The following is a 285,386-nucleotide window of genomic DNA, read 5'->3' on the forward strand; positions in this document are numbered from 1 at the left end:
AAAAGCAGAAATGAGGCCTTTTCCACTGTCTCGCTGGTATGTGTAAATCTTTCTCTCTGGTTTGTTGATTTCATATTGAACGCTGTCCGTTACCAATTCAGCCACCTCGTTGCTGTATCAGCAGCCAAATCCAGGGGCTCTTAACTGCAAAAAAAAAAAAAAAAAAAAGGCATGGAGAGCCTGTTTTCAGAAGAATTGAGTGGAGGATGTGTGCCACACCTGAAAGCCGGGCATCCCTGCACCGGAAGTTGTTTTTCCCTTTGTTTTTGATCACCCTTTGTGACGTAGTGGGGGGGCTATCTGCTCTGTAACCCGGTGTCCCCCTGCGCTGTGATGTGTGATTCCCACTGACTCACCCACAGGGGTATTGGCCCAGACAGCTAGGCCTAGCCTGAGCAGTTAGCAAAGCTCTTCCCAGGGGGAGAGACAAAGGGAGGGAGGCGGAGACAAACACCAGGGCTATGTCTACATTGGCACCCCTTTCCGGAAAAGGGATGCTAATGTAGACTTTGGAATAGGCAAATCCGTGGGGGATTTAAATATCCCCTGCAGCATTTGCATTAACATGGCTGCCGCATTTTTCCGGCTTGGGGAAAAGCCGGAGAAAAGCGCCAGTCTAGACGTTATTCTCCGGAAAATAAAGCCTTTTCCGGAGGATTTCTTATTCCTACTTTCCCCAAGCTGGAAAAAAGCGGCAGCCATATTAATGCAAATGCCGCGGGGGATATTTAAATCCCCCGCGGATTTGCCTATTCCAAAGTCTACATTAGCATCCCTTTTCCGGAAAGGGGTGCCAATATAGACGTAGCCCAGGTGTCTGGGGAAGGGTCAGTTGCTGGCTGGGAAATACGAAGGGAACAACTTAAGCTGAGGACTGAGGGTCTGGGGGGTGGGGCATGGACCCCCTAACCTCAGGGGTCCGAGGCATCCTGGCCTTGACTCCTGTAACCACATCACGTCTGTGCTGGGCTGTATCGTGGAGGAGCAATAAACCCCCCTGTTCTACTGGCTGGCGGAGTCTGTTCTTGCTGCTACGGGGCTGCAGGATCGAGGGGAAGCCTGACACGCCGTCACACCCTTCTCCAGACCTTTCTCCTAATTGTGACTCTCCTAACTGCCCCACCAGGGGGAATTAGTCTGAGTTTTCATGATACAGGTTGCACCTCTATAAACTGGGACTCTCTGGTCCGGCAACCATAGATGTTCCAGGATCAGAGAGTCCCAGCACGCTGTGTGTGGGGCGGGGTGGGGGAGACCAGGAGCCCAGTGCCGTGAGGGTGGGGGGGTAGGAACCCAGGCTGATATGGGGGGAGGAGCGGGAAGCCCAGTGCCCAGATCAGCTGTGCTGTCCCTGGCCTCTGTTTGTCAGGCTGGAGAAGGAGGCAGGAGACAAATCGCTTGATCATTGTCTTCGGTCCACCCTCCTGGGACACCTGGTGCTGGCCACTGTCGGATACTGGGCTAGATGGACCTTTGGTCTGACCCAGTACGGCCGTTTTTATGTTCTCATGTGCTGGGTGGGGAGCTGGGGTGCACAACCCCGCTGGGCTGCCCAGGGAAGCCCGGTGGGGCGGCAGGAGGAGGGGGGCCAGAAATAACTTCCTCTGGTCTGGCAAAATCCTTCATCCAGGACCGGTCAGGTCCTGACGGTGCCAGACCAGGGAGGTCCAACCTATACTGCAAAGAGAAAAAAAAGGCCAGCAGTCAGGCATTAATGGGCTTCGTACCATCGTACCTGCCTGCACATGAGCCACGCGGCCTGCGGCTCACGTGCAGAAACGTGATAGTTTGGGCCCGTTTCTGATATCCTTCGCCCATGAATAGCACCATGAATGTCAGTGGGACTGGGGAGGTAAAGTGCCCCTCATCTGAGTCTGCATCTCAGTGTGTAACTACCGTGCCTGCCTTTTTTGTGCATATTACTGAAGCGTATTGATAATAGAAGGGGTACATTTTTAAAGGGCTTTGGGAAACAGTGTCATTAAAGGTGACCTGAAAAGAGCCACAAACTCTTTTTCTCCTTTTCAGAGTGTGAAAAGGATCCCAAGCGACCCCAGTAGGAAGTCCCCTCCCCCCCATGTTTTTTTTTTCATTTTAGAATAAAAGATTAATTCTCCCAGCTTATCTCTTTTTTCCTGCAATACGATTCAGGGACCCGAGAACTGAACAGACTCTCAGTCCTCGGTTGGAGGGGCAAGGGGGGGAGAGTTTGAATCACAACAAAGAGCTTTTTGCTCAAGGATCTGAGGTGTTTGAGCTAAACAGGCATGGAAAACCCCCAAGGCATTTTGAACAGTGTGCCCCAAATCCCCTTCCCCTCTCCATTGCTCAGATTTCAGTCCCCATCACTTGTTAAAATCCCTGCCGTTCTCTAATAATCCCCAGACCAGGGCAAGCAATCCAGAGCAGACTAGACAAGACCTGATATGCTGCCTGTTAAAAATAATTCCCAGGTGAGTTCAAACTTTCTCTCCTCCCAGGCAACCCCCAGAAAGGAAAAAAAGCAAAAGTAACAAACACCCAACTCAGACCTAATTGTCACCTTCGGGGTAATTTGGAAGCATTTGGGACACAGCTGCGCTAGGAGTGTGCAGTTTTGCTTCTCACCCCCAGGTGGAGGTACACGGCAGCTGATTGTCTGCCTTGTTAGGGTTGCCACTTTGTGAAACAAGGCTGGGGTTTTGTTGCAGAGAACTCCATTCAAACAAACAGCCAGGCCAAAACTCTGCTACCGAAACCCAGCGGGTGAAGTAATTATTTCCCGGTGCCCAAATAGATGCTGTGCAATGGAGAAAGTCCTGTTCTCTCTGTTCCAAAGCCAAACACATTTCATATAACAATGGAAAGCCTAATACAGGGGGGCGAAGGGAGAAACATTTTTGCAGGGGGACCATTGCATGGATTTTGGCAGTGGTCGCAGGCTGGCTCCAGGCCCCTCCTCCCGAAAAAGGTGGGGCCTCAGTAGAATGGGCGGGGCCTTGCACAAAAGAGGCGGTTCCCTCTAGGCCCCTGGAGGGGGAGGAAACTTTGCAGCCTGGAGGCGGAGGAATGTGTGACCTCTCCCCTCCACCTCCACCCTGCCAGGGGTGCGCAGCACCTAGAGGGAACTGCCAGCTGCTTTGAACAGCGAATGACTTCACGCACTCCCCCCGGCCTGGGTCTGGATTGGTGGGGGAGCGGCAGGGTGGGCCCCCGACTGGATCAAACGGCTTGGTGGGCTGGATTCGGCCCGCGGGCTGTACCTTGCTCACCTGTGGCCTCATACGTGGTAAAGCAACACGGCTCCTTCGGTGCCAGAGCACTATGAGACTTCCAGCTTTGTAGAGAAGCCATTAAAACCACCTATGGTTTAATAATAGGGCCGTAAAGCATAATTTCCAGGCCAGCTTCTTTTGGACAGCAGGACACAGCTCCCAGCAAAGGGCATTTCCTGAGGTCTCTGAATGGTGCACGGATCCAGTCGCGGGCCTGCGGGAGGGGGTTGTTTCAAAGGCCATGCGCAGCAGAATCAAGACAGCTAGCGAGCCCGGTACACAAATGCACGGCCTGTGACGATTCCCCGGTCGGCTCCAGGGCCTGGTACAGAGGTGGGCAGACTTAGCAGGTCTTCCAGGTATGACACCTGACCTCTTTGCTCCCTTTGGGATGGTGACAGGGCGGATCCTGGACATCTCCATAGGCCAGGGGGTCCCTTGCAAGAATGGGGCCTTGGAATGTAACTAGCAAGAGATGGGGGAGCTTAAAGTAGCTGATCTTGCACTGTTGATCCTCCCTGGCCCAGTATCTTCAGTCCAGTGGGAGAGGGAGCCAGGAGAGCCAGGGGAACATAAATGGCTCACTGCACTTCATGTGCAGCTGGTGGATGGTGGGGGGAGCGAGCAGATGAACCCAAAAGGTGTTTGCTTGGAAGAGCCCCATTTGCAGTTTCAACCATCCCTTGGCCACGCCCATCTCTGGCACCTTCTCTTCTACCAAGCTCCCCCGTGTCCAGACATCGACCCTCCGGTGAGCCTTTCCGACGAGCCAGGTTGGCCCTCCAGCTGCTCTGCACCCCTGCTTCCCCGAAGAACAGCGCCAAGCCTTGTCCCTCTTCCGGCCCCCAGTGTGTTCCCACGGCTGCTATTCCTCGCGCTGCAGCCAAGCCCACTGATGGGGGAGAGAAAGGTGGCAGCTGCCCTGGGGTCTGGTGATTCAAAGGGGCCCGGGGCTCCTAGTCACTGTTACTGCAGCAGCAGCCAGGCCCTTTAGATCACCACTGGAGCCCCATGCAGCATGTTCCGGGGCAGTGTTAAAGAGCTGGCAGGAGCAAGGTAGCCCCAGTCTCGCTCCTTCCATCTGAGACCCCGCCCCTTCCACCTGAGGCTCCTCCCCTCCCAGGCGTGAAGCGTGCTCCCCCCCCCACACCTTATCCAAGGACCCGGCAAATCTGTCAGCCTCCCTGGCTGCAACACACACCTTCAGCTCCAGCACCTAGGGCACTTGTGTCTTTTGCTCTTTACGTGACAGATGCAATATGAAGGACTCACACAGGCACAGTGAAGTCCAAAGAGCCACATTTACTAACTATACACAACCCACAAAGGCTATCTACATACAAACCCTGCCAAGAACAGCAGTGGCGTCATCTCAAAGGCAGCAAGGGTCGCTGGAACAGTTTCTCCCAACCTATTCGATACCAGGGACCCATTTGCTGCCTTCCTAAACTGTGAGGAGTCCTGTGGCACCTTATAGACTAACTGAAGTGTTGGAGCACAAGCTTTCGTGGGCAAAGACCCACTTCGTCAGTTGCATGTGGGTCTTTGCCCACGAAAGCTTATGCTCCAACATTTCAGTTAGTCTATAAGGTGCCACAGGACTCCTCGCTGCTTTTGCAGATTCAGACTAACACGGCTACCCCTCTGATTCCTAAACTGTGTCAGAGCTCTCAAGGATGGGCACTGATCCATAGACCCATCGATGAAAAACACTGCACCAGAGAGCTACAAACTATTCATCGCACACTTCCTAGATACTATCCCTCCCTGGGGGTTTTGTGCATGGGGGATTTGGGGGTTTGCTTGCTTTACCTGCATGCTTGTTCTCACTGGCACGGCATACAGGTTGCAGACAGGCCTTGGAATGCCATACGCCCTGGAATCTCATACATATGCCTTAAAAGAATAATCCCATGAAACAGATGCCTTTTCTCCCCTCACACCCAAACCCCCAGGAGAGAGTGGCGAGGATCCAATGCTTCAAAGAGGATGAGCTCGTTAAGGAGCAGGCAGAAATTAGAGATGGGAAAGAGACTTAACAGGCCCCATCCTTCCAGCCAATGTAGGATTAGTTCCCAGGGTTATGTTATAGAATCATAGAACTGGAAGAGACCTCAGAAGGTCAAGTCCAGCCCCCTGCTCTAGGCAGGACCAAGTCCAACTAAATCAACCCAGCCAGGGCTTTGTCAAGCCGAGACTTAAACATCTCTAGGGATGGAGACTCCACTACTTCCCTAGGTAACCCATTCCAGTGCTTCACCACCCTCCTAGGGAAATAATAATGTATGGAGATACATGTAGCTCTTAGAGCCAGAAGGGACCTTGAGAGATCATTGAGTCCAGTCTACTGCTCGCACAGCAGGACCAAATACTATCCCTGATAGATTTGCCCCCCTCAAGGATCGAATTTATAACCCTGGGTTTAGCAGACCAATGCTCAAACCACTGAGCCCCTGTGTCACAAATGACTCAACCAATGCAGGCTTCCACCATTTCCTTTAGTCACACCAGTTACCTGAATCTCACTGTGCCAGAGTCTGACAACCTTTCACTGAGCGGCATCTTATTCTGCAAGACTTCCTAGAGAGGGGAGGAAGTCAGAGAGGGGAGAGGAGATGAGGTTTGCTATTCAATGAGGAAGGGACAGTCAGGCACATTCTTTGGGAAAGTTACTGGCTATTCAGCCTAAATTAACACTGAAGCAAAATACAGGACTATGCAGCACTTAAAAGACTAACAAGATGGTTTATTAGATGATGAGCTTTCGTGGGCCAGACCCACTTCCTCAGATCAAATAGTGGAAGAAAATTGTCACAACCATATATACCAAAGGATACAATTTAAAAAAATGAACACATATGAAAAGGACAAATCACATTTCAGAACAGAAGGGGGATGCGGGGGGGGGAGGTAAATGTCTGTGAGCTAATGATATTAGAGGTGATAATTGGGGAAGCTATCTTTGTAATGGGTTAGATACCTAGAGTGTTTGTTGAGACCCTGGCGTAAAGTGTCGAATCTTAGCATGAATGACAGTTCAGAGGATTCCCTTTCAAGTGCAGATTTAAAAGGTCTTTGTAGCAAGATGCAGGTAATTAAGTCGTTGAGATGCAGGTGTGGGAACTGGAAAGTCCATTTGGTGGGAAATTCCAGGAATTCATAAGGTTTTGTTCTGAATCAGAACCCATTTTGAAATTTGTTGTGAAACGGAAATATCTGGGGGGGAAGAACCCATTTTAGGTAGATTTCACTTTTATCACAGTAAAACGGTTTGATGCTGGCCGTCCGTTTTGAAGGCCATTTTGTATAGTATCCAAGAAAAAGTCCAAATGAAAACTTGTTACAAAAAAAAAAAGGAAATAAAGAACATTTCAACCTTATCAAAATGCCTAGAAATCCCCCACCCCCACCAGCTTTTCCTAGCCACACTCTCCTGAAGGCACTTTCGATTTCAACAAACCAGCATTGTCCAACTGAAAACCTTCCATCTGAAAACCTTCAGCCAGTTCTGCTCAATATTTGGATGCTAATCTGAGTATTCCAAAGGGCTTCCCTCAAACAGTCCTTCTCTCTCCTGAGCATTTATTTGTATCTTTTAAATGCCGCTAGACAGGCATATCCCATTTTAGCTATGGTTCAGCCGAGCTGGCATTTAGTTCTTTTGACCTTTCCTCCTCACTCATTCCTTCCCACTCCTTATCCACTGCAATCAGCTATCTAATTTGACATCTATGGTTACCTCCTGGGCTTTTCATAGTTTCATTATTCTCCTACTTCTGTTCTCCCATTGAGAAGCTGTGATTTGGTTTCCTTTCCCCCAGGTTATATTCATTTATCTTTTTACCAGGCTAAATCACTTGTCATTTCTTAGTCATATTTCTAGTTCCTCGTGGGTCCTCTGCAAACCATTGCCCCCTTCCGTGCACCAAAGAGAAAAGGAAAATGATGTGAATTTCCAAGTGCTTTTACACAACATTTACACGGATACAGAGCTAGCCCTAGGCATCAGCAGTCTAAGGCCACGTCTATGCTAAATGGAAGGTTGTCACTGCTGTGATCTATCTTCTGGAGTTCGATTTAGACAGTCTAGCTAAGACTCGATAAATCAAACTCAGAGGTTGCCCCGGCCAGCAGCTGGTACTGTTGCTTGTGAGAGGAGTAAGGGAAGCCAACGGGAGTATTTACTTCTGTTGGCCTCCCACTGTGGGGCTGAGGGGGAAACGCAAAACAAGGTACATCGACTCCTGCTATGTAATTAACGTACCTGGAGTTGTGTCTCTTCATTTGACATTCCCTATGAGTGTAGACCTGGCCTAAAAAACAGTGTAAGACCCCAAGCAGCTCATGCTCCCCATCCATTTGCTTTTTATTATGTGGGGGGCAGGATCCCCAAAAGGTCAGCAATTCCTCTGCGCCTGCCTCTGGTTATGCAGCCACTTAGAGCTCAATCTTTCACACACTGGCTCCAGACTGTACTCCTAGGGTGAGCTGTCTGATTGCTTTCCAGAATCTTATTGCTGCTCATTAGTATTTGCACTTAAGGAGACAAATGAAGCCCTGGCATGAAATCATTGAAGTTACACCCATTTACATCAAGGTTATGTTTTTTATGCTAGACTAATCCACAGATGAGCGGAATTCTACCAGCTGAGTTCCCCAGATAGCTCTCATCTGCTATATATTTGAGAGAGTCTGTTTGATCAAGAACTAAACTCCTCCTACACAGTAAGAGCTAGGACCAAATTCGCTAGGCAGCTTCCTCTTATCCTAGCTTAAAGCAACATAACAGTTTGGTTGTGCCAGGAAAACGGGATGTGCCTGGAATGGGATTGCTTCTCATAAAACCATACAGAAACAAGACAGAATCGCCAACGCAAATACAGACCTCAACCATAGGCGTGTGCAGCACATTTCATTCGGGTGTGCACCCAGGGAATTTTTTTTTTAAAGGCGAACATTTATTGAATATCAATCATAAAGAACATTCTTTAGTTTGTTTGATGAATAAAAATAAACTAAAACTTAACTCAACTTATTTTTTTTTAAATTAACAACTAAACTTTACTTAAAAAGTACAAACTTAAGTATGGGACATTGTACTTCTTAGTTTGTTTTGTACATGTGCAATTTGGTGCTTATTGCATAATACAGCAATCCATACATTAAAACTAAAAGAGGATATCATGCAATTACATTAAAATGCAAAGCCACTTTTTTTGAGACATTATAGGGTTACCATGTACAGTAGTCTTAAAAAAAATACCGGACACACTTCATGGGGTGGGGGGAGGGACCGGCAGGGAGGGGAGCGGGACTGGCCGGAAGGAAGGGGGGGCCAGGAAACAGAGCTGGGGGGAGGGTCGGGAGCTGGCCAGGGGAGATCAGGGCGGGGGGTGGCTGATGGGAAGCAGAGCTGGCCGGGGGAGATCGTGGGGAAGGGAGGCCAGCCAGCGGGAGCGGGGCTGGCCGTGGGAGCTCATGAGGAGGAGGGGAGAAGTGGCCGCTGGAAGCAGTGCTGGCGGGGGGTGCAGCGGGGCTGGCCGGGGAAGATCAAGAGGAGGAACCGGCCAGTGGGAGGTAGAGCTGGTGGCGGGGGCTGGGGCTGGGTACAGCGGGGCCGGCCGGGGGAGATCGGGAGAGGAGGAGAGAACTGGCCGCCAGAAGCAGGGTTGACAGCGGGGCTGGCTGGGGGAGATCGGGAGGAGAAGTGGGGGAGAACCAATCAGCCAGCCAGGAGGGGACGGGGTGAGGGGAGGAGCGTATCAGCCGGTGGGGAACGGGACTGACCCAGGCAGTGCAGCTCTCAGGGTGCTCCCGCCCCCTGCACGATCCAGGCGAAGCGCGAGTCAGTCCGGCTGCAGCTCCACCATGCGCTTGACCAACACGCCGGAGCAGGGACCGGGCTGCCCCTCCCCCTCACACGCACCCAGGGCTCCCAGCGTCGATTGCATCCCGACTCCCAGCCACTCCTCCTGCCAAGTTTCTGGGTGCCCAGTCGGGTACATGTCCGGTATTTTCTGGATTTTTTTACCGGACAGAACACCGGACACCTGGCAACTCTAAGACATTAGAGTGTGCCTAGGCACACCCAGCACACCCCGTACGCACACCAGTGACCTTAACGTTGTCACCCCTGAGTGAATGTTGAAAGGGACTGAACCAAGATGAGCCAGAGAAATAAGATGAACCTGGAACAGGATTGCTTCTCAATACACCTTCCAGAAGAAGAGATAAAACAGGCATTTGGAGCCGTGCTGGTTTGGCACCGCTCAATCCAGGCTTACGTTTGAAACGAGAAAATGTTATTGGAAACCAAATTGACTATCGGCCTTTTTGGTTACAACACAGCCGGGGATGCGAGTTCCTAGGGATGATGACAAAACCCACGCGCCATGCCACAAAGCTGCGCTGCTCCCGTGGCAGCCGTTCCAAGCTCCTCGTCACTTTTGTTGCCCTTTTCGGAACTTTTTCCAAGGTTGGTTTTTTGCGACGAGGCGACCGCTGCTCTATGCAGGTCTGTGGGGAATTCTTAATCCCTCGCCACCTTGTAAGAGGGCTGGTGCTGGGAGGAGGGGGAGGTGCTGAGAGATGCTCTTTAGGAAGAGGGGGAAGGGCAGGCACCTACCGTGCCTCGGTTTTTCTTCCCCTTGGGTGTGTGGCCCTTAAAGGGACAGGACCGCCTCCTCCCCCCTTTTTATAAAGGGCTTTACATCCCCCCTGCTCCAGGCACCTCCTGGCCAACCGTCGCCTGAGGGCGGGAGAAGGGAGCTCCAGGCTCAGCCAATGATCCAGCCGAATAAAGAGTGGGGCTTGGCCGGCCATCCCCTCCCTCTAGCTGGCTGAAAGCCTGGCCAAGGGCTCTTGCTTCCCCCCAGGGCAGCCCAGCCCAGCCGTGCTCTGGAAGGACTTGGCACTGTGTAGATGGGCTCCCTCCCTGGCAGCTATCTCTGTCAGCAGGTGCTGGGCCAGCCACGGTCCCGCTAGCGTGCAGAGCTGCCAGGGCCAGTGCTGACAGCGGGCAGAGCCTGGCACAGCCGGGTAGCCGGAGAGTTTCCGCAGGGTGCTGCGGATCGCAGGCGGGTGAGTAGCGATTGCAGCCCTACCAAGGCATGTTCACTGGTTGGGGGTGTGGGGGGCATTAGCCCTGGGCTGTATTCCTTGCTTTGCCCCTCCCAGTTCTTTGGGGGGGGAGGCTGGGGAAGCCCCGTCACTGCTGTACCTCGATTTCCCCTTTTCTGTAAAATGGGGGTGCTGGCAAGCCCCCTCCCCGATTCCTGCCTGGAAGAGACCATGCCAGTGGAAAGTCCCAATTCCCAGTTAGGTGGAGCCTTGCCGGCCTACCTGACAAGGTGGGAGGGGGGGGTTAGTCATCACAGTTTATGCCACCGTGGCTCTGGCATTGCCAGGCCTGGGCGTCCACGATTGGTCTGGCGGTGGGGGAGCGTGTGAAGTCTTTGCCCCGCCCCCAGAGGTTCCCCTTAGGTGCCCATTCCCCTGACGGTGGGAGGAGACTTCACGCGTTTTCCCAGGCAAATCTGGCGCTTCTAAGGGTGGAGGAACCTTGATGCACTACCCCCACCCCCAGGCCCTGATTAGCCAGGAGGGGCCGGGGGGAGCGGCAGGACCTCCATGGGCTGGATCAACCCACTTGGTGGGCCAGATCCGGCCTTTGGAGGCCCTTCTGCCCACCCCTGGCTTACAGGGACCACTGCTCCAGGCTCCATCCTGGCTTTCAGGCACCTGCTCGGTTTCCGTTTCCCGAGCTCGGGGAGGCTAATCGAAAATGTCTCTATGCCCATCCAGCCGGCTCAAAGGCAGCGGCGATGGGTGCGATGTGGGCGGGGGGTGTGGAGCAGGCTAAGGGGAGAGATGCACCGTGTTCTACGGGGGCCGGATCCTGCCCAGGTCTGAGTGCTCCCTGCAGAGAGCTGAGCGCCGGCCGCGGGACCCTGGAAGGGGTTGAGCTGGGAGAGGCCCCGGACTGGGCTGTAGGTAGCTGAATTTCAGCAGAGGCTCACTGGAAGGCCTGAAGGGCTGGGCTCTGGAGTGGCCTCTCTCCTCCTTTTGCAAACCTGCCCTACCTGCTTCTCTGGAGACCAGAGCCTTTCCTAAGAGACTGGCACACCAGGGGTTAAAATCCTGCCCAAAGGCAGACAGAAGCCCAGCAGCCGCTGCTTCCAGCCATCTTCCAATTAGGCGTAATAAGGCAGCGGCAATTCCCTCCGGGGAAATGTGGGCAAGGCTAATTGGCAGCAGCCGCACCGCGGCCTGGATTGCTGGGAAGTGAAGCCAGCGGCCGGGAGCACGTGCCCCCCAGGAGCAAGCGGGAAGGATCCAGAGGGGCTCTCGCTCTCCTCTCCCGCCATGGCGTTGATCTGGCCCTGGGGGCAGCTCTGCCCTTGGTACTGAGGCCAGGTAAGAGGAGACGAGCCGGACACGTTGCTCCATTCAAATGGAAAAGGGTGCCCTCCGGAGCGGGATCTAGTGCAGGCTGGGTTTCGTGTCATTGGCTGTAACTCAGCTTGCCTAGCTCGTGCCTACGTCCAGGACCCGGAGCGAGGCTGGGGGCAAACGACCTTCCCAGTGACATGAAGTATCCACGTGTCCCCTGCTGTTTACTCAATGCGGTGGTGGGAAAAACCCTGGTCAATTTCAGTGGGCATAGACTAGGTCACCGCTACTCACCTTGAATAGCAAGGGAGGTTGGCTAGGCAAGATCCTTCCTTCCAGGCATTAGTTCCTCACTGGGCAAATCTCTTCCGTGTGGCGGTGAACAGTTCTGGAGACACTTTCATTGCAATCTGAGTGGGGCAAACGAGGGGCATGGCAGACAGCGTGGCCTGCCATCTTTATTCCCTCTGATGTTCCTTATGATCCCATAATAGAAGAACTAGAGGACACCAAATGAAGTTAATGGGTAGCAGGTTTAAAACTAATAAAAGAAAGTTCTTCTTCACACAGCGTGTAGACAACCTGTGGAACTCCTTGCCAGAGGAGGTTGTGAAGGCTAGGACTATAATAGAGTTTAAACAGAAGCTAGATAATTTCATGGAGGTTAGGACCATAAAAGGCTATTAGCCAGGGGATAGAAATGGTGTCTCTGGCCTCTGTTTGTCAGAGGCTGGAGAGGGATGGCAGGAGACAAATCACTTGATCTTTGTCTTCTGTCCACCCTCTCTGGGGCACCTGGTGCTGGCCACTGTCGGCAGACAGGATACTGAGCTAGATGGACCTTTGGTCTGACCTAGTATGGCTGTTCTTATGATGTGCATGAAGGACTTGTCGATACCTTTGCGTTCCAGGCATCTGTTGGCAGCAGGGCACAGGCTCCTGCTTCTGTCCCCCTTGCTGCCTCTGACACAGAGGCAGCAAGGCAGGGGATGGGAGTAACTGACTCACCCAGGCTTATCAGGTTGTCAGCTAGTCAGATGCGTCATTTTCCTGCCCCGAGCATGGGGTTCCTCTTAGAGCAGCGTTTTCAAGAAGGCTGCAGGGTTGCTTGCAGCAGTGCGGGTGTGCACACGAACGATGAACGCCGTGCCAGCATGCCGCACAGGCAGCTTTTCCCAAAGGAAGGTTGTCGGTGCACACGGGGGTGAGACGCACTCAGAGGGGCTGTCGAAACTCTTGGTTCGTGTCTGAACCTTGGAAGGATCTTGCCGTGCTAGCGGAAACCCCGGGAGGGCGTTCAGGGGGAGGCCGGGGGTAACCTCCCAGAGCACTCTCCGCCCTCCTTATTGGAGGAGGAGGCGGCATTGAAAGTGGCCTTTCAAGACCACACAAAACAATTAGCCCTCGGTTGAATTGCATCAGTTGGTGCATGGGGAATACTCCGTGGGCCTGTGGTGGTTTATTTAATTAGCGCTGTGCAAGAGCATGCGCTAGGCCGGCCGACCGGCCAATCCCCCCTCGCCTGGGGGAGTCAGTGTCTCTGTTCAGCTTTGGAGACAGCGCGTCGGCCTCGCCCCTCGGAGGGCTGCTGCGTTCTGAGCTGAGGAGACAAGGACTGATAGAAACCCGCCCTGGAGAAGAGAGATTCCGCCCTGTGATCCCGGATGGCTCGAGGGGACTGAGGCGCCTTCACTCGGCTCTGGCAGAGCAGAGGGATCTCAAAGGAAGTAGCGTCTGTCCCCTACCTCGGGGAGTTCCACCTTTATTTTCTCATAGAATCATAGAATCATAGAATAATAGGACTGGAAGGGACCTCGAGAGGTCATCGAGTCCAGCCCCCCGCCCTCAAGGCAGGACCAAGCTCCGTCTACACCATCCCTGACAGATGTCTATCCAACCTGTTCTTAAATATCTCCAGAGAGGGAGATTCCACCACCTCCCTTGGCAATTTATTCCAATATTTGACCACCCTGACAGTTAGGAATTTTTTCCTAATGTCCAATCTAAACCTCCCCTGCTGCACTTTAAGCCCATTACTCCTTGTCCTGTCCTCAGAAAGCAAGAGGAACAATTTTTCTCCTTCCTCCTTGTGACACCCTTTTAGATATTTGAAAACCGCTATCATGTCCCCCCTTAATCTTCTTTTTTCCAAACTAAACAAGCCCAGTTCATGAAGCCTGGCTTCATAGGTCATGTTCTCTAAACCTTTAATCATTCTTGTCGCTCTTCTCTGTACCCTTTCCAATTTCTCCACATCTTTCTTGAAATGTGGCGCCCAGAACTGGACACAGTACTCCAGCTGAGGCCTAACTAGTGCAGAGTAGAGCGGCAGAATGACTTCACGAGTTTTGCTTACAACACTCCTGTTGATACAACCTAGAATCATATTTGCTTTTCTTGCAACAGCATCACACTGTTGACTCATATTCAACTTGTGGTCCACTATGACCCCTAGATCCCTTTCCGCCATGCTCCTTCCTAGACAGTCGCTTCCCATCTAGTATGTATGGAACTGATTGTTCCTTCCTAAGTGGAGCACTTTGCATTTCTCTTTATTAAACCTCATCCTGTTTACCTCTGACCACTTCTCTAACTTGCTACGGTCATTTTGAATTATGTCCCTATCCTCCAAAGAAGTCGCAACCCCACCCAGTTTGGTATCATCTGCAAACTTAATAAACGTACTCTCTATCCAATATCTACATCATTGATGAAGATATTGAACAGTACGGGTCCCAAAACAGACCCTTGTGGAACTCCACTTGTTATCCCTTTCCAGCAGGATTTAGAACTGTTAACAACTGTCATGCCCCAGTTGAAGACAATTGTTGATGCTGCGACCTGAGAATGTGACTGGAGTTTGGGGTGTTGGAAGGGGCTCCGGCTTTGGGGGGTGTAGGGCTGGGGCAGGAGGAGCTTTCCTTGAGCGGCTCCCACTCAGCGGTCCAACGGGGGTGGGGTAGGGAGGCTAAGGCAGCTTTCTGCCCTTCCTGGCACCGCAGACCATGCTGCCCCCAGAAGCAGCCAGTAGCAGGCGCCCTGCCAATGGGGGTGCGGAGTTAGTGCTCAGGGCAAGGGCAGTGGGGGGAGCCCTGTGGTCTCTCCCCGCCCCCACCAAGGAGCTGGGTCTGCTACTGGCCTCTTCTAGGGCCCACCCACCACCCAGCTCCGGGTCACGACCCGTCATTGGAAAACCCCTGCCCAGGGATCAGTGCTGTGCCACGGCTCTCCAGACAGGACAGGGCTGGAGACTGCTCGGCACTGGCTCAGCTCCCAGAATAGCAGCTTGGTGGAGTATCAGGAGCCTGGCTCAACTAGCCTGACTATGGCTCTTTGGATCCCCAGGGTTCCTGGAAAGCAGCGCATTAGATGGAGCAAGCTCAGGGCTGTTCCAGCCTCCGCAGGAGGGTGGGCAGGAGGCAGGGGAGTGGCCTAAAGTCCCTGGACCCCCATCTCTTCTGCACGCACAGGAGCAGGGAAACTGAGCAACGATTTGCCGTGGTGCGGCCCTATGGCAACTGTTGTACTGTACACGATGCCTGTGGAGGGTTATGCTTATGTCTCATTTTCCGGCTGATTAAAATCCAGGCCATGTGGCACCCTGCGCTCAAAGCCGTTCCGATGCACTTCAAACGTTGCGTCACCCCATCTATCTTAACTAGCAGGGAAATCAGCTAGCGTCATTGTGTCAACGTGATGTAGCACTGCTGGGACGGGCGTGGGGATGGAAGCCCTGTTCTTTCCACAGCGCCGCCTTCCCTACAAGTCTGATCTGGATGGGAGACACAATACGTTGTCCGTGTGCAAGTGGAAGAGACTTTTGACCAAAGTGCCCTGTAAGTGGAGTGCTTGGACAGCCCTCCAGGAGAGATTCAAATGCCGCCAAGCTGTTTAACAGGGCCCGCAGCTTCCAGTGTGTTTGTCTAATGGTGGTGCACATCCGCACATGCATGAGTGCATGTGATAAAATTTAATTCACACATGGCTGGAAAAATTTAAAGGGCACCTTTCCTCTGACCCCACCCAGTTCTAGCTGGAGCCCATCGCAGAGACCCTATCGAGTCGGACCCACACCTCATCTCTGAGACTATTCCATCCCCGGCCTCTGCCGGGTTTCCATGGTGACAGCTTCCGGTGAGACATGGACGCCTCCCTAGCAATACGCTGTCTGAGAATCAGCGCCAGTCAGCTGATGGGTCATTAATGGCCCCCTTGATCTCTAAGCCATATTGGAACAGGCAACTGTAAGGCAAATAGCTTTTACATCCAATTGCCGGTCTCCTCGTGCGGAGACCGTTCTGAGCTGTTTGCTGGGTGGTTACAAGTTCTGGACTGTTAAGTATCCCCCAGCTTATCTGTGGCCAATGAACACCTCCTTCCCAAGATCTGTTTTTCCCAGGACCACAATCTAGACTCTTCTTGCCAGTAGGAGCCAGGTCTTGGGGGGACACTTTGCTATTTATTTGCAGGCACTTATGGGTAGCACAACCCCTGTAGGATTTCTCTCCCAGACTGTTTCCATACTCCCAAAGCGGCCTGACCCTAATGATGCAGAAGCAGCTGGTCTTCAGTCAGCCAAAGCTGCACAAAACTCTACAGGTTCTGTTTGAAAAACAGCTCTGCTTGTTTAAAACAAACCAAAGGAAGTTTTTCTTCACTCAGCGCAAAGTCAACCTGTGGAACTCCTTGCCAGAGGATGTGGTGAAGATTAGGAATTTAAGAAGCTTCAAAAAAGAGCTAGATAGAGTCACGGAGGTTAGGTCCATCAATGGCTGTTTGTTAGCCAGGATGGGTAGGAATGGTGTTCCTAGCCTCTGTTTGTCTGGAAATGGGTGACAGGGGAGGGATCATGTGAGGATTAGCTGTTGTGTTCCCTCTTTCTGGGGCCTCGGGCATTGGCCACTGTCGGGAGACAGGACACTGGGCTAGATGGACCTTTGGTCTGACCCAGCCTGGCTGTTCTTATGTTTCCTGGATTTTTTTGCCACCCGAGCTAGTTTGCAAGTTTCCCATTCTGGAACTGTGGGATTCTGTCTTGACCTTCAAGGAAAGCAAAAGGATAAACTGGGGTATACAGATCATGGGGCTACTTCTGGGAACAAAGGACTCATGGGACATTTTATTGAATTCCTGATCCTTGTGATAAATGGTATGAAAGACCACGCTTACAACAGGTAAGTCCAAGGGTATGTCCACACAGCAAAAACAAATCCATGGCTGGCTCCTGCTGGCTGGCTTGGGCTCCAAGCAATGCTTCCTCTAATTTTGTCCTTTCGTGTGTGGAATACATTTTGTTATGTGCACCAAGGCATGTGTGGATGTGCACCATCAATAGAAATGCAAGCTGAAGGCTGTGGGTGCTCTGCTAATCAGCTGGGCGGCACCTGAGTCTCTCCTGAGTGGCCACTTAAGCACTCCGCTCACTGGGAACACTGGTGGCAGGGTTATTAATTGCAGTGTAGACTTCTGGGCTTGTGCTGGAGTCCGGGATCTAAGCCCCTTTGGGCTCAGACTTCATCTTTGGGCACCGTTGGTGCCAAAGAAAACCAGATACAGAAATCAAGGGATTTCTGCTCATGCCGGTGAGAATCCATCCACCGAGTTTGCAAAGCTGAACCTTCGGGAGATGCCCGTTGCTTCTTCCACGCTGTCTCCTCCCGCACGCGAAGCAGCGATGGCAGTGTTAGGGAGGCTGCCTGTGTGCCCCAGGTGGATAATCCCGATGCTTTCACCCCCGAAGCCTAAAACTGTGTGGGGCAAACTCCAAGCCACCTGGGCGTGGCCTTCTCCAACGCAGGAGGGGAAACCAGGGTCCATTCAGGTGTTTTGCATTGTGGAGCGGCGAGGTGCAGAACAAAAGCTTGCAAATAAGCATTCAAATCCCCCCTTCTCTGAATCATGAGGGCCGTTGTCCGCCCAGTGTTACGAGCATCAACGCTCAGCTGGCATTTCAGACACATGGCCCCACCCAAACCCGCTCTGTGTCCCCAAACCAGCAGGCAACCTCCTCTCTTCAGCAGCCACCTTAAAATCACCCAAGTGATCCTTTCCCCACCCGCTTTCTAGGGAGGAGGCAGGTTGTTCTGAGGCCCTAGACCAGTGTTTCCCAATTTTATTTGGCCACGGAACCCTTAGGGTTGTCAAAAAAAAAAAAAAGACTGCCGCTTTTTGTCAAGAAAAAAAAAAGGAGTCCTGTCTCTTTAAGAGGGGGTGGGGGAGTGCCAGCTCCTCACGGAACTCCCAGGGTTCCGCAGAGCACCAATCGGGAACACCGCCCTCGACAGACCCCGGGATATCGGGTTCTGAGCCCGGCCTGCCGTGTGACCTTCGGCGAGTCCCCACCTCTTGCTGAGCCTCTTGGGTTTAGATTGCGACGCCTTGAGGGAAGGCTCTGCCCTTTACTAGGCATAGATACCCCCTCCCCAGCACAGCGGGGGCCTCGGTTTCCTTTGGGGAGGCAGGTGAGTTTCCTGCGGGCCCTTTAAGCACTTGGGCTGTGTTTGTAGTAGGGAAGTAAACTCCGGATTAATCAGCCAACCCGTTAAAAGTTAGGTTGACCTAATGTTTAACCGACTAAGCGGGGTCCCGGGTGGGGGACCGCTCCATCCTGGCTGGAGTCGCCCATAACCTGTGTGGGGCTGGCTGCCTGCGCCCAGCCCCCAGCCATGCAGGGTGGGCTGCCAGCTGTGAGCGCCCATCGCAGCTGCAGCAGCCCTCTGCCTGCGGCAGGTTGGGGGGGGCTGCTCCCGGGGAACCGGTTAGCAGTTACTCCAGTTACCCCCGTAAGGTTGATGCTCACCAGGTAAGTGGTTAACTGGTTACCCATTCCCATCCCTCCTTTGTAGCAATACTTATGTGTATACATCACTTTGTTTTCACAGCATGGAAATAGTCCTGCGGCGGTCACGTCCCGGTGACTTAGGTGCTCCGCAGCAGTGGAAAGCCTGTGTCTGCGTGGCAGGGAGAGGCCTGCTGCTTGCGGGTTCCACGTGGCTGTCCCCCGCCTTGGTCCACGGAGTGTAGGGGGTCCCCTCCCCCTCTGAGCCAAGTTATTTCCTCCCCCTGCCCACCTGCGGCTGGAGTGCAAGCTAAGGCAAATCCATGAGATGCGCCTCTCAGTGCCCACCTGCTTTCTTTTTGCTGGAAGCCAGCCCCTGCCATGCCTAGCAGTGGGCCAGCCAGCCCGATCCCCGCCATGCCTAGCCGTGGGCTACCCAGCCCGATCCCCGCCATGCCTGGCCATGGGCCAGCCAGCCCGATCCCCACCATGCCTAGCCGTGGGCCACCCAGCCTAACCCCCGCCATGCCTAGCCGTGGGCCACCCAGCCCGATCCCCGCCATGCCTAGCCGTGGACTACCCAGCCCGATCCCCGCCATGCCTAGCCGTGGACTACCCAGCCCGATCCCCGCCATGCCTAGCCGTGGGCTACCCAGCCTAACCCCTGCCATGCCTAGCCGTGGGCTACCCAGCCCGATCCCCGCCATGCCTGGCCATGGGCTACCCAGCCTAACCCCTGCCATGCCTGGCCATGGGCTACCCAGCCCGATCCCCGCCATGCCTGGCCGTGGGCTACCCAGCCCGATCCCCGCCATGCCTAGCCGTGGGCCAGCCAGCCCGATCCCCGCCATGCCTGGCCATGGGCTACCCAGCCCGATCCCCGCCATGCCTAGCCGTGGGCCAGCCAGCCCGATCCCCGCCATGCCTGGCCGTGGGCTACCCAGCCCGATCCCCGCCATGCCTGGCCGTGGGCTACCCAGCCCGATCCCCGCCATGCCTGGCCGTGGGCCAGCCAGCCCGATCCCCGCCATGCCTAGCCGTGGGCCAGCCAGCCCGACCCCTGCCAAGTAGGGCAGTGGCTGCCTTGGGGGAGGCACACCACAGCTCCGTAACAGCCCCATTGCCAGGCCTGGCGAGTTGAGGAGGGAAAAGAAGAGAAAAGCCGGATCCTCTGGAAGCTCCAGTTCGCTTGGCCCCTGCTTTTAGTGCTGCACGAGGCCTGCAGAGTGATGCCTGGCACATCAAAGGGATAAACGTGTGTGTGGGGGGGGGAGGAGGGATAGGATGGTATTTTCTGCAAGAAATCCAATGCTGGTAGGAGCAGCAGAGAGGCCGGAAGCTGGATGGCTTCCCTTCCCTAGAGGAAGCCGCTCCATGAAATATTGATAAGATTCGCACGCGGCCGTCTCTGGGATGGTGAGCTGCACTGCAGAGCTCAGAACCCCGCAGCGGCGCCACGCCAGGGCTTGTCGGGTCTCGGGGGAGAAGCTTCTTTTGAATAACGCTTCTGGGCCCGGGGGATTCCTGCCGACTCTCATCCGGTGGGCTTGCTCCCAGCTCTGCCGCCCGCCGTATCGCAAATGGCTGCAAACCCTTCTGCACAGCTCGTGAGGGCCGGCTGGGAGCTGGTGGCAAGGCTCAGGACTAGGTGGGCTGGCCGTGGGATCCGGGGCCTTCCGCCTTCCTGGAAGCTGAAGCTGGTCAGGACTCAAGAGCCCTGCTGCCATCTCTTGTCTTCCTCCCGGGACAGGCCCCAGCTCCTTGCGCTTGGAGCAGGTTTCTGAGCCTTTCCCGTCTCCACTAGAGATACAGAGACCAAGCTTTAAGATGCAGCCCCTCCTGAAGCAAGGCACATCACAGCCCGTTCGCCTGCCCCTGGGGAGAGCCGGAGAACATGTGACATGCAGTCACGTTGCTGAATGGGATGGTCCAAGATGCTCTGATACTACAAAGCGGGGGGAGGGGGTGTCCTTGGTTAAGACATTAAGCACAGAGGTGCCAATGGGTGCGGTCCACTGCGGCTCTTTTCATGTGAAGGAGGAGTCCGTGGCCAACATAATTTTTCACACGCGGTTGGGTAATGTGCCAAACCTCCTCCATGGGCAGCTGGTGCATCGCACTGCTTCCTGTCTCTGGAGGCACATCGGGAGCTACACAGGGATGGGAAGTTGATAGTACTTATGGGATACTGTAGCCCCTTGAACAGTCATGTCCATTGCAGGGATAATACCAGGTCCAGAAGCACAGGCCCTTGCTGCTTGTGCAGGAAGAGAATTTCCTTGAGCAGTAGAGGGGCTATGGAGCACCGGCTGAACCTCTCTACTCCGGCACGCTGCGGTCTGGCAACCTCTGTGGTCCGGCATGATTTGAGTTAGCCGGATGTCCGCTGAGCATGGGTGCAGCCAAGTTTCCTGCAGTCCCATGCTGTTTACTTACAGCCACCAGTCCTGGCTCTCCCTGTTCTGTGCTGTGATTTAGCTCTAATTTACCCCACAATGTCTTCTAAGAGCCCAGTAAGCAGTAGGAGTGTTGGTAAAGGCACTAGACAATATCGACCTCCTTTGGTTCAGCACCAGTCAGGTCCTGAGAGTGCCGGATTAGAGAGGTTCAACCTGTAGCTTTGAGTCCCACCAGTCCAGGGCCTATATAGACTAGGGATGTTAAGAAGTGAGTAATCAGCTAATTGTGTAGTCCAGTGTTTCTCAACCAGCAGTACGAGAACCCTCAGGTACTCAAGAGACGTCTGGGGGGTACGTCAACACCACTGAAATTAGGAGAAAACTGAATTTTGGTTTTAACTTTTACAGCGTTTTGTTATGTTTGTACTTTACGTGGGTGTCGCTTGAGTAATATCGATAGGACAAAAACCGACGTGGACAGAAACCAGCAGAATCTGGCAACCCTGTGTGCGGGCAAGGCTGAACTAAATGGGAGGCCACACACAGAACCCCCATAGGCCACACGTGGCCCGCGGGTTGCCCTTCGCTGGCCTGGAATATCAAAGGAAGCTCATTTTTAAAAAGCCTCAACTAAGAGGGCAGGGGCTTAATTTTCCAGGGCCCTGTGATAAGGCTTTGCCCACTGTGTGCACAGACTCTATTGGTCCGGGGGGAGCAGGATTTATGGCAGTGTTAGGTGGGGAAGGGCTTCCTCGCGGTCCTTTGTTCAGCCACGGAGCTGAAAGAGCCCGTTCTCTGCCCCCGGAGCAGCCGGCTGGAGTCTCTGCCACGGACAGGCCGGCGGGCGCTGCGGCGGCGGTAAATCCACACGCACTTAGACATTTCTCTAGCACCGCAGGCCGCCGATGGAAGGGAGGCGTCTGGAAACATGAGCCAAGCAGCTTCTCTTCCCTTCCTCAGCCTGGCAGGACCCCGCTTGAACGTCTCCTGCGGCTGTGAGGGAAACATCCCTGTGGTCCACTAGCTGGATTCCACCCTCGCTCCAGCGCTACGGAGTGAGAGCTGCTATAGGAACAGGGAGCATTCAGTCCCTGGCCATCTTTATCTCCGGGGACCCGGGATGTTCTCTGCTCATCCACTCAGCAGTGGATTCAGCTAGACAGGCCTGTGGCGGACAGGACGCGTAATGTCTGACCCACCACAGAAAGCGCAGCACAGTAGCAAAGCAGCCGGCTTGTGAGCTCATGCTCCTGTCCCCATCTGTTTACGTGCAGCATCCGCTGGCTTCCCAGCCCAGCAGGACTCTGTATATTTCCAGAGAGATCTAGTGACCCGAGCAAATCCCATGGGACAGAACAAGATGAGAGGAAGGATACAGGAGAGAATAAGACGCTGTCCCCACCATAGATCACTAGAAGTGGAAGGGACCTCGAGAGGTCATCGAGTCCAGTCCCCTGACCTCATGGCAGGACCAAATACTGTCTAGAGCATCCCTGATAGACATTTATCTAACCTGCTCTTAAATATCTCCAGAGATGGGGATTCCACAACCTCCCTGGGCAACTTATCCCAGTGTTTCACCACCCTGACAGTTAGGAACTTTTTCCTAATGTCCAACCTAAACCTCCCTTGCTGCAGTTTAAGCCCATTGCTTCCTGTTCCATCCTCAGAGGCCAAGATGAACAAGTTTAAGATCGGAAAGATTCAGATCTAGGCTGTGGTTAACAATTGCCCTTGATGGACTGTGATGGGCCCAACTCACCGCCACGGGGCCACCGGCCCGCAGTCCTGGGAATTAGCTCTTCTTGCCTTGCTGGATGCCTTTCTCCAGGGTGTGTCGCCCCCGTTTCTTCTCGTGTCACGGCATCCTCTTCCAGACACTGCTCTCCGGAGGTGCCTACGCCAGCGTCCGAGCCCCCCTTCTGGGAGTTGTTGTTGTTCATTTTGCTCACACCCCAGGGTCTTCTCTTTCTCAGATCACCTTGCTCTCCTCCTTAGGCACTGCAAACTGCTTGGCCAGAGCACCTCTAGCCTAGCCTAGCCTAGCCCAGCCCTGCCTTTTCACCCTAGCACTGCTCTAGCTCCAGGGAGCCTCCTGCTTCCCTAGCAGCCAGGTCCTCACTGCTCTCCTCCCAGGGCCGCTGTCAGTTCCCCCTTATATAACTCCCAGCCTGGCCCTCATCAGCTAGCACTGCCTCAGCTGGGGCTTTGCTCTCAGCCCCTGCTCCAGGCTGGGGTTTTGGCCTTAAAGGGCCAGTGCAGGGCAAGCGCCCTGTCACATGGACATGGTCTCAGGTGTCCCGTTAGCAATTGGCTCTTAATGAGCCTCTCGCAAGAGTCACGGATCATGGAACAGGGAGCTGGGGCAGAAGAGCGGAGGCCCAGGCCGAAGGACGGGAGAGAGAAGAGCAGCTTTGTGTCGCTGCAGCAGCCGGCAGGGGTAACACTCGCTCCGCTGTCGGCCTGTCCTCAGAAGCAGACTCCCAGGTGCTGGCGTGACCCACAGAGAAGAGCATCCCCTGCTGAATCAGCAGCCCCACTGAACCTGGGGCTGTTGCAACCACAGCTGTCGTGGGGCCCCACCCTGCTGGCCGGATCAAACACGCCCCTCAGTGGTTTGGGGGTTAGCCATCCAGTCTCTGCCAAGGAACCCTTACTCCTGAAAAAATGAGGTTTACAGGGCTCCTTTGAAAAAGGGTTTTTTTTTTCCTGAAAGAACCGCGTCTAGACTGCTTTCTTTAAAAAAAACAAAAAAACCCCACCCCTCTCCTGTGTCGCCAGCCCCAAGGAGTCACAAGTCATGAGCTGTCTCCCATCCCCAAGACAAAACGAGATGTCATGCATGTTAGGTTCTTTGCTCTCTGGGTTTGAGCTTTCGGGGGTGTCCCCTTTTCCAGCGCTGCACGGCAAGCAGAAGGTCGAGCCTCACATAACATGACTCCAGGAGGTGGCACTTCTGGTAACACCCCAAATATCCAAAGTCTTGGGATAAAACCATAGGAGCTGGTAATACTAGCAATGAGCAGGCTTAGAAACTTTATCATAAAGCCTTTGCATCTACTTTGGTTGTTATTCCGGGACTTCATTTAGTCCATACTACGGCCAGTGCGCTGTGCTTGCCCATTGCAGTCCTCATTTTAAGCGACTCAAGAAAATGTATTGGGTTGCTCCTAATTCCCTGGGGCAAACCCATTCTAACTGCTAACAGATCTCAACTGCCATCCTATTCTGCTTAAATTATTCTTCAGAGGATTTTAGTTCATTCCCTGCTCCTTGTTCCATGAACTGGCTGGATGTCTTGCTTTGGCATAGTTGGAGCAGCAGCTGTCGCTTGGGTCTGCCTAGGGGAGAGAGTCCCCACTGCTCTGCACGAACAGGATATTCAAAAGACTCTCCACTTACCCCAAGATCAACACTCTGGAGATTGATCTCCCAGGGTTTGATTTAGAGGGTCTAGTAAGGACCTGCTAAATTGACCACTGATGATGTTCCAGTCAACCCCAATACTTCACTGGGCTGCAAGGGGTAAGGGAAGTCAACCTCATCAATCTTAAACTCACGCTCTGGTGCATCTTAAAAAACAACAAATAGTCTGGTAGCACTTTAAAGACTAACAAAACACGTAACAAAACATATCATGAGCTTTCATGGGCTCAGCCCACTTCTTCAGATGACCACAGTGTTGGATGTCCAGAACTAAAATAAATAGGGAAGGGGGAGAGGGGAAGGGAGGAGAAGGAAAAAAATGAGAGGGGAAAACAAGAAGAGGCAGAGGGTATAAAATATCAAGGGAAAAGCCGAGCCGGAATGTAACAGGAAAAACAAATAGTCAATAAGCACCTAAAGACTGGATAGTTAAAAGAGGCAGATAAGAACCATTACTAGGCAATTAGAGAGGAAGAGTACTAACGCTAGATACTATATACAGTGTCTTATTTTGGTGTTATTCTTGCATGTAAAGTTAGAAATATGGGGTATGGAATTGTTTATCCTTTTGGGTGTGTCATGTCAGCCGAGACAAAGAGACTGATAGCTTTCCACCTTAAATAGACTTCCTTTTGGGCAGGAATCCTTTGTTCTCTGTCGCCTTTGTTCCCTGGAAAATTTCCTGGTTAAACTGGTATTCCAGTACAAATTGGCATGGTCACAAGCCTTTGCAGGACCAGCCATTGCTTTGCTGTTCCTGGGCTACTAAGTTGATCACCCAGTTGGTACGGTTTCTGCAGCATCGGGGCCCTGGCTGGCGAGTGGCTCCTGTCCAGCCGGCCCTCTGCCCAGCAGCAGCAGGAATCCAGCGTGCTCCCATTGGGAGCAGGCTGAACCAGCCTTAGCCAAGGGGTGGGGAAGCTGAAGCCACAGGGGCAGCTCTCATCCCAGTGGGAGAAGGGGGCACCCAGCTGGCGTTAACCCTTTCAGGGCCAGGCTGTGCTGCCACTGTTAATGGCTTCCCGCTGGAACGCTGAGAAGTCTGCAAGCATGGCCGTGGCGTTGTACCATCACCACTGGGGCCCCAGCAAGGAGGGACTCTGGCCCAAGCATCAGAAGGGGAGGCCCGATGGGGGTCATACACCAAAATAAGATCGAGGAGACTGTGACATTAAGACTGATAGGTTACATGAGGTATTTTGCCCAGAGCATCTTCGAGTTATGTATATTTGTATCCATAAGTCAATTTCATACAGCATGGGGAGGGGAGGGGAGGGGGGCTGTCACAGGAGTGTTCATAAGCAACCACCATGCTGCTGCTGCGGATTTTAGAGTCAAAATCTCCCCGATTTGGGGGAGAGCAAAAATCAGGCCTGATACAGCTGGATTTGGATTCCCTGACGGTCTAGTCGTATTTCCAGCTGCCTCTCCCCTCCTTTTCAGAACTGAGTGCTAATCTAACCACCCCAATCAAGCATCCTCTGCCTAGTCCCCTGCACTGCAATATTTGGAATTAGCACCGTCATTTGCATCCTTCCATTCTATTGGGCAGCACTTTTTGCATGATTTAGAAGCCGCCCAATTAGACAGCAGCATGCAAACTGAGTCTTCGGCTCTGTTTCTATGTCTAAAGTTTGATTTTCCAGCAGCACAGCACAACCTGTCTGCCGGATTTACATTATTAAATAATTTCCGCTGGAATTTAAATGCTTCTTTTGGGGAAGGGTGCATATTGAAACACAGGGCCAAAAATCTGCAGTCCTTCCTTAAGCTCCTGTTGCAGTTTTGCTCAAGAAAGGACAATGGAGTTAGAGTCTACACACACACACACACACACACACACACATCTTAATTTTTAGGTAGCATAGAAGAACCCGCTACTCCAGCTTGCTTGAGGGAACATTACTTGCCATAAAACGTAAATGAAGGACCTGATCGAAATAAGTGTCATGCACCCAATCTGTCAGCAATTACATGTGCAGGTTTGGAACTGCACTTGCAAGTTCTCTACTCAACTGCATTCAGTTATGTGCCTTGTTGCACAATGAATGGCTGAAACTGAGACGGATAGTTGCTTCCCAAATTAAAAAAACAATTGGGTCGGGAGGTGTCCAAAGGGGGCTCGTCGGGCAGGATTCTGGAAAACGAAAACTCAGATGGGCTCATGAGTTTTCACACAAAATCAAAGTTTCTTATCTTCGAAGGCAGTGGTTTCCAAACGACGGGTGATGACCCAGGACTGGGTGGTGTGATGTCGGGCACTGGGGTTCATTGCTGCAGGGGGGTCAGGTGGCCAATAGGGGTGCTAAGGCAGCTCCCTGCCTGTCCTGGCACTGCAGATTGTGCTGCGCCCCAGAAGCCGCCGTCAACAGGCCCGGCTCCTGGCGGGGGGGTGGGGGCACACAGGGCTTTGTGCACTGCCTCTACCCCGTGCACTAGCTCCACACTTCCATGGGCTGGGAACCTGTTGCCGGCTGCTTCTGGGGCGCAGCCTGGTCTGCGGTGCCAGGAGAAGCAGGAAGCCGCCTTAGCCCCACCGCTGCACCGCTGACCGGGAGCCGTTCAAGGGAAGCCCCTCCTGCCCCAGCCCTGACATCCCCCCAATGCTGGAGCCCCCTCCTGCACCCATAGCTCTCTCATCCTCAGCCCCGGCCCGGAGCCCACTTAGCAGGAGCCTGCAGTGCACATGTCCAGAGGCAGGAACACAGATACCTAAGGGGAATATGTCTGACTTCTAAAGGAGTTTAGGTGAGGGGGAGAGGGGTGGTCAGCAGTTCCTTGGGTTGTAGCAGAGCCAAAATGGAGAGAGAGGCATCTAAATCTGGGGCTTAGGTCCCTTATGTATCTTTGTGGCTCCATCTGTCATCTCTGCCCCTCCATTTCCATCTTTAAAATGGGGGTAATGACACTTCTTGGGTCTTGTCTGTTTCGATTAGATCTTGGCGAGGGGGTCAAGAATCCTTTGGGGTATGTACAGCTCCTAGCGCCACGAGCCCCACTCTCCGCTGGAGGTTGCTGGCGTTGCTTAGAGGCAGATCATTCCTCTCTGTAAGCCGGAAGAGGTCTAAAGAAAAGGTTCAGAGCTGTGTCATCCCACACCTCCTGCCAACGAGCGAGGGGCCTAATCTGCAGGAAGGAAGGGAAAAAAAGGCGGTTGAACGAGATGGGTCGTTCAGCTCTGGATGAGGCTTCCCAAGGGAGGCGGTGGAATCCCCCTCACTGGAGGTGTTTGTGAACGGGGTCTCAACCAAGAACTTGTCAGGGTCTTGGTCCTGCGTCAGCGCTGGGGGCTGGACTGTGTGGTCTCGTGAGATCCCCGGGGTTGTGCTTCCCCTCGGATCGCCACCTTCGCTCGCGTCTTGTCCTGCTCCAGACATCCCAGCTCCAGCGCACCCCAATCGAAGGGTGTGTCTACACTGCAGGGCTTAACTCGAAATGAGCTATGCACGTGGAGCTACGTCAATTGCACCGCTTATTTCGAAAGCGGGAGCGTCTACACAGCACTCCTTTCGAAACAGAGCCCTCTTCCTCCGACTTCCCTTACGCCTCATACAATGAAAGTTACAGGAGCTGGAGTAAGAAGTCCTCCAGCCTGACAGGATTTTGACACTGTTTCAAAATATCTGCCTGCTGTGTAGACGCAGGCGAAGTGATTTCGGAATAGTGCTGCAGTGCGGACGGAGCAAGATTTCGCGCCGGTTCCTGACTTTCCCTAAGTTTTGGGAACCGGCTCAGACTCTTCCACTTGCCACCATTCTAAAGGGCGAAGGGCTGGCGCGCAGGGCGCGGGGGGCAGAATCCAGGTTTGCGGAAGATGGGGAGTGTTTGGCTTGGAGCCCCGTCCCTAGTGACACGGTGGTGCCGTTCCGGCCCCCAAATACCGTCTTTGCGTCCTGGCGGGAGCGAGGCCGAGACGCTGGGACCTGGAAAGGGAAATAGGAGGAAAAACGGGGGGTGGGGAAGGGAAGAGACAGCATGTTAAAGAGCCCCCCTGGCTTGTGAGTAAAGAGCCCCCTCCCCATGGCTTGGGAGGGCTGCTCCCCACACGCCTCGCCTCTCACTTCTGAATTTCTTCTCTCCTCCTGCTTTTGGCTGGGAGGAGAATTGGGTCAGAGGTAACCATGGAGATGCTGAAGCAAAGAGGCTCCAGCTCCGCTCCCGGCTCTCTCCAGCAACCTTTAAAGATTCACTAGATTGTGGGCTCCTCGCGCCAGGGATGGGGCTGGGGCTTGGACTCATTTGGGGGCAGGTTTCTTAAGGGGGGGGGCCTGTTTGTGTTTTGGAGACGAGGCAGGGGCGTCTTCGATTCCTGCCGCACCTGGCCACCATTCTCGGACTCCTCTCGGGTAAGCGGCATCCTCTCTCCTACCTGCGGCTGCTTCTCCCGGGAGCGGTGAGCACGGCGGGGAGGGAGGCTGGGGGGTCGCAGCAGGAGGCGGAGGGGCGACGGGGAATGGGGTTTCCAGAGCGGGGCTTTGTAGGGCGAAAGCTCCTCCAGGGACTGGGCTCTCCATCCCGGGGCTCCGCGGGCGGTGATGGCTGCTAACCTGGCATGTTTCATGTCTTCGATTGCCTGCTTCTTCCTATGTCCGGATGCGATTTTGCCCCATCCTTCTCTCCCCCCCATCCTCCCCCCCATCCTTCTCCCCCTCCCCATCCTTTCCCCCCCCATCCTTCCCCCCATCCTTCCCCCCCATCCTTCTCCCCCTCCCCATCCTTTCCCCCCATCCTTCTCCCCCCCATCCTTCCCCCCCATCCTTCTCCCCCCCCATCCTTCCCCCCCATCCTTCCCCCCATCCTTCTCCCCCTCCCCATCCTTTCCCCCCCCCCATCCTTCTCCCCCCAGCCCGGATTCCAGGCGGTGCCTTGTTTGAGATGTAAACGGTAAGAACGGGGAAGCGCACAGCTCAGCCCCTGCATTCGGGTCTACGAGCTCGGCATCTGACGCGCCTTCCTTTTGCTCCCCACCTTCCCCCTGGCTCGGAGCCGGGATCCCTGGCAGAGGAGGAAGGCGCGTTCCTGGCAGCTGATCCGGGCGGGAGCATCGCTGTCCTTTCCCCTAAGGCCGCTTCGTAGTTTGCAATTACAGAAATACAACTAGGGATGGAGAAAGGGGGGTTGGAAATTGACTTGCCCCCCTCCCCCCCCGCTGGGGGAAAGTGAGTGTCCCAGAGCGATTGCTGCAGATTTTGGCCCAAGGACGTTTTGGTGGCAGCTGTGACATCTGGTACCAGGCAGCCCCCATGGCTTCGGGGTGCGCCCCCCAGATCTGTGGGTCTGTTCTGTAACCGAGCACCTGGGGTGCCCCGTGCTCCCAGCGAGCCGTAAGCCGATGGGGGAGGACGGGGGAGAGGTACAATTCAGGACAAGGGGAAAGAGCATCCTTCCTCGAGGTTCGGCAATCCAGGAAGGTGCTTTTCCTTGGCCGTTTGGCTCGGCTTACTCTGTGCTTGGTATCCAGAGCGATCCCATTAGCGCAGCGCTCTAATGATCTAATGTGTGGCCGCCGGAGCGTAGCAATTCTCAGGGGTGGAGGAAGAGGAGAAAAAGCAGCAGGAGCCCCTGTTTCTCTGGCTTCCTAATTACTGAGGATGCTTCGCTTTTTAGCTGTCGGTCTCTTCGGGCTGATGAAATGGAGGCCAAAGGGAATCTGGGAACCTCCCCCCATTTATTTATCGTCTGGACTCAGTATTGAGTCAATGTCTCTGCATGATGTTAGGGGGCACAGTTATTTCGAAAGTTATTTCGAAAGAATGTTGCGGTGTAGACGTACCCACACGGGTGTGCGTGCAAAGCCAGGGTGTTGCGTTTGTTAAATGAGGAGGTCAGATTTTGCCTTCCTCAATTCCCCGCTGCAATATCAGCCCAATCCTGCGTTGTTTACTTCCTGCGGTCCCAATCCAGCAAAGGTTCCAACATGCTTAACGTGAGGCCTTTGAGTAGTTCCCACTGCAATCTTGGCAGGATCGGGGCGTGGGTTTATGTCCTGATGCTCCTGGGTGCTGTCCAACTGCTGTTGCGTTCCTCCCCAGAGGCAGTTGCTTTTTAGTGGTAGATAAAGTGACCCATCTGTTAAAGCAGTTTGCAATGGTGAGATGTGTAACGTAGGAGGCTGGGTGTTTTGGGCTAGTGAGAGCATGCTCCTAGTTTCAGAGCAATCCAGCTCACCAGGCTGAAACAGATCCATGCACCGGGAGTGCCGTATCACTGCTGTTGGGCCTTCTTGTGCACATTTTACAGATGGGGAAATCGAGGCACAGAAAGGGTAAGCCACCGAGGGAGCCAGTGCTGAACTTGGGATCAGGGCACTGGCCTGCTGGTGCTTTAGCCATGCAGCTGCAGTGCCTCCCTGTTCTAGCAGCAGTACTGAGAATTATTTGGATTCCTGTTGCTTGGAAGACCTGCAGACCTGACCCAGGACACCACGGACAAACACACAACAGGAGGACTCTCCCTGCCCCCCGGAGAACTTAGGGTGACTCTAAGAGCAATGGTAGGAGCCCTGTCACTGGTAGATAACCGCTGACCTCAGTTTCTGGGATTGGTGGCGCTGTACTGGATAGTGGTGCGTATTTGGACACCCCAGGCAAACAAATGGAAAATATCGGACCATTCCTCCGTCTCAAATTTTACAGTTTTTCATGAAAAATCGCTCCCCTGAAATGTCCTAGCAAGAGGGGCGTTGTTCTCATATGTAAAAACATCTGCCCTCCAGGTAGGGACAGAGAAACGGTGCCGTGCGGCGTTTGTACAGCGCCATGCACAAGGGGAGCCTGGCCCACGACCCAGCTCCTAGATCCAACAGCCATACCAATCATTAATGACAGGGCCATGGGGCCGCAGGAGAGAGCTGCACCTCTGGCCTAGCCACAGTTCGTGAACAGCCAATTCTTAATACAAATCACGTCACTGCCAGTGAACTGTCTGAAGAAGAGTCATTAAGTAAAAGGTGGGGAGGGGGCAAAGTGAACCACAAATGCTCATCACGCCTGACCCAGCAAAACACGTCAGCATGGACTTACACTTTTAAGCACCGGGGGGCACCTGGAGTGACTCCCCAGGGCTGTGCCGGATTGGAACCTGCACAAAGAAATTGACCAGCTTGGCTCCAGGTATTCAGCTCCCGATGCTGGCAGGCAATAATCTTGCCCTGATCCTCTGGCGAATGGTCTAAATTGGCCACCCAGGTCTCATCCATCTCAGATTTCTACGCTCCAGCTAAACGAAGGCTTTGTGGAGCAGCTCGAGCAGCTGCAAGCAATGCCGATGCCCTCTTTAACCTGCCCCCCAAGTTGCAGCCAGGATCCATTGCGTTCCCGCCCTCTCTGCTTTGCCAGGAAAGGAAGCCATCCACAAAGCAGCTCTTGCTCCCCAGAGAGGAGACCAGTGACTCCGCAGCGGCACCTGACAATCCAGATGCTTCCTGAATTGTAGGTTTCCTTCCCGGCCCACAGCTGTTGGCCCCTCCTGCCCCAGAACCCCAGCTAGGGAGGTGCCAGGACACAGCGAGTCTCTTTTTAAAAAGCCAGGGCCCCGGAGCCAGAGCAGGTCTTTGACAGGTCGCTTTCCATCCAAAGGCCACCAAGTCTGGGGACCTTTCAAGGCTGTCCCACACGACAGTCAGAATCTTGGGCACCGAAACCGACTCCAAGAGTTACTTGCCGCTCTACAAAGGAGAAAGCGGAGATGGTGGTGACATCGGCACTGGCACCAGACATGTAAATGGCTTGCCCAGCTGCTGACTTGACTCGTAGGCTGTGTCTAGACTGGCAAGTTTTTCTGCAAAATCAGCTGCTTTTCTGGAAAAACTTGCCAGCTGTCTACACTGGCTGCTTGAATTTCCGCAAAAGCACTGACTTCCTACTTTAAGAAATCAGTGCTTCTTGCGGAAATACTATGCTGCTCCCGTTCAGGCAAAAGCCCTCTTGCACAAATCATTTGCACAAGAGGGCCAGTGTAGACAGCACAGTACTGTTTTGCGCAAAAAAGCCCTGATGGCTAAAATGGCGATCAGGGCAAAAGCGCGTCTAGATTGGCACGGATGCTTTTCCACAAAAAGTGCTTTTGCAGAAAAACGTCCGTGCCAATCTAGACGCTCTTTTCCACAAATGTTTTTAACGGAAAACTTTTCTGTTAAAAGCATTTGGGGAAAATCAGGCCAGTCTAGATGTAGCCCTAGGGAAGGGGCGCCAAACCCAGGCTGGAATTCTGTGGTTCCGGGCCGTCTCCCAATCAAGTCGGTTCTCAGATATGAAGTTGAATTCTGCTCTGGATTGCACCAGGAGAGTGGCCCAAGAGTTACCCCTGCACAATAGGGAGGAAGTTTTCCCTCTAGAGTGCACACATAACATTCCTTGCGTCCTGGCTTAAAGAGCTTTGCAAAGCTCTTTAAGCACCATTTTACAGGTCGGGAAACTGAGGCACGAAGCAGTCAAGTGACTTGATCTAGGTCTTCAGGAGGGTCAGTGGCAGGGTTGCAGATAGAGCCCAGTCCCTTGCTCTGTTCAGCGCCTCTGCTACCATCTCTGTTCCAAGCCTGTGAGCTTGAAGGGCCTTGTAGCAAGAGAAGTCGCCCAGGAGAAGTTTATCAGCAGCAGCTTTTTTTTCAAGGGCTTGAGCATGGTCATTCCAGTGTCGGCCTCTCTTGTCACACCTGAAGGCTTATCTGGTAGTAACACCTGTCTGCAGATCTCAAAGCACTCTGCAAACCTTCCGCTCATGGACTCAGGGTGAGAAATATCTGTTACAATGCTTTGTGCAGAGTTGTTGCTAGAGCTAAGTGAATCACTGATGCAGGGAGTCAAACCATTACAATTCCGGTGGGTGGAAAGGAAATGGTTTGGTTTGATCTGAAACTGATTTTTCCTGTTTTTTTCCCCGTCTCCAAATTGAAAAAGAAAAATCACATTGGGCCAACCCAAACATTTTATCCCACACAATTGAATTTCTCATTTGGGGTCACTTTGCTGCTTCACCCTCCTTTTTAGCCAGCTAAATGTCTACACAAAAGGCTGGTTTCAAATGAAAAAGCATTTCAAGATGGCAAAATGAAATGCTCAGGCTTTGCCTGAAACTACTCACCAAGTGCAGAGATTTTTCAGCAAGATTATTGTTCAGCGACAGGCAATCTAGATTAGTGAGTGGGCCGCATGAGGGGCCCTCCATCTCCGTGGGCCACAAGATTGTCGTAAATAAGGGTGCACGTACACTGCACCATAACTTGAAACAAGCTATGCAATTTGAGCGACGTAAATTGCGTGTCTTATTTCGATGCTATTTCAAAATAGCTTATTTCATCATTTGGCGCTGTCTGCGCAACACCACATTTTGAAAAAAGCGCCGTCCCGAAACGTCCCTTACTCCTCGCAGAATGAGGTTTACAGGGATGTCGGAATATCAAGCCCAAAATAATGAGCTTGCTGTGAAGATACGGGATAGCTATTTCGGGATATTGTGCTATCCCAAAATAGCGTTGCAGTGTCGATGTAGCCTAAGATGTTCTCCCGGGATAGGGCTGCTGTGTTCACTGTGCTTGTGTACCTAGAATTTGCAGGGTGGGCCAACTGACCCTGTGTGATGTAGTGTCGGTACGTGGCTGGCTGCTATGCTTGGGTTGTGGGCTGTGCATGACCTCCGCTGGACTGTCTATAAGCACAGCACAGCAGGGGGCGCCTTGAGGGCCCCATGACAGTGACCGAATCGGTCCTACCGGTTAAGGGAAGGGATGGAACAAAGGAAGTGAGTGTTGCGGGAGGGGGAAGTCTTTGGCTGGAAACCATGAAGGAGACAGACTAAGGAGGGGGGCTTGGAGCCTAAGGGTCCAGGCACCCCATCTCAAAGGGTCTGAGGCATCCTGGCCCGCACTCCTGTAGCCACATCACGTCTGTGCTGTGCTGTATCCTGGAGAAGCAAGAAACCTCCTCTGTTTTACTGGCTGGCGGAGTCTGTCTTGCTGCTACGGGGCTGCAGGATCAGGAGGAACTCCGATACGTTGTCACACCTTGCAAAGCCCTGGCTGGGATGATTGAGTTGGGACTGGTCCTGCCTTGGGCAGGGGGCTGGACTTGATGACTCCTAAAGTCTCTTCCAGCTCTGTGATTCTATGATCCGTAGCAGCGCTACGATGGGAACCGAGGGAGCACACAGCTCTGTGTTGCATGTAATCAGCCCCCACCTCATGTCACGTTCCCTGGCTTTACGTGTGCGTAACTTTAGTAACACCGGGAGGAAAAAAACTACCCAGACAGAAACTGGCCAAATCTGGCAACCCTGCGTGTGGGCACCAGTAACAAAACGTCTCGCGGGCCTCGCAGGTTGCCTGCCACGGCTGTAGTTGCTACGGGAGAGGAGTCAGGTACAGACACACAGTGGCATCGGCTAGCACGATCTATAGTCGGTTGTGCAGGTGGGTGTATGCGTTGACTGTACCTCAGTTTCCTGTGTGAGCAGTTTGGTTGTAGATGCTTATTTTCATTAGTGTTTTCTATTATGGGAGCAGCGAATGGTGGCAGGGCACAGGGCAAACTTACACAATGGGGTCTGCCACAAACAGCTCAGAGTTTAAGGAGGCAACAGGTGGATACAGCACAGGGTTAGTGGTGCAGGGTGACGAAGAGAGGGTTGGGATCAATGCTGACAAGCTGTACTCTGGCTGTTGACCCACGGTCAAGTTGTTTTGTAAGCAGGTAGTAAGAGGACCGTGTGGCGGGTGTTCAGATTTTCAAGGGGAGAAATTTTCAGGCAGGAGGGTGGGCGTGGAAGAGGTGCTGCCTGGAAAAAAAGTGGCCAATGGCAGAGAGGAGGAGAGGGCTGACAACGTAAGGGATCCATATAAGACGTGATGGAAGGTAACGGTTGGTGCTTGGTGTGGTGGAGGAGGGGAAGCCAATGGAGGGACACAGAGAACATAAGAAAGGCCAGATGGGGTCAGACCTAAGGTCCATCTAGCCCAGTGTCCTGTCTGCTGAAGGCGGCCATTGCCTGGGGTCCCAGAGGGAGTGAACAGAACAGGGCATCATCACGTGATCCTTCCCCTGTCGCCCGTTCCCAGATTCTGACAAACAGAGGCAGAGGACACCATCCCTGCCTGTCCTGGCTAATCGCCACGGATGGACCTCTCCTCCAGGAACTTATCTAGCTCTTTTTGGAACGCTGTGAAAGTCCTGGCCTTCACAACCTCCAGTGGCGAGGAGTTCCACAGGTTGACCATGCGCTGCGTGAAGAAAAACTTTGTTTTAAACCTGCTGCCTATTCATTTCATTGGGTGACCCTAGTTCTTGTGTTATGGGAAACAAGTAAATAACTTTTCCTTTTGTATTTTCCCCACACCAGCTATGATTTTATAGACCTCTCGCATATTCCACCTTCCCCCCAGTCTTCTCTTTTCTGAAAAGTCCCCATCCTTGGGAGATAGCTCTTTGGGACAGGAACTGTCCTGGCTCACCACTGTCTTCTGGTTCTGCGCGCACTGCACCTAGCCCAATGGGGCACTGGTACCTAACTGGGGTGCCCAGGCACTGCCCTAATACAAATCACCAGTAATAAACACACTTCCCAGCAGCATTTTGAAGGGAGGTGAGCAGGGTAAGATGGCATTAATCCAGGCCACTGAGGATGCAGCAGCCCGGCCAAGACAGGAGAGGAGGACGGGTTGACAAGAGTTTTAACAGTGTGGCTGCCAAGCCAGGGCTGGGCCTTAGAGAGAGCAAGCAGCAAGAAGCAGTGGCATTGAGACACAACCTGGATTTGAGGGTCCAGAGCGAGAACTGAGTCACGGATGATGCCCAGATGCTGGGCCTGCGTACAGCGCCGTCCTTGGCTTTACTTGGACTTCATCTAGCGGCTTGTCGAGGGGCTAATGATGTAATGGGCACGCCAGGGCACAAAGGGAAGGGAGACTCTGTCCCAAAAGCTATAAACCTCATGGGTAGGTAGCTCATGAGGGACTCTGGGTGCTTTGGTGGTGCTGGTTCTTACTCAGCAACAGGCAGCCGAGGCGAGTCCTTCATCTCAGCGGGCTGCAAGATTGTCGTCACCAAGACGGTCTCCTAGGCTAGAGAAGTGTTGCTCACGGCACTGGCATCCCTAGAATCTGCCGATTGAGCCGGAGCAGCGCTGGGGTGGGCCCGGCTCTCACCATCCAATCAGCATGCCCCTCCCTAGCTTTACGGGCATGTTGCTTTAGTGACACCAGTAGGGAAAACACAATGGCTGTGTCTACACTGGACCCCTTTTCCAGAAAAGGGATGCAGATGAGACAAGTCGGAATTGCAAATGCAGCAGGGATTTAAATTTTCCCCGCTTCATTTGTATAAACATGGCTGCCGCTTTTTTCCGGCTCGGGGCTTTGCTGGAAAAAAGCGCCAGTCTAGATGGGGATCTTTCGGAAAATAAAGCCTTTTCCGAAAGATCCCTTATTCCTGATTTTAAGAGGAATAAGGGACCTTTCGGAAAAGGCTTTATTTTCCAAAAGATCCCTGTCTAGACTGGCGCTTTTTTCTGGCAAAGCCCCAAGCTGGAAAAAAGCGGCAGCCATGTTTATACAAATGAAGCAGGGAAAATTTAAATCCCCACTGCATTTGCAATTCCGACTGGTCTCATCTGCATCCCTTTTCCGGAAAAGGGGTCCAGTGTAGACACAGCCAATGTGGACGGAAACCAGCGGAATCCGGCAACCCTGTGAGTGGGCAACGGTAACACAGTGTCCCGCAGGCTGCACTTCGAACCCGGATGGGCCACAGGTGGGCCTCAGGCTGCAGGGTGCCCACCGTGGCTTTAATGAAAGGCGGGGGGCATAAAACTGAGCCTGGGAGAAGGAGATGGAGAGGCTCGGGAAGTGTAGGAGCAGAGCTAGCAGCAGCATGGCACGTGGAGGAGAGCCCACGTAGGGTCTTGAATAGGGTTGCCAGGTATCCAGTGTTCGCCCGGACAGTCTGGTAATTGCATCATCTGTGGCAACAGTTTCTCTCAGATGGAAGGCTGACGTTTTTCTCCTGCTGTGTCTGGCAGGGGTGGGGGAGCTGGGAGCACGGGAATTTAAAGGCACAGTGTCCTTTTGTTGTTGTTGTTGAGTTCATCTCCCCTTTTTTTTTCTCTGAACCAATTTTTTCCCTGCCATGTTTGGGATTTTTTGTGAAGGTATCTGGCAACCCTAGTCTTGAAAAGGAGGCAGAGAAAGTCCACCTATCCATGGGAGGTGATGGGGATCCAAGGAAGTGAATCAGTGGGCACCCGTGGTGAAAGGAACTTCACATTTGTGACAGGTCCGGTCTCTTGCACCCCGGGTCCCTGCCGGCTCTTTCACTCACTTCCTGCTGGCTTTTGCTGCCGTTCAGCCAGCTCCATGGCGCACCCGCTTCCTTTCCCCTCTGGCTGGTACAGGGATGGGGTGTGGAGGGGATCTTTGTAGCGGTGTTTTGGACAGGGCGGAGGGGTGGGAAAGCCAGGAAGCGATCCTGAGCACAGACGGGTTTGTGGCTGCTGGCGTATCTCCACCTCCCTGGACCTCTTGACAGTCTCCACGTTGAGAGCCCACATCCTCCGTTACTCACAAGCTCCGGATCTGAGCCAAAGCCCCTTGACATCACCAGAAAGAAGCAGAGTCACTTGGCTCTGGCCTGCCCTTCCTCCATCCGGTCAAGGGACAGAGAAGCAACATTACAGGGCACTTGGAAAACTGACATTTTTATTGGAAAGGCCTGATTTTGCACACTGCATCGGCCTTTAATGTCGCCCTGGAGCTAAGTGTTGCTTTGGCAATTATAGTCTGCTTAGCAAACAGCACCCCTGCCATGCTCATCAATTGAGCAGGGGAGGAAAAGCGACTTACTAACCTGCTTTTTGTGTGTGTCTAATGATGGGTTAATCATTTAGATTCACTGCCAAATCTGCTAGTTGGCAACTAAGCTCTCTTTTAAAAGAGGGGAGTCGGGAAAGGTATATTTATCCCAATTTTCCTGGGGCGGGCTGGCGAACAGAGCTGAGGCTTGGAGCTGAGCAGACGTGTAGTGGTATTTGTGTGTGTTTGAACTCTCTACGAAACTTCTATACAAATGTTGTGTTTAGAAAGAGTTGTGTTTTGTCAACGGAAGGGGAGAAAATCAGAGAGGAGGTGTCCCCAAAGGGCAGCACGCTAAATCACACACATACAGGCTCTAGCCCCACCTCCGATACTGATGGCTTTCCCCGCCACGTGCCTCAGTTTCCCTACACAGTAAAATGGAGACAATCCTTATCTCACAGGGCTGAGGTAAGGATGAGCTGACGAAAGTGCTGCTGAGATACTCCATTGGAATGTGCTTATCAGAGCACTAATAAAATTTTAGGCTAGGTCTATACTTGCGGCTTCTTGCGCGAGTAATATGCAAATGAAGCTAAGCGTGGAATATTGCCGAGCCTCATTTGCATACCTAATGAGCCACCATTTTTTTCAGAAGAGGCTCTTGCGCAAGAAGGAGTGTCTACACTGCCCCTTCTTGTGCAAGAAAACCCCTCTTGTGCAACGCCGTTCTTCCTGAAAAGTAATAGGTGTAACGGCATTGCGCAAGAGGGTTTTTCTTGCACAAGAAGGGGCAGTGTAGACACTCCTGAAAAAAATGGTGGCTCATTAGGTATGCAAATGAGGCTCGGCGATATTCCACGCTTAGCCTCATTTGCATATTACTCGCACAAGAAGCCGTGAGTGTAGACATAGCCTTATTGTTTAATTGGAGCCAAACACACACCCAGGTTCTGCCACTGATGTGCTTGATGTCCATGGTCAAGTCACTGACCCTCTCTGTGCTCCTGTTTCCCTTTCCATTCTTTGTCCCTATGGTCTGCTTAGGTTGCATGTTCTTGGGGCAGGCATGGCCTCGCACTATGTGTTTAGTGGCCCTGCGGTTCAGATACATACAAAAAGCCAAGGTCCCCACCAGAGGCAATCATCCCAATGTGATAATGCAAATGCCGTTGGCTTTGCGAGTTGCGTATCCCATTGGCATAACAGCCAGACACCTGGGGCTAGTGTCCAGCTTTGGTTACTTCCGATTTATCCCCGTGGTGGTTACTCCGGAATGGTGGCAGAGAGCAGAATTTAGCACCTAGGCTAAAATCCCTACTGAACCTTGCAAAACACACAAATGAAAGTACCTTGACACTAATAGCCACAGCTGAGCAGGGTTTTAGGTTCACAGACAAGCTGGCACTCCACTGATGCGGCATTGTAAGCCGCAGAGCAATCCCGGAGGACTGCAAGCCGGCAGAAAGTCAGTGTTTGCTTACAGCTACCGAATGGAACACCAGCACTGTTCCCTGCCACAGCTGAGCTGGGCAGAGAAGAGAAATCTCTCACCCATGTACTGAGCGAGCTGCCATCTGCTGTATACACCCCAAGGAAAGTGGCACCAAGCAGAACGTCTAATCAGGGTTGATCTCACTTTGTTGATCGTACACTCCCGCTCAGCTGAAGAAGTGGATGTTGCCCACGGAAGCTCATGATACTCTGTATATTTTTGTGCATCTCTAAGGTGCCTTGGGACAACTCGTTTTTGTTGGCTTGCAGTTCACATTTCTAATATGCTCACGCTAGCATCTGACGGACGCAAGGGAGCGATGGTCTGGAGCAAGAGCAGACAAACGGGCGCTTGGATACCCTGATGACAAGTGGTTAAGAAGCTGGGGGAAGCTCGACTCGAGTGAAGAATCTGGGCCTGAGAGGCTCAAGTTGGGCACCCACAAGGAGGGTGGGGTTAAGTGACTTGCCCAAGGTCGTGCAAAGAGTCAGTGGCAAAGCTGGGAGCAGCTCTCAGCCCTTCCCAGTGCCTTAAGCACAAGCCTCTTCCATGAGGATGCATCCCCTGCTAGTCCTATTGGTTTCAGTGTGCTTACATGGGCCTAACGGAGGGCAGAACTGGGCTTGGGGGACAAAACTCCCCCAATAGATCCTGGGGAGCTCACACAACAGTGTCTGCAGGAAGGAAGCCAGAGCAATGCTGTTACCTCTCTGTGCCAGCTGTCACTCCCTATCCCCTAGGCTGGTATCATCTTCCAGCTGTTAGGTATGTCCCCTCTTAAAGCAGGCGGTAGGATGCGCCTGGTGCTACTCACTGGATGCCCTATGGGGCAAGAATGATCTTACTTCTGTGGCTGATTGTATCCAGCACCTGCCACAGCTGAGGTTTCCACATGCTGTCGCAATCTGAATCCTTCTGGGAGGGTGAGGCGGTGAGGGACGAGCGGAGAAAACGTTAACAGGGAACCACCCCCCCTCCACCTACTCCCTGAGAAATCTCTTCAGCTCAGAGATCCTGGGACAGTGCGTCAGTGGCTGGGGAGACAGGCGGGTGTACAGCACCCTGTGCCTCTCCAGCCCGTGTTCCTGGCATGCGGCTGGTACCACTTTGCACGCAAACCCTTTAATCTCCTTCCCGCACCCACCGGAAGGGCAGCAGGCTGGGGGTGGGAAATAGCAGCCAGAAGGTAAATATTGAAATGCTGCTGTTCTCTGGGAGCAGGCGCTAATTAATGATATTATGACTAATCCCCCAGCTTGTCTGTGAACCTATTTACATCCCGGGATAATTGATAAATGCGTGAGTTCAGGCAGAGTGGTGCGATAGTCCCCCCCAGCTGCCGGGAAGGTCTCATTAGCCTGTCAGGCAGATGCAGGGAGACCAGCAGGGTCGCCCCTCTCCGCTGCCACCCACGCGCCGCAGGCGGCTCCGCACGAGGAGCCAGGCAGGCGTGGAAGCGTCTCTGTTTGCAGCGATGTCCTCGTCGCTCGGAGGGCACCAATGCAACAGGCGGCCGCGAGGGGAGGGGCAATGGCCCAGAGTCACGGGGGAATTGGAGCGTTTTGTGTGGAGCTAAACAGGCTTTCCAGACAGGGTCCGCCGGGGGAAATGTCTGCTTCTGCTGCTTTGAGGCTCACCCAGGGGCTGGCAGACGTGCCCGGCTGGCTGCCTGAGGCAGCCGTGCCTGTATCCAGCGGCAGACACTGAGGCTGTGTCTACACTGGGAGGGTTTGGTGACAAAAGTGCTCTCGCCGTGCAAAAGTCGCCCGAAGTGAAAAACGGTCAAACCGGTTTTTCGGCCTCCCACTGTCGACAGATCATGGCCACGTGGCTAGCACCCTGTCGACAGAGCAAAGCATTGTGGGTAAGCATCCCGCAGGGCGGTGTTGCAGGAAGGCAGAGCTGATCCCTGCGCTTCCTGGGATTCCATCGTAGTTCTGGGAGCTCTCTGTGCTGAGGAATGTGAAAGCAGCACGGCCGCTTCTCCAGCCCTGCCCCTGCAGCAGCAGCCATCTAGCTGCCGCTGTGTTCCTACCAGGGCAGAACAGGAGCCCTGTAATTTGTTCTTCAATGATTCCCCAATTGGAACAGCTCACTCAGCTGTCAGATACTTCCCAGAGCTTTGCAAGGGGAGGGGCGCCTGCTTGCAGGGCAGCAGAGATCCCAAAACACTGAGCACAGCCAGCAGGGCCAGCATTGTGGGATAGTGGCAGAACAAACCGAACAGCAGAATTCACACTGGCTGCTTGTCAACAATAAAATGAAGGGAAAAGACAAAAGGCTCTCACAGAGCTGGAAGTTTTTTGTCACCCAAACTGGGTGTTTTTCCTGACAAAGGTCATATTGGAGTGTAAATGCTCTCCCTGCAAACACACCTTCCTGCAGGAGGTGGAGTGGGGTCTCCAGTAAACTTGGAGTTAGGGCATCAGCCTCTGGAGCACAGGGAGCAGCTGGACAGCTTACATAGGCAGTTTTTGGTGACAACATGTGCTAGTGTAGATGAGACCTTAAGTACAGAGGGGCACTTTTACAGCAGAAATATCAGCTCTGAGTGAATTCAGGCACCAGTTGAGTGGAGGCCTTGAACTAGACAGGGAAACTGAGGTACAGAGTGGCTAACTTAACTGACTGCTGATTTGCCATGGCCCTGCACCTACTCTCCTTGTTAACACCAGCCCACAGCAGGACTAAGAAGCAGGCACGCCGATTTAGTGGCATGTTACCCTCCCCCGCAGCTGTCAATGCGAACACAGATCATTAGTGAATCAAAAAACAGGACTATGTAGCACTTTAAAGACTAACAAGATGGTTTATTAGGTGATGAGTTTTCGTGGGCCAGACCCACTTCCTCAGATCAAATAGTGGAAGAAAATTGGCACAACCATATATACCAAAGGATACAATAAAAAAAATGAACACATATGACAAGGACAAATCAAATTTCAGAACAGAAGGAGGATGAGCGGGGGAGGTAAATGTCTGTGAGTTAATGATATTAGAGGTGATAATTGGGGAAGCTATCTTTGTAATGGGTAAGATAATTAATGTCTTTGTTAAGACCTAGGCGTAAAGTATCAAATTTAAGCATGAATGACAGTTCAGAGGATTCTCTTTCAAGTCTGGTGTTAAAATGTCTTTGAAGCATTTTTACACAATTTTAAAAGACATTTTAACACCAGACTTGAAAGAGAATCCTCTGAACTGTCATTCATGCTTAAATTTGATACTTTACGCCTAGGTCTTAACAAAGACATTAATTATCTTACCCATTACAAAGATAGCTTCCCCAATTATCACCTCTAATATCATTAACTCACAGACATTTACCTCCCCCCCTCATCCTCCTTCCGTTCTGAAATTTGATTTGTCCTTGTCATATGTGTTCATTTTTTTTATTGTATCCTTTGGTATATATGGTTGTGCCAATTTTCTTCCACTATTTGATCTGAGGAAGTGGGTCTGGCCCACGAAAGCTCATCACCTAATAAATCATCTTGTTAGTCTTTAAAGTGCTGCATAATCCTGTTTTTTGTTTCAGCTACACCAGACTAACACGGCTGCATTTCTATCATTAGTGAATCAGTTTGAGGAGTCCAACCCATCCACTTCCCCTCATTCCCAAGCGACTGGCCGCTGTCCCCAGCCAAGCCAAGCGATTGTTCGGCACCTCGGCATGAAACAGCGTCAGCTGCTTGAAGGAAAACAAAGAAAGTTGCTGAGACAAGCCTCTGCCTCCATCCGCTCACTGCGGAGGAAACTGGAGCTTTTAAAAATCCAGCAGCCAGGTTCGGTCTCTGCCAGCGGGCGAGCGGGTGCTGGGGTTCTGGGGGCACCTGCATCTCTCCGCTCGCTGGCCCGCCCAGCCGCTCTCCTCCTCTGCCGTGTGCCGCTGCTTCTCTCGAAAGGGAAACATTTTTCCAGCCGCCACCACCTCTCTCTCTTGTGATAAAGTGGCTTCGCTTGGCAGGGAGTGAATCATTTATCTTTCCCTGGAAGATGGATGCTCCCATCCCCTCAGCATTTAAATATTCATGGCTCGGAAAAGAACGATGCATTAGGCTATCTGGCAGCCATTTCAGACCTTCCTCCGACCCCCAGTGGTTTGTGAATGGAAAGCCAGGCTAGGAATGGCCGCCGACCGGCTGAAGGCAGCCTGGGAAAGTGGACTGGGTGCTGGGTTGAGTCTCAGGAGACCGGAGGTTTTGTCCCAGTTCAGCCCCTGACTTTGCTGCCTCATTGTGAGCCTCTGTCACGGGGCGGGGCTCACTCCTGCAGCGCCTCCTGCTGGTAGTGCTGGGAATTAGCTCAGTTGTCCACAGGGCCCCTCCCTCTGGCTGGTGTCTCACCCATCATTCTGCCCTGTCCATGTTGGGACGCTGGACCTGCGTCACTTTCGGATCACGGCGGCCTCTTTGGGAGGCCGACCCTCCGGCCGTGCCCACTAACGTGGTCGTTCGTCCCCCTTCTGGGGGTTTATCGGCAATCCTGAGTCTCTACTGCCACTGTGGCCAACTGTGGCCTCCAAGCCTAGCCCCTCTGTCTCAGGAGCACGTCACGGTCTGTAGGGGCCACGCCCTCCTCCCACATGGGTATCAGCAGTTCTCATGTGGCCAACTGTGGTCCCAAAGTCTAGCCCCTCAACTCAGGGGTGAGCCACAGTCTGTATCGGCAACAGCTTGGTGGCAAGGCGAGGCACAAGGGAGACCCAGGTCCAGCCACTACTCTGGCTCCCAATCAGGGACCCTCTGGCGCCAGGCTTGTCTCGCCCTTCTCTGCTCCCCTCGGCTGCCTCTTGTTCCCTGCGCCACTTCCCCTGCGACCCCTTGCACCCTTCTGGCCCGTATAGCCAGGCCTGCAGTCTGGCTGGTATCAGGATGGAGCCTCCCTTTCTAGCCCCCGAAGCCTGCCCAGCCCAGCTCTTCTCCGGGAACCAGGTCCTGCACCTTCCCTGGACAGGGCCTATCTGTCTACTCCCTGCTGGGCAGCTCCTTATATACAGCGCTGCCCCAGCAAGCCACCTTCTGGTTGGCTCCTTAAAAGCTTCTCCCTGATTGGCCAGGGCTCTGCGCAGGTTCCCTCCAGCCTGCTTTAACCCCTTCCGGCCAGTGTGGGCAGTCACCCCCCCCACAACGCCAGACTGCCCCCATCTGTGCCTCTGTTTCCTCCCCATTAAGATGCCGACCCCACCTTTGTAGACTCCCGAGGGAGGCTGGATGGGTCAGGGGATTAGGGAACCCTACGGTAAGGAGGCGTTTCCGACTTGTCCGAACTAAGCCAGAGGGGACCGCTCCTCTGACCTCCTGCCGAGCGCAGGCTGTGGGGCATCCCTGTTGGAATGCGAAGGAACGCCTGCTCTGTCACCCCGTCGTCTCTGTGGTGAGCAAAGTACAGGAGATGCTCAAAGGGGTCAGCCTCATCCATGTCCTCCCATCCTGTAATGCAAAGGTGGGGGCCTTTTTTGGATCAGGGGCCTGATGTGGCCCCTGACTAAGAAGCAGAAAGACTCCCTGCGTTCCTCTCACGCACCAGAGTCTAGGGGGGCCCTGGCTAGTACATTTTGTGGGACCCCTAGGTTCCAGGGTGGGGCCAAAAATGAGGGGGTCCACTGTGTGGGTGGGGGGTTGTGGGGAAGTGGGCGTGGGGTGTGGGGTCTGGCCGGGGGAAGGGTGCAGGAGAAGAGAGGGGTGCAGGAGTGGAGTGGAAGGGCTGAGCGGGGGTTAGGGTGCAGGAGAGGAGAGGGGTGCAGGAGTGGAGTGGAAGGGCTGAGCGGGGGTTAGGGTGCAGGAGAGGAGAGGGGTGCAGGAGTGGAGTGGAAGGGCTGAGCGGGGGTTAGGGTGCAGGAGAGGAGAGGGGTGCAGGAAGGGTGCAGGAGAGGAGAGGGGTGCAGGAGTGGAGTGGAAGGGCTGAGCGGGGGTTAGGGTGCAGGAGAGGAGAGGGGTGCAGGAGTGGAGTGGAAGGGCTGAGCGGGGGTTAGGGTGCAGGAGAGGAGAGGGGTGCAGGAGTGGAGTGGAAGGGCTGAGCGGGGGAAGGGTGCAGGAGAGGAGAGGGGTGCAGGAGTGGAGTGGAAGGGCTGAGTGGGGGTTAGGGTGCAGGAGAGGAGAGGGGTGCAGGAGTGGAGTGGAAGGGCTGAGTGGGGGTTAGGGTGCAGGAGCATGTGGAGTTGGGGGGTCTGGGAGATGGGGCTGCTTACCTGGTGGAGGGGCACGGGGCTGGAGCACCAGTGCAGGCTCCCCAATACCCTGAGCCTCCGGAGGCCGCTTCCAGACAAGCCAGGGGCCGAATCTGGCCCCCAGGCCGTAGGACGCTCCCCCCCCCCTCCCCCCGCTGTAATGATTCTTGTGGCTCTTTTCTGGGCATTCACCCACTTTTCAAATCCTTCTGGAAGTTGGGACCCCAGCTCTGATCGCAGGAGTCCAGGAGCAGTCAGGCCCGGGTCAAACAGGCAGCAGAACCTTTCTGCTCCGTAGTCCCAGCTACACATGCAAGGACTGGCTTCCCCTCGCGGGTACAAGGTTACCCCAGGAACTCGCATTCCCCTGATTATCCACTGCGATCTCCACGTCTTTCCCCAGAGTCGGCGCGTCTCCAGACTGAGTCCCCCGTCCTATTAGCGGTGACCCCTTCACAGCCTCCTCCTGGGGACCAATCTAGGGGAGATGAGATCCAGCACAAAAGCCGCCTCCCTCCCTGGGGAGGGTTCATGGGGGGGGCCTGGGGAAGAATGAGCCTTGGACCCAAACAAACTCTTTTTGCCACTTTAAGAGGGCGCGACTCACCCCCATGGCGCCTCCTGCTGGTCGTTTGGGGAATCGGTTCAGTCCTGCGCCCCCTTCCGGCCGGTGTCTCGCCTGCTGTTCCCTGCTGCTCCGCACCACCTTGTCCACAGCAGGAGGAAGGACGCCGCCAGCTCTTCCTGCAGCCAGATGGGGGCCAGACCCCAGGGCTTGTCCCAGAATCGGGGCCGGGGACAGGATGCTGCCTGACTGGGGCCTTGATGGCCAGGCTGCCGCAGGAGCAGCCGCACTGGAGCCTCGGCCCCAGCTCTGGCACACGGAGCAAGCCACCTGCCACACGGCCCGCCCTGGCTGCAGCTCCAGCACCAGGGACGCTGGTGGTGGCTGCCCGGCTGCCCCCAGCGAGGTCCCTTCCAGACTGCAGAGCTGTTCCCCCAGGGTGCTGCCCTGCCACAGTGCCCACATGCTCTGGGGTCCTCCCCCTCAGGGGACCTCCAACCCCCTTTGCCCACCCTGCCTCAGGGACACACTGCCAGGCAGCATCTAGCCCCTCTCTCGGGGGCCTCCTGCAGTCTGATGTGGCCTCTCCTCATTGGCAAGGAGGTGTGGTCCTGCTGCCTTCTCCCCTGGCTGCCTCCTGGAGCCCTAGTGCTCTCAGACCCCTGTATCAGGCCAGCAGCCTGAGAGTTGGGTCAGGGGAGAGCTCCCCAGCTCTACCTGCCTCTCCCCAGCTCTGCTCTGCCTCAGGTCCCCTCTGTAGCTTCCCTGGCAGCCAGGTCCCTCCTGCTCCACCACTGGAGCAAGCAAGTCTGTTTCCCTCCTCCTCAGGAATCCCTAATTAAACAGCCCCAGCTGGGTTCTATGTGGCTGCCGACCAGGCAGCCTCCCCAGCCTGGCTTTAACCCTTATAGGGCCAGTGCAGGGTAGCTGTCCCATCACAGGCAGCCCTTCCAAAACAGGGACTGGGGAGTATAATGTATGGGCTGGGAAGGACTGGGAGCTGCCCAGGTCGTGCCCGCTGTGGAAAGAATAATGAATAGTCCTGTGGCACCTTAGAGACTGAGAACATTCGTCTATTCTGAGGGACTGAAGTGGTACTGGGTGTAATTTTATCTGCCCCCTGAATTCAAATAACAATCAGCCTGATCTGTCTGCTCCAACTCTAGGGGTAGATCCACAGGACAGATTTGGGCAACCAACACGTCATATTCCGTGACTCGAAGCAGCACCACTTAGCGAATTTCTGAGTGGTCACTCGCTCCCGTTTATCACAACTTACGACGAGTGGCACTGTCGCAGCATCTTGCAAGTTCTTTTCATTGAGGTGTGAGCCTTGGAAGCCGTGCTGGGTGGTTAGGTGTTTTTTGAAGGAGTTTCTCTTTGGGGGAGCTGTTGTAAGCAGCAAGGGAATTTGTTTCTGCCGTTATCTGTCCAGCTGGAATTGATTCTTTGAGGCAGAGTTGTTCCCTGGAACCTAGATATTGGAATTGGGCTGAGATTGGTGGATGAGGAGGATTGCCTGCATGCTGTTGTGACCATCTCTGTGCAAGGACTGGCACGTCTAGGGTGAATAAACAAAGATACACCCAGACACACTGATTTCTACTCCAACAGGAAACGAGGCTGCAAACCCACAGGCATCTGAGACAGCTCATCAAAGGGGTGACAAAATCCATATCAGAGTGCAATGCAAAGCTGCAAGCTTAGGGGACATTTCTGCTACCCTTTCTTAGTTTGCCACCATATCAGCACCCTACCCTCAAGAGTTCTCAGCTCAGCGTTAAGCCGGTGTTCTTCTAGAAACACCGTGCCTCCATAGCCTCATCTTATTTCCAATGGAGGGGGGAAGGGTCGTCCTCTGGAAGGCCCCATTACTCCAGCATAAACAACAGCAGAGTTTGGCCCCAAATATGCAGCTCTCCTTATACGTGCACGCAGATCTTTGGGACTGCCGCTGCAAAAGTTAATTAAAACAGTAACGATGCTCCCTGCGCCCGCTCAAAGACCCATTTAATCAATTAACACTGTATAATTAGGTGTCAGGCTGTTTGCAACACGCCAAGTTTTTAGCATTTGAGTCATTCATGAATCATCCGTGTGTCACAGTCACATCGGAAAGCCCCAAGCGAGACCACAGCCCCGCTGTGCTAGGTGCAGGACAGACACAGCGCCAAAGAGCTCCCGGTCCACATGGGCCAGACAGACAAGTGATGGGAGAAAGGTGCTTCTGAAAGCCTCGCCCAACTACCCTGCCTGGGTGCCTAAGCTTCTCTTTCAAGAGTGACTTAGGAGCTGAATTTTTAGTGAAGGGTTATGGGATTTAGGTTCTTAAGTCACTTCTGAAAATGGTCCTTAGGTTCATGTCACTTAGTTTAAAATTTTCAAAGGCACCTATCATCTCTGTTTTACAGATGGGGAAAATGAGCCCCCCTCCTACCCCTCTCCCCCAAGAGATTAAATGATTCACCCATGGCCACATATGGAGTCTGTGGCAGAGCCAATGGTTTAACTCAGGTTTCCGGAGACCCAGTTTAGTGCCTTAACCACAGAGCCATCCTTGCTGACTTCCATGAAGCAAAAACAGCCTGGAGAGGTGTAATCCGACCCCTGTCCCCCGTACACCTCAGTGACAGCTCAAAACCAGCCAGGACTTTCCTCAGACGTTGTCAGGATTCTCTTTTAGGCGAAGCCCCAACATGGAAAGATACAGCCCAGAGCGTAACTTTCAATTCTCAGAAAGGTTATGAGCCACTGAAACCAGTGGGTCCCTCATGCAAGTTGCTCTGAATCCTGGGCCCCAGTCCTGCCATCGGGCCTAAAATCTGTTCTCCTTATGGACGTGTCTGGGAATCTGCAGGAGGTTGTAAGGCCAGCACTTCAACAGGGTTCCAAAAGGAGCTAGATACATTCATGGAGGTTAGGTCCGTCAGTGGCGATTAGCCAGGATGGGTAGGGATATGTCCCTGGCCTCTGTTTGTCAGATGCTGGGGATGGGCGACAGGGGAGGGATCACTTGCTGATTCCCTGTTGTGTTCATTCCCTCTGGGCACCTGGCACTGGCCACTGTCGGCCGACAGGACACTGGGCTAGATGGACCTTTGGTCTGACCCATCTGGCCGCTCTTATGGAACACTCTTCAGTCAGTCGTGGCTCTTTGCAAATATAATTTTCAGCCCCCCCCCCCCCCCGCCGCTCAAGTTTCCCCCCAAAATCCACTAGCAAAACGCCCCTTCTTTCCATTATAAATGCACACTCATGGGTTGTTCCCTGTCTTGAAATGCAGCCACTTCTGGTGTGGAACGAAGCTGTTGTATCAGAGCATTATAACAAACCCACTTGGTTTTTTTTGCGGGGAGTGGAGGGGGGGGGGAGATATTGCTGCCAGGAAGCAGGAAGTCGTTGGCCAGGGTACTGGGTTAGCAGCTGAATTGGGGGAGAGCGAGAGGGATTACAGGAGACCATTTGGTTTGGCTTCTTGCACCAAAGACAAGCACAGAGGCTGCTCGGAGATCAGTTCCCGGAGCCTGAGGAGTTCTTGTTTACACCTTGGCTTGTGGCCCAGCTCTGTCCCCTTGGGGTGCAGGGGCCCGGCCTGGAAACAAGCCAAGGACTGCTTGGCGCAGAGCAGGCAGAAGCCTGAAGCCGCAGAAAGTGCCTGTGAAAGCCGCTTCCCCGTATTGCAGGTTTTCATCCTTCCCCGGCCACTTCTGTCGCCAAGCTGCTGCGGCTAAACAAGGTTCCCCACGCGCCGGCCCTCCCCCCACCCTCCAGCCAATGCAGGCTTCCCTCCCCATGCCACACACCAGCGACATGCAGGTGGTAGGAGCAAAGTGCCCTTCGCTGGGGGGGGAATCACTCTGTACCAAGCCTGAGGCTCCTGAGGGGCAGTTCTAGGCCAGCGAAGAGGCAAAAACTCCCACCCCACTTTCCCCAGAGCCCAAAATGCTGGGCCGAAGCAAAGCCCCAGCTCCGTTTCTGAGCCCATAGGCGGGAAGAGCAGCTGCCACCCCATATCCCCTGAGGAGGGGGCGAAGGCCGCAGGGGCTCCCTCCTTGTGCTTGCTGTGGTCCCTGCCCCCCAGTTGGGCTGTGCTGTGAGACCCCTAACGCCTCCCTTTCCACCCTACCCAGGGGACTCTCAGCTCCCCTGCATGGCTGCTCCAGCAGCTTTGACCTGGGGGGGGGGGGGGGAGGGCCTACATGGCTTACGCTAACCTAGGCCCAGAGTCACTTGGCAACTAATCCAGGACATTTGGCAGCCTCTGACTTTCCCAGAGAGGAGGCCTGGTCGAATGGCAAAGGCTCAGGGCTCGAACTGGAGTCCAGTTCCGGGCTCTGCCTCAGAGGCCCCGCGTGTCCAGTCGCTTCATCTCTGCGCCTCAGCTCGGCAGCTGCGCGCCAGGGAGCGTGATCCCCCCCTTGTCTGTTCAGACTGAGCTCTCTCGGGGTGGAGTGGGGGACCTTCTCTCAGCGGCACAAGGGGGCCTGCCCTCGGCCGGAACGTGAAGACGCGGCGGCGGTGCCGCCCGTTCTAAGTGCTGCGCAATGAAGCCCCAAGAGAGTTTCCGGAGAAACGGGGCGGCACCACGCACCTCCCCGAGATGACGCTCCTGCTCCCGCTCCCTTCCCAGCTGCGTCTCGCTCGCCTGATTTTTCGTGGCTGATTTTACTTTGCACACTCAGGGCTATTTCCTCCTAACAGCTGGCGGGACCCCCCAGGCTGCAGCCTCCCGTCTCTTCTACTCAGGAACGACCCGGCGGCTGCGTGAGTGGGAGCCTCTAACAGACTTTTCCCCTTTGTCTCCTTTTCCTCCCCCCAGCAGTTGACCCCGCCCAGGAGCCCCCCAAGACGGAGAGCGACTAGCTGACCATGTTTAACGGGGAGGCCAGCTCCTCCTCGGCTAAAAATGTGGTCCGCAGCTCCAGCATCAGCGGCGAGATGTACAACATCGAGAAGAGCAGCGGGGGCAACCCGGACTCAGCCAGCATCACCTCCAACAAGAAGAGGCGCTCGAGCCTCGGGGCCAAGATGGTGGCTATCGTGGGGCTGTCCCAGTGGAGCAAGAGCACCTTGCAACTCAACCAGCCTGGTAAGAGCAGATCTGTGCTGTTGAGGGAGCTGGGGGGGGGGACCCCTTGTTTCCTGTCCAGCTCTTTTGTTTGTCCTTGGACACTGTCCCGTCCGTCACACCCAGCTCAGGATCAGCGGCTGGCACAGGGCGTGCCAACCCAGCAGTGGCTACAGCTCGGGAAGTGCTCACACATGCCCACGCCACCTGCCCTGCCCTTCCTCTGCCAGAACAGCGCTCAGCTGCGAAGCATGCAAGTAGGGGAAACACGTTCTGTTCTGTCCCCTCTGCTCTCGGTCGTTGTATCCACGGGGGTGAGGCAGGAGGGATGCTGGAGAACAGTGCTGGCCCAACATAAGAGCGGCCAGGCTGGGTCAGACCAAAGGTCCATCCAGCCCAGTGTCCTGTCGGCCGACAGTGGCCAGTGCCGGGTGCCCCAGAGAGAGTGAACGGAACAGGGGATCATCACGTGATACCTCCGTTGTCACCCATTCCCAGCCTCTGACAAACAGGGACGCTATTCCTGCCCATCCTGGCTCATAGCCATTGATGGACCTGACCTCCATGAATCTAGCTGGTTCTTTTTGGAACCCTGTTAAAGTCCTGGTCTTCCCAACATCCTCTGGCAAGGAGTTCCGCAGGTTGACTGTGTGCTGAGTGAAGAAAAACTTTTTGTTTGTTTGTTTGAAACCTGCTACCTATTAATGTCATGTAGTGACCCATAGTTCTTATGTTATGGAAACAAGTAAATAACTTTTCCTTATTCACTTTCTCCACACCAGTCTTGATTTTATAGACCTCTATCTTATCCCCCCCTTAGTCTCCTCTTTTTAAAGCTGAAAAGTCCCAGTCTTTTTAATCTCGCTTCATATGGCACCCGTTCCAAACGCCTCATCATTTTTGTTGCCCTTTTCGGCACCTTTTCCAATGCCAAGAGATCTTTTGTGAGATGAGGCAACCACATCTGTATGGCTGGGGCTTTCGCACCTGCCCTTGCAAAGCTGAGACACAGCAGGTGGGAACTGGGGGTCCTGGGGAACATCCTAGGTCCAGCGTCTTCAAGCCTGATCCAAACGCCATGGAAGTAAATAGAAATCTTTCCATCTGCTTCCGTGGGCTTTGGATCAGGCCACGCGTCCCTTCCTCTCCTACCCTAGCACATGAGACTGTGGGTAAAATTTTCGGAGCGTGCCTATGGGGGAGCTGTCCCTGTGCACTAGAGGAGGTGAGGCACCAAACTCCGACTGATCTTCAGTAGCACCGAGCTGTCTCATTGCCCTTTGCGCCTGTGAGATGCCCTAAGTGATTTAGGAGCCTGTGATGATCACGTTGAGTGAGATTTAGGCTCCTGAAGGCTGACGTTGATTTTGAACATGGGTCCTAGAGATATCTAGGTGCCCAGCTCCCTTGGGGATCAATTTAGGTGCCTAAGTACCTTTGAAAATCAGTTTAGTAGGCTTTATTGAAAGTTGGACAGCCCCGCTCCCCCAGACCTCTTAGCACCATCCTGAGCTGCTCTGTCTGTCACAAGTGATTTTGAAGGAAAGATAAGCGAGTGTGATGGGGTGAATCACAGAAGTCCCTGTAGGGTTGTGCCCCGGTGGGCTGATCATGCCACCAATGCTGAGCTTCCTGCTTTCTGGGGCTTCCCATCACCCTGTCCTGCTGGGCCAGACTGTATCAAAGACCACTGAAAACCAAGGTCTGATGGTTTCCCACTGTGTCAATAGACTTTCCCCCAGGACGGGAACCCTTTGTTCGGCATCCCCCATCCCCATGGAAAAATACTAGGTCCAAGATGGATACCAGTCCCAGGTGGCATGGTCACATGTCTTTCTAGGACCAACCACAGTCTGGGCTTATAGGACAAACACAACCATCCACAGGTCCTTGGTTTGAAAACTGCGTCATTAGCTCCCTGAAGTATCACTAATGGCCGTCATTAGCACATTTAGAAGCACGGACAGATTTACATTTCATATTCCTAACTTCAGATATGAAAATGATCCAGGCACAAAAATAGGATCTACGCATTCAGCAGAGTCTAACTGTAAAATTGATGTGACTTAGCCTGTTTTGCATAAAGCATCTTTGAGTTATGCATATTCATAGCCATAAGCCAATTCTCAGAAAGCATGGGAGGGCGGTCTCATGAATGGGACGGCAGAAGCTAGAGGCATGGTCCCCAGACCCTTCCAGAACCTGCCCTCGGAAGGAAATGGAACAAAACCTCCTATTCGTATTAAAGATCATGATACGTTTACCTAAACCTCCTCTCCGTCCTGCTGCAGGGCACTGCACAGAGACAACACGCAGGTGCCTGGTTGTTAAAACCACATGGCAATGTAGACAGAACCCAGTGTTGGGAGCGTCTGGATCGCTGGCCTTCCTTGGTAATAAAACCAAGCCGGGGATTATCAGAGGCTTAGTGTTATGGTGACTCACAAACGTTGTACTTCTTGAACTCTCCCGGTATCATGAAAGCTCCCTGCACTGTGAACACAGTCATGCAGGTGGAGAGTCGCCTTCTACTGGTATAGGCTGTTGCCCTCAATGTTCTAATATGGGGCATATTTATAACGGCCCACTTGCGTCCACACTAGTCGGGGCATTAAGCTAGCGCAACGAGGGGTAACCTTGGCTAGTGAGTGGGCACATCAGTGGCCCTCCATCTCAGCGGGCTACAGGATTGTCATAACCCACATGGTCTCCCGGGATAGGGTAGTTTTGTTCGCTGTGCCTATGTACTTAGAACTGTGTTTCTTAAACCTTTTAAGACTGAGGAACACCAAACAATAATGTTTTCATGAGGACCACCAAGAATTTCTTGAGAGGAAAAAAGGTTGGGGGGATATTATTGAGAAAAAAAGGGTCGGGGAAAGTTATTGAGCAAAAAAAAGGGGGGGGGGAGAGGAGGTTGCCTGCCCCTTTAAGGGCGGCCATTTTGAATTCTGTTGTTTTCCGCGGCACACCTCCGACTGCCTCGCTGCACAACACAGTTTAAGAAACACCGACTTAGAATGTGCAGGCTGTGCCGATTGAACGGTAGCAGCGCTTTGATTGGCTGCAGAGGGAGCGCCCTGCTCTCACTGTCACTGCTGTGTGCAATCAGCCCGCCCCTCGCTTCACGGGCCCTGGCTTTATGGGGGTGTCACTTCAGTGACACTGGGAGGAAAAAGATGCGGCTGGAAGCTAGTGGAATCTGGCAACCCTGCCCTGGGCAACGATACACACAATGTCTCATGGGCCACACACAGAGCCCTGCTGGGCCGCATGTGGCCTGCGGGTTGCAGGTTCCCCTCTGCTGATCTAGCTGTTTTGGTAAAAGGTCGGGGAAGAGCCAGCCAGGTGATGTGATCTAAATGGTGTTCTAGGCCAGTGGCTCTCAGCCTTCCCAGATGTCTGTGCCCCTTTCAGAAAGCCGGTTTGTCGTGTGTACCCCTAAGTTTCATCTCGCTCAGAAACCACTGGCTCACACAATTAGCCAAAAATAGAAAAGCGAGGCAGCACGCTGCTCCTGAGAAACTGCTGACTCATTTTACAGTATATTATAAAATAAATCAATTGGCATATAAATACCGTACTTACATTTCAGTGTTTAGTATACAGATCAGTGTAAACAAGTACAGTATGGAATTCTTGTTACTGACTCTGCTAGTGCGTTTTACGCAGCCCGCTGTAAAAACGAGGCATATCTAAATGAGCTGATGTGCACCAGGGAAGACTTCTGTGTACCCCTAAGAGTATATGGACCTCTGGGGGGTACACAAGACAAATCTGAGGCTAGAGCAGTGAGAACGGCAATTCTAGGCTTTGTACAGAGTAAAAGAGCACTATTCCTGTCAGCGCTGATGCGTTTAGTGCCCCTTAATTAAAGCTGCTGAAAGCTGACTTTCCTCACCGAGCTGTCCTATTCCCGTGTGGAGGCAAATGGCCGTGGATATTGGTTTGGTGCGGTAGAAATTGGGGTTGAGTTTCTGCGGCAAATTGGAATCCCTTGATCCAATGACTCAGATACATTTTGGGCCAAATCCTCAGATTGTCTCACCCTCAGAGGAAAAACTCCTGTAGGATTTAGTGGGAGCAAATAGCTCAGGATTAAAGCTGCAATTGTTTCGTCATGAAACCTTAATATAAGAAGTGCTAGGGGAAGGAAGATGCTAATTCCAACTAGTCGTATAGTCTGGCTCTGGGAATTTTTAAGTGCTGGAAATAGATCTTTTCAAAAACACCTGGAGAGCCCATTTTAGCCCAGGCATTTTCTCTGAGTTATTGCTTTTTAATTTTGGTTCTCATTGGCATTTCGCGGTTCAGTAAAGTGCGTTACATAGGGAGAAGGAGTTAATTTAGGGCCGGCAAGCCTTGCAATCTGAGATGCTTCTGAAGGGTTATAATTATCCCAGCAAGCTAAGGAAAGAGAGCATCCAAAAAAGAATGATGCTGGACAAAACTCCACCCAGAGACAACAGAATCCAAACCTACCAGGGTCCCCTAGAACTGAGGGAGAAACAATCTAATGCTTGCAACAAAACAAATCATCTGGAAGCAACTGACTCTAAAAGCAGCCCCTCCTTCCCAGAATAAATAGGGGCGGGCCCAATTTTTCACGGATGTCAACATTTGCCAGCGAATCTGCGCTGCACCTGTAGAGCAAAGAGCCAGCACACCGCATCAGCACCAGCACCTTCAAAAACAAACAAAAACAACCTCCCCCCCCACGCACATACAAGCCCAATTTTGAGAGGGGAACTTGAGTGCAAAGCCCTGGTGCTGGTCCCTCGTTGCGGGGTGAATTCCTTCCACAGTCCCCGGCGCTGTGCCCCTAAACATGGGCCTTGTGACTGCAGGATGGACGCGCTTGCAACTCTGGCAGACAAGTCACAGGGCCTACCGAACCATGGCGGCCTACAAAGGCCTTCCAAATAGGCCGCTTTATACCAGGGACGCGTGCACACCCCACCCATCCTGAGGAGCAAGCCCCTGTTCAAAGCACTCCGAGGCTCTGCCAGGTGTTGCAGAGATGGGTTGCAATTGACCATGAGTCAATCAACACCAGCCAGCCCTTTCCCAATAGACCTGCTCCTTCACATGGAGCAGTTTAGACTGGGCCTGCGTCACTGCAGCAGCAAGGAGCGGAGAGGTTCCCCCCGCCCCCATGAATCCCTCCATGGCGCCCTGCTGTTTCCAGCACCATGGACAGCTCTCAGGGATATAAGGCATAGCGAGTTAGGCAGGCATAGTTGCAGGCTTCTGGGAGGGCTGCTGGAGACCTAAGCCTAGATCCTCAATGGTATTTAGGGTTCTGGAGCCAGGGAGGGAGGGTTGGGTTAGTGGGGTGCATGCACAGAGGGGACACCAGTGACAGGCGAGCACAGCCAATCGGAACTGATGCGGGTTGGCACCAGATCTGTGTCTAGGCACGTGTTCCTGTCTTTCCCATGCATGATCTCTGGGGGACAACAGATCTGTGCCAGCCTGCCAGACCCTGCTCCCTTCCCCTCCCTACGCTCTCTTGCTTCGTTCCCCACCGACAGGGACATCTTGCCCCTGAGAACCTGGCCTGAAATTCCTACCCGGGAAAAGCTAAAAGTCACAGATGGATGGTTATTAACAGGAGCTCCACTGTCCTGGTTTTCTCCCCTACCAGCCAGGGAGCTGCCAACCCACCACGATCTGGACTCGGTCCAGCACCCACAGCTTAAACCCCCCCCCCCCCACACCCGACACTCTTCTGGCTCCCGGGTTGGCAGCTTCAGAAGAGCCCAGGGCTGAATGGGCCATGGAGAGAGGCCAGATCTCCTGAGCGGGGTAGGGGAACACAGAGGGCGGTGGAGTAGTTTCATCTGCTCTGGATGGGAGAGGAGAAATCCCTATTCAGAGGTGCTGATTCAGTGCACTTTTCACTAGCACTGGATGCTCCCTCCACCACACCCCGCTGATGGGCTTTTTCCTTTAAACCCTGAAGGCAGAGTTCCCTCTAATCTTTTCCATCCATGTGTGGAATAAAATTTTATGTGCACCAAGGCAAGTGCGAATGTGCACCACCTGCAGAAACACACAACCTAGCTGTGGACGCTCTGCTAATCAACTGAGCAGCATCTGAATCTCCCGAGTGGCTGTACAAGCACCCAGCTTTCAGGGAACACTGCCTGAGGATGCAAGAAATTTGCAGGGCAGAGAGGTGTGGTTACCTTTCCTGGCATCCCAATAGTATAATCAGCTCTGTTGATAAAAAAAGCTTTATCTAGCTGAGCAACTCACAACGCTTAATGTATTTAGCCTCACAGCACCTCTGTGCAGTAGGGCAGGGACACTGTCTGAGAGGCTAAGAGACTTGGCCAAGATTACATACAGGGAATCAGTGTCAGAGCATAGACTCAGACCCAGCTCTCTGAAATCCTCACTAGTTCTCTAACCTCTGGGACATTCTCCTGCTGTTTGTTTGACTTGTCCCTGGTCTACACTAGGACTTTATTTCAAAATAACTCCCCTTAGGTCAAATTTATAAGTGAAGTGTTCACACCACCAAGCTCATTATTTTGAAATAACAGTAGTGTGGACATGCCAGTACTGCTATTTTGAACTAATTACTCCCTAGTGCTTCCTGGGGCTCTAAGACTGAGGTAGCATGTCCACATTAATGGAGCCTGCCACGGACTAATTTCGGACTAATGTCCATAGTGTGGACATGCTGGTTTGAAGTTGCTAAATTGGAAGTTAAGTTGACTTTACTCATTTTGAAATACTTCCCTAGTGTAGACCTGGCCTCACTGGGCAAATCTCACATCTAGTAACGAGGCTGGGGGGAAATAGAAATGGCAGGATGCACACAGCTGGAGAACCCATGTTCTGCACTGATGGCTCTCTTCAAAATGCTGTGGCAGAAACAGAGGATAGATCACGCTGGGCATCAGGCCTTGCCTAGAGGGAGGCTGGGGAAAAAAGGAGCCATTTATGGTTGAGAGAGGAAACAACATTATTGATTCTTTTCCTCCTCTGCTGAGATTGCCAAGAAACGGCCCCACTTGGGTTTGCAAGAGGCACCTGTGGAGTTAGCCTGAGACCTTAGCAACTCATTCCAGACCTGGGGTGAGTCTTGCTGGATTGTCAGCTGACAGCAACAAATGCTACTCTACTGCCTGGGCTGGGTTTGATCTTGCAACCTGGGTGAGGAAGATTTGTATTCCATTAATTATTCCCTAGCTCAGTCAGGTTCCTAAACCAATCCCTTGATCACTGGGGTTAAAGAATCCAAACCTGAATTCTAGTCTTGAATACTAGTACCCTGACTAGTCTCTAGTTCCCTTCAAATGAACCACTGAGCTGTAATGATCTCCCTGGGATGAGGGATTTCTCTTCCCCTACTTACAGTGTGAAATTCTCTGAGTTGGGTGGTGTAGGACAGACTAGATTTGAGGTGTCCAGCCAGTTCTGAAGCAGTAGCCACTATACTGCTCTAGCAAGCTAGCCACACTCGAGCGGCCAAATAACCACACATGGCTAGTGGCTAGCGTGTCGGACACCACAGGATTAGGTGATCATAATGATCTTTCAGAACGTAAAAAAAAAGTCGATGGATCGTCAGTACATAACCCACGCAGAGGCCTGTCAGTCACTTTGTCAGTTTCTTTGCCCAGTTCTGCTTAAAGACTGTTCAGATGAAAACAAAAGGAAATAGCCCCTCCAGGAATAAAGCTGAGCTCCCATTCCTCATATTAGCCAGCACGGGGTGCCTTCCCATGGGACTCCAGGGGGCTGTGGGGCAGTACTAAGCCATGTGGGTAAGGGTTGGGTTGCAAAACCCGTCCCTAAGTTAATAAGACAAATGTGCCCCGCTCCAGGCAGCAGCCTTGGTGCATTTCCAAATGCACCAGACAGAAATCAAGTTGCCAGGAACGGCAGCCTCCCTCATCCATTCTATTGCTTGTCACCCATCCCACAGCCTGCCTCCTCCTGCCATCCTGTTCCGACCCGTCTGACCCTTGGCTGTAACAAGGAAGTAATTGGATGAGAAAGGGAGATTTCCTTGATCAATTAGTGTCACATCGCTGAATATATATCCCAGGCACCAACCTGCCGCTAGACCTCCAGGGAGATAATTATGGGTAATGAAATTTTCCAACCTGGCCTGGAAATATTTCAAAATGTCAGAGTCGCAACAGGTGGACTGGGGAAGAGATTGTTTGCTCACAGAGGGCTCTAACTAATTTAATGAAGGCCCTGTCATTGCCAAGTCCCCTTCCGCTTCTTTACCCATCCCTCTGGCTCACCCTCAACTAGTTTTATGGGAGTGTGGGGGAGCAAGGGGTTCATGCCACAATAATAAAACCAAGGCCAAGATTTTGAACCTGCCTGCGTACAGCTAGGTCTAGCAGGCTGCAGCTTTCTGATCCAGCTGGCTCTTTAAATTACTTCTTCCCAGCTCTGCTGGATCCCGGGGCAACATGTTTCATCTAAAGAAAATTTGAATCAAAAACCTTCCAAACAAAGGGGGCTTTTCTTTCATGGGTACCTTGGCAGGGCTGCAGTTTCCCAGGGCTCTTCCATGGCTTGAGCCCAAGTTGGCTCGGACTCTGTTTCCATTCCCCTGGCTTAACAGAGATTGACCAGCAATCCTCTCCTTCACCAAGAGCAGGAGAGGCAGGTTATATACTTCCAGGCTCCCCAGAACTTGTTCTGATTGGCTGAGAGAGAGAGACAGAGAGAGAGGCCTTGCCCACCTAAGCCCTAAAAGGAACAGTGGCCTCATTTATCTCTGGGTCATTTCCTCTCTCCCTGCAGTAGCCTCTGTGGTTCCCTTGGCCTCTGCTTGCCCGAGAATTCCTGAAACGTAGTAATCTGGTCTCAAGATGTCCCCATATTTCCTTAAAGGGCAAGTGTGCCCCATTACTCCATGCACCATTCATTTTAGGAAGGAACCTTCCACTTCCTGTTGGTGTCCGTGGGATTTGTGGGCTATCGGCTCCCCTGAAAGTCAACTCGCTGTTATTTAGGTGCCAACCTTTGGAATTAAAGAGCCAAACATTGGGCACCTAAATTAATAAAGGAAGTTGGCCTTGCTCCATATTAAGATAAACTTAAAAAACAACAAATGGTCTGGTAGCACTTTATAGACTAACAAAACATGTAGCTGGTATCATGAGCTTTCATGGGCACAGCCCACTTCTTCAGATGACTGGAGTTTGAAGAAGGGGCTGTGCCCACGAAAGCTCATGATACCACCTACATGTTTTGTTAGTCTATAAAGTGCTATCAGACAATTTGTTGTTTTTTAAGTTTATCTTGTACAGACTAACTTGGCTATCCCCTGAAGCTTCCATATTAAGAGTATTCCCAGAGAAAACTCTACAAAAGAAGCATTTTCTCATTCTTTCCAATTTTTTCCATAGAAATTGTCCAGCTTTTTAATGGAAAAACTGAAATTTTTGGAGGGAGGGGGGTCAGAAATCAGACTATTTCAAAGGAAATTTTTTTTCATTCAGATTTCATTTCTTACTCCTGTTAACAATCTGTTCTTAAAATTGTCAGCAAAAGATTTGTGTTGAAAAATTTTACCACGCAGTACTTCTAAGACAGACGGACCAGACACGTGAGGTCTAGTTTCTAACAAAGGGCCTGACGTGTGGTGTGTTTATTTAGAAAGGAAAGATGGACTAGTGGTTAGAGTGTTAGACCAGTGTGGGGGCCACATGGGTGGCCCTCCTTCCTCTCATGAGCTGCAAGATTGTTGTAACCAAGACGGTCCCCCAGGATGGGGTAGTTTTGCTCACTGCTCTGGCATCCCTAGAATGTGTGGGAGGTGCCGATTGACCCATAGCAGGGCTGGGATTGGCTGCAGGGCGTACGCACGGCTCTCACAGTCACTGCTGTGTGCAATCAGCATGCACCTCGCTTCACGGGCCCTGGTTTTACGTGGGCGTCACTTGAGTAATATTGATAGGAGGAAAATTGATACAGACGGAATCCAGCAGAATGTGGCAACCCCGCGCAGGGGCAACGGTGAATCCAATGTCTCCCGGGCCACACATAGATGGGTTGCCCACTATTGGCGTTAGACTGTTACATGGGTCAGTTGCTAGTTCTGCCAGACTTCCCGTGGGACCTGCACAAGTCCTTAGCCTCAGTTCCCAGACAGTGATTGTGGACAATAGCTCTGGTCTGCCTCCCAAAGGAGGGTGGGGAACCTCAGTCCATTAGCGAGCGTGACGTGCTCATGTACTATGATGCAGGGGCTGGAGAAAGCTTAGGAAGTGACTTATCAGAGCTGCCCGTCTCATCTCAGACAGAGAATAGGAACCCAAATCCTCAGGGGCAAGCTGAATTCAGCCCCACCTCAGCTTGCAGGAGAGATGGCCAGGGAAGCCCACCTCGCTTTGTCCAGCTGAGGGGAGAACCCCTCTGTTAGGATATCAGGAGACAGCTGCTCCTCTGTGCTTCCCTCCGGGTACTGTTTGTAGAGGCCTCCATCAAGATCGGGGCTGCGGGTGAGATGGCGGTGTGACGGCGCGTTGGGGGTTCCCCGTCTCCTGCACCCCGAAATGGCACAAACAGACTGCACCAGCCAGTGGAATTGAGGGTGGTTTATTGCTCCTCCAGCACAGCGCAGCACAGATGTAGTCTGGTCACAGGAACTGGGCTAGGATGCCTCAGGCCCCCTTGAGATGGGGGAGACTGGGCCCCTAAACTCCAGCCCCTTCCCCTAGGCTCTCCTCCATGCCCTCCGACAGCCAGCAACCAACTCACTAACTTCCAGCCCTGCCCCCAGCCAAGGCAGCATTCCACCTTCCTTTGTTCCTCTCCATGGGGGTGTCTGGCCACTGGTTTGCATAGTGACTCATCCTGTTTTGCTGGGTCGTGGTACCCACGGCAGCCAGTGAGGGTTCCCCCAGAGCCAGCAGCATAGAAACCAGCCAGGTACCCCCACTACGTCACAGGCGGAGAACCCAAGTCTCCAGTCTTCCATGCCAGTGCCCCCTCCCCTAGGGTAAGTCAAGGGAAGCTGCTCAGCCTCTCTTTTCATACCCTGCAGTTGGGCCAGGGGTGTGGCTGGCCCCGTGTCCCCTCTCCCCTCCCCAACCAGACAGTGGGCGCTTTGCTGGCATTTTACTACGGAGTGGGTCTTGTGGATTATTTGTGGGCAGGTGGTATTTGGATATGGGCCCAAGTTCATTGTCTCATCAAGGAAGCTGAATTGTAACTTATCGGAGGAAAATCCAAGAGGAAACCATCTCCTTCCATTCTCGGTCCCATAATGCATCTGGCCAGGGGTGCAATGCAGGGAAGGGAGGGGAGGCAGGTTCCTTCCTGACCCTGGCAGCAATCCTGGTAGGCCCTGAAGCATGAAATTGGTTTGGCCCTATTTGTGTAGCTACATATAGTAGTGGTTCAAAATATAGAAGGGAGCATGGTCTGAAGAATGGATTAAGAGCCGGGATGCCTGGCTTCTGCTGTGGCCAAGCTTAGGACACCCTGTGCCATGATTCCAGCTGGCTCAGGCTGAGCACATGAGCCTGGGAAGTAGAAAATCACAGAGCCCCACAGGCTCCAGCAGCCGCTGCTGAGAGGCCACCCTTGCTAATCATCCCAGCCAGGTCTTGTCTCCTTTCTGCTATGAAGGTTCGATTCCAGGCTCTGCTACTGCCTCCCAGGGTGACCTCGGGCAAGCCACATCCCCACGCCACGCCATGTGCAAAAGGGGGGAGCGGCCTGCATTTCTCAGACAGACGCTGAGGCTTGGGTTGAGGCGCTTGGATGAAAGAGGCAGAGAACAAACTAGGGATGTTAAAACGGGGGGAACTGGGTAAACGTGCAACTGCGGAATGCCTCCGGGGACTGGTTCTTTTCCACAGGCTCTGAGTCACTGCAGCCCCGGCTGTGGTCACCCGCCCCATGCACCAACTGGTTTCACTGAGGTCAGGGTTGAATTCTGCCTTTCCGAGGCTCCAGTACAGCTCCTTGGGCGGCTGCCCAGCCATGGCCTCTTGCCCCCAGGGAGGGGCCCTCCTTTGTTAGCTGAAGAGGAGGCCCCATAGCCTCCCCCCTCATGTACTTTTCTCCCCTGGCTGAGGTGGGGGCCCTGGTGCCTGATGAGTCACTGCCCGGCCCTGCGGGTAGCTGGGGGATGCCAAAGCGAATTAGCATCAGTGCAGGGAAGGCAGTGCATGAACCCGCTTTGGAGGTTGGGGAGGGGTTGCCGTGGCAACCAGTGACTGGAACATGAAGGTGATGGGGGGGGGGGGGGAGAAGTGCATGTAAAAGGCTGATCAGAAATAATCTGGGAGCAGAAGGGGCCACGGGAGCACCAGCGGGGAACGGCGCACCAGCCTGGCCTGGCTTTCCACCTTCACAGCTTCATCTGTGTTGCTCCAGAGGAGCCCCAGGTGGCTGCCTCATTTTTTTTCTTTTGCGCGGTCTCGCTCTCCCGGCCTCCCTCCGTCTCAGGCTGCGATAGCGAAGGGAAAACTCAGCCGCTAGCCCTCCTTCCTGCCCTTCTCCTGAGGCCTGGGCAGCCAGGCGTCCCCTCCATTGGAGAGGCCAGGCATCGAATTCCCTCCGATGCAACCCCATTTGCACCAGCAGAACAGAGGGACTGGGAGCCAGAGTCTGACGCCGCGGCTGCAGCTGGCAGTTGCCTCCCAGTGCACGTAGCCAGGCTCATGCCAAATTGGCTCAGGCTAGTGAGTCTAACAATTTGGCGGTGGCTCTGCCTTCCAAGCTGGGTCCCTAGACAGCAGCCGCTGCTCTCTGGCTGCCCAGCTCTGAAAGTAGCACAGAATTATTGGGAGCAGTAGCACAACCCCCCTACAATAACCTTGTCTCTCCCTGCCCCACAATGCTTTTTGGCCTCAGGATCCTTACAAGCAGAACCCTGTGAAATTTCAGATTTAAGTGGCCAGAATTGTGAAAGTTAGGATTTTTAATATCCCATGACCAGGAAGTAGGGTTGCCAGGTGTCCGGTTTTGAACCGGACAGTCCAGTATTTGAGCTTTCTGTTCAGGAAACAAATTGAGAAGATAGAACTGAGAAAATAGAAATGTCCGGTGTTTGCTAACTAAGATGTCACGTCGATTGTGATGTAATGTCAAGCGTGTCCGGTATTTTTGTTGAAACCATCTGGCAACCCTACTGGGAAACAGACCCTGAATTTTGTAAGGCCCTAATTGTGAGCTCAGAGGACCAAAGCAATCAAAGCCTATGGTAAAGGCCTTGGCTATCAAAGCCTATGGTAAAAGCTTGGCACCAGCCCCCTTTCTCTGGAGATATTTAAGAACAGGTTAGATAGACATCTGTCAGGGATGGTGTAGGTGGAGCTTGGTCCTGCCTTGAGGGCGGGGGGCTGGACTCGATGACCTCTTGAGGTCCCTTCCAGTCCTATTATTCTATGATTCTATGATTCTATGAATTTCACCTCAGATGAAAGGAGCAGAGCACCCGCTACCCCCAGCAAAAATCCAAAGAACTTCGATCTCGACACAGGCCCCAGCCCTTCCAGGACACGTCTCCCTGCCGGCACCTGTGTGAACCTCTAGGTAGCGAGATGCCCAAACCATCCAACACAGCAGAGGAGCAGCCCCTGGGTGACTGCTCCCATGTCAGCCTGACAGTCTCTCTGAGCCGGAGAAGGAGGCAGCCCTGTCTGATTCCAAATGAGGCATGCCAGCGCGCCCGGCCCTGCTGCGTCAGGGACTGTTCTCCGTGGCTCCCCCTTTCTCTTGCTTCTCCGATCCAGCCACGTTCCTCTCTCTGGATCCGGAGTCCATCCCAGAAGAGGGGAGGACTCTCCCAGCGCCAATAGCCCAGCAGGGAGGAGAGAGCGGGGCTGGCTGTAGGGGGTCCCACTGCATTGCAGACAAAATTACCATGGCAACACTCGCCAGGAAGATGCTGCGCAGAGGCAGAGTCGAACTGAAAGGGTGGGGGAGGGGGAGAGACGAACTCCATCCCAGACTTTTTGGGGTGCCTTCCCCCATCTCTCTGGCTTACACTTCCCTCCTCCTTGAAGAGTTTACTGGGGCGTTGACTCTGCATGTGCTTGGACCCTAAATTAAAACTAAAACGGGCACCCATGGAGCAAGGTTCTCCCACATGCAGTTCGAGGGGGGGAGGGGCGCAGATCGGCCATCAGCTCCCTTCTCCAGCCTTGCTAAATTGCCGACAACTGGGCATAAAACTTCCGTCGCCTGCCCTTTGCCTGGACAGTGGAAAATGGATCGGTGTTTGACTTGCCCACAGCAAGGAGTTACTAGCCAGGAGAGGCCATCAGTGGCAAGTGGCTCCAACCCACTGCCACTGGCCTCCGTCGCCATGGAGACAAGCAGGGCCCCTTTGATCGCCTGTGAGGTGCACGGAGGATGTTTCAATAGAGCCCCGTTTGGTTTGGGACCCCAGTCCCGTTGCGGGAGGCTCTCCAGGGCTGGCCTCAGGGGAAGTGCCGAGTAGACGCTGGGCGGGGCCGGAGCTCTCACACACGAGCTGAGTTTGCAGGGTTGAGCTCAGCCTCTGGCCGGTAACCCCAGCGAGGGATGTAGGGCAGTTTTAGGGGTGAAGGGGTGACGCCGAGGACGGGGACAGACTGCAGGGAGGGGGAGTGTCCACTGGTGCAGTGGCTCTCAACCAGGGATGAGGGTCTCCTCTGGGGGGCCATGAGCAATTTTCAGTGGGGCCACCCAGCAGGGCCCCACACTAGCCCTGGCTTCTTTATGCAGGAAAACAGGTGGTGTGGCCCAGGTAGAGATTTAACAGCATGTGGGGGGAGCCTCAGAAAGACCCCCTCTGCTCTGGGGGGGGGGTGTAATAGTGACCGTGGCTAGAAGGAGAAACACCTGAGGGGGGGCTGTCTGCTCAGTGCTGCACGCCAGAGGAGTTAATGATGGTGTCACTGAGGCAGATGTGGTGGGGGTGGAGTGGTTGCCCTGAGATGGGAGGGTCCATGCTGGAATCATAGAGGGGGGGCCCTTGGGGCTAGGGCGGTTGCGGATGGGGTCCATGCTGGCCGTGGGCTTACTCTTGCAGAGGCACGTTTCTCCGCTCAGAGGTGAGGCGAGCCTGCGCCAGGCGCCGTGGATGGCTTTTCCAGTAAATCCTGGGTTGCGTGAATCCTGGTGAATAATTGATCAAAGGCCCCAGAGCAGCGCGCCGGGAGATGGGGATCAGAATCTCATGACGGAGCTCTCGCTGCCTCGAGTCCTCTGATCCTGTCACCTGCTGCAAACCCCTCCCTGGGCTGCTGGGCGGCGCGCTTCCCATTGGGCAGCGCTGCCGCACCACTCCCTTGCCTCTTTGGAGGAGGGAAAGGGCAGGATAGCAGCAGCTCTGACGCGTCTCAGCTTGAGGGCGATATTTCAGGGGAGCATTATCCGCCCTGTAACTGGCAGAGAGCTACAGCTGCCCTGCTGGGGAAGGGATGGGTGGGAGGGAGCTGGTCTCGTTCCTTGCCAACATTACCCTGAATTCCACCAGCCACGTAGCTAGCAGCTAGAGGGAGGGAACGCCATCACCTGCTTGCTGTTTAGGAACCTGGGCGGTGCCAAGCTGTATCAGACCTGCCCCCGCGGCTCTGAGTGCCCAGTGCCAGCTGCGTTAGAAGAATCACAGAAATGTTGGGCTGGAACAGACCTTGAGAAGTCGTCTAGTGCGGTCCCCCGTCCGAGGCAGGACTAAGTATCATCTTGCCCACTCCTGACAGGTGTCTGTCAAACCTGCTCTTAAAAGCCTCCAGATTCCTCAACCCCCCATGGAAATTAATTCCAGTGTTTCACCACCCTGATGGGAAGGTTTTTTTCTTAATCTCCAACCTGAACCCCCTTGCTGCAATTGAAGCCCCTCTCTTCTTGTCCACAGTGGATAAGAACAATTTATGACCCTCTTTATATCTATCTTCGGAGACTGCTATTGTGCCCTCTCGGCTTCTCTCCTCTGCACTAAATAGTTTCCATCATCTTTAACCCATTTTGTTGCTCTTCTCTGGGCTTTCTCCAGGCCTGCCGATGGGGGGAGGAGGGAAAGGGGACAACTGCCCCGGGGCCAAGGCTCCCTCTAGGCTGTGTGGCAGGTAACTTAACGAGTTACAGCTGCTTAACGAGCCCCGCCCAGCCAAGGGCTCAGGATTTGCCCACGGAGCTGCCTGGCTGGAGGAGGGGCCCTCCTCCCTCAGCGACAGAGCAGTGAGTGTCTCCCAGCCTGTAGGGAGGGGACGTGTCCCTATCTCACTGCTCTGTCCTCCTGGACAGGGAACTGCTGCTGAGGGAGAAGGGCCCCTCCCCTAGCCAGGTGCAAAGCCCTGAGCGCCTGGCTGAGGTTCGTTAAGCAGCTGCAGGGCCGTGCTGCTGCGCAGCTCAGAGGGAACCTTGCCTGGGGCCTGGGGTTCAAAGGGGTTCAGGGCTCCAGCCGCTGCTGTGGTGCCCAGAGCCTTGAGCCTATTAAATTGCCGCTGGAGCGCTGCCACGGTGCTCCGTGTGGTATTTAGGGCTCCCTCAGGAGGGAGGGGCACCTTGTAGCGCACTCCAGGCCGCACTGAGGGGGTGGAGGGCAATGCCAGCTGCCCTCAGCCTAGCCCCTTCCGGGAGCATGGAACCACCACCCCCCTTGCCCAGAGGCCTGGGGTGGCTGTCGGCTCCCCTGGCTTTCTCCAAAGTGCCCACATTGTACCCAAAGGGCGGGCGCCAGAGCTGGACACTGCACTTGCTGAGACTGTATCAGAGCCGAGCCGAAGGGAAGAATTACAGCTCCCCCCTCGCTTCCCCCCCTCACACAAGGCACAGGAGCTCTCATGGATAATTCCCTGCTTACCTGCCCTCAGGAAGAGCTGCTTCCCAAGGCCCATCGGGCAGAGGTTGGCACATGCCAAGTAGGCAGGGACATGGAACTATTTTTAGGCTGGAGGTGCTGAACTGCAACCCCCCTCCGTTTGTTCACGATGACACCTAGAGTCGCCAGCTCTCTGGATCGGGTGGACAAGATGGTGAAAATGGCATCCGGTCGTCTGACACATCCCCTCCCCACAGGTTGGGAGACACTCGTTAAGCTGGGAGAGCTGGCAACCCAGCCAGAGCCGGGGGCGGCTGTGGAGGACTCCAAGGCTATGTCTACACTCACTTGCTCCAGAAAATATGCAAACGAGGCTAAGCGTGGAATATTGCTGAGCCTCATTTGCATACCTAATGAACCACCATTTTTTCAGAAGAGGATCTTGCACTAGAAGGAGCTGTTTACACTGTCCCCTCTTGCGCAGAGCCGTTTATTCCTGCAGAGTAATCGGCATAGCGGCGTTGCGTAAGAGGGTTTTTGTTGCGCAAGAAGGGGCCGTGTAGACAGCTCCTTTGCGCGCAAGAACCTCTTCTGCAAAATGGCGGCTCATTAGGTATGCAAATGAGGCTCAGAGATATTCCACGCTTAGCCTCATTTGCATATTTCTGGCCCAAGAAGCCACGAGCGTCGACATAGCCCAAGTAGCAGTGAAAGTTCCAGGGACAGTGGCCTGGACTCTACGAACTGAGGGGATGGGGGAACCCTGGAGGGGAGGGGTGGCAAAGCCGGCAAGACCCCAGAGGCATCGCTTGGAGGCCAGGAGCCGACAATGGTTGGCAGTGGGGCTAACCCCTGGGCATGGGGAAGCTGGGTGCAAAACCTGCGGGTACTGCAGCAGCCCCCCCTACTTCCCGCACGTTCACATCCCTTCCAAACCACCTGCTTCCACCCCTCCAAAGTACCCGTGGATCCTCTCGTTATCCATAGAAACAGCCAGCCCTTTGCTTTAATCCCGCTGAGTCCTGGCCTTCAGGTCTTTGACTCTATTCAGGTTCTTACACCGTGCTTATCTCCATGGCACCTGAGCGCTCTCCGGCAAAGCAGCGAGAGCGGGGACTGGGCTCTGCAGGCGTGGGGTTGATTTGTTCATTGTTTCTTTCCCGGGGGGAAATTGCATTTGGTTTACAACCTCCCCCTCTGCCGTTGTTATTTTTTGCTGGGAGGGGCGAAGGCAGGTGGCGCGAGCAGCAGAAGGTGGCGAGATCAGTGGTGGCTCCGGGTTGCTGTCCCCCAAGGAGCAGCCCCCCAAGGAAACCTGGAATTCTGCACAAATGAGCATCCATTAGAAAAGGTTCAGAAAAGAGCAACTAAAATGATTAGGAGTTTGGAACGGGTCCCATATGAGGAGAGGTTAAAGCAACTGGGACTTTTCAGTTTAGAAAAGAGGAAACTGAGGGGGGATAGGAGAGAGATCTATACAATCATGAGTGGTGTGGAGAAGGTGAATAAAGAAAAGTTATTTACTTGTTCCCATAATAGAAGAATTAGAGGACACCAAATGAAATTAATGAGTAGCAGGTTTAAAACTAATAAAAGACAGTTCTTCACACAGTGCACAGTCAACCTGTGGAACTCCTTGCCTGAGGAGGCTGTGAAGGCTGGGACTATAATAGAGTTTAAAGAGAAGCTAGATAATTTCATGGAGGTTAGGTCCATAAAAGGCTATTAGCCAGGGGGTAAGGAATGGTGCCTTGGCCTTTGTTTGTCAAAGGCTGGAGAAGGACGGCAGGAGACAAATCGCTTTATCATTGTCTTCGGTCCACCCGCTCTGGCTGACATTGGCCACTGTCAGAAGACAGGACACTGGGCTAGATGGACCTTTGGTCTGACCCTGTGTGGCCGTTCTTACGTTCTTATGTTCCCATGTTGCCATGCAGTCCCCTGGGGCTGGAGGAGCAGGGCTGCATTTATGGTCAGCGGGAATGGGGGCTTAAAGGCTGGTCAACCACAGTCCCAGCAGCAAAGAGCCAGCTGCCACTCCGCATCGGAACTCAAAATACTGGACAATCAATGAAACCAAAGCCCCACCTCCCGGGGGCACTGTGGTCCTCCTCACACTTGAGATCGGGATATAAACGGGTAACTGATTAATTGGTTACCTGGTAAGCAGCACCCTTACTGGATAATGCTTGTGGGTAACTGGTTAACTGACACCCAGCCTGGCTGGAGCAGCCCTCCCTACGGTGCCAAGGCCAGGATAGTAGCCGGTAACCCTGCAGGGCTGGGAGCTGGCAGCCGAGCCCTGCATTGAACCATGTACCTGATAGAATTTTTATCGGTTTGGCGGTTAATATTTTTATAGTGTTTTTACATCCCTAGGAAACTGAGGCACGGAGGGGCGTCATGCCTTGCCCAAGGTCAGTGACAGGGCTGCAGATAGAATCTGGTAGTTCTCTCATGCTATGCTTCTGCTTTCACCACTACCCATGACAGCCCTGGTGACCCCACAGGGGTCGCCTGTCCCACGAGGGTGGTGTCATGGTGCATGACCCCATGCCAGCAGCCTTTGAAGATGGAAGAGGGGGGTACAGAGTGCGTTGTCCGGGGAAGGGGAGTTTCTGTAGTGCCCAGCCTGGCTTATCTGGGTGTCTGCTTCCAGAAGGCGGCCCGAAGAAGCTGCGCAGTAACATCCGGCGGAGCACGGAAACCGGCATCGCCGTGGAGATGAGGAACAGGGTCACCCGGCAGGGCAGCCGGGAATCCACCGACGGCAGCACCAACAGCAACAGCTCCGATGGCACGTAAGGCCCGGGGAGCGGGATGGCTGGCCCTTTAGTGTACAGAGCAGAAGGGGAGGGGAGCAGCAGCTGTTCTCCTAGCACAGGAGCGCTCTGCCTGTCCTGGAGCGAGGACGGATGCTGGAGGCTCTCTGGTTCATGCATGCACCTTTCCACCCGGGGCACAGCTTGGCTACCATCAGCTCTTCTGGTGCCCCGGCTCAGACCGAGCCATCGGGCCCCAAGGAAGTGCGCGGAGGCAAAGATCTCAGCTCTCTCAGCTGTGCCCGCCAGCATCAAGCTGGTCTTCTCAGGCGGAACCTCACCCCACTTTGGGGTGACTGCCTGGCTTTCCTGCACCCCAGATCCCTGGGCAGAGTGGGTCAGATCAGTCTGGAGCCTCCTCATGCTGAGTTCCTGGGATCCCACAGAAATCAGAGAAGGCCAGGGGCCGCTTGTGGCCATCTCCTCTAGGACCAGGCTGTTCCCTGCAGAAGCGTCTCTGCTGCTCTGTTCACCTGCGTGGGTGTCCCACCATTGCCCTGGGAAGGTCCGTTCCCCAGCTGACGCCCATCAGGAAATGGCACGAGAGGTTTGGGTAATTCGTGTTCGCTCAGTGCTTTGAGATCCTCGTGCAAGGCGCACTATCCCCGTGCAAAGAATCACCAGCAGGGAAATCCAGTGCTTCCCCGTGGCATGTCTCACTCATACAGTCCCTCCTCCCCCTTTTCTCAGATTCATTTTCCCCATGACCCGCCTGGGAGCCGAGAGCCAGTTCAGCGACTTTCTAGACGGGCTGGGGCCGGCGCAGATAGTTGGCCGGCAGACACTGGCGACGCCGCCGATGGGTGAGTGCTCGCAGCTGGCGCCGGCGGCCCAGCCGAAGGGAAGAGCGGGGAGTTGTGATGCTGGGGCCTGCCCTGTGCTCGGCCTATGTCTCCTGGTAGATGGAGTCGGACAGCCGGATCTCAGTGCAGGCTTTCCAGAGAGTGGCACTGAAATCAGGCTTAGGATCCGCCGCACAGGGAGCTTGGGTGTCCCAGACCTGCCTTCGCAAGCTGAGCGAAATGCTGAACGCTCGGCTGCCAGGCCTCGGTGGTTCGGCCAGACGACAGGAGCCAGGTGATTCTGTGGGGTGCAGGGGGGCCCCGGTTCTCCATCCACCCCAAGCCGGAGGGGAAGAAACTGGAGCAGTGAAATCAGACCCATGCACCAGCCCTAGGCGGAGGAGGAGTCACGGAAATAGCATTAATAGATCCAGACAGAGGCTGTTGGGGGAGCGGGGAGGTGTCTCCAACCGTGTAGCTCCTGGCCTGCTACCCAGCTTGTGGACCCCCCGCTCCACAGCTGTCTCCCTCTTGCTGAACCCCAGGCACTTAGCATCCAGGCTGGTTTCTGCAGCCTCCGGGACCTGGCTGGCGAGTGGCTCCTGTGCAGCCGGCCCTTTGCCCAGCGGCAGCAGGAACCCAATGAGCTCCTGGGAGCAGGCTGAGCCAGCCTTAGCCAAGGGGTGGGGAAGCTGAGCCACAGGGGCAGCTCTCACCCCAGTGGGAGAAGGGGGCACCCAGCTGGCGTTAACCCCTTCAGGGCCAGGCTGTGCTGCCCTGGCTTCCTGCTGGAATGCGGAAAAGTCTGCAAGCATGGCCCTGGCATTGTACCGTTACCGCTGGGGCCCCAGCAAGGAGGGACCCCGGCCCAAGCAACAGAAGGCGAGGCCCCATGGGGGTCATTTCTCTCCCTGGCTCAGCTTGGGATTTGAAAGGGACCCCAGGGAGCCAGGAACCAAGCTCCCCTTGGAAGGCATTTGCAAATCCCAGTTTTATCTCCTGCCTCCAGCGCTGCCCTTGGCAGAGCCACTCCTAACCAAGCGGCAGCGCGGGCGAGGCAGCAAGGCATCTGGGTTAGCACATGGGCATCGTAGGAGCAGGCAGGAGGCACCTGTGGGTACTGAAGAGTGCACGTGGCGATGCACAGATACCGCAGAGCCCCTGCCCACCCAGCGCCGGTGGCCCAGAGCTGGGATTTCGCTAGAGAGGTTAAACACCTGCTTCCTCTAGAGCATGGGTTCCCAAACTGGGGGGCACAAAGAAATTCCAGTGGGGGCGCAAAGTGACCCAGCCCCTCCCCATCATGCCCCCCTTCTCAAGAAAGAGCCCATTTGATCCGTCCATTCCTGCTGGCTGGAGCAATGCCTGCTCTGCTATTTTTGTTTTTCGGCTCTGGTCAGTGTTTTTTTTTTTTTTTTTGCTCAACAAGTGCGGGGCTGGGTGTATGTATTTTTTGGCGGGGCTGGGTGTATGTATGTGATGCCAAAAAGTTTGGGAACCACTGCTCTAGAGTGAAGTGGGCCCTTTTTCTATACGCCCTTGAGTTCCCAAGTGCCTTCGAGACCTAAGGATCCCACAGTTCATATGCCGCAGCCCTACAATGCAGCCAGCTCTGGGGTGGAGGGCAGAGCGTGCCCTTACAAACAAGGGCAGGCGGATTTTTGAGGATGGGCGGTGGAACAAAAGCACTTCCCGCCCAGGCAGGATGGGCAGGCCTTTGACTGGAGTTTTAAGACAGAACTCTCCACAGAACAGTATGGGGAGGGAGCGGTGTGGAATTTTCACATTTTCATCTCCCTTCCCTTCCCCTTTTTTCTTTTCCATCCAAATTTCCATTCAAGTCTTTGCCCCAGATTTTGAATGGTTGGGTGGAAATCTCCCAAAAACCAGAAGCTCGTTCATCCACCACAGCAGGATGAAGGTTTGGGGCTAGCTCCACTCCTGTCAGTGGCGTCAGGCAGCCCCACTGGTTAACCATTCACACCCCTTCTCACTTCCCCTGATGTGGTTTAGGAAGCCAGCCCCGGCATCAAAAAGGTTTGGAAACACAGGAATAGGTGACACCCGCCCCAAACGATAACTCCTCCCCCCAACGATTTTTCAAGAGACGAGAACTGTACCGTGCTCTTCACTCATTCTCGCCGGTCCCATTTCTTCCAGCGGCCCCAGCTCCACGTCTGATGTGCTTCTGAAATGTAGGGTTGCCAGATACTTTCACAAAAAATACCGAACATGGCAGGAAAGAAAAATTGGTTGAGCAAAAAAACAAACAAACAGGGAGCCAAAATTGTTGAGCACAAAAAAAAAAAAAAAAAGGTTGCTGTGACTTTAAATATTCCCACGATCCCCTCGCCAGACACAGAAGGAGAAGAATGTCCCCACCGAGAGAAACAGAAAATAACGGACATTTTATATGTCCGGTATTGTCTGGTTTTTTTACCAGACAGGGGCCAGAAATAACAGACTGTCCAGGCGAAAACTGGACACTTGGCAACCCTACAAAAAATGCAAAGTGTGTTTGAGAATTTCCAAGTTCATCTTGTTTCTCTTAAACCCCGGTGGGTCACCCCTTGCTCCGCCCCGCTCCCTCCCTGGGGCCACTCCGGTGCAAGGGGTGCAGGTGGTAGGCCAGGCACACGCCAGTGGAGTGACGGGGACCTACCTCCGTGCACATCCCAAGGGCTGTACCTACTGGGGCTGCTGCGGACAACGTAAGTGGGAGACCGAATCCGTGTCGTGAGCTGAAAACCAACCACAAAAGTTCATTTTCTTTTCTGTTCCTGCGGGTTTTTCTTCCTTTCTTCCTCCATCCGTGGTGGTTTCTGTTGTTCATGTCGTTCCAGGTCCTGCTGTCCCCACGCTGCAAAGCTGAGAAATTGCATTGTCTTTGCTTCCTTTTTCTTTAACAAACCCGCTCATCTCTCAGCCATTGGCTTGTTATTTCATTTTTCTCCTTTGGTGCCTAATGCTGAAGAACATGCTTTCTTCAGCTGCCACCTGCTGGCCAAAGCTAGGAATGACTACCACCGCCACTCCTCCAGGACAGACCTGCAGGCAAAACTCAATTTTAGAAAAGAGCGAGGGAGGACTGTGGGTGGAGAACGTACTAACGGAGGGACGATTCAGATAGAGAGCTGGAGAAGATACTGTTAAATATGACCTGGACTCTGGGGCACACCAAGGGCCCCATCAGAAATACCTTTGGGCTTGGGACAATAGGACATGGACCATCACTAGGGATGCTTTCACAGGGCTCAAAGTGGGCTGGAGGAACTGCACTATAGAGGCAAGGAAGTCATCCACTCCCCACATCTGAAGTGAACACATTGCTGGGTTCCCATCCACAGATCTCTTCCTATCCGCTGATATCTGCATCATTTTTGTGGATGCAGATACAATTTTTGCAGCTAGGACAGGGTTCCCTGTAAGCTGAGCATGTGGGCAGCCACCCAGGAGAGATTCAAATGCTGCCCAGCTGATTAGCAGAGTACGCACAGCTGGCAGTGGTTCACATCCACCCATGGCTCAGTGCACATAACGAAAATTATTCTGCACGTGGATGGAGAAAAATAGAGGGCGCATTGATCTAGAACCCTGCAAATGTGCAGATATCAGCTTTATAGCCACAGGTATCCACATTCATGGTTCATTTCTGCAGATGCAGATACAAATTTTGTATCTGTGCAGGGCCCGGCTCATGGGCCCACAAGGACACTGAGGCTGGAATGAAGACAATACCCACACTTCCTCACCTACTTGGGCAGCCCCAGTATTTACCTGCCTTGCTGAAGGACTCTCCTTCCCAAGGCGTGGCTGTTTGATCCTAGCGCATTCAGCCCCTAGGCATGTTCCTGTCAAAGCTCCCTTGAGGAAGGGCTGAGCCGGCTCTCCTGGGACGTCCTGTCTTCTTGTCGGCACCGCGGCCTCGTTCCTTTTGTTCTGCTGCGCTCCTGGCACCCGGTTCCAGCTGGGCCTTGCTCTACCATGCGCCAGGCACTTTCGACCAATGTCCAGGGTGCGAAAGACAGCAGAAGCCCCAGGCCGGTGTGTGGGCGAGTAAGGGAACGACATGGTGGCTAACTGGGACTCAGCCATTTGTCTCCGACCCAGCTCGGGGCTTGTTAGGACCCGAATCTCACCTCTCCCCTTCTGTCCTAGGCGATGTCCACATTGGGATGGTCGAAAGGAGTGGGCAGCTGGAGGTGGAGGTGATTCAGGCCAGGGGCCTCACCCCGAAGCTGGGGTCCAAGTCCATCCCTGGTAGGTATCCGTGCCAAGAAGCCCTAAGGAGGAAGGGAAAGGGCTGGAAAGAACATGAATAGTGCAGATGGCTTGGGTGTGCTCCGATGCCCTGTTCTTGTTTGACTGGGAGTCAGGGTCCTGCCTATGCTGCTTGGGACCAAATTCATCCCCAGTGTAAACCCAACAGAGTCCTGGAGCTTTAGGGTGGTGGGGGTGGAGTCTGGGAAGGAGTTAATGCCTCCGTCTTGCTCTCTCTCATGTTGCTTAATGACACACCCCAGTAACAGAGAGATGCCCCCCAGGTTCCTTGGGGATCCCCTCCAGTTGTGCTGTGGTTAATCCTTGGGGTCTGCTCTGCTTGGAGGGGGAGCAGAGGGGCTTGTTGGCGGAATGCACCAGGCTGTGCGGGAGTTCAGGTTGTTCTATAACAGACACACTGAGCCCAAAATCTACCTGGCAAAGAAGTGAAAAGTCCCTGCACCCCCTCCCCCGCCCCAGCCATTGCCTCAGAGATTGTACCATAACCCAGCAGGATCTTCCTTCCAAAAATTTCAGATCCCCCCCACCCCACAAACAGACCAGACTTCCCTCCCTATTCCGTCTGCACGGTGCCGGGAAACCACACACCCAGGGCCTGGGCATCCTGACAGGTCAGCATCCCTGTTGAGGAGTGTTCCTGGCAGTGCGTGCCTCAGTTTCCCTGCGGTAGATGAGGCCCACTGCCCAGCTGGTACTGTGGAGGATCAGCACAGCTGGTTTGCGTCTGAGCTTCTGTCTCTCTTGCAATGCAGCAACTTATGTTAAAGTTTATCTGCTGGAGAATGGGACCTGCCTGGCCAAGAAGAAGACCAAGATGGCCAAGAAGACCTGGGACCCATTCTACCAACAGGCACTGCTCTTTGACGAGGGCCCGCAAGGCAGAGTCTTGCAGGTGAAGTAATCCCTTTGCAAGGGGAGGTGGGCAAAGGCCGTGTCTTAAAGGGAAAGCTGCGGGTGTCAGTTCCCTAATGGCTGACTGTAGAGAGACCCGGTCAAATGTCCTGTCTCTGACGGGAGAAGCAGATCCAGGATCAATCAGGGAGGGAACTGGGAGTCTGGATTCCTGGGTTCCCGCCCCAGCTCTGCCCTTCATTTCCTCCCTGAGGCACCTTCCCCTCTTGGCACAGTAATTACCGCCAGGCCAAGCAGAGGCCTCATTAACGAAGGTTCGTCAAGTGCTTTCAGCACCTGGGACGGGAGGGACTTTTGACCTTTCCCTGGATCCAGTCGCTCAGAGGTGCCCACGTCTCATCGGTGGCCAGGCTGGCAGGGAGCCGAGGGTCAATATCAGCACCCAACCGGGTGAGTGTTAGGCTGACGGAGGGAGCGCTCCAGAGCCAAAGAGGCTGAAATCCTGGGGGGCCTGTTGGAACTGCAGTTAGCCAGAGAGGCGAGTCTTTATCTGTGTCGGTCAGTGATGGGCAGCCGAGGCTGGTGAGTGGGCTGCACCGAGGAGCCTTCCTCCTCAGCGAGCCGCAAATTTGTCATCCCCAAGATGCTCTCCTGGGAGAGGGTGGTTTTGTTCGCGGCGCTTGCGTAGCTAGAATTTCCGGGGGGGGGGGGGGAAGGGGGGTGCCGACTGCACTGTAGCAGCGCTCAGTTTGGATGCAGAGGAGCGCCCGGCTCTCTGTCACTGCTGTACGCAATCAGCATGCACCTCACTGCGTGTGCCCTTGATTTCTGTGCATGTCACGTTAGTAATACCAGAAGGAAAAAAAAAACCCTATGTGGACCAAAACCAATGGCTTCCATATCCCCCAAGCTAACACCTCTTGGTGTGACCCGCCCGGTTCCCCCCTCCCCGGCTGTAAGTAGTGGTGGCTGGAGAAGAGTCCCAAGGTTTATATGATGCTCTGGACACCACATGATACAGGTTCTGTTTAGCTCATGAGGGTTCCTCCCCGTAGGTGATCGTCTGGGGCGATTATGGCCGCATGGATCACAAGTGCTTCATGGGTATGGCCCAGATCGTCTTGGAAGAACTGGATCTGTCCAACATGGTCACAGGCTGGTACAAACTCTTCCCCACTTCCTCGCTGGCGGACTCCACCATCGGCCCACTGACGCGTCGCCTCTCCCAGTCCTCTCTAGAGAGCTCCACGAGTCCTTCTTGCCCCTAAGGGGCAGGGCTCAGGGCTGGGGGGGGGGGGAGCGGAGGAAACAAGCTGGCCTACCAAACCTCTTGGCGGAACGGCTGTAAATATTCTGTGTCTGGTTTTGTTTTGGTTTTTTTCTCTTCCTGAAATGAGCTGCTCTCGACGCGTTCCTTGCCAACCGCAACGTCCCACCACACAGGCAGGGGACTTGAATATGAGGGCGCACGGGAGGGAGAAACAAGAACAAACTTGTGACGCGGAACAAAAGACGTGACCATCCGAGGAGCGATCCTGAGACTGTTACCACACCTCATCGAGTCCTGCTCGGAAAAGAGTCAAAACGATGGACTGTATTTCTCATCTGAATTGCTAGCGGAAGCCTCTTGGATCTGATTCACTCAATCCCACTGCAAGTAGCATGTTAACGCCACTTTGTTTCACCTCAGTTTTGTTTTCCTGACCCTTGATGGGGAAAAAATAGCTTTTTCTTTTTTTAAAAAAAAGAAAGAATATATTCAGCACTACGACTTTTTTAAAGGAATGTAGCATCTTCTGACATTATGTAGCCTGCCACGTGCTAATTTAACACATGTTTTCTCTCTGCAATATCTAGGAGGGTTACTCTCTCCTTACCAACAGGAACTGTCTGCCAGTCACTTGCTGTTTTGTTAGTTCCCTGACACAAATCTTGCAAGGTTAAGCAAGCAATCTGTTGATCGCTTTTTTTTTTTTTTTTTTTTTTTTGTAGCATGTAGCTTGTGACAAGTGACTCTGCCAAAGGAGGAGGGGAAGAAAAAGATGCATTTCACCTGACTGTTATTTAAATGTCTTCTGGTACTGTCTCGATGTTCCATTCTTTCAGATATTTTTGAAGAACCACCCCCAAAACGTAATTGACATCATGCCTGGTGCAACCATTCCAGCTAGAAGGGAAGGTTGCAATGGCGGTTGAATTTGAACACCTATTCAGCCTCATCTTTGCTTTTTCACCCTTAGGTGAGATCCAACTTGTAGGTGAAAGGTTTCCACGCTCAATTACTGAATTTCACATACCAAACAGAGGGTTTAATCGGAACACATACAGCCCATCACCAGAAAGAAGGGTTGAATGCACCTTTTCCCAACCCTCAACTCATTGGTATGCTGCAAGGAAACATCCCGGTTGCATTCACTGTGTATCTGGCGTAAGGGTGACTGATAGGTTACAACACAAATTAGATGTTTTGAATTTATTACAATGATAAGTGTGTGTTTTGTTTTTTTGAAAGCAGCATTCTGGTGCCCAAAGGGAACCAGTTCTTGTAGCAAAACCGAGACTCACGGAAGCTTTTTATGAAGGTGCCTAATGAAATTTGCTGAAAATACTCAGGGGAGACACCACTGGAAACTGCCGTTTCTTCATTCAAAAAAAAAAATATACAGTGACTGTCCTGAAGGATCAGTTTCCAAAACCAAGAGATGGAGGAGTGGGTCAGACTGGAAACGGATGTGAGATTAATGGCGTATTTCAACCTGACCTTCAGTCTTTCACACCAATCAACCAAAGGCAAGATTGAGTGTTATTAGTATTGACTGGCAAAATGCACAGAGCATAAGGAACATGCGATGGTTCCTCCTGCTAGCAAGGATGAGCCAACTAGAACTTATTGCTGCAAAGAAACAAACAAAAAATAAACCTGAAGAGTAAGAACTTTGCTTAGAAACCAACCCCTCCACAGAATGGAAACTGCCAGTCAGCACCCCACTGCTCTTTGGTGGCGGTTTTACAGGACACAACCACCATCAAGCTTTCAGCAACTTTGTCAAGGAATTTCAGCTGCTGTAAATGTACACTGAATTTGCAACTTCACTAAACCAAAAGTTCTAGAGACCCTTCAGCGGGGACCAGACTGGATTCTGCCGACTACAGCTGAAGACAGGTTTGTCTGTTCTCCCATCTCCAGGATCTCATGGTTTTTCTCCCAAGGACCCAGAACCTACTGCGCTGTGGTGAAGAAGTGACTGTTCAGTACAAGCAATATACACTGATTTTCAAATTCACACTTGAAGGTGGCTCTGCTGGTCCATTGTATGGTTTCACCTTTGAGCTGGAGTGGATCATTTTGTGCCGGGCTTACTGGAACTGGAAAAGGTGAGGACATGAATTTAGGTTCCTTCCAGAGCATGATGCTGTTACTTGGTGTCCACGCTGGCTGGCTGGACTCTATTTCTTTGCTTTTGAGTGCTGCGTTTTTCAATACGTTGGCAGGCAGGTGTCTGAACAGGACAAGACTCAAGTTTTCTTCAGAGCCTAACATCTCTCCTTTTGCATGGCCACTCAAGTTTAGAAGACAACAGGACACCCCAGCCTTTCTGTGCTGGACAAATGAGATTGCATTTGAGTTAGGAGTTGAGCTGGGTTGAGCATTAGGAGGCCAGCTTGGTCAAAGCAAGAAAATCTGGTTGATGGCATGCTCGTTAACTTGGACTAAAGTAAGCAAGCAGGTTCTTTCCTTTACCTCCAGCCCCATTTCCAAGTTGGCACCATAGCTTTACAAACAAACAAACCAACCCCATTCTTTTTTAGAACCAATGTAAGGGATGTGACGACTTCAACCCCAAACATCATCTCTTAGCATAATACTTTGCTCAAGATAATGGGAAGTCGGCAGAGACTTTTCCCAGACTAGTACCCTAGTGCCACTTAGAACAGACACACCACGGAGGTTGTATATCCACAACGGTGTACAAAACCCTGCGATCGCCAATGCGGTCCACCCTTTTACATAAGCAGAAGCTGGAAAAATCTACCCAATGTGTGGGAAATCCAGGGCCAAGACTAAAGAACCATCGCCTCGGAGGGGGTGCTTGGGAAATCCAGGGAACAAACTGGACAATCCTGAGCGTTCGGGTTATTGTTAATAAACATGGTGCCTTGGAGGATGCCAATGCAGCTAGAATCAGAACGTGCTCTGCCTTGGATCCCTTTTCAGTATAAGCTGAAGTCTTGCTGCTAGGCAGTAAATCTGAAAAGCAAAGCACATGGATTCGAGGGATGATTCCTTCTGTTCCCCAAGTTGGGCCAGCATGGCAAAGCCACCAGGACTTAGGCGGCTGCCGTCGTACTCTAGACAAACTGAAGCCCCATCAAAACTTTCCTGACTACACTCTCCGTGCTGCATGCCCAGCCCCCGGGACCCCATTCACAGTGGGGGATTTATGGGGGGGGGGAGGAGCAAATTTTACTTTGAGTTGCAAAAAAAAAGACAATACTCAATGTTCGTGTTTACACTGTGATGTCTGCTCCTTTTTATTTTCTTATGCATGAGATCCAGCCTCCGACATTTCCCTCCCTCAGACAAAAAACCTCTCTCCGATCTGCTCTTCTATATGCTACAAAAAAAGCGTCCCCTCCCGAAACCTAGTGGAGAAAGGTTTCAGCTGAAGAGGGGGCAGAGGAAATGGTTTCCTGCAAAAAGGCATTTCTTGTCTATGTCGTGGTTTGCAATGGCTGGTGTGAATATTACGCGTCAGTTACTCACTGCGCTCTAGGAATGAAAAGAGTTAACTGGTAGAGCATCCCCTGTAACTCTCGCCACAGGTGGGGGGCGGCGCCAGCTTGGCCAGGGGGCTGCTCCATCTTGGCTAGAGAGGCCCCTCCACCCACGGGATCCTGGTGCACCGGTTAAAAGTAACATTTAACCGGTCCACTTTGGAAACAGGATTTGACATCCCTATAGCGCGCTCTCCCCATCCTTCCTTCTGCCAGGAAAGGAATCTCAGCCCCATCCCACCCACGTGCCTTGACGGCCCCAGGGAGACGGCTGCCAATCTTGAGGGCGTGGTTTAGTTGGCCTAGCCAGTGCCCACGCCCCCTTCTCCTCCAACAAGAGAAGGAAGCCAACTGTGAGGATTGGGCAGTCGATTAGAACTTAATTCTGCGTTCACGCTCACTTGCTAAGTCTACACTGGAGGGTTCTTGCGCAAGAACACGTCCACGCTGCCATGTGCTTTTGTGCAAGAGCATCCATGGCAGTGTGGACGTTCTCTTGCACAAGAAAGCTCTGATGGCCATTTTAGCCATAGGGCTCTCTTGCGCAAGAAATCCCTGCCGCGCGTCCACACTGCCCTCTTGCGCAAGAGGGCTTACACTTGTTCGAAAAGAGCGTAGCTCTTGCACAAGAAGCCCTCTCTTACCACGCTTTACTGTGAATCTTCTTGCGCAAGAGCAGGTGGGCCGTGTGGACGTTCTGCAGAAGAATGGCTGTTCTTGCACAAGAACCCGCCAGTGTAGACCTAGCCACTGAGTGGATCCGTGGAGTGACATTAGCGCAAATGAGATCAGAATCCAGCCCCTGGCAGAGTTACAAGGACGAGCTTGGTCCAAAGTTTCTTTCCTTAAAGCCCAGGGTGAAATGCCTACAATGAAGACCAAGCAAAATCAGGTAGAGCTGTGTAGCCTCGGAGGGGGAGGATGGTCGCAACGCATAACTCTTAGCTTCTGGAAGCTGCAGGCAGGCCAGATCGGTCACATTTGGCTACGGACTGAAACTTTCTTGGAGGCCAGGAAGCTGGTTCAGTCTGGAAAGTAGCCCCAGATTAGCCGGAAACATTCTTGCAACTGGCTCCAAGCTTTTTGTGCAGCTTCAGCTCTTCCTGCCTACAGAGCCTTCCTGAGAGTCCAGGGCCTTCTGATATCGGAAAGGTGAGAGCCTGTGCTTTGGATTGGAAGGCGTCTGAACCCCGAGAAAGAAGGCACGCCCAGAAGTAATGACCGGCCCTGGCCCACCCCGCGGCTGCTGGGGGATGCGGTGAAGTTTCTTTAAAACACCGATGCAGCCAGCATATACTCAGTCCTCAGCCAGCGTGGCCGGCGATGTCTCTCTGACACACGTAGCGTGTAGGGCAGGAGCAAAGAGGGCAGGATGACACCTGCGCCACCACAGTTGTGTCAGCTTCACGGTACGCTGAAAGGGAACGGAGAGTTTGAGCAGCTGGGTTTCTAAGTCCAGGAAGCTGTCCCAGCAAACGTGGAGATCTGAGTGACTGCTTCCTGTAGAACTCTCTCCCTCCCGCTCTCGGCCCCTCTCTCAGACAAAAAGTAACAAAGGAGGCACTCTTCCGTCGATGGAGCGGAGTCGTTTTCAAAGACCAGAAAGAAGCCCCGGGCCACCAGAATTGGGCCTGGGTCACCTTTGCTGATAGGAATCCTGTTCTGTTCAATGTCTTGCTTGGTTTTAGCATTGAGTTGTCTTGACGGACAAAGCCACTGCCTACATGTGTTTTTCTAATGCACTTATAAAGATCTTTGTACTACTGAAATGGGTGTTGGCATATACTGGACCAGGGTCTTAAGGTGAGATCCAAGGAAAAGTTAAAACCTTAAAAAAAAAAGGAACAAAACCCCCTCAATCACCTTGTATTTCCATGGATCCTGGAAGGTAACACACAGTAGCATCAAGCTGTAGCCCGTCAGTGCAGGCACTACCTACCACCAGGAGAGGTTCTTCTCTGACTTCAGTTAATCCAAGAATTCTCACCAAGAATTCTTCCAGAGATCTAGCACCACCTCCATCGGGGTTAGGTTAGCATTGCGTGGAGTTTTCACGTGTCTCAGAGACGTGGCTATACCGATGGAAGCTCCCAGCACAGACCACCCCAAAACAGTCGCTCCCAGTTTGGCTACAAGCACAAGACCCCATGACTGGTGCATGCTCTCTACCCTTTCAGAACGCAGCTCATTGGTATACCTCATGTTTTTATAATCAGAGTTTGGCGCACTGCATTGTATTTTGGATGGCTTTTTTTTTAATTTTCAATGTTAGCGACAAGGGGCAGTCACATGGGGACATTCATGAACACATCTGCTCCAATGCTTGCTTGTAGTAGGTCTGGTCCCTGCTTTGATGATCAAACCAGCTCATGATTACTGAGCTAAATGGTAAGTGACACAAGAAGCAGGAACGCTTTCTGGACTTGCAGGCTATGTCTACGCTCGTGGCTTCTTGTGCAAGTACGGCCGTTCTTACACAAGAATCTGCAGAGCGTCCACACTGCCCGCCCGCTCTTGCGCAAGGAAATTTACAGTACGGCGTGGTAAGAGAGGGCTCCTTGCACAAGAGTTACACTCTTTATCAGGTGTAAGCCCTCTTGCACAGGAGCTCTTGTGCAAGAAGGCAGTGTAGACGCTCGACAGGGATTTCTTGTGCAAGAATGGCCATCGGAGCTTTCTTGAGCAAGAGAGCATCCACACTGCCAAGGGCGCTCTTGTGCAAAAGCACAGCGTGCACATGGCAGTGTGGACATTTTCTTGCACAAGACTTCTTGCACAAGAACCTTTGCGCAAGATGTTCTTGTGCAAGAAGCCACCAGCGTAGACATAGCCTTAGAAGTCAGCGAGGTAGTACACCATCACTGCAAAACTGGCTTTAAGTTCCTTTCGCCTGATCTGGCATCTCTAAGAGGTGTAGCTAACCCTACATCTTATCAGAAGGCCACTATGTAGCTTGGCCCACCAAGATGTTAGCAAACTACTGCTGCTCTGCCTAATGAGATCCTTAATTTGTTTTTTAAAGAGCCAGTGGTGAAGTCAGTATGTTTCCAACGTGAAAGGCAAAGGCACTTATAGTCACTGAGAAGAGGGGATTTTGTTGGGATCTTGCTCCCTCAGTACAGTATTGGCATTCAGTGCAGATGGAAAAAGGGCGACGGAGGCAGGCAAAAAAAGGGTTTTATTGCCATTTGTAGAGTCTGCGTGTAAGTGACTTGGTTGTTTCTAAAGGGATTCTTGTCAATAGACTGGATATTGACAAGACTTCCTAGCCCTTGCTAGAGAGGAGGGGTTTTGTCCTAACATTTATAGCAAAGATCTTGAAGCAATGTTCGGATGCCGGCAATGGCATCATCCTTTTCTGGGTTGTAGCTGCACTACCCTGATCTATAACTGGCTGGCCAGGTATTCTGGCATCGAATGCCTCTCGAACGTTAGCACTTTGATGTTGGTGGCCTTGTTTTCTTAAAGGGCTCGATTTTTTCATGCAGTTAAAGCTAAATAAATTTCCCCCATCGTGTTCTCCTACTCCCCACTTCAAACCAACTCTCAACTAGAACAGAGCACATGGAGCACAACAGCAGTGCCCAGCACCCAAGAGTCTGTCATTAATGGCCTGAGCTTATAGCACCACTATAAAAACCTGCCTCCATGGGGGCGGGTTGGCAGAGTAGCATCTTAGCCCCAGGACTGTCTTTGAAGTTCAGCTATTTTAAAGCTACAGCAATTAAGAAACAGAGGGTGAGTTTTCAGAATGTAGGCATCTAGCTCCTGTTGAACTTGATGGGCATGTGGCATCTAGGTACCCCCGAGGATCAGGGCCTACATCACCTAGGAGAGCCAATCCTCTCAGAAGTCAAGGAGACCTATTTCTGTCAGCTCTACACTGCAGGGGAAGGCCGGCACAAGATAGGCAATTCCAGCTACGTAAAAAAAACGTTGCTGGAGTTGATGTACCTTAAACTGAGCTTTGGCACCATTGTCACAGCAGGAGGTTGATGGAAGGAAACTTCAAACACCATCTCTTGAACTCAGGACAGTGACAGGACAATGGTCCGCCTGCAATTGGCACTCCATGGGGTAAGAGGATTGGCTCGCCTCAAATTCCTATAAACCGTTTAAGAACAGTACAGGAGCTTTTTAAAAGCAGGCATCGTGATGCATAAAGGATAGCCCCGCTATTTAGCAATAGGGACATAAAATCCCAATTATCTATCCGGTTCAGGGTGGGGTGAGCAGGAGAGCCGCTCCCACCTACCACAGACAGGGGCTGCTTTGGCATCCTGGCTGAAGCAGCCCCTGCCTGTGGGGCACATGGGCTGACCACAGGAGGGGCTGCGCTGGAGTAGCCCTTGTGCATAGAGGGGCCCCCTGCGGGGCTGCAGCAGACCCCTACTTGCAGCAGGCAGGGAGTTGCTCCAGCTTCACCAGTTAAGGTTAACTGGTAAGCATCATCCATTAAGGGTAAGGCTTACTGGTTAACCCTTCCCATCTCTATTTAGCAGACTCCTATTTTTCACAGGACAGTCAGAAGAGGCATGCAGTCTAATAGAACCTACTGTACACCTGTCAGCGTTAGGATGGCTCTATGTTAATAAAGAGAACTAATTTTCTAAAATTCAGTAATTAGGCAACAAGTTTGAGGGTTCTTTACTATGTTAATTGCCCCTTACTGGTTTTATAGTTTTGAAATAAGCTTGGTCTTAATGGCAGATTCGTAACTAGCAGCAACTTTGCATTCAAATAAATTCACGGAAGGGGGTGAATTACTATTTTAATCCCACTTCCATTGTTGAAGACAAGGGGATAGGCCTGTGATGGGTACTTAAGAAAGGCTGTAGATTATTTAAAAAAAAAAAAGCAAACGGCAATTTTATACTTGTGCTATGTAATGTTTTCTATGTGTGTGGTCTTTCCTAATGTAAAACTCTTGTATTTTTGTGGTTTATATGCAGCAGGACTGATGGATGGGAGGGTGCACGTTATTTTGTAAAATATTCTTAGCCAATTTTCCAGGAAGAAACAAAAAAATGAAATGTTCATATTCTTCATTGGCTTGTACCTGCATGTACAGTATTTGGGCAGCAAGTAAAAACAATTAAATCCAGTTTGAAAACTGTTTGCTTCACCTGTATTTGGGCTGCAGTACATTTGATCTCCACCACATGTTTGAGGCTATTTGCTAGATATACAAGTGAGCTGAATATGGCAAGACTGGGGGGTAGACCTCTGTTTCCATCCCGCCAGACAGATTTGTTCTTGCCATGTTTGAAAGGGTCACTGCTGTTTGATGCACACACTTAACAGCCACAATTCAGATGGAAAGGAAATACAATGCAAGATGCAACATGCCGTTCGCCTCTCAACCTTAAGGGCAGAAAATACTGGAATAGGAAAAAGCCATATGATATGGATGTGTCTACATGTAATGTTGCACTAAACGTGACTTGCAAATCAACTGAGTTCATACAGTGATTTGCATCCGGTTTCCCAAGATCTGTCTACCTTAACTGTGTCTACAACAAGGCAAATAAAACAGGACTGTTCTGTTTACACTGCCATACTGCAGTCTTGACTGGCAGGGTTATGATGCTGCAACAAGAACCAAATTTAAGAGAACTTCAAGTTCTCTCTTGGCTCAGTTTGCCAACATGGCAACTCCATGCCTGTTGCCGATGAAATGGACACACTGAATTTGAAGTCTTACATTTTTGCTGGTGAGTCATCGTAGAGCCATGGATAATACATGCACTCCCTCTTGTGGTAAAATATCATTGTTTTGGACACCTCTGGAGGAAAACATCCGGAACGAATTTTTTTTTTACTGAACTTGGAGAAGGCAGGGCGTCAAATTCTCTGCACCTAGGAGGTGGCAAATCTCATGTGAAATCTGCTTTGGCCCTGCATTTAGTCAGCTGCACCTAAATGCAGCATATACAGTAGACATGAGAAGTACCTCGAAATGTAGGTTGTTCCTACAAAAGCAGGGCTGGCACAGGCTACAGGAGATGGCTATATTTTAAATATGGTTAAGGCAAACTCTTGACCCTTCCTTTATCCTGTAGTACAAAAACCAAAGGGTCACAACCTAAAAGGCATAAAGGATATGAAGGGAAATCGTTCTAGGGGTACATCTATACAGTACCCTGAATTTGAAAGAAGAGAATTTATGCCACACAAAGTGCGTATCTTATTTCAAAATGATTTCGAAATAGCTTATTTTGAAATTTGGCGCTATGTTCAAAATAACACGCTTTTTTCCAAGCCATCCCTTAGCCCTCATGCATTGAGATGAAATAGCATGCCTGTTATTTTGAAAAATATTTCAAAATAATGGGTGGCTTGTGTAGATTTCAGGATACCTCTGGTCTCTCAATAGTCATGCAGTGTCAACATACCCTAGAACAGGATAATAAAGGCAAATCCCTTTGGCAGGAATATGCTGTTGTCTAGATGAGACCTTGTAGTGGTTTCAGTTCTGCATCAGTGTGCTAACTGATCAATGTCTGGCTTGAAAGAAATCTACCTCATGGTACTGTTAGCAGGGTCAAAGCGGATGATTTCACATGAGATTTGCCACCTCCTAGGTGCAGAGAATTTGACACCCTGCCTTCTCCAAGTTCAGTAAAAAAAATTCGTTCAGGATGTTTTCCTCCAGGTGTCCAAAACAACGATATTTCACCAAGAGGAGTGCGTGTATTATCCATGGCTCTACGAAGACTCACCAGCAAAAATGTAAGACTTCAAATTCAGAGTGTCAATTTCATCTGCAACAAGCATGGAGTTGCCCTGTTGGCAAACTAAGCCGAGATAGAACTTGAAGTTCTCCTAAATTTGATCTTGTTGCAGCATCATAACCCTGCCAGTCAAGACTGCAGTATGGCAGTGTAAACAGAACAGTCCTGTTTTATTTGCCTTGCTGTAGACACAGTTAAGGTAGACGGATCTTGGAAAGCCGGATGCAAATCACTATATGAACCCATTGATTTGCAAGTCACGTTTAGTGCAACATTACATGTAGACAAACCCAAAGAATCCTGAGCAAGGTAAGCAGTACAGTGGTGCTCTAGTCTCATAAAAATGGAAATGCTCCCACTGGAAAGCAAACTCATTTGATTAAGGATCTGAACCCTTGCACCCTTGCAATGAGTTAATCACCACCACTCCTCATTTGACAGATTCCAAATGAAATATTTATGTACCAACAAGAATATAAAGTCCACTGATGTTTCACTGCAATTTTTTATTAAGGAATTTACATATACACAGGATAAAGTAAACCAGGTACATCTCAATTTTTTGCTCACGCATATGACATCTTTCAGCTGTCTGCTTTTTAGTGAGGTGGCTGTGAAGGACAAGAAAACTTGCTTCTTTACCACCTCCCTTCTGTGCTGCAGCATCAGAATGTCGAGAGAAAGCTGGGGATGGGGACGACACATGAACAAAAAGATGTGAAAAAATATAAATTAGAATGTCATGGTCCTTTTAAAAGTGTAAGAAAGGCTTGTGATGGGCTCTTGACCCTCTATAAATTAATTGTCTCGGTTAGTTAATTAAAAGTTGTTTTTGGTTTGTTTTAAATTACATCAACACCACAGATTAGACAGAAAAATTCACTCTGAAGTGCGAGTTTCACATTCCAAGCAGTGTGCACCCCATCACGTGCCAGATTCCTGCTTGCTCACAGGAGGGGCCTTCAGCATGACTTTGGTTCCAATGAAGACTGACCAGCCAAGATAGGGAGGCCTCAGCTTTGAAGAACGCCCGAGTAACGAGTGGCAGCAAGATTTTAGGGTTTGAGTTGGACGGAAATCCAGTTCCTCAGCCCCAGGCCTGGGCTTTCCCTAATCAAACCAAACCCTGCTAGTACCATAATTGTATTAAAACCCAATTCCACAAAGGCCGGAAGTGGGGCCAGTAACAATATAATTCACAACTACCTCATTCATCCTTCCCCTGAGACGTGCAAGAGACGGTCTTCCTACAGAGGCACATATTATCCCAGAAGCATGAGTGGCAGCTGGGGGAAACCACACCCTCCAGAGCATTTGCATTTCACTATGCTGGATGCAGAGAAGCTGAAAGTGGTGTTCTGGGCAGTGAGGGTTCCCTGTGGCTTTGACAGTGAAAAGGAAGAGATGGGTCCCAGTTATGGGGAACACAAAGGTTCAGGCTGAACAGAGCCAGAGACAAACCCTGAATGTCTTATGGAGCAGTTTTAAAAACAGAACAAAAGGCAAAGGAGTGGTCATAATATCGGGCAGGAAGAGGGTTATTTCCACATTGGAGAGCTGAGGGTTTGATTGGTTCCCTGGGCACTTCCTCCGCCCATTGACTGTCCATATCCCATCACGCCATTCGCTCCATAAAAGTTCATCCCAGCCACCTGCTGGGTCATCTGAGGAGGAAAGGAGACAAGCTAGGTCAGGGAAATGGTTTTAAAAGACACACAGCAAAAAAAGATCTAGGCCCCAGTGCAGGAAAGCACGTGGCACATGCTGAAAGCTCAGCACATGGAATAACCCTTCTGATTTCTATGGGACGACAGCGCAGGCTTCACGTTAAATACGTGCTGGAGTGCTTTGCTGGATCCAAGCTTGAGGGGTAAAAGCAGGGTAACCAAAGGCAAGGCAAGGCACCTGGTTCTTGCAGCTTGACAGCTGTCTTCAGCAAGAGAGACTAATCTATTTTACTAGAACAAAAAGCCAGAAGACAAGGCCAGAGTCTGATTTCTCAGGGTATCCTGGAGCCCCGTGTCTGTTACACACAGTCCAATTAGAGCCAGGACTGAAAAACACCCTAGTTATGCCAGTACAAAGCATCATACCCTGCCAAATCACAAAGTCAGATGTAACCCAGGCAATGCAGTTCAGCGCGTTAGCATGCAGGAAGAGCCACCCTCCTTTCCAGTTGCGGATGACGTAGTAGTTATGGAGTCCATGTCATTGCAGCCCGGATGCCAGCAAGGCACAGGGGAGAGGTGTGCTAGCTTTCTAGTGGCACCAACTCAGTCTGCTCAGCTGACTCCCCCTGTTCCAGGACTGGGCTAACCTCCGCAGCCCTGCCCTGGAGTACTGTACATTTCTTTCAGTCCTGAGGCTTGGTGGGTGGGGTTTTAAACTATACAACGGTATTGCAAATTGGAGTGCTACTGAGAACGCTATGATGCTATAGACACGACAAGTGAACAGGAGGGGGTTTGAGTGAACATAAGAACAGCCAGACTGGGTCAGACCAAAGGTCCATCTAGCCCAGTATCCCATCTGAAGACAGTGGCCAATACAAGATGCCCCAGAGGGCGAGAACAACAGGTAATCATCATGTGATCCCTCCCCGTCACCCATTTCCAGACAAACAGAGGCTAGGGACACCACTGATGGACCTCATCTCCATAAACCTATCTAGGTCTTTTCTGTACCCTGTTAAAGTCCTAGTCTTCACTTCATCCTCTGGCAAGGAGTTCCACAGGTTAATTGTGCGCTGAAAAAAAACTTCCTTTGGTTTGTTTCAAACCTGATGTCTATTAATTTTATTTGGTGTTCCCCTAGTTCTTATATTGTGGAAACAAGTAAATAAACTTTTCTTTATTCACTTTTCCCCACACCAGTCATGATTTTATAGCCCTCTATCATATCCCCCCTTAGAAAAGAGGAGACTAAGCGCCAAGACTCCTGAATCTCCCCTGAACAAGTAGGTGCTGATCTAGTTAGCTGCAGGTTTATGAAGCATGTGATACTCCCTGGAAGAAAGGCAAGCATTATACAGTAATATGAGCCACGTCGGGTCATGAGCAGGAACAGACCCCTCTCACCTGAGCAATGTTCCACTGCAGCTGCTGAGCCGGCTGCACCCCGAACACCGGCTGCGGTACCGCCGCCATGCCAGCAACATACCCGGCCTGCTGTGCTGCCATCATTCCATTGGGGACGCCGATGACAGCTGGCTGCATGCCACCCACGTATCCAGCCGGGATAGCCACCGGGGTCACCATCCCCGCAGCCCCTGGTTGGGCCACCATTCCTACTGGTGGAGCCATCATGCCGCCAATCATGCTGCTGGGTGGGGCGACGCCTGGAAAGCCAGGGTAGGCTGCAGGGTATGCCATCTGAGCCGGGGCCATGAACATTGCTCCTGGAATAGGGCAAGAAGGTAAGTGGCTAAGAGAAAAAAAAAAAAACCCAAACACTCCTGATACGGCTTTATAGGCAACTTGGATTTGGCTGACACATGCCCAGTCTAAGTGGTAGCAGAACAGAACTGCCACGTTCTTACTTGGCATTGCAAGAATCGAAAGAGGGCCTTCAAAGAGCAATCTAGGGCTGGCTTAGTGCTACTGTGCTGCAGACTGGAGTTCCATCGCTGGTCCATTATGAACCAACAATGTAGGTACAGCATGTTCAACCCCTGGGGCGAGAGCCTCGGATCACTGGAAGCCCTGAGCAGGTGGCAGAGCACCAAGTGGCTCCAAATATAAGACCAGCAGTCGTGGGATGCAGAACAGGATGAATAAAACCCAAGGACTAGAACAATGGTCACCACCCAGTCGATCGGGATCTACCCGTCGATCTTGGAGCCTCTGACATTTGATCCTGACCGGTTTGGCCAGGAAGCTCTCAAGCGCTGGCACTTCAGCTGCCCCTCCACCCACTGTCAAGCTGCTCCTGCCCATTGCCTTGGAGCTGCCTCCCGGGAGCCTCCTGCTTGCTGTGCAGGGTGTGGGAGGCAGAAGGGGAGGGGGTGTGCTGATGTCAGGGTGCCCCGCCCCCCCCCCCCCCCCCTGTACCCTGTCTCCACACAGAGAGAAGGGGATGGAGGGAGCTTGGCAATGCAAATCTCCCCCCCCCCCCCCACACACTGTGTATCTCTCATTCTCATAACCACACACTGTCCTTCACTCTCCTCTCCTGACCCAACACATACACGGGTGGTGGTGGTGGTGGTGGTGGGGGGGGGGGGGGGGGGGAGAGACTTCTTTTACTGCTCGCAAAGTGGGTTGGTTTTGCTTTTTGACTGGGCTGTGCATTTCATCATTTTCATTTCTCTTGCGCTTAAATTTAATTTTGAGTATTGAGTTCTAAAACGCCTCGCCTGTCGTGGCTGGAGTCATTATCCCAATGGTAACTGCTGCTCCTGGAAGCGGCTGGCATGTCCCTGCAGCCCCTGAGAGAGGCAGAGCAGGGCATCTCCAGATACTGTCGTTACCTGCAGACACCGCTCCTGCAGCTCCCATTGATCAATAACGGGGCACCGTGGCCAGGAGAAGCTGTGTGCTCAGTGCTGGTAGATGCGGGGCAGCACATGGTACCATGGAGCCATTGCTTTCAGGAGTGGTGCAGGGCCAGGGCAGGAGTACGCCTGCCTTAACCCCACTGCTCTACCACCTGGAAGCTGTCTCAGTTAAACGGTGCCCAGCCAGAGCCTGCTTCCTGAACCCGTCCCAGCCCCGAACCTCCTCCTGCCCCCAAGGTGAATCCTCCTGCACCCAAACACACTCCCAGAGCTTGTACCTTGAAACCCCTTCTGGACCCCAATCCCCCACCCTGGGCCAAGCTCAGAGCCTCTCCCACACTCCATACCCCTTGGCCCAAGACCAGAGCCTGCACCCCAACTCCCTACCTCAGCCTGGTGAAAGCGAGGGAGGAAGAGGGATGGAGTGAGCAGAGTGAGGCCTCGGAGAAGAGAGAGACCAGGGGCGGGGCCTCAAAGAACGGGCAGGAGGGAAGCGGGGCAAGGGTGTTTGGGTTTGAGGTAGATCTTACATTGCACTTAAATTGAAAAGTGATCTTGTGGTTCAAAAGGCTCGAGACCACTGGACTAGAAGATGCAAGAACTCAGCAGGGGAGGAAGGGGCATCAGAGCACAGAAAGGCTCCTCTTGCTAACTCTTAACGCGTTGAACTGCAATTGCAGTGCTGCATTGTCACTCCATAGTGATGCCCTTGGAGAGCAAGGGAGATACCTGCCTTTCAATGCCCATGATATCAAGATCAGGGGCATCAGATCCACTTGAGGGATAGGACAGAATTCCACGGCCATTACTTTCCTGGATGGGGGCAGAAGTCTGTCTACAGCTGCAACGGGCAACCTAGGCTAGCGAGCAGGCTGCAGGAGTGGCCCTCCATCTCAGTGGGCCACGAGACTGTCGTGACAAGATGCTCTCCCAGGACAGGGTAGTTCCGCTAACCGCACGAGCGCAACTAGACGTTGCGGGGCGTGTTGATTGAACGGTAACAGCGCTTTGATGGGCCGCAGAGGGAGCACACAGCTCTCCCAGTCACTCAATGCTCACAATCAGCGCGCACCTCACCTCACATCCCCGTGCTTCACATGTGTGTCACTTTAGTAATACTGGTAGGGGAACCACTCCCCCACAACTACGTGGACAGAAACCAGCAGAATCTGACAACCCTGCGCATGGGCAATGGTGAACAAAATGTCCTGTGGGTCGCATACAGAACCCCACTGGGCTGCATGCTGCCCACCACTGGTCTACACCCTACTTTCGAATCACAGCCGAGCTCTATGATGTCAATGGGAAGTCTACACACAGATCAAGGGGCCTGTTTGCAGAACTCAACTCGGAGTTATTATTTAGGACCTTCTTATCCCTTTCAATAAAGATCAGTGAGGAATGCGACCCTCTTTAAAGCCACCGCTCTGCCTGCCTTGCTTGCCTTCTCTCCTCTTACGAATCTCCTGCTCTTCTTCATTTCCTTCCCTAACACACACAATCCCCCCCGCTGTTGGACATCCCTCATGCACTTTTAGTGGATGCAATGGAAAAGCATCAGCTAGTCGATAGCTAATGCCGGCAATGAAGTAGAGTTGACATTGTGATTAGCTTAACAGGAGACGAGCACCCCTGAAGATCTCACCTCATCAGCTCACCTTTAAAGATTTTCTTCATAAAAAGCCTCCAGCCCTCATGGTTGTTTTATGAGAGCTCGGAATCTGGACATTCTGAATACACTCTGCAGCCTATATAAATACACAGTGCAGGCTGCAGCCAGCCCATAGATGGTACATTTTACACCCCATATGAAAATGTAACTCCTCAAGGAACACCTGCCCCATGTAATGGGCCTCACATTAACTCAAAAAAGTTGCCCTAGAAGCAACTCCAATCTATCAGTTTAGTGCTCTCAGGATGTTCCAATCATCAGAAGCTTCTAGCTCCCTCTCCCCCCGCCCCCTGACACGCTGTACCTTGGGCAGGCAGCTGGGGTGTCTGAGAACCATACAGGGAAAGGATGGAGTCTTTCGAGAGTTGTTTCTTTCCCACTTCCTCCGCTTTAGTTCCTGGCTCAGGAAACAGGTTCAGGTTTTCGGGAACAGAGCCAGCACTTCCAGCTGTTGGCATAGAACCAGCGATCTGGGGAGAAAGACGGTGACAAGCTCATCTTTGCAAACACCGAGAATGAAAACATGCAGGCCTGCTCAATGCAGTCACCTAGCAGTCTTTGGAGAAGTTTATTACCGCCCCTGACTCACCTTCCTAGAGTCAGAGAGCGAGTTGGATTCCACTGAAGCAAAGAGATCTAGATCCTTCTCTAAACTGTTGCTGGGTCGGCCATTTGGAATTGTGCTGGTCACAGGAGCATCTGGGAGAAACAAACATTAAGTGGTAATTATGGCTGGCTAGCCAGCCTTCCTGTCAACCGAGGCAAGGTAGCATGTAGACTGCCAAATAGGCTGCCATGTGTAGTGACTGCAGATTAAGGCAGAGCCCTACGGGACCCAGGCTGCACACTGCTTAGCTCTGCTTTGCTGCTCTACCCAGTGCAAGTGACAGTAAATTTCCTCTCGGGACACCAAGCACACTGCTGCATGCGAAAGCAGATGGAGCATGTGGAAGCAGATGACTGCTGCACAAGTTGCACAGCTCTAGCATAGCCCAGCTGCCATGTAGAAGACAGCAGGTGAATATTTCTGCTGCAACGTCGAGTGCTATGCTGGAATAGCACTGGAGGGCTTTGCTTCAGCTCTTCTGGGGAGTTACATTTCCCTCGCTCCCCTGCAGTGGTAAATAAACTCCAGAAATCATACTAGAATTCACGTTTCCATTCAAAGCTCTTCCCATATCAACTTCTGTGGCATTCAAAGGAACATATTGTCCCTGAACTTTATTAGGAATCACTGATCCGTGCTACAGTAACACTACAGTTTGCTATCTTGAGAGAATCTTAGGCTTGTAGAAGTCCCTCATGGACAAAGGTGTCCAAAGGGGACCTTGCAAGCTTTCTGTAAAACCCGAACCAGAGTCAATAAAACAAAATACACGACTATGTAGCACTTTAAAGACTAACAAGATGGATTATTAGGCGATGAGCTTTCGTGGGCCAGACCCACTTCCTCAGATCAAATAGTGGAAGAAAATAAGTCACAACCATATATACCAAAGGATACAATTAAAAAAAATGAACACATATGAAAAGGACAAATCAGAACAGAAAAGGGATGCGGGGGGGGGGGGGGGGTGGAGGTAAATGTCTGTGAACTAATGGTATTAGAGGTGATAATTGGGGAGGCCACCCTCTACAGAAAACCCACTGACTCATACAGTTACCTACATGCTTCCAGTTCCCATCCAGCACACACCATACGATCCATTATCTATAGCCAAGCCCTTCGATACAACCGCATCTGTTCTAATCCCACTGACAGAGACCAGAAACTTCAGGATCTCTACCAAGCATTTATAAACCTCAACTACCCACCCGGAGAAATAAAAAAGCAAATTGAAAGAGCCAGACGAATACCTAGAAACCATCTACTTCAAGACAGACCCAAGAAAACCAACACCACCACACCACTTATCACCTACAGCCCCCAACTTAAACCTGTCCAACACATTATCAATAAACTACAGCCTATACTGGAACAGGATACTAAACTCCAAGAGGCTCTAGGAGACAGACCCATAGTCTCCTATAGACAACCACCTAACCTCAAGATGATTCTTACTAACAACCACAGGACATACCACACTAATACCAACCCTGGTACCTTCCCTTGCAACAAACCCCATTGCCAGCTTTGTCCACATATTCATTCTGCTGATACCATTATTGGACTTAACCAAGTGAGATATAAGATCAGGAATGCATATCCTGCGCATCCAGAAATATAATTTATGCTATCATGTGCTGAAAGTGTCCATCTGCTTTGTACATTGGACAAACGTCTCAGACACTTCGCCAAAAGGATCAATGCTCACAAAACAGATATTAGACAGGATCACAAAGAAAAAACAGTTTCTTGCCATTTCAACCAGAAAGGACACTGTCTCAACGGCTTAATTACCTGCATCAGAAGCCTTTTAAATCTGCACTTGAAAGGGAATCCTCTGAACTGTCATTCATGCTAAAATTCTACACTCTTCGCAGGGGGCTCAAAGACTCTAGCTGTCTTAGCCTCCCCAATTATCACCTCTAATACCATTAGCTCACAGACATTTACCTCCCCCCGCCCCCCCCCCACATCCCCTTTCTGTTCTGAAATTTGATTTGTCCTTTTCATATGTGTTCCTTTTTTTTAAATTGTATCCTTTGGTATATATGGTTGTGACTATTTTCTTCCACTATTTGATCTGAGGAAGTGGGTCTGGCCCATGAAAGTGCATCATCTAATAAACCATCTTGTTAGTCTTTAAAGTGCTACATAGTCCTGTATTTTGTTTCAACTACACCAGACTAACACAGCTACATTTCTAGAGTCAATCAGTGCACCAAACAGCAAGGGCAGGGATTCTCTGCTGGTGTCTAGGGCCATCTGAGGTCAGTTTTAGGTGCCATATTGTTACTGGAATACAATTTTACAGGGAGGGTTATACCCCCCGGGAGATAAAGCTGATGTGTTTAGTTTATTTGTACTAGATCCCTTAAAAAAAAAAAAAAAAAAAAAAAAAAAAAAACCACACAAACTGCTTGGAAAGCTAAAGTTACACCAATCGTCTACCTCCACGTGCCAAATGACATCACAAGAGACCTCCTCTCTAATAGGGAGGTAAGGGTTTAACCATTTAACCGATAAGGATGTATATCGATTCCAGTTAAACTCTTCTGCCGGCGCGTGCTGACTTCCAGCCCTGCTCCTGGAAGCTGGCTGCTGCCCTGTGCTGCAGGCTCTGCAGTACAAGGTGTATTCTATAGAACCTGCTGTGCAGCTGGGCTCCCAGAGCGCATCCGCTCCCTGGGAGCGGGGCCAGGAGTCGGAGACAGTGCGCACCAATGTAATCGTGTAACTGGTAAAAATAATTACACACCCTTATCCTGTAATAGGGAAAGTGTTCGCGGGCGGTATGCTCTAGATCCCACCGGTAATTTGCACAGCCTTCCCTATTAATCCTTCCCTATTGCAACACAGCATGTTGCAGCAAATTAAAAGGATTTGTATTTCAATTGGATTTTTTTTTTAAAGTTAAATAGTTTCCTCTTAAAATATTTACAATGTGAAGTTATGACAACCTAGATTAAGGCCTATATTTACTTGAGTCTATTAAACTCAATCTCATGAAAATATGCACGCATGTTTGCTGCTGAAGTTTAACACACCAAACCGGTAGGAGTCCCTGGCTAAGCAGCTGCAGCCTGAGTTTGCTAAGCCAGCTTGATAGATGTAGCTTCTTCTGCAGGTTCAGCGAATATTTTCCTCACTGCCATTCACTGAAAATTGAGAAACTGGGATTTTAAGAAAGCGGGTCCTCCTCCCTTCTAATCCATGAATAGAACAGGATGAGACTTCTTAGTTTTAACACTTTGAAAGGCATGGGGACCAAAAACTCTGCTCACTACCACCTTTGTTTAATGTAACCGATTTAACCACCTTAAATGTGCTGAATTTTTTTTCTAACACAAAAACAATCTTTAAAATGTTGTTCTGGGATATTTTTAATAGTCCAGTTACCATCCAAATGCAGGCCTACACAAATTACAAGGAAGAAAATTAGTTCAGGAAATAAATATTTCATTCACTATTTTCTACCATGTAAACAATTAAGAATCTGAATAAATGTCTGTTAAGCTGCCATTGTTCATGGGTGCTTGCTTAAATGTGGATTGATATAATGTAGGCTCCTGACTAGCACACAGTACCAAGTTTAGCGTAATGGTTATATTTAAATGCAAGTCAACATGTTTGAATGGCATCGACCAATGGGAATCAACCTCTCTATGAAAAATCAAGTGCAAAGGCAAAACAAGATTACAACTGAAAATTTAAATGAATGGTTACAGCTAGCAGATTTAAATCATGATTGGACTCAATCGATCCTGCCTGCTCAGAGGAGGCTGCATTTCAGTGGTGCCACAGTATAACATGAAGCAAGCTGAGACACAAGGCATATTGACAAGTACTCAAGTAGTGCCTAAAAATCAGGGACTACTCCTGCATCATTTTCAAGTCCAACTTTCCAGTTACAAGTTTCCTTTCATTTCTGGGAATGTTAAGGTTGTCTCTTTAGGTTAGAGCACTAGGTATTTGCTGAAGCAAGCAGGCCCTTACTTCCAAAAAGGTTGTTTTGGTTTTTTTTTTTAGAGAGAGAGAGAGGAAAAAAGAAACAAAGCACACACACACACACACACACACACCCACCCCCATGTAATTTAGATTAGTTAGCAAACATCCCAAAGCATTCTGAGCTTTAGCAGTTGTCATCTACTTATAGGAACCACATTTAAAATCATTTTCAACTATTCAATACTTTTTAGATCGCTCCAAAGCATGTAACTTTCTCTTACCAAGTCCTAGTAGATCCATTACAGGTTCAGTAGATTTCGGGGGACTTTTTCTTGGTAGCTGCATTTCATCTTTCTTTTGCGGCTGAAACAAACAACAAAAATTAAAACCCAGAAGTCTTGCAGTTCTTCAAGCCTTCTACTGCACTTAACCTTTGTGAGGAGGGAAAGGATACGGATTCTGGGCTTGAACTAGGACTGCACTGATCTAGTTCAAACTGACTGTCACACACTTTGAAAACTAAAGTTAAAGCAATGGTAAGTCAGACTCAGATGCCTACAAAAGCAGGTAAAGGAATCTAATGGAGTGCTGTGCTTGTATCTTTAATCGGGATCTCTCTTCTGCCATACTCAAGCAAAGCCTAATAATAAGACGACGAAAGTAATCAGATCCAATTACTTTAGATAAAGAGGAAAGATAGGGCTGTGTCTCTAACCACTCCCAACAGACATCTCCACCCAGCTGTTCCTGGACCATTCAGTCTCGCATACACTTTATAAATTTTATGTAGAATCTATAAGGACACTTAAAGCTTCTCCGATTTTCCACTTCTACTCTGAACGATTGCCGGATGAGACATGTAATATCAAGGTTGGCATCTTCAGAATACCCTGAGCAGGATCATAAAGCTATAATACTGGTATAATAGGGATTAGTGTAAACACTAGCACTTTCAGAAACATCCTGTCCCAAACCTCCAGAGCAGCGTCTTGCATTTCTTGCAGTCAACAGGAAGGACAGTCAAGCCAAACCGCTTATCTTGACAAGAAACCTACATGTGTCTCAGAGCCAAGTTAGTCTGTATCTGCAAAAAACAACAAGCAAGCCTGTGGCACCTTAAAGACTCACAGACTTATTTGGGCATTGGAGTGGAAATTACAGAATATATCATTTCAGTCTTTATGGTGGACTCCATCTATAGATTTGTGAACACTTGTCCAGTCCCCACTCTGAACTTCAACTGATAACCCGTGCTCCAGTTATACTCCTGCAACTCTGACATTTATAACTGACAGGCATTATCACTGAAGAGCGAGTGAGCATCAGAACTGACAGCAAAATATAGAGTTTGACTATTTGTGTCTGTTAGCCTTTGCCCTGGTTGTAATTGCAATAGTGTTCAAAGGCATCTAGAGGAGCATTTAACCTTATCGGAAACAAATTAGTCTTGTGCTTTCAGTTCTCGTTACTGAATGAACATGCAAGTTTGAACATCAAAATAAGCAGCTTGTGGTGCACCGGGAGCCATGATACAGTTAGTTTCTTAGCTAGTAAAATGCAGTTAGCCAGATGGGAGAAGAGTAAGACTGGGCTCCCTGAAAGAGTCCTTGTAGCGATACACAAAAATTAGATAGTGCATGCCTTTACTGTAAAGGGAGCTAGACTCCACCACAGCCTTATGGGTGGGGAGTGGGAGGAACGGCATAAAACAAGGCTGTGTTTTGAGCAAAGGAAACGGATCCAGAGGAGACTAGCTGCTCTTATTTGGAGATGAAGTGCCACAAAATCACCCACTCCTTACTGTGAAATTCCGAGGTATCACCACAGGGCTACAGTCACTAACTAAACCATGACAAGACAGGAATGGGAAAGATCAGATACACAGTATCCCAGAGTTGGAGAATCTATCAAAACGGCAACTGGGATTGACAGCTGTCTGTAGACTGTGGGGAGGAAGGGGATGAACACAACTCTCCAAGCACCTGGTATTGGCCTGTTAGACAAGACAAGGGGAATATACAGAACACTGGAGTGATTCAGTGCCTTAACCTCTTAACAGGATGAGACCAGAGAAATCTGGGTTTCCATAGAAAGCTGTTCTACTGTACTTGAGAAATGTCTGTATCTTTCCAGTAGATGTTTACAATTGATCCGTGACAGTACTTTTTGCCTTACCATTTTTACTTTCTCAAAGATAACGGGTTCCAGTTTCTTCTCGGATGCTGACTCGCTATTCCTTTTCCATTTGTCAGCTTTTTCTTTCTGCACAAAGATAGATACAGAAGTGAGGGTCAAAGCTCAGGGCACAGCAATGGGAAAGTTAAAATAAAAATAGAATCCTAACATTTCCAAGCAAGTCTGTACTGAATTGCACCCTCCGCAACATGGAAAGTGGCAAGCTCACTAGGTAACTACCGTAGCTGATAAATATCTCTCCATACTCAGCAGTTTCCTCCCCCCCCAACCTCTGGTTAAGCGTTTATAACCAGTTTTGCCATGTATACACATGATAATTTAGATCCGTAACAGAAAATACAACTGCAGAATGGCCATGAGACAGTCCCTGTTCTTAAAGAAATGAGTCCCAAATAGGTAAAAATCCCCGACACAAGAGAAATACTTGGAAAATGTCTGCGATACCACTGAAAATACAATGTACTCAGCTGACCATGAGGAATAAGTCAAGATGTCCAGTTCTGTACATTTGCCAGTTGATGGCTTTGTAGAGAATTTTATGGTAAGAAGTCAATTCAGGAAAAGACAAAAATATCAGGGCAGCGCTTCTAAGTGTGATTTGTCTTCTACACAAGTTCTTAGGAACGAGAAACTAACCCTGAATGCGCTGATGTCAACACTTCGATCCATGTATTTCTTCTTCTCATATTTGTCTCTGATAAAGCTCTCCACAGCTCTGCAAGAGGCTGATTAAGGAGGAATGACTCACAAGTGGAAGCTGTACATAGACATGTTCAATAGTTCTACAAAGTACACTTTAAGATCACAAAATAAGGGTAGTTTAAGGATGTTCTCTTGCAACAGTAATTTTTGTTCCTTTCAGTTAGTGTCAAGCTCGCTAATGCTAAATACACTCTTACAGCAAGTGAAATTCTTCTTGGATCTAGTTACAATACTGCTGAGGCTAGTGTTTGCTAGAGATTAGCCTGTGTGTTGGCTTCCTGCCACACCATTCAGCTTCCTCACTAGCAAACTCCCTGAACCTCTACCCGTCTTAGCCTTGCCAAATGGCCTCTCTCGCCAATGCAGTGTCCCTTTCACTGTATATTCACTACAGACAAAGTTCATTGCTCCTTGAAAGTGTCAAAACCCTGCAGCTCAACTGCTGTTGGACAGATACTTATCACTGCTTGTTTTACAGTTAAACAAGTTTTACAAGAAGTCATAGGGTTGCAAGAAAACAAAAGTAAAAGTGTGCCAAGACCTAACCATCTACCATATAAAACTTAAAAACCAATAGTCTGGGAGCACTTTATAGACTCCAGTCATCTGAAGAAGTGAGCTGTGCCCAAGAAAGCTTATGATACCTTCTACATGTCTTGTTAGTCTGGGAGCACTTTAGAGACTATTTGTTGGGTTTTTTTAAGTTCATCCTGTACAGACTAACTCAGCTACCCCCTGAAGCTTCTTAACCTACCGTCTTTGTTCAAGGCAGTTTCCTCACCACTCTTCCGGCCCAGCAATGGTTGACTTGCTGTTAGCCAGGATCTAGGGTCCAAGGCACTGGCAGCTTTCCTTGTCGTTTCAGGGGAAATTTATTAGAGCAAGTTAAACAGCCATTTCTTGATCCCCTGTGGCAAGATGCCACAGCTCAGTAAGCCTTGTTCAAGAGCATGAGTGAAGAATTATGCAGAGGTACTTGCAAAGGCCACTTTGCACCTTAAAGTTAGACAATTAGGGACGTTTCTTACAAAGATCAGGATCTATCTAGCCATTTGTTAGCACCACCACTTGGCAGCATACATTTATTACAATCCTGCCTCAACACAAGTCATTCTGAGATTTGGGATCCCATGTATCTGAGGGTATGTCTGCACAGCAAAGAAAAACCCACAGCTGGTCCACACAACTTGATTCTGGTTTGCAAGGTTCAGATTGTGGGGCTGTTTCGACTTCCAAGCTTTGGTTGGAGTTGGGGTTCGGGTTCAAGGATCTGACAAGGAGGGAGGCTTGGAAGTCAACAGCAACGAAAGAGCCCCATAGACTGAGCCTTGTGAGCTCAAATCAGCTGGCACAGACCAGGCACAAGTATCTAGCTGCTTTACAAACCTAACACTGCAGACAGGCTCTTAGGCTATTATATTACAGGTTGAACCTCTCTAATCCGGCACCTTCAGGACCTGACTGGTACCGAACCAGAGAATTTGCTGGACCACAGGAGGTCGATATTGTCTAGCAGCATTACCTACACTCCCACTGCTTACTGGGCTCTTCGACATTTAGGGGTAAATTAGAGCTGAAGCACAGAACCAGGACTGGGGGCTGTAAAACTTTATGGGACTGCAGCAAATGTGGCCATACCCATGACAAGCGGACATCCGGCAAATCACTGGAGGTTGCCGGACAAGACAGGCTCAATCTATACCCATAAACGGGACTCTGAGCAAGAATCCTGCTTCTTGCTCAGTTTACAGCACTATGACCCTGTGGTGAAGGAGACCTTCTCTAACTTAAAGGTGCTGCACTCCCACCAGCTTCAGTCTGATCTCAGGATGCTTTTGAAAGTCAGCCCTTGAGTTTGTTAGCAAGTCGACAATGCACATCCCACGTGAGGGCTTCAAGCTGTATCCGAGTAGCTTTACTTAATTCTTATGGCCACAGAGCTTCGGGATCCCTGCCAAGAGCTCTTCCACTGAAGACAGCAACGTAACAAGTCTGAAGCCTTACATAGAGGCAACCTAGCTAGGAACCTGCTTTTATGGCTAACACTTAGCAGTTGCCCTCCTCAGAGAAGCTTGTGTCTGTTTTGAAGTCTCTCATATCCCCAGGTAGCAAGGAAAAAGGATGCTGGTCTGTCTGAGGCCGCCTGAAGGTCTCTGGCACGTAGGCTTCATAGAGACGATTTGCTTTTCCATTTCCCATCTCCTGTATACACTGCAATGCACAAGAGAGATCTTCAGTCATTTATTTCAGCATATGGAAATTCTGTCACACCTACAGTGCAACACCACCCTCCAAGAGTCTTAAGCTCCTCTTTCATAGAGGCAGAAACATTTTTAAGTAGATCTTTGAGGCATGGCAGCACACTCTCCAACACTTAACTGGAATAAGCGGAGACTTAAATGTCTGAGCAGCCAGAGAACCCCGGGGATTTGAAGCTTCATTGCACAGGAGATGCACGAGGGATTCTTTTCATCCTTGGGGGAATTTCATGCTCAGTACACACAGAAGGGAAAACCCCATCGAGTCATACAGTATACACCCTGAACTAGGCAGGGCCAGTCCCTAGGATACATTGCTTTCCATGCCAAAGAGTCACCATTTTCCTTGGGGAAACAATTCTGGAACTCAAAGCCTGACTGGCAAAGTTTCCTGAGAGTCAACCTACACACACCCTTCCCTTGATCCCATGCCATTGCTCTAGTGCTACCCCATGTAGTTCCCTTATCAGTGTGTACACCCTTCCATGTATTAGGGATCTATCCAACTTGCCTCCTGCTCTGTGTGTGTCCCCTAGCATACAGGCAGCTATAAAGCTTATTCTTCCCTTAAGTCAATCTTTCTAGGTAGGAAGCTTTACTAGCTGCAGCATTAGGTTTTAGTAATAAGCTTTGAGATCCCTATTAAAAGGGAAACAGCTATAAGACTTGAGAATTATCTGGTGCTGGAATTTGTGAGAGAGAACATGAGCTGGCTGAGCAGAGGATTCCTACAGGAACAGCTGTTGCCACCCTGTTGGGATGACACCCCGTCCCAGCAGGTTGTGTCTGTGCTAGGGCAGCGAGATACCTTTCCTGGCTTGGCTCGTTTGTGCAGTATTTGTGATCCCCCTTCTGTACAGCCCCAGGTAGCTAAGAGACACCCAGCAGCGATAGCCAGACAAGTGCGTGCTTATTTAAAGCAGTTACTTGTTTTGGACAAGCGTTCTATCAATAGAACCAGGCTCTGTTTCTACTCAGAGAAGTCTGTTGCACTCCCTACAGGCCACCGGTTTTAATGAGTCAGCTTACAATAAAACTAGCTGTGTTTTGTTTTCTAACCATACAAGGAGGGAAACTTTGTTTTAAATAAGTCTTCCTACTGTTTCACTCTCCCAAGCAGTTTAACAGGTATTTTAAGATTTACTGAATCCCATCCTGCCAGAGCAGCAGTTCTAGTCACATTAGAGGATCCAGCCCCGTTTTTACTTGTATCTGTTCTTGGGTCCACTGGTCGAGGTTGACAGATTTCACTCTGGATATGTGAACACCTAGATTCCGGTGGATCCCAGCGCAGCGAATACAAATAAACACGCCAATATTCCAGGATGCCCATCGTGGCCCTGCAAAGGGACAGCAAAAGAGGCAGTCATGCAACATGTTCATAAATCACCACCACGAACAATCTCTTATGAGAAACTGCATCAAGTGAACTGTGGATTGTAGATTTTGTATTTTCATCTAGAACAGAAGTTGGGATTAGACACTAGCAGTCTTCTCTTAAAGAAAAAAAAGTCCAAGTAGAAGACTTAGGAAACTCATGTTTTAGGTTTCCTCCTTCCCCCTGTAAGCTGAGTTAGTTGTGTATCAAAACAGAACCCTCTAGAAGTGAAACCAGAGTAATCACAGGGATGCAGAGAGAGGTTTCCCTGCAAGAGCATCCTTTCTTTTAACGCCCCTTCTTTTTAAGTGACCTTACAGCGATCTTGCAGCTAGTGTCCAGCCTTTAGACCCTTGTTGGAGGGCAGTTTCAGAGTCAGAATTGTGCATGAAGGGAGACAGACAATATAACTGGCAAGGTTACCAAAGAGTCAGATTTCTGTAGCAGGCTATGCCAGACAAACACCGCTGCTCAAAGATGAGCTGCACTTAATCATGTTCCTTGTCTTAATGTCAAATAACTAAGTCTCCCTTTACTCCGTGCAGGGAAAACCCCCAAACTCAAAATTTGCAGTCTGAGAGATAGCCACATTGCTTAAGTTGCAGCAGAAGAGAACAGCCCAGCAGTTTATTCTCTCCCCTGATGCCAATATCCTGAGGGACTCTCCACCTTAGGCAGAGCGAATGGATGTTAGGGTTGTAATCCTGAGAGAGAAGTCGATACACAGTTTACTCTTCAGTCTTTAGACAGTTTGGATTTTAGATGCAAGGTTAAACATGCAGCTTTCGACAGACAGGAGAGCTTCAAGGTTTGGAAGAAGGGAGGTCATGCTGGGAAAAAAAACGAGGGAAGGCTTGACACGTTAATTTCACGCACTGTACATGAATCTTTCTGTGAAATAAGCACAGAGATGCATTGCCAAGTGAAATACAGAGCTTCGTGGATTGCTATTCATCGCCACCAGGTGGCGCTCACACTACTGTTCGTATCCCAGCCCCCACCCGCACCCGAAATGTAAGCGTTTGAAGTTTGACCCATCATTGCCAGCATGAAGAGATCAGGCCAGTGTCAAAGTAGCAACAAGTCTGGAAAGAAACCTTTCCTTGATGAGCATAACCAGTTCTCCAAAACTCAGACCAGCTTGGCCACAGTTCGGGGCCTGTTGAATACTTCCAAAAGCCCAGCTGTTTGGTTTGCAAACTCTCATGCAACACGAATTCACACATCTCAAGGCTGGTAGGCTAAAAATGGGATCCAACTGATAGAGGCATGCGTTTGAGCATTTAGAGTGGGTACCCATGCACTTAAAACCACCACCTGCTCAAGAAATAAAGGAGTAGATAGAAGGCAATAAAGGAAAAGCAGTATAATTTTAGAAAGCAGAAATGTTCAAGACTTGTATGTACAATTGCATGCCAATGCAGATATTTTACTACTTAACCTTTATTTTTCTTCCCCTTCTGGAAATTCTAGTAATGCCAATGCTCTTCAAAACTGAGGGAAAGTTAACAAATCTGGGCACACAATCACGGCTAAGCCTTGGATCAAGTTCAATGCGGCCTCCTCCCCCCACTTCAATAGAGTGCATAAGAGCTTGAAAGATCAGGCCTCAGAATGGAGAGACAGTCCATATTTAAAAACAGACTAACTTTAGAACTTACCTTTTACTAGGCCAACTTTTGTTGGTGAAAGACAAACTTCAGGTCTGAAGAGATCTACATAGCTCGAAAGCATCTTTTGCCAACAGAAGCAGAGCCAATAAAAGACATTTCCTCTCTAATAACCTGGGACCAGCAAACCTACAGAATGCTACATTTAGGACTATCAATCACAAAGTTGATTGGACTGCCCATATCAAAATGATGGATACAGCACAATAGAGTAGTCTACTTGCTCATTAAAGAAAAGTTTGCAAAAAAACTCTACCTGCTCTAGCCATACAGAGCTGCGTTAGATATAATGAAAGGTAACGTCCATTAAGAGGAGACCAGATCAGCACTAGGGATGTTAAAATGCGGCTAGTTGTGTGAACACGTAACTGCTGAACAACTGCCCCAATATGACACATAACCAGTCTTATCTGTTCACTGTTTACAGGGTTATAGGTTCCTATCTCTAATTCGCACCTAACAAGTGACAGCTGTTGAGAATTAAGACTCTCTCCTCCTGAATCTGAATTCCAAAACCAGGTGAGTTCTCAGAAGCAGTTTCTGGTGGGAATGAAACGGATCATATAGAAATAGATCAATAAGCCATTCACTGGACAACTATAAAGCATTTGACTTCTGATTCCTCACCCCTGCGATAAAAAGAAACACAGGCTTGGCATACACTCAGTGTTTCATTGGCTTGACTCTCTGGAAGAGGAGTGATTTTTTTAAAAGTATAAACCACTGACTGTTTATTCCAGTTTGACAAAGTGAAACACCTTTTAGAGAGGGCATAACTGAACTCCGGGATAGGTGGTTTGCGGTTTTAGCTGAAAGCTAGATAAGCAGCAAAACTTAAGTTTAGACAATGTCTGGCACCCAGTAATTGCTAGTGCCCTTTAAATACTTGAGGGAATGCAGAATTGTTACGGGTGTGTGCAAACTGTGGTAGCCTTTTTCTAGGAAGGGGCAGGCAGAGTTCCTGCCCTGAAGAACAGTTGTATTCACTAACTCGTTTCATGTAGATAACTGCAGCGTACCCTTTTAGATGAGGCACTCGATTCCAGCAAGACATCTGGCGAGGGACGGGGCAATTAACTCCCTTACATCTGGTTAGAAAGCAGGATTCAGCTGAGATTCTGGAGGAAGACTGTCAGAGGAAGGGGAACTCATGGAGAAAAAAAAAAATCTTTCAGAAGATGGAAGTTCTCACCATTGTTTGGTAGAATCAGCCTTCAGGCTTAGCAGCATTTCCCTAGTCTCTGGCCTCCTCCATGCCCACAGACTGTGGTCAGCCAAGCAGCAAACATAACATGGAGGAATTTACCCCATGGTGACAACCACATGTACAGAAAGGAAACCTAAGGGGGGGGGGGGGCGGAAGGAGGAGGAGGAGCGCTCCAGCCGCCTGAAGCAGCCTTCCCATTCTCCCACCCACCCCACACCAGCCCCTGTTTAATAGGTTAACCAGTTAAACAATGTAAAATCCTGTTGACTGGTTAGTGTGGGAGGTGCACACCTGGGAATCAAGGATTTAGGTGCAGGAAAAAAGCTGGGTCTGAAACTGGCGCTACTCTCATACCTAAAGCCTACTGCCGAGGAGAGGAACAGTTGCGGGGCTGAAGCCTTGAGCCCCTGTGCTCCTTAGAGCCAAAAGCCACAATGATCCTGGTCCCCAAATGGCTGCAATTCCAACTTCTCCTCCTTCCCCAACAGCTGAAGCCCTAAGCTCCAGGGTTAAAGCCAAGAGACAGTTACGGTATTTGCTGGTTTGTAGTGTTTATTAGTCCTCCCCCTCCATTCACTGCTGCTCGACTGAGAGCTTCGTTTCACATGGCGTCCATATCTGGGAGGTTCTACTGTATGATACTAGATGAGAACAGAGTTCTCTCATTGGCAGAGGCTTCTGCAGTGATCTATATCCCTAGCTCATCATTTCTGTGTTTCATTTAGGATCAGAAATAACATGGAGAGGGTATTAAAATGACAGCCATCTGTCACCATATTCTGGAGTTCCAAGCTCAGGGAAAATCCAGAAGTAGCACATACAGAACTGAACAAGATCAAATTTTATACTTTCATTAAAAAAAGGGCATTTTCTGCTAATGGATGTTTCAAGTGTAATATGTAAGCTATAAAAATCCTGTTTAGTTGCCAACATTTTTGCTTGAGCCCAACAGATGCTGTCCTTTGAGATAACAGACTTGCTTCCCTACTTTTGATGAGAAGAGCAGACAAACTGACAATTAAATGAGATCAGATCAAGAAGCAAATGAAATGTCAGGTGTTCCAAGAGGGGGAAAAACGCAGTTCGAAAAAGTAAAAAGGTTACTAGAAAAAACATCCTTGGTATTCTACTTTTTAGAACTAAGGCAAACACTGATTCAAATTTAATGTTAGGAAACTGATAGTACAATACTGTTGTGACAGAGTTAAGCATATACAGACTAAGGATGTTAAGTATCGAGTAAATAACTAATTGTGAACTTGATGCAATTTGTATCGAGTACATGATTAGTCCATAAGGGGCCACTGTGGCTCTGCAGTTTAAATGTAGGAGGAGACGGGTATGCAGGCACTTAAACTACAGAGCAACAGCGGAGGTAGGTCTGGAACCCAGCTCGTGCCAGGTCTGCTTCAGTGGGCTGGACCACTGCGCCTCTGCCTTTTAAATGTGGCAAGAGCCAGCCTATTCAACTACTCTTTTACATCCCTAATACAGACATCCCAAACACACAAAGATGCCTACATCTTTTATCAAACATCCACTGTATTTTAACTCCAGCCCTATGTAGATTGTAAAGCATGTAAATGCAGAGTAAACACCTCAACCGTTGCTCTTTATAGCATAAAGCAGTAACACAGTCTTGGGCTACTTTAACATGGTCTTGTTGTCATTTGTGAACTCTTCAGAGAGAAAGAAGAGGATTTTGCTGCCCTTAGGCAGAAAGAGGGATGCTGCAGACCTGAGTTGACTCGAGTCCCACGACTTGAACTCGAGTCCGACTTAAGTCGCCTAGGTGAATCGACTTGAGACTCGACTCGGGTTCGTTGTTTGTGACTTGAGAGTCAGCTTGAGACTTGCTAATTTTGTTAAATCGACTTGGTGAAAAAAAATTGTCCGAAAATGCCAACATTGATGGCTTGTACAAAAGTAACTTGATATTTTTAAAATTAAGACTTGAGACTCGACTTGGGACTTCGACTATAGTGACTTGAGACTTGACTTGGACAATGATGACTTGAAGACAACACTGCTGCAAACTGAATGGCTCCAGCGTACAGGAGAAACCGTCTGTGGAGGGAGGTAGGATGGGTAGATACAAGCAAGGCTCAGTACAATGGAAACAACTATATAAATAAAGCATTAGGGATGGGGAGAACACACCTTAGACTTGCACAACTGAAGCAGGAGCCACACAGAGAACTGTAAAGTGCCAACTGATATTAATGTCAATCAGTACCCTTCCTTCTTAGGTAATAAGGAACCCTGAAGGAAGCACATGATATATTGCTTGGGAGAGCCCTTGTGGTAGAAACAAGACAAAGTTAATCCTGTGCTGGACAGTCTACCTATATGAAATGTTGGTCAAAGTCCAGCTGTACAACAAAAGCGAGTAAAGAATATTCATGACGAAGTATTGCCCTCCACAACCGTTAACAACAAAAGTCACTATTTGAGCCTTTCGGGCTAATAAAGGATTTTTATTTGGATTTCTCTGACATGCTTAGCTCTGCAAGCATTTGGGGGCAAAGATTATCCCACTAATGTAAATGCAAACAAGACTTATTTCCTCATGAAAATTTCTAGTGCGGGTTTTTGTAATCATGGGATCAAAAAAAAAAAAAAAAAAAAAAAAAAAAAAAAAAAGAGGAAGTTGTTCACATGAAACCTCCAGTTCTGAGAAAATGACGCAAGAGAATATTGTTTACATTGTAGTCAGTTTCAAGAGTGCTTGCTCATGCAACTTGATTAGACCCTTAAAAGCTGGTTCAGAGAATACTAGAGAAAGGTCCTACAAAAATTTAGTTTTAGGAAACTAGAGTATGCAGAAAGTTAAAGCTATACTACACAGTAAAATTAGACTGGTGACCTGCAATTTCAGTTGGGAACTAAATGCAAGAGGCATAGGAATTGACATATAACGAACAACAAAATTAAGACACACAACATTCTGGGATAGTGCTTTGCTTCTTCTTAGACAAACAACTTTTCTGAGGGGAAGAGACAATGCAATACCCCAGTCCTAGAAGCATTTGTCAGTCTAGCCACAAGAATTGCTAAAGAGTACTGGTAGGCCTCTCCCGTGTCTTTTATCCATCCAAAAGCTCCCAACTATTAAGAAGCTGGAGCATTAGGCAAGAGAACCCATTTTATTCTATTTACATCTGTGTAAGAGAGATGTGAATGGTTCATCAGTAAGCATTACTCTTAATGGGTGATGCTTACTGGTTCCAGCCTCAACCAGTTAACCAGAACAGTCTCTGTCCACTGCGGGCCGGGGCACTCCCTCCTGCAGAGGGGGTGCTGCCCCAGCCCAGCGATATTAGGGGGTGGGGAAAGAATCATAGAATAATAGGACTGGAAGGGACCTCGAGAGGTCATCGAGTCCAGCCCCCCGCCCTCAAGGCAGGATCAAGCTCCGTCTACACCATCCCTGACAGATGTCTATCTAACCTGTTCTTAAATATCTCCAGAGAGGGAGATTCCACCACCTCCCTTGGCAATTTATTCCAATATTTGACCACCCTGACAGTTAGGAATTTTTTCCTAATGTCCAATCTAAACCTCCCCTGCTGCACTTTAAGCCCATTACTCCTTGTCCTGTCCTCAGAAACCAAGAGGAACAAATTTTCGCCTTCCTCCTTGTGACACCCTTTTAGATATTTGAAAACCGCTATCATGTCCCCCCTTAATCTTCTTTTTTCCAAACTAAACAAGCCCAGTTCATGAAGCCTGGCTTCATAGGTCATGTTCTCTAAACCTTTAATCATTCTTGTCGCTCTTCTCTGTACCCTTTCCAATTTCTCCACATCTTTCTCCATCTGGCTGGGCTGGAGCGGCCCCCCACCTACCTGCCATTAAGTGGTTAACCATTTAATGGGATTTTACATCCCTACTGTGCAATCCTATTCCCGCCCCCCGAATTACAGAAGACAAGGCAGGCAGAATTTGGCCTAGCATATTTGTTGCGAAAGCCCTTTAAAAACCAATTTAGTAAGAAAAACATTTGACTTGCCAAATAGTTGAAGAACATGGAAAAAGTTATTCACATGAATAATCCAGACAGAAAATTGAGATATCAACACTATACTGCAAACACTGTTCCCAGAAGGCTGGCAGAATTACAGTCACCAGATGGCTGTAAAACTTTTAAGATCTCAATGAGCACTTGCTCTTCTATGCATAAAGTTGGAAGCTGGCTGCACTCTTCTAGGATTACGCAAGGAAGCCTGATGCCATGATCAATTTTATTTAGTATTTTGAATAAATATAGTGTTCATAGATGCAACGGACCTAGCACCTGTTAGAGCTATGCATAGTGCACTCGGATGCTGACCAGTTTTCCTGATAAACCTGTGTGGAGTAGGGCAGTATGGTGAGAGTTCCTGGCCTCCCCTAAATGGGGGCTGCTAATTGTTGGAGGTGAACAAGGAATTAAGGGAAAATTGGTAATTCAGCATTATGCTAATAGGGAAAGGGAACCAGATCAAAATGGAGCGAGATAGGTAAAGGAAGCTTGTCCTTAGACTATTATCCCTGGCTATATCACCTCCCTTGACAGTTGGGAAGACCAGAATGCCTCATTCTTGACCCAGGGATGGCTAGCAGAGAAAGCCCCCTCTAGGAATGAACACCTGCCTGGTAGGTATCTCTATAGCTCATTCAGTCCTTGGGATGCTCAGAAGAGGACATCACAGATTCCAATTAGTCCTAGGTGGGAAGGGGGATGTGGACCAATACACTGACCCAGTTTCCCACAGGGTAAAGAGCTACTTCTAGTAGCATGGATTTGAAGACTTATCTAGAGTATTAAAGACTCCGTGTTCTCCATATTCCTTTACCAGTCTTATTAGCTACACAATATCTCACTTTCATCAAAATACAGATCGCTCTGTAAAGTAAGTCACGCCGCTTTTTTAAAAGCATCTGTAATCCCAACACTCTTCTACACACGTAAGAAAGCATTGAGGCATTACCTTAGAGCAATTTTTTTTCACTTCATAGAACTTTTCTAGAAGGCTCTTTTTTTAAAAAAGCCTCTTTAAAAGCTTCCCGCCAGTTACATTTCACACAGATTTTACTGGTTTTGAATCATTTGCTATACATGGAGAATGTCATGCAAAGGGAACTTTCATTTTTAAAATCCCAGGGGGCTTCACTCTTTGCCCTCCTTTATTCAGCACACAGTATTTTGTCTCAAGCTGCTTATGCAAACTTCCTCTGTAAAAACCCTGATGGCATTTATGAATAAGCAGAAATTGGCTGCAGAAGAGGGAAGAGGCGGGAGGGAGGATGAGGTAAAATAGATGCTTTCATTGGACAGGAAGGAGAGAGCTTAGCTATTCAATTCCTAATGAAATAATCTCTGTGCAAACAATTGTTCAATGTGCAGGCTCCCTGCCTGCAATTACTCCAGCAAAAGCCCAGCTGTAAGAGGGAAAAACGTGGTGAGGACTGCATGATCCATACCAATGCTACCACGTGTTGGACTGAAACATCCTGCAAGCATCTCCCTCGACAGTATGTGTGGGGGAAGACGATGTGGGAAGTTGTGGAGGCAGCACGACAGATCCCAATAAGACATCCCTGGTAGCCAGCTGGAAAGTTTCCATTTAACTGGAACGGAGAACAATTCCCCCTTCCCTGGTAGCCAACTGATGAATTCTAAAACTATTTTTTTAAAAGAGTCCCAAATACTTTTCACTGATTTACAATTTCTCTTCTGGAAAGGGATATTGCTTAAGAGGACTTACTGGAATTCACTCTTCATGTGAGAGTCACGTTCCGCAAGACACGAGGTTACAGACTGCAGTTTCCTCTTGGATTCCTCATGCCACACATGCAGTCCGTCATGTTGCATCAATCTGGGACACAGCACAGTGCTTATATCTGCCCAATTTCAAGAAATTTGTCACTGTTCTACAAGGACAGTCACGGCAAACTCACCAGCCTCCCATAAAGGTCCTACCTCTCAAGTCTGGCATCCTCAGAACCTGACTGGTGCCAAACCACGGGAGGTCAATAGCAGCATTACCAACACTTCCACCTCTTAATGGGCTCTGAGAAGACATTTGGGGTAAATCAGGGCTAATCACAGCACATGAACACCAAGAGCCAGGACTAGGCTGTAAACAAACTTTATGGGACATGATTCAGAAGTGGACATGCAGCTAACTAAAATCACATCAGACCACGGAGGCTGTCAGACCGGAGAGTGCCAGACTAGAGATTAAATCTGTAGATGACTGAACTATATACTTAATGCAATCCCGTTAGAATCTAGGAATAACCCAACATTAATTAAAAATTGTCCTCCCCCTTCTGCCCCCAAAATCTATGGACAGTTGGTTTGAAGGATATTGTGACCCATTATAAACTGAGGGAATAAAATCCAGGTATCTGATACTATGAATACCACAAAGCAGAATCTCAGCTCCCATCTTCTCTTGGGTAAAGAGGAAGTTAAAGCAGAATCAGTTTTCAATGGAGCGAGCCAGGGATACTTTAGTGACTGAACATGGAAAAGTTGGCTAATACCTCTAGAAGCTTGGCTTCAAGAAGCCACTCGAAGGAGCACGCTTCCTTCAAAAGCCATCTTTAAAGGGTCTCCCCCAAAACTGCACCATTGCCACAAAATTTACCTACAGGGACAGGGCATGTGCTGACCATTAGCAGGATGATACAAGCCTGAATGAGATTTTACTCAATCATCTAAAGTTGTTCCAGGTAAATGACACTTTGGAGCAATGCCACCAGCTTCCCACAGGGCTCTACCAGGGACTTTCTAAGCACCTAGAAATCAGCTCAGCATTTCCCTTGTAAATCTAGGTTGTAAATCTCACCTGGAGTAAGTCATTCACCATACTTCAATAACTGTAGAAGTTAAGCATCAGAATAAATGTATGTTAAATTATGAGATTCCTTAAGCGCACAGAAGCATGTATTTTCCTGGTTAGGTAAAAATACCTAATCTAGTTGCAAGTCAACACAGTTTGAGAGTTATACTCAGGAGAATGAACCTTGCTAGGAAAATGAAGTTCAAAATGCAAAAGGAGATTTAAGAAACCCAATCATTTAAATCATATTTTAAATGGTTCAATCTAGCGTCCAGGTGGTCTAATGGGGAGAGCTGGGCAAGTGAGATTCAGGACTCATCTGCACAATTTTTACCATGCGTCAGCAGGATCTACACGGGTCAGTTAGAATACGCAGCACCATAGCGTGCACTAATCCCCACCCAGGTGCACCTTACTGCACTGTGTCAAGGAGTGATTAGATTCTAGAGATTTGGCTTTAGAAGGACTTGTTCCCCAGGCTGCGTAAACACTAAGCCAGTCCCACCTCACATAACCTGTCCTGTTTCACACATTGTGAACATAAGGGACAAGATTAAAAATTAAAATTAATGGAGATTGCCTATCTCCTAGAACTGGAAGTGACCTTGAAAGGTCATCAAGTCCAGTCTCCTGCCTTCACAGCAGGACCAAGTACCATCCCTGACAAATTTTTGCCCCAAATCCTTAAATGGCCTCCGCAAGGATTGAACTCACAACCCTGGGTTTAGTAGGCCAATGCTCAAACCACTGAGCTATCCCTCCCCCTAGTTGTGTGAAGACAACTATTGAACAACTGCTGATAGCAAGATCAATCAGTAGTTTTCTCTCCCACCTACTACATACAACCTGGGCACTTCTTCAGCATCCCTTTCAGAAAAGGAAAAACCCCCACAGAAGTTCCATGGTGTTAAGATACATTGGCATAAACAGGACAGTTGGCTGAAACTTTCCCTGGTAACATGAGAAATATTGATGACGTTCGATCACAGAGATCTCAGTGCACAGGGCTACAATTTTTGCAGGATCAATTAGAAATGTTACAAGAACTCTGCTTTACTGACTTTATTCTTTATTACATATGTTCACGAGGTGTGAAACGGGATAGGTGTATGTGAAAACAAGGATCTGTTCCAGATGTGGGTCTTGCTTAGTGTTTACTAATTTTAATCTCATCTGGAAGGTGAAGCTGCCAAGTAGTAAGTCTAGTTTCTGAAAACAATTGCTAATACAGCCAGGAATCTCTCTCCTCAGGACACATGCACGTGATCATGTCCAATACTGAATCAGATTTTGCTGATCTGAAGGTCTCAAGCAGATAGAGCCATTGATATGGTTTATAAAAAGAGACTTAGACCAAAAAAAGTGACTAAATTGGGGAGAAATTATATTAAGGTGCACTGATACATCACAAAATCCTGCTTCATTTACTTGTCAAGTGGCAAAAGCTGTCGCTTCCCAACTATTTGTTTATTTGGCATTGAATATTGTTATCTAGTGAAGCTATTGGTCATCTAGTACAGGTTGAGCCTCTAGTCTGGCAACATCTGTGGTCCAGTATGATTTTAGTTAGACAGATGTCCACTTACCACGGGTATGGCTAAATTTCTGATAATCCCATTCGTTTGTTTACAGCCATCAGTCCTGGCTCTCAGTGTTGTGCGCTATTATTTAGCTCTAATTTACCCTTAAATGTCTTCTAAGAGCCCCATCAGCCCTGGAAGTGCTGGTAATGCCGAGATACAATACTGACCTCCCACAGTTTGGTAAATTCTCTGATTTGGCACCAGTCAGGTCCCAATGGTGCCAGACTAGAGAGGTTTAGCCTATATTGCTACACGGGGACTGAAGCACTCAGAAGTACCCCTCTCTAGAAAGATTTTTAACAACTCACAATCAGGTAAGTAGTGGTCCCCACACACCTGTAGCAGTCACCTGTGGGCTTGGAGGTAGTTGCTATAACTGAGCCAGACAGGTTTTTTCCCTTGCTGTGGCCAGCGGATGGAAACAAGTAGGGGCTGCTGCAATTCAGACATTTCATGGTAAAGATTGTTACGATACTAGGAATGTAGTTTCTTCCTTTTATGTAGGCTTCCTATACTCATTTGATCAATAAGATTACTCACCCTTTTATCTGGACCCCTGAAGGTTGTGCCCATGAAAGCTCATTATACAATCTACATTCTGTGTTGGTCTCTAAGGTGCTGCAGGAAAATTAGTTGTTTACGATTTTTCAGTTACAAACTAACACCGCTACTACCTCTGACCTTTTATCTGAGTCACTCCAGCACTGAAGACAACACACCCAAACTGCCTGAACTAAGATTTTAGGGCACTGAAGCTGTTTGACAAATTTCTTTCTGTTCCTTCCCATTGTTCACATTCTGTGCTCCTCTCATCGGAGCATCTGTAAATCCTCTTATTCTACATCTCCTCTGATTCCCCTCTGCATCCAAGCTGGATTTCTTCCTCTCCCAGGCCTAGCAGGCGTGCCACTGAGAGCAGAGGAGAGGCTCTCCCTGTTCAGTTCTGATGCCCCGCTGCTGGAAAGGGCAACTGCAGGCCAAGTCCAGTTTAATCTCTGCAGCACTTCTTAGTTATTCTGTGCATGAGCAATTTAGCCTGTGTATTGGTGCTGCTCAGGACCAACAGAATCAGAGAATCCACCTGCCAAATTCTAGCAAACTTCTAATCAGCTGTGAAGTTTTCAAGTGACAACGAAAAGGCACTGACACCAGGGATCTGTCAAGTTTCATATCCTTGCTCCAAACCACAGATTTGCTTGAGTTTCAACAAAAAAGGGTAAAGTGTATTTCCCTAATCTTGTTCTTGGAAACAGCTGAAGTATCCTAGCTAAACTCACCCTACCCCCACAAAAAAGAGTCAGCCTTAGACATCTGGTATGGAAAATTTCAGCCCAGACTGTTTGTGTGGCACAAGTTTTCAGCAACTGGAAACAGGGTGTTATAATGGGGAGCACTGAGCAAACTTAACAGGGGTTGCCTACCAGTTTCATCTATAAATATAGGACTGTCACTAATCAGAGGGAGAGGAGAAAGATATTAGAGCATGCTCCAAGGATCAGTTTCATTTCAGAAACTTTCTGTCCTAAATTTCAAGAGATGTAACATGAGAATCACTATTTCTTATCAGTCTTTCATTTCAAACTAGAGTTGAGTTAAGGGGTTAGATTTGTTCTCTATTTAGTGTTCATCTACTTCTACTAAGATGAACTATCTTTAAAGAGCAAAGATGTGGTTTTATGCAGGTGTTTGACATTAAGTAATTTAACTGTTATGACAGTAACCAACCACTCTTTTTACTTAAAGTATAGTGCAAGTTTCATGAAATCAAGCAGATCTGTGTATTCTTTACAAAAACTGGGCACTCAATCATTTTTGCAAAACTGAGCATCACAACGTTTGTACTGTATTTATATGTTGTATGAAGAGGACTTCAGCCATCAACACCAATCCCTCCCTATTTTACAGATGGAAAGACAGTCACGGTTATTTGCCCAAAGTTAAAGACGGAGCTAAAATTAAAGAAGGCAGGATAATTCTGTCTAGATCAGAGGTGAGCCACTTGCAGCCCACGGACCCCACCTGAAGGCCCACGGACCCACATGCCTCTTGCACACTGGAGCCCCACAATTCCTACTCCTTCCCCTCCCTCCCATTGCTTTAGGAGCACCACAAATCACCTGATTAGTGCTCCATCCCCACTCCACCCTCTTTCTCTCTGAGCTGGAATGGTGCAAATCAAGCATGTGTTGGGGGAAGGGGGAGAGACAGGGGACTGTGGGCGGCTGCGGCCTACCGAGATGAAGGGCCACACACTGTTCTTGTTTGTCCATCGCTTGTCTTGATATCTTGTAATCAGTACATTAGATCATGTTTCTTTCTTTTCCTAGGTTTGCAAAATTAATGCATCTGTATGCAGTAAAGAGGTGTCCCAGGCTCCCAGCTTTCCAGACCTCATTCCTGAATGCTGCTACTCTCTCTAACACTCCTCTCAACAATACACAGGGTCCCAAAAGGGTCCCTCCCCTTCCCCAATGCTGATCTTTCCATACCCTGGCAACTGCAATGGCAACCACTCCAACATCTTTCTTGCTGCTGCCTACTCAAATGCAAAAGCAAGGCAGACTTCTTGCTATAATTCTGTCTCCACCAATGCTGCCAACAAGTCTCCTTCTAGAGGCAACTGCTGGAGCAGTAACTGCTGTTGAAACGTGATTTCAAGAACCTTTTTTCTACAGAGTGAGCTGTAAGAGGAAAGTGTGTTCACATATTCTATTGCTGCTCCTAAACCCACGATTATACTTAGAATACATTTTGATGCAAAAGATGATGCTCAGTGGGCCACCACGAACTCTGCAGTTCTAAATTTACCAGTGTTCTTCCTATTTGTAACCCTAGATCTTAGTTCTCTCTTCACCACAAGCAGCTGTTAGGCAGGGCAGTTCAAAGACTAACACCATGCCCATTGCCCTTACTGAAAGAGGAAGCTCAACTGTGATTATAGCACAGGTGAAACAAGAACTTTTAGCCAGTGGCTTAGCCAGGAAATTCCATTAGTCAATAAAACCCCCCACACGTTTCACATCAACAGTCATTTGGCAGAGTGAGAAAGACACAAGGAAAACCTGCTTCCCTTTCTGTTTGTACTTGAAGCCCTCTCCTTTGTACTCCATACCACACCCACTCCACTGTCTTTTCTTCATCTTCCTAGCTCAATCACACGCTGCCCACTGCTACTGAACAGATTCCATTCCTTTCCTTCACAAGCTCTTTGGACTACTCCTTCTTTAAATCATTCTGATTAGGATCAAGATACCCTGCAGTGCAGATCCCTATTGTTTTCCTGCCTTGCATCTGCTCTAGATTCAGCATTTTAGGGGAAGGACTGACAACTTGTTTGGCAATACAGGAACCCAGGGTTGGATTTTAGATGCACCATTAATAAGTAAAATGTGGCAGTATGGAAAGTGCCACAACCGAGAAAATATTGTGAAGTTCATTAGTCCACACTACTGGATAGATTTAGAATTTAGATATTTTAAAATTTGCTTTTCATACACTTCTCAGCTTGTGAGTACAGGGTTGGTTTCCTTCCCTGGTTCTTGTGGCTAGCACAATATTTGCATTGCTAACACTGCAAAGCAAGGCTTAAATACAAACATGAAGCTATTTGAAATATTAGCAAGCAGTCAATGCTACATTAGTGAGGCTTAGAAAAAAATACCCCATTAATTTACGCCGAAGAACATCAGAAGCTAAGTATGTCCATTAAATTCCAGGAGTTAACATCAAATACCAAGAACAGAAAGACACACAATCTTTCAAGACAGGCTTTGGAAGTCTAGTGCAGCTTTTAACTGACACCTTTAACATTCTGGCTCTGTACAGCACATTTAATCAGCACTGTATGTGCTTTAAAAACCCCCAAGGAAAAACCTTCTGTATTATAATTCTGGAGGAGGAAATACTGAGAACACAGAAACCCTGACCTAGCTATGTATTTATATCTAGGTTATGTTAGTCAAGAAATACTGCACAGGTAAAAAAAAATGAATCTAATTGGCAATGAGTTATACAAGAGGGTCGGACTTCAAAATGGAACTCACGGGAGAGCTCCTGTAACACACAGGGGAGGGATATTCAGACAAACCAAAGGAGGAGTACGGGGCAACCTTAAACTGATGAGTGGATGCAGCAGAAGTTGCATAATGGTCATCGCTGGGGTACTCCACTGTGGAGGAACCTGCAGTTCTGCCATCAACGATACTGGATCCAAGGAGCCTGTGGGAAAGACGGGGACTGGAAGAGTAGAGGGGAAGAGTTTGGGAAAGGGAAAAGAGTCAAATACAGTATCCACATGTTGTGAAAATTCAGCGTTAAACTTCAGAGAGTTAGAAATGCATAGAAGCTCCTAGGTTAACCTAACAGCAATTTGCAGGGCCCACACACGAGAGTTAGAAGCCATTTAATACTAGGGCTAGTTTAAAAACACAGAAAAAATATTTCCACTCGATTCAAGTCATGGAGTATGTATTGTTGCCCAGATCGAGACATTGTTCACACGCTTGTACTTCCTAATTGTACTCTCAACATAGAGTTCTGGGATTAAACAGCTTTCATATCCACACATCGCAAGCCATTCAATATCTCCATTAGTCAATGTGTTTGGTCTGCTTTCGCAGGTCATGCCACAACTCCACGCTCTAATTATGATAGCAATACAACTATTTCCCCAGAAGACCTACAGCACTACAGCAGCAGGCGTGCTTCACCCGCCAACATAGCCACTGCTGCTTGCAGAGATGGATTTATTATGCAGGTGGGAAGCTCTCTCATCAGTACAGAATGTCTTCAGGCGCACTACAGCAGCATTTGTGCTAATGTAGCACTTCTAGTCCATGTGAGCCCTGAGACTCACTGCTATAGGGTTTCTGTTTTTCAGTGTAGAAGTTTCCCTACAACTGGAGACATTATGTAGCATTTTGTTACTCTCCCATTTTCACCACAGAGATGGTCCAGGCCCACACATTATATTTCTAAGAAGCTATTCCCAATTTTGGAGTCTCTCTAAATGTAACAGACCATGTTCGTTCATTCCTTGAGAAGGTGCTCTGTCCTAACAAACACATTCTATCATGCTCACGCCACACTAGCCAAAGCTTGTGGTCCACTGCTTGAGTTCTCCAGGGCTGGGGAACATGAAACGGAAGAGATGCCAATAATGGCTCCTACAACTCTTTTGAAAGAAAAATGTGTGCGAACAAAGGTTTCTGTGTACCACGTAGCCCTGAGTAGTTTGAATCTGAGAGACCAAGAGACAGAGAGACGCTAAGCAACATAAAAGTTTGCTCTTTTGGATTTCCACAACCAAGATATCACCAAGTATTAATGGCCTCAAAGGGGAGGGACAGCCCAGCTGCATACCAGCCCCACTGATCGAATACTATTGCAGCCCCAGATGTAATTTTTTTGTACGATACTAGAGTGAGTAGGGTCCTGGTGTTATGAACATGTCATTTTGATCTCTCCTTGGAGAGAGAGAGAGAGTGTAGTACAACTGACAGTGCCTTGTCTACAACAGCACTCCTCACCATGGATCCGAACAAGGATGTGAGCGTGCCCACAGAGAGTTTAGGGTGGGCAACTGAAGTGCTCCTCATTCATGCGCTTTCTGGTTTTCAGACTAGAGCAAAGGCTTACTGGAACTACTCAATCTCTCCTGAAGGAGGGCGAGATACTTGACAGTATCAAGGAAAGCTTTGCTCTCTGGGACACTGGAAGGAGTCTGATTAGGACACAAACACCATGATTGGGGCCTACACAGGTATTATTTGGAGAGACTCTACATTGCTCTAAAGTGCTTGCCCACGGAAACATGCCAACACACATTCTTCTCATGAGAACAAAACTTTGTGCAATCCACCTCTTAAGTATCTCTGTAGCGATAAGCACTACAGAGACAAGTGGTGATATTACAGCCCATGTTGGCATAGGATATAGTATTTTACTTGTGTCTGTTAAAGCACAAAGGGAGAAGAAGTTATAAATCAACTTTAGTTAGTTTTTAATGTTGTCTGAAACTCATCTCTCCACCAGGAAAGCGTACCATCACTCTCTGCCAATCTAAAAGCTTTTAGTCAGACAAAAGTACACCTACTATTCTGAAAGGAGGCATTTCCTGTCCACAAGATGCAGAAAACAGGGCTAGAAACCACAAGACAAAACACTGTATTTAAAGACAATGTAGCACTTTAAAGACTAACAAGATGGTTTATTAGATGATGAGCTTTCGTGGGCCAGACCCACTTCCTCAGATCAAATAGTGGAAGAAAGTAGTCACAACCATATATACCAAAGGATACAATTAAAAAAAATGAACAAATATGAAAAGGACAAATCACAATGCAGAACAGAAGGGGGATGCGGGGGGGTGGGAAGGGGGAGGAAGGAAGGTAAGTGTCTGTGAATTGCTGATATTAAAGGTAGGGAGAGTGGGATGTTTGTGAGTTAATGGTATTACAGGTGATAATTGGGGAAACTGTCTTGGTAATGGGTGAGAAAGTTCAAAGTCTTGTTAAGTCCTTGGTGATAACAAGGACTTAACAAGACTTTGAACTTTCTCACCCATTACCAAGACAGTTTCCCCAATTATCACCTGTAATACCATTAACTCACAAACATCCCACTCTCCCTACCTTTAATATCAGCAATTCACAGACACTTACCTTCCTTCCTCCCCCTTCCCACCCCCCCGCATCCCCCTTCTGTTCTGCATTGTGATTTGTCCTTTTCATATTTGTTCATTTTTTTTAATTGTATCCTTTGGTATATATGGTTGTGACTACTTTCTTCCACTATTTGATCTGAGGAAGTGGGTCTGGCCCACGAAAGCTCATCATCTAATAAACCATCTTGTTAGTCTTTAAAGTGCTACATTGTCCTGCATTTTGCTTCAACTACCCCAGACTAACACGGCTACATTTCTATCACTATTCTGTATTTAAAGAGTTGAAGTTATCCTTTGGGATACGATGTTACAGAAACTGAAGTTGTTCTTAGCTCTAAGGATGTTAAATGTAGATCAGGAGGGCTCTTGTACATTTCAAAAGCAAAGGGCCACCAGAAGCAGGCGGGACTCAGACAGCTTTTAAGCCGGCTCCCCTCAACACCAGACCCTGCTCCCCCCATGCTGCCTCTCTCTGACAGCAGCAGCAAGTGGAGGGGAAGCAACTAGTGAGTCACTAGTTGACTATCCAATAAGTATTTGCTTATCGGATAGTCGACTAGTCGCTTACATCCCTACTTAGCACAACTGTGACACTAATGTGGACAGGATCAAAGCACTGGTATTTACTGAGAATGAGGTTGTTTATTCTCCCTCCTTCTGCCGCCCCCGAGCAGTTCTCTTCAAGACTGAAATGAAGGAAGTGGTGGGTGAACAGCCATTTTACAGTAGATATTCAGTTCTTTCTTTCCTACTTCTGTGGCATGACAGCTCACAATCCAGCTTGGTGAAATCATCTGAAACGTCTCTCAGAATTGGAAGCGTGGGTGGCAGTTGAACACTATTTTTCAAAGAAGTTCGATATAGCCTAAGCAGTACTAAATTGTAAGCCAATAAGCTGAGTATAAAAGCAAGGAGACAGGTAAACTAAACTGTAGCATTATGTGCCTGAGGACTTAACAGTAGTTTACCTGGCTAAAAAGGAATTTCCCCCTCCTCTCTCAAATTAGTGAACAATTTTCCCTCCCACTCTTTGGTCATCTTTCCTGGACTCTATTTCAACCTCTAAGTGTTGGACACATTCTAAATGGCGTATGTTGCACTGAACTGGCTGACAAGGTAAATGAGCACAAATGCTCCCAAAGAACAGGTTTAATGTGAAAGTATACTGTAGAGGAATCTCCATAAGTTACTTTCCACAAAACTGTGCCATTTTCAATTACAACTGCTGCAGGTCAGTGGTAATGGCTACTAATCAAATAATTTATTTAATCTTGAAGAGGGTTCAGAAAGTGTCAGCTAGAAACTAAAACAAGGCTTTTACCATGGTCACAACTAGGAGATATTTATTAATGCATTATACAAGTTCAATGAAGGTTCTGCTAATTATATCATGTCATGATGCAAGATTCTTCACACACTTGAGCTTTGAGTGCTTTCATGGAACAGAATTCAGATTTGCAACTGATGAGAAGCATACAAAATAGTCTACTGTATTTAAGACCAGGTAAATCTTTCTATCAAAACAATCAATAAGTTATAAGAAGGGAAGTAGCCGCACAGTGGAGTTAGCATGCACCAGCTGGTCTTTGCTCATTAGAAGTCATTTTTGCTCAAGAGCTGTAAGTTACCTAAAATGAAGGCAGCCTACTCCCACCAAAAGGGAATTCAGTTTAGTTAAAAAAAAAAAATCACCAGACCTCAGATTAGTTTGTGCAGCAAGGGCTTGCCTGTACAAAAGGTGATGAACAAACAATTTCAGTGAAATTGTGGGAGCCACATTCTTCATTAGCAGGTTTTAACTGTGGCACAAGATAACCGATCTCCTGAGGAAGTTAACAGACTGCCTGGCAGTGCTGACAGCAATACCCAACCACAAAGGAAGTGTGTGTTTGACTGAAGAACTACGAACTTCTCACGGTTAGGCTTCCCTCCACCCTCTCACTATTCGTGCAAGTGACAACAATTCTGTTGCACTGAACAATAGCTGCTGTTTCTGTAACAGAAAACTGGTTCACTCTTGATTGATTTAAGTTTGTTCACTTACAAAAATCCTCTTCCTGTCACATGACTAATTATTCATGTTAACAAGTAACTCACCATCTTTGGTAATAATGCTGGGCCAGAAAACCTCACTTCCTGCACATCAGTGCATTCTGGAATTGTAACATTCCAACTATCTATAAACAAGCAACCACTTTAAAAAACAAATCACACGTATCCAAGAGTATTCTCTGCTGGAACATCTTGTTTGCTTACTCACTAACAGGAGAAAGTACCTATTGTCATTGCTCAAAATGCAATTATGAGATCCAAGAGTAGCTTTCAGAGGTCCAGTTTTATTTTATAGTTAATACATACATCCAAGATCAAGCAAGGGGAAAATGTCCTTTTCCTCCTCCTGCCTTAAAAAAAAAAAAAAAAATCACCCTTCTCCTCCCCCAAAAATCCATATTCAGCTTACATGTCAAAAAAATCCCCAATTTTGATATTTTTATATATAAATGAATATAACACACTGCTCTAAGTTATGTCATCTTTTCCCCCAATACAAGCTGCAGCATCCATTTGTGCAGTCTGGTATAGTTCCAATATTTAAAATGTTAGAAACCCAAAAAATGGATCCAACTACCACCAAAATACCTCCCAAAAGAAAATAAATCAGTACTTTCATAATAATTTTACATTTCTGTTCTTCATTTCCCCCACAGTGCTCCTTACAATTGTTAATTAGGCTTCATTCTGGTGCGATATAAATAGCATTCCCCTGTAGAATGGGGAGAGAGAAGCAAAAATATATGGTGATTACCTCAAGATTGGTGTAAGTGGGAACAAAGCCCAGGAATTGAGATTCTAATCCCTTCAGAAATTAATGAAGCAAATAGCATTCCAAAAGCCATTAAGTGATTGTCCTTACATTACTGTTATAGCAAAAATACCACAGAGGGCTTAGAACAGTTAGCCATGTGAAAATACATGCATGTACAAGAGGGTGTGTGTTTTTGGGGAGAAGCTGTCACCTTTACAAAAGCAAAGCAATCAAATGTATTTTAGATGCCAGACCCTGAACAGTTTTTACTTCTCCTGAAAGAAGAGTTAGGAGAGACAGAAGACGGTAAAAATGCTGACACTGAACACAGTATCTGGAGCCACTGGAAGTATGTCACTTTGCCATCAGCTCCAAGCTACTTCATCCAAGTTCCATTTCTGTTAAGATAGCCACAGGATCCTGCTATTATGTGCATCTTCAGGCATTATCCCATGCCAGAATTCTAATATAAAGTGCCTTTTTTCAGACTATTACAATAGATACTTTTTGGCTGGGGGACATTTTCCAAGTTACGTAATCCAGTTTTTAAATTTTCCCTTAAAAAGGGAATTTTATCAGCAGTAGTCCAGGTCACACTCAGGGTTAAGTGTTTGCAAAATATCAGTATTTGAAATTTGGCCATCATTTACTCAGGATGTTTGAAAAAGTCTTTAGAGACAGACTTTAGCCATATTTTCTATTCAACTTGTTTGCCAAGTGACAAACAGCAGAGCTGCAAAAACCCTGTTTATCTGAATCTTGACTGTAGCAATTCTAGAATAGGCTGCTGAAGTTCAGGGAGTATTATCTAACAGTATGATGTTTGAATAAAACCAGGCAACTTTTAGTGCCAGCACTCTTCCCAATTTAACTGGAAGCATTCCGATATGAAGGACAAACTTACTGAGTGTAAATTGGGGAGAAGTTTCCATCCCACGCACTACACAAATTGGGCAGCTTTCCTCCTTTGTTGGCACTCAACTGGTATTTAGCATCTGCTCAATACAAGTTTTTGAATACAGAGCAACAGCCCTAGACTACAAGATCTTAGGCCTCCAACTCTCATATGTTGAGATGTTATGAAGTTTTCAACAGTCTTTGGTCTTTCTACCCTCAGTCTTAAGAGTAAAAAGTAGAAAACATCCAATGAAAGTGGTGTGTCCGTCACAAAAAAATCTTGAAAGCTTTCATTATTAAGAGTAAGGTAGGTAACAGTTGGAAGCCTGACTTAGCACTGATGTGTACTCCAAAATAGCATGGAGTGCAAATAAAGTTAGCACTTTAGATTTGACTCATTCTGTTGAACATCTGTGTTATCAGAAAGCATGTCAGGTGATAATGAGTATCATCCACCACAGATAAATCACACCTCCCGGGTCCAGGAAGATGTGTGGTACTACCATGGAAACTTCATTTTCCCATGTGAAGGGGACTCCACCAAGAGAAGGCCTTTCTGAACTACTCACAACTAATTAGATACATTCCAAAAGTGAATTTCCTCCACACGCCTCCTGGATCGAGTTCTGATGCAGAACGTTTTGTTTAACAACCCTGCCTTCACAACGACTAGTACGTCAGCATACGAATGAGTTCGTTCCTCTTTATCTATCAACCTACAGCATTTATAAATACACATGCTGCAGAATACTAGGTTCTAAAGTTGACTGACTGGCCTGGTTATATAATCACCGCATTTAGATCTCCCTAGACAGATGCTCTTTCTACGGGGCCAACAATACGCTAGTGACTCTTCAACCCTGTCCTCCTCCTCTACTGAGTCAGGGATCATTTGCACAACCAGTGTGTGCCCATTCAGGTCCCTTCCCGAATGTGAAGCAGCCACAGACACACAAATGCCATTTCTGACTAACACTGCAGCACAGATCACTGCATCAGATGTTATCCCATTACGGTCACCCAGAAGGAGAAAAGGAAGCCTGCCTAAGAGAGCCACATCCTTTGCCAGCATGGGCCACACACACAGCTGTTTTATTTCCCCATTGCAATGAACGTTCCCGCAAGCCGTTTCCATCCGCGGGGGGACATTTTCCCATGTGCGGAATAAATGTGATGTGCACCAAGGCACGTGTCAACGGGCACCCCGAGTAGAAACGAAACAGAAAGCCCTAGCTCTGCTATTCTGCTGGGCCGCCTCTGAATTTCTCCTGAGGCGCGACACGAGAAGACTGCTTATAGGGAACACTGATTAACACCCCCCCCACCTCCAAAACCTGCAAATACAAACCCTCAAAATCCTCCCCCCCCCCACACACACACACTCAGCCCCATCCCAGCGGCTCAGTATCAGTCGGGTGGCTTTTCAGGAGGTGCCCTGATTTGACTGGGCGAGTCCCAATATTCGGGGCTTTGTCTTCTACAGGTGCCTACCCCCCCCCCCACACCTTGCCCTGATTTGCACTTGCTAGCTCCCCCCCCCCCACACACACACCCACGGGGGGGGGGGGGTTACCTTTGGCCTGGCAGTCCGCGCAGAACTTGTTCTCCTCCTCCAGCAGCAGCCCGGCCAGCACCGCCTGGTACCGGTCCACGTCCCGCACCGACTTGCCCGTCATGGCGGGGAGCGGGAACCCCGCGGCCCCTCCCCCCCTGGGCGACGCGCCCGGGCTCCTACCGGTGGGTCCCCCCGGGCCCGCCCGCCCTGCGCCGGTCACTTGGGGTCGGGCCCCCCTGAGCGGCCGGGGCGCGGGCCCCACAGGCGGGAGCGGGGCCCCACGGGCGGCGGCAGGGACCCCGGTGGGGACGGGGGGGGGGGCTCCAGGGGCTGGCTCCCGGCTCCGTCTCCCAGCAGCGGCCGCCGCTGCCTCAGCCGCTTCCTGCTTCCGGTTAGAGCGCGCGGGGGAAGAGAGGGAGGAGGGGCGGAGCGAGGGGCGGGGCCACACGCCGGACTGCACCACCCCGTCCCCATTGATCCGCCGCCGCGCGTCACGCCAGCCGCGAGCCAATCAGGGGAGGGGGGGAGAGAGAGAAAGAGAGAGAAGCTGAATGGGTCGGTCACGTGACTGAGATGGGGGGGGAGAAGGGAAGGAGCGGAGGGAGGCAGGCAGGCTGGCTGGCTGGCTGCGAGGGGTGATAGCAGAAGAGTGAAGGGCGGGGGGGGGGGGGGGCAGATAGAGGGACGGATGGAGGAGGGAGGATAGCAGCAGAAGGGCAGATGGGGGGAATGGAAGAGGTGGGGTGGGAGAAGGTTGCAAAAGGGGAGGGAAGGAGGGAGGGAGAGAGAGAGGACAGCAGCAGAGGAGCGAAGGGCGGGCAGAGATTGCAGAGGGATGGGTGGGAGGCAGTGGAGGAGCAGAGAGGGGGATGAAGAGAAGATAGCAGGAGGAGATGGCGGGAGGCTATAAAGGGGCAGGAGAGGGGACATAAGCAGGCCGGAAGGGTGGGTGGAAGGGAGCAGCAGGAGCAGCTACAGGACTTTATGCAGCCTCTTGGAGGAGATATTACCACAAACCCAAATCACCTTCAGCGCAGGCAGGACTTCACCTTAAACGCGTTGGCAGTGTCTCTCCTCTAAAGGTACCCACCAAACATAGGTACTGGAATCAGGGATGTGGAGGATGCAGCTGCCTCTGCTCTCTCCCCCCACTTGAAGAGGTTTCCATTATATACAAGATTTACAGTTTGGTCAGTGACTTTCAACATCCCCACCATAAAAAAATGTTCCTGCCACCCAGTGGAAATACCTTCCCACCTGTGTGCAGCCTTCCAACACTGACTTTCCATGTCCCAGGGTCCTGCTCCATTGTAGATAATGTGCCTATGGTTGTAAGGGGAAGGACAAACAGTTTTTAATTTCCAGGAAGCATGGCAGTTAATTAACATACAACTGAATCTCTCTAATTGTAGCATAAATTCATACCTATGTGGGACATAATGGCTACATCAGGTTCAACAGATTGGCTGGCCACTGCATACACAAATTTTAGCAATATACATCTGGACATGTAAGTGCCTTTAATGACATTGGGAAGGGCTATGCATGTGCCTGCAGGGAAGGAAGATAAATACCCCTCAAGCTAGAAAATAAGAAAACAAGCAGAATATCAGGTCCAACTCTCTGCAGCTTTGCCACCAATTCAATTTGCTGATAGAACTCAAGGGAGATCAAATTAAAAAAATGTCCTAGTTTAAGCGCAAGGTAAAAATAACTAGAGAGAAGACTTAGATGAGGCTTTTTAACAAGGACATGTGTGCAGTATTATAAAGACACTTTCCAAATTCCAAGCGGTCTCCTATTTAGGTGCTAAGTGGAGTAATTAAGCAACCACACTATGTACAAAAGTTGTGATCCACTCTGCAGTAGTGTTGGGGTTAGGGAGGGGGCGGGGAGAATTAAGCAGCATGCAATAGCCTATGAGACATTTTAAATTACATGGCACTTCCTAAAGTAACACTCCAATCCCAAACACTTACATGTCCATAGTAATATCTATGGGATTCTGTTTGTTTTGCACAAAGTCAATAAAAATCATAACTACATGATGAGCTTTAGGCCTCAGTTTTTGGTGTTGTGAAAAGATCTACATAAGACTAAAGTCCAGAAATGCCCCTTAAAAATCCAAAGTACACAGCCTTTCTATTTGTGTGAATGAAACCCCTTCCCTGCAGTGTTTACAACCCAAGCATTGTAGCTATACTAGCAGGTGAGTGAAACTGACTACAAACTAATAGTGTAAGTAACTTGTTCCCTTATAATAGTGTAAGTAACACACCATTCCTACCATCCTGACTAATAGCCATTAATGGACCTAACCTCCATGAATCTATCTGGCTCTTTTTTCAACCCTGTTAAAGTCTTAGTCTTCACCCAGGGGTGGCCCGTGAGCATCCTGTGGCAAGGAGTTCCACAGGTTGAATGTGTGCTGAGTGGAGAAAAACTTCCATTTGTTTGTTTTAAACCTGCTGCCTATTCATTTCATTTGAGGACCCCTAGTTCTTATAGTGCGAGAATACGTAAATAATTGTTTCCATTCAGAATACATTTTGTTATGTGCAGATGTGCACCACCAGTATAAACACAGGCTGCGGTGCCCAAGAGAATTGGCAACCCTACAGGACTGGCAGAAGAGTCTGCAAGACCTGAGGCAGTGAACTGGCAGCAGCTGTGCCGCGTGGCTCCCTGCCAGGGCTGCGAGCAAGCGGCCAGGCAGCCCTTAAGACACAGAGCCCCAGGCACCCTCCTTGCTTTAAAGGGGTGGGGGGCTGCTTCTAGCTCCCCAGCATTGAGACCAGCACTTAGAGAGACAAACTTCCCCTACTGAGTCACTAGTCCAACGCTCACATGCTTCTTACAGGTCTCCTCTTCAAATGCTAAACAGGGCCCAGCTTGCTTAGCATGCATCTGTCAGCGTGACACTACACAAACACTCTCCTACCCAGCAGTCTTAGCAGCGAACATTCTGCCTTTATTGTGTTCTTCCTTCAGAGCCCTGGCAGGGTAGTCTACACGAGTGTTTCTCAATCTTTTTTTATCAAGTACCCCCTTTAAAAAAAATTGTAAGTACCCCCAGTACCTACAGTTTTTAGACACACAACATTTTTTTCTCCCATTGCAACATTGTTTAAACAACTTAATCATAGCCGGGTGGGTGATGAAATTTTTGGGTGTAAAAAGTACAAAAATAATCAAGCATGGTAAAACTTAAAACAAAAATTCAGTTTTCTCCAAATTTCAGTTGTGTTGACGTACCCCCCAGATATCTCTTGAGTACCCCAAAGGTACTTGTACCACTAGTTAAGAAACACTCTGCAGCAAGGCTAACGCTGAAATAAGCTTCGCAGTTTGAGCTACGTCAGTTGCGTAGCTGAAGTCGAAATAGCTTATTTCGGTGTTTGGTGCGGTCTGCGCAGCAGGAAGTCCGAGAAAGAGCATTCTCCTTCCGACTTCCCTTACTCCTCGTACCATGAGGGTTACAGGAGTGGGAGTAAAAAGTCCTCTGGCTCGACATTATTTGGACATGATGTTGAAATAACTGCTTGTAGTTTAGACGTGGACTATGTTGTTTCGGAATAACGCTGCTGTGTAGACGTAGCCTCAGTGACCCCCCTTCAATTCACAAGCACAGGCTCTCTGGCCAGACTCTTCCTCCTGGCCTGCCCCGCCTGGAAAAACTTCACCTGAGCTGTGAACCGTATGTAACTAATTCCCTTGGTTTCATGTGACAGAGGAAGGCGTGCAGAGGTCTCCTGGCCAATCCCTCTGTCCTCACCTACCAAGCTGCTCCATATTAATGAGGCTGCCCCCACCTTCTCTCCTCCTCCAGCTATTGCAAAAGTCCATCCAGTGGCTGGATTTGGAGGCTTTTGCAGTTGAGGGCTGGCTGGCTGGCTGGCTACACCTGGAATTTCATCTAGCAGAGGGGAAAAGGGGAAACCTCTCTGCCTCTGAGCTAGGCAGAAGCCCTCACCATGGCTAACTCCTTCCGCAGCCTACAACTCTGCCTTCTCCTCCAAGCCATCTGCCTGTGTCTGGCTCAGCTTGTAAGTGTTCTCCTTTGTATGCTACTGTATGGGATGTATCAGGATTGCGGTCGGGGGCTGGGAAGGTCCCCTGTCTGCCCCCCTTTTTAAAATGTTGCGCTCTATGACAAGCCGCTTGCCATGCTGAGTAGCTTCCTGATTCTTTGTCCCTGCTTGGTTTTTAATATGCTTTCAGAGTTTCCCATTCCAGCAGGGAAAATCCAGCAGACTCCCCAGGGGGAATCCAGAGCCCCCATGCCCTGAAATAACCTCTAAATACTAGAAACCACCTTTCTCTCTGTCGGGAGACAGGGGGGGATCTGGGGAAAGGGAGCGCCTGTGTTGGCACCTGGGTGTCGCGGTTCTTTTGGAGATTTTCGGACCCACAAGGTTCTTTCGTTCACTGTCAGTGTCTTTTGCCTCCTGTGCCCTCGGGGATGTGCTTGCATGGTCTGGCATGGGTGGAACCCTTCTGCAAAGGAGCGCCGGCCGAACCCAGGCTGCCTGGTGTCAGCTGCACTCTGGGAGGAGGGCTGCCTTCTTTAGAGCAGTGAGGAGCCAGGCTTTGAAGGGAAGGGTTTGCAGAGGGGCAGCAGGCCTTGTAGGTCCCTGGCTAGTTGTGAAGAGGGATCATGGGGCGAAAACTCTAGCAGGGATGGAGCCAGGCTGGGGATATTCTCCCCTCTTCCGCCTGGACAATTTTTGGCATCATCATGCAACTTAGAAGGAAAAGGGTCCTTGGAAGTGTCTTTAGGAGCCAGAGATAAGCTGGCCCCAATGGGAGGATAGTTTATTAATAGAAGGAAATACTCCTTGGCTCCTCGAGTGTTCTAAGCTCTGACCCCCTAGAATAGCTTTTTCCTGGGAACCAGCGAACCAACCGAAAAGGAAATCAGTATTGGTGAGCAGGAGTGTAACTTTCCAAGCAGCGAGCGGGCGAGAAGACGGGAAAGCACAGAGCTAGGAGGCTCTGAAGGAAGCCCTGCCTTGCCAGGGAGCTGGAGCGCACGGCAGCTTGCCCTGAAGAGCCTGGCGCGGGCTGTTTAGTGGCTCGCAGGAGACGTTTGGGACTCAGCTGAGTCCACTGCAAGGGGCCAGCTCGAGTCGACTAGAGCACCTAGGCTTGGGAAGCCTTCTAACAAAGAAGCATTTGGCAAATCGTCTGTGCAGGACAAAGGTGCCTATTCATCGGGAACGTCCAGGAAACCGGGCCCTCTCCTGCTGGATGGCTGCTAGTTATTTATACGGCGCAAGGCTGCACTTATTTCTTTTGCTCTCTACCGCACGCGCAGAACCAAATAGCCTCTTCCCTTCAGAATAAGTAAAGCATTGAGGGGCGAAGAACAAAGCTCCAGGCTGTCTCGCTGGCCGTGTCCGATGCAGCCAGCCCATCTGATTTTTCTTTCCCAGAATCCCTGAATTCCACCCCCACGGGAGGGGCATGTCTACACTAGGAAATGATTTCGAAATAACTGCAGTGGAAATGATGACTCCCAAAGTAACTATTTCGAAATAAGCTTCTTCCCCGAGGAAAGCAGAAGGACAAATATCGAAATAACCAGCCATGATTTCGAAATAACAGACTTGGTAGTGTGGATGCTCTGTTTATTATTTTGAAAGAAGGGGGGTTATTTTGAAATAACATCCTAGTGTAGCCCTGGGCTCAGACTCTTTCCAAAAGAGGAGTAAGGGATTTTTCTGTGGAACTCCTACCAGCTTAGGGTGCTTCTGCAAAGAACCAGATTCTTACCATGGGCTGAATAGCATGTTGTCCCAGAGCAGAGGTACCCCGGGACCTGTTGTGCGCATGTGGCCAAGGGACTGGCACGGTTAAGTCCCCTAGCAGAGTTTAAGGCTAAGATTTGCAAAATTGCCTAAGGGATTTGGACACTCAACATTATTGTCACTGGGGCATTTAAGGCTATTTCAGCCTCAGTCTTTAAATCCGGATCAGCTAAGTGAGCTGCACACACGGAGGCTGCTTTAAAGCGCATCCTTCAGGCTGGGGCTGCCTTTTGGAGGGGGGATGGCTGGGTGGGAGCAGAGTCTAGTCTTGCACTCCAGGGCTGTAATTCCTCTGGCTTCCAGAGAGCTACTGATTTCCCCCAGCGTGTCTGAGATCAGAGTTAGGCCCAGTGTAGACAAGATGAAACTTCAGCCCCGGTTGGGGTGTGTGAGAACAAGGAGCAGAAGTGGGGAACAGCCTGCTTAGAGGGGAGACGTGTTCGCAGGCCTGTTCCACTCATTCCTGTATTAACCCCATCTATGCGGTGGGAGAAGCTTCATGCCTGCTTCCTTCACAAGTCAGGACAAAATTGTTCCTGGCTGGGCTGCATTGCAAGGGGGAAGCAGCTGGTACTCCCCAAGCCTGGAGCTGTTTGCTATTTGCCTACTGTGTGTCACCTCCTCCCAGCTCCTTGGGGAAGGGGTCCTCATGGTCCGGACGTGATCGGATGGCAGATGGTTGTAGCCTTATACCCAGGGCTCCCTGCCGCTCTGAGAGTCCCGCCGGTCTCTCCGCGCCCAGACGTCTCCCTGGGCTAGCAGGGCTGTGAGCTCTCTGCTTGGTGCAGTCTCCTGACCGGGAACGTGTGCTTCTCTTTCCTTTCCCTCAGCAAGGTCCTCCAGGAGAGCCCGGGCCCCGAGGGCCCCCAGGTCCGCCAGGAGTGCCAGGATCCGACGGCATCGATGTGAGTACACAACTCAGGAGCCTGAGCAAGCCATGGGGGGAAGGAGGAGGGGGAAGGGAGATACAAAGAGGGGCTTTGTGTCCCGATACCTAGTTGCACGTCCCAGCTGTGGCCAGCGGAGGGAGGAAGTGTGCACAGTCTGGGTGCTGAGTGACAGGGCTGCTATAAAAGCCCCCCTCCCCCAAGTTCTAATTAAAAGCCCCCATTTGGCTCCAGTTCAGATCAAGGATAAAACTCCTCCTCGCAGCAGAATCGGGCTTGGCCTGCAAGCCTCTGGGGAGCCAGCCAACGTCATGCCACTGGGCTGGCTGCAGAAGTCACTGGGTGAAGTTTTCTGGCTTGTTACGCAGGAGGTTGGAGGATAATAGGGAACAAAAGAGTAGATGGGACCCCCTGGCTCACCCAGCCCTCTGCCATCACAGCCTCCCCTCTCCCGCTCCCAGGCATGCAATTCTGTTCACGAAATTACCGAGCTTCCTCCTGAAATTAACTTGGTGAAATGTGACCGTCACATTTATGGATCTTAGCAACTAGCAGGGAGCTGCTGCTTTGCCTAGTGGGTGGAATAAAAGACACAGATGCTCTTAAATGCCAAGGACTAAATCACGTCACTCCAACAATGCAGGGCAAGTTGGAGCAGGGCAGAAACTGGGACAGTGATGGTTTTAACCGTCTCACTGCCGGCTCTCGCAGCCTCACCGGCACCCGACCGTCTCTGTCTATGGGTTTGTGCTGTGAGCTGTGCAACAGGACCCTGGTTTTAATCAGGACTTCAATGTTCTACTGCAATACAAATACAAATAAGAGCGTCCACCAGAACTATGTAAAATCCTGTTTAATTAGTTAGCGAGTTAAATGTTAACTTTAACAAGTTAACAGACTAAATGGGGAGCAGGCGGGGAGGGGGGGATGGCTGAAGTACTCCTGCCCACAGTGCGCCCGCACTGGGCCTGCCACGGATGGCGTCTACTCCAGCCCCCACGGGTCAACCGTAACTGGTAAGCATCACCTGGTAAGGGTGCTGCTTACCAGTTAACAGGGAAACCATTCACATCCCTCATCCACCAATGTGCCTATAAAGAGATGCTTGGGTTCAGCACGGGCACAGGGCCTCCTTGTCCATTTCAGAGTAGCCTGGTGAAGGGAGCAGAGGAGAAAAGAAGCACCCACAAGAGCTGACTGAGCTGCAGCAAAAGCCAGCAGGGAGCTATTTAAAGAACTGGCAGGGAGCCGGATTGTAATAGGACAGGACCTGTCAGAAATGTGAAGTTTCTTTCACTCCTGGACAGGAGCTGCTTTCGAAGTCCCTAGCGGATGGATTTGCAAAGCCATTTTTTTTTCGGGGATACAAATCGATAGCCAGGCAGGGAAGACTTGTCTTCAGGGGCCAGATTTTCAAGGGAAATTAGATGCCCGAAGGTGAGATTTTTCCAAATCTCGAAATCAAGGGGAGTTTAGTGTTTGTCCCAATCCTAGTGGGGGATTATCTGAGCCTTTAGGCTCTGAAAAACCTCTGAAAATAGCTCAAAAATGGTCAATAATGAAAATAACTATTTGCAAAGCCCACTTCCCCACTCCCTGCAGCCCTGGCCAAATCACGCCGGGCGGAGCCAGAAAGGAATCAAAAGTCTCTGAGAATAACTGAAAATCAACCATCAAGCACCAAGCAAAAGGGCCCGATCCTGAGGCTCCCTCGCTCAGGCAGCTCCCGGCGATTGTAAAAGGAGGGTTTGGTGGGCTGGGGCCCAAAGAGGAGAGGCGCAGAGCGGAGGCTAAAGGTGGAAGAAGGAGCAGCGGGAAAGGTTCTAAACCCGGCTCCGGCAGGGAGACTGATCGAAGATGCCGTTGGGAGAGACAGAAAGGGTACCGCTGGGTTTGAAGGGGGAGGAGTGGGGATCGGGGCATTCAGAGCTAGGGGGTGATTGCCGGCTCGCTGGAGATGTGGTGGTGAGGTTTCTGAAAGGCCTACAGAGCACTCACTCACACCTTCCTCCCCCACCCCGAGGCTCAGGAGGGTGCCTGGATTTAGACCAGGCCTATAAGTACACAAGAACTGGCTGGTTGTCTGGGCCCAGCCCCTTAGGAGAACCGCACCGTGCTCAGTGTGGGATTTTGGTGCTATTTATACACGGCATGCAGCAGTGGACCCGGGGGCGTGGTTGGGGTGGGGGCGGAGAGCAGTGGCTTTTGACCAGCTGTCGCTCTTCCAAAGTCCAGTGGAGCATTTGGCCCACATCAGCCCGGGCAGGGATGCAGGCCGAGCACACCTGGTTTGGGAGTGAGCGGCGTCTCCATGGCGACGTGGTTGACATGGCGACATCCTTTGCATGCAGCTAAGTGACCATGTAGCGCTGGTGAAGGCCGACGATGCCTCTTTATTGGCATCCGCACCCCTGCATGACTATCAGACCCTGATGCCATGCATGAGGGGGCGGCTTCAGAGAGGGGCTGGCCTGGGGCCTGTTGTTGCCCCCCTCAAGGCACAATCGAAGTACTACACCACGCTGAATTTCAATGCTGGCAGCCCCCTTAAACTGTGCCAGCCCAGGTCAAATCAGCGTTCGCCCCGGTGTCCTAGTGTATGACACGCCGGGCCTGGGATGACCTTGGAGCAATCCTTTCAAGCCAGCAGCCCCCAAACTAGGCCACGGTGTGGCACCCCTCTGAAATTTAAGATATTTTTCAGGATGTCCCTCTCCAAAAACAGACTCGTGGTTGCAGCCTCCTGGCTGCACAGAAGAGGGATGTTAGAGCCGTGTCACAGTGGAACCGTGGAAACAAACCTGCCTTACAGCAATGGGCCCGTGCTGGAGCCGGGAAACGCGCCACCCCGCTCAGCTTGCATCCAGCCTGCTTAGTCCCTCTCTCTGGTGGCAGCATTTGGGAGTTGCTCTTAAAGTTGCCAGATAGTTTCAGAAAAAATACCAAACAACAAAAACAACACGCCAGGAAAAAATTTCTTGAGCAAAAAAAAAAAAAAACAAAACACCCCAAAACCACTGTGGCCCCCCCCTTTAAAAACCGTGTGGTGAGGCTTTTTGGCTCTAATTGGCTGCCAGTGGCTGCCCACCATCTTGCCTCCCTGCACCAGGTTGTACAGCTCCCCTGCGGAACCCGATAAGCACTAGGGTTGCAAGGCTGCCTCCATATTGAGTTGGACAGCCCCAGATTTTCACCTCCTGGCCAGGAAAAAATCAGAAAGTACCGGGCATTTTAGGTGTCTGGCATTTTCTGATTTTTTTTTTTTTTTTTACTGGACAGGAAGAGAAAATACCAAAGTGTCCGGTTCAATACGGGACACCTGGCAACCCTAGTTGCTCTCCCGTTCTGACCTGTGGCCTCCGTTGCTCCAACCTCTCCTGCTCACTCTGCCCTTCAGTCCTGTCCCCCAGGGCCAGATTATCCATTAGGCACAAGAGGCGCAGTGCCTAGGGCCTACGGAAAAGTTTAAGGCTTACGGAAAGTTTAGAGCCTAAAATAATTCATAGTTGACTCAAAAATAAGAAAAGAAAACTGCTAAATCAGACTTAATAATTTGCTATCTTTAGCCACACAACAACTTACGGGTATAACATACAATTAAATATCAGGCATATCGGAGATAGGGCATTTCTCCCCTATATCATCTAATTTAAAGGCCTACGATTATGAGAGAGCCACTAGGGCCTACGAAGACCTTAATCCAACGCTGCTGTCCCCTCCCTGTGGGTTCACTGCTCCTGCTCCTTCAGGTTTTGAATCCCTGTTCCATTGGATCCTGGTTGAATTTGACACCAAAGAAGCTGCCCGGCAGCCCAGATGGGGACAGGAAGCTGTTTGGAGACTTGACACTCGCCTGGGTCAAAATCTGCCCGCTGGTAGATCCACGTCCAGTCTGGTGGTTCTCAGCGATGGCACCTGGATGAGTTTTACAGCCCCTGAGAGCGATCTTGGGGACCAGTTCATCTGGCACTCAGGAATGGAAGGCTCTGTGGAAGCCCAGACTGTTACGTTTTTATAACCATCTCTTTTTCCCTAGGGTGACAAAGGCCCGCCAGGCGCTGCTGGGACCCCGGTGAGTGTGCGACCAGCTGTCCGACATGCTTTGGTTTCCACACCTTTTCAGGACATGTTAAAATGATGGGGACTAAATTAGCTATTACCACTTGGAAAGATCTTGGAGTCATTGTGGATAGTTCTCTGATAACATCCACTCAATGGGCAGCAGCGGTCAAAAAAGCAAACAGAGTGTTAGGAATCACTAAGAAAGGGATAGAGAATAAGACAGAGAATATATTACTGCCTCTGTATAAATGCATGGTACACCCACCTCTTCAATACTGTGTACACATGTGGTTGCCTCATTCAAATAAGAGATCTTGGCATTGGAAATAGTACAGAAAAGGGCTACAAAAATGATTAGTTGTTTGGAATGGCTGCCATATGAGGATTAATAATACTGGGACTTTTTAACTTAGAAAAAAGGTGACTAAGGGGGGGATATGCTAAAGGTTTATAAAATCATGACTAGTGCAGACAAAGTGAACAAAGAACAGTTATTTACTCCTTCCCATAACACTAGAATTAGGGGTTACCCAATAAAATTAATAAGTAGGAGGTTTAAAACAAACAAGAGGAAGTGTTTCTTTATGCAATGCACAGACAATCTGTGGAACTCCTTGCCAGAGGATGTTGTGAAGGCCAGGAATTAAACAAGGTTCAAAAAAGAACTAGATAAATTCACAGAGGTTAGGTCCATCAATGACTATTAGCCAGGATGGGAAGAGATGGTGTCCCTAGCCTGTTTGTCAGAGGCTGGGAATGGGCGAGAGGGGGTGGATCACATGATGATTCCCTGTTCTGTTCACTTCCTCTGGGGCATGTGGCATTGTCCATTGTCAGAAGACAGGATGCTTTGTTCTGACCCAGTACGGCCATTCTTATGGTCTTCATTTTTCCCAACTCCTATTTTAAAGGGCTCCAAAGGGGAACCAGGCGTTCCAGGTCCAGATGGGCCCGTGGGGAAGCCAGGCATCGATGTGAGTACAATCCCATTCTCTTCTTCCTGCCGCTTATTCGATGGCGGAATCGCCTCCCGTTCTGCACCTTCGACTTGTTGCTCCAGACTTCCCTGCTCAGCAAACCTTTGCCCAGAGCTTCCGGATCTCATTTCACCCTCAGCAATCCTGCCTGGTACATGGGCTGCAGGGGCTGGAGTCACAGATACGTCTGGCTTCCCTGTGACTCCTCCCAAATGGGATTCCAGTCACAAGGCTCACGGGAACTGGGGAGCTTGCTGGGAAATGTAGTCTTGGAGATAGGAGGAAACAGCTGCTCTCAGAGGAGGAAATGACCCTTCCCTCCATGTGTTTGGGCAGGAGGAAGGAGGGGGGGATGGGCATCAAAAGAGGTGGGGGTTGATCATTGTAGGCGTTGGTGGGTCTGGAGCCCCTCCCAGAGGCTAGATAGGAGTCCGTTCTGGGGAGCAGAGACTTGTCATGGCTCCCTCCTGTATGACCAGTGAAGGGGAGACCCCAGAAAGGGGAATCTAATAGAAAGACTGAGTCTCAAGGAGATCCCCATCAAGGGGGATGAGTCTGTCTCCGAAACAGCACCTGTCCCAAGAGCGGGAGGGCCGGCCAGATAAACCAAGAGCCCAGAGGACATGAGTGGCGGAGGAAGGCTCAGCTGGGGGAAAGCAGATGAAGCCCCGCCCCTTCTGCCCAAAGCCACACCCCTTCCCGAGACCGTGCCCCTTCACAACCTTTCCCCCCACCCCCAACCAAGCCCCGCCCAGCCCCAGCAGAGGGCCAGGGCTGCAGTGCGGTGCATGCCCAACCTTCCCTGGCTACTGGGGAGATGGGCGGCCACGTGGCACAGCCCTAGCCTTCACCGGCTGCTGAGGATCCAAGCTGCCACACGGCGTGGCTCCAGCCCCGCCCGGGTGGCTGGGCAGTGTAGGCAATTTTGGGAAGGCAATGCTTTCCTTTGCCTGCATTACCACCGCCCAGATCAGAGGGTGCTTTGTGTTCCCAGCCTCACTCACTTATGCCAAGGCAGCGGTTTGCCCACAAGGCTCCGCGCGTGTGCTCCCAGCCCCCACCAGCTGCTCAAGTCATTCACCCGCTCGCAGCTCTGCCCCGCCCCAGCCTGCAGCGGCATGAACCCTCTGCTAGTCCCTACCAGCCTCCCCTCCCTCCTCAGTTCTGCCCTGGATCAGCATTGGATCAGGGTCAGAAGCCCCCAGACCATAGAGGCACTGGGCACCTAGCCAGGCTGCAATGGAGAGTTCTCTAACCACAGCTGCTGCTGCGCTAGGACCCGATTTGGAGCTCATGGATGCCAGTGTGAATAACTGGAGTCACTCCCGATTTACACCAGGGCAAATGAGATCCAAAGCTGTCCCGTAGGCTGTGTCTGAACCGGCAACAATGGGGTCTGCCATTCTCCAGCAGGACAGCTCCGGAGCGGTACCATCAGGAGCAGCAGAAGTGTAGACAGGATTCAGGGGTGGGGTGCACCCCCATTTTTAGCACTGGGCCTTGGGGCTCTCAGGGGCTGTTTCAAAGCGCTGCAGGGTCTGGGGTTTAAGAACTGCCGTAAGGACGGAAGGGAGGGAGAGAGAGAGAGAGAGAGAGAGAGAGAGAGAGAGAGTGTGTGTGTGTGTGTGTGTGTGTGTGTGTGGAAGGCACGCCCTGTTGGAGTGCTCTCAGGGTGAGAGAGAGAGAATGTGTGTGTGTGTGTGTGTGTGTGGAAGGCACGCCCTGTTGGAGTGCTCTCAGGGTGTGAGAGAGAGAGAGAGAGAGAGTGTGTGTGTGTGTGTGTGTGTGTGTGGAAGGCACGCCCTGTTGGAGTGCTCTCAGGGTGAGAGAGAGAGAATGTGTGTGTGTGTGTGTGTGTGTGTGTGTGTGTGTGTGGAAGGCACGCCCTGTTGGAGTGCTCTCAGGGTGAGAGAGAGAGAGAGTGTGTGTGTGTGTGTGTGTGTGGAAGGCACGCCCTGTTGGAGTGCTCTCAGGGTGAGAGAGAGAGAGAGTGTGTGTGTGTGTGTGTGTGTGTGTGGAAGGCACGCCCTGTTGGAGTGCTCTCAGGGTGCAGAGTGCATCTGTGTACCGGAATGACTGTGCTGGGGAGGTGGCAGTATCGGTGGCCTGGCATCATGCGTGGTGTGTTCTAATGTGAGCAGTGCTGAGTGCGTGGGGGGGAGGAGGCATTGGCCTGGGTGTGTGTGTGTGGGGGGGGGGGGAACAGCTGATATTCCACCATGTGCACTGAGGGCTTTGATTCAGCTGGGGTACGTCTAGACTACAGGGTTTTGTCGACAGAAGTTTTGGGGGGAGGTCCTGGACTTGGCGCAAGCCAGGAGTGAGCTGGGCTGCTGGCCAGCCTGCTAAAAACTTTACTGGCGGGGGAGGGAGAGAAGGAGTTATGCGTGTAGTCTATAGCATTAGCCGATAAAGCATTTGCTTATCGGTTAATCAACTACACTGTTGCATCCCCAGTCAAGGGGTGTTTGAGTTTAACGGGTAGGTGTGTATCTCTGGAAGGTATTTGTGAATGTGTGTTTGTGTCTGAAAGATAGAGCTAGACAGACAATTACAGACAGGCAGAAACAAACACACTTAAACTATACAATCCTGGGGGTGTTTTCTGCACTTGGAAGCCATTTCTTAAAACCTGTTAGCATCTATTCATGCCGTCACTAATAAATTAATAGAATAATAAACCTTATCACAATGTTTAATTCATCCACATTAATCCTCCTGCTACAGATTTTAATAATTAGGATAAAGTAGAAAAGAATTGGTCTGAATACAGAGTCTTTCATATTCACCGTGACACCTGGTGCTTTGCAAAGAGCCTCCAAAGCATGACAGTCTTCTATTTTATTATGGCTCCAAATGCAACAATTGCAGAATTCCCCCAGGACTGAGTGTAGCTTAATCATTTAGGAGTGGATATGTTAACCACTTTAGAATGAGTCAGATCCAGATCTCAGTGGCCTCGGGTGGTGTTAATCCACAGTGATTTTGGATTTACACTGGTACGATTGAGATCAGGCTCTGCATATTATTACGTGTCTGTCTATCTGTTTAGCTTTCCATCCGTGCTCCCATATCTGTCTGTCTCTCCTATTGCAGTATCGGGACACAGAGTCAATGTTTATCTCTCTAACAACGGACACTTGATTTTGATTGTTTTATTTTGTATAATTTTCATTCTCTGTACCTTGGAGGAATGGGGGGGCTTTGGAAAGGAGCTGGTTTTGTCCCTCTGAGGACCTGATCCTGAAACCATGAATCCCATAAGTAATCCTTTCTCATCCAAGGAAGGATTTACTCCTGGAAGGGTTGCAGGATTTGTAGCTTCTTCTCACCCACCCTGGCGTTTCTCTCTCTCTCTCTCTCTCTCTCTCTCTCTCTTTTGAATACGTGAATTATGCAATGGCAACTCATTTTTTGTGGGTTGTGTTCTCCATCTGATCCTGCAGCCTCACTCCAGGGGCACAAATTCCTGCGAGCAAGACTCCCATCTCATTCCGACGGTGGTGGAAATCCAGCGTAACTCCACTGATTTATAGTGAAGTAAATGAGATTAGAATCTGGCCCAATGATTTCCGCTGGGATTAGTCACATGACTGACAGCTGCACGATCAAGCCCTTTGTCAAATACCATCCTGACCTGCAGGTTCTTTGCTTTTCTAGCTCTGGGCTCCCCACTGCCCAACAGCTCTGTCAATGAACCTTTATCTTGCCTGACAGCCTCCCTTCTTTCCAGCCCTGGGCTCCCGGTACAGCTCTGCCCAGGTCCCTCCGGCCTGGTCTGATTTGGGGCCTTTTGCCAGGCTACACAGATTTCCCTAATGTACCGCGGTTTGAGCCTGATCGTCCATTTCACATCCCCCTACACATGCTGCTGGTGCTTGGAGTCTAGTGCATTCCCAGCCTTCCCCACAGCAGTCCAGCTGTTCCAGCCACCGGCCTTTACAGTCAGGCCCACCAATGAGGGCAGCAGGGGCGGCGAAGAAGGTAATTGCCCCAGGGCCTGGCAATTCCAAAGGGCCTGAGAATCCGGCTGCTGATGCAGCAGAAGTGGCAGCCAGAACCCCACGCCCTTTAAATTGCCGCCGGAGTGCTATGTGGCATGTTCCAGGGGGTTGTGAGGGCTGGCTGCCCCCAACCCCGCCCCTTCTGCCTGAGGCCCCGCCCCATCTGCCTGAGGCCCCGCCCCTCCCAGGAACACAGAGCCAGGGCCCACTCCACCGTGCCCAGGGGCCCAGCGAGGTTGTCGGCACCCGCTGTCTACAGTGCAGAGAGGGCCAAGCCTGCTTTTGTCTAGCGACTTCTTTGTTGTGTCATAAATATCCGCCAAGGATGCACCAGAGTAACTTCCACGTGGGATGTGCACACAGCATGGCAGAGGGCAAGGTCTCTGTGCTGAGACCTGGCAGCTGAGCTTGTGTCGTGGGCAGATGCTGGCACAGCTGTGGCCCGTGGCCATGTGGATGGTGCTGCTGCTGCTCCGGGGCAGCAGGGACGTTTCCTGCATTGGGGTTTTTCTATTGCTGAGAGGTGGTAGCTAGGTTGGAAGAATCCTTCTGTCAGCCTAGCCATGTCTACATCGGGGGGCCAGTCAATCTCACTGTGATGCCCCAAGCAGGAGTGAGTAGCTAAATCCATCACAAGTTGGCTTGAAAAGAAGGGCGTCTGGATGGGCAGCAGCCGTGGTATTGCGGAAGTGAGCGGACCCCTGGGTTTCATGGCACTGAGACTTAGCTTTGTAGCAAAAGCAACATTTCAACATGGCCTGCCTCTTGTCCTGATAACAGATTGGCGAGCTCCTCAGAGCTTGTTAACAACCCCGCAAACGAGGTGGCTAAACTCCTCCTCCCCTGCCCTCGATTTCCAGTTGCACAGAGAGCACAGCTGGAGGGGAAGTGACGGGGAAGAGAGTCTAATCATGAGAATGACTCACTGCCTCACATCTCTCCTCCCCTAGGGCCTGACCGGAGCAAAGGGGGAACCAGGGCCACACGGGAGGCCAGGGCCTAAGGTAAGTGACCAGTGTCTGTCTCTCAGGCTCCAACTTCTTGTCCCTCCCTTCCGGAGGAGAGGGTAGGGAAAGAGCAGAGAGAAGAGGGGAGGTTGGCCGGGTTGGTGAGCTCTCTTGGATGGATGCCCACGTTCCCACACCTTGGGGTCATGGAATAGTTGGGATCTAGTCAGCTGTGTCAAGGCCCTCAGCGGGTGTAAAACGGCACCGCACCGGGGAAGGTTATGAGGTGAGACCACATCATGGATTCCGCCTTGGCCTCAGGCCAGGATCCGGGGCCGAGACCAGCCCGAAGGGGAGCTCCCCATAACGCCGAGAGGCCCCACTCAGGATCGGGCCCCATTGCCCAGCCCTATATGTGCACAGAATAGGAGACGTCCTTTGGGGTGAACCGTGAGCCCTTCGACAGGGGGTGGGGACTGAATGGGGTGAGCTTTGGGGCCAGCTTCCTGGAATGAATGGAGACCTCATGGGTGGATTTCAAAAGCTTGGATCAGACCCAGAGTCAGACTGGTTTTCAGATCAGGTGTGTTATCAATTATTATTATTACAACAGCACCAAGGTTCTCTAATCCTATCTTGGTGTAAACGCATCACAAAAAGACAGAGGCCCCAAAGAGCCAGCCGTTGGCCCTGTTCTATTGAAGCCAAAGGGGCGATGCTGGGTTCCACCCATGGAGTGGACCCGGACACAGATTTTTCAATGACTGGATGTTGTATAATCAGAAAATACCCCTCCTACACCTGCTTCCCACTGCCCACCGGATCTCACATTGACTCTCTTCTTCCGCACTCCCAGGGCCAGCCCGGACTGCCAGGGCCACCGGGACGTCCCGTGAGTATCTGTCACGTCGGCTGCTCATATTGTTATTGCTGCCTAACGGCCTGAGCCTGGGAGCCGGGGAATGCCTGGGCCTCATCCCAGGCTCACGCTGTTGGTGTGAGCAAGTCAACAAAACCTTCTGTGCCTCAGTTTTTCCCATTGGTCAGCTCACCAGGCTCTACCGTGCCAGAGGAAGGCTTCCGGACAGTCCCCTGTTCCTGTGCCTCACCCTTGAGCTAAGAATGAAGGGATTTCAGTCTCCATGGTCCCGTTAGGTTCTGGCCTACGTGCTGGTCAGTTCTGGTGCCAGTCCCAGGGGTGGTATATGTGCCACGAGCAGTTGTCCCCTGGAAACTGGGCAAAGGCCCCCAGTGGGATCTTACAGCAGAGGGGGTTCTGTGGCTGTTGTGTGGGCTACACAAGCTGTCTAGGCCGCTGTAGATTTGTCCACTATACTCTCTTCTCCCATCACGAATGGCCTTTCTTGAGGGAGATCCCATTGCATTTTGATGCTGCCACTACCGTCTTACTGCTGGTCCACGAGCTGGTGCCTTATGAACTGTCCAAACCCCAGGCATCTTTCAGTGGGGATCCCGGGGGTGGGGTGGGGTGGGGCAGACAGGGCAGCTGTCCCCTGCAGTGCCCTCAGTTTGGCAAGAGCATAGAATCCCTGGGTATGGCAGAGATCTGTGCCTGGAGGGACCCTCAGCATGCAGATCCCTCCTCCAGGCAGGACTAGGGGAGTGTAGGGAAGGTCAAGGATTAAGCAAGCCAGGAGGGATGTATGTTTTTCCCATTGTTGCCCTGTAAAGAGTCATCCCTACCCCCTGAAAAATAACAGGGCTGGGCTCTGCTAGGTCTGAGAGTGTCCCAGTAACTATGGTGTTAGCCTAGAACACAGGAGACTTGGTTCCATTCTCTGCTCTGCCACTGACTCTCTATGTGACCTTGGGTGAGTCACTTAGTTCCTTTGTGCCTCGCTCTACCATCTGTAAAGTGGAGGCGCTAGCCCTGCGCTACGTCTCAGGTGTGGTGAGGATACATGCATTGAGCATGAGGTGCTCAGAGGTTATGGGGGGTGGGTGGTCAGATGAGTGCTGAAGCTAGCAGTTGAAACCAGTGGAATTGCTCTTTATTGGGGGGCAGGGCTTTGCCCATGTCCTTTGCTGTCCCATAGGGTGAGGACCAGAGTTTGACCCGCTGTGCAGTCAGGGAAGTCACTGCACATCTCCCCTGACCCCAGCGGGAAGGGGGACAAGGGGGGAGGTGGTGTTGCTGACTCCGATTCAGAGAATTTCAGCCTGTTGTAACTCTTTTTGTTCCAGGGCCCTGGATTGTCAGGACCTCCTGTAAGTACCCTGCTGCTGGGGCTTGGGTTGTGTGTCTTTGGCTAGGAGGGGGTGGGGACAGCTTTGAGTTTTAAGTAAAAAACCCTCAGCAGCTTTGACGGGGGGAATTTTACTGCTTTGGACTCCCATTAGCACCAATGTCAGTCTTGCACTCCCCTCCTCTCTCTCCCAACCATGGGGAAGATTTCACCCCTGGTGCAAGATAGTAAGTGGAGTGGATCTAGAGCAAGGGTGGGCAATCATTTTTGATACAGACGGGGGGACTCCAAGAATTTGGTAAGTGGTCAAGGGCCGCACACTGTTCCATGATATGAATGGAAGAGGTGCAGGGTCTAAGATGGAGCTTGGGTGCAGAAGGGAGCTTGGGGTAAGGGACTGGGGTTCAGGAGGGAGCGTGGGGTCTGGAAGGGTGAAGGAGGTGGTTGGGAGTGGGGCAGAGGACAGGGGTGCAGGAGGGCGTGAAGAGATTTGGGTTGTGACCTAGGGCAGGAGGGAATTGTGACCTGGGGGGGACAGGGTTTGGAAGGGGGTATGGATACAGGAGGAGGGGCTTGGGTTATGTGGGGAGAGGGGGGCAGAGGATTGGGGGAGGAAGGGATTGGGGTACCAGAGGCTCCTTGCCTGCCCCACCCCCACACAGGCTGCAGAGGCTATGCGGATCTATGAATACTTGCAAGCCTAAGGGGACAAGGGAGGGGTACTTTGTGCGCTTCCTGGTCTTCAAACAGGCAGCTCCCGTTGACTAGAAACTGGCCAATGGGATTGTGCTGGGGGTGGGTCAGCGAGTGAAGCCCCTCCCCCCACTTCCGCAGCTCACAGCTGTTCCAAGACAAACAAGGCCCTGCAGCTGCTTTTCTCAGCACAGTGCAGGGGGGCGGGACAGGCAGGGAGCCTGTCTGAGGCTCCCCGCAGTGCCAGGGGCAGGATCCGATGGCCCACAGGCAGGGTGTGGCCCATGGGCCGTATTTTGCCCGGTCCTGGTCTAATGGATCGGAGATGAGCCCAAGGACCAATGCAGATACATTCATCTGACCTCTCTCACTGCTGGCACCATTCTCCATTATTAGTCCAGCTCTGCCCTGTCTACCTGGGTGACTGCGACAGGTCCAGTTATTAGTACAGCAGGAAAGTTCCACCTGGAGGATCCCTGTTGCCGTCCGTGGCAGAGCAGGGGCGATCTCCCTGCCTGCACCTGATGCACAGAGAGGGCATGGCCTCCCTCTGCCAGCATCCGCACGAACTTCCTCCATTCAGTCTTGGGGAAAGGGCTCAATTCTTCTCGTGCAAAGCTGCTCTCTGACGGATTCCTTGCCAAGGGAGGTTGTTTCCTTTTGGAATCCCCCAGATTAAACGCTGCAGCTGGTCCCAGGGCATTCACCCCAGGGCCACATGACTCAACCCACGTGTTTAATGAATGACTCTCTCCTTTTTCCCAGGGGCCTCCGGGCCAGGTTGGACTTCCTGGGGAAATCGGAGTGTTGGGCCGTAAGGTGAGGAGGACTCACCTCTCTGGGCAGGTGCCGGTTTGTTTCCTCTGACCCTAGCTAGGAATGAGCCGGGTTTTCAAGGGGGCCAGTTGAGTCCCTGCTCTAGTTAAGGTTAGTTCTGGTTGCGGAGCTTAGCTCCTGCTGGAAACATCTTTGTGGAAAGACACCTCCTGGTGATGGCTCTATCCTGTAGCGGTCCTCAGGTGGCTACAGGCTCATGAGCAAAAGAGTTGCCGCTTCGTTTCAGAGCAGCACGGGGTACCTGTGTTTGCTGCTGTAAGTCGTGAGTTCAAGACCCACGGGTGACTAAATTCAAAGAGTCTCCATGCTATGCAGCCCTTCAATAGGGGGTGCTGGATTGTTCACCCAACCTGACTTAGTAACTACAGCCTTTGTGTGTTGACTTTATTTATTGTGGTTGCTTCTTTTCAGGGCGAAGCAGGCCCTGATGGACCACGAGGCCCCCCCGGACCCCCGGGGAAACCTGTGAGTATTAACCCATCTCCGCTACAATTTCCCATCTGGGGCCTTGGCATGACGGGTGGATGAAGGGAGATTCCTCCATCCAGGCCCGGGGATCGGACAGAGGCCACATGTGGCAGAAAGTCAGAATCAGAGCCACAGGTGGCGGGGAAGGGCCCGTTCCAGGGAAGCGCTCCGCACCCCGACGAGGCCTGTAATGTGGGGCTGAACCTGCCCCGCAGCCATCTGCCTAAGTGGAAGGTGACCTCAGTTAATCAAGGCTCATGCTTCAGGGTTTAAAGCTGATCTCTGTGGGGGGGTCAGGAAGGAAACTGCCTTAGACAGGCCGCCAGAGCCTTTGTGGAGCAGTGAGGAGCAGGTGGGTCAGGGGATTCCATGGGCCCATGGTCGGGGATGACCTGATTAAATCCCCTCATCGAAACGGTGGATGAATCACAGCATGGTCCCTGTTTGGCCAGTCAGCTCTCATGGGCAATATGGGGCCTTTGGTCTAGATGTGAGCTGCAGCGATTCCCATGGCATTGTTTGCAGACTGAAATGTGCCAAGGGCTGTGCCGGGGCACTGGGTTCGGACTCCTGGGTGCGGTTTGCAGCTCTGAGAAGAGAGGGTGTCTTGTGGCTAGAGCAGGAGAGGACTCTCAGCTGGGACTCCCGGTTTCTATTCCCAGCTCTGCCAACGAGTCACTGCGTGACCCTGGGCATGTCGCTTTCCTGCTCTGTGCCTCAGGCCCTCCTCCATAAAGGAGGGTGCAGTATTTCCCTGCCTCCATACACTGTTTTGTGATTAAAATGCTGTATATTACCACCCTGCTAGGGAACCTGACGATCTGTTTCTTTCCAGGGTCCTCCAGGGCACATCCAAGGGCTGGAAGGCAGTGCAGATTTCCTGGTAAGAACCGCAGTGACGCCAGCCATGTCTCCACTATGAAATTAGTTCAAAATCACTAAATTTGACTTAACTCACAATTTGTCAAAATCGAATTAGCGTGTCCACACTATGGGGAAGCCTTGAACGGAGTCCAAGGCAGGCTCCGTTAATGTGGACGTGCTACCTCAGACTTAGAGCCCCAGCAAGCCCTGGGGAGTCGTTCTTTCGAATGAGTCTGGGGAGTCGTTCTTTCAAAGTAGCGACACCGGCGGGTCCACACGACCGTTATTTCGACATAACTCTTTTGGAACGATTAGCGTTCCTCCTGATGAAAAGCAGGAGCGCAGATTTCGAATTCAGTGGCCCGTTATTTCGAAATAGCGGGCTTGGTAGTGTGGACGCTCCGTTTACAAATTTGACCTTAGGGGGGTTATTTTGAAATAAAGTCTTAGTGTAGACCCAGGGTCTGGGAGCAAACTGAATCTGCCAGCTCCTGCCATTTCCTTTGTGTATCCTTTGGGCTGGCGTACAGCCCCGAGCTTCCCCTTTGTGGCTGGCATGTGAGCAGGTGTGTCCCCTCAGGGCAACCTCCTAGAAGTGCCAAGCCCCCTTTGGGCTGCTCATAGAACCAGGTCAGACCCTCCTGTGGGGCTGACAGACCGAGGGGTGAGCGGGCCCCTCAGCAAGCCAAGCCTGTCCCTACTGAGGTAGCTGTAACCAGGCAGGGCTTTCCCGCCTTTTTTCTTCTCCTCAAGGGACGTCACCATGAGAATGGGCTCCCATGTATACCAGGGGGGAAATTGTTACTTCTGGGGGGGGGGGGTATTTCTCCTGGTGGGTGTCTCTGCTCTCCCCCAGCCCTGCCGGTGACCTGTGGCTAGCTCGCTCCAAGGGTCCCAGCCCAATGGCCAGCGATGTCCTGGCAGGACTTGTTGACTTTGATGCGAGGCGGCTCGTCGATCGAAGCGTGTGTGATGGGAGGTGGGAGAGGTGCCATGGCTCCGTGGTTCGCACGAGACCGCCCCCGCCTCCTGGGCCATGTCCGGGCTGCGTTCTGCTTGTGGTTTCACAGAGCAGGACAGACCCCTGGATGGAGGCGGTTTCTCTCCAGAGCAGCGGACGGGCTCCGTCTCTGGCCCAGCTTGGGGGCTTAGTGCTGGCGCTGCTCACCTGAAGCCCCAAAGCTGCGGGCACCCAAACGGCCGCTTCGCGACAGGCGAATAGTGGTTTCTGAGTTCGAAAAGCAACTTTTCTTTCTCCCACCCACCAGTGTCCCACCAACTGCCCACCAGGGCCCAAGGGCCCCCAGGGACTGCAGGGAATCAAGGTAAGATTACAACGTCCCTGCCCATGTATTGAACCAGGCACCTCAAAGCATCAGTCGAACCTTCCTGAGCTGCTCTTTGCATGACTGCAGCACCGAGGCACCCTAGTCGTGGACCAGTACTAGACGCTGTCTGGACACAAAGCATCTAAGGCAGCAGTTTTCAAACTGTTTTTTTTCTCTCGTGACCCAGTGGAAGAAAATCGATGCCACAACCCAACAGAATGTGACTGGAGTGTGGGCTCTGGGGTGGGCTGAGGAGGAGAGCTTTGGGGTGTAGGAGGGGGCTCCAGCTTTGTGGGGGAGAGGGGTCAGGGCTGGGGCAGTGTCAGCGGTGCTTAAGGGGGGCTAAGACAGCTTCCTTCCTTTCCTGGCCCCGCAGACCATGTCCCAGAAGCAGCCAGCAGCGAGTTCCCAGCCCATGGAAGTGCAGAGCTAGTGCTCAGGGCAGTGTGTGGAGCCCTGTGCGCTCCCCCTCCTCCCCCCACCTAGAAGCCAGGCCTGCTGCCGGCCGCTTTTGGGGTGCAGCGCAGTCTGCGGTGCCAGGCCAGGCAGGGAGCTGCCTTATGCCCCCGCTGCTCACCGGATCCCCCTGCAGCAACGAGCCCCAGTGCCCGACCTCCCACCCCCCAGTGCTGGGTCGTGACCCATCGTTTGGAAACCGCTGCGATAAACCATATGATCAGCCCTGTATGTTGGGTTTGAATGGCTTCGTTTGGCCGTTGCGGGTGTCCAAACGGCTGCACAGGATCCAGCCCCCAGAGGGGGACAGACACGCCCGGCCAGCGTGTTACACTGGGGACACCGCCTCGGGGACCTGCCCTCCGCATGCCTGCCAGACCCCACCTCTGCTTCCAAAGGGTCAGGTGTCGGGTGCTTCAGGCAGGATCCCCAAGCCCGGCTGCCTGTGCCCAGCCCCTCCTGGCATCGGTGCGGGAAAGAGGAGTGCAGGGGGTGCTGCAGCACCCCCTGGCTTGAAGTAGTCGTAACAACCCACGTACATGGTTTCCGTCCTCAGCACCTCCACTGTACACACCACCCCTGCCGAAGTAAAAGAGTCCGTGCGTCAGCTGTGTGCGGCTGCCCTCCATCGTCCTCCGCTGCCCACTGTCAGCCTGGCGGGTGGAAGGACACAGTGGGTGCAGCCCACTCTCAGCCGTATGTGTGTCGGGGGGCTGAGCATGGGAGCGGCAGGAAAACGCCCACTCAAGCTCCTGCATAATGTGTACAAGCGCCTCCCCCCCCGCCATGCACATCCGTGCCGCGTACCCCGCCGGGCAGATGCCGAGTTCGCCCTTCGCTGTGGTGCCGCCCACCACATGAGGGACTCGGAGGAGCCTTAATCCCTCTCGCTTTGCTCCTGCAGGGACACAGAGGCCGCTCCGGTGCCCTCGGGGAACCAGGAAGACAGGGCAGGCCGGTGAGTAGAGCTCCCCTTACCGGGCATTGTAGGCTGATGGAGACGGGATGGGCTCTCCATCCTCCTTGGCTAGTTGAATCCCATCCCCCGGCACCACTCCTCCCAGGGTCCCGTGGGTGGGAGACAGAGAGGCTCTGGGTGGTTTATACCTCGGGGGCGGCCGCCTTTCCTGCACTGACGTCTCTGTTCCCCCTAGGGCTCCATGGGCGACATGGGCATTTCCGGAGAACAAGGCATCCCCGGGCCTCCAGTAACGTATTTACTTCTATTTACCATTCTTATTGCCGGGTGCTTCTGAGTGAGACTCACAGCCAGGAGGTTCATTGATTTGCCACGCACATATTAGGTGTTCAGGAAGCAGGGAACCCTCCCTCTCTCCCAGACCCTCCCCTGAGTCCAACAAAGCATAGCTCCCCATGGCCCCACTGCTCCCCTCAGTCTGACCCATCCCTCCGTTAGGGGAGCTTGTCTGCCACAGTCTCTCTTGGCCCTATCCCATCCCTTCCCCTCTGGGGCTGTGCTCAGGGATTCCGCATCCTATTCAAATCCTGGGACACAGGGTGGAGCCAACAAAAGCTCCACCCCCTGGGAGGGCGGAGCCACAGAACCCAGAACGTCACCGATTACAGGAGACAAAGGATGGAAAAAAATGAGGATGTGGATCTCGGGGTCGGAGCAGGGATCCCAAGGGGACAGCAACCAGCAGAGGACCCTGGACAGCACCCACCGTGAGACAGAATCGAAGGAGTCGGGAGAGGAGCCAGAAGAACGCTGCGTGAACAAACCGAGGACTGGAACAAAGCCCACAGTCACAGGGAGCTCGCCCATCCAGCTTCCTCCTCCTGGACTGACGTTCGGCCATGGCGGCCTGTGCTAGGAGGGGACGAGGCAGCTCCAGCAGTCCTGGAGTCAGACGTTTTCTATCTGAGTGAGAGCAGGGGAGATTCCTTTACATCCGGGTGTCCAACCAGTTCTGAAGCAGTAGCCACTATAATGGCTACTGTTATAGCGAAGTAGCCACACTCAACTGGCCAAATAGCCACATTGTTCAAGCTAATTAGCCACACTCCACTGACCAAGTAGCCACCTGTGGCTAGCACGTTGTGCACTATGGCTCCACATAGTGTCTCCGAAACGCCTCCAACTCCACCCTAAGGAGAGAAAGGAGCAGCCAGCTCTGAGGCCGATGCAGTCCTTGGTCTCCCATGTTGCCACGGGGGTGATGAAGGCGGCCAAGGACTAGGCGTCAGGAGGACGTCTCTTTTGTATTATGGGCTACAGCACTCACAGGCAGTTGTGACCCTGAGCCAGGGGCAGCCAGTATGCTAGGCTGGGGGAGGCTTTTCCTTCCCAAACCGCCAGCTTGGCCCCACCCACACTCTGCCCCCCAGAATGCCTGCGGTAGGCGTCCTGGGGCGTGGAGTCTAATGCTACTCCTGAGGCCTCCTTCCCTGTGTGCAGGAGCAGGGGAGGCTGGGGCCTACGTGCCAGGCAGGGGGTGGGGCTTAGCTTTCATGGGGCGGGGTTTGGCTTCCTTGGGGTGGAGCCTGGATAGAAGGGGTGTGGCTGGGGACTTGTGTGCTCTAGCCCTGCCTTCACCCACTGCCCTGGGCAAATCTCTTTCCCTGTCTGGGCCTTGTTGTCCAATCCCTCTAACGGAGAGATAAATGATACGGAATGGGCTGTGTAAAATGCATTGAGATCTATGGATCAATGGTGCTATGCAGGATCTATGCGTTATCCATGCTTCGCTGGCCAACAAGGAGCCAGGTTCCTTTCTTATTATTTCCTCACCCCGCTCGCTTTATCCAAGCCCCTGAATAGTCATGCCTTTTGCATGCTGCCAGGCCAAATCCGAGCCAGTGACAGGCTTTGTAGCCAATTCTTCACCCCCTGAAGGGCCATTTAGGGTGTTTTCCCTTTATTAAAAATGCAGTGATCTGTACTCCTCTGAAATACGGGTGGGCCCAGATAAGCTGCTGTAAATCCAGTTAAGTTAATGGAGGTGGTTCGGATTTGTACCAGTGGCACAGAGGTCAGAATCTGGCCTCGTGTCTTGCATGATGCAAATGCTGTGGTCTATGAGTGCAGAATGCTGCTGTGTTATTTTTACTCCGGGCTTCCTGTCCGGATACTGCCTCAAACGAGCTGGAGAGAGAAGAGGACTTGAGAGGGTAAATGCATTCTTTTGTGAGGCATGCGTTCCATGCAGTGATTCATCAGAAACTGAGAAAACTCTGCCTTCCTCCTCTAACCAGAGAGGCAGATGGACGTGAAACGTGGCTCAGAGCCTGCTGACGATGTAACAAATTCATGGCAGTCACTTTGGTTGCTGTGCCGCACAGCACCACCACAGCATATTCTCCTGCTCAAATGAACAGGGTCCGGCCATTTTGATAAAAGGAGAATCTCTGTCTGCAGCATAGGTTCTCTGACACATAGCTGAGATGTTCTAATCCCATGCAGTAGAGGGCAGTGGTGCATAGGGCCAACAACAGATGCAGTGCAATACGTACGCCTGTAGCCAGTTACCTCTGAAGCTTTGCTCTATAAAGGATGCAACATGGCAACTCTCTTTACAAAACAGAATTTCCAAATCCTGTATAGGACCATTCCTTTCCTAAATCTTGTGGGGGTTTTAAGCATCAAATTCCTTTCACTACCTGTGCAGAGAAGACAGAAATGTACATCCTGGTTATGTGTTTTATAACCAGGGAAGGAAATGGGCTTGGGAGGGTGTTAACAACTTGTATTTTATGACCGGCAAATGGAAGAAAACATGAGCTCAATTTTCCAGCTAACACTGTAGGGGATTCTTTTAATCTCCCGTGAAATTGATTGGAAGCAGTGATTCACCATAGAGATGAGTCTCAGCACAGACCTGAGAGCTGGGAATTCCTGGGCCGTGCCTCCGATCCTGGTATTGATTCCTTCCAAGGAATCCTGGCACTGATTCCTTCCTTGAGGAAGTTGCAAAGTGCCTCAGTTTCCCCTAGCTGAGCAATGGGGCTAACACGACCTCATCCTCCGCAAGGTTGGGAGGATTAATGAATGAATGGTTCACTAGCATTCCAAAGAGGAAAAGTAATGAACAGGCCATTAATAATAATAAACAGCCAGCCAGGAAGGAGCCTGGGTGGAAATTGGCAGCCTTTGTGGGGAGTAGAAAGCTCAGCCAATGTTTCATATTTAGCACAAAAGATAGTATTTGCCGGTAATGCTTCTAAAAGGAATCACTTTATTCCGGGGTGGGGATATGGTGCAGAGACACCCTGTTGTAAATGCAAGATCTGACCAGCCTGGCTTCTTTTCTTACTCTGACAGGGTCCTCAGGGCCTGAGGGGTTACCCTGGCATGGCGGGACCAAAGGGCGAGACGGTAAGCATGCCAGGGAGGCGCTAAACAGCCCTGTGCTTTGCTCTACCGTAGGCAGCCCCCCTTGCGGTGATAAGGAATGGCTCCTTAGGGGTGGAATGGGGTCTAGTGGTTAGATCAGGGTGACAAGGTCTGGGAGTCAGGCTCTGCTAGCTCTGGGAGGGGTCTCTGATCTAGTGGTCAGAAGAGAGGACTTGGGTTCAGGACTGTCGGGGGGAGGGGTCTATTCCCAGCTCTGCCACTGATGTGCTGGGTGGCCTGGGTCAAGTCCCTCTCACCCAGCCCCATGCCTCAGTTTTCCCATCTGTAAAATGGGGGTAATCACCTTGTCCCATACCAGGGGGCCTGGCACTCACTGTTAGCACCATTATCATTGCTTGCTGCTGAACCCCCAGAGAACAATACCCTTGGGGTTGTAACGGACGTCCCTATTGGAGAGCATCGAGGAAGGGAATTCACAGAGTGACCCAGCTCCTATGTGCTAAGGAAGGACGATTCCTAACTTGTCAGTGATCTAACGTTCTAAACTTGTGCTCTGCTGCACAGGGTCCCCGGGGCTACAAAGGAATGGCTGGGTCTATCGGAGCCGCTGGCAGGCCGGTAAGTCCTTTCCCCTCTCTCCCTGGGCTGCGTTAGTTCACACCCCGCCCTGCCTCCATAGGGAGCTTCTATGCAGCCCTATCAGTAGAGAGCCCTGTTGCTATCTCCCAAAGGGAAGGTCCTACCATGGTGAATGAAAGCTTAGGGACTCCCATGCAGAATAAAACCAAGTTCTCCAACTTGGCAAAGCTAGGCTGAGTGTGCTTCCTGACACCGTGGACTGCCTGTGAATGGCCTTTTTTCCCCCCCCAGAGGATTCAGTGCATCTGTAAAAAGTCCCAGGCTTAGAGACTTTGCTCAGCTGCACCTGATTCACGGCCCTAAATGGAAGCAACATTTATCTCCCTCTGTGTGTGTTTGTAACTGCCCCCAGGCAGATTTGAACTCAGGACCTTGGGATCTTAGTGTAGGAGCCTCTACAGCTTGAGCTATAAAGCCAGCTGGGGCTCAGCTTAAGCTGTAGAGTTCCCTTGTTCTTATCTCTTACTGCAGGTGGTCCAAGTGCCACTGCATGGGGAGGTGACCCATGCCAGGTGTGTGGGTTACACTGTGTTACAAGGAGGAGGAGTTTAAATAAACACTTTGCCGTAGGGCCACATGGCTGGAGCACTGGCCTGGGACTCAGGACACCTGGGTTTTCTTCTTGCCTCGGGGTGATCTTGGCTTCGCCGCTCCGAGCCTCAGTTTCCCCCTCTATAAAACGAAGGCAAAGACCGTGGGTGTTTCATCACGTGATGAAAAGTGCCTCGGTGTTGTTAGTAAAGAGAAACCCTTGCTCTTGCTAACCTGCCATTCTGTAGGTGTGGTTCTTGGATTTCCTTCAGATCTGTCCTGTTCCCCCAGCCTCTTCCACCCTCCATGCTGGCCTGGGAGGCAGGGAAGGCCTATGGCATGGAACCGTTCTGTTAAGCCTCTGCCTTATTTCCCTTCTGTCCTAGGGAGAAGAAGGCCCCAAGGGGCCACCTGGTGGAGCCGGGGAGAAGGGAGACATGGTAAGTGAACGGTTTCATTGACCTGTGGAAGGGATCGTCCGAGAAGGGAGCCGTTTAGGGCCTGTGCTGTGTTTTCCTGCCCTCCAGTACGTTTTACCCCTGCGCAGGTGTGAGCGCTGTACCCAGCTGGGGTTCAGAGGCTCTGCATCATGCCCAGTCACATTCCTGCCGAGATGCGTGAAACCCAGCGCGTTTCATGCTTCACCTCTGGGCAGGTGGGCTTCCGTCCGCACACCTGGCTCTACCAATTCTCCGTCCAAACCCGTCGCCCCCTTTGCTATCACAATCTGGGGCTCCCTCAGTGCACCCCCCAACCCTGAGCTGCAGCCTCCTCTGCTGTGTCCAGCCAGCGCCTCCCCAGGGCAGAACGATGGATCATTTCACGTAAGAGAGAAACATCCAGTAAGGACTAAGCCCAGCTCAATTCACAAGCCAAGTAACCGAAGTCCTGGTTCTGGATTTGCTGGGTGGAGGGTCAGTTAATGTACCGAACGCAGCCCGGCTCTCCTGGGCGCAGGCAACAGGTGACTCGGTGGCCAGACTTGGTTCCCGGACAGGAAAGTTGTCAGCGAGTTGATGGCTTTCCAGAAACGGCAGGGTGCTTTCCTGGAATGGCGAGGCTGTACCGACTCGGAACCCTCCGGCCCCTTCTAACACCCCGACAGCCGCCTGGGCTAGACACAGACCTGAGACGTCTGCAAACGGCGGGGCCTCTGTTCTGCCCCCACCCGCCCATTCCCGCCACCTGATTGGAGGTCTTTGCCCCGGCCACCACGTAATGAGACATGCCAGCAACGTCAGACATGCCAGCAACGCTGATTCCATGCAAACAGGATTAGGGGATTAGAGGACCCCGGGGGGGCAAGTCAGGACAACAGAGGAATCAAAATAAAGATGAGTGCCTCTTAAATGACTCTACATAGCCCAAGTCCCTTCACCTCCGCTCCAAGCCCTGCCTATGCAGGTAGCAAGGGACTGTCATGAACTGCCGCTGCTCAGTTGCCTATTCTTGTAGTCCTGGGGGCGCCTGGCTGCCAAGGTGGGTGGGGAAGGGTTGGGGGAATCTTTGCCCATCTAACCCCAGCTCCGATCTGATCTCCCCTCATGTCTCACCCCTGGGAACCTTCCTGTACTGTAACACCTCTTGATCCTGCACAGGTCAACGCTCCCCCCAAAGACGGTGCCACAGAACCCACAACCGGCTCCCCAGCGATGGGGCAGAGGCCCCCAGGTGCCCCGAGCCACGAGGGGCAGTAAAATGATGTTTGTTCTCGTTTGTTTTTTTAGGGTGCTCGCGGCTTCCGAGGTCCCCAGGGAGCCATGGGCCCTAAAGGAGACAATGTAAGTACGGCGTCTCTCTGGGTTCAGACCCAGAGCCTTAGCAACAGCACCTGCTGGGGCGGGGTAGGGGAGGGAGCCGGGTTGTGGGCTCCAGGATGGGGATGTATCTAGAGGAAGGGGTGTCTTCTTATCCTCTCGTCAGCACGCATCCCTCCAGCTGCTGGGCAAAGATGCACCCAGCTCGCTCCCAGAAGCCCCGGCGTTTGTCCTCCACTCCACGCCGGACAAGGGCCTTGTGGAGACGGCTGCATCAGCGGCTCTGGATTCGGGGGAAAGCTCCTCAGTCAGACCTGAGGGGTTTGGGGTCCCCCTGCTCCCTGCCTGCCCCTCTGCTCCACCCCGCAGACACTTGGCATCCTGTATTTGGGGCTGTCCCCTCCCGCTCCCTGGGAGGGGAGGACAGCTCCGGGGGCCTGCAGGATGATGGGGGCAGAGAAGGGGTGAGGCCAGGCCTGCAGCGAAGCGTGACAGCCCTTGTGAAGCTGCCCCAGGCTGGGCACAAGATCCCCAATCCGAATGCCGCTGGGCTTCTCCCCTGGCAGGCTCAGGATGTTTTGGCTTCGAAGCAGATTAAGCCTCACATGTTCCTCCTCTTCTGGCAACTTCCTCATGGCGCTTGTTCCTCCTTTGCAGGGAGCCCCGGGCATCGATGGTAAAGACGGCACCCCCGGCACCCCCGGCGTGAAGGTGAGAGCCTGGGAGCTGGGCGGTCGCGGAGATAGGAGAGAGGTTGGGTAGGACCCGGAAGTCTCCAGGCGTGTCTCCATACTTCCCAGGGTCTCCTGGTCCAGATGGGACAGCGGATTCCGATCCTATGCGCCTCCTGCATTAGATTCTCCATGGCTGGAATCAGGAAGCCCCCAGAATCCCGAGTTTCTTTCGTTCAGCCTGCCCTGGCGAAGGGAACGCACCCGCCCCACATGCCAGTCGAGTGCTTGCTGCAGACCACCACTACTCCTGGCTGCAGACAGGGGGCAGCATCTTTGGCCTCGGCGGCTGCCAAGGGGTTTCCCATCATTGCACGGATGCTGATGCTGCACATGGCTGGTTCCCAGGGGACCTCTGACTGGGGTGACTGCGGGTGGAGTGGGGTGTTTAGAGCAGTGGTTCTCAAACGTTCTGGCCCGCAGCCTGCCCCGCTCAGTGCAAACCGTTCCACAGACCACCAGCCAACCCGCCGAGATGACGAAATGGGTGCAGGAGTGGGGTGGGGGTGGGAGGGTGCAGGAATGGGGTGGAGGTGTGAGCTCTGGGCAGGAGGGAGGGAGCAGGGCTGGGGGTGGGGTCTGGGTGGGCAGGAGGCAGGGAGGGGGCAGGAGTGGCATGGGAGTGTGAGCTCTGGGCAGGAGGGAGGGAGCAGGGCTGGGGGTGAGGGGTCTGGGTGGGCAGCAGGGAGGGAGGGGGCAGGAGTGGCATGGGAGTGTGAGCTCTGGGCAGGAGGGAGGGAGCAGGGCTGGGGGTGAGGGGTCTGGGTGGGCAGGAGGGAGGGAGGGGGCAGGAGTGGCGTGGGAGTGTGAGCTCTGGGCAGGAGGGAGGGTACAGGCATGGGATGGGGTGGGGGTCTGAGCATGGGGGGATAGGAAGCACTTACCTGGCTCTGCCCCCACACTGCTCCCATTGGCTGGGATTCCAGCCAATGGGATCAGCAGGGAAAGCCTCCAGGCGAGCGGTTTCCTGTGGCAGCACATGGATCTGCTTCCTCCTCCTGCAAGCTGGATCCAGCCATGAGACTCGGGGTTCCTCCCCTGCAGTGCTGGTGCTGGTGCTGGGGTTCCCACCTCATGGGGGGGGGGGGAGGAGTTGAGCCCCAAGCCGGCGGCCTACGTGCAAGACGGTTGCAGACCACACCACGTTTTAAGAGCCACCGGTTTATAAGGACCCGGTGTTTTCTGGGGCTGCCTCCTCTGTGGGGCCATTTGAAGTGAGGGGCTGCCTGGGCACTCCAATGGAACGGACATGGCATGCTCCTCCGCCTTTATCAGGCAAACTCTCCCATCCGGGGGAGCTCTCCCCTCATGCTCTCAGGGTCACCCCCCAAATCAACCCGCGTGTGCTGAGCTCCACCCGCTCCCGCTCCCTCCTTATGCTCTCTTCTCGGCTGCCACCCGGTAACGACTTGCCATGTCCCTTGCAGGGGAGCGCAGGGCAGTCCGGCCGTCCCGGGTCACCAGGCCACCGAGGATTAGCTGTAAGTATCGGAGCAGAAGTGCCGTCCCTAACCAGACAGGTTATCTCATGTCCCCTGGTGCTGGCACCTTCATTGCGTTCCTGCGGCCCAACACGCTTGGCACGCTGGGAAGTCCGTGTCCCTGTGCGTTAGTGCTGTAGAGGATGCAGCAGAACGGGAGGACCGATGGTGAAATGGCTAATCTGGAATCTCTTCTCACTGCAAATCCACCTGTGATGCCAATTTTGGACCCAGATCGGATCTTTCCCATAGTCCAGCGGCGCTCCCCTACGGCCCCCGGCTCCTCCATCTTGGCATTGTGGATAGACGATTCCCACTTCTTTCCGTGCCCTGAGAGTTCTGCTTCACCTTCCTCGGACTTCGGTGCACTTGGATCCTGATTCTGCGGCCACTCAACTCCCTGTGCAAACTGAAACAACTTCCGCCAAAGTCCGCACAACCCTAGTGTACGTCAGATCAGCATGCTCTGACCCCTGTGGGTTCGCAGACTCAGCCCCTGCACTGCTGCCCCCAGGCTGGGCACAGGGTCCCCTCTCTGTGTGCCAATTGGTGGAGTTACTTCTGATTTACATCTGCCAGAGGAGAATCAAGACCTAGACTGAGACTAGCTCAAAATTTGGCCGTGAATTGGGGTAGATTGGTGGAAACCAAAAATATTTCTTGAAGTCCAACAAAGTTCAATTTCACTTTTGTTGTTCTCATTTTGCAACTGCTTGAGTACTTCCAGATGGCGACTGGAAGCAGAAGTGGTGAGAGGTTGTGAGAGGAAAACCTTTCTTGTGGCTCCACCTGTATCAGAAGGCCACCTGGGTTTTGTTGGTCTCTGGGGTGCTTGTCCAAGGCTGGATTCATTGTCCAGGAAGGTTGGTCTCCAGAGATTTCAGCTGGAGAGGTTTAGAAAAATGTCTGGGCTTTTAATCTTACTCCACCCAAGCCTTTTGAGATTTGCCCACCTCTGTGTTTGGCTTCTCACATCTTTTGCCCCCTTTTGGCTTCTGCACCCTGTGCTCTCTATGGGTATGTTTACACTACCGAGTATCCCGGAAAATCTCGGGAGGCATCCCGGAGATATCCTGGAAAAACCACTGCTGCATCCAGGGAACGTGTCTGCTCTTCCGAAATTTTTTCGGAAGAGCAGACATTCTTTTTCAGCATCCCTGTAAACCTCGTTTTGCGATGTTCCGAAAAGGATTTTTTCCGACATTTGTCCCTGTGTAGACAGGCCAAATGTCGGAAAAGCCTCTTCCGAAAAAAGAAGCGGAAAAAGTTACACAAATTGTGGTTCATAATTTGTGTAGCTTTTTCCAGAAGAGCAGTGCAGTATAGACATAGCCTATATGATAATCCAATTCTTTATCCTGCCTCAGTGCCAGGGGCTGGACTCCCTGACCTTTGGAGCCCTGCCTTTCTGAGTCTGCGATTCCCAGAGGCTGCAAGTCCCTGATTCTACCCTGCAAGGAGAATTCCCTTGAGCAGCACTGAGGTCCTGTCACCGGACACTCCCTTTCCTTCCAGGGGGATTTCAGAACTGCAGGGAATTTGTCTCGGGAACTGCTGCTCCAAAAGGCACGTTCCGTCGGGTCACAACCAGGCAGCTGCTAACCTGGTTTTGTTTCCGCAGGGTTTGCCCGGCCAACCTGGGGCCAAAGGCGGCCCAGGCGTCAAGGTGGGTGAGAAGAGCCTCGATGCAGCGTCCTGGTACCGTTAGCTCCTCTTCAGATGATCTGCCCCTCTGCCTGGCCCCCGCAAGTGACGTCCGGGTGTCCCCCGGGGTGGCAAGGGGCTTGCTTTCTGCACCCCGGAACAAAGCGACCAGTAAACATCAATACAATGTCGCTGCACATAGCATGTCCTAGCGCAGTGCTTCTCTACCAGTGGTACGAGTACTGTGGGGGCGCTCAAGAGAAGTCTGGGGGGGCAGATCAACACCATTGCAATTTGGAGAAAACTGAATTTTGGTTTACGTTTCGCAGCGCTTTATTATTTTGGTACTTTTTACACCCAAAAATTTCATCGCCCGCCTGGCTACGATTAAGTTGTTTAAACAAATGGGTTGCAAATGGTAGAAAAAAAATGGTGTGTCTGAAAACTGTAGGTACTGGGGGTACTTATCATTTTTTTGGGGGGGAAAGGGGTACTTTATAAAAAAAGGTTGAGAAACACTGGCCTAGCGCATCGCTTGGACCATGTCGCCCCTCCCTTAGGTCCCCCTTCTCCAGCATCTCACCTGTAAACTATTTGGCTGCGTCTAGACTGGCAAGTTTTTCCACAAAAGCGGTTGCTTTTGTGCAAAAACTTGCCAGCTGCCTACACTGGCTGCTTGATTCTGCGCAAAAGCACTGACGTTCTACTGTCCGAAATCAGTGCTTCTTGCGCAAATGCTTTGACGTTCCCGTTTGGGCAGAAGCCCTTTTCCGGAAATGTTTTTGCGCAACAGGGCCAGTGTAGTCAGCTAAAAACTGTTTTGTGCAAAAAAGCCGCAATGGCAAAAATGGCGATCGGGGCTTTCTTGCGCAAAACCGCATCTAGATTGGCACGGACGCTTTTCCGCAAAAAGTGCTTTTGTGGAAACGCGTCCGTGCCAATCTAGACGCTCTTTTCCGCAAATGCTTTTAACGGAAAAACTTTTAACGGAAAAACAAAACCGTGGCAACGATTAAGCCACCGGCACAGCCAGCCATGGCGGTCTCATCTCCGTGGTCCCCTCTTTGTCTGTCTGCCACTTACCCGATGCTTAGATTGCAAACTCTTCTGTTCCGTGGCTGGCAGCGCCTCGCACAGCAGGGCCCTGGCCCACAACTGGGGTTTCTTGCCAGGAACAAGTCCATAGAGTATTAAACACAATAAATCTTGTCTCTGCGTCATTGGCAGGGTGAACCAGGGGCCCGTGGCCTGCCAGGACTCACCGGAGCCCCGGGGAAAATTGTAAGTAGAGACTCCGTCAGTTTACTCCTGTGACTCGCTGGTTCCCGTCCCATCCGCACACCAGGGTGCTCTCGTCTGGCTTTTTCTTTTTCTGTTTTGTCTTTTTCTCTATCAAGTAGACAACAGAATTGGAGGAGCCCCCTTTTCACTCATTGCAAAGGGTCTGGAGCTCTGGGTGTGGCTTTGGCAGCCTCACCAAACCCCAGGGCCTAAAGAAAGCCATGACTGAGCCAGCATGTACAGCGGCTAGTTAAAATCCTACACCAGCTTATGCAAAGAATCTCAGATCTGGGTCTGGTGCCACGTTCTCTGTTAGCCGGAGCCCTCCTCCCCCAACTCCTGACCAGCCCCAGTGCCATATTCTGACCCAGAATCCTAGAATCCTAGAGCTGAAAGAGACCTCAGGAGTCATCGAGTCCAGCCCCCTGCCCAAGGCAGGCCCAACCCCAACTCAATCAACCCAAACAGGGCTTTGTCAAGCTGGGACTTAAAAACCTCTAGGGATGGAGATTCCACCCCCTCCCTAGAGAACCCATCCCAGTGCTTCCCCACCCTCCTAGGGAAATCGTTTTTCCTAATATCCAACCTAGACTTCCCCCTATGGACTGATGACTCCCCTATGGACTGGTCCTAGGCCCAGGTTAGCATTCTCCGCTGCCCTGACTTAAATCATGTGAATTAGAGGTTTGCCTTTGCTGCAAACAGCAGTTGCAGCTGGCAAGGAGGGGGCTGGGGAAATCACAGGGTGCCCCTCCCCATGCGATTTGCCTGGGAAAGTACCCACGGGCAAATTATTGCATATGAGTATTGAGAAATGTCAGGCAGTTGCTGGCACAGTGGAAAGAGGCAGTGCAGGTCTACTAATAGACAAACCCTGCTCTGGATTCTTTTCTTAGGGTGAACTTGGATCGCCGGGTGAGCCAGGGTCACAAGGTGTCCCCGGGCTGAAGGTAAGTCAGGAAGCCCCGCGGGGATGTCCCATGGGGAGACGGAAGATCTGGGGGCTGGAGTTGCTACGTTCTTACCAGACCCTGGGAGAGAGTGTGGTGTTGCGTCAGGGAGTAGTAATTCGACAAGGATTCTCAGGTTCTTTTCCTCGATGTCGGTGGGACGGCATTTAGATGAACGCCTTGGAAGCGTTTGGTCCTGGCTCACTGTGTGACCCAGGCCCAGCTCCGTGCCTCAGTTTCCACGTCTGTAAAATGGGTCTCACTGGTGTCCCTGTCACATGGGCTCAACGAGGCTTCAATCTGCTGATGTTTGCAAGTTGCTTTGGGAGAGTGTGGAAGCCACGCCTCCTTGGGGAATCCCAGCCTCGGAGCGGGGGTGGGGGCGGGACGTGGGACCGGAATGGGGAAAGGGCGATAGCTCGGTGCGGCAGGTGTGCAACCCAGTCTGCCCCCGCAAGCTCCCCCCATCTCCGCCTCCCAAGCGGCCTCTGCTGCAGCCCTTCCCCAAGCAGCCAGGCCTGGGGAAGGAGAAGGCAAGTTGCAGTGACCCCCAGGGGGCATCCCTGCACCCTCGGGGTATTAAGGAGAGTGCTGTGGGCAGCAGGGGTGCAGCCAGTGGCGGGCTGTGTGCAAAGCGTGGCTGGCGAGGGTGAAAAGGTGGCGAAGGCTTAGCCAGGTGGTACAGAGGGCCCCAGCCTGCCCCAGCTATGCCAATCTGTCCTGTTTTCTTTCCTCTCTGCAGGGCGATCGGGGAGAGCGGGGCCCGGTGGGTCCCCAGGGCCTGCAGGGGAAAGTGGTGAGTGTGATTTGCATTTCTAGCCCCTGACCCTTTCCTCCTCCCTGGCCTGGGTGTCTGCCCCCCAGCAGCCACCTAGGGTCCAGAACCTGAGGTGCTTGGCTCTGCCCCGGGGACTGAGGCAAGAGGAGGGTCGCAGTAGGGCCAAGGGCCAAGCGGGCACCTCGGCTCTCCCCCGCCAGCTTCGCTAAGGTCACCGGGGGAGGGAGATTTGTGACCCCGGCCCGTGAGGCTGACGTACCTGCAGAAGAGCCAGCAAAGCCAGTGGGCAGCAAAGCCGCTGTCTGGATCCTGGGTCAGAGGAGAAGAATGCGCTTGGTTTGCAGGACCCAGGCTGGGCCGGGCACTCCGCCGTCTCCCTAAGCTTTGCAAGCTGCAGAGGTTTTACGGGAATTGCTCGGCGGGAGAAGAAATCCCCAGCGTGGCCTTGGCCCATCTGGGATGGGGCCATGCCCTGCAAGTCAGGCACATTCCCAGTGCCCTCCGTGCCAGCCACGTCCCGCTTGACCCGGCCCGGCACAGGTACTCCATATTGCAGGTAGGAGCACAAGGTGGATGCGGTCCCGGATGCTGCATTAATGAGACGCTGCAGCATGGAAGGGCCAGGCCTTTGGGGGCAAGGCATTAGCAGGAAGGGGTTAATCCCATATCTCCTCTCATCATCTACCCACACCCAGCCCCCAGGCTCTCGTATCCCTTGGCCGTGCGGCCTAGTGGATAGCACACTAGGCTGTACTCAGGAGCTCTGGGTTCCACTCATGGCCTGCTGGGTGACCTCAGCAAGTCACGCCCCCGCTCGGGGCCTCGGTTTCCCCATCTGTGACATGGGGCGGATGCAGGTGCTGATCTACACGATGTGTTTTGCGATCGACTGATAAGAAGTGCTAAGTCAGAGCTGCACAGCGTGGATGGTATTTTGTGCCCTCTGCACTGAAATGGAGGCAAGAAGACATCCGGCGGCTCCGGGCAGGGGGCTGCGCCTTGCGGTTACCCATGCTTGTGCGTCCACGGAGCTGCCCCCGGAGCTGGGCTAGAGGGCAGCAATCCGAGGCCCATGCACAGGAAGGTGCATTGCAAACCAGGGTGCATTTTGGAAAGAGCCAGCGTGCGCACCAACAGGGATGGAGGCATTCATCAAACAACCCCGCGCCTCCAAGTTCAGCGTGAAGGGCGACTGAGCCAGCCCGGCCCATGCTGCGAGAGGCCAGACGGGGTGAAGGGATTAGGCAGTAGGAGAGAATTGCTCAGGGATGAATGGCCCCCAGGAACCGGCAGTGTGTTTTCAGCCAGAGCAGGGCCGCTCCCCTATTCAGAGCAGGACACACAGCAGGGAGTGTGTTTTTCTGCGCTAGGGCAGGCTCAGTCTAAGGCAACCCCTCCCACTTTTTTGGGGAGCAAGAGCGCCCCCTCCTGGCCGACAAACTCCATTGCGGCTCATTGCCCTGCAGGTTTTGCAGAGACTGTCAGGAAAGGTTATTTTGGGAGAGCTGGGGAGACCATCCCATTCAAAGACACACGGGGCGGAAAGAAAACCCCTCTCGCCTTCTTGGAGTCAGATAAGGAACCCCATTTTAATGGGGCCAAGGCTGTTAAATGATTGACGGAAAACTGCATTATCCTGCAGCTGCTAAGAGCTGCGGCCGGGAAATGGGAGTTAGGCACTCAGTATCTGTGAGATCTGGGCTTCATCATCTTGCTTGATCCGGGAAGCCCCAGGATTGTGCTGTGAATACTCAGCCGGCCGGAGTGTGGGTGCCTCTAAGGCAGTAGCAGAAGGATCTTCTCCATCTTGGCAGGCAGGATGCAAAGGATACATGGACCCTGGCCTCCTCCTTTCAGTGGCCATTAGGGGGTGGACACGCACAGAGGGGTGGATTAGACGCCCCCGGACAATGCTGCACATGGAGCTATGTTCAATGGAGGCCGGTTCCCGTAAGGTTCTACTCCCACCAGCGCCGGGGGAAAGCCGGGGCTATGGCTTCACTGGCTTGGCAGTCCAGAAGGCGTTCATTCATTCACTGTCTGCCTGGCTGGATCCCTCAACATAGCTGCACCCGATTCAAACGAAGAGCCGCACACGACACCTGGCTCAGCTCCAATCCTCAGACCAGGCCCCCTGCTGAAGGTCTGGGTCTTTCCAGCTCTTGGTTTCACCTGTACGTCTTTTCTTTCCTTCTCGTTTCCTTTTCTTGATCTGCAGGGCTCGAAAGGCGAGCAAGGTCCTCCAGGGATCCCCGGGCCACAGGGCCTGCCTGGTGTCAAAGGAGACAAGGTAACATCATGGAATTCCTCACCGCGGGCAAGACGGCATTGAGGGCTGAAGCTAAGAGTGACGTTTCAAAGGGAGATGAGAGCCATGAGGTCCACTAGGGATTTAATCGGTTGCTTTCCAAATTGTTGCAAGTGATGGGGACTGGAGAACCCTGTAGGTGCAGTGGCCAGGCTGAGGGGTGGAGGCCAGCGATAGATATGTTGATGGGAACAGTGGATACATGGATGGGTACTGTGAATATGATAGCTGAACAGAGGAGCTATGTTTGAGGGACAAATGACTGGAAATGATGGACGGAGAGATAGACAATGATGGATACAGCGAATGGATGGATAGATTAACAGCATATCCAATACATGGATGGATGAGTTGATAACAGTGGATACAGCAGTTGGGTGGATAGATAAGAGTGGATACATTTGATGGATGGACAGGTAAATAATAGTGTGGGCACAGTGGTTCAGTGGATGGATCGAGAACAGTTTGATGCAGTGGTTGGATAGAGAACAGTGGGGGTGCAGTGGTCGGGTTGACAGAACAGTGGAGGTGCAGTGGTTGGGTTGACAGAACAGTGGGGGTGCAGTGGTCGGGTTGACAGAGAACAGTGGGGGTGCAGTGGTTGGGCTGACAGAGGACAATGGGGGTGCAGTGGCCCATTGAGTTGACAGAGAACAGTGGGGGTGCAGTGGTTGGGTTGACAGAACAGTGGGGGTGCAGTGGTCGGGCTGACAGAGGACAATGGGGGTGCAGTGGTCGGGTTGACAGAGGACAGTGGGGCTGCAGTTGATGAGATAACATTTGGCAGGACTAAGACTTGACTAATGTTTAAGGCTTTTCTAACACAAACTGCGGAACCTGCCGTGGGAACTGACCCTAACTTAGGGCTAGCACCACCAGCACCCTCTTCCTCTCAAACTGGGTGGGGGGGGGGGGAGAATTTTCTTGGGGCAAGCCTGCAGCCGAGGGTGGTTTTCCAGCAGCCCGGGGCTGCCCTGCATGTTGTGTCACCAGGGGATCCAATGCTAAGTGCCGAAGAGGTGGCAAAGGCAGGGGGCAAAGCGCTAGGGCCTCGGTGGTCTGAGAGGGCTTGTCTCTACTGATGCATTAGGTCCAGCGTGACCCGGGAGGGAGATTTTAGCGCGGCTGTTACCACGGTTGCCCAAAGTCCTGGTTAGAACGTTGTCAAGGGATCTTTCTGCCCCTGCTCACTGTACAACCCCGTCAATCTGCACCAGCAGCGTCGCTCCTCCCATCTTCCTGTGCTAAGACACAGACGTGGTGACCCAACTCCTGATTGTTCTCTGCTCTCTTGTCTAGGGCTCCCCAGGGAAAATTGGAGCCAAAGGGGACATTGTAAGTAATTGCCCTTCTTACTGCTCTGGGAAGCAGACCTGGTTGGGGGCGGGGTGCAGAGATACTGGCCGCTGTGTTTCCCAGGTGGCAAGTTCATTTTTTTAAAGGATTTTGTGTGATCCATGGTCTGGTGACTTGGATCCATGTCGCCATCATTATGCGTCAAATCCCAAGTGGGGAGGAAAACTCTGGAGGGGTAGCTCTGAGCCGTGTGTCCTGCTGGGTTCCCGGGAGCTTTTCCTACATGCAGACTGAGCAGCAAAACAAAGCGCCTCCCCAGTTGATAGGATGCACTTGGCATTTCTGGCCGCCAAGGAGAAATGAACCCGCATCCCACCTCGTGTACCCAGCATGCCCTGTGTCTCTGTCAATTACTCTAAAGTCTTGGTCAGGAAAAGGAAGGGCACAGAGATTTGGGACTGGCCATATTGGCGTTAGGACATCAACTTCTGGAGTTCTCCTCCCTGCAGTGGCTGGGACTAGATCGGGGTAGGGAACCTTTTTCGGGTCGGGGGCCCCTGGCCCACAGACAGATCAGTTGGGGGATGCACACAAGTGAGAAACCAATAGAAAAAAAGCCCCAAATTCCTCATTGATGTGGCCCCTGATTGAGAAGAAAGACACTTCCCACATTCCCCTCACACGCCAGAGCCTGGGGAGTCCAGGCTAGTAGATTTTGTGTGCTCCAGCCCCAAAGGAGAAGGCAGCAGGGGAGGGGGGCTGGAGCACCAGTACAGGCTCCCCAATGCTGGGGGGAAGAGCCCTGAGCCTCGTGGGCCGGATCCAGGCAAGCCGGAAGCTGCATCCGGCCCCTGGGTGCTAGGTTCTCCACTCCTGGATTAGATGCTTCAGAAGATGCATCTGACCGATTATTCAGTGCTGCACACAGGGCTGGCTCATTTCCCTCCTGACCACTGTTGTGATTGACTTTCTCCCGCCTGCCCGAGGCGTTACCCATCACAACATGGCTTGAGACGGATTCATGGAATAGACCCTCTTCCTTTATAATCTTCATGCAGAGCCAGGCTTTTAAACACGGGCCTCTGGTTTGTTGCTCATTTTGCGGGGGGGGGGGGGGGGGGGCACAACAAATGATCGAACGTCATGTAGGTCCTTTGGCTCTCCACCGACTTGGTGGCATCCACAGATCAGACACTCGCCTTCCTCCGTGACCTAGCGCATCCACAAATGGCTGGACATGCAGAATGGCAGGCTTCAAGCCACAGACTCGGTTCAGGTGGATAGATGGTGTCGAAGCAAAAACATGCTTCTCTGTGTTTAGGCAGCTAACAAACAGCTTTATTAATTAATAAAGCACAGCATGAGCCAAACGTGGTCACAGCAGAGCTAGACCCAGTAAGGCTGCTAATACAATTAATTCTAGTATCTTTATACCCTTAACCAAACAGTCTGACGTCAGGGCATCCAATTACAGAAATTCTTAATTAAATTTGGAAAAACAAAGCCTTATCAACAAGATGGCGGACAGGTGCGAGGGAGTACATCTCCTGTCCCAACCAGCCCAATTAACACATACCAATAGCCCATCCTGTAGGCCTCTTCTTACGGGGTGACAGAAAGTTTACTCTGGTCTACGTGCTTGAGAGAAAAGCTGAAATGGTTTTTGATATACAAGATGGCTTCTAGCTAAATATGAAAATGGTTTCTACAGCTTCTACAATGGTCCTGGCTGCATGACTGAAGTTGTTCTCCCCGGCAGGGGTGGCAGGAGGTAGAGAGGGTGGAATCACAGTTACTGACTTTGTTTCCTTCCCCGTAGGGAGACCCTGGCGTGGAAGGCCTTGCCGGGGAGAAAGGCGAGAAGGTAAGGAGGCTTTTCTGCACAAGCCTTCTTCTTAGTGGCATATGTGTCATGCCACTACCCTGCACCAACCTTGCAGAGCCATGACACTGCACACCTGGCCACGCCCCCTGGCCACGTTAGGGCACGACCACTCACTCCTGAAATCCGGAGGATCCATCGACAATTAGAGCAGGCACTGACTCTGGTGCTGCCCTGGTGCGATTCAATATCCTCACGTAATGATTTGGCTCCTGGCATGGAGAGAAGGCGTATGACCTCGGCAGGTGACAGCAAGCTGCGAGGGGTAGCTAGCACTTTGGAGAAGAGGGTTAGAATGAGAAACAAACAGCTTAAAAAAGAGGAGACTGGGGGGGAGGGGATAGGATAGATGTCTATAAAATCGTGACTGGTGTGGAAAAAGTGAATAAGGAAAAATTATTTACTTGTTCCCATAATCTAAGAACTTGGAGTCACCAAATGAAATTAATAGGCAACAGGTTTAAAACAAATAAAAGGAAGTTTTTCTTCATGCAGCCCACAGTCCACCTGTGGAACTCCTTGCCAGAGGATGTGGTGAAGACCAGGACTTTAACAGGGTTCAAAAAAGAGCTAGAAAGATTCATAGAGGTCCACCAATAGCTATTTTAGCCAGGATGGGCAGGGATGGTGTCCCGAGTCTGTTTGTCAGAGGCTGGCAATGGGTGACAGGAGAGGGATCACGTGATGATTATCTGTTGTGTTCCCTCCCTCTGGGGCACCTGGCATTGACCACTGTCAGCAGACAGGACACTGGGCTAGATGGACCTTTGGTCTGATCCCGTCTGGCCACTCTTATGACAGAAAGTCATGGGCTGAATCGGCAGCAAGGGAGATGTAGGCTAGTTAGTAGGAAAACCTTTCTAACTCTAAGGGTAGCTAAGCTCTGGAACAGGATCCTAAGGGGGGAGGTGGAATCCCCCTTACTGGAGGTGTTTATGAACAGGTTGGACAAACACTTGTCAGGGAAGGTCCAGGTTTACCTCAGCGCAGGCAGCTGGACTTAAGGACTCTTTTAGGTTCCTTACTCCCTTGGCTCTGTGGTCTCCCAGGGAGGGTGCTGAGCGGTAATTCAAAGGCTCGTTGCTGTATTTACCCACCACCTTCCTTTCCCCCTCTGTTCCTAGGGGGAGTCCGGTGAGCCAGGACCAAAGGGTCAGGTGAGTGACAGTGAGTTTAGGGTGACAGTGACAACTCGCCACCTCCTGCTCTTTGTTTTCCCTCCGGAAAGTTCTCCAGGACTCATTCCATCGCTGGATGGAGTCAGTGTGGAGTGGTGGGGGTGAGGAGGGAACTATTCTCTTTCCAACTGCTCTGAGAGACTCATTGGGCCATTATGAGGAGCCCGGACGGACTCAACATGGCACAAGCCTGTTTCAGTCCCCTGGGTCAAGCGTCCCCCTTGGTTTGTGACCAATTCCAGTCCAGGGTCCTCCCAAGTCAGCAGCCGGTGCTGCTGAAAGAGCCATAGGGAGCGGGCGTTTGGGTCCTGCTGGAGAGAGGCCTGTGTTGCATGAAGCCCCATCGCTATCCATAGACCCTCTGTTGGAAGCCTCAGCAGAGAGGCCAAGGGCTGCATGGGGAGATGGAGTCTGAGTCCAAGCTGGCCTCTTTGGCTCAGGGTTGGGAAACTCGGCTTGGGGGAAGCACGCCCGTGGCCGCGTCTCTTGTGTGGGCCGGGGATCCCAGCAGTTCTTGGGAGCCGTAGCTTCACCGAGCCAGGAGACCGATAACCCGGCGCCCCTGGCTTCCCGAAAGCAGATGTTTTAAAGCACCTCCCACTGAGGAAGCCCTGCCGAGCTCTGTGCAGCTTTATGGCTTGACACCCCCCCGAGAATGGGACCCGGGTCTTGTGCGTTGCGCTCTCTGCTGGGAGCGGGACGATATTTCCACACACGAGCGAGACCTCACGCCAACGCATTCAGAGCAGGCTCCAGACGCCTCCGAGGGTCCGCTCCTAGCTAGCTACCCAGTTTGGATTCCCCCACGAAGCGCTGGCGTTTAGGACGGGCTCCGGCTGGCCTGAGATTACCCTGTGGCTGACCCTGCTCTCTCTGTGCATCGCAGCAAGGCGTCCGTGGCGAGCCGGGCTTTACAGGCCCCACTGGGGACTCAGGGTCCCCTGGCGTGAGAGGTTACCCAGGACCCCCTGGCCCTCGAGGGCTCCTCGGCGAGCGTGGTGTGCCGGGAATGCCCGGGCAGCAGGGCGTGGTGGTGAGTAACGGGCTGGCTGAGCGAACCGGAGAATGCTGAGCTTAGCATCTGTCCCATGCTGGGGATGGGGCTGAACAGGAGCTGGGGTGCAGGGGGGATGAAACGAAACCTGCCGGAGCTTCATCCCATCGTTTAGCTCGATAAATGGGGGGTGCCTGGCCCTGCCCCTGCTCCCGTTGCCGTTCAGGGCCAGACCCCCGCGACATCCGTGGAGCAGCTTGGCCCCAGGGACGGGGACAGATCGGGCACGTTGGCCCCTTTCATCAGACTTAGGCAACGGTGCCCCCTTCTGTCCACTCATGAGCACTGCAGTGGCAGCCCGGCCGGCGGCATCATGGCATTCCTGCAGCCAGGGCCGGGTTCAGGGCGGAGGACCGCGGCCTCGGGTGCCCATCTGAAAAGCCGGCTTGCCCCAAGGGTTTGGCTGCCGTTTGCTGTGGCTCTGGGGCTCTTCACGCCTGCACCGCGAAGGCTAGGGCTAGGGCTACACCTCGGGCTAGGGCTGACGTGAATCTTCAGCGTTTCCCCTTCCTCATGCCCGCCCAGGGGGAATCTTGCCCTAAATTTACTGATGTTGAAAAAAAATCAGCAAGAGCAAATCTTCACTCTGCGGGTCGGCCGGCGCCGGAGGGTCCAGCGGTGGCTCCTTCTCAGCCTTTCCCATGTCACGTCCCCCATTTCCACCACAGGGCTCCCTCCCGTGCAGCACCGTGAGGGGGCAAAGGGGTTGGAACCCCGGACACCTGCTTGTGGGACCCCTGTGCAGATACCGCCCTTCCCTCGCTCATGGTGGGCTAGTCAAGGGGCAGCGATAGGAGCCCCGGCCGGGTTTCCTGCCAAGAGGCATGTTCAGTTCTGTGCGTAGCCACCACAGGGCGTGTTCGTGTGCAGGAGACACGGCTGGATTACAAACCGCTGCACCTCGAGGCTTGTAATTACCCTGCCCAGACTCCGAGCACACGCAAGCCCCCCCAGCTTAGGGGGGCCAGATTGCACGTGTGAAAAGTCAGGGCAGGGTGGGGGGTAATAGGGGCCTCTATAAGAAAAAGCCCCAAATATCAGGACTTTCCCAGTCATAACAGGTCCTCTGCCTGGGCGGTGGGTGAATGGCTGGTTTGGGGAGACAACCCCCCCCCCCAGCCACGCCATGCTCTGCCCACAGGAACCCTCCCAGCTCCCATTGCAGCCGCTGGTTCCTGCCTTGCATCCCAAGATCTCGTGGCTACCGCTGGGACCCCTGCTCACCCCCCCCCTGCCCCGGAGCACTAGGTTGCTGGACACCACAACCCCCCACGCAGCAGCCATGTGGCCCCAACTTTCTTGGCTGGCCAGTTGGCTGGGCAGCCACCCCGCGTGAATGCGGGGGAGGGGGACACCCTGCCAGACATGACCTCCAGCTGCCCATCCAGCCGCCACCCCCAGCGCTGGGCCAAGAGCATGAAAGTGGGGGAGGGACCTGACCCGGGGTGGATCATGGGCAGGGCCGCCCATGTCTGTTTGGGTAGGCAATGCCTTCCCTTGCCTTCAGCACCGGCCAGCCCTGGTCATCTGGTCACCCTACAGCAGCTGGGTGGAGCGGGGCGGCGGTCAGGGATGCCCTGGGAAGTCCTTGTGGGCCCCAGGGGGAGACCCCCGCATTACAATACTACAGCGTGGCTAGCGGAAATGATCCATTCTGTGGCTGCTAGCTGCCCAGGCTCCCAATGGGTAGCAGACCCTCTCAATTGCATTAGTGGGGGGCCGCCCGGCCAGTGGGGTGCCCATGCAGTGAGGCTGAACTCCCCTCCCCGGGTCGGGTGGGGTTGGCCCTGCAGAGAGAGTCTCTGTTCAGCAGGCCCCCGAATCTCTGACCGTCTCCCCCCGTCTCCTGCTCTCAGGGCCGGGATGCTGGGGACCAGCATATTGTGGACGTGGTCCTGAAGATGATGCAAGGTGAGTAGGAGCACAGACCCCGCCCCCTCTCTGGGGACAGAGCGCCCGGTCTCAGCCACCCCCCACAACGCGCCCCGCCTCTGCCTTACAGAGCAGCTGGCAGAGCTGGCAGTGAGCGCCAAGAGAGCGGCGCTGGGTGGAGCCGGCGTGATGGGGCCGCCTGGACCCCCAGGGCCTCCTGGAGGACCTGGAGAGCAAGGCCCACACGGGCACGCCGGACCCCGCGGCATCCCAGGGATCCTAGGAGCCCCGGGGCAGATCGGCAATACCGGACTCAAAGGTGAGTCAGGGGGTCACGGGGGGCCAGAGGGAAGGAGCCGCCCACGTCAAGCCCCCTCCTCTCTTGAGTAAAAACGGCCTTTGCCTTGGGGAGGCTGCTTCTGGAGCATTGCGTCCGGTTCTGGACCCCCCACGACAGTAAGGAGGTGGACACACTGGAGAGGGTCCAGCAGAGGGCGACCAAAATGATGTGGGCGCTGGAGCACATGACTTAGCAGCAGAAATTGAGGGATTTGGGTTTATTTAGCCTGCAGAAGAGAAGAGCGAGGGGGGGGATTTGAGAGCAGCCTTCAACTCCCTGCAGGGGGGTTCCAAGGAGGATGGAGAGAGGCTGTTCTCAGTGGGGGCAGATGGCAGAACCAGGAGCAAAGGTCTCAAGTTGCAGTGGGGGAGGTCTAGGTTGGATATTAGGAAAAACTATTTCCCTAGGAGGGTAGGGAAGCCCTGGGATGGGTTCCCTAGGGAGGGGGTGGAATCTCCATCCCTAGAGGTTTTTAATTCCCGGCTTGGCAAAGCCCTGGCTGGGCTGATTGAGTTGGGGCTGGTCCTGTTTTTAGCAGGGGGCTGGACTCGGTGACTCCCGAGGTCTCTTCCAGCCCTAGGATTTTAGGATTCTATAAAACGCTGGCAGGATTTGCCCCTTTCCCCCGCACGTTGATTTTTGTTTTGCATTTTTTCCAGAACATACCCCATGATGGGCTTTTCAAAACCATCTCCCTCCCCCACCCCAAACAACCCCTATAAGTTCTACTCCTAGCAAGAGCTGGGGGGTTTATTTTGCTGTGTCTGTGTAAAATGCGGCTCCTTTGGGACAAACGCACAGACTCATGGGCTGATTCCCCCGCTCCTTCTCTCCCATCGTCACGGAGTTCTCCTCCATCCTTTGCCACTTCTTCCCTCTGCAGTCACAAGAAATCTCCCCTTTTTTCACACAGGGAAGCGAGGGGAGAAAGGAGAACGTGGCGAGATTGGGCGTGGACATCAGGGTATGCCAGGACCACCAGGCATCCCAGGTAGGCTCATTGCTGAAATCCGACAGCTGTATCCCCTGGTTTGGGGACAGAAGCTTAAGAGTACGGAGGCTACTCCTGCAGATGGGAAAAAGCAGTGAGGCCAGCTAACCCCAGTGTTTCCAGCTTTAAGTCACTTGATGCGGATTCTCTTGTCTCCCCTAGGAAATGATTGTTCTCAGTCCCTAGGGTTCACATCCTAGCAGTGCTATAGAGAGTGGAGGATGAACTAGGACCAGTCTTAGGCCATGTCTCCACTTACTGGAGAAGCCACACTTTGGCGATCAATCTTCCGGGGTTTGATGTAGCAGGTCTAGTAAAGACCCACTAAATCAAACGCCGAGGGTACCACCATTGTCCGCCCTCGCTGTTGCAAGGAGTTTCTACTGTCAACCTCCCGCTGTGGGGCCACCCCAGAAAATTGATGCATGACACATCGACTCCAGCTATGTAATTCATGCAGCGGGAGTTGCATATCTTGCATCAATTTTCTCTGCCAGTGTAGACCTGGGCCTGAGAGCTTCTAATCTTCCTTGCAGTCCTACCGGTGGGAAATACCAAAACTGTAGCTATGTGGCCCCTGAATACATCCAACAAACGGGAATTTTCAGTCCTGATTGGTGGCATCCCTGGCTACTCCAGTCCTGGACTCCTGTCATGCAACTTGGCCAATGCCCTCAATCCTTATTCATTCCTGACCCTCTGCTAGCCTAGTGCTGGTCCCCCAACAGCTCTGCCACTGTACCACAGTCCTGGCCAGCAGCTCCTCTGCTATTCCCATCCTGAACTGCCCTCACACACCTCCCAGTCCTGACCCGCCCAATGACCCCAGCCAGAAATGACCCACCCTCACAGCTTAGCAGACATTGTCTTCTTGCTCAGGGCAGGGCTCAGACATGGGACCCAAAGGAACCCACAAAACCTCCCAGATGCAGATGCCAAGATGCTTGGTTGCTGAAAACTTCATTTGATGTTTCTGGCTAACAATCCCCTGGCCAATGAGAGAGTCCCAGGGCCAGTCTTAAAGAAATTCATTGATTTCAGTGGGCATTACTTGTATCCAATGGTCCCTCTATTTTTTCCCCACCATTTTCATGCGGAATAAATTTTATAATGTGCACCAAGGCATGTGTAGATGTGCACCACGCATGCTACCAGCGGCTGCCAGTGGTAGGTGCTCTGCTAACCAGCGGGGTGGCATTTGAATCTCATCTGGGTGGCTGCCCAAGTGCTCAACTTATAGGGAACATGGCTTGTATGCTGCCTGGGAAGAATCGGGCACTTTCCCCAGGAACAGTCCAATCCAAAGACCAGTGAGAACCTTTCTACTGACATCAGTGCGCTTTGGGGTCAAGTGAGAGGGACCTGTCGTAGGATATACAGCACTGGCCACTGAGCGTTTCTCTCTCTCTAGGTCTCCCTGGCATTCCTGGTCATGCCCTCAATGGGAAAGACGGAGAGCGAGGGTCTCCTGGAGTCCCCGGAGAGGCAGGCCGGCCTGGTCTACCTGGGCCTGCTGGTCTTCCTGGATTCTGCGAGCCAGCAGCCTGCTTAGGAGCCTCTGCATTCACCTCAGGGCGCCTGACCGAACCGGGTACCGTGAAAGGACCTTCATACTGAGCCACCTGTGCCGGCATTCTCGGGGAAAAGACACTTTTATAAACCAACCTGGCAAAACCCATCAAGACACGGCCAGGCCGGAGCTGGGAACCAAAGAAATGGGGAACTCCAAACACATGAAAACAAGAAAAACGACACGGCGGTAGGCTTGGATATCAAAACCATCCATTTCTTCTGGTCCGAAGAGAGCGCTTGGCCAAACGGAGCAAATCCAAACAAGGGGAATAAAAAGCATCAATGGGGATTTAGTTTCACACAGATCTATATAAATGCTCAGATATCTTGGATTGTGGTAGGGGAAGGATCCGGAAGACCAAAGGAGGGAGGGAAGGGGGTGGTCTGCGCCATTTTTTGTACTTAATATTAGGGTCCATTAATTACCTCATTCTGATTTCTCCACCTCCCGTGGCCATCTAAAGTAAATAAATGGCCTTTTATTAATATTTTCTTATTCTTTTATCTTATAGTTGGAGGGGAGGAGGGTTTATTGTCGTGTGGACCTTTTTTTGGTTCTATTTTTGAGAGACAAAATCATTGTGGTTTAATATTTAACGGAATCACCAAATCCAGCTTTATTCAATGTCAGGCACGTCTGGAGCTGTAAATCTTTGTAAAATAGGGTTATTTTATAAATACAAATAAATAAAAAAGACCAATTTTTCAAAGGCCAATGGACAATAAAATCAAGATGGGACGTTAATGAACTTAATCAATGTGTTGATTTCTTTGAACAAAGCAGGGGTTTGTTGGTTGGGCTTTTAAACAAAACAGAATGGTGGTGGTGTTCCTGCGATTTTATTATTATTTTTGGTGGACGCCTAACAGGCTAAATACCCTCCCTATGGAAAATTCCAGCCTCTTGATTAACTTCATTAACAAGAGATATTTATCTTGTGTGTGTTGGGAAGAAAGCGTGGCTATTTGTAGGGGTGGAGCAGCTCTGTCAGCCTCTCATCAAAGAAAAGGGGGGTGTGGGTGTGGATGTGTGTGGGGGTGTGTGCGTGCAGCCCCGTCAGCCTCTCCTCAAAGAAAAGGGTGTGTGTGTGTAACGGGAGTTGTCTAAGGTACTGACCCCAAAGAGTCTTGAATTCCAAGTGCGAATATTGTTTACATTTGGTGTGTGTTAGACTGTAATAAATTTGCACAGCTGTCCACCAAATAAAAGTAATTGGTGTTATTTTTTGTTGGATTTGGATGGGCAGAAGTCCATTTATTTATTTATTTGGTTTCTAACCCTATTTTTTCTTGGCCCCTGAGTTCATTCCTGTGCTGGTGACAGATCCCTGGAAACAGGTGTCCTCTCTCCATCTGCAGCCGATGCAGTCTTGGCATCAGCCACGCATGCTGCATTCATGCTGCACCGGCGCGGCCCCTCAGCTGCAGGAATCATCGTGCTGGGAGAGAAAGTCGTGCAGTCCCACGACCCGTTCAACCCCTGGCCTTGCTCCCTTGGGAAATGAATGAAGCTGCATGGCTCAGCTCTGCCAAGGTATTTGGGTCCCTGGCTCCCATTGAAATCAAGGACCACTTCTTTCTTCTCCTCTCTAGGAGTTTATCTGGTGCCCACTCATGTTCTTAACCATGAGTGGATTTAATCTCAGTCTCAGGCAAACCGGCAGACTGGCGGGGCCCTTGGGCAAAGTCGGGGGGAGGGAGGGGCCTCTGTGCCACAAGGGGCAGGGCTAGGGCAGCCAGCCCCCAGTGCCACCTGGAGCGCACCACACTGCCACCCAGCCTTCAGCACTGCCAGGGCTCCAGAGGCAATTTAAGGGGCCCAGAGCTCAGACTGCCACTGCTACCACAGTAGAGAGGCAGCGACCAGGAGTCACTGAGCCCTGGGGCAACTACTCCACCCCCCTCAGGCGGGTCTGCACAATCCCGCTGGGAGGTCAGGAAGCGTATGCTTAAATGGACAGCTAGAGCATAGGGAGATTAAGTGATGTGCCCATGGACATCCAAGGAACCAGTAGCAGAGCCAAGGCACCAACCCGTTTGCTGCAGCCCATGCCGGTGCCAGCGGGCATCAGGCCATTCATCCCTGCAGCCCTTGAAAGCATCAGCTCTAAAGGAACAGGAAAAAGTCATCAGGGCTGACATCCGGAGCAGCCTAATCAATGCTGGCCTTGGCGGACATTCTCCCTCGCAATGCCTGTCCCCCCTTATTTAACCCTCGAGAGCCCTGGGGGAAGGTGACTGGTTTGTGCAATGCTAGACAGCCCAATCTGGGAGCGTTTTACACATACCATCTCTGCTCCATCCGGCTCTCCACCCCCGTAAGCCTTAAACCCAAAGCGCAAATCCAGTGTGATCCCAAAGTTCCAAGACTATCAGCAGGCATCCCTGGTTCCCTTCAGCTGCTTTGTTTTGGCAGAAGCATCATCCAGCCCCCTTCTAATAGTCAGTCTGCAAATGACTGTCAGGCAGATGTGACACTCTGGACAGGATTCTGTAAGTGACGGGAGAGGACCAGGGAAAGCCGTGCCTAGCTGTTCACCTGGATGCAGAGCAACGCAGCTCATCCTAGCCTGCAATTTGCTTCCTCAACCCAGGGCATCCTGGCACTAAACCGAGCGAGGTGTAACCACCACCGGGCAGATTTGAACCTGGGATCTATGGAGCTTAGTGCAGGAGTCTCTACAGCTTGAGCTATAAAGCCCTTGTTTTTATCGCTCGCTGTAAGTGGCCTAAGTGCCACTGCATGGGACAGAGACCCACACTAGGTATGTGTGTTACATACACTCCTAGTTCGGAGCAAGCCCTGGGTAGGACTAGATCAGCACGGCTTTGGTCTGGCATTCCTAGCTCACAGCCACCAGGGGGCAGTGCTAGCCTTTCCCAGCTGTGTCTGCCTGAGCCCCACGCCAGGGGGAGGGGGGAATTAGCTTCTTCATTGCTCAGCCTGGAGGGGAAGCGTAAAGCAAGGTAGAGAGGGTGGAAAGAGGGGAGCTGAGCCAGTTGCCGTGGTGACATGCAAGCTCCTTCTTAGTAGGTCCCCGGCCCACATCCAGCACAGACTGACCGACACGGAAAGTCTCTTGCGAGATGAGATGAGTTTGTTGGGTCTCAGGCCATGCCCCTGGGCAGGGATGTCACACAAAATGCCCACCGGACCCGCCTTCCTTTTCCTGCCCCCCACCCATGCTGCGGCTGTCGGCAGGGAGCTCACCCAGCCCTGAGCTCCCCTCCCCCATGCAGGAGACAGGCACGGGCTGGCACCCTGACGGGACACTGCAGCATCGCACGGCTGTAGGTCGGACTCTTCCGGGACTCACCCTGCTCCTGTTTCAAGTTAAAAAAAATAAGCGCAAGAGGAATGTGTCTGTGGGGCTGTGAGTGGGAGGCGTGTGCTAGTATCAGGCTGCAATTCTAGTGCACACCCTTCTTGCGCAACAAAACCCCTCTTGCGCAATGTCGCTTTTCCTGAAAATAATCAGCGTAGTGGCATTGCGCAAGAGAGTTTTTGTTGCGCAAGAAGGGGCTCTGTAGACAGCTCCTTCTGGCGCAAGACCCTCCTCTGCAAAATGGCGGCTCATTAGGTATGCAAATGAGGCTTGGTGATATTCCACGCTTAACCTCATTTACATATTTCTCACATAAGAAGCCGCGAGTGTAGACATAGCCCAGGTGTTGCTGTCTAGCAGAGTTGTTCAAGTGGCTGTCTGCTTATTCTCTAGTGGGGAAGTACCTAGGTTCAAATCCTGCCGGTGACTGGTAGTGGGGTTTGCAACTGAGTTTGGTGGATCTTTGACCAACAGGCTCCACACTGCAACCTTCATTTGGCTGGCCCAGGTGAATTCTGGGGGATGTAGTCCCCAGGGGGAACTGCTCTGAGTGGTAGTCCCACATCATGTGATTGCAGGAGCATGTGACTGGCAGGCTATATAAATAGCTGTCTGGGGCTCAGAAGGAAGGGACCTTCTCTGAGATAGGAAGTATTGGGAAGAGCAGAGAGAGGTAAGACATGGGAAGTGGACTCTCCAATGAGTGAGCTGGAGGAAAGGGGCAAGGGGAGAGAAAAAATTCTCAGGGAGGAGTTAGGTGTCTGTGGCAAAAGGCCTGGAGTAGCGGAGTCTTGTGGATTCCAAGCATTCAAAAAATCTTGAGATTTAAAAGAAAAAGAGAGATGATGTGGACATATTTTATATAATTTCTAAGCCTTTAGGCAGCACTCGGGTCGTGTTTTCAAGCTTCCCCCTGCATTTAGAAGGGCTGAGAGTTTCCTTTTTTTTGTTAAAAGGAAGCAGGGACGTTCAAGTCATCCCCGGACGCTGGGAACTTGGGCTCTGAGAAGAAACCCAACCATTGTGGGACTTGGTGTGAGAGAGAGGCCTGGGGTTGGCCACGTGTTTCTTTTGGGCTCACCGGGTTGGGGCTTAGGGCTGGGAAGCAGTGTCTGAAACTCTTTTGACTGAAAAGAAAGGTTTTCAGAAAATTCTTTGGAGGAGGGGAAGGAAAGTTTCCTTGCTGACCAGAGCCAGTTCCTGTGGAGGGGGGAAGAAAACCCCTCCATCCCCTGTGCTGAGTGGGATGTGTTCCTGGGGAAGGAATGACAGACCACGAGAACCCTGCACCAACTGTCTAAAGGAGCTGCCCTGTCACCATGGGATGGGCTGTGGTGGGTTGTGCCTGGAGTTCTGGAGAGTAAAGTCCTTTGAAAAATCGCCCCATTGTTGGAAAAACCACGTCTAAACCACTGTTTCAGTTTCAAAATGGCACTTGTTCAAAACAGTGCCAGGACCCGATTATGCAAACGAAGCATAGGATAGTTAAATCCCTGCTTCATTTGCACTTTCGAAACGTCTAATTTAAATCCCTCTGCCGACAGAGGGGTGTAGGTTAGACGTAGCCTTAGTGTCCACAACTGGCCTCTCTCCTTAAGGAGCTGGATTGAACAGGGTAGATCTGTGGTAGAAAAGCTGGTGGGTGTCGTTGGCCAAGCTGGCTGTCAGTGGTGCCCCTGGATAGCTCTTGGCAGAGCTGGGGACAGCTACGGATCTTTCATTAGTTAAGAAGTCCCCGACTCTTATCAGACCTCCTGCTGCTTCTTGCTATTTACATGGCCAAAGGAAAACTCAGCAATGGATGGTTCAGGGCTGCAAGGAAACTCAAAATTGATACCTTTTTATTAGTAAAGGATGGCTCATCTTGTCAAGGTAACAATCCGCTGACGTTATAGCGGTCACTTGTGGAAAGAGGCACAGTTCCCTCTGCTGTTCCGACCCAGGAGCTGTACACATGTGTAGGCCCACTCCAGCTCCCTCCCATTGCAGGCCAAACTAAATTGTCCTTTCCAAAGCCAGTGTCTCTCCCCCGAAGTCACGTAGTGTGTGTGACACAAACAAGGGGTGTGTCTGTGCTACAGAGTTTTTCCGAAAAGCTTCAATTACGTCTACACTGCAATCGTGTTCTTTCAAAAAAAAAATCGAAAGAACAGAAGGTTTTTTTTTCCCGACATTGGCAAACCTCTTTCTGTGAGGAAGAAGCCTTTTTGCGAAGGAGCTCTTTCGGAAATTGGCGTGTGTGGACGGTGAAGAGGGAGTTCTTTCACAAGAAGAGGAAAGAAGAAAAAGTACAGGTTCCCTGATGGCCATTCCGCCTATAGTAATCGCAGCTGACGTGTGAGAGAGCATCCACACTGAATGGACACTATCTGTTGGAAAAGCAGATCAGTTTTTAAATGCACTTTCGCCCTTTCGGAAGAATTTTTTTGGAAGATCTCTTCTGGAAAAGCTTCTTCTTAAAGAAGCTTGCAGTCTAGACATAGTCCAACTTGTCCTTCTCCTCCAAACCAAACAGGCTGGGGTATAAATTCAGAATGGCTACTTCCTACCGCATGCACACTGGTGGTTTGCAAAGAGCTCCAGCCGTGTGGACCCGGCGGTGGAGGATATGTGTATGGCCTCTATGTTCAGTGTTTACACTCGTCCCACCTCCCCGTCCTCGAAGCAGAGGGGAGGAGTGAATCCTCAAAGTGTTCTGAGGTCTTCACATGCAAATCCCCGGAGAGCAGGTAGGCGTTACTAATAAGCTCAGCTGGTGGCTGGGAGCAGGAAGGAGACTTGGGGGAGGAAATGATCAAAACGCCTCTCACGTCAGCATCCGCACTCCCAACGTCTCTCAGTCCTGCTGGAATTTCAGAACATGCCCAGGGGAGTAGAGCGTGGGGAACTACCCTACCCAATGGACACAGCAGTGCAGCATGGCTCCCCCACGAGTTCTTTCATCTCCGGTTAGCCGGGATCCATCTGCCGCAGGCTGTGCGAAGGCGTCTCCTCCACTAAATTAATTGCCTTTCCATTTCAAATCATGGCCTTTTTGCAAACGGCCTTCATATCCCGTCTTCTTTCCAATCATCCAACTTTAATAGGACTCTCCCTTTTTTTTTATAGAAAAGGTGGAAGTTAATTTTAAATATTTTATTTGTAAGACCAAATTTAATCAAGAAATTAAGCCGCCTGAATACTAATTAAGCTCTGGACTCCGTGAGCATCCAGCGAGTGGCAAACAAGATCAAATCTCTGTCTTCTTCATCAGAGCCCTCATAAATAGTCATCAAACAAATACAAGATTGGATGCCATTAAAGAGAGGCGAGAGATTGAAATCTGCATATTTCTGTGGAGTTGAAAGGTTTGGAGGGCGTCCAAGCTTTCCCCCAAATAATAATAAATCATTGTTATGAGGCGGTTAAGAAATAAACCTGCCACATGCTTGTTGTCTTGGGTTTGGGACAAATCAAAAGAGATCTAGCTTAATGTTTTAGTCTGCTCTGTGATAAAAGTGGACCATTAAAACAAACGTGTGAACATTAATTGTTGTATCCCCCGCAGGGATGGGAGGGTGAGAGACAAGGGACTAAGTGCAGAGTTCCAACTCAAAGCTGGGACCCAGGTTTTGAAGTCTGGGAATGTTTCGATCCTCTTCATTCACCCAACCTCGCGTGAGCCCAAATGCTACCAAATCAGAATGATCTATCTTGTGTACCCTGCTTGAAAATTAAATGACCCCGGAAGGTACAAGGCAATAGATGCGGGCGGAAGGTCTTGGTTGGTTTGGGATTTTTTTGGAGGATGAGAGCAGGACACACAAGTGGCCTAGTGTGTGTACATCATTGCCTTGTTCTGGATGCAGTTAGGACTCCATGACTCTGTGCCATGGTCTGCATGGGTATGTCTACACTACAAAGTTAATTCGAATTAACAGATGTTTAAGAAGATTAAGGGGGGACATGATAGCGGTTTTCAAATATCTAAAAGGGTGTCACAAGGAGGAAGGAGAAAATTTGTTCCTCTTGGTTTCTGAGGACAGGACAAGGAGTAATGGGCTTAAAGTGCAGCAGGGGAGGTTTAGATTGGACATTAGGAAAAAATTCCTAACTGTCAGGGTGGTCAAATATTGGAATAAATTGCCAAGGGAGGTGGTGGAATCTCCCTCTCTGGAGATATTTAAGAACAGGTTAGATAGACATCTGTCAGGGATGGTGTAGGTGGAGCTTGGTCCTGCCTTGAGGGCGGGGGGCTGGACTCGATGACCTCTCGAGGTCCCTTCCAGTCCTATTATTCTATGATTCTATGATGTTAGTTCAAATTAACTTTGATAGGCGCTACACATACAAACCGCTAGTTCGAACTTAATTCGAACTATCGGAGCGCTTAATTCGAACTAGGTAAACCTCATTCTATGAGGACTAACGCCTAGTTCGAATTAACTAGTTCGAATTAAGGGCTGTGTAGCCACTTAATTCGAACTAGTTGGAGGCTAGCCCTCCCCAGCTTGCCCTGGTGGCCACTCTGGGCACCACCAGGGAAACTCTTCTGCCCCCCTCCTGGCCCCAGAGCCCTTAAAGGGGCATGGTCTGGCTATGGTGTCCGTGCCATAGCCAGCAAACCAGCCAGCAAACCCTGCACCTGGCACGGCTCAAGCCAGCCACCCGCTGCCCCCCAGCCCTCCCCCTCTTCCCGGGACCAGGCTGGCGGCTCCCAGGAGCCTGCCCGTGGCCGCAAGAGGCAGGCGCCCGCCTGGTCTAGTGCGGAGATCGTGGACCTCATCCACAACCTCCGCACTAGGCACAGGAAAGTGGCCGTCTAGGGCAGGATAGCTGCCAGCCTGGCCACCCAGGAGCAGGTTTGCATGAAAATCCAGGTGGTCCAGTGAGACCCCCGACCCGGAGCCCTGAGCTTAGAACGGCCATACTGGGTCAGACCAAAGGTCCATCGAGCCCAGTAGCCTGTCTGCCGACAGCGGCCAACACTAGGGACCCTGGAGGGGATGGACCGAAGACAATGACCAAGCCATTTGTCTCGTGCCATCCATCTCCAGTCTTCCACAAACAGAGGCCAGGGACACCATTTCTATTCCCTGGCTAATACCACTCCATGGACTCAGCCTCCATGAATTTATCTAACTTCTCTTTAAACTCTGTTATAGTTTTTGCCTTCACAACCTCCTGCAGCAAGGAGTTCCACAGGTTGAGTATTTGCTTTGTGAAGAAGAACTTTCTGTTGTTAGTTTGAAGCCTGCTACCCATTCATTTCATTTGGTGTCCTCTAGTCCTTCTATTATGGGAACTAATGAAGAACTTTTCTTTATGCACCCTCTCCACACCACTCATGCTTTTATAGACCTTTATCATATCCCCCCTCAGTCTCCTCTGAAAAGTCCCAGTCTCTTTAGCCTCTTTTCATATGGGACCTGTTCCAAACCCCTGATCATTTTAGTTGCCCTCCCCTCTCCCACCCTCTCTCTTCCCCTCTCCCACCTCCTTTTCCCAGTCTCCCCAAGTTTTGTTCAATAAAGAGAGTTTCTATTTTTGAACACACGTGTCCTTTATTTTGTACATCAGGAAGGGGGGCTAGGGAAGGGTAAGTGGAAGGAGGTTAGAGAGGAATGGGGCACGAGCCCCCGATGGAGAGGACTGGGCTGGCTCTGCGGGCTCCTCGGGGTGGAAGCTCTCCTGCAGCCCCCCGATTGACCCCCCCCCCCCGGATGGCAGCCTGCGGCAGGTGCAGCCGGGCTGATGGCCAAGTGCTGTGATGTGCTGAGTGTGGGCACTCCGGGCAATCCAAGACAGGACTGCTTTGCAAGCGGGGCATCCGTGAGAATTGTCTGTCCGGGGTGGGGGTCAGGTCCCTTTAAGCACAGCCCTCGGCTAGCCTGAGACAGCAACTCCACGCTCTAAGTCCTCATCTGATGCCCTGCCGGCACTGCTTCCGGCCATCCTTAACCCCGGTTCAGGGTCCACTCTGTGTGGACATGCTAGTTCAAATTAGCAAAACGCTAATTCGAACTAGTTTTTTAGTCTGGATGCGTTAGTTCGAATTAGCTTAATTCAAATTAACTAATTCGAACTAAGTTAGTTCGAATTAGCGCTGTAGTGTAGACATACCCTCTGAGCCTTGTCAGAAGTGACATGGCGGAGGAAAGAGGTGGAAAGAAAGGAAAGAGATCTTGGAGTTATCGTGGCTAGTTCTCTGAAAACATCCACGCAGTGTGCAGCGACCGTCAAAAAAGCAAATAGGATGCTAGGAATTATTTAAAAAGAGATAGAAAATAAGATGAAGAATATCTTACTGCTCCTATATAAAACTATAGTACGCCCACATCTTGAATACTGCACACAGATGTGGTCTCCTCACCTCAAAAAAGATATTTTGGCATTAGAAAAAAGATTCAGGAAAGAGCAACTAAAATGATGAGGGGTTTGGAACGGGTCCCATATGAGGAGAGGCTAAAGAGACTGGGACTTTTCTGTTTAGAAAAGAAGAGACTAAGGGGGGATAGGAGAGAGATCTATAAAATCATGAGTGGCGTGGAAAAAGTGAATAAGGAAAAATTATTTACTTGTTCCCATAATATAAGAACTAGAGGACACCAAATGAAATTAATGGGTAGCAGGTGTAAAAGTAATCATAGAAAATTTTTTTCACACAGCGCACAGTCAACCTGTGGACACCTTGTCAGAGGAGGCTGTGAAGGCTAGAACTGTAAGAGTTTAAAAAAGAGCTAGATACATTCATGGAGGTTAGGTCCATAAAAGGCTGTTAGCCTGGGGGTAAGGAACAGTGCCCCTAGCACCTTCTCTGTTTGTCAGAGGCTGGAGAGGGATGGCAGGAGACAAATCGCTTGATCATTGTCTTCGGTTCACCCCCTCTGGGGCACCTGGTGCTGGCCACTGTCAGCAGACAGGATACTGGGCTAGATGGACCTTTGGTCTGACCCAGTATGGCCATTCTTACGTTCTTATAATTTAACCTATCAGCTAAATAACGATGGGGGGCTGATTCCTTGGCTGGAGGGTTTGCTCTGTGAGATCATCCTTCATGGTAACAAGGCGATCTGTCATCCGGTGCCCCTGGCTTAGGAGAGTCAGCAGGTGATCCATCCCGTGTCACCCATTCCCAGCTTCTGGCAAACAGGCTATGGATACCATCCCTGCCCATCCTGGCTAATAGCCATTGATGGCCCTATCTGCCATTAATTTATCTAGCTCTTTTTTGAATCCTGTTAGAGTCTTGACCTTCACAATGTCCTCTGGCGAGGAGTTCCACAGGTTGACTGTGTGGTGTGTGATAAACCAAACCAAAACACATGTTCTTGGCTCTCATAGTCACAGAGACAAGCTTGAAAACGCAGCCCCCGAAGGCTCCAAAACCAAAAAGTAACAGGGAGGGAGGAAGAAGTCCCAACATTTATTGATATCTACTTTTTAATCTTCTAACTATTTTGTAGCCCAACTCCTGATTATTTTTGGATGCTTGGGAAGTAACAACACAGCTGGTGAAATCAAGCGATTGTCTCGCCGATCAGCTGAGCCATTTCCTCTTTGCCACCACCTAGAAGATGAAAACATCACATGCCCATCTTGAGCGAGAGACAGAAAATGAAAACACCATTTTTTTTACAGCAGAAAGGAGGGGAACTGGCATGTGGTGCGAAGAGAAAGATCTCCGACATTTCCCTCCATTTTTATTGAATTTAATGACCACTTTAATTGGACTCTCAGTGGGGAGAACAACCTTATGACCTGCCAGGTAGAGTCAGCAGGATCTTGGTGTCACGTTATTGGATTGTGAGGGGAGCAGCTGGGTCACTGCTGCATCCATGTGGGGGGGCTGTTCTCCCCAAAAGTGGTACAAAGGGGGCCGTGTGAGGGGTCAAACCAAAGCTGACTTTCTTCTGATTCTGTATCTGCTCTTCATAGATCTGTATAATGTCTGTGTGCGGAGTTAGGGATCTGTACTCTGTATGGAGACTGGGAGTCTCTCTGAATGTGCTTGAGTAATGGGCTAGGAATGTTTGCTTATGGACATGCTAATGAGCAAAGCTCCAGGAAACAATGGGCCTCCGAAGGCCAAAGACACACCTGGCCACTGGCCATGTGACTCCCTCCAGCTTGGAAGAAGCCAGGAGGGGGTATAAGTAGGCCATGTGGCCGACTCCATGGGGAATTGAGATCTGCTCCTGACCCCAGATGCGGCCTTGCAGGGAATCACAAGCCGGGAAGAACTGTGGACCCATCCTGGTATAGGATGTGCAACAAGGACTTTTAAGCCAGCGGCTGTAACATCTCTGCTAGAGCCTGTGTCGAGAACTGGGAGATTCGGTGCATGTCATGTATGATACTTTAACAACCTCACTCTCATGCTTTTCTTACTTGTAGTAATAAACCTTTAGATTGTAGATTCTAAAGGATTGGCTCAGTGTGATTTGTGGGTAAGATCCAGAGTGTATATTGACTTGGGATCTGTGGCTGGTTTCTTGGGAGTGGACAGAATTTGTTCGGTGTAGGTGGGATTGGGTTCTAAGACCCCTCACCTGTGTATGAGGCCCGGGGCCATCTGGGGCATGGATATTGCTGAGGTGTCGGAGGGGTTTTGCTTGTGAGACTTCAGGCAGGCAGCTGAAGTGCTCGGTGGGACTGGTTTGTGGCCTGTTTGGGAAGGTCTCCAGTCTGGGGGCTGTAAGGAGCCCCAAATTTGAGCAATTCACCCTGAGCGGATGCCCTCAGCAGTGCCCAGACCCGGCTTGGTCTGTCACACTTGGGCTTTGTCTACATAACCAAGTTTTGTTGCCAAAACCTACCTTTTGTCTACAAAAGTGAGAGCATTCACACTGCAATGCAACTTTTGTTGGGAAAACCACCCAGTTTCGGCAACAAAAAATTTCTACCCCTATGAGAGACATTTGTCTTTTTCCTCTCCCTTTATTGTGACTGTGTGGACTCTGTTGTTCTGTTGAGAACTGGTTTCCACCAGTATCCCACAATGCCTGCCCTGCTGGCTGTGCTCTGTGTTTTGGGATCTCTGCTGCCCAGCAGACACGTACCCCCTCCCCTTTCAAAGCTCTGGGAAGTATCTGACAGCTGAGTGAGCTGCTCTGTTTGGGGAACACACAAAGAACAAGTCATTGAAATGCTCCTGTTCTGCCCTGCTAGGAACACAGTGGCAGGCAGGCTGTGGCTACAGGGGAGGGGGACAGATGCTGTGTTGCTTTGACATTCCTCAGCACGGAGAGCTCACAGGGCGACTCATGGTGCAGCTCGCAGCAACTGAGGAGACTCAGAGAGAATCCCAAGAAGCGCAGAGATCAGCTGTGCCTTGCCACAACACTGCCCTGTGGGATGCTCACCCACAATGCTTTGCTCCATCTGCCCACAGGGTTCTAACCATGTGGCCATGAAGTGTTGATAATGGGAGGCAGAAAGACCGATTTGATTAGTTTTCACATGTGCATGTTGATAGCCCTTTCTTCGGCTATGTCTACACTGCACTGTTCTGGAAAAAGGTACACAAATTGCGTAGCTTTTTCCACTTCTTTTTTTGGAAGAGGCTTTCCTGACATTTGTCTGTCGACACTGGACCAAATGTCGGAAAAAACCCTTTTTCGGAACATCCCTTCTTCCTCATAAAACGAGGATGCCGAAAAAGTGCATCTGCTCTTCCGAAATTTTTTTTTCGAAGAGCAGATGCGTTCCCTGGATGCGACAGAGTTTTAATCTAGTGTAGACATAACTTAAAGCTTCCCCAGGCAGAAGAGCCTTAGTGCCAAGTTATAGCTGGGCATGGCCCAAACCCATCAATGGTATGGCTCCAGTTTGCCTTGTTTGCCCAAGGGAGTGGCGAATCCGCAATTTACATTTCCTGGCCTTAGTGAGGAGTCCCTGCAGTATCTGAACAGCTTGCCCCAGCTCCTGCCCTGTTTGCCTTCCACGTTTACCCTAGATTTCTGCCAATCAGCTCTGACTCTCTGGGGTGCGACATGGTGTAACTTCTGGCAGAAGCCCTCAGGACAGACAAACAGCTTGTCGCTGGCAGAAGCCCTTAGGACGGATGCTGTTCTAGCTGGCAAACGGCCTGTCCCCCTTGCTTGGCGCTCTCTGCACAGCTCCCATGGATGGTAGCTGCTGAGGTGATGGCCACCAGTAATAAGAACCAGGAGGGGGTCAATATTTGGCAGAAACAGCCACCTCTCTCCGAACTGGCAGCAGAATCAGGGCCTTGTGTATGTTGGCACGTAACCCAGCCAGCGTCCACAAAGTCCATAAGGAGCAACAGGTGGTGTTTCCCCAGGCAAATGTCCAGAGCAGAGGCCTCCATCTTAGGCTATGTCTAGACTACAAGCCTCTTTCAAAGAAGCCTCTTTCGAAAAAGAGCATCTAGACTACAACCAGTATTTTCTAAAAAGCAAGCCGCTTTTTCGAAAGAGAGCACTCGGGCAGTCTGGATGCTCTCTTTCGAAAAAGCACAGTTTGCATTACATAGCGCCGTTTTTCGAAAGAGCACTTTCGAAAGAGCACTTTCGAAAAAAGGCATTCTTCCTTGTAAAATGAGGTTTTCCGCGGTCGAAAAAAATGCCGTGTTCTTTCGATTTACTTTCGAAAGCACGCGGCAGCAGTCTAGACGCAGGGGAAGTTTTTTCGAAAAAAGGCCACTTTTTTTGAACCCCTCCCCCCTGTCATCTAGACACACCCCAAATGTCTAACTGGTGAACTGATTAAATCGGATTTTGCATCCCTATCCCAAGTCCGCGCATGAGGTACAATTGGCAAAGATGTGTGTGTATCCCAACGGCCAATAAAAAGCGGTCACCTCTGGAGTGGAGAGTGGCGGCTGTTATAAACAGTACAAACTATGCTCCCTCACAGTTAGCTGGGACACGTGGGGAAGAACATCATCCCGGACTGAACCTTCTCGGGAGACTGAGGCAGGTCCGATGTATTTACCCTAAGAGAAGTTTAGCCAGGACAGCTGGATTCATCTCCTGCTGTCCTGCCACCCGCCACTAGACCTTCAGTAGATGAAGTTCATGTGGAATCTGGATCTTGGCTTGACACCTCATCAAAATGGTGTCAGGCAACAGAGGGGTTTGAGCGAGTCTGGAGATACTCCTGCACATTCCTTGGAAGGAAGGAGACCACAGTGTAAGCCCAGGGGCATGACAGGCCCTCTGTGGGAGGCTGATGCATTGTGGTGATTTGGCACAACGCTGCTATTTCTAGAAGGACTTTCGGGCCAGATTTTTAACGTTCAGTTTGGTGGCTACACAAGACCCTCACTGCTGAGTTTGCCCAGCAGTGTGTCCTTTCCTTCCTGGGAACATTTCCCTCCTTGCAAGGATCTTCCCGATCCCTTTGGACAGCAGCACATGCCTGTTATGAGCACCTGTCCATCCAGGGACGTGTAGGTGGCCATGGGCAGAGGGGCACTGACTTTTGCATGGAGGGGCCTACCCAGCTCTTGTTGCTGTGAGCAGAAAGCTGAGCCTTCTTGCTGGAACTAAGTTGAGAAGCGTAGCCAGAAAGGAGGGTGCGGCTGGCCGGAGGCCCGTGTATGAGTGCGGAGATGGGCACCCTCGTGACATGAATAATTCAAGAGGTTCAGATAAAGTTTCCTTGTGCAAGCTAATGCATTGATTGCCTCCCTAGCCCTCAAGGAGGTAAAAATGAGCTAATCACCGTTTGTTCTCTCTTGATAGATGATTAACCACAAATTAGAATATTAAACAGAGGACTCTGGGTATGTAAAGTAATGGCTGAGAACTAAGCTAATTACCCCAGAAGTCATAAAACGGGCATATTTTTATCCTTGGATTATTGTTCATACTTTAGAAACACAGATTTATTTTAGAAATGGCTTTTTTTCCCTCTTGCAGTTTGTGATCGTGAGCAATATTCATATCACTGTCCTCTGCAAAGGAGGCAATTCAATTTCATGCATCAGGGCCTGGCCCTCATAAAGGTCAGGAAGGAAGAGTGTCTTATGTCCGACACTGCACAATAGGCTCGGGACCTGGTTTCCAAGGTGCTGAGAACCTGCATCTCCCATTGGTTGTCACAGGAGAGAAGGATGCTCAGTGTTTCTGAAAACCTGCCTCTAGGCCCTATGTGACTGTGGAGATTGTGAAGAGCTTGTCTTCCACAATAGCCCTGGGTGATGGAGGCTGCCGTGCTACATAGGTCAGTAGTTTCATTGCAGTGTCCTCTTCCTATGCATTACCTCCACATCCTGTCTCTCTCCTGCAATGGACAATAGGCTGGGGACTTCTGTCTACACTGGGAGCTAAATATTATCCCTCCGAATTTGCTGTTGGTCATTTCATTCTGGGGATTAGGTGGGAGCCCGCAGAACTGGGACCATCGGTTAATGGTGGCTGTGAATCTGTTCTCTTGCAAAATCCTCGGAAGGCTGACTGAGCCTAAGCAGGCTGTTCCTAGTTCGGTGTGGTCAGCTGATTCTGGGCTCCTCTGGTTTTTTTAAGAAAATGGCAAGAAACCAGGCTCAGCTGGCTGGGACATTGTGCAGCCCACCCCGATCTGGCTGATGGACAGAGAGTCTGAAGGTCCTTCCCATGTTGAAAAGCTGAGTTTGGGATCTAGTGATATAAAAAGTGACAAGCCGCTCCCAAAGGGAAGAAGGCAGGGGATATGGTGTGAATCAGCATTGCCACTAGCATATTCATTTACACTGGTGTGCTGTAGAACACAGTTTAAGAAATGCCGGCCTAGATCATCCCTGACAGGTGTCCGTCTAACCTGCGATGGAGATTCCACAACCCCCCTAGGCAGTTTATTCCAGTGCTTCACCACTCTGACAGGCAGGAAGTTTTTCTTAATATCCAACCTGAGCTTTGGGCTTCCTTTGCAAAAAGGAAAGAGACTTGCAGGCTGTGTCTACATTGGCAAGATTTTGCGCAAAAGCAGAAACTTGCTGCCTGTCTACACTGGCCACGAGTTCTTGCGCAAGAACACTGACGTTCTAATGTGTGAAATCAGTGCTTCTTGCGCAAGAACTATGACGCTCCCGCTCAGGAATAAGCCCTCTTGCGCAAGTGTTCTTGTGCAAGAGGCCAGTGTAGACAGGCAACACGAATTTCTTGCGCAAGAAAGCCCAATGGTTAAAATGGCCATCGGAGCTTTCTTGCGCAAGAGAGCGACTACGCTGGCATGGATGCTTTTGCGCAAAAGCACATGCCAGTGTAGACGCTCCTGCGCAAATACTCTAACGCAAAAACTCTTGCATTAAAGAGTACTTGCGCAAAATCTTGCCAATGTAGATGTAGCCGCAGTGTTTAGCTTGTTTATAAAACCTGCCTCTGGGTGCAGGAAGGGTGAGCGTCTGGGCTAGGCTCTGGGCGAGGAGTTGGGAAGGGGGTGGGGAAAGTGGTTTCAATTCCTGGCTTTGGCAATGGTTTGCTGTGTGACCCTGGATGGGTCACTTAATCTCATCACACTTCTGTCCACCACCTTCTACTTGTAGATGGTCTGCATGGCCCTTCAGGGCAGGGACTCTATGTACAGCCCTGACCCCAGGGACCCCGATTGCCTGCAGACCCCAGGGGCAGTACTGGAATATGATTACAGCTTCCCAGGCAGGGCGTGCGTAGGTGACAAATCATGGCTGTCTGCAGATGGACAAATGCCCCATCTCTCAGCAGGTTGGTCTGTAACCAGAAACCATGAGCGCTTGTGTGGCACCTTAGAGACGAACAAATCTGTTCCATCTTGAGCTTTCGTGGGTAACTCCCCCTTCGTTTATCTGCGAGAATGCCGTAGGCTGTTAGTCTAGCACCGGCCACCAGAGGGAGCCACACTCCCACTGTATTACAGGAAGAAGGACCCGATGAGCTAAGTGATGCAGCAGGATGTTTCTGACAGATGTCCAATTTGGTGATGATGAGACCTTCAGTTTTGGCTTTTTGCAGGTCTAAAAGCAGAGGCATCAAGGGGCACCAAAATGCATGGGAAAGCTGCCTGGAGGCTCTTCCACCCCGCCCCAAGAGGTGGGCGTTTTGCACTCGGGGCTTGGGTCGTGAAAAGAAAACGAGACGGTGTCTCCTGGTGGACCTCAGACTTGCCAGCTGACCTTTGCACGCTGCACACGTCCCCCTTGGCATTGGTGTCCGTCCAGCCAATTTGGTGTGGGCGGCAGGTGGGAGAGCCAGGCCGGCGGGCTGCCCACGGGGTTTGCAACGTGGAGCTGTGCCGTTGGATGCGGGTTGCTTTTCAATTGCACGAAGGCACCCGAAGCCAGATGCAGTCGGCAAACAGCCCGCCCGGCTAGGAAGCTGCTCTTTGCGAGCCGCATTTCTCTCCGATTTCAATTAGCGGCTCCAACGGCAGCGAGGTGGCACCGGGCCACGGGCGGGCTGCGTGCTCTTTCGAGTGTGCCCCTCCCCCTTTCTGAAGGGGTCCAAATGGGCTCCTCCATCTCCCGCTAAAGGGGGGAAGAACGGTGCTGACAAAAGGCTGATTTAATTACTGGAATTGTTCTGATTGCAGCCTGCAAACACTGTTATCTTGTAATTATTGCTAAGAACATGCCATTAGTACATGATTAAACACAACGTCTTGTGGGCTGCTGGCTGATTGTCTGATGCCTTATGAACTTAATTAGTTCATGTTGATAGGAGGGAATCAGGAAGAGGGACCGAGGCAACGGCGCTAGAAGACGCAGGGGTCTCCTCCTGGGAGAATTGGAGGAGTAGAGCTGTCTCCGCATGGAGGACAGCTCCTTCAGTCGCTCCCCTCGGAGGCTCCCCCTCGCTAATTAATTATCGCTCCTTTCATCTGAAGAGCTCAGATCTAAGGTCTCCTGCTGGGCTCACCACTGAAGCCCTAGGGGCCGAAACCTCAGGTGGTGAAAACCAGCGATGCTTCCCCAGACTTTAGTGGAGGGAGGCCGTTTTGCAGTCTGGCCCCACTGTTATCAAAGAGTCTCTCCCAGGCTTCAACATGGGTGGAAGGTGCCCAGCGCCTCTCAGATTTGGCCTTCTGTGAATTGCAGTAGCACCTACCGGCCTCCGCCTGGATCAGAATCCTGTTCCCGTCCGAGACGGGGCAGAACCTCTAGGCCGGCGCTGTATCCATTAGGTGATGCTGCCTCCCAGTTATATTTAAACTCCTCCTCCTTGTAACAATGTACGCAGACAGGCCTGTGAGATGAGGGCCTGAAATGCAAGCCCATGTGTCACAGGCTGGGTCTGAGGCCCAGACAGCAATGGTCGAAACATTGCTCATATAAAGCAGAGTGAAGCTGTGAGCAATAGGTAGGCCCTACTCCCAGAAGCTGGGATATTACAGAAACACTCATACCTTAGATGTACCAGGCACAGGCCATAAACCAGGGGTGGGGAACTGTTTTTGGGCCGAGGGCTGCTGACCCAGAAAAAATCAGTCAGGGGGCCACACACAAGTGAGAAGCAAAAATAAAATTACCCCCCCCCCCACTGATGTGGCCCTGACTGGGCATGAAACTCCCCTCATACCAAAGCCCTGGGGGGTTAGTAGATCTTGTGTGCTCCTGCCCTGCTGAAGGGAGGGTCCTGGGGGAGAGCCCTAATCTTTGGGGGCCAGATTCAGATAAGCCACGGCCCCCAGGCCTTAAGTTCCCCACCCCTACCATAAACACGTCCCGGAAGGGTCATAACAGAACACCTTGTGAAGCAACATCTCGATACCAACACACCCCATCGATAACGAGAACGTCCTGGCCAGGAAGGGGTAGCCGAGTTAGTCTGTAACTGAAAAACTTAAACAACAAATAGTCTAGCAGCACCGTAAACGCTGACAAAACATGTCGATGGTATCCTGAGCGTTCGTGGGTACATCCCACTTCTTCAGAGGAATGAGCAGCGTCTAAACTGATAGCGTGATAGTGCGTGAAACCCCTCCCCCAAGTACAAGGAAAGGGGTGGATCTAGGTAACGGCAGAGGGTGGCAACCTGATACATCCGGAGTGATGTGCAATTTGTTTGTACCTGTGTATAAAAGTGAACCCCAAAGAGCTGCCTTTGTCCAGCCTAGGGGGCAGTGTCGAATTCCAGAGCACTGACTGAGTCGGTCCATTGTCACGGGCATGCATGTGTTAGTCTAACTGTAGACACCTTGGTCTGGGGATGCTAGGAGGGGCCTCGTCTACAATAAGCTTAGCCTGGTGCCTTCGATCCTTAGCTGATTTTGTGGCCTTTGTGGGCTCTCTGGGAGTCTGCTGTGTTGAGTACTTGCGCGTGGTCCACACAGTAAACGGGGAGCAAACGCATGAATGCAGGCAGCCGAACGGTTCTCATCATTGCTGGAGCAGGAGACCTGTCAGGACCCCACCAGTGATGCCTGACTACTACAGGGCCTAAACGAGAGCAACGCTCCTTTCCAGGAATTCACAGCGTTCACACAGGGGCAGCTGAGCGACGGATCGGACGCAGGGACTTTTCTCTAGGGGGTGGCGGCAGCTGGGCACTGAAACCTCTGGAAGAAACTGGCACGTCAGGGGCCATTGATGGTGCCTCGGCCTTGCTTTGCCAGGCTGGGGGGCTAGCTTTATTCTACATGGAGGGGAGGGTGCCTGAACTTTCACTCACCACAGTAGGACCTTCTCCTTGGGAGATAACAGCAGGGCTCTCTGCGAGTTGAAGTCCTGCCTCCCAACTCAGTGCCACGTGACAGGTCAGACTCACCCCCTATCTCCATGCAGATGAGAGGGGAAGGGGCCAGCCCGCGGTCCCACAACATGTGAGTGACAGGCCGGCAAAGACCCCAGGTCTGGGATACATCTGAGCTCAACGAACGGATTTGTTCTGGAAAGTGGCTTGGTCCCGTTCTCCTCTAACGCTGGTTTGAGGCTGCTGTATCTCTACTGACGGTGGGTGAGTGGCTCCCGGGTTTTTCAGAGTCTTATTCCTAAAGGTCTGACGTCCTTTCCAAACAGCTGTTCTGCACCCCTGTTTCTTTGCTCTTCAGGCGCAATCCAAGGCAGCTAAGTCCAGCCAGGCCGAGCGCATCTTTTCCCAGCCCTGCTACAACCCTAGCCCAGAACCATCCAAGAAAAGCTTTATTCTCTTCCAGGAAATGCTAATCGCTTTCTGCTCATCAACCCCTCTCGCGTGCCGTCGGCCTGACGCAGTGACAAGGGCAGGCAAACTCATCCTGACGTTTCATTAGCAGAGTTAATTCGCAGCCTAATTCTCCACCCGCACTGAAAAATCAAACCTGCCATCAGACAGAGCCATGGGACCTTCCTGCTCCAGGGAGTGAGACTTGGGTCTGAGCGTGTTATAAATGCCCAGCCGGGTTCTGAATGACAATAGACTTAGAGGAAAAGATTGGAAAGCTGGTTCTGCATCACTTTGCTTATTCCCATAGGTGCTTCTAAAATACCCCAGTGGTGGTGTGACACTAGACAGGAACTCGCTTGGGTCCTAATCCCCACTCACTGACCTGCTTTGTGAACTTGTGCAAGTTACTTCTCCTTTCTGGGCCTTTGTTTCCTCTTCCTCCTTTTCTCTCTTTTGGTCGGAAGCTTTCTGTCTGGAAACATGTTCTCTACTCTGCTTAGAGTTGTGGGATTTCCCCCTGGCTTGGGGCCCCTGGGTAGTGCTGTCATACAAATAATCTTCTTCTTATATATTTTAGAAATGTGTATCTGTCTCTCCGTTAGCGAGTCTGTTTGTTCAAGAATTCCTCCTAAACCGTGAGAGCTAGGACCACCAAATGTGGTATGTAGCTTCCTCTTCTCCTAACTTAAAACAAGGTCAGGGTTTGGTTGTGCCAAGACAATGGGATGTACCTGGAATTCGATGGTTTCTCATAAAATGGAAAGGAAGGGGTTTGGTAGGAGGGACAGTCATACTATAGAATGACCACAGGGGGCAGCAAAGGGTCTGAGATGGAGACAGGGACTGCTATAACTCCACTGGTCCAGCAGGGATGGAAAAAAGGACAGCTATCCATTATTTATTTCAGAGAGTATGTGTCTGTGTCTGCCCACCAGCTGGGAGACGTGCATCCTTCCCCCGGCTGGGTCTGCTGCAGCTACAGCGGCCATAGGCAGCCACTTCTCACCTGTCCCTAAGGTGCTGCAATGAGAGAGGGCTGGAGTTGTCCTCTCTCTGGAGTCACCTGCATACTGAACCCCTCATCCCCAGCCCTACCCCAGAACAACGATTTAAGTGAAGGAAAACAAAATGTATTTGAGTTAAGGACCTGAGCAACACAGGGTAAATCTTCTAGTTACTAATACAGGAGTTCTGTGGCAGGCCCCTTCTGTCCATTAGAGATTCTAAGTGCCCTAGGACAGGACACATCTGTATGTTCTGTGTTTGTACAGCTCCTAGCACTGGGCGGGAAGTCCTGCCCCAGAAGTGAGGCTTGTAAGCACTCCCATAATATAAATAACAAAACACCTGGGGATTTTTACCCTGCATCTTCTTACCTATCGTCAGAAAGAATTCTGCTGCCGGCTCTCTATCTGTATATAAATATATGTCTGTTCGGCCTAAGGGAATTAAATGTTTATGAGCCATTATAAATGCGTGCTTTTCATATTTTATTCATGGAGCCTTTAGTGAGCTCGGACTGGGTTAATAGATCCGTATCCAATGTATTTCCCCTTTTTCCTTTGCCTTTCATGGGGCTAATTTGTCTGACATGCACATGTCTTGTATGAAGCCAGGCAATGCAGAAAGGATGGGAAAACCAGAGTATACCACCCGCCCCAAGGCAAAGCCTAAGTCAGGGGCAGGGAAACTTTTTTGGGTCGGGGGCCAAAGACCCACCGAAAAATCAGTCGGGAGCCGCACACAAGGGAAAAGCGCAAAAAAAAAAAAAAAAAAAAGCCAAACCCTCAACTGAGAAAGAGAAAGAAAGAGACTCCCCACATTCTCACACAGTGGATTGTGTGCTCCAGCCCCACAGGGTCACCTCTCCTGACCAACGGGAGCTATAAGAAGCCATGGTTTGGAGGGACAAATCTTATCCTCACCTCGCAGATGGGGAAGGTAAGACCCAGAAGCTAAAGTCGCTTACCTGGAAAGTCAGCAACAGACAGGGGAAGAGCATACAAAGGCTTCAAATTGCAGAGAACTCCTCATTTACTCTAGTTCAAACCTTTTGCTTTTAAAACTCTATGTGCTGCCAGTTGGCCCAGGCATTCAGCAATGATTTCTAGGAGTGGAGTGATTATAAATCATGGCTTCTGAAGGGATTGCTCCGAGCCATCCGCAAGAGGATCGCCCGCAGTGCTTGCCCTGCAGCTCGGGGAAAGCAGGTGGCTTTTTGGGCAGGTATTCCAGACTGCAGCATCCATCCTGCTGTTCACATCCCAGTTTCCATTCCAAGTAAACTTTCTTGCGCCAGATTCTGCTCTCGGTGCACATCTGGAGTGGCTGCCTTGGTAACAGCACTGACTCCAGCCTCCTGGCAGTAATAAGGGAATGTGAAATGCAGAAAATCAATGAGGAGTAAGCAGAATTGTCTCACTCTGGATCCAAGGACCACATGTGCAGCATGTGTAAATCAGTGGAGGCCTTTGATGGAGTTCAGCTCGCTGACACGGTGGGGGCCTTGGGCCTGTTCCCCAAGAGGGGTTGGCCTCTCATTTAAGAGGTGATTTCTACTGTGATTATCCTTGCTCCCATCAGAAAGCGTGGTGATGTCCAATCCCTTTTTCTGGCCCTTGGAAAATGTCTTTTCTAGTCTGCGTGGAAGGTTCTTTCCTTTCCTTTCTTCCTTCCTGTCATGCGGGAAACGGAGCAAAAACCCTCAGATGATTTACCGTTTATAGAGTCGTGTTCAACATGAGCAAATCAATACAACCAAGTGTACAATGTGATTCTAGGGTTTGAATAAACAAGGCCCCAGACAATTTACCCAGGTGCCTATCGTGTTCCGACACCTGCGGCGGGGGGGTTGGGGGGGGTGGAATCAGTGTGTGAGATGAAATTGAAAGGTCTCTTTGCAGGCGTTAATTACACCTCTCCACGTCTCATGCCTCTCCCTTTTCTGTGCGGCATTGTGTGCCCTGGGATCATGCCTCCGTTGGTCTGGATCAGCCGGGAACTGTCTAGGTTTTTATTCGGAGACCCCAAACTCTGCGTAAAGGGAAGCGGGGATGAGGCGAAGGGAAAGGCTGGGCTTAGCGATGACGTTCGACACCGTGACGCTGACAACCCACGCTGTACAATGGGATACTGGAGGGGCAAGCAGGATGCTGTACTTTGGCAAGCGACTGTGAGGCAGCGAAGAAAGGAGGGCCCGGTGTGACCACACCCCAAACTTAAGGACTTGACAAGGGAGTGGCCCGGCATTCCTGGCCAGCACCTCCTTTTCCCACCTGCTTTCTCAGAGACCTACCCACTAGGCTACTCAGCCACCAGGGGCCCGGCCATAGGCTTCCTCTCTGGATGGCAGCCTTGAGTTCCAAAGTGTTCAGATCTGGGGTTTTGGTTCCGATTCGTTTCTAGTCCTCGTCCGCCTGGCCCGTCACTTGTTTGCAGTGAGACCATGGAAGAGGCCACAGTGTAAAGCGCATGAGCGAAGCTCCGTTTTATAATGCCACAGGCCCAGCCTGCGTCTTGCTCGAGCAATGTTTATTATCCCCCCGGGCAGTCAAGTGAGCAAACAGAACTGTGAATTATACCAACGAGAGGTGTTTTCGTTAAACAGAATCACTTCTTCTGTGCCAGCGCGGAACAGACAAAAGAGAAAGCATTTAACTGCCTCTCTCTCTCCAGGGCCCCTCTTGTCTAGGAGAGTTACTCATACCCAGCCGCGGAAGAAGAGATCCCCTGAGTTCTGTCCCTGCCTTTATTGCTAATTTGCTCAGCGACCCGGAGTTAGCCACTTGCTCTCCCAGGGCACTGCGGAGGTGCTGTAAATGTGAGCTCATCAATGTTTACCAAGCACGTTGAGATCCGCGGAAGAAAGGCCGGGTGCAAGTATGATTAAACCCACAGACAAGCTGTCCGTCTCCAAGCCCCAGCTGTTGCCAGATCATATTTCTCATTGATGGAATTAGCAAAGCCGAGCTTGCCGCTGATCAATAGCCGTAATAATTGCAGCAGGGGCACGGCAGCTTTTATTTCCCAGGGTGCTTTCTCCAGGAGAAACTCGGTCTCTAAAGTAAATTAAAAGTGATGGGCCCACCAGCATCGGCCATGGCTCGTGTTCGGAGACAAGGCTTTGGACAATAGCAGGAACCTGAATGGACGTGCTTGGGGTCTATAAATTAGGAGGCCCGTTCCCCTCAGAGACCCTTTCAAGTGTAGGAAGCTTACCAAGGGTTTGCTACTCACAGACTTGAAGGGACCGTCACACGACCAGCTCGTCCGACCTAAAGCACATCGCAAGACCTCCCGGACCTCACCCACCTACTCTTAGAATAGGCCCAGTACCTCTGGCTGAGTTACTGACGGTCTTCAAATCTTGATGCAAAGGCTTCAAATCGCAGAGAATTCCTCATTTACTCTAGTTCAAACCAGCAAGTGTCCTGTGCCCCATGCTACAGAGGTGACCCCCGCCCAAGATTCTCCATCAGTCTGACCTTGGAGAAAATCCGCCCAACCCAAAATATGGCATTCAGTTAGGCCCGGAGCAAGTAGGCAACATCCACCAGCTAAGTCAAATAATTTGCTACAGTCTTTCCCATCTAGGGTACGTCTAAACTACATGGCTCCGTCGACGGAGCCATGTAGATTTGTTGTTTTGGCAAAGTCAAATGAAGCCGCGATTTAAATGATCGCGGCTTCATTTACATTTACATGGCTGCCGCGCTGAGCCGACAAACAGCTGATCAGCTGTTTGTCCGCTCAGCGCGCTAGTCTGGACGCTCCCCTGCCGACATCAAAGCCCTTTGTCGGCAGCCCCGGTAAACCTCATCCCACGAGGAATAACGGGGCTGCCGACAAAGGGCTTTGATGTCGGCAGGGGAGCGTCCAGACTAGCGCGCTGAGCGGACAAACAGCTGATCAGCTGTTTGTCGGCTCAGCGCGGCAGCCATGTAAATGTAAATGAAGCCGCGATCATTTAAATCGCGGCTTCATTTGCCTTTGCCTATGTGTCTAATCTACATGCCTCTGACGACAGAGGCATGTAGTCTAGACATAGCCCTAGTGTCCCATCTTCAGCCAAGGGAGGTGTTTGATATGGGAGGAAGCACAGATGGGACATAGGGGGTACGTCTACACTGCACCCTTACCTCCAAATAGCTTATTTCAAAATTTGGTGCTGTCTACATGGCGCCAAATTTCAAAATAAAGCTCTATTCCAACAAGTCCCTTACTCCTCATGGAATGAGAGTTACAGGGATGCCAGAATAATGCACTCGTTATTTTGAAATATATTTAGAAATAACAGGCACGTTTAAAGATGTGGAATAGCTATTTCGGGATACTTCGGGTATCCCAAAATAGCGCCGCTGTCTAGACGTAGCCAGACTGACTTACCCACCAGTATCGAATCTAAGTGCTATCTCCAGACTTACCTATGATTTGGGCTCTACTGCATTCACAAACATGCAAAACGTATCCCGGACCATGAAATCTGATGTCCTCTCATGAAATCTGGTCTTTTGCGAGCTTTTACCCTGTACTGTCCAGCTTTCACAGGGGGAGACCAGCGTTTCTCAAATTGGGGGTCCTGTCCCAAAAGGGAGTTGCAGGGGGACCACAAGGTTATTTTAGGAAGGTTACAGTATTGCCACCCTTATTACTGTGCTGCCTTCAGAACTGGGCAACTGGAGAGTGGTGATTGTAATGTGGGCCAGCTGCCCAGCTCTGAAGGCACCACCCTGCCAGCAGCCGTGCAGAAGTAAGGGTGGCAATGCCACACCCATGTCGCCCTTGTTTCTGTACTGCTGCTTGCAGAGCTGGGTGTCCGGAGAGTGCCAGCTGCTGACTAACGGCCCAGCTCTGCAGGTAGCGACACAGAAGGGTGGCCATCCCATACCGTACCACCCTTCCTTCTCTGCTGCTGCTGGTGGTAGCTGTGCCTTCAGAGCTGGGCTCCCAGGCAGCAGCCACCGCTCTCCAGCTGCCCAGCTCTGAAGGCAGCACCGCTGCCAACAGCAGCACAGTAGTAAGGGTAGCAATGCCACAACCCCCCTGCAATAACCTTATGACCCTCCCGCAGCTCATTTGTGAGTCAAGACTCATACAACTACAACACTAAAATTTCAGGTTTAAATATCTGAAATCGTGAAATTTTCCATTTTTAAAATGCCATGACGGTGAAGTTGACCAAAATGGACCATGAATTTGGTAGGGCCCTACCTAGGATGAACAGACAGCTGGTTAATGATTGGATAGTTAATATAGAATCTCTCTCTCTCATTGCTGGTGTGTTCACCCACTCCCACTGGACTTCCTTCCCATGCAAACTGACTTCCAAAATGATTTACAGTTGCCTTTGATAGGCCTTTTCCCTCTGCAAGTGGAAGGGGGGCTCTGTTCTGCCATGTAGGACTGGAAGGGCCATCTTTGGTCAACAAGTCCAGTCCCCTGCTATTGCAGGCAGTCTCCTCATAGGCTAGGTCTACACTGAGTTTTCGCGGCAAAAAATATGCTAATGAGGGACTCATTTGCATGAGTCGTGATCTCATTTGCATATTTTCTGCCAATCCATTTTTGCGCTGGGGTTTTTGCACAAAAAACAAGCAGTGCGGGCGTTTTCTTTTTGTGCAAAACCCCCTTTTTCCGCAAGATCCTTACTCTGCCAAAAAGGAGGTATACCGATCTCACGGAAAAAGGGGTTTCTGCACAAAAAGAAAATGTCCACACTGCTTGTTTTTGTGCAAAAACCCCAGCACAAAATGGATTGGCAGAAAATATGCAAATGAGATCGCGACTCATGCAAATGAGTCCTTCATTAGCATATTTTTTGCCGAGAAAACTCGTAGTGTAGACGTAGCCGTACAGTCCTGTTCATAAACCTATCAAACGCCTCCTTAAAACTAACCAGATTATTTGTCTCCCATTATTGCTATTGGGAGGTTGTTCCAGAACCTCCCTCCTCTGAGGAGAAACTTCTTAATTTAATACAACGTACTTGCCTCCGTCATGACCTCGAGACACCAGCTTTATGGTCAAGAAAATGATCCACTCTTTATGGCCTATCCAGTCCTTGGCCCTCTCCTGCTACTGTCAATAGCAGCAGACCCAGCCAAAGAGTTTGCAGGGCCCACGGCGTCATGTTGTGGTTGGCTGCACTGTATGGGCGGGTGGCTCCTGTGAAGGCACGGGGCCCAAGGCAACCGCTTTGCTCGCCTTGCCCTAAGGCCGGGCCTGAATAGAAGGACCAGCTAGTGCCAACTGTCCTAATGGTTTTGAGGCAATGGATATTCTCCCAGTAGAAGACCCACGCCACTTATTTCATGAAAAGGCATGTTGGTTACCATTCTACTGGGCAGAAGTTCAACAGCTGGGTTGATCACGCAAGGCAAAATGCTCTAGAGCCTCTTCTCCCCCACCCTTCTCGAGCCGTTCCATCTCCCGTGAGTTGAGCCTGATGTGTGTGCTCCCATGTACTTGGCTTTCTTTTCTCTCATGGGGCCTTATCGTCAGTGGGCGTAAAGGACTCCAATGGAGAGTCACGGATTTACACCATTGGAGGAGCTGGCCCATGGTGTTTTAGGCATGAAAGTGACAAAACGAACAAATCTTTCTCGCAATTTCTTTGAGTTGCACCGCAGATAGGGGTCGGCTGCTGGGAGTGGCCCCCTTTCCTGTTCTATTCAACCAAACATCCCCAGTTGAGAGCGTCGCTGGGCAGAGAGTGGTTATTACAGGACTACGGGAATTTGGGATGATATGGTCATTATATTTCAAAGCGACAAAACAGCGTCCATAATCTACTTAAGCGTCAGAAGTCGAATTCCTCAAAGGAGTCCTGTACTTACCGGTCACACTTTCCGCTTCTGTAAAGGATTTGATTGTAATTTAATAATGGGAGCTATTGTCTGCTAAGAGCCTGCTAGTTAGTTATTAGGGACCGATTTAGGGAGGTTTAACAAGCCTCGTTCCACTAAATTCTCCATCAGCTCGCGGAAGTAGAAAGTTCCAAACTGGTTAAATATCACAGAGTTGAAATCTCTCGTTCTGCTCATTGCTTAAAGGCTGTGGGGATCTGGTTTGCTCAGTGGACCGTTTGCTTGGTGGGGAGTCCTCCGTGCCAGAGAAAGAAAACTTGATTTGAAATTAAGGATTCGGATTCAAACATTTCTTACCCTCCGTCGTAGGGACTGGAGAGCAGAGTGGTCGGTGGCCCAGAATAGTATACAATTTGGCACGTCCTTGCGACTAAGTAGGTGCCTATCGGTAGATCTGTACAATGATCGATAAGTATGGATGGTGATAATGGCAATCAATTGGTATGTACGGCGGCCCATGTAAACAATGATTGGTACATAGGGTGATAGGTGTTGTGACAGGATCAGGCCAGAGGGTACAAGAGACTGATTGAAGGGAAGTACGTTAGCCTTAGATTGATTCTGGCAAGTTCCCACTGGTTCTGGACTAGCCCCTGACAGTTGACCACGAGATCAGAGATTTACTCAATCAGGGCAATTAAGCACGTGGACCTAATTAAGTGGGCTTCCAGAGTGAAGTGAGCCAAGGCTAGTTGGAACACCTGGGACCAGTTAAGAACCAGCTGAGACTGGTTAAAAAGAGCTTATCTGCAGTTAGTGCTCCAGATACTGAGACAGAAGGAGCTATGCAGGATCTAGGAGGAGGAAGCAAAAGCAGTTACCAGGAAGAAGAGCCTGAACTAGTATAAGAATTAGGGGTCACTAAATGAAATAAATAGGTCACAGGTTTAAAATAAACAAAAGGAAGTTTTTCTTCACGCAGCAAATAGTCAACTTGTGGAATTCCTTGCTGGAAGATGTTGTGAAGACCAGGACTTTTAACAGACTTCAAAAAAGAACTAGATAAATTCATGGAGGTTAGGTTCATCAATACTTATTAGCCAGGATGGGTAGGAATGGTGTCCCTAGCCTTTGTTTGTCAGAGGCTGGAAATGGATGATACAGGAGGGAACACGTGAGGATTCCCTGTTCTGTTCACTCCCTCTGGGGCACCTGGCATTGGCCACTGTCAGAAGACAGGACTCTGGGCTAGATGGACCTTTGGTCTGACCCAGTCTGGCCATTCTGATGTAGAAAAGGAAGGTGCTGGGGAAGGTGCGGGCAAGTAGCCCAGGTATTTACAGGCAGCTGGTTTTACAGGGCCCTGGGCTGGAACCCGCAGTGGCGGGTGGGCCTGGGTTCCCTCCCACCATCTGTTTCCACTCAGGGAAAAGTCTGGCTGGGGAAAGAAGGGGGATTTATTCAGCCCTGTATCATTTGGAGGGTCCACTCAGACTGTGGAGTTTGGTTTCCTCCTGCTCCCCATCAGGCCAATGATGAGAGTCACTCAACACACAGCAAGCGGATGCCCTCAGCGCGGTGCCTAAATTGAGGGCTGCTGCGAGCCCCCGAGGCAAGCAAATCCGCCCCAAAGCGCCAGACCTGCCGAAGCTGAGCAGGCGTTTTTTCACGGGATGTCTAGGGACAGGCGCGTGGGTGGGTGTTCGTCATCCTGCCCCGCTGCTGTTGCAGAGCCGGAAGCAATGAGAGTAAGTAGGATTTGCAAGCGCAAAGCTACTCCAGTTGCAAACGGCGCCGGTGGTTGGCTCTCCAGCGCCCTCTGCTGCATGAGCGCCGAATGCCAAGTTACACGGGGTGTCTCCTCCCAGACGAGAATCGGGTTCTTCAGCTCTGCTGCAGGGAGGAGCCGCCCCCTGAGGGCACTTTGTAGCAGCCTCATTGCAAAGCTAATGCTGCTGCTTTCAGCCCGGCAGGAATGCCACCTCCCTGGAGGGCTTGAAAGCAACAGTTCCTTTCCGGTGTTCCTTCCTCTTCCAGCCAGCGCACACAGGAAGAGGGAGCAGCTGCATCATCCAAGCTGGCTGCAACCTGTTCAGAGCTGGGGGTCTTCCCTCTAAGAGTCCTTGGCAGAGACTGCATGGCTAACCCAGGGCTTCTCTGCCTGGTAGCGCCACTCTCCCCAGGGCCTCGCGGGAAGTGAGAGCCCCCAAACCAGTGAGGGGCGTGTTTGATCCGGCTAGCAGGGCGGGGCCCCACGACAGCTGTGATTTCAACAGCCCCAGGTTCAGTGGGGTTGCTGATTCAACAGGGGATGCTCCTCTCTGTGGGTCACGCCAGCACCTGGGAGTCTGTTTCTGAGGACAGGCGGACAGCCGATCGAGCGATGCTCCCTCCCGCAGGCTGCTGCAATGGCACAAATGGCAGCTGGGCTCAGCCAGCCCAAGCCGCTATCCAGGCTGTTGTGGGGGCCACACCACTCTTTTTAGGGCGCTAGCTGTGTCGTCGCCCCCTTTGAGTCAATACTGAACCAAGCAGGGGGACTGTGCTGTTTTGGGAGGAGATGTGTGTGCGGCGGGTTGCTTCCCCTTGATGTACTGGGTTTCCACTGAGCCTGCCTGTCCCACCAGCTGAGGCTTTCTCTCCCTGTCCTGAGACACCTTCTCTGGCTCACACACAGGTAGGGATGCACATAAGAACATAAGAATGTCCATAGTGGGTCAGACCAAAGGTCCATCTAGCCCAGTATCCTGTCTGCCGACAGTGGCCAACACCAGGTGCCCCAGAGGGGATGGACCGAAGACAATGATCAAGCGATTTGTCTCCTGCCATCTCTCTCCAGCCTCTGACAAACAGAGGCCAGGGACACCATTTCTATCCCCTGATAGAAGATAGCTGGGTGATAGATGCACCCAGTAGTAGAATGACACAGAATCTGCACTCATCTTTGAGTAGGAAGACTTGGCTTGGGAATTGGGAGTCTAGAAGACATGAGCTAGGAGGGAAGACTGCAAGAACTGTGTTTGTTTAGTTTGGAAAAGAGAAGACAGAGAGGGGACATGATAGCAGTTATCAAGTACCTTAAAGCAGTGTTTCTTAAACTTTTTAAGACTGAGGAACACCAAACAATAATATTTTTAGGAGGAACACCAAGGGTTTTTTGGTGAGCCAAAAAAACCAAAAAGTTATTGAGAAAAAACAGTCTCCTGCCCCTCTGTTCTTCGTCGCACACCTCCGACTGCTTCGTGGTACACCGATGTGCTGCGGAACACAGTTTAAGAAACACTGCCTTAAAGGCTGTTTACAAGAAGGAGGGAGAAAAATTGTTCTCCTTGGCTCTGATGATAGGACAAGAAGCAATGGGCTTAAATTGCAACAAGGGAAGTTTAGGTTAGACTTAAGGAAAAAACTTCTTGTCAGGGTGGTAGAACGTTGGAATAAATTGCTTGTGGAGGTTGTAGAATCTCCATCACTGGAGTTATTTAAGAGCAGGTCAGACAGACACCTGTCAGAGAAGATTTAGACGGTGCTTAGTCCTACCATGAAGGCAGGAGACTGGGGACTTGATGACTTTTCGAGGTCCCTTCCAGTTATAGTGTTCTATAATTATATTATCTTGTGCTGTATAGAGCTCTGAACAACACACGCATGTGAAATTCACCCCCCCTTCAATGTTATCAATGCCCTCTTCCCCCGTTATGAATTGCACAAACTAGGTTTTAGAAAACAAAATCCAAGTTTTATTAATCTCCAAAGGTAGATTCTAGGGGATAGCAAACCGAACAAAGCAGATTATTGAGCAAATAAAACAAAACACTCAAGCTAAGCTTAGTGCACTAAATTAAGTGGTTAATAATAGCAACATTTCACCCTAAATGGTTTTTTTTTTTCAGGTTGCGAGTTTCTTGAAGGTAAATGGCACTGTTTGCATCTTAAATTGCCAGGTATTTCTTTCACAGGCTAGATCTTTCTACCCTTGGCTTAACCCCTGCCCCCTACCCCCAGCTTAGTTCCTTTCTTTCCTCAGGTGTTTTCAGCAGTCTTCCTTCTTGGGCAGGGAGGCAGTGGAGAAGAACTAAGATTAACTCCCTCCCTTAAATAGAATTTGCATATGGTGGGAATCTTATTTCCTAGTTTGAGTCCCAAGCCCTTCCAGTGGAAAAATACCAGCAGTTCAAGATGGTGTTCAGTACTAAATGACATAATAACATGACCCCGCAGTGTCAAAGCAGCATCCTAGGAAAATGGAGATAGTATCTTCAAAGTCCTATTGTCCTTCCTAATGGCTCATCCAAGCTGATTGCCGACTATCTGGTAGGTGTTCCTCGGGTGCAAGCCTGTTTGTAACTGTTGCATAGTTCATATTCCTAGCTTCAGATACAGAAATGATAGAAATGTAGCCGTGTTAGTCTGGTGTAGCTGAAACAAAATACAGGACTATGCAGCACTTTAAAGACTAACAAGATGGTTTATTAGATGATGAGCTTTCGTGGGCCAGACCCACTTCCTCAGATCAAATAGTGGAAGAAAATAGTCACAACCATATATACCAAAGGATACAATTAAAAAAATGAACACATATGAAAAGGACAAATCACATTTCAGAACAGAAGGGGGGGGAGGTAAATGTCTGTGAGCTAATGGTATTAGAGGTGGGGAAAGGTAAATTTCCCCACCTCTAATACCATTAGCTCACAGACATTTACCTCCCCCCCCCCCCGCATCTCCCTTCTGTTCTGAAATGTGATTTGTCCTTTTCATATGTGTTCATTTTTTAAATTGTATCCTTTGGTATATATGGTTGTGACTATTTTCTTCCACTATTTGATCTGAGGAAGTGGGTCTGGCCCACGAAAGCTCATTACCGAATAAACCATCTTGTTAGTCTTTAAAGTGCTACATAGTCCTGTATTTTGTTTCAGAAATGATACCTTCCTATGAATGGGGTAATCATTGTGTAAATCATCACCTTTCCAATGATACTTCATACGGCTCATCCTGCATGAAATACATCTTAGTTATTCCCTATTTGTAGGATGACTGATGACTATATTGTTGTGTGTTAAGTTTTTCCTGTTGCAGACTAACTCGGCTACCCTCTGTATTTTTTATGAAGACTATAGGGTGTAGCATCACAATGTAAAACAGAGGTCACTTGTTGTCCTTGAAGATCCCCTGGACTTTTTTTATGCAAGACAAAGGAATTTTAGCCCTGTTGTCCCGACTCTTGTCACCTGGGAAGAGACAGTCTGCTATCCTAAATTCCTCCAGCAATTGTAATCGGGTGTGATGTTTTCCTGCCCTGCCTTCATGTGGCTACAAAGGTGGTTGTGTTTCAGTGATGGGCTAAGTGATTCTGGTCCATCTGCAAAATGTGATGGGATTCTTCTAGAAACACTCCGTTACAGAGGGTAGGTAACAGTAGCAATCTCTAGCCAACACTGTCACGTTTGAGTGTAACCATCAAGATTGTGGAGATGAAATACAAGGAGAGCCCTAACTAAGGCACATTTCCTTACATCTATCTTCTTCTTCCAGGAGCTGTGGCCACTGCTAGGCCATCACTCTTGACTCATCTCCCTAGTAGCATCAATCCCAAGCCATTCTTTCCTGCAAGGTGACTTATTTTTGTTGCTAAGAGAGTGTCCTCTGAGACAGACAATCATTTCTGTCCATTGCTCTGCAAGATTTCATTTCAAATCCAGCCCTCTCGCTCTCTCTTTCTTTGAAATTTCAAGGCATTGTTTTCCACTTTGCAACTTGAAAAAACAGCCACACTTTGCATTAACTCTCCACACGGGAAAGGATCAGTTTTGTCTAATTTTTTAGCTCAAACAATTTTGTTTGGAAGAATTTTTTTTTTTTGCAAACTTCAGCATGTTGTTCATTTCTGCATTTTTTAAAATGAAAAATGCAGATATCTGCTCTGAAATGACCTTTTCATTTAAAATGTCAACCAGTAATACCCCAAAAAACCAATGAGCCAAATGGAAGCAAAGTGGTTCAAAATGAAACATTTCAGGTGAGTGAGGCCAAAATACATGTTTAGTTTTTCTGTTGGTGAAAATTTTTAGGATTTTGACTTTTTGTCCCAATTTGGAACAAGATTTTTTTTTAAATTAAAAAATGGATGGGCAAAGCCCGTACCAATGTGGCTTCCCATTTCAAAGGGAGCCAACCCTGCACTGAACAAGGGGGAGGGGAGCCCGCCTATTGGGTGGTATATGCCCCTCCCCTGCAGCCCTTCTGGGCGTGCTCCCAGTGCAGCCCTAGTATAAAAGCCTGCAGAGCAACCCAGTTGGGACTGACCTCTGGAGGAGAAGGAGCTACTGCCCAGCCACCAGAGCTACAACCACAGCAGCCGGAGCGAGAGATGCCGGACCAGCTGACCCCGCCGCTCCCATCCCCGGGCCGAGCTCGACTGCACCACCGACTACGACGTGCAGCCCCCCTACATGCGGTCGCCACACCAGTCGCTGCTCCACCAGACGCCAGGTCTGCCAACGCCGCTACTGCCACCAGCCCCGCATCTACAGGTGGGCCCTCCACCAGCCAGGGGCCTGGGGTAGGAAGCAACCCAGGCCAAGGAGCAGGAAAAGCCACAGCAGGTTCGGCGCATTTTGGGGAGAACTCCCTGCCGAGCCAGTGGTGGGAACCACCCACCACTGATAGGGCCCTGTGTTGGGGCCCGGTGGAGAGGGCGGGCCCGGGCCCCTCTACCCCATCCTCCCAGATCCCAAACTAGGAGCGGATCACGCAAGAGACTAGGCCTCAGGGCCTGTGCATGAGCGACTAGGCCTCAGGGCCTGTGGGTGGAGGTCTCGACCCCAGGGTCGAACAGTGCGGGACTAGGTTCCCCACCACAGGGAGAGAGAGAATTCAGACTTCATGTCCCATTCGGTCTTGGGCATCTGCTCAGATGCTATTCTGAGTTGGTTTTTTTCCAGGGGATTATCACACAAGAGAATCCCAACCCTTCCATTTTGATTCCCGAAGTGTGTTTTATGTTTTGTATTTTATTCTCCCAGGAAGCAAGAAAAGATTTTATGACACCGTTCAATCTTCATTTCCTGCCACTTATCATTTTAATGGCAATTCCGGTGCATTAAGAAAGAGTTGGCATTAAAAGTCATACAGTTTCTTTCAGTAACTGCTTCTTGCCCAGTGGAGTTTAAGGAATTTTTGGTGGGAATTTCTGCTGTTGGTCTAAGTCAGGGGTGGGCAAGTTACGGCCTGGGGGCTAGATGTGGCCCACCAACCCTTTCAGTCTCCAGCCCGTGTCATGGCCCACCCTACTGGACCCACAGGCAGGGAGTACCCCAAGGTTCAGAGCAACTGCTGCTCCATCTGCTCTTCTGTGCCAGTCGAGGTGAGGGGGAAACTTTGCATGAACCCCCTCCTTGACTCATACGCCCTCTCCAACCCCACACCCTTTCCTGTACCCCCGTCTCCTACCCCGAGCTCCCCTTTTCACCCAACCTCCCTCCCAGACCCTTCTCTATAGAAAAGTGTGCCCCTCCATCAGAAATTATTGCTCACGCCTGGTCTAGGTGCATCTGTGCCCAGGCAATCACCATCATAGCTGGGAACCTAGGGAGAGGAGCTGGGTGTGCAATGGGGAGAAGGGATTGTGGTGCACAGGGCTGTAATAATGGATAGTAAAGAATTAGGTCAGAGTGTGCCAGAGGCAATCAAGGGAACAATGGCAGGCTCTCAGTCCCAACTGCCACGAGCTTCTCAACCTGAAATTTAGTTCAGATTAAGGGAAGAGATAGAGTACAGACGCTGCATCTCCTGAAGGAATCTGGCATCTGCTGGGAGCCATTGAGTTAAACACCTTTCCTGACTCTGTGTCTCACTGCGTAGAATCAGCTGAGCCCTGGATGGTGTGATTGTGGGCAAATAGTGTGTGATTTTGGTTTTTGTGTGTGCACCTTCTCAGGGTGTTCGTTTCAAACACAGCACAAGGGAAATGCTCCCACAGTCAGATCCTCCGCGGGCGCATATCATCACAGTATCATTGACTTCACTGTAACTACTGCCCTAAAGAATTTACTTTTGTGCTTTCTTGGGTTGTTTCCCTTAATCTCAATTAAAAACCATTTGGGCTGCAGGGATTATGGCTGAAGAAATGCAAAAGAAAGTGTAAGCCACATACCTTCTGGGTGTGGTGCACTGTCCTGTCTAGTGGCATGGAGACCATTTAGGCAGAGTTTTTACTAAAGTGTAAGGTCAAATGAAGATACACCGCTCCAGCTATGTTAATTACGTAGCTGGAGTTGATGTACCTTGATTTGAGTTTCCCTGCCATCGCCATAGCAGGAAGCCGACAGGAACAAACACTCTGGTGTGGACGCTCTGCTTATAAATTCAGCCTAAGGGGGGCTGTTTTGAATTAACACCCTAATGTAGACCAGGGTCATGGGAGCTATGGGAGAAAAGTGCTAGGTCAAGACGGGGCATTACAATTTGGGGCTCTTTGTACAGGATGCTGATTTGGGGTCTTGTCAGTGGGGGAGGGGGCACTTGTGCATGGAATGGACCACTCAGTTTATACTCTGCAGGGTCATTTCCCCACCCTCTTTCAAGTCTGAGCTGCCTCCTGATGACACCTCCGCTCCGGAGGCCACATGGAACGAAGACAACCTGGCTCCCCTCTCCTTTGGCTCCTTGGACGCTAGGTGGGGAAAGAGAACTGTGAAAGCAGCAGGCTGGCCCTGCCACAGTCCGTTCAAACTCACGCCCAGCCTTTAGTTCCTTCCAGGGCCGATGCTAGGAAGGCAAGCCCGGAGGAGGGGGGACTCCGGAGGAGCTCGTCTGCTTTCAGCACATTCCTGTCTTAACCCTCATTCACTTTCAAGGCTACGCCAGCCCTCGGGGGCCAGCGGGGCAGAAATTTGGGTGCTGGTCCAGTGTGCACTGCGGAGATAATACACCTGAGATTGTCCGTGTCTTCACTTTGGCATGGAGCCCGGGAAAGAGTCGAGTTAAAACTCTCGTTGCTGCTCACATGCAACTCAGCCCAGCTCGGGAAGATGCAGAATAGAAAGGAGGCCTGATGGGCTGGGACTGTTCCCGATGGAGCGGATGCGTACATGGCATGAGGTGGGAGCAGCTTTCCTTTAAGGCCTATGTCCGCACTGGCGGGTTCTTGCACAAGAACACGTCCACACGGCCATGCGCTTTTGCACAGAGCATCCATGGCGGTGTGGACGCTCTCTTGCGCAAGAAAGCTCTGATGGTCATTTTAGCCATAGGGCTTTCTTGCATAAGAAACCCCTGCTCTGTGTCCACACTGCCCTCTTGAGCAAGAGTCTTGGGCAAGAGGGCTTACACTTGTAAGAAAAGATTGTCGTTCTTGCGCAAGAAGCCCTGTCTTCCGACACCGCACTGTAAATCTTCTTGCACAAGAGTGGGCGGGCAGTGTGGACGCTCTGCGGGTTCTCGCACAAGAACGGCCGATCCTGCGCATGAACCCGCCAGTGTAGACATAGCCAAGAAGTACCTAGACAAACGCAAGCGGTGGAAGGTGGACACCTGCGTGCAGGGCAGGAGGGGCAAAACCAGGTCCAGGGGCCGGAGCTGGTTTGCCAAGCATTTCTCTCTGGCCCGCCCAGCTGGTTAGCAGAGCCAGGGCCGGCTTTAGGAAGTGTGGGGCCCAATCGAACCGTTTCGACAGAGCTCTGGCAGCCAGGATTTTTTGTTGACCACACGAATTTTGGTTGAGCAAAAAAAAAACCCAGCACACACAAAATCACAGCTCGGCATACTTCCGGATTTAGGGTGTGGGGCTCTCTTGCTTTAGGGCACGGGGCCCTTTTAGGTGCAGGGCCCAATTCGGGGGAATCAGGCGAATCGGCCTAAAGCCGGCCCTGAGCAGAGCGTGCAGCCTTACAGCCGCCCTCCCTCCACCTTGGTCCTGCCTGCAGCCGAGCCGCTCCCAGGAGTGTCCTACTCACTGCGCAGGGCGAGTGGGGAGGGAGAGCAGAGGAGAGTGCTGAAATCAGGTGTCCCCCTCCCCCTGTCCCCCATCTCTGCAGAGCAGGGGTCGGGGAGAGGGAGACGCACAGCGGAGCTGCTCCGGTCTGATGGAAGCATGGCTGGTGAGCTACTCAGAGGAGTGTCTGTGGTAAGAGGCCGAGCCCTGTGGCTCAGGTTTCACACTCACTCTGCCCTCCCCTCTTCCCCCCATATCCTATCTCTGCAGGCTGGGAGACCACAGAGCAGGACAGCTTTCCCTGCAGCAGCTAGCACACACACTCTGTGTGTCGCTCTCACACACACCCCCCGCTTGGTGCCACGTATGCTGCCTCTGTGCCACGGACGGTCACGGACACACACACACACACTTTGCCCAACGCCGCTCTCCCGGCGCTGTGCCGCACACACGCAATCTGTGTCACAAAGTCTGTCTCTCACACGCAGTGTCTCCCTTTCTCACACACTCTCTCTCTCTTTCTAAAGCCTCCAGCCCCACCCCTTCCACCTGAGGCCCTGCCCCTTGGGGGGGGGAGGGTGGAGCCAGCCCGTGACCACGTATCAAAATTCACAAAGTGCCCCCCCACGAGAAACTTATTGTCCACCTCTTCAGGCCGGGTTGGGCAAATTCCGGCCCGCAGGCCAGATCCGGTCCACAGGGTCAGTCCCTGGCAGGCCCCCCCCCCCCATGTTTACGTGGCCTCTGCAGGTATCGGATGATCACAGCTCTTGCTGGCCACGAGTTGCTGTTTGTGGCCAATGCGCGCGGTGGGACACGGTGTCCGGCTCCGTGCCACTTCCCGCCACTCGCATGGGCCGTGAACGGCAAGCCACGGCAATAGAACGGTAACCATAGCGGCGGCAGCCGGCCAGCGACTAACCCTGTTTTTTTATTGCCCCCCCCAGTGCGGGGGATACCTGCAGGGAGAGCGCCCCAGGAATAGGCAGTCTCCGAGGGGGCCATTTGCAAGAAACCAGCCCCTCATCTGTACTTAGGAACTGCTCAGAGGCGGAGCAGTGGGCATTAGAAACATCTGAATCCATAGGGGATGCCTGGTAGCACTCAGGAGTTGCCCCGCCCCACTGTGCTCCTACCAAAAATTTAATTGCTAAATGGGGTGCCCCCATATCTCCCTCCCTGCCTTCTAGGTGGCCCTCTCTGCCCCCCTCCTCCGCAGGCACCAATCTCCTGATCTGAATCCCGCAGCTAGCTGGAGAGAGCCTCTCAGAGGCAGCCGCCATCCTCACTCTGACTTTCACCCACTCTTTTGCCCCCCCCGCCCCCCTCCCAGGGAGGACTAAGCAGTAGACTCCGGTCCTCTGGCATCGCTGCAGGGCTGAGCCAGCTCTGTGCCTCTCCTTCCCCGCCCCGGTTGCTCGCGAGGAGAAACATACAGGCTCCAGCTAAGCACAGACGTCAATGGACATGTCAAAGGAAGCTTAATGCAAATGCAAGGCTCCAGCGTGTGTCCATGATGCCAATTAGTGGTGGTTTTAGCAATTGCTGCTCCTTAATCCCCCTCGGCCTGCTGGGAAGACAGGGCTGTCTGCAGCAGCATTGAGACAACCTGATTACACCGGCATGGTCCGCGCCTCCTCAGGTATGGATCTGTCAGCCTGGCGGGGATGACCCCCCCTCTTTGCCCCTTGGGGTGAAACTTGGCATGGTTGGGGGAGGGGTAAGACTAAGGAGAAATAAAAGAAGCAAAGCAAGAACAATAACTCCAAGCTGCAGATCGCCGAGTTTAGATGTTTTCTCTTGGCTCCAACACCCTGCCCAGTTTTTTTTGGAAAGGCAAAGCTGTTGGCGGATGCACAAAGCGGCTGTGGGCTTTTGTGTAACACAAAGAACCGCAACCAGCCTGTAGGGGAACTTGAACTAAATCTTTGGGGTGGTTTGAGAAAAGTAACTTAAAAAATCATGAGGCATCCCGTGGCACCTTAGGCCTGGTCTACACTAGACCAGGCAGGTTGGCTTAAGGTACACCATCCAGCTCTGCATTAGCTGGATTTGGTTTGCCTTACGCCAAGTTGCCACAGTGTCTACACTTCGGGAGGTCAACAGACACTGGTCTATACTAGGGAGTTATTTTGAAATAATAAGCAGAGTGTTTTGAAATAACCCCCCTTAGGTCGAATTAATAAGCAGAACGTCCACACTACCAAGCCTGTTATTTCGAAATAATGGGCTGGTTATTTCAAAATCTGTTCTCCAGCTTTCCTCGGGGAATACGCTTATTTTGGATTAGTTATTTCAGGAGTTATTTTGAATGTAGTTATTTCAAAATAATTTCCTACTGTAGACATGTTCCAGGAGCACATGCTCCCGTTGGCTTCCCCTGCTCCTCGCAGAATGAGGAGTACAGGATGCCGGCGGAGGCTGCCCTCAGCATTCGATTTGGGGGTCAACACTACACCCACAGAATTGAATGCTCGAAGAGCCACTTCCAGAGGGTCAGTCCTCTCTATAGTGTAGACGTACTCTTTGAGACTAGCAGAGTTATTAGGACATAAGCTGTTGTGGGTAAAACCCCACTTCACCAGGTCAAGTGTTCTACTCCACAAAAGCTTGTGCCCTAAAATGCCCCAGGACTCCTCACTGTTTTTACAGGTACAGACTAACGCAGCCACCCTTCTGAGACTTCAAAAAAATCACTGGCTGTGTCTAGACTGCATCCCTTTTCCGTAAAAGGGATGCAAATTAGACACATCGCAATTGCAAATGAAGCGGGGATTTAAATCCCCCCCCGCTTCATTTGCATAAAAATGGCTGCTGCTTTTTTCTGGCTCAGAGCTTTGCTAGAAAAAAGCGCCAGTCTAGATGTGGATCTTTCAGAAAATAAAGCCTTTTCTGAAAGATCCCTTATTCCTTATTTTAAGAGGAATAAGGGATCTTTCGGAAAAGGCTTTATTTTCCAAAAGATCCCCGTCTAGACTGGCACTTTTTTCCGGCAAAGCCCCGATCCGGAAAAAAGCGGCGGCCATGTTTATGCAAATGAAGCGGGGGGGGATTTAAATCCCCGCTTCATTTGCAATTGCGATGTGTCTAATTTGCATCCCTTTTATGGAAAAGGGATGCAGTCTAGACACAGCCACTTGGTTTTCATCCAGTGGTTTCACTGGGCTTCCTATTTATTTATGCAACTAGAAGATGGTGTTGTTCACGTCCTGAACTCAATGAATTTTTGTTATTTGGAAAAGAAAATGAAAATGTCCAGGCTTCGTTTAAATCATTGCTCTGGGATGGAGCTGGGGAGGAGGGGTTCAGTATACAGCTCCTCAGGGGAAAGAGCACTACCCCAGCTCTCTCTCACCGCAGCAGCTTGGGGCTAGGTGAGATGCGCCTCTCCATGGCTGCTGCAGGTGCAGCTGGCACAGCCGGAGAAGGGTGCACGTACCTTGACTGAGGTAGCTCCAGGTTCATCTGTACCCTGCATTCCCCAGGCAGAGTGAGGAATGCAGAAACCTGGGCACTTTCCCATCGCTCCCTGACAAAGGGGAACGGCCAGCAATGTCCCTGTATGAATTGGGAGTGGGGGCTTCAGCCATCCTGCCTTCCCTAAATAGTGCTGGGAGTAGGAAGCTGTGGACTGGGCCAGCCCCTTTCACCTGCCTGGTGATCCTGTCTCTTTTCTGTATGGTTTCCTGAGAAACAATCCCATTCCAAGCACATCCCATTTTCCTGGCACAACCAAACCCAGACCTGGCTTTAAGTTCTGATAAGAGGAAGCTGCCAACCAAATGTGGTGGGCCTGGCTCTTACCATTTAGGAGGAGTTCTTGAACCAACAGACACACGGACAGACAGACAGATACTCTCAAATTTATTGTAGGATGAAATTCAGCCCGGGGCAGGCATCTAGGCAGCCCCAAAGTCCCACTGAGATAATCAATACAGCACCTAACGCAGTGGGCTCCTACTCTCAGTTGGCGCCCGAGAAGTGCTACTATCATGATGATAATTCCTTGTTAATCATGAATAGTGCAAAAGCAACAAGAAGCCCGGTGGCACCTCAGAGACAAACAGATCCATTGAGGCATGAGAGTTCATGGAGTGGGGTTTACCCGTGCAAGCTTATGACCTCATAAACATGTTGGTCTCCAAGGTGCCATGGGGTTTCTCATTGTTTCTGCAGGCACAGACTCACACGGCTACCTCCCTGAGGCTTTTCACCATATATAGTGGTTATTGATTCATTTCTGTCCATGCCCTTGGAAACTGTGTACATTACGGCTGTGTCTAGACTGGCCAGTTTTTCCGGAAAATCAGCCACTTTTCCGGAAAAACTTGCCAGCTGTCTACACTGGCCGCTTGAATTTCCGCAAAAGCACTGACTTCCTACTGTAAGAAATCAGTGCTTCTTGCGGAAATACTATGCTGCTCCCATTCGGACAAAAGTCCTTTTGCGCAAAACTTTTGCGCAAAAGGGCCAGTGTAGACAGCTGAGATTTGTTTTCCACAAAAAAGGTCCGATCGCGAAAATGGCGATCGGGGCTTTTTTGCGGAAAAGCACTTCTAGATTGGCACAGATGCTTTTCTGCTACTAGTGCTTTTGCGGAAAAGCATCCGTGCCAATCTAGACGCTCTATTCCGAAAATGCTTTTAACGGAAAACTTTTCCGTTAAAAGCATTTCCGGAAAATCATGCCAGTCTAGACGTAGCCTGCTAGTAACTATGTAACTCTCCTTCGCCATAGGCAAACTAACGAGAGTTTGCACACGTGTCCCCATATACACAGAGAGGTGTTGACACTGCTTCATGAGCGGGTCTCAGTTTCTCATCTAAACTCATAGACTTCCCCCTTTTCCCCACAAAGATCTCTTGGCATTGGAAAAGGTTCAGAAAAGGGCAACAAAAATGATGAGGGGTTTGGAATGGGTCCCATATGAAGAGAGATTAAAAAGACCAGGACTTTCCAGCTTAGAAAAGAGGAGACTAAGGGGGGATGTGATAGAGGTCTATAAAATCATGACTGGTATGGAAAAAGCGAATAAGGAGAAGTTGTTTACTTATTCCTACAATATAAGAACTAGGGGTCACCAAATGAAATGAATAGGCAGAAGGTTTAAAACAAAGAAGGCTTTTCTTCACTCAGTGCACAGTTAACCTCTGGAACTCCTTGCCAGAGGGTGTGGTGAAGGCTAGGACTTTAACAGGGTTCAAAGAAGAGCTAGATAGATTCATGGAGGTTAGGTCCATCAATGGCTATTAGCCAGCATGGGTAGGAATGGTGTCCCTAGTCTCTGTTTTTCTGGAAATGGGTGACAGGGGAGGGATCACATGAGGATTACCTGTTGTGTTCCTTCCCCCTGGGGCATCTGGAATTGGCTGCTGTCGGCAGACAGGATACTGGGCTAGATGGACCATTGGTCTGACCCAGTCTGGCTGTTCTTATGTTCTTCCCTCTTTAGATCCTAACCCATAATTATGTGTTTTCATCTGAAGGCACTAGCCTGACATTCTTTTATGCCTTCAGAACTTGTTTCTCTGACGCAAAATAGGTGTCTCCTTTTTATTGTATGCTTTGCTAGAAAAATGAATAAATAAGAGAGGCACTAAGTCCATTCTCACATATGTGATTTACTCTCGCTATGCCATGTTGACCTTGCACTGTTCAGTGTTTTCCTTCCTGCTTAACCCGGCTCTTTAGGCGACGGTGAAATGCAACGCCAGGCGGGACAGAGAATGCATTTTGATTCTTAAAGCTGTAGGATTTTAAGCAGACTTTGGCAAGGCTTGGGAGCATAATTTTTGAGCCCCTTTGAATTACAAAAAGCAGCACATGCTCTGCTCTGTAAGCTGTCAGAAAGTGGGTCATGATGTTTTGAAAATACAGACATGTATACTTGTGCAGCCACATGCATACAAATGTGTGTGCACACACAACTGTACAAGTATTTCATGCATATACATTCTAAAATACATATCTGTATTCTGACACACTCCTATATGTATTCCACAGCTGCATGCACACACACAATATACTCACACTTGATGCACACCTGCACACAAATACCAAAATACACATACATAAATACACATACATAAATAACCCTCCTGGTCACTCAGTCATGGATTTAAAAGTAGTTATTCTTCTACAAAGGAATTTTGCTAGCCAATTACAGAGAGAGTCTGCAGAACTGGAATTAATTACAGATTTGACAGCATTACCCTGTGTTTGAAGAAAGACATTAACTAGTTGGCACATTACAAAGCCAATTTCTCCTACCATTAACATTTGCATTTCCATATGAAAAGCAACATATCGGGGCACATCCATCCCACTTAATTTACCTCATTAACATGGGTCTTACAATTGACAGGTACTTCTTCTGCTATTAAATATTTCTCTCTGGTTTCTGTTATTTCCACTCCAATTCATCTGACGAAGTGGGTTTTGCCTACGAAAGCTCATGATTCTAGATATTTCAGTAAGTCTTTAAGGTGCCACAGGACTACTTGTTGTTTTTAAAATTACAGCCTAACATGGCTACTCCTCTGAGATTTAATAAAGAGAAAGGTACATCCATACCTTCCACACAGCACTATTATTATTTTATTTATTACTAGCAGATTTTCTCAGTGTTGCGTGGGTCCTTAGGTAAATTGGACAATAAAAGGAAAATGTACATGCTTTATTGAAATGATTATATTTTTAAAAAATACAGTGTTATTTTTGTGAGGTTTTAGTAAATATTTTTTAAATGCAAATTCTATCAATGAATTTTTTGCTTCATCCCCATAAGCTCTTATCATTCACTATGTTTTAATAAAAAAGGGCTATAGTCAATCTGGATTCCAATAACATTGTCTTCTGGTTTTCATACCTTAAGCATTGCTTTAGCTGTCCCCAAAGAGAGCACTCCTCCAAATTTCTCCATGTTATCTCTTTTCTGTAAGGTTTATTGGGAAGCAATCCTATTTTAGGTTCATCCTATTTTTTTTTGCCTCATCTTAATCCTTGGTTGAGTGTCTTTCAGCAATTGGTAAGTTATGTCAATTTTCAGGACTGCCCTTGACAATGACTCTGTCTGTTTTCTGTATGCTTTTATGAGAAGAGATCCCATTTCAGGCACATCCTGTTTTCCTGGCACAACCAAACCCTAATGTTGCTTTGAGTTATGATCAGAGGAAGCTGTGCACTGAATTTGATGATCCTGGCTCCTACTGTTTAAGAGGAGGTCTTGATCAAACAAAATCTTCTAAAATAGTAAGTAGATTTGTGTTACCATATTACCTAAGCATGGACCACTGTGCTAGACATAGTGCAAACACAGAACAAAAAGCTTGTCCTTGCCCTAAAGAGCTTCCAATCTAAGTATAAGACAAGAGACAAGGTGGATATAAACGGCTTGCAAGGGAGTACAAGGAAAGAACGAGACAGTACTGGGCAGTATGACCAGCCGTGATTTCCACTTGTCATCAAGATTTGTGTAGTATCAGAGGGGTCGCCGTGTTAGTCTGAATCTGCAAAAGCGGTGAGGAGTCCTGTGGCACCTCAGCCATACTGTCACTGGTACGTTCTCCTGCACATCTACCAACGTAATATATGCCATCATGTGCCAACAATGCCCCACTGCTATATACATCGGCCAAACTGGACAGTCCCTATGTAAAAGAATCAGTGGACACAAATCAGATGTTAGGAATGGCAACATACAAAAACCTGTAGGGGAACACTTCAATCTTCCTGAACACACAATTGCAGATCTAAAGGGAGCCATCCTGCAGCAAAAAAACTTCAGGACCAGACTTCAAAGAGAAACTGCTGAGCTACAGTTCATCTTCAAGTTTGACACAATCAACTCTGGATTAAACAAAGACTGTGAATGGCTCGCTAACTACAAAAGCAGCTTCTGCTCTCTTGGAATTCACACCTCAAGATCAGCTGCTAGAAGTGGGCCTCATCCTCCTTGATTGGATCCACCTCGTCATCTCCAGCCTGATCCTGGCCTGCATATTTATACCTGCCTCTGGAAATTTCCATTACATGCATCTGACGAAGTGGGTCTTTGCCCACGAAAGCTTATGCTCTTACACTGCAGTTAGTCTATAAGGTGCCACAGGACTCCTCGCTGCTTTTGAAGATTTGTGTAAGGCATCCCAGTAAAGGAGCATTTTAAGGAGGGAGTTGAAGGGGGTTGAAGTAGCGCTGCAGATTATGAGTGTTCCTCCCAGTGGGTGCAGCAGCCACGCAGAAATCACCCAGGTGCTTGTTTGAAAATGTCCCCAGTAGACGAGGGAGGCTGGTGTCGTGGGTGGCTAGCCGGTGGGAGTAGACATCTTGGTAGTGAATGAAGGTATGTCTACACTAGCCCCCTAGTTCGATCTAGGGAGGCTAATGAGGGTGTCAGAAATTGCAAATGAAGCATGAGATTTAAATATCCCGCGCTTCATTAGCATGTTCCCGGCCAGTTGCCATTTTAGAAATTGACTAGCCCGAAGTAACTGCCTGTGTCTACACGCAGCAGTGAAACGGGATTCCGAATTAAAGCCCTAACTTGAATTAGCTGTTATTCCTCCTGCAATGAGGTTTACCAGCTAATTCAAGTTAGGGCTTTAATTCAGAATCCCATTTCACTGCTGCACGTAGACACGGGCAGTTACTTCGGGCTAGTCAATTTCTAAAATGGCGACCAGCCGGGAACATGCTAATGAAGTGCGGGATATTTAAATCCTGTGCTTCATTTGCAATTTCAGTCACCCTCATTAGCCTCCCTAGATCGAACTAGGGGGCTAGTGTAGACATACCCTGAGAGATGATACATGCACATAGTGCGTGTACACCCATGTAGACAGAGACATCCATGTATTCCACATCTGTGTAAACATTTAAATACACATTCATATTTAGATGCATACCTCCAACCTACCACCTCCCCTCCTCAATGGGCAAATTTCCTTTTGAGAAAAGGAGTTTGGGGTGGGGGAAATAAGTGATAGTCTTCAAATATATTAAGGGCTGTTGCAAAGAGGATGGTGATCAGTTGTTCTCCATGACCACTGGAGGCAGGACAAGAAGTAATGGCTAATCCGTAGCAAGGGAGATTTAGGGCTGATATTATTTTAATTAAAAAGGCGGCTAGGCTCTGGAATAGGCTTCCAAAGGAGGTTGTAGAAACCATTGGAGGTTTTTAAGAATAGGCTGGACAAACTCCTTCTTTAGGTTTACTTGGCTGCAGGAGGCTGTACTTGATGACCTCATAAGGTCACTTCCAACTCTGAATTTCTGTGATTCTACATGCCCAATATCCATATCCACACAAACACATGTGTACCACAGACCCACTGTGATGGGGAGGACCAGGCCTTGATGACCCCCTGCCAGAGGCCCTGTGATTCTGCCGCACTCTACCCCAGAAAAGCCATAGAGAAGTCCTCCAAGCAGGCTAGAGTGGCTGCAGGAGAAGTGGCCAATCAGGGGCCAGGAAAGCCCTATAAAAGAAGCTGAAGGACCAGAGGCAGTTCAGTTCCTCTGGAGACCTCAAGGGATGACTGGGAGAATGGCAGCACCGCAGACAGCTCATTGTGCTGAGCTTATTGCAGACTGGTGGACTATAATGAGATAAAGCCTTGAGCTGAAAGCGAGGACATGGGCTCCAGGAAGGGAAACGCTAGAGGCACCACTCTCGTCCAGAGTGGGGAAGCAGTCTGAGGGACAAGATGGAGGCACATGCACTGGGCCAGATGGGGGTGCTCACGAGAGGTAAGTGACACCTTGTTACACCCACCTACCTCTTCTGAAATCCCTCAGAGCAGTCCGGTGATAAAGAGCCATGGGTGGCTTTAAAGTATCCCCTCCTCTTTAGGAACCCTTCTCTATTTTCTAATACATTCAACTATGAAATGAGGAGACTGAATGGCAGGCAAGCGAGCTCTTGCCATCAGAATCTCTCCTGAGCTATAGAAGATGGTTCCCACAGTTAGAAGGCCTCTAATATTCCCAGCTAAATTCCTTTGTTTACTTGATGAAGTTACTGTCTGGTACTTTCTAAATTGTCATCGAGCTCCACAAAGTTCCTAACTCCAGACAAATGACTTTTTCCCTGCCAGTTTGGCATTTCTCTCATTGTCAAGTCAGCTGCTATTCCAGGCCTGGTTTCCTTTTACTCAGCTGTGACAACACCCCTCGGTCCTGACTGGCAGAATCCCGCACTCTTCCCTCCCTGGGCTTTCACCCCTGTTCTGCTAATACACCACAACCCTGATCCACAGCACTGTGGCTCTTCCAGTGTTGCCCTTCTCCTTAGCAGAAATTGCCAGAACAGTTCCAGATGTGGGGTTGGTTGGCTAATGGGGCCATTCTTGTGGTCCAACTCGTAGAGCGAAGACCACTTTTAAGTTGTGATCCGAAAATTAAAACCCACGTACAAAACCATTTGTCATCCATTTTTAGACGACACATTGGTGGAACTCTCAGTTTTCAGTGTGATCGCAGTTTTCCTAAATCCCTCTCTCTGATGTAATGATGGGTTTCAAATGCATCCCCCACAGTAGCATCTAGGTTCCCATGGATGAGCGTGGCAAAGGAATAATGATTTTGTGAGTCACAGATGATCATTTGCACAGAAACAGAATGTGTGCATCACATGAGGTCCTCAAAGTGCAGGGCAACTCCGGATGAACATACTTATCCCCAGGTTTGCAAACAGAGAAACTGAGGCACAGTGTGCGGCTATGTCTACTCTGGCAGCTTCTTGCACAAGAACTCTTTTGCAGAAGAGTTCTTGTGCAAAAACTCTTCCAGAAGAGAGCGTCTACCCTGGCATGTGCTTTTGTGCAAGAGCATCCATGCCATTTTAACCATAGGGCTTTCTTGCACAAGAAATTCATGTTGCCTGTCTACACTGGCCTCTTGAGCAAGAACAGTTGCGCAAAAGGGTTTATTCCTGAGCGGGAGTGTCAGAGTTCTGGCGCAAGAAGCCCTGATTTCATGCGCAAGTAAACTGATGTTCTAATGTAAGAACATGCGGCCAGTGTAGACAGGCAGCAAGTTTTTGCACAAGAGTGGCCGCTTTTGCGCAAGATCGTGCCAGTGTAGACACAGCCTGTATGTTGGGGCAGGAAGTGACTGCCCAAACAACTGGATTGTTCTATCAGTTTGTATGGCTCTTTTCTGTCTGGCAAACACATTGGCTGTGTCTACACTGGCATGAATTTCCGGAAATGCTTAAAATGGAATACTATTCCGTTTTCAGTTTTTCCGGAAAAGGAGCATCTACATTGGCAGGCTGCTTTTCCGGAAAAGCGTCTGTGGCCAATGTAGATGCGCATTCCGGAAAAGAGCACCGATCGCCATTTTCGCGATCGGGGCTTTTTTCCGGAAAAGACTACTGGGCTGTCTACACTGGCCCTTTTCCGGAATAGCGGAAAATAGTTTTTCCGGAATAGCGGCTGATTTTGTACAGTAGAGCATCGTTGCTTTTCTGGAAATTCAAGGGCCAGTGTAGACAGCTCGCAGCTTATTCCGGAAAAGCGGCTGATTTTTCTGGAATAAGTGGCCCAGTGTAGACACAGCCATTGTGTGGGACCTAATTTCTCTCCTGCCAATGAGTAAATGCCCTACTGATACTAGTTTGGGGGATGGTACGAGGGATATGAATAGTTAACTGGGGCTTTTCAGCTTAGAAAAGAGGATACTCAGGGGGGATAGGATAGAGGTCTATAAAATCATGACTGGTGTGGGGGGAAAAAGCAAATAAAGTTATTTACATATTCCCACAATATAAGAACTAGGGGACACAATGAAATAGGTAGCAGGTTTAAAACAAACAAAAGGAAGTTTTTCTTCATGCAGCGCACAGTCAACCTGTGGAACTCCTTGTCAGAGGATGTTGAGAAGACCATGACTTTAACAGGGTTCAAAAAAGAGCTAAATAAATTTGTGGAGGTTAGGTCCATCAATGGCTATTAGCCAGGATAGGTGGGAATGGTGTCCCTAGCCTCTGTTTGGAAATGGGTGACAGAAGAGGGATCACATGAGGATTCCCTGTTGTGTTCCCTCCCTCTGGGGCACCTGGCATTGGCCACTGTCAGCAGACAGGACACTGGGCTAGATAAATCTTTAGTTTGACCTACTGTGGTCATTCTTATTATCACCCTTCACACTAGGGGAGATATTAGCCACTCAGCACCAAGCTCCCCCTACCTTGCTTTGTCCTTCCCACTGTAATTACCACAAGGCAGATTTGAACCTGGGACCATCACAACAGCTAGGGTTAGACATTGCATGTTCCCTTTTGGAATGTCAGTCCCCTAAGATGGAAGTAATAGCAGGCAGTCTGCCCTCTTTTATGGGCCATTCCACAGCTTAGCCACAGGTGCCACTTTGCACACAGCACGTTAAGCCCAGTTGTACCATGCTCCACCAGTCAAGGAGGGGCGGGGGCAGCAATCTTTCTGTGTAGGCACGGCTACAGTAGCGTCTGGGCACCTTGCTAAAGAGTTCCCCACAACAGGGTATAATGACCTGCCATTGGCCGAGGATCCCTCTGGAACTTCACTGCCAAGATCATGGTTGCATAGGGTGTGCCTAGATTACAGAGTTTTTTTTTTTTTTAAAAAACTTCACCTGCGTCTAGACAGCTGCCGTGTTCTTTTGAAATTAAATCGAAAGAACACGGCAGTTTTGTCAACCGCAGAAAACCTCATTTTACGAGGAATAGCACCTTTTTTCAAAAGCGCTCTTTCGAAAAAAGATGTTATTAAACGCAAACAGGGCTTTTTTGAAAGAGAGCCTCCAGACTGCCTGGGTGCACTTTTGAAAAAGCAGCTCTCTTTTTCAAAAAAAGAGGCTGCTGTCTAGACACTATCTTTTGAAAGAGGCTTGTAATCTAGACGTACCGTAGCGTTTGTGCTATAGAAGTAATTCCATTAGCTGGCAGCAGTCGTAGGCTTTTATCCACTTACGTAGACCGCTGATTAGAGGAGGACAAAGACTCACCCTCTCCCAGTGTGACTTGAAGGAGCACATAATCTAGTAAGTATTGTAACCCACTAACCTAGGCTATGTCTACACTCGTGGCTTCTTGTGCAAGAACATCTTGCACAAGGGTTCTTGTGCAAGAAGGCTTGCGCAAGAAAACGTCCACACTGCCATTTGCGCGCTGTGCTTTTGCGCAAGAGCGCCCATGGCAGTGTGGATGCTCTCTTGCGCAAGAAAGCTCCGATGGCCATTTTCGCCATAGGGCTTTCTTGCGCAAGAAATCCCTGCTGAGCGCCCACGCTGCCCTCTTGCGCAAGAGCTCCTGCGCAAGAGAGCTTACACCTGTTAAAAAAGAGCGTAGCTCTTGTGCAAGAAGCCCTCTCTTACCACACCATACTGTAAATTTCCTTGTGCAAGAGCAGGCAGGCAGTGTAGACGCTGTGTGGATTCTTGCGTAAGAATGACCGTACTTGCGCAAGAAGCTGCGAGTGTAGACATAGCCATAGTGTGGTTACTGAGTACTGCAAGTGGCACCTAGACCACTGCAACAGTTAAGATCAAGAGACCTCTACAGGAGGGGTTGGAAGGCAGCTGGCTTTTAGCTCAGAGGGTAGAGGCTCCTATAGTCAGCTCCAGAGGTCCCAGGTTCAAATCTGCAGTTAGTGGTGGTTACATATACTCAGTCCTTGCCTTGGATGAGATAAACCTGGAGCAGAGCTCAAGGGGGTATGTTTTTGGGATAGTCTAGTGGTTTGGGGAGGAGTTCTGGGTTCTGTTCTAAGTTCCTTTGGCTTCTTTCAGTCTCCATTCACCCACCTGTAGAGTGGTTCTAATAATGCTTATGGGGGAGGGGGAAGGGTGTGGTGCTGTTTTAATTCCCAATGGGAAAACTCCTTGAGCTCTGTGGTGGAAGGCCTGCCAAGGGAGTGTTCTGTTATGCAGCCAGACTTCAGTAGGTCTCCTGTGACAGAGTCTATGGGCAAAGTTGATTTTTTTTTTAAACTCACCTTCTCAACTCCGAAAGGCCTTTTGTGGCTGCCAAGCTCCCAGGGCGCTACCCTACAGCCCACTTCTCCCATGAAGCCTTTTCCTTCTGCTGATCTCCACCTTTATACCGGCCTTTTACTTTCCTGCGTTTGTATTGTTTGTTGGGCCCCCACCTCTATTTATCTGCCTGTTGAGCTCTCCAGGACAGGGTCGTGTTGTGCATCACCATAGCTTCTACAAAGAAAAAAAAAGCCAATCCTCATGTTGTGATCCCAGTCACAACACAGCCTGCATTACAGAAGACCTTCCTTTGTTTTTGGCCTCTGTAAAGGGGCTAAGCCCTAAGGCTCAGAGGGCCATAGAGAAGTCCTCCAGGCAGCTAGAGAGGCTAGGAAGAAATCAGCCAATTGGGAGCCAGGAGGGACTATAAAAGGAGCTGTAGGACTCAGGGCAGCTCAGTTGAGTACAAAACCTAGAAGGGGGAAGGTCAGGGCTGGCGGGCGGGCGGGCTGGCTGGCTGGCTCACTCACTCACTCACTCAGAGTGGGGAGCTGTTGAGAACATTGTCTCCAGGAGGAGAAGCCCTGGAGGTGCCAGGCTCACTCTGAGTGGGAAGTAGACAAGAAAATTGACTGATCTGTGTGACAGGCAAGGGAGTTAGCTCAAGTGATAGAACATGGGCTTTGGGTGTGAGAGGAAGTGAGATCAATGCTCATGTTCTCCAGTGACAGGGATGTCTAAGGTAGTGAGTGCCAGTGGAAATGGGGTAGGTTTAGAAGTTAAAACAGGAAAAAGAGTTAAAATCACTTAGACAAGTTAAATGCCTTCAAGTCACCAGGGCCTGATCAAATGTGTCTTAGAATACTTGAGGAGCTAGCTCATGGAAGTTGAGAGAGATTCCAGAAGACTGGGAAAGGGCAAACATAGGGCCCATCTGTAAAAAGAGAAATAACAATAGCCCAGGAAACTACAGATCAGTCAGTTTAACTTCTCTGCCACAGAAGGTAATGGATGGAGCAAGTAATTAAGGAATCCATCTGGAAGAAAATAAGGTGATAAGTAACAACCAGCATGGATTTGTAAAAAAACAAATCCTGTCAAACCAATCTGATAGCTTTCTTTGATAGGATAACAAACCTGGTGGCTAAGGGAGAATGGCAGGTGTGGTGTACCTAGACTTCTGTAAAGCATTTGATACAGTCTTGCATGACCTTATCAATAAAGTAGGGAAATACCCCCTAGATGGGGCTACTATATGGTAGGTGAATATCTGGCTGGATAGCAGTCCTCAGAGTAGTTATTAATGGTTCATAGTCATGCTGGAAGGGCATAACAAGTGGGGCTTTGCAGGAGTCAGTTTTGGGATGGGTTCTGTTCAATATCTTCATCAGTGATTTAGATATTGACATAGAGTATGCTTATTAAGTTTGCAGATGATACCAAAGCAGGGTGGGATTGCAAGTGCTTTGGAGGATAGGGTCATAATTCAAAATGATCTGAGGTAAATAGGATAAAGATTAACAAGGACAAATGCAAAGTCAGTTTCACACATGCAGAATAAGAAGTGACTGTCTAGGAAAGAGTATTGCAGAAAGGGATCTAGAGGAAGCAAACATGATCCTGGGATGCATTAACAGGAGTGTTGTGAGAAACACATGAAGTCATTCTTCCATTCTACTCTGTACTGACTAGCCCTTACTTGGAGTGTTGTGTCCAGTTCTGGGCACCACATTTCAAGAAAGAGGTGGAGAAATTGGAGAAGGTCCATAGAAGAGCAACAAAAATAAAGGTCTAGAAAACATGAGCTATGAGGGAAGACCAAAAGAATGGGATTTTTTTTTTTTTAGAAAAGAGACTGAGGGGACATGATAGTAGCTAAAAGGGTGTTACATGGAGGAGGGAGAATTTTTTTTTCTCCTTGATCTCTGAGGATGGGACAAAAAGCAATGGGCATAAATTGCAGCAAGGGAGGTTTAGGTTGGACATTAGGAAAAACTCCATCATTGGAGATATTTAAGAGCAGGTTAGATAAATATCTATCAGGGATGATTTGGATTCTGCTTAGTCCTGCTGTGAGGGCAGGGGACTGGATTTGATGACCTCTCGAGCTCCTTCCAATTCTAGTCTTCTGTGATTCTATGATAGTCTACAAACAGTACCAGGATAGGCCCCTGTTAGAAGTGCACCCCACAAGTTTGTGATCGCACAGAGCATGACTTGGCCAGAGGACTGAGTAGCCAAAAGGCTTTTAAGATGGACAGAGTGCAGGGATCTGTGCTCGGCCAAATGTGGACCCCATTACAGCCTTACACCCATATGCTGGATATCCATTACTTTGGAACACATGGCGTGCCACTGGGCTATCTGCTCCCAGTCAGTAGCTTCCTGTGAGCTGCAGGTGTCACTGCAATCTAGAACTATTGTCATCCACCCTTCGATTTCTCCCTCCGTCTCCTGCTGTTCTCAGATCAGCTGCTGCTTCCCAGCTTTGGTCTCTCGACTTCCTATTTTTAACAAGCAGCAGCCTATCCTGGACTAAAGGGCATCTTTAAAACCTCCTGCACGGCACCTACATAAACAGATCTATAAATATCTCGGTCCCTAGGCTGCCCGACATGTTGCTGCAGGTGTTTTTGGCCATTAGAACTCCCTTTCCGTGTATCCGTTTTTAATGGAAAATCAGGTGTTAAATCAGCAATGGGCCACCTAGGCTAGTGAGTGGGCCACATGAGTGGCCCTCCTTCATCTCAGTGGGCTGCAAAATTGTTGTATCCAAGATAGTCTCCCAGGATAAGGCAGTTTTGCTAAGTGCGCTTGCGTACCTGGAATTTAGAGGATGTGCCGATTGTACTGCAGCAGAGTCGCGATTAGATGTGCACGGCTCTGACCATCAGGGTTGTACACATGCCTCCCTTCCTGGCTTCACGTGCATGTCACTTCAGTAATACCAGGAAAAGAACTATGCGACTGGAGACCAGTGGAATCCGGCAGTCACACATGTGGGCAGCGGTAAACAAAATGTCTCGTGGACCACACACCAATCCCTGTCAGGTTTTCCACCACTGTTTTAAATCCTGCCTCTGTTGGTTAAGTTTGTGAACCTTGTCTTTAGTGGACGAGAGATGGAGTCTGTCTCCAGGCACTGGAGAAGGAAAGACCAGCATCTCCAGGGCTGTGTCTAGACTGGCCAGTTTTTCCCGAAAATCAGGAAAAACTTGCCAGCTGTCTACACTGGCCACTTGAATTTCTGCAAAAGCACTGACTTCCTACTGTAAGAAATCAGTGCTTCTTGTGGAAATACTATGCTGCTCCCGTTCGGGCAAAAGTCCCTTTTGCGCAGAGCTTTTGTGCAAATGGGCCAGTGTAGACAGCTCAGATTTGTTTTCTGCAAAAAAGCCCCGATCGTGAAAATGGCGATCGGGGCTTTTTCACAGAAAAGCGCATCTAGATTGGCATGGACACTTTTCCGCAAAAAGTACTTTTGTGAAAAAGCATCCGTGCCAATCTAGATGCTCTGTTCCGAAAATGCTTTTAATGGAAAACTTTTCCGTTAAAAGCATTTCCGGAAAATCATGCCAATCTAGACGTAGCCCGGTTGTCTTGACATGCCATCAGGTCAGCCCCTTCAGTGCCTTCCCTGGTAGAAACCTTTCATTCCTTTTAAAGGGAAAGCAACGTCATGGCGAAGACACCATTTGGACATGTGGCTTCTTTGGCATGCTCTGGACTTGCTCCTGAGAGGCGCGGGTCTCACCGATGTTAGTGGCAGATGTAATCTCATCTACCCCTGGTCCCTAGGAAAGGCAGCTCAATCCATATTTGGTACCTAAATAAGTAGCTTGTTTCAGAAGTGCATTGAAGTCAGTGGTAGCTGTGAGCACTGGAACATCGGGTCACTTATCTTAAGAGTCTAAGTTTATCCATCCCAATTTGGGCCTAGGGGATATAGCCAAGGGAATCCCTGGCCAGTTTGAGACTGGAACCCAGCACCAGACAGCCCCGACTTCAGTGCCAAACTTCCACACAGCTCCCTGTTCGGCCTTTTGCCAGCCCTTCCGATCTCCGGCGAGCGTCTGCCGGTAGCGACACCTCAGAAAGCAGCAGCCGGTGAGCACAGGTTTCCTCAGCCCCACGGTGCGGCTAATGGGCGCATTACCAATTCCACTTCCCCCAATTGTTCCCCGGCACATTTGTCGAAACATATCGTCCCGGCAACCTGTAATTTTGTGCTTCCAGAGGAGCCGCTAAAGCCGATATTTACTGGCCTCTGAGTCTTTTGCACATTTACACAGCAAATTATACACCCCTCAGCGGTATGGAGGCTGCCATTAGGCTGATATTTCCATTTCATTAGGCAGAGCAGCGAGGCTCCCGCTTGTCAGGAGACAGGTTATTGAATCGCCAGCCGCTGCTTCCACTGTTATTTTTCTTTCCTCCCCTTTTCTGACTCTCATATGTAGCGAGGCAGCAGCCAGCTTGGAGTCCTTGAGCTAGTTCGTTTTTAGAGGTCTGCCCCATAAGTAAATGGAATTGGGGGTGGGGGGTGTTCCTATTGCAAAGGGGGCTAAGTTAGGGTTTGCACTTGAAGCAGGGATGTGTACTCTGTATCAGCGGCTCCCTTTCAGGAGTCGGAATGGCCCTGCCCATCCCAGCTAATAGCCATTGATGGACCTAACCTCCATGAATCTATCTAGCTCTTTTTTGAACCCTGTTAAATTCCTGGCCTTCACAACATCCTCTGGCAAGGAGTTCCACAGGTTGACTATGCATTGTGTGGGGGGGAAAAACCCTTCCTTTTGTTTTATACCTGCTACCTATTACTGTCATTTGCTGAATGTATTGAGGGACCCTATCCTCCATGAATTTAACTGAGGCATAGAGATGGGAGGGGACTTGCTCATGTGTGAGTCTGTGAAGGAGCCAGATGCTCAACTGAGATCTCCCAGGAGCTAATCCAGTGTCTTAATCACTAGTCTAGAGTTCCTACAACTAGCCTTCCTTTGGATCCTGAGGGCCTATCCCCCCAGGCCCTTTTAATCAGTCAGGCTACTCTGCCCCCATTCTTGCGCACCCCCCTTGCTCAAGGACTGTTTCTCAATCCTTTGCTGTCTCCTCGGGGGATACACTGCCATATACAATCCTGGCCCACCCTCCCTCCCAAGAGGCCCAGCGTCACACATGGACAAGAGCGTGTGTCTTACACCGGCTCAGCCTTGAAGACCGGTATTATATCCTCATAACCGAAAGTGGCGGCAAGCGCTCTACGGGCAATTGGTCTCTGATTTCTTCCCTCAGAAGGATTTCGCTTTTCAATGTCACAAGGCGGGGGGAGGGGCAGCTCTCTTTCACTCCCTCCTTCTCCTTCTTATCCTTCTGTTCTCCTCTTTACCCTTCCTCCTCCCCCCTTTCTCCTCTGCCTTGCTTGCCTCTCAGCACCCCCTCCAATAGGGGAAGGGAGAGGAGGGGAAAGGGGTAGTTGCCCAGGGCCTGGCAATTCAAAAGAGCCTGGGACTCCTGGCACCACCACCGCTGCTGCAGAAGAGTCACCAGACAGAGCCCCAGGTCCTCTAAATCACCACAGAACCTCTGCCTGGCCCAGCCCGGATGGCTGTTGAGGCTAGCTGGGAGGCATGGGGGCCAGCGTGGCATGCTCCAGGCAGTGCTGACAGCTGGATGCTCCTAGCCCCACCCCAATCTGCCCATGGCCACGCCCCTTCCCGGAACACAGAGCCGCCCTCCTCTTGCCCAGGGGCCCAATGAGTCGGCTACCCCCCATCCCCCCGCCCCAGCATCTCACTTCTGATCTCTCCGTGACGTTACTTTCTGGATTGGTCCCCATGCTGTCCTCTTGGCACCGTGTGCGGGTGAGAAGTAGGGTGTGTTTCGGGGGGAGGGAGTGAAAGGGGGCGTTGTACTCCAGGAATTCTGCACGTCTCCATTGCCCTGTTAAATTGTCCATGATCCATTCATACAGCCACTGCATTAATGGTACAAGCAGAGCTTGTAGAAGAGGGGCGCCCTTGTCGCCAAGAAGGCTAATGGCATATTAGGGTGCATTAGGAGGAGCATTGCCAGCAGATCTAGGGAAATGACTATTCCCCTTCATTCGGCACTGGCGAGGCCACATCTCAATGAGAATTGTATCCAGTTCTGGGACCCCCATTCCAGAAAGGATGTGGACGCATTGGAGAGGGTCCAGCGGAGGGTAACCAAAATGATTCAGGGGCTGGAGCACATGACCTACGGGGAGAGGCTGAGGGATTTGGGCTTGTTTAGTCTGCAGAAGAGAAGAGTGAGGGGGGATTTGAGAGCAGCCTGCAACTCCCTGAAGGGGGGGTCCAGAGGGGATGGAGAGAGGCTGTTCTCAGTGATGGCAGGACAAGGAGCAATGGGCTCAAGTTACAGTGGGGGGTAGGTCTAGGTTGGATATTAGCGAAAACTGTTTCCCTAGGAGGGTGGGGAAGCTCTGGGATGGGTTCCCTGGGGAGGGGTGAAATCTCTCTCTCTCTCTCTCTCTCTCTTTTTTTTTTTTTTTTTTTTTCCTAATGAGCTCTGATCCAGGGACTGGAGCAAGCAGGTCGATCTGCTTTCAGCACATGGAGAGTGAGGGAGAAACACAAACTGCTTTGTAGCTGGCCCAGTATTCACATCAGACCAGTGATCACCAACCAGTAGATCAGGATCTACCGGTAGATTTTGGAGCCTCCGGCAGGGGATCCTGACTGGTTTGGCTGGGAGGCTATCAAGTGTTGGCGCTTCAGCTGCTCCTCGCCCCTCTGCCCTATTGCTCCTGCTCAGAGCCTCAGAGCTGCCCGTGGGAGCCTCCTGCTTGTTATGCAGGGTGGGGGAGACAGAGGCAGGGGATGCTGATGTCACTCTGTCCCCTTCTCCTGTACCCCATCTTGATATTCTTTGATAAGATAACGAGCCTTGTGGATAAGGGAGAAGCGGTGGATGTCATATACCTAGACTTTAGTAAGGCATTTGATACGGTCTCGCATGATATTCTTATTGATAAACTAGGCAAATATAACTTAGATAGGGCCACGATAAGGTGGGTGCATAATTGGCTGGATAACCGTAGTCAGAGAGTTGTTGTTAACAGTTCTAAATCCTGCTGGAAAGGGATAGCAAGTGGAGTTCCTCAAGGGTCTGTTTTGGGACCCGTACTGTTCAATATCTTCATCAATGATGTAGATATTGGGATAGAGAGTACGCTTATTAAGTTTGCAGATGATACCAAACTGGGTGGGGTTGCAACTTCTTTGGAGGATAGGGACATAATTCAAAATGACCTTAGCAAGTTAGAGAAATGGTCAGAGGTAAACAGGATGAGGTTTAATAAAGAGAAATGCAAAGTGCTCCACTTAGGAAGGAACAATCAGTTCCATACATACTAGATGGGAAGCGACTGTCTAGGAAGGAGCATGGCGGAAAGGGATCTAGGGGTCATAGTGGACCACAAGTTGAATATGAGCCAACAGTGTGATGCTGTTGCAAAAAAAGCAAATATGATTCTAGGTTGTATCAACAGGTGTGTTGTAAGCAAAACTCGTGAAGTCATTCTGCCGCTCTACTCTGCACTAGTTAGGCCTCAGCTGGAGTACTGTGTCCAGTTCTGGGCACCACATTTCAAGAAAGATGTGGAGAAATTGGAAAGGGTACAGAGAAGAGCGACAAGAATGATTAAAGGTCTAGAGAACATGACCTATGAAGCCAGGCTTCATGAACTGGGCTTGTTTAGTTTGGAAAAAAGAAGATTAAGGGGGGACATGATAGCGGTTTTCAAATATCTAAAAGGGTGTCACAAGGAGGAAGGAGAAAATTTGTTCCTCTTGGTTTCTGAGGACAGGACAAGGAGTAATGGGCTTAAAGTGCAGCAGGGGAGGTTTAGATTGGACATTAGGAAAAAATTCCTAACTGTCAGGGTGGTCAAATATTGGAATAAATTGCCAAGGGAGGTGGTGGAATCTCCCTCTCTGGAGATATTTAAGAACAGGTTAGATAGACATCTGTCAGGGATGGTGTAGACGGAGCTTGATCCTGCCTTGAGGGCGGGGGGCTGGACTCGATGACCTCTCGAGGTCCCTTCCAGTCCTATTATTCTATGATTCTATGATTCTGTGATCTTTAAAGTGCAGAGGGCAGGACCTCAGAAGGGGCAGGGCAGGGATATTTGGGCTTGACATAGACCCAGGACTGAGTTAAATTAAAAAAGTGATCTTGTGCTTAAAACGCTTGGAGACTACTGCATTAGAATAACCCTCTTCCCCCAGAGCGCACCAGCCAATGTCTACACTATAAGTTTTCGCAGCAAAAATATGCTAACGAGGGACTCATTTGCATGTTGTGATCTCATTTGCATATTTTCTGCCAGTCCATTTTTTTTGCTAGGGTTTTTGTGCAAAAACAAGCAGTGTGGACGTTTTCTTTTTGTGCAAAAACCCCTTTTCCTGCAAGATCCTTATGCCCCCAAAAAGGAGATATATCGATCTTGTAGGAAAAGGGGTTTTTGCACAAAAAGAAAACGTCCACACTGCTTGTTTTTGCACAAAAACCCTAGTGAAAAAATGGATCGGCAGAAAATATGCAAATGAGATCACGGCTCATGCAAATGAGTCCCTCATTAGCATATTTTTTGCTGAGAAAACGCGTAGTGTAGATGTAGCCTTTATACAGATTCTCACACCCCTTAACCAACACCCTCTGCTAGGTTTGCTCTCATACCCATTAGAAACCCATAGACACAATACATGGGCCCTCGAGACGCTCAGAACATATGTAGAAATCAAAGCGCTGACCTTCTCAGAGCAAAGGCATCACTTTAAATTTCCCCACAGCTGCCGGGGTGTTTGGGACCCGGGGTTTTGGATCTAACCTTGCCTGTTAGAGACAAACCCACCATCAGATGCAGGCAGCTACTCAACCTGGACACACACATGTTTGGGGGACACCCCTATCGACAGCACCCTCCGAGGCGCGAGAAATGAGCTGCTTTGGAGAAACGGAGTAACACGGTGCCAAACCAAACCAGCTCCCGAGAGACTGGCTCTCTCTTGCACTCCAGAATTCAGCCATTATCCGAGGGAGCAATCTGAAAAGCAGAAAGGGGTCTGATGGTTAATATCCTCCAGGTATGGATAGATTCCAGAACAAACTTGCCATGCTAGCTGGGACAATGTCTTCCAATCTGGTAAAAGGCATGGGGTTAGCCTCTCTTGGACAGGCAGTGCTTTCTCTCTCTGGTGGTTTAGCAATGAATGCTCTTCCTCCTGGATTTTATCATCAGGAAATTGGGGAGAAGCTATTTTAAACACTGCATTACCATACAAATGCACAAAACTGAGTGCCCTGCAAAAGTGGCATAAGTAGGGAGAAAAATAAGTGCATTAATGCTAATTGGAAACAGTGAGGGCTCCACTTAAATAATTTGAATATGCATCAATCGAACAAAGAATTAATGGCACCGTCTCTTTTTTTTTTTTTTTTTTTTTTGTAAGTATCCTCTATTTCTCTGCCATCCTCAGTATTGAGAAAATGTTTTACATTTTCCGGAATAATTGTCCGCTTGTGGCGTGGAATTAACCCAGGAGTCACCAGACCACTTTGTACTATTCATTAATTCATTTATTAATAAATGCATCATGGAAACTAATTAGCCGGAGGCTTAGAAAGTTTACCACGTCGTTGGAGCTGGACCCAACGAGGGAGGCTCAGCTGTGGATTCCAAAGGGAGAAGTGGAAAGGAAAAACAAGATTAAGCAATTGGATGGTGCTGCTACTTCATCAGCCTCCCTCCCCCCCCCAGTTCAGCTTGTCACTTATATGCTTCAAGTGAATCACATGCTCAAGTGAACAGCTGATTTGGAATTTGTGGCATTTACAAAGCTCTTCTGGTCATGTGGCAAGGCTTAAGTTGGCTACAGGCTGAACCTCCCTAGTCCGACACCCTCGGGGCCTGCCTGGTGCTGAGCCAGAGAATTTGCCAAACCACGGGAGGTCGATATGGTCTAGCAGCATTACCAGAACTTCCACTGCTTAGTGGGCTCTTAGGATACTGATAGAAATGTAGCCATGTTAGTCTGGTGTAGCTGAAACAAAATACAGGACTAACAAGATGGTTTATTAGATGATGAGCTTTCGTGGGCCAGACCCACAAAATTGATCTGAAGAAGTGGGTCTGGCCCACGAAAGCTCATCACCTAATAAACCATCTTGTTAGTCTTTAAAGTGCTACATAGTCCTGTATTTTGTTTGGGCTCTTAGGAGACATTTAGGGGGTAAATTAGAGTTAAATAACAGCACAGAAAACTGTGAGCCAGGACTGGTGGCTGAAAATAAACTTTATGGGACCACAGGAAACTTGGCTACACCCATGCTGAATGGACACCCAGATAACTAAAATCATGCCGGACCCCATATGTTGCCGGACCAGAGAGTGCCGGATTAGAGAGTGCTGAACTAAAGAGGTTCAGTCTGTATTCTTTCTCTGTCTGCTTCCCATTTGTACAATGAGTTAACAATGTTTCCTTTCTTCTACCTTTTGTCTGTCTCAATTTAAAGAAATTCTCCCATGCTACGTATGCGTACAGTGCCTAGCATGAGGCACTGGAGGTTTTTCGCCTTCCTCTGTCAGGAAGGACTTGCCCTTGGTGAATCCATGTTGACTATTTTGGATCACTTTCCCCTCTTCCAAGTGCTTCAAAATGGATTCCTTGAGGATCCCCTCCATAATTTTCCTGGGGACTGAGGTAAGGGTGACTGGTCTGTAGTTCCCTGGATTGTCCTTCTTCCCCTTTTTTAAATTGCGGCAAGGGAGGTTGAGGTTGGACATTAAGAAAAACTTCCTACCTGTCAAGGTGGTGAAACACTGGAATATATTGTGTAGGGGGGTTGTAGAATCTCCATCACTGGAGATATTTAAGAGCAGGTTAGATAAACACCTGTCAGGGATGATCTAGACAATGCTTGGTCCTGCCGTGAGGGCAGGGGACAGGATTTGATGACCTCTTGAGGTCCCTTCCAGTTCTGACTCTATCTGTAAAATGGGAATAAGAGCATGTCCCAGTGGTGCTGTCAGGATAAACATATTAAACATTGTGAGGGACTCATCTACTACCATGATGGGGCTGGATGTTGTGAAGGCCGAAAGTAGAACTGAGCACTCCATGCTCCTCTGGGTGTCTTTAAACCTCGGTGTCCCTGGCCTTTGCTTGTCAGAAGCTAGGAATGGGCGACGGGGAGGGATCACTTGACGATTCTCTGTTCTGTTCACTCCCTCTTGGGCACCTGGCATTGGCCGCCGTCCGAAGACAGGACACTGGGCTAGATGGACCTTAGATCTGACCCAGTCTGGCCATTCCGCTCTGACGTTTTTGAAGAACAATATATGACACAGGCAAGGAGCCACGTCCCCCCCGCCACATGGCTCTGTGTCTGGGTAAAGGACCGTGCACTGCTAAACCAATTCCGTGGCAGCTGGAGAGCTGTGCAGAGAAGGGTCATTCTGGGCAGTGGAATGAAGTTTGGCTTCATTCCAAGAATAAAAATCAAACATGAGGAAATTCTCCGTGAAAGACTATGGAGCCTGGTGGTTGCCTAGAATCCATGGACCCTGGAGCTCAAAGGCAGTCTGCCGGATTGGCTGCTGAGTAGCCAGGCTGGAGGGCTGGAATAAACCACATCGGCACAGGAAGTGGTGCAGGGCCCTTTCTCATAGCACATGTGCTATGCTCTCTGTGTGAGACGTCCTCTGATGCAAGAGAAATTCAGCTGAAATGTAACTTTGCCGCCTTCTAAACTGCAATTCCCGTGTGTGTGGGGGGGGAGGGGGAGGGGCACATCTAATCATTCAAGTAGCTGTAGTCAGTCCTACTATGCTTAAATTACCGTATGTGATCCTGAGGCATAAGTATTCAATTAAAATCACTGTCTACATTACTGCATATGCTAATGGTGACCGAATAAGTTCAATAGACTCTTAAAGCTGCTGAAGGCACCAATGGGCAGAGTTCAAATGTGCGCCTTCTAAGTAATAAAATACTAGCCGGGGTTTGGAGTGTAGGTAATAATTAAGATTTAAAGAGAAACACCTCTGCAAGGGGAAAAATAGAAAGATTTTGGAAATGATGAGCAACATGTGACTAAACGGCGAGAGAAGTGGGCTGAAAAGTTGATGATTATATTATAAAGAGCTCTAACTTAATTCATATGTTGAACAGAGCTATTTTGAGCTTGGCAGGTTTTTCCTAGTGAATCCGTGGCTTCATTTCATATTGGTCCACAACCTGCATCAAGCCCAAAAATATCTTAAAGTTAAAATCTAGCTGAAACTGGTGAGTTTAATGAAAAATCCAAAAGTTTGTAATGGGTTGCTCTGATAGTCTCTAGAAAAATATTCTCTCTCTCTCTTTTTTTTTTTTGCCATCCATGTGCAGAATAAATTTTGTTCTGTGCACTAAGGCATGTGTGGGTGTGCACCACCACTAGAAACACATGCTGCTTTCATTTTGATACTTTCATTTCTGGTCCTAGTGGGCAACTGAAAAAGCAAAAAGGACACAGCCAACACTTGTGTAATACAAAGCAACTTTATTTTGTACCCTTCCCCTTGCAGCCTGCATCCTAATCTGGGATGGGTATGAACTGCCTCATTGGGAGCTGAATCCTGGTCTGGATTTGAACTCCCCAAAAATGTCAGGGGCTGGGGTAGGAGTGGGGTTTTTCGGTGGTGTGCAGCCTGAAGCTTTTTAAGCTGCATTTGTGCGGAATGATCCAACATGCAGCAGGCTTGGCCAAAGCACTGAAGAATATGCTGCAGAGAATAATCCTGCACTGGTTGGAGAGATGAGCTACAAGAGTCTGCTTGTGTTTAGATGCAGATATGGAGCAAAGCGGAACCTGCTTAAACTGTGGCTCTGAAATTGGAGTGCGAAAGAGGTAATGGAGTAAAAACAAGGAGTGCTGGCACTTTAAAAACTAACATTTATCTGGGTATAAGCTTCTGTGAGCCCATGAAAGTTTATACCCAAGTATAATTGTTAGTCTTCAAGATGCCACAGGACTCCTTGTTGTTTTGGATGACAGTGACGAACACAGCTATCCCTCTGAAACTTGTAACTTGGGGTGTTACGAACCCTGACTGCTGTGTGTGGAAGTGCACTGGGACTCTCATATTCCTTGTCCACAATGCAATAAAGGCTTAAAACCTAGGACAGAGTCTCTGGAGGAAATCCCTTTGGTCTTCCCAAAGTCGTAGAATCATAGAATACTAGGACTGGAAGGGCCCTCGAGAGGTCATCGAGTCCAGTCCTCGGCCCTCATGGCAGGACCAAATACTGTCCAGACCATTCCTCATAGACATTTATCTAACCTACTCTTAAATATCTTCACAGATGGGGATCCCACAACTTCCCTGGGCAACTTATTCCAGTGTTTGACCACCCTGACAGTTAGGAACTTTTCCTAATGTCCAACCTAAACCTCCCTTGCTGCAGTTTAAGCCCATTGCTTCCTGTTCTATCTTCAGAGGCCAAGATGAACAAGTTTTCTCCCTCCTCCTTATGACACCCTTTTAGATACCTGAATACGGCTCTCATGTCCCCCCTCAATCTTCTCTCTTCTAAACTAAACAAACCCAATTCTTTCAGCCTTCCTTCATAGCTCATGTTCTCTAGACCTTTAATCATTCTTGTTGCTCTTCTCTGGACCCTCTCCAATTTCTCCACATCTTTCTTGAAATGTGGCGCCCAGAACTGGACACAATACTCCAACTGAGGCCTAACCAGTGCAGAGTAGAGTGGAAGAACGACTTCTCATGTCTTGCTCACAACACATCTGTTAATGCATCCCAGAATCACGTTTGCTTTTTTTTTGCAACAGCATCACACTGCTGACTCATATTCAGCTTGTGGTCCACTATAACCACTAGATCCCTTTCTGCTGTACTCCTTCCTAGACAGTCGCTTCCCATTCTGTGTGTGTGAAACTGATTGTTCCTTCCTAAGTGGAGCCTTTTGCATTTGTCTTTATTAAACTTCATCCTGTTTACCTCAGACCATTTCTCCAAGTTGTTCAGATCATTTTGAATTATGACCCTGTCTTCTAGAGCAGTTGCAACCCAGTCCTGGTCACGAACATGGAAAGGGGATATTTACCGGGTATAGCAGGTAATAAAGATGATTATAATGCCGCAGAGTCAGAGCTTCAGCTAGTGTGAATCTGCAGAGTTCTGCCGGTGTCACTGGAGTGATGCAGATGGAAAGAGCTGCCTTTCCAGTGCAGATTTCTTTGATTTACTGAGTTGTGTGGCAGCGATTTTGTTGAACGGAGACTCAGATGAAAGAGGCCACCGCTTCCGCCATCTCCTCTCGAAAACGGGATTCGATTTCAGCCCTCCCCATTGACCCCTCTTTTCTACCCACAGAGCTTTCTTCTTTGTAGGCAGCGCTCTAATTCTTTCCTTCTCTGTTCCTTGTTCGAGTTCCCTCCAACCCCCAAAGCCCCAAATCAGGGCTGGGATTTTAAAGGCTGCTTTGCCACAAGCTACATGTCTAGTACTTTGAGGCCAGGCTCTGTAGTTGGGAGCATAACTAGGAGAACATATGATGATAGGAACGGCCAGACCAAAGGTCCATCTAGCCCAGTGTCCTGTCTGCGGACACTAGCCAATGCCAGGCAGGGCCGCATTATGACTTTCGTGGGCCATAGGCACTTTTGCCTTCATGGGCCCCTTCCTCCATAATAATATCAATATTCAAAATATTTTTGATCTAACTTTAAATACTTCAACATTTAATTTTTTTCTGTCTTAGGGAAAATTGAATAGATTTTTGTGGGCCCTAAAATTTCATATTTTTTCTGATGTGAGAAAAATTCAAACATTTTCTTCGACCCTAAAAGTTCATTTTTTTTCTTCTGATTTTAAAAGAAATTAAAACATTTTTGCGGGCCCCTAAAAGTATCGTGGGCCCTCGGCACTGTGCCTACTGGATAAGTCAGCCCTGATGCCAGGTGCCCCAGAAGAAATGAACAGAACAGCGACTCATGAGGTAATCCATTCCCTCTTGCCCATTCCCAGCTTCTGACAAACGGAGGATAGGGACACTATTCCTACCCATTTTGGCTACTGAAGGGGCTCTCCTCCATGAATCCATCTAGCTCTTTTTTGAACTCTGTTAAAGGCTTGGCCTTCACAACATCCTCTAGCAAGGAGTTCCACAGGTTGACACTGCGTTGCATGAAAAAATACTTCTTTTGTTTGTTTTAAACCTGCTGCCTATTAATTTCATTGGGTGACCCTAGTTCTTGTGTTGTGGGGGAAAGGAAGAACCTGGTGTTTGAATGTAGGATAAGGAATCTTCAGGCTTTAATTGTCGTGAGTGTGATAAATGGAGCTGAACCAGCGCTGTTTCCACATGTCCGACATCCCCTGCAGGACTTTTTAAAAAAGAGCTTTTGTGGAATTAGCCTGTATTTTGAACGGATGTAAAAACAGGGCCCTCTTCAGACAGTGGTGGACGTCAAAGCTTCTTGCATTCAAGACTATTTCACAGGGAGGCAGGACCGTGTCTAAGGGACTGAGCAGCCCATGTGATGTCAAGGTGTCGAAAGCCATAGGTAAAACCAGTGCTTAATTCAGTCCAGCAGAACATGATGGGCCCCATCACATCTAGTTAATAGTTACACTTCCCGGGAAGAATAAGATAATCCAGTGAGGGTCAGTGTCACAGCAATTAGCTCATCTCTCTTCCCCCGCTAGCGCTGCTTCCCTACTGCAGCCAGCTGATCCCTTGCCAACACAATCTCTGCTCCCTTCCCCTGGCTGACGGCTCACGTGGGGAGACGCAGGCAGAGTTTCAAGGGCAGTGCACCATGCCATGCGTGGCTGCGTTTGAGCTCTTCGAAGCAGGTGGCGCAACCTGGACCGTGTTGAAAGGAGAGGCAGCAAGTGAGAGAGGCAGCGCATTTGGAGGCCACTTGAACGGCACAGATGGTGTTTATCCGTCAGGCTGGTGTCTGCTTCCTGCGTTCCTGAATTCTAATCATGCCACCGGCAAGATGCTGGATTTTCCGAGTGGGGCCGACACGCTGGCGCTGGAGCGCAGCCTGGCTTCTGGGTCCACTATCGGTGTGCACAGTTCTGAGCGACATTGGTGGGTACTTGGGCCGAACTTAAAGACTCAAATATCCTAGCTGCCAGGGATAGGGTGTGTATGTGTGTGTGGGGGGGGGAAGTGTGTGTGTGTGTGTGTGTGTGTGTGTCTGTCTCTCTGTGGGGGGGGGGTGCACACATGCGCATGCACACAGAATAGACTCATAGACTTTGAGGCCAGAAGGGAGCATCGTGATCAGCCAGTCTGACTTCCTGCATGTCAGAGGCCGCAGAACCTCACCCGCCCACCCCTGCCACAGACCCGTACCCTCTGGCCGAATTACTGAAAGCCTCAAACATTGGCATAAAGACTTCAAGTTACAGACAATCCACCAGGCACACTAGTTTAATCTTCTAAGTGACTGTTCTAGGCTGCAGGGGAGGGGGGAACAAACTCATGGTCTCTGCCAATCTGACCCTGGGGAGGAAATTCCTTCTTGTCTCCACATATGGTGAGCGGCAGCGAGGAGGGACAAAACTGCTGTGCCTCTGGGCAAGGAGTGCGGAGGGAGCGGCTCCATGCCTCTAGAAGGGGTGGAGCCTTGTGTGGAAGGGGTGGGGCTAGTTCCCCCCCCGCCAGCCCTTCAGGGCCACTCGGAGCACACTGCCCAGCACTCCGGCGGCAATTTAAAGAGCCCAAGGCTCTGACTGTCTCTGCTGCCTCAGTAGCAGCAGCCAGGAGCCCCGGACCCCGAGGAAGCTGCCCCTTCTGCCCCTCCTGTGGGTGGTGACCAGTTAGACCCTGTGCGCAGAAGTGAGCCCAACGTTCAGCAGTAGAATCCGGGAGTCAGGAGGCTGCAGTATTGGCCAGGTGGGTTACAATGGGCTGCGGAGGGCGGTGATGGTGAATCCAGTGCCCGATGCGAAGGCCACGTCTGCCTGCCCTAAGCGTGGGACACAGAGTCTAGCGGTAAACAGGCTTGTAATGTTTTCGGCTGAGCTCCGTTCCATTCCATGTCTGAGGCAAGACGCCAGCGGCCTTCCTTGCTCTGCTGTCCTGGGCGTCTGTGACCTTGGCTGTGGGCAGGAGGGTGGGACTGTAACGAGAACTTGGAATAACGACCTGAAGCTGCTACAGCCCACCCTGGGCAGTGAGATTTCTTCCTTCGCAGCTCTCCGGCAATCACAGCCGTCCTCGAAACGCTGCCCAGCCGCATAGCTCCGTTTCTCCCTCGGTGGGCTCAGGGCCGGCGACAGAATCTCACAGGCCATTCCGAGGGGAAGGAGAGGGGAGGGTGGCTGGCTGGAGCCTCCCTCAAAGCCCAGGCCAAGCCAGGAGCAGCCACCATGCTCAGATTTGGGCCAGGCAAATCAAACAATGGGATTCTTGTCACCACAGACATCAGCGGCGGGCCCTGGAAAGAGACGGCTGCGCTTGTTCCTGGTTGGCAGGCACCGGCAAGGTAGGCGGGAGAGCACTGAGAGCCGCTAAGGCCTACGCCAGCTCTACAATGCAGGGCGAGTTGCCAGAGATGGGGATGCCTCGCTCACTGGTTTATGCCCCGCCTCACCTGGTGCTGCCCAGTCTGTTGACGTAACTGCTTTGGCATGGGGTGGGGGACTTCTTTTCAACTCCAGTGGGAAGCCCAATAGCCCTTTCCCTTGGGACATCACCCTGGAAACCACAGGCCTTGACTTTCAGTTACGCTAAGGTCCCATGATAATCATTGTGACAGGGAAAAGAGCTCTTAGAGAGGCAGAAAACTTCTCTCCCCTCCTCCCCCATGGGAATATCCTCTGTGCTGTGAGTCTCCTTCCTGGTGTAGAACTGAGGCCCTGGTGGCTGGAGCTAAGCTCTGCTTTGCTGAAGCCCTGTCTATACTTACCGCATCAGAGATCAGTCTTCTGGTGTTCAGTTTAGCAGGTCTAGTAAAGACCTGCTCAATTGAATGCTGAGGGCGCCCCCTATTGGCACCGGTACTCCTCGATTTGCAAGGAGCTAGGGAAGCTGACAGGAATATTTACTCCCATCTGCCTCCCACTGTGGAGACGGCGCCACGCTCAGCTTAAGGTACGTCAACTCCAGCTACATTATTTACATAGCTGGAGTTGTGTACCTTAAACCAACCTTCCTCCCCACAGTGTAGACTTGGCCTAAAGCAACAGAGGATAAAGCCAGGTCTACACTAGACCCAGAAGCTTGGCTTATGATACGCAACTCCAGCTATGTAGAATACGTAGCTTATGTTAAGCAGAGCTTTGTGGCATCCTCACAACAGGAGGCTGATGAGAGCGAACACACCTATCGGTATCCCTTACTCTTCACAAGAGTAGGAGTACCAGATGCCAGCCGGGGGCATCCTCTGAGTTTGATTTAGTGAGTCTTACCTAGACACGCTAAATCGAACTTTGGAAGATCGATTGTGGCAGCGTTGATCTTTCACGGAATGAAGATGTGGCCTAAGTTACAGCAAGCTCCAAGACCCTCTCACTCACACCCACGCTGGGTAGGGCCAGACGCAGTCCCAGAATGCAGGGAGCCCAAAAGACGGCTTAAAACAAGCTTATCCCCCGACACCCTGGATCCCACCTGTGCCCTACAATAATCGGTCTCAAACATGCCTTGACAGTGTCCCTTTGAAATCTCGTTCCACTGTTTCACTTTCTGACTAGGGATGTAAATTCCCCTTTAAAATGTTAACCGCTGAAACAGTATCATTGTAATCTTTTCACCGTGGGCTCCTCCAGCCTGTTCCTCTGTGGGCTGTGGGGCTGCTTCAGCCGGCCACGGTCCTGCGGTGTCACGAGTAGTCAGCGGTTATCCCTTTACAGGGATTATCCCTGTCCCACCTGTTCCTCTCCCCTTTTGGGGAATGTGTTTGGTTCTCGGGCTAGCTTTACACGGTGACTTATCGGAAAGCACTCTCCCTGGGGGGAGGGGGGCTGAGCTCCTGTTTCCCTGGGGAGTGTGACCATGGCTGTGTTTTGCCTAGACACACAGCCGGGGGAGATCAGTCCATGTTCAGATCTTGGGCTGTTTGTGGTGTTCCCTGGCCTGTTGGACAAGGTCGAAGCCGCTGGGTGAGCGGATTGTCGGTTCACATCTTTAAGAAACAGCCCTCGTGTTGCAGCCCTGAGGAGGAGTCACAGAGAACCACATGAAGAAGTGGCACCCACTATCCCTGTACAGGCAGTCCCTGGGTTACATGGATCCGACTTACATCGGATCCCTACTTACAAACAGGGTGAGGCAACCCCGCACTAGCTGCTTCCCCCCAGCAGACCAGGGAGACGCGAAGCTGGCCCCCCCCCAGCAGACAAGGGAGACACGGAGCGGCTTTTCTCAGCAGACACCTCAGCTTGAGAATAAAGGACTGAGGGAAGTGAGGTGTGGGAGAATAAAACTGAGCTGGAGAAATGTTTGGCTAGAGTTTCCCCTACAATATGTACCAGTTCCGACTTACATACAAATTCAACTTAAGAACAAACCACAGTCCCTATCTTGTACGTAACGCGGGGACTGCCTGTATTGTTTTTATAGCACCACTCCCAAAACAATAGCTTAGAATCATAGACTCATAGACTTTAAGGTCAGAAGGGACCATTATGATCATCTAGTCTGACCCCCTGCACAATGCAGGCCACAGAATCTCACCACCTACTCCTGGAATAATCCTCTCACCTATATCTCAGAAATTGAAGTCCTCAAATGATGGTTTAAAGACCACAAGACGCAGAGAATCCTCCAGCAAGTGATCCATGCCCCATGCTACAGAGGAAGGCGAAAAACCTCCAGGGCCTCAGCCAATCTACCCTGGAGGAAAATTCCTTCTTGGTCCCAAATATGGCGATCAGCTGAACCCTGAGCATGTGAGCAACTCACCAACCAGACACCCAGGAAAAAGTTCTCTCTAGTAACTCCTATCATCCCATCATTGGCCTATTGACCACCGATAGTGAAAGGTCAATTAGTTGCCAAGATCATGTTATGCCATCAAACCATCCCCTTCATAAACCCATCTAGCTTAATCTTGAAGCCAGAATCATCGGGAAGCGGGCACGTTTTGTGGTCCAGTGGCTTCAGAAGAAACCTGGCTATTGTGGGTTTAACCTGCCACCAGAGAAAATATCTTGCAAATCCCCCATCAGTTAGAGGCTGACAGAATCGCATCTCAGAGCTGCCTCCATAACCATGTGTTCCTAGCGTGATTATCCTTCCAGACCCCATCTCACTTGTTTGCTTCCCCCACGTTGTGCAGTGTGCCATGTAGCACAGGGCAAGCCCTGTGGAAAGAGGTCTGTCTCTCTCCATGCCTCAGAGATGGTAAAATGGGCTACTCTGATTTTAAATGAGGCCTCCAGCTGCTGTTACAATAGAAACCAAACATAGTCATTTATAACCCGCTTGGACAAACCCTGGGGGAGAATCCTGGAGTGGAGTCCAGAGCCCAGAGCTTGGGACCGTATTGGACCATCTGCAGGGAAAAATCTGCCTTTCGCAGACGCTGTAAATGGGCGGCGGGCGCCGTTGGCTGTACATGTGATATAATGATTATTATTTCCCGTGCTTTTCAAACAAAGCTGCCATCCGTCGTTCACAGCTGGTTGAAGGCGGATTCCAGATGGCTCCCCTAGCGTTTGCCAATCAAATATTTGTTAATAACTGTGTGACAGACAACACCTACAGAGAGGGGGACTGCAAGGCAGGTTTCCTGGGTTCGAGGCATGATTACTTGCTGGCGGTGCGGGTTGCTGTGTGCCCCTCAGTGGGTAAAAGGGTCAGTTCATCTTTGTAAGACGTTGTGAGAGCCCTGGGAGAAAGGGCTGTAATTGCAAAATGATATAATTAGCAGCAGTACTTAGGGATGTTAAAAGTCGGTTAAATAGGTAACCGTGTAACCACAGGGTGGAAAGGAATAGCTCAGTGGTTTGAGCATTGACCTGCTAAACTCAGGGTTGTGAGTTCAATCCTTACAGAGGTGATTTGGGGCAAAAATTTGTCAGGGATGGTACTTGGTCTTGCTGTGAAGGCAGGGGACTGGACTTGATGACCTTTCAAGGTCCCTTCTAGCTCTAGGAGATAGGCAATTGCCATTCATTTAAATCTCAGCAGTCACACAGGCTGTGATGTAGCTAAACATTTTGCTCCAGATCCTCAGATGGTATAAAAGCGACACCGCTCCATGGAGGGAGCTGTACCGATTTCAATCAGCTGAGCTTCAGGCCTTTCAAGCCACCTCCCCAGGGGTGAAGTGGGCAGTCCTTGCTCACTCGGCTCCTGGGGAGGAGGCTTCACTGCCCTGCCGCAGCAAGGCCGCCTCCTGAGGGAGCCGGCTGAGTTTAACCGATATCAGCTTCTTGGTGAAGGGGTTAGTTGGGGTCTAACGTCCTTAGTAGTATTTATTATTCTTCATTATTCCTATGAACAGGGCAGGAAGGAGGCAGGCCCATATTCCAGGGAGGACTGAGCATGGCAGAGTCAAATGTGCCAGATTTTCTTTTTGAGCCATCCGGAGTCGCATTTGGTGGTGGCCCCTTTAATAAACCCTTGTACCACGCTGCTGAGTATCTCTGATGGTTTCACGGAGGCCAATGACACCACGTTAATGCAGTCACAGCCACAGACCAGAGCTGGTTTTTTTTTTTTGAATGTTAACTAACTGCAGAGCATTCAGAAGAAAGTCAGGAAACACAATTAATAGGCTGGAGAGAGAGACTTATGAGAAGAGATTAAAAGAAGGAACTGCCTGATTCTCAGCTGATTGAAATCGGTACGGCTCCATCCATGGAGCTGTGCCAGTTTTATACCATCTGAGGATCTGGAGCGAAATATTTAGCCGTATCACATAATGGCTACAGAGTGGCTATGATAATCATCTACAGTTATCAGCTTAAGCTAGCTCCCGAGCTGTAGCTGCTTAGAGAGATCCTCCTTCAAGGCTACTCAATCCACCCCCTAGATCATGGGTTCTGAAACTGGGTGTGTGTGTGCCCCCCTAGGGGTGTGTGAAGAAATTCCAGGGGTGTGAGGCAACCCCTTCCCCCCCTCCAATTCCTCCCTCCCAAGTTGTGCTGTTATTTTTGTTTTTTTGGCCCTGGTCAATTCCTCTTATTTTTTTTTGCTCAACAAGTTTTGCTGCTATGGGGGGAGGAGGGGGCGGGGCATGAGGGTTTCTCAAAAATCAAAAAGGGGGCGTGATGCCGAAAAGTTTGGGATCCACTGCCCTAGATCCTCTACTCCTAGAGAAATCCTCCCACCCCATTGTATCTTGGTGGGGTAGGAACCAGCTACTTCAGTGACTCAGCAGGGTCAACATATGCTAATAGGGTGGGGGCATTTCAGGCTAACACCGTTAACGTGAGGAATGATGAAATGGTCAGCATTAGAATCATCTCAAACCAGGCCAAGTCTCATGAGTGTACTGCAGAGAATTATCCTGCATTGACCAAGGATTCATTAGATGCCTGTAAACAGGTAGAGTGGTTCCACACAAACCATATCTCTATGGCCAGTAAGGTCTTTTCCTCCAGGGAACAATGTGTTTAGCAGCAAAGTAGGGGGACGTATGCAGAAACAATAAACAGAATTTTTTCCATTTTGGGAGTCAGCTGATGCCTATGACATTGGCTATGGAGCCAGTGATGCAGCGTTTACTCGCAGCATATTATTCAACCTCTAGCTAATTTGTATACTGCATAGAGTGCACATAGTGTGGTCCCTGGTAAACAAGACAGACAAAGCTGGAGTTCAGGCTGTGTGGAAGTCTGTAGCTAAGTCTTTGATAAATGCCTCTGTTTATGAAAATCTGAAATTCCATATATCATGACAGGGCCTGACTTCCTCAAAGGCATTCCCATATCTTCTATCTCCATTTTTAAATCCAGCAGCCAGTTTACAGGCCTTTCCTGCTTGCTTGTTCCAGAGAAAGGGGAAGTTGAGCTAAAATGATCCCTTCGGTCAATGGGGACCAGATAGCAGCCCTGTCGATTTTTCCATCCTTCTATTCTGGGTGTGCCACTCCACTCCTCACCATGCAGGTGCTCTAGACATTGCATTCTGCCCTGTGCAATGCAGGAGCGTGTTGCTTAGAAAGCTGAATGCTGTCTGAGTCGCTTGACAGACATTTGCATAACACACTCAGACAGCACAATGACACCTAAGGTTACACATCCGCAGTGCCCTGCCTCCCCGCAGATAGTCCGGCAGGGAGGGGTTAATGCATTCTTCAATTAGTGCCATATGCAAAAAAAGGGGGCAGCTGTTTCCTGCTTATAAATGAAATAACATTGATTGGGCCTCCTAACGTCTGTTTGCTGCAGACCTAATTAGATACCATCCGCCGAACCTCAGCAGATGCCAGGAGGGGATTCTAATCAAGGAGAGGTGCTGTCACACCGGAAGGCCTCTTGCCGGCAAGAGGGGGCAGAGGAGAAGTCAGGGACATTTCAAGAAGGCCCAGCTTTCTGGCTGCTTTCCACAGATGCCTGAGTCCTGGGCATGGCTCCTAATTAAGGAGTTTCTGGACCCGATTCTGTTCTCCCATACACTGAGCTAACTCCAGTGATTTCAAAGGTGCTTCCTGGGTTTATGCCAGTCGGAGAGAGAACGGAATCACAGCCTCTCTGGGATTTTATTCTCTGCCAGTTGCAATCATTTGGCAGAAGGAAATGCTGGAAGATTGAAGCTGCCTTTTTTCCCCCCTGTGTCACCGCAGTTGTCTAGTGCTTAGAGGACATGACATGTTGTGAGGGTTCTTGGCCTCCTGGGTCCTCTCTCTGCCTATGTCTTTGCCCCAGGGTGTGAGCAAATCAATTTCATCTCTCTTGGCCTCAGCTTTTTCGTCTGTGCAATGGGAGCAATAATTCCATCCATTTTCTCAGAGACTTAGTAGTTTCTAAAGGGCTTTTGGGATTTCCAACCCCAAGCACTGAAAAATCATAACATCCCACCCACCCCCATTTTAAGTTTGGCTTAAAAATCATGAGATTTAAAAAAATAATTGGGGGAGTCATTGTTCTTTGTCTTCTACTTTCTGAGCTTTTTGGGTGCGATCAAGTCAAGTTTCCAGCATCACTCCACAACTATCAGAGCACAACATTTCCTGTTTTAAAAAATGGCAACTGAGGTCAGGTCTACACTAGGGGAGAAAGTCGACCTAAGATACACAACTGCAGCTACATGAATAGCGAGAAACTCGCCCATCGACTTCCCTTGCTCCTCATGACCCAGTGGAGTACCAGAGTCAATGGAGGCATGATCAGTGGTCGATTCAGTGAGTCCTTACTGGACCTGCGAAATCGAACTCTGGGTAATCAATCTTGATCTCCCGCTAAGTGGAGACAAGCCCTAAGATTCTTGCAACTCCAGGTGCTGGGGATTTAAAAAAAATCCCAGAATCGGGTGAGAAAAATCAGGAGAGCTGGCACCAGTGTTGCACCTTCCATACATTTGAGTGTAACATTGTTAAACCAGGCTATGTCATGTCATTCACACACTGTTTGGGCAACTAAGGGCTACATTATCAAAACTGACTCGTGAATATTAAGTGCCTCCGTTCAGGGAAATCCAACTGGAAATGAGGGCTGAATTTTGGAAATGCAGATCTCCTGCACAGAAATGGAGGCATTCAAAGTCACTAGTTACTTCTGCCACATTTAGGCCTAGACACCTACAGGTGATGTACACTCGCCCCCAGAGAACAGCTTGAAAAGTGCATTGTTTTGTGTAGATTATAGATCTTATAGTTAAGGGAACTGCAGGGGCTAATCAATGTACCAGTAGCCAGCTGTTCCTTAGATTTTCTCTCAAGCCAGGTCTACATTGGCAGAGAAAATCGATGCAAGATACACAACTCCAGCCACGTGAATTGAGTAGGTGGAGTTGACATACCTTGCATCGATCTCTTGCTGAGGGACCACCCCTGAAAATTGATGGGAGAGTTTCTTCCATCAACTTCCCTTACTCTTCACAACAGCAAGAAGTACCATGGTCGACGAGGGCGCACTCAGCATTCGATTTAGTGGGTCTTTACTAGACCCACTAAATTAAATCCCGGAAGATTGATTGCCAGAGCATCGATCCACTGGTAAATGAAAACAAGGCCTCAGGCTGCTGTCAGTCTGTCTTCATTAGCCATCAGCAAAGGGAGCAGCAATGTTGGCAAAAGCAAACACCTACATTTGTTCCTGCAATTGACATTGGTGGGGAACTGGAGGAGACCATAAAAATAACTAAGAGCACAAAGCAGATTTGTGAGTCAATACTTTCTGAAAGGTCAGCAGTGCCACCAGTTCTGTTATTCTCCACAGCTTTGTAGCCTAGTTCTGTCTAGCTACTGAAAAAGAACTATGCTTCAGCTCAAAAGCTTGTCTCTCTCGCCAGCAGAAGTTGGTCCAATAAAAGCTATTATCTCCCTCCCCGATCTCTCTAAACACATCTGTGGGACCCATGCTAGTAGAACCCGAGCACCTAACAAACATTAATGATTTTTTTAGCTTCACACACCTTCCAGTGAGCTAAGGAATTATTTATCAGCCCAGTTTTACAAATGGGGAAACTGAGGCACTGAGCTGTTGTTAAAAAAATTGCATCCATGGGCTCCCGTTTATCCGTCTTCCCACGTCCACCTTTTGTCTCATGTTTAGATTATAAGCTCTTTGTGTTAAAAAATATTCTCTGCTCCACAGAGAGGCTCAAATGAGCTAGTTTTCTTACAGCGGGGGCCATGCTAGGAGTATCTAAGCATGGCTGTTGTGTTCCTATATTGTGTGTGTGTGCATGCACACACACATGCATCCATGCTTCTGATACTATATGACAAGTGTGTTGGTGGACAGATGGATTGCGCGGATCTCAGGTTAAAACATCCATAGGATGGAGAGGGCGGCCATTGTGGTACCTCCAAAAGCCCAAATCTGGGGTGGCCACTCCGAGGCATCCTATGCACCAGATGGCGCTGGCATCAGTTTTCTGGAGGCATTGTGGTCTATTGGACGGGAGCCCGGCTTTGTAGCCACAACTGACTCTGCCACTGACCTACTGGGTGACCCAGAGCCAGTCACTTCCCTGCTCTGTGCCTCAGTTTCCTCTCGGACCCGCTGTTTAGATTGGAAGCTTTTTTGGGGGGAGAGGACCATCTCTTACTCTGTGTATGAGCAGCACCGGGCACAGTGGGATCCATTCTCAGTTGCAAGGTGACAGGGGCAGAACCACAGGTTTTCCTTCGGCACCGATGTAGGGCAGAAACCCTGGCAGTGGGTTTAAGGATGCCACAGGGTTGTCCATGGGAGAGCCTGACTAAGGGCCTGGAGTGAAGAGAGTTATTCCCTTGCAGGTTGAGCTGTGGGCAGCTCAATCATTTCTCAGCTGCCGTGCACAGACACAGAGCCGGGGAAGCAGTCCAAGCGCTTCAAAGTGGGATCATCAATAATGCACTAGTAATATAACCTTCAAGTTTCTCAGAGACTCCAGTCATTCACCTGTCAGTGCAGAAAAGCAAGTGTTCTGCACGGCAGGCTAAGCTTGCTATAAAGTTATAGGCGGAGAGCAAACTTTCCATGTCCAACGTGGCGGGGCTCTCCTTCCGTTGCCAACCCGCTTTCTGTCCTTGGGTGGCTTTTCCTGCCTACTTTTAGGCACTCACAATGAGCAGGTCACGCGTCTGAGGAGCCTATGTACCCACCGTCTGAACTGGGCAGGCAGCAGAGCTCCCTCTGATGTGTTCCATCCTTACGTTATGACAAGAGGAAGCTGGATACTGAATTTGGAGATCCTGGCTTTTACCATTTAGGAGGAGTTCTTGATCAAAGAGACAAAGTCTCTAAAATATATAGTAGACCAGAAGATTTATCCAGCATTGCTCGGGTCCTTACCTCAAATAAGTTTTGTTTTTCTTCACTTAAATCATCATTCTGGGGTAAGGTTCTTGACCTCTTGAGGTCCCTTCCAGTTCTCTATGATTCAATGCGGGGTTCAGGATGCAGGCTGTCCAAAGGAGAGAGGACAACCCCAGCCCTCTCTCACTGCAGCAGCTTGGGGCCAGGTGAGAAGCGTTTGTCCATGGCTGCTGCAGCAGGCACAGTCGGGAGAAGGATGCGTGTCCCCTGGATGGGGAACAGACAGACACAAAAACTGAAAAACTCTCTGAAATATGTAGTAGATAGTTGTCCCTTTATCCATCCCTGCCATAACTGTCCTGGTCCCCATCTCTGTCCCTTTGCTGCCCCCCTGTGGTCACTCTACAGCATAACTATCCCTCTTATCTGACTCGTCCCTTTCCATTTTATGAAAAACAATCACATTCCAGGCACATCCCTTTTTCCGGACACAACCAAATCCTTACCTTGCTTTAAGTTATGATAAGCTTCCTACCAAATTTGGTGGTCCTCGCTCTTATCGTTTAAGAGGTGATCTTAAGCAAACGGGCTCACAGATGGACAGACGGACACACGGACGCAGAAACTCTCTCAAATATATAGTAGATTTTTATAACACCATGGAGGATATGATAACACAGAGGATATGATAACATAGTGCAGTGGTTCTCAGCCGTGCCAGATTATTGTACCCCTTTCAGAAATCTGACTTGTCTCGTATATGAAAGTTTTCCTCGCTTAAAAACAACTTGCTTAAAAAAATCAGACATAAAAATACAAAAGTGCCACAGCACACTTTTACTGAACAATTGCCGACTTTCTCACTTTTACCCTTTGATAATAAAATAAATCAATTGGAATATAAAACATTGTACTTCTATTTCAGTGTATAGTATATAGAGCAGCATAAACAAGTCATTGCATGGCATTTTAATCTGCATTGACTTTGCTAGCACTTTTTAGGCAGCCTGTTGTAAAACTAGGCAAACATCTCAATGAGTGGAGAAGACCTCTAACTGGGACACACATCTGGCAGCGTTCACAGAGCTAAATCCAAAGATCACAGATGACATTTCTCTGGACCATGCACTGAGCCAACACTGTGGCTCTAGACAACATCAACATTTCGGCTGAAAATCCTGCTCTGAAGTTTCTCTCTCATCCAATCTCTGCTTTTTCATTTAAAACCTAAAATTCCAGTTTTGTTCCTCAATGTTAAAAATAAAGTGTTCTCGTGCCCAGCAATGGGAGCAGCTAGAAACAGTGAGGGAAGAGAGGCAGGATAGAGATCACGGGGCAGCCAACCTCGAAATCACAAGACAGGGTTAAAATCATAGATTTTAAGAAAATAATGAAGTAGGGTTCTTTGTATTGGTCCTCTGGTTTGTGTCTGTAGGGAATACCCAGGTCACATTTACCAACTTTTCTCCACAAACACAAGAGCTGAGATTCTTACCTAATTACGTGGCTTGAGGAACAGGGGCTAGGAAAGAAATCCCCAACTATAATGAGATTTGTGATAACGATCATGAGTTCTGGCAGCACTGAGACCAGGCCATTGCTACCTAGACTGCTACCATTGCTTGCCCACAGTACAGAGACGCAGCCCTGATGATGCATGCAGCATGCCTGACCATCTGGCAGTTTTCATCTGTAATAACATCGAACAGCAGCAAAGACTGGCCAGTCCTGCCCATTGCAGGGGGCCCTGGGACCAGGGCCCTATGGTGCTACACACACACACTGAAAATAGGGGTGCTTCCACACTAGAGTTGCTGGTTTGGGTTGGACATATTTCTGGAGGTTTTCGGGGGACTCCAGGGCAAGCCTGGAGGTCTGGCAGCCTTAGTCACACACCGCTGCAGTAGTAAAAGCAACCCAAATATGTAGTTTCCCCCTTCAGCACCCACCCTATGGAACTGCACCTGGGTGTATGCACGCACATGCAGGAGAAAGTCTCCAAAGGTCTTGCACTCTAAAGAGACAAAACCCACAAGGGGTGGGAGAAAGGAAAAATTCCCAGTTTACAGATGGGGAAACTGAGGCAGACCAACTTGCCCCAAATCCCATAGTAAATCAGTGACAGGAGGCAGAAATTGTACCCTGATCTCCTGGTGCCTTAACCATGAGGCCACACTGCCTCCTTAGTTCTTGTCCCCAGTAATTCTACTGCAGGGCTAGGAACTGAATGAACCTATCTGGCATCTGAATCCAAAGCCTGAACCACAAGACCTGCCATCTTGGAAAAGCAGCTCTGACCGCTCTAGAGAGAAAAGAGGAGGCCTGGTTGCAGAGAACGGGGATGCTTCCAGCTCGGACCCTGTACTGTGCCATGAAGTTAGACTAAACGACCCTTGGGGGCCCATCCCACCCTATGATTCTAGGACTGAGGGTGCTGACGGAGCAGAGCAGTACAGGGGAGGGCAGCCTGCAGTGGGAGCTGGCATGGCACAGAGGCACAGCAAGGAAGTGGAGGCTAGAGAAGTGAGTCAGAAGAAGAGGCTGCTGGGGGAAGGGAGGGGAGGTTACAAATCCCTGGAAGGATTTTGACTGTCGTCTGTGCAGACACAGGCGGCAGCATTTGGGGCGTGCTGGCGAGGCCGCAGAGCGGGAAGCAGAAGGTGAGAGAGACAGTGCACCTGCCCCGCTTGTGTCCCCGCTGGTGCCCGGCGCCGTGCTAAGAGCTGGCATGAGCACACAGAATCTGACAGCTGGGAGGGGATGCATGCACAGTGAGAGTGAAAACAGAAGCCAAGGGACGCTTAGTAACATGATGGTTATGGGTGCTGGCAGCAGGCTGGAGGGCAGAAGGAGGAGCAGTGCACACTGCGACTCCTGTCCCCAAACTCTCCCAAAATAAATGCTGTGGGTGGAAAAAGTTCAGTCTGCACAGGCAGGAGGTGGGTCGGCTGGGGCCAAGGCAGCAAGGGGCAGAAGTTTAGAAACATGGAGCCACTCTGCCATTTCCACGTTTTCTGTTATTGCTTTTCCCTCTTCGCTGAGCAATGGGCCTGCCCTGTCCTTGGTCTTCCTCTTGCTTCTCCTACATTTGTAGGATGTTTTCTTATTTTGTGCCTTTGCCTTTCTATTTTTGTCCCTACATACTTGTGTCATTGGTTTATAGTCATCCTTTGTACTTGGACCGAGAGTCCACTTTCGATAGGACTCCTTTTTGATTTTTAGATCATGCACGGTCTCCTGTTTAAGCCAGAATGGTCTCTTGCCATACATCCTGTCTTTCCTACGCAGTGGAATAGTGTGCTCTTTCACCCTTAATAATGTCCCTTTGAAAAACTGCCAGCTGTCTTCAGTTGTTTTATGTCTTAGTCTTGCTTCCCATGGGACCTGACCTATGAGCTCCTTGAGTTTGCTAAAGTTTGCCTTCTTAAACTCCATTGTCTTTATTTTGCTGTTCTCCTTCCTCCCATTCCTTAGAATCACGAACTCTGTCATTTCATGATCATTTTCACCCATGCTGCCTTCCGCTTTCAAATTCTCAGCCAGTTCTTCCCTGTTTGTTAAAATCCAATCTAGAACAGCCTCCTCCTAGTAGTTTTCTCTGCCTTCTACACTAACACATTGTCCCCGAAATATTCCAAGAACTTGTTGGATAATCTGTGCCCTGCTGTGTTATTTTCCCAGCAGATGGTCGAAGGATGGCCCAGTAGTTAGGGACTTGCCTGGCCCTGAGAAGATACAAGATCACCTCCCCGCTCAGCCCCAATCTGCATGTGTAATGTTGGTTACGTCACCAAGGGTGTGTCTAGACTACATGCCTCCGTCGACGGAGGCATGTAGATTAGCCAGATCGGCAGAGGGAAATGAAGCCGCGATTAAAAGAATCGCGGCTTCATTTAAATTTAAATGGCTGCCCCGCTCTGCCGATCAGCTGTTTGTCGGCAGATCGGGGCAGTCTGGACGCACCGCGCCGACAAAGAAACCTTTCTTGATCGGCACAGGTAAACCTGGTTTCACGAGGCATACCTGTGCCGATCAAGAAAGGCTTCTTTGTCAGCGCGGCGCGTCCAGACTGCCTCGATCTGCCGACTAACAGCTGATCGGCAGAGCGGGGCAGCCATTTAAATTTAAATGAAGCCGCGATTCTTTTAATCGCGGCTTCATTTCCCTCTGCCGATCTGGCTAATCTACATGCCTCCGTCGACGGAGGCATGTAGTTTAGACGTAACCTAAGGGACTGTCCTTCTTGCAATGCCCAGGTTAGAACTTGAGTTAGCAAACCCTGCATTTGGTAACCTAGGACTTGAGCATCTGCACTCATTTGTAGGAATTGTTGAATGCAGCTTCTATGCTGCATTATGCGGGCCCAAATCCAACCCCCTGTATCCCAGACTGCCTCCCAATGTGGCCTCTCTAGCCCTTTGTTCATGGTACACTGTGGGAGACTTGATTGCCCGTCAAACTTGACCATCTAAAGGGAAAAGGAAGTTAGCCCCCGGGATTGTAGGATGCAGAAGGGCTTTGGCTACACTGCAAAGCTGGCTTCTGGCTTGACTCTGCTTTGGATGCTCCACCCCATGGGTATGTCTAGACTGCATCCCTCTGTCAGCACAGGGATGCAGATTAGGCAGGTCGACATTGCAAATGAGGCAGGGATTTAAATATCCCGTGTCTAATTTGCATAAAAATGGCCACTGCGTTTTGCCGACTCCGCACTTTGTCAGCAAAAAGCAGCAGTCTAGAGGGGGATCTGCTGAGAAAGAAAGTCTTTTTTGATAGATCCCTTATGCCTCCTGCAAGGATGTTTACAGGATCTGTCGGAAAAGGCTTTCTTTCTCGACAGATCCCCCTCTAGGCTGCCTCTTTTTGCTGACAAAGTGCTGAGTCGGCAAAACGCGGCGGCCATTTTTATGCAAATTAGGTGTGGGATATTTAAATCCCTGCCTCATTTGTAATATCGACCTGCCTAATCTGCATCCCTCTGCTGACAGAGAGATGCAGTCTAGACATACCCCATGACTCTGGAGTAGCATGATTTATGTGTAGATGGAAGGGGGATTAGTCTTGAGCCAGAATTTGAACCCGGGGCTCACATCACAGCAGTGTTGATATACATCTACACTGCAATCGCAGTAAAGTTGTGACAACACAAGCTTCTGCCCGAGTCTGGATACTTACAAGGGCAGCAAACTCTTCCTCCTGCTGCGTTCCTGCCCTGGTACTTGAGCTAGGGAGATTAAAGCTAACTTGGGTAGAGCTACACAAGCTCCAGTCAGATCTCGCGACTGCCACAAAACTATACCCAGTGACCCTGTGTCTCCATTCCCCAGGTATCAAAGAGGGATGAGAGCACTGTTCAACTTGCCATGTGTGTGAGGATGGATACACCGCAGGGCAAGGTGCTAGACTAAGAACAGCCACGTGCCTCACCCTGCTCCAAAACACGAAGAGCCCAACGGTTCAAAGTTTTGTTTCCCCTCAGAAGAGCCCCCTTCTCTTCTTTGTCTCCCTGCGGTGAATAAGCTGCCCACCCAGCTATTTATAATAAACTAATCTGCGCGGTTTAAAACTTTCATGAGCCTGTTACAAGAATTGAGGCGGAACCATCCATCACGTAAATTACACTTCTGTTCAGCGGGGTGGGGAGGCGGGAGAGGGACAATCCAAAATTCTCCGCACATTGGTGAAGCCGTTTTATGATGCACAGCCTGCAGATGTAGGGAGGGACAAAGGGGACAGCTGCCCGGGGGACTGTGCTACTAAAGGGCTCTTTAAAAAACTCCTGGAGTGCCGGGTGGGCCACTCCAGGTGGCACTGTGGGCTGGCAACATTAGCCCCGCCTCTTCTGCTCAATGCCCCGCCCCTTCTGGCTGTCGGCTCCCCTGTATACAGCAAGCGGGGTGGAGGTGAAGCAGCTGCTGAGATGTCACCACATCTCCACTTTTCCTCCAAGAAACAAGTCTTCTCCAGGACAGTACTCTCCTAACACCCGCAGATATTGGGGGGGCAAAAGAAGAAGACCCAGACCGACCCCTGGTTATGAAAGATCCCTTCGTGTGTTTTGTGCCAGGTGAATTGTTCGCCCTTTGTCGCAGAGTCTTATTGTGCGTATTATGGTAGCACCTATTGGCCTAAGACTGGGAATAGGGCCCTATTGTGCTAGGCGCTGTACGGACTGTGACAGACCCAGCTCAGCCGTCTGCCGTTCAGTGGTCTTATTGGATCCCAGGAGGTGGGCGGGTGGTAGCCCACCCACATCTAAAGGACCTCCCCCCCGCCTACGGGGAGGGTCCGCAGAGCCCAGAATGCCAAGCTGTTCGCTGCTGGAAGGAAGATACTCTGGAGCTTGGGTAAACAATTTTCTCTTCCCTGAGTTAACAAAAAAAAAAAAAAGGCCAAAAGAAGGTTCCAAAGAGGATGGAGAGAGGCTGTTCTCAGTGGTGACGGATGCAGAACAAGGAGCGATGGTCTCAAGTTACAGTGGCGGAGGTCTAGGTTGGATAGTAGGAAAAACTATTTCCCTAGGCGGGTGCTGAAGCACTGGGATGGGCTCCCTAGGGAGGGGGCGGAATCTCCATCCCTAGAGGTGTTTAAGTCTCGGCTTGACAAAGCCCTGGCTGGGTTGATTTAGTTGGGGTTGGTCCTGCCTTGGGCAGGGGGCTGGACTTGATGACTCCTGAGGTCTCTTCCAGCCCTAGGATTCTAAGTCCAGCATAACCAGGCAGGCCCGTGGGGTCAACTGGAACGAGCTAGAAGCCACAGGTTAATTCAACACCTGAGGTCAATTAAGGCCGGTGGTGCCACTTTAAAAGGGCTCCCCCCAGGCTAGGAAGAGGGAAGAAATAGAGCGAAGGACAGGGAGGAGGGAGTGCGGTGCAGAGGAGCTGTGTGGGAGTGAATGGGGGATTGATGAGCAGGTACCAAAGGAAAGGTGCTTGGATCAATCGTTTGGGGAGGTGGCCCAGGGAAAGGCTCCCAGATGGCGAGTGGCAATAACCCGGCCTGATGCGGGTGCCTTAGGGTCCCTGGGGTGGAACCCGGAGTAGTGGGTGGGACCTTTCCCCTCCCCCCCGACCTCCCCACGACATCTCAACCTCTGCCTCGAGAAGGGCGATCAGGACTCCAGAGGGGAGTTTACCCCAAGGCTGTGTCTACACTGCACCCCTTTTCCGAAAAGGGATGCAGATTAGACAAGTCGGAATTGCAAATGCAGCAGAGATTTACATTTTCCCCGCTGCATTTGCATGAACATGGCTGCCGCTTTTTTCCGGCTTGGGGCTTTGCCGGAAAAAAGCGCCAGTCTAGACAGGGATCTTTCGGAAAATAAAGCTTTTTCCAAAAGACCCCTTATTCCTCTTAAAATCAGTTCCGACTTGTCTAATCTGCATCCCTTTTCCGGAAAAGGGGTGCAGTGTAGACACAGCCCAAATGTATGAACTAGCCTGTGACAAGGATGGCTCAGCAGGTTGCAGCTCCTGCCTCTCGTGAAGAGAAAGAGGCCGTGTGGAGGGCCTCTGAAGCTAACACTGTTGACTAGTAGCGCGAGACCTACAGGGAATAGCCGGAGCTTTACCACGGTACCCATAGTGAGAGACAGGCCCTGCCTCCGAGTCCTTAATTAATGGTTTATCATCTTTTAACCAATCCTCCTGCTTCAGGACATAAGCTAACCAGTAACTGATCAGGGTCAGGAAGAAATTGCTTCTATAGTAAGTTTCTCAACAACTATGCGCTACCAGGTTTCTTGTGTCTTCCTTTGAAGAGGGTTCCAAGCCATAGTCGAGAGAGGACAGTAAACTAGTATTTCAACCAAGGGACACTTAAGAGAAGTCTGGAGGGGCTACGTCAATGCAACTGAAATTTGGAGAAAATAGAATTTTTGTTTTACAGCGTTTTATTATTTTTGTACTTTTTACACCCAAAAGTTTCCTCGCCTGCCTGGCTACAATTAAGTTGCTTAAACAAATGTGTTGCAATGGTAGAAAAACTGTTGTGTGTCTGAAAACTGTAGGTCCTGGGGGTTCTTATAATTTTTTTTTTGGAAAAAGGGGTACTTTATAAAAAAAAAGGGTAAGAAACAAGATGAACCATTGGTCTCATAAAGCATGGTAATTCCAGCTTCCTTTTTTAAGACAGGACTGCACCTGGCCTAAGGACATGGGCAAGCAAAGCGAGGGCTTGGATATTGTTTCCCATGACCTCTCTCTGGCCTCATCTGAGAAAGCTATTTACAGGGACAATGTGGCACCGTGCACTGATGACAGTCACGTGGCCCATCTGGTGTTGTGATGCTCGGCAGCTTCTCCGGGCCGCTAGATCTATTTCCGCCTCTGGGGAGGGAGCCGACCCTGGGCAGGCTGGGTCTAAGCCCTGCACTGGCTGAATGGGCTCGCAAGTGGCAGATATGTCCCAGGAGACAGACCATCTCCCATCCTCACTCCACACCAAGCTGTGGAGAGATTCATTTGCATACTGCCTAATGAGTTCCCGGGGCTTTCATTGCACCTGGGCTCCTCTGAAGTCAATGGGATTTTTACCGAGACCATGGGCGTGGCCCAAGATTTCACTCTTGATCTTGTTAAGTCTGGGATTTCATTAAAATTGTTTGCAACGCGCCTCCCGCTCCCCCCTCATTTATAATATTGTTTCCAAGGAACTTGAGTTTAAAAAGCAAGTATTTCTACAGCTAAGCAAACACCTGAGCCAGCTTTTCAGCTGGTGTCAATCAACATAGCTGCGTTGGGCTCTGCTTTGAAAGGGGTTTTCGTCCTACTTCCAGGACTTGAGATGAAAGGGCATTAAATGCCCTTCTCTAAGCAGCTGCCTGGATCCTATGTTGTGCTAAAGCTAGATAGAAGTTGCACCTAAAAAATGTGTGTCAAGTCCCCTGTGACAGCAGACAAGTCCCAACGTGCAGCTCTGAACAGCCATAACTTTGGGAGGGGTCTGGAATCTTGATCCTGCTCTGATTTGACTGACATTTCCGTTATCTTCATGTTGGGCAGGACCAAACTGCTGGTCCAAAAGCCCCGTGGAGGAGGGTCTCGCCAGCCAGCACGCCCCTCCTGGAAGGGCAGGGCACTGCAGTTTTTCCACCTCGGGCACTCCCCTACTGACAGCTACTCCAGGCCAATGGTGGTCTGCTTCTCCGTGCGACTCAGCCTTTTCACCAGACCGTGCAGTCTTACCCTTTCTAGGCTACCCGGCTGCTAAACTCAATGCAAAGGAGCAAACATTTCCATCGCGCCTGGCCCCCATCCTGAGCACCCAACCCTAGCCGCCCTTCGGGGCTTTGCCAATTTCCTTCCCATTCCGCTATGAAGTGCTACCTCCTTGGGTTTTATCCCCTGGTGGCCTGGCTTCTACCAAGCCACTGACCCTCAAAACCTCTTCCCTCCAAGCTGGAGTCTCAGCTCCACCTTTATCCCACAGCTACCTGGGCCTCTTGACTCATGCCCACATCAGGACTCTTTTTCACCCCCCCTTGAGCCAATCTCATGATCTAAGGGGGCTCTTGACGCACCTCCTTTGCGGATCACATGCAGGGTTTCTTTGCTGGAGGTCTGGATCCTGTCTTTTAGCCCGACTCCCCACTGGAGCTTGCTGTACTCCAGTAGCTTCTCCATATCTCACCGGGTTCCACTCCATATTGCCCAGAGAAAACATTGTTGAGGTCTTTCCCTCTAGCCCTGCTGACCTCCTCCTATGCTGGGCCTCCTCTCTTTAGAGTCACCCCCTGCTTCTGGGATGCATCTTTAACTGGGCCTGGCCTACCCTCCTGGGCTACGTCTACACTACAAGTTTCCTCGGCAAAAAATACGCTAATGAGGGACTCATTTGCATGAGTTGTGATCTCATTTGCATATTTTCTGCCGATCTGTTTTTTTCGCTAGGGTTTTTGTGCAAAACCAAGCAGTGTGGATGTCTTCTTTTGGCGCAAAAACCCCTTTTCTTGCAAGACCCTTATGCCCCAAAAAAGGAGATATACTGATCTTGTGGGGAAAGGGGGTTTTGCGCAAAAAGGAAATATCCACCCTGCTTGTTTTTGTGCAAAAGCGCATGGTCAGGTATGCAAATGAGATCACGACTCATGCAAATGAGCCCCTCATTAGCATATTTTTTGCCGAGAAAATGCATAGTGTAGACGTAGCCCTGGAGTTCACCAGCTTCTCTAATCCACTCCAGGCGAGGGTGTGTGGTAAGGAGAGGCGGTACATCGGCATCTGGATCTGAATTTCATGGGGTGAACTCACTTCCCAGAGTTTGTTCCCGGAGCCCAGGCACTGTGATCTCTCAGGGGCATCTACGTGCTGTCCGACAAGTGCTCCCGTGTCTGGGTCCGAGCTTTCCACTTGCCAGGGGTGGAGGACTTCCCTGCAGCCAGTAGCAGGGGCACCTCATCCATTCTAGAAGCTGGGCTGGTCACTGTCGGATGGGTTTCCATGCAAGCTGGAACGATGCAAACAGCATCTCTTCAGGCATTGCTGCCGCGCCCAACGCCAGCCTTAAAGCCCCATGGACCTGAGCCGGGAGCTGAATTATTTTTGTAAGAACCTCCCAAAGGGCCGGGCTGAGGGTGGGAAGCAAGTCACCGTTCAAGGTGGTTCTTATTTTAACCCAGATCCTGACCTGGAACTCGGCCTGTTTCTAACGGCACCGACGAGCCAAGTTGTTTGGAAGGAAGGGAGAATGACAATGGAAAAATATAGCCTTAAAGCAGCGATGGGTAGTGTCGTAGTGAGAGCAGAGCTAGGGGGGCGGGGCAGTTGTCTCCGGGTGCCACGCTAGGGGGGCACCAATTTAGTCCCCGTCCGCTCCCCCTGTCATCCCTCAGCTTGCCTCCTCCTCCTCCACCGGAGCCAGCTGGAGCCTCTTCCCCACCTGTCCGCCCCCAGCCTGACCCTCCTCTATCTTCGCCAGCGGGTTAGTGTGTGTGGGGGCCCCAGCCCCAAACTGGAGGAGGTGGGGGAAGACGTGGTACAAACTTCTCCCCCTCCTCCCAGGGTTGGGCTCAGCCATGCACCAGGTTTGGGTCCCCACCGCACAGCGGCGGCAGGGGGAGCCGCAGATTTTGCCTTTGCCCCCAGGCAAATGACCCCCTCGCTACACCTCTGGTGATGGGCCAGCTAGGCTAGTGAGTGGGCCGCATGAGTCCCCTTCCTTCATCTCCATGGGGTGCAAGGTTGTGACCAAGACGGTCTCCTGGGAGAGGGTCGTTTTGCTCACCGCGCTTGTGTCCCTAGAATGCGTGGGCTGTGCCGATTGAACCGTAGCAGTCTCACAGTTGCTGTTGCGTGCAATGAGCGTGCCCCTCACTTCGTGGGCCCTGGCTTTACACGCGTGCCACATTAATAACACGGGTAGGTAAAAAACGGTATGGGCGGAAATCAGCGGAACCCGGTAACCGTGCACAGGGGCAATGGTAAACAAAAAGTCACATGGGCCACACACAGAACCGCGATGGGCCTCATGCGAGCTGCAGGCTGCCCACCACGGCCTTAAAGGCTCTGGCTGCTTTTTGAGCCGTCTGGATTAAGAGCGGTCTGTGCAGCTGTTCACGGAGGCATCTGGAGCTATGGGTTCCGGTTCTCCCCCTCTCCACTCGCCTGACGCTTTCATGTGTCCTCGGGACCCACTTCCTATTTTGAAAGGCTTCATTAACTAATGCTGAGGGTGTGAATTAAGAGCCTTTAATGGCAGGTTCAATCTCAACACAAGGAATTATTAGGAAGCCAGAGCGGTAGCTTAGATAACAAGCTGGAATGATTGTTTAATAAGGGCAAATGGCAGAGGAAGAACAAAGAGGAAAGACATTCTAACTCAAAGGGAAAGAATTCAAGCCAAAAAGCTGTGGTGGTTTAGGGGGGCTGCTTTAAAGAAATTATAGACTCATAGACTTTAAGGTCAAAAGGGACCATTATGATCATCTAGACTGACCCCCTGCACAATGCAGGCCACAGAATCTCACCCACCCCTCCCAGAATAATCCTCTCACCTATATCTCAGATATTGAAGTCCTTGAAACGATGGTTCAAAGACCCCAAGATGCAGAGAATCCTCCAGCAAGTGACCCCTGCCCCATGCTACAGAGGAAGGCGAAAAACCTCCAGGGCCTCAGCCAATCTACCCTGGAGGAAAATTCCTTCCCGGCCCCAAATATGACGATCAGCTGAACCCTAAGCATGTGGGCAAGACTCACCAACCAGACACCCAGAAAAAAGTTCTCTATAGCAACTCCTATCTTCCCACCATTGGCCTATTTACCACTGATAGCGAAAGGTCAATTAATTGCCAAGATCATGTTACCTCATCAAACCATCAAATTATTTTCTTCTCCCTCAAAAATGCGCTCCCCTGAGGACTCGCCCACTTGTCAATAACTGTGATTGCCACAGAGTCAGGTGGAGAGGCACCCGTGGGCTACGTCTAGACTGGCATGATTTTCCGCAAATGCTTTTAACGGAAAAGTTTTCCGTTAAAAGCATTTGTGGAAAAGAGCATCTAGATTGGCACGGATGCTTTTCCGCAGAAGCACTTTTTGCAGAAAAGCATCCGTGCCAATCTAGACGTGATTTTGTGCAAGAAAGCTCCGATCGCCATTTTCGCCATCGGGGCTTTTTTGCGCAAAACAGTACCGCGTTGTCTACACTGGCCCTCTTGCACAAAAGCATTTGCACAAGAGGGCTTTTGCCTGAACAGGAGCAGCATAGCATTTCCACAAGAAGCACTACTTTCAGACAGTAGGAAGTCAGTGTTCTTGCGGAAATTCAAGCGGCCAGTGTAGACAGTGTAGACAGCTGGCAAGTTTTTCCACAAAAGCAGCTGCTTTTGTGGAAAAACTTGCCAGACTAGACGCAGCTGCGGTGTTTTGGAGGCCCTGTCTGCCTGACTAATGGGATGCTGTTCTCGAAGATGCTGTCACCAGACCCCAGCAACTGGGCTAAGTACAGGTGAAAATGGGTGAAATTCTATCACCAGATCTGTCAGGAACTTACCCAGCATATTGTCACACACACATAGCCTGTGTCCCACTGTCTCTGTGTCTCCCACCCGCACACATACAGTCACAGTCACACACGCACCGCCAAGCACACTCAATCTGTGTCACAAAGTCTGTCTCACATACACAGTGGCTACGTCTACATTGGCACCCCTTTCCGGAAAAGGGATGCCAATGTAGACTTTGGAATTGCAAATTCCGCGGGGGATTTAAATATCCCCCGCGGCATTTGCATTTACATGGCTGCCGCTTTTTTTCGGCTTGGGGATAAGCCGGAGAAAAGCGCCAGTCTAGACGTGATTCTCCGGAAAATAAGCCCTTTTCCCGAGAATCTCTTATTCCTACTTTCAAGCCAGTCTCTCTCTGTCTCTCTCTCTCTCTCTCTCTCTCTCTCACACACACACACACACACACACACACACACACACACACACACACACACACACTCTCTCTCTATAGGCCACAGCCCCACTCCTTCTGCCAAAGCCCCACCCCTTTTGGGGGCCCCCAGCTGGCCCATGCACCAAAATTCACAAAGTGGCCCCTTTGTGAAAATTATTGCCCACCCCTGGTCTATGCAGTGTCTGGCACTATAGGGCTTTGAGCTCAGCCGGGCACGATAATGTCTGAGTGGCTCACAACACTTATTTGAGTGACTGATGTCGAGTCAGAGCTCTCCTCAACCTTGGCACCTCAACCTGTTGTGTTCACCTCACTCTTCTGCTCTCATCTGTTCTTTGCCTTCTGCTCCAGGAACAGGAAGCGCGCTGATTGTTTTGTGGGTGCTAACAGCATGGAACCGGTTTCACCTCCGCGTGGCTGGCTCGGTAACCTTCTTCCACATGGAAGCTCTGGTCCCGGTTCATTCTGTTTGACTCTGGCTAAGTTGTTTCACCTCCCAGTTGTGGTGGCTTTTTCCCTCTCCTGCTCCTTTGCTCTGCCAGGTCAGTAACTGAGGTGAGGCCGACAGGGAGCGCAGGTGACACGGGGGCCGTGTCAACTATTATCTTAAGGAGCCAGGCGAGAGTCAAGACCGCTTGCCATTTGCATTTTAAATTGGCCTAAAAAATTACTCTGGCTGCGGACTTAATGAAGTGTTAATTTATGAAAATCTCTCATTAAAAAGCAAAACGGTGGAGGCTTTTGATGGCTGGATGGCTGGACTCTGAACTGAGACCAATTAGGTATGCCGCATTTTCTTGAGACCTCTGCTTCCCTGCCTGTCAAACCGTTTTGTTTCAAAACTACCTGGCCTCTTTTCTTGCTGCCTTTCTGTTTTTTTAAAGGCACTGGCTTGACGAGAGGGCCAGGGAGAACTCAGCCTTTTGCTTTTGTCTGCGCTTTGCTTCAAAGGTTTTGGCAGTGGTCTTTTGTTGTGAGCTTTGGGTGTAAATAGGGGTATCTGGAGTTTTGATGTTGACCTCTGAAGGGAAACAAATAATTGGATTTGTGCTACTTTTTGTTCCTCATACAGGATAAAGGCAGCTAGGAAGGTTTGGTTCATTTCTTTCTTTCTGCTTAGATTTTTAACACTAGAATTTATACCAGGAGCTTCAGGGTTTAGCCGAGTTAGTCTGTTACAGAAAAAAACAACAAATGGTCTGGTAGCACTTTGTAGACTAACAAAACATGTAGATGGGATCATGAGCTTTCGTGGGCACGGCCCACTTCTTCAGATGACTGGACATATGAGTAGGGGATACGAAAACTATTTATTTCGAGTGTTCATATCCCCTACTCATAACTCCGGTCATCTGAAGAAGTGGGCCGTGCCCACGAAAGCTCATGATACCATCTACATGTTTTGTTAGTCTACAAAGTGCTACCAGACCATTTGTTGTTTTTTCATTTATACTAGTGGACCAGGAATTCTCAGGTGTCAGAAGGGGCTTGGGACAACTGATCTCAAAGAAACTGGCTCAGCAGTTAGGATAGACCCAGAAAGACCTGGGTTCAATTTCCTGCTTTGCTACAGATTTGCTGTGTGACCTCGTCCATGTCTCTTGTCCCTTCTGTAGAATAGCACTGTTCTAACGCACAGAGGTATGGGGAAGATAAATACAGTCCACACAGTGTGGCATTTGGAGACTAGGATAATAGGGGCCATATAAGGAAATTTGCACCCAGATCCAGGTGTCTCCTACCTCTGAGACTCATCCGGAGCTCATGTCACCAGTGGCTACCTCCACCCCGGCTGAGCGGGGAGCTCTGAGGATGAAGGACCATGATGCTGTTGCTCTAACTGAGCCCGTTGTGACAAACAGCTCAGGGACCTCACTTACAGATGCAAAACCTCCAGCCCTGGTCGACACTAGGGAGTTATTTTGAAATGCCCCCCCGCCCTTTATTTCAAAATAATAGGTGGAGCGTCCACACCACCAAGTCTGTTATTTCGAAATAACGGGCTGGTTATTTCGACATCGATACTCCTGCTTTCCTCAGGGAATAATGCTTATTTCGATGTTGCTATTTCGGGAGTTATTATTTCGAATGTAATTTCCTAGTGAGTTTCCAGCAGACCCTCCCCTCCCATTTCTACTCTTAACAGGCCACCTGATCCCAACACTGCAGGCCTCGTTAGAAGGGTTAATGCAGGGGTGGGGAACCTTTCTTCAGTCAGGGGCCGCTGACCCACAGAAAAGTCAGTCAGGAGCTGCACACAAATGAGAAGCCCCCCCCCCTCAAAAAAACAACCCTCACTGATGTGGCCCCCAGCTGAGAAGCAGAAAGACTCTCCCCACTTTCCCCTCGCACAACAGAGCCTGGGGGGGGGGGCAGGCTAGTTGATTTTGCGTGCTCCAGCCCCACGTTGGGACAGCGGGGGGTGGGGGGGTGGAGTGCTCCCCAATGCCGGGGGTGCTGGCCCTGAGCCTCAGGTGCCGGATTCAGGCCAGTCGGGGGCCGCATCCATCCCCTTGGCCTGAGATTCCCCACTCCTGGTTTAATGGGGAGGTTGGCAGCAAATGGAAGGTTAAAGTTAATGGGAAGGTTGGCAGCAACAGTTGGAATATGAAACAAGAGTCCTGTCTTTTCTTCCACTGTCCCCTCCCCCAGCCCTTGTGACTAATTTATTCTCACTGTCTCCATAGAAATGAAAGGGAAAGTGCTCTTGTTCAGCGGTTTTTTTTACGTTCTGTTGCCCAGAGAGGAAAACGGCACATTTACGTTTAGGCGCCATAAAAAAACACGCTCTGAAATCCTCCCTCGTAAATATTCCAGCCAGTTAGGTCACTGGTGTTAGCGACCCAGCTGCGGGTAAGTGAAGGCCACAGCTCCGCCGGGCTTGTGCATTGTCAGGACCTGTCTGGAGATTTTCACCACTGCTGTCGCCTCCTTCCAGTCAGGGAGCGAGGGCCATAGGACCAGGACGTCAAACATGTGCAATAAACCTCAGAGATAGCAGGAGAGGTGACGTAAATGGAAAATAAAGACATAGAGGACACAAGGCCGGGAAATAAAATAATGTGTCTTCGGCATGCTTCCCCAGCGAGGCACCATGCAAACATTGTGATACGATTTACTCCTTGTATTATTCACCCTCCAGAGCCAGGTCCCCGCCCTTTTACACTAAGGGTACGTCTAGACTACAGGCTTCTGTCGACAAAGAGCGTCTAGACTACATTGAGTTCTGTCGACAAAGCAAGCTGTTTTGTCGACATGGTAGTGTAGACGCAAAGGACAGTTTACATGCAATAACACCTTCTGTCGACAGAACTCTATCGACAGAAGGCGTTATGCCTCGTAAAATGAGGTTTACCAGCATCGACAAAACTGCTGAGTTCTGTCGACGTTATGTCAGCGGTAGGTATAGTTTTGTCGACAAAAGTCCACTTTTGTCGACAAAACTCTGTAGTCTAGACACACCCTCAGTGATGGAGCCCCAAAGAATAAGAAAGAGACTGTGACCTGAAGAGTAGCCACTCTCAGGGCATGTCTACACTAGAAAATTAAGTCAACTCATGTCTGTGAACTGCTGCTGAAGTAAAGACATTGCTTGTGTAGATGACTCTTTGCTCCTTGGGTTGGTGGTGTGTGTCAACACCAACAGGTGGAATCAAACCTGGGACCTTTGGAGCTTCATTCATGAGCCACCAGCCAGCTGGCTCCTAACTAAGGCTGTGGAGCAGACTCAGTCACTCACTGTAGGCGGTCTAAGTGCCACTCCATCGGTCAGTGAACCACACCCAGCAGGTATGTGGGTGACACGGCCTCACCAGGAGCACCTGCACTAAACGAACTAACAGCTGGGGCACGGTGGGATGGCTTCTGGCAGACAGCAACAGCCACTGTGAACACGGCCGGGTCTACACTGACACTGCAGTGACTTCACTACATCACCCTTGATTCTCTACCTCTTGTGGAAGAGGGAGTTATTAAATTAGTGGAGCAGGCAAGTTACGTGGGTGGGAGCAAAATCTGAGTGTGGATGTTTAGACAGCTAGGTCAGCATAAGCTGCCTTGTATCTTTCTAGCCCGATAGGCAAGGGTGGGAAGCAGTAGTTGCAATTATCCCCATTTTATAGCTGGGGAAGCTGTGGCAGAGAAATTGAGATTACACTTTTCAACAGTGATTGGTAATTTAAGGCACCCAACTTGATCTCAAATGGCCTGAAGTCGGAGTGTGAGACACTCCTGTGAGCGTCCAAAATCACTATCCGCTTTTGAAAACCTTGGACTAAGTGACTTGCCCAAGGTCACATGAGATTCAGTGGCAAAACCAGGAAATGAAATGAGTTCCAGGCCATAACTGCTAAATCATAATCATGGCAATCAGAAATGCAGAGCTGGAAGAGACCTCAAGAGGCCACCTAGTGCAGTTCCCTGCACTGAGGCAGGAGTAAGAATTATATAAACCATTCCGGACCAGGTGTTGTCTAACCTGCTGTTCAAAACCTCCAACAGCAGAAATTCCACAGCCTCCCTATGGAATTAGTTTCGGTGCTCACCTACCCCTACAGTAAGGAAACTTTTCCTAATGTCTGGCCTAAATTCAGGTCCATCCAGCCCAGTATCCTGTCTGCTGACAGTGGCCAGCACCAGGTGCCCCAGAGAGGGTGGACCAAAGACAATGATCAAGCGATTTGTCTCCTGCCATCCCTCTCCAGCCTCTGACAAACAAAGGCCAAGGACACCATTTTATCTTCTGGCTAATAGCCTTTTATGGACCTAACCTCCATGAAATTATCTAGCTTCTCTATTAGAGTCCTGGCCTTCACAGCCTCCTTTGGCAAGGAGTTCCACAGGTTGACTACACGCTGTGTGAAGAACTTTCTTTTATTAGTTTTAAACCTGCTACCCATTAATTTCATTTGGTGTCCTCTAGTTCTATTTAGGGAACTAATAAATAACTTTTCTTTATCGGCTCTCTCCACACCACTCATGATTTCATAGACCTCTCTCATATCCCTGCTCGGTCTCCTCTTTCTTAAACTGAAGTTCTGTCAGGACTGGGGCAAGGAAGGAAAACACCCTCAGTTGTGACCAACAAGCCGTGCAGATAGATGCCTCAGGCCTTCAGCCAGTGGCTGCCTCAAGAAACCCGCCAAAGGGTGGGGAGAAGCAGGGGAGGACTGTTCCCCAGCTCTGCCTGTGCCGGCGAGACTCAGGCAATCCAGTGACAGGGGCAGAAACGCAGAACAACTCGCCTGCAGAACACCTGCCAGGTCCCTGCAGATGGCAGCAGCTCCACAAGTTAGTCTTTCTCTTCCCACCTCGCTGGATGCCAGCTCCTGCCAGCTCTGAGTCGCCTGAGCCTGGCTCCTGCCCCTCCCCCTGCGTCTGTTCTTAAAGAACACAACGCTGATCCTCAACCTGCTTTGAACTCACTACGCTGTGCACTTGGGCAGCCACCCAGGAGAGATTCAAATGCCTCCTAGCTGATTAGCAGAGTGCCCACAGACAGCAGCATGCATTGCTATCGGTAGTGCACATTTGCTCATGTCTCGGTGCATGCAACAACATTTATTCCGCACATGGATGGAAAACATTAGAGGGAACTTTGGACAACGGCCCGTGAATTAGCACTGCCCAGCTGCCAGAGTGCTGCATGGCATCTTGAGGACACACATCCAGCATTGGGCCTGCACCTCCCAGCATCCCAGGACATACTGACATGCACACCGACTCACCCATGCATGTACTTCCTAACATGCACTAGCACCAACACAAACGAGGAGTCCTGTGTTCACCTTCTCAGCCACTGTTGGGAATGGGCCACTTCCATCCTAACCGAGTTGACCTCGTTAGCGCTGATACCCTGCATACTCATGTAACACCCCCATCTTTGCATGTGTCAAGATCCCTGCCAAACGGAAGTTTCCATTTCATGCATCTGACAAAGCAGGCCCCAGCCCATGAAAACTTCTGTCCCAATAAATGTGCCCCATGTTTTTGCTAAAACTCCCTAACACAGACACCCCTCTGAAACTTGTCACTATGCACCAATTATGCACACTTGTCCGCACATAAACCAATCCCATTCACACACATACACATGTGCCAGGGTAGAATCACACACATTTCCTCACACACACTGACATAGCCATCATCTTCCTCACGCACGCACACGCATTTCAGCAGAGACACACACACACACGTCGACCTCTACAGACGCCCCCTCACAAACGGGCTCCTGGCGCCTCTCTTTCTGACACATCCATCCGCACACATGCTGTCACACCCACTCACGCCCACACCTCCCTCCACAAAAAAAAAAAAATTGCTTTGTTGCCATGACAACTGTTGCCAAGACGTAAACGCAGCAGACCTCTCAGGTATGTCAGTAGCAAACAGGAGCAGACCAGGCTGCAGGGTTCGATGTGGGATTTGAGCTGATGCTCTTCAGTCCTGACCCGCAGCCTCCTCACCCAATTCCACTGGTGCCTCTCAGTGTGGACCGCAAGCCCCTGCTGCTAGTCCCGTTTCATGCCCAGCACTGCTGACGCGTGCACTTTTCTCTTGGGTAGCACCATACCTGTCGTCATAGTGTTGGGTCTCACACAACTGCAAACGACTTGCCAGAGTAAACTGATGTCCCCACTGCTTTTCACATGGCGGACTCCGGAAGGCTGCAGTTTATGATCACGCCTGTTCTCTCCCTTGCTCGCTCGCTCTGTCTCTGAGAAAATGGTATAACCAAGCAGTGTTCCCTCTAAGCTGAATGCTTGGGCAGCCACCCTTGGGAGATTCAAATGCTGCCCAGCTGAATAGCAGAGCCCCCTTGGCGCTCACAGCTGGGTGCATGTGTGGTGCATGTGGGCACATGCAATAAAATTTATTCTGCACACAGATGGAAAAAATAAGAGGGAACATTTTAACCAAGTCTGTTGCCTTTATTTCTCACACGGCAACACGTATTGCAGGTCCTTCAGTCAGGAGACCCAAATTTAGAAATAGTCTTCAGACAAGCAAGTTATTTAGCACCTGATTCAATTAACTCCCCTCTTTCTGCACAAGTTAAAGGCCTAAAATTCCTGTTCCTTGACAGTAACAAATCTGTGTTTAACAAATTGACGCCGAACCTCTACAGCGGAGATAAAAGGGGAAGCCCTAGTGTTTGGAGTTATAAAAGCACATGCATGCTCAGTAAAGTTGGGACTGAAACAGCAGCCTGACAAATAAGGACTTGTACCAGGGTAGCAACTCCATTGAAGTTAATGGGTCTGATTCCCCTGGGCTCACTGGTTTAAATCCAGAGAAGGCCTGTTAAGGTCAAAGGGTGTTTCATTTGATCAGCACCTCAGGATCAGGCCCCTACCAAGGGCACATCTATGCTGTAATGGGCAGGGGGGTGACTGCACATGGAAGAGATATACCCGGCCTAGTTTAAATCTAGCTAGTTGGTGTTTCCAAGCCGGGAATCCTACCCTTTCCTCAGAGCCCAGAGTAACTACTGCTGGGGTAGCCTGTGCTGCCGTGGCTTCCCTGCTCCGGTACCGGAGCGACCTAGATTAAATCCAGCTTGGTCATGACTACTCAAGTTGCCATCATCACACTCTGACAGGGGGTCTCCAACTCACGGGCCGTGGGTCATCTATGGCCCAAGCAGTTCTACAGTCTGGCCTGCACACAGCAACTGGCCGCTGAGTTCTTGCAGCCCTGGGAGGGTGGCCATGTCCAGCCCCTGACTTGGCTCTCCCCACCCCTCTCAGCCCCCGTTGCGCTCCTTCCCCCAAGCCATCTCCCCTGAGGGGCGTGGCCTCAGGAATTACAGGGGGGGCCTGGTGCAGGATGGCAGCAGGGGTCTGCCCCTCCGCGCTCACCAGGGCAACAAGCAGGGAAACGGAGCCACGCAGCAGCCTCAGCCCTGCTCCGCCACCATCTCCCAGGCCCACCCGGTTTCCTGGGAGACGGCAGCGGAGTGGTGCAGAGGCTGCTGCATCCCTTCGCTTCTCTGCAGCTCCTGCCGTCACGGTGGGCGCGAGGGGATCCAGCCCCTGCTGCGGGTCCCAGTCCTCCCAGGGCCTCATGGGCAAACCTGCATATGGGGGACCATCCTGTCCATATGGGGCAGCTGCTGCAGGGGCCCCCAAAGCATGGGGCCTCAGGCCTATGCACACTCCTCCCCAGGCCAAAGGGACGTGCTGGCAGCAGCGCAGCGTTAGCAATTCGAAGCCGCCTTAGCCCTGATGTGGCAGTGGTGGGGATCTCAAGGGTGTTTTAAATTGCTCGGGGGCAGCACGTAGGCTGGGGGACCCACTGGGTGGAGCACGCGGAGACACCCCTAAGAGCCCTGCCAGAGGGGGGTGCCTGCTGGCCCGTCAGGAGGATTTGAGGTCTGGCACTGGCCCTAAGGTAAATTGAGTTTGAGACCCCTGCCCTAGACAGAGTAATAAACTGGATGATTTCTGATGAGCCACAAAAGGAGGAACCTGAGCCCTCGTTCGCTAAGGATCCCATGGGGCTATTGTTTGTTTGTTTTGCAAGCGTCAGGTGTTAGCACCATTGTCGGGACCCCATTGTAATGAGGGTGCATTTTACTTATCTAAAATTTCTCCCTGGACGCTCACCCGGATATGAGATTCTTCACTTCCTGTCCTAATCAGCTCATGTTGCAGTGAGCGGCTGTGTGACACCCCAGAAGTGGGCACAGTTTGGTGCTGGAGGTGAGTCCTGTATACGTAACTTATGCAGAATCTTTGAGACGGAAGAGACCACCTGTTGCATTGCCCTGCTAGTGCAGAGTGGAAAGACTTCAGGCCTTCTCAGCTCCTCTGTCCCGTCTTTCATTTGCTAGCGTAGCCGGCGTGTCTCATGAAGCGTTTTACTGCATCGGAGAGACATTATTTATTATTATGAGTCCCTTCTGCTGAGACACCTGGCATCCTGCCGTGGGGAAAGGCACTGTGAAGAGCAGGGATGGAGGAGAAAGCAGATACTGTCAGCTCCTAGTAACCAGAGGCCATTGGAGACACAGAAAATAACAGGCAGTGGTAACATGTCTGCTTTGCTGTCCCTTGTTCCCCACAGTAACACTGAAGGCCTCACTTATCCCTCCTTGCTCGCTAGCTGCTGCCCTCCTCTCACACCACTGGAGGATGGAGGGAGAAACCAGACTTAGCTAAGACACAACATGTGTCTCGGAATCTGGATGCTGGTGCCATTTGAACATTGGGTTTTGATTTTGCAGAAGGACTCAAACATCAGATCTGGAGTCAGAGACCAGATCCCCCGAATCCTCAGGGATGAGATCACTGCTCATGCTGGGTAAGTAGGGATGGTAGCTAGGTCAAACACCAGGGAAAGAAGTGCACAATCAGACAGGGGGGTTGTGGGGGTGGACAGCGTCACCTGGCTGCCTTGATGATACAGCCGTTTAGAGGGGTGAAAAATCTATATATCGACTTGTGATGCATAAGAAAGAAGACGGCTTCAGGTAAATGCTGTAGGAAGCCATAGCCAGACAGGGTAGGCATGGGAACAGACAGACTAACCATTCACTGCTAATTTGCCTACATAGTGTGTGACTAGCGCCATGAATCACATGGTATCCTTGATTGGGTGACAATTTTTTTTAAACAGGAGGATAACAAATAATGACTAGAAAATCTGATTGTTTGTATGCAAAGAGAGAGAGTCATTTGAAGCCACTTCTCAAACGTACACCCACTCACACAAACAGCAAATAACCAGAGCATACAAGCCCGGCTGAACCCGACAGCTGTTTAGCAGTCAAACAAATGGCCTTGTATTTGAACCAGAAACCTAGAGGTGAAAGACCACACACGTCCCTTTTCCCAGCCTCTGAGCCATCCAGCTCCTCCAAGTCTCTTTCTTTGTGATCCTAGATTATAAATGGGAAAAGATGTAGCTTGTTAAAAGGCTTCTTTCTCTTCAAATGAGTTTTCCCCTTTTCTCTTTTCTCATTATGCATGTCTTTGTTTTAGTAGCTAGTGTGTTTGCATAAAGCATGTTTTGGAGCAATTGTTTAGTTTCTGAAAGAAATACATTGAATATTGGTTAGCATCCGGCAGTGTCTCCGCACTATATTGTGTTGCAAGAGAGAACGACAGACGTGGCTAACCTGGCTAACCCATCGACGGATGTGGCTAACCCATTGACGGAGCCATGTAGATTTGTTTGTTTGGCAAGGGGAAATGAAGTCTCAATTTAAATAATCGCAGCTTCATTTAAATTTACATGATCAGCTGTTTGTCGGCTCAGTGCGCTAGTCTGGACGCTCCCCTGCCGACATGAAAGCCTTTTATCGACCTCCCCGGTAAACCTCATCCTACGAGGCATAGCAGGGAGGTCGATAAAGGGCTTTCAGGTCGGCGCGGGAGCATCCAGACTAGTACACTGAGCCGACAAACAGCTGATCATCTGTTTGTCAGCTCAGCGAGGCAGCCATGTAAATTTAAATGAAGCTGCGATTATTTAAATCGCGGCTTCATTTCCCTTTGCCGATCAGCCTAATCTACATGGCTCCATCGATGGAGCCATGTAGTTTAGACACACCTTATGTGTCTTACAGCACCAGTCAGGTTTTTGCTGTCTCTGTGTGTGGGAAGCTCGTTGCGCCATTTACACGGGGAGTTAAATAAAGCCGTAAGTTGCTGTGTATGTTGTTGAAGAACAAGAGCATTCGTAAGTAAACACTGCTTTTAAAAATCTAGTGACCTTTGTTGGGATTTTGGCTCCAAACTGCTATTTTGCACTAATATGGGTGCGTCTACACAGCAGAGGTAAAGTTGAATTAAGCTGTGCAATTTCGGCTATGTGAATTGCGTTGCTTAAGTCGAAATAGCGTATTTCGGCTTTTGGCGCTGTCAACACAGCAGGAAGTCAAAGAAAGAACATTCTCCTTTTGACTTCCCTTGCTCCTTGTGAAATGAGGGTTACCAGGAGTCAGAATAAGAAGTCCCCCAGCTCAACATTATTTTGAAATAAAGGCTTGTAGTGTAGATGCAACACTATGTTATTTTGGAATAGCGTTGCTGTGTAGACATACCCATAACCTAAAGCAATGTCAGGGTTAGGTTGTGCCAGAACAATGGGATGTGCCTGGAATGTGATTGTTTCTCATAAAACAGAAAGGGAGGGGACTTCTAGTAGGGTCAGTTATACTGTAGAATGACCACAGAGGGGAGCAAGGGGCCAGAGAATGACCACTCCTTTTCACCTGAGATTTCTAGAGTGTTCGGTATAAACAGATACTACAGTAATTGTTGTGACACCACTTGTCCTCATTGTGATACAGACAGGGTCAGGGGGAAGAATGGCTAATTGCATTGAGTAAATGCTTCATTGCTGGTTAGACCCTCAGCTCAACATTAAAGTAATGTTGTCAGTGGTCCAAAACAACATGCACAAGACCTTTAGTTGGTGTAAACTTGCATAGCTGCAGCAAAATCAGCTAGAGCTGTGTTGGGTGGCATCAGCTGAGAAGTTGGCTCCATTATTTCAGCTCCTTTTGAGGTCTCTAGCTTGTTTGCTGGTTGCTTCTTAAGGCTTCCTTTTCTTCCATCACTCAATAGATGGTTCAGGCTTGTTCACTGAGGCTACGTCTAGACTGGCATGATTTTCCGGAAATGCTTTTAACGGAAAAGTTTTCCATTAAAAGCATTTGTGGAAAAGAGCATCTAGATTGGCACGGACGCTTTTCCGCAAAAGCACTTTTTGCAGAAAAGCGTCCATGGCCAATCTAGATGCGCTTTTCCGCAAAAAAGCCCCGATTGCCATTTTTGCGATCGGGGCTTTTTTGCACAAAACAAATCTCAGCTGTCTACACTGGCCCTTTTGCGCAAAAGTTTTGCGCAAAAGGGACTTTTGCCCGAACGGGAGCAGCATAGTATTTCCGCAAGAAGCACTGATTTCTTACAGTAGGAAGTCAGTGCTTTTGCGGAAATTCAAGCGGCCAGTGTAGACAGCTGGTAAGTTTTCCGGAAAAGTGGCTGATTTTCCAGAAAAACTGGCCAGTCTAGATACAGCCTGAAGGTGTAACTTGGAAAATAAGCATGAAAACAAGCAAATAACCACTTCCCTGAAACAGTTGCCCAAAGGTCAGTAACTCTGTTCCCTGCCCTCCAGCAAGTCTTGATAGCAGCCTTCAACTCCCTGAAGGGGGGTTCCAAAGAGGATGGAGAGAGGCTGTTCTCAGTGGTGACGGTGGCAGAACAAGGGGTAATGGTCTCAAGTTACAGTGGGGGAGGTCTAGGCTGGATATTAGGACAAACTATTTCCCTAGGAGGGTGGTGAAGCACTGGGATGGGTTCCCTAGGGAGAGGGTAGAATCTCCATCCCTAGAAATTTTGAAGTCCCAGTTTGACAAAGCCCTGGCTGAAATGATTAGGTTGGGGTTGGTTCAGCTTTGGGCAGGGGGCTGGACTCGATGACTCCTGGGGTCTCTTCCAGGCCTCGGATTCTATGATTCTAAGTTCTCAGTCATCCCAGCAGGATGCAGATCAGCCAGCAGGAAAAACAGGCTAACAGCGAAGTCTGTTAGGACGGTGAACAGCCTCCTAAGGAAAAGTGATAGAAACACCCGATGCCCCAGTCATGTCAATCTGGACTATTCAAAGTGCTAGAAACTGTACCGTGGGGAACAGTCTTGCCGTGGCGAAGGGAAAGGGATGCATCATTTTGATCCAAAAGCTGGGATTTTGGTTCTCCATAAAGAGGGGCTTGCACAGATATGGAGGTCAGAGGCAAAAAGCAGCTGTTCGTATTGGTTCTGTCTGGGCACTTGTCTTCACAGTATCTGTGCACCTCCTACACACAAACAGATCTGTAATAGAGATGTGGCCGTGTTAGTCTGGTCTTGCTGAAACAAAAGACAGGACTATGCAGCACTTTAGAGACTAACAAGATGGTTTATTAGGTGATGAGCTTTCGTGGGCCAGACCCACTTTCTCAAATCAAATTGTGGAAGAAAATTGGCATGACCACATATACCAAAGGGATACAATCAACAAAAGTGAACACATATAAAATTGACAAATCAGATTTTAGAACGGGGGGGGGGGGGAGGGGGTGAGGTTAGTGTCTATGAGATAATGATATTGGGGTGATAATTGGGGAAGCTACAAACAGATCTGACCTCAGTGCTCTTTCAGAGCTGGGAAACTGAGGCAGCGAATGGCTAAATGACTCATCCTGGGCAGCCATGGCAATTGAACTTAGCTCCCAGAAATCACAGCCCAGCAACGGAAACTTTTGAGAATCACGCACAGAACACCCCTCAAAATCCTTAGCAGGCCAGACCCCCAGGGTGTTAACCTGGAGCTGCTAGGGGGAAAATGCTCAGCTGGTATAATGGCTCATCTGAATTCAAGGGAAGGGGGCGCTGCCTTCTGCTCTTTGCCGGCTGAGCATGGAGTATAATTAACCCAGCTGGAGGAAGAACTTGTTGAAGTTTTAATAAGCCAGGGAAGGCCCATTCTTCTTTAAGGGCCAGTGAGACCCCCATGGCAAAGTTTTCCATGGATGAGTTGCATTTATCTCTGGCACCGGCTTGCGCAGGAAAAGCCCCTGGCAAGACTAACAGATAAGGGGTTTCAATCAAGAAGCCTCAGCTCTTTGCAGAAAGAATGGAAATTGCTTTGGCTGCTGGTGGTGTCATGTTTATTTATCCAGCGAGGCTGCAACCCAACTTCTAATGGTTTCATTAGCCACGCTCGAGGCGTTTGGTTTTATTTTATTTTTCTGCCGCATTACATGGCAGAAAGATGCTGAGATTGTCCCTCGCTGACGCACGCTGCAGGGGAAGGGGAGCCAACAGTGACTGACATGCACATGGAGACTTATAGGTTTCCCCCCGTCTTGTAAATGTGGCTATAACAAGGAAAAAACACTAGGAGGATGGAGTCGGGCTAGGAGAACAGCTAGATGGAATGGAGCTCACAACAGTGTGTGCTCACAGAGCTCCTTGAGAGGACTAGAAACTGAGAACTGGGCTGGAACGCAGGATCTCCGGATCGATTAACATCCCCTTATTTTTAAAATTCAGAGGTGGCCAGGTCTAAAAGTTTTA

At 50.5% G+C, this 285,386-nt stretch overlaps 3 protein-coding genes across 3 annotated transcripts; 2 read left to right on the forward strand and 1 right to left on the reverse strand.

Moving 5' to 3' along the window:
- The first annotated feature begins 50,917 nt into the window (after window positions 1-50,917).
- On the forward strand, window positions 50,918-78,791 carry RIMS3 (regulating synaptic membrane exocytosis 3). The gene is made up of 6 exons (XM_006125948.5): window positions 50,918-51,343; window positions 70,729-70,870; window positions 71,582-71,694; window positions 75,832-75,933; window positions 76,707-76,846; window positions 77,862-78,791. Exons 1-6 carry the CDS (start codon window positions 51,124-51,126, stop codon window positions 78,072-78,074), a joined length of 930 nt encoding a protein of 309 aa, XP_006126010.1. The 5' UTR covers window positions 50,918-51,123; the 3' UTR covers window positions 78,075-78,791.
- Window positions 78,792-88,802: 10,011 nt separating this feature from the next.
- On the reverse strand, window positions 88,803-129,162 carry SMAP2 (small ArfGAP2). The gene is made up of 10 exons (XM_075908903.2): window positions 128,806-129,162; window positions 105,401-105,534; window positions 104,062-104,147; window positions 101,871-101,949; window positions 101,214-101,300; window positions 99,320-99,401; window positions 95,073-95,182; window positions 94,788-94,953; window positions 91,394-91,713; window positions 88,803-89,980 (listed from the first exon to the last, which is right to left on the reverse strand). The coding sequence occupies exons 1-10, from the start codon at window positions 128,906-128,908 to the stop codon at window positions 89,855-89,857; spliced, it is 1,293 nt and encodes a 430-aa protein (XP_075765018.1). The 5' UTR covers window positions 128,909-129,162; the 3' UTR covers window positions 88,803-89,854.
- Window positions 129,163-132,749: 3,587 nt separating this feature from the next.
- Window positions 132,750-180,148, forward strand: COL9A2 (collagen type IX alpha 2 chain). Its single transcript, XM_075908605.2, has 32 exons — window positions 132,750-132,833; window positions 135,428-135,502; window positions 139,521-139,556; window positions 140,458-140,520; window positions 145,478-145,531; window positions 146,331-146,366; window positions 147,680-147,703; window positions 149,140-149,193; window positions 149,623-149,676; window positions 150,515-150,562; window positions 151,812-151,868; window positions 153,232-153,285; window positions 153,482-153,535; window positions 156,610-156,663; window positions 157,207-157,260; window positions 158,199-158,252; window positions 159,540-159,593; window positions 160,227-160,280; window positions 161,728-161,781; window positions 163,403-163,447; window positions 164,653-164,706; window positions 165,603-165,656; window positions 166,399-166,452; window positions 168,653-168,724; window positions 170,042-170,077; window positions 171,858-171,902; window positions 173,045-173,077; window positions 173,985-174,131; window positions 176,009-176,063; window positions 176,155-176,343; window positions 177,278-177,355; window positions 178,767-180,148. Exons 1-32 carry the CDS (start codon window positions 132,762-132,764, stop codon window positions 178,970-178,972), a joined length of 2,073 nt encoding a protein of 690 aa, XP_075764720.2. The 5' UTR covers window positions 132,750-132,761; the 3' UTR covers window positions 178,973-180,148.
- The last annotated feature ends 105,238 nt before the right edge of the window (window positions 180,149-285,386 follow it).

This window comes from Pelodiscus sinensis, chromosome 26, assembly GCF_052426305.1.
Source record: "Pelodiscus sinensis isolate ZL-2025 chromosome 26, ASM5242630v1, whole genome shotgun sequence".
NCBI classification, from domain to species: Eukaryota; Metazoa; Chordata; order Testudines; family Trionychidae; genus Pelodiscus; species Pelodiscus sinensis.

Bases quoted from the DNA above. Each gene is read 5' to 3' on its own strand.
- SMAP2 (XM_075908903.2), bottom strand. From the start codon at position 128,908: ATGACGGGCAAGTCGGTGCGGGACGTGGACCGGTACCAGGCGGTGCTG. The intron at 104,148-105,400 runs GTAAAAACGGGG...TGTGCATTGCAG, and splicing joins GGACCCAAGAACAGATACAA to TGTATACAGGAGATGGGAAA. The intron at 94,954-95,072 runs GTGAGTCAGGGG...CTTTCTCCCCAG, and splicing joins CGCTCTCTGACTCTAGGAAG to ATCGCTGGTTCTATGCCAAC.
- COL9A2 (XM_075908605.2), top strand. From the start codon at position 132,762: ATGGCTAACTCCTTCCGCAGCCTACAACTCTGCCTTCTCCTCCAAGCC. The intron at 168,725-170,041 runs GTAACATCATGG...TCTCTTGTCTAG, and splicing joins CTGGTGTCAAAGGAGACAAG to GGCTCCCCAGGGAAAATTGG. The intron at 170,078-171,857 runs GTAAGTAATTGC...CCTTCCCCGTAG, and splicing joins TTGGAGCCAAAGGGGACATT to GGAGACCCTGGCGTGGAAGG.
- RIMS3 (XM_006125948.5), top strand. From the start codon at position 51,124: ATGTTTAACGGGGAGGCCAGCTCCTCCTCGGCTAAAAATGTGGTCCGC. The intron at 51,344-70,728 runs GTAAGAGCAGAT...GTCTGCTTCCAG, and splicing joins CTTGCAACTCAACCAGCCTG to AAGGCGGCCCGAAGAAGCTG. The intron at 71,695-75,831 runs GTGAGTGCTCGC...CTTCTGTCCTAG, and splicing joins ACTGGCGACGCCGCCGATGG to GCGATGTCCACATTGGGATG.